General features: G+C 58.3%; 7 protein-coding genes across 26 annotated transcripts; 3 read left to right on the plus strand and 4 right to left on the minus strand.

Moving 5' to 3' along the window:
* Positions 1–3,012: 3,012 nt before the first annotated feature.
* Positions 3,013–21,840, minus strand: SLC26A11 (solute carrier family 26 member 11). 2 transcript variants are annotated; one of them, XM_058705342.1, is made up of 17 exons: positions 21,750–21,840; positions 20,482–20,717; positions 19,749–19,941; positions 19,324–19,409; positions 16,621–16,700; positions 15,352–15,494; positions 14,703–14,878; positions 14,228–14,300; positions 11,344–11,394; positions 9,501–9,561; positions 7,976–8,031; positions 7,751–7,891; positions 6,183–6,310; positions 5,718–5,817; positions 5,185–5,318; positions 4,650–4,722; positions 3,013–3,864 (listed from the first exon to the last, which is right to left on the minus strand). In XM_058705342.1, exons 2-17 carry the CDS (start codon positions 20,713–20,715, stop codon positions 3,773–3,775), a joined length of 1,821 nt encoding a protein of 606 aa, XP_058561325.1. In that variant the 5' UTR covers positions 20,716–20,717; positions 21,750–21,840; the 3' UTR covers positions 3,013–3,772. The 2 variants fall into 2 exon arrangements, with proteins under 2 accessions (XP_058561325.1, XP_058561324.1); XM_058705341.1 differs by lacking the exon at positions 21,750–21,840 and having other exon boundaries at positions 20,482–21,365.
* Positions 21,841–21,893: 53 nt separating this feature from the next.
* On the plus strand, positions 21,894–28,855 carry SGSH (N-sulfoglucosamine sulfohydrolase). The gene is made up of 8 exons (XM_058705343.1): positions 21,894–22,032; positions 23,157–23,317; positions 25,090–25,195; positions 25,442–25,592; positions 25,889–26,045; positions 26,380–26,461; positions 27,231–27,434; positions 28,186–28,855. Exons 1-8 carry the CDS (start codon positions 21,936–21,938, stop codon positions 28,743–28,745), a joined length of 1,518 nt encoding a protein of 505 aa, XP_058561326.1. The 5' UTR covers positions 21,894–21,935; the 3' UTR covers positions 28,746–28,855.
* A 982-nt stretch (positions 28,856–29,837) lies between these two features.
* CARD14 (caspase recruitment domain family member 14) lies at positions 29,838–67,809 on the minus strand. Of its 11 annotated transcripts, none has more exons than XM_058705333.1 (24): positions 66,941–67,809; positions 66,347–66,508; positions 63,557–63,783; positions 57,344–57,832; positions 55,086–55,315; positions 52,807–52,944; positions 50,873–51,177; positions 45,998–46,165; positions 45,045–45,164; positions 43,972–44,097; positions 43,689–43,838; positions 42,508–42,615; positions 41,878–42,020; positions 41,636–41,730; positions 40,335–40,392; positions 39,925–40,117; positions 37,072–37,198; positions 36,533–36,770; positions 35,662–35,713; positions 34,941–35,055; positions 34,199–34,372; positions 32,121–32,242; positions 31,316–31,431; positions 29,838–30,793 (listed from the first exon to the last, which is right to left on the minus strand). In XM_058705333.1, exons 4-24 carry the CDS (start codon positions 57,355–57,357, stop codon positions 30,586–30,588), a joined length of 3,000 nt encoding a protein of 999 aa, XP_058561316.1. In that variant the 5' UTR covers positions 57,358–57,832; positions 63,557–63,783; positions 66,347–66,508; positions 66,941–67,809; the 3' UTR covers positions 29,838–30,585. The 11 variants fall into 11 exon arrangements, with proteins under 11 accessions (XP_058561316.1, XP_058561315.1, XP_058561314.1 ...); XM_058705332.1 differs by having other exon boundaries at positions 66,347–66,512; XM_058705331.1 differs by having other exon boundaries at positions 57,344–57,480; positions 57,611–57,832; positions 66,347–67,809.
* A 116-nt stretch (positions 67,810–67,925) lies between these two features.
* EIF4A3 (eukaryotic translation initiation factor 4A3) lies at positions 67,926–79,936 on the plus strand. The gene is made up of 12 exons (XM_058705344.1): positions 67,926–68,154; positions 69,993–70,065; positions 70,631–70,697; positions 71,105–71,167; positions 71,753–71,885; positions 72,384–72,464; positions 74,869–75,010; positions 75,486–75,624; positions 76,380–76,495; positions 79,213–79,320; positions 79,414–79,541; positions 79,714–79,936. The coding sequence occupies exons 1-12, from the start codon at positions 67,986–67,988 to the stop codon at positions 79,728–79,730; spliced, it is 1,236 nt and encodes a 411-aa protein (XP_058561327.1). The 5' UTR covers positions 67,926–67,985; the 3' UTR covers positions 79,731–79,936.
* Positions 79,937–84,815: 4,879 nt separating this feature from the next.
* Positions 84,816–100,891, minus strand: GAA (alpha glucosidase). Of its 5 annotated transcripts, none has more exons than XM_058702864.1 (20): positions 100,792–100,891; positions 97,386–97,976; positions 96,271–96,416; positions 94,320–94,485; positions 94,144–94,240; positions 93,608–93,727; positions 93,385–93,503; positions 93,177–93,308; positions 92,142–92,252; positions 91,470–91,583; positions 91,307–91,391; positions 90,725–90,842; positions 90,325–90,458; positions 88,388–88,539; positions 88,093–88,241; positions 87,133–87,274; positions 86,680–86,829; positions 86,147–86,311; positions 85,785–85,937; positions 84,816–85,411 (listed from the first exon to the last, which is right to left on the minus strand). In XM_058702864.1, exons 2-20 carry the CDS (start codon positions 97,929–97,931, stop codon positions 85,352–85,354), a joined length of 2,859 nt encoding a protein of 952 aa, XP_058558847.1. In that variant the 5' UTR covers positions 97,932–97,976; positions 100,792–100,891; the 3' UTR covers positions 84,816–85,351. The 5 variants fall into 5 exon arrangements, with proteins under 5 accessions (XP_058558847.1, XP_058558846.1, XP_058558848.1 ...); XM_058702863.1 differs by having other exon boundaries at positions 97,386–97,973; positions 100,792–100,876; XM_058702865.1 differs by having other exon boundaries at positions 97,386–97,973; positions 100,745–100,792.
* Positions 100,892–101,247: 356 nt separating this feature from the next.
* CCDC40 (coiled-coil domain containing 40) lies at positions 101,248–144,968 on the minus strand. Of its 2 annotated transcripts, none has more exons than XM_058705507.1 (20): positions 144,881–144,968; positions 142,973–143,057; positions 142,090–142,539; positions 135,560–135,704; positions 134,080–134,255; positions 133,175–133,258; positions 132,870–133,089; positions 124,605–124,762; positions 124,287–124,409; positions 121,165–121,286; positions 116,654–116,897; positions 116,392–116,574; positions 113,097–113,342; positions 111,800–112,013; positions 110,235–110,404; positions 110,042–110,133; positions 107,618–107,738; positions 104,228–104,416; positions 103,032–103,190; positions 101,248–101,985 (listed from the first exon to the last, which is right to left on the minus strand). In XM_058705507.1, the coding sequence occupies exons 1-20, from the start codon at positions 144,907–144,909 to the stop codon at positions 101,737–101,739; spliced, it is 3,459 nt and encodes a 1,152-aa protein (XP_058561490.1). In that variant the 5' UTR covers positions 144,910–144,968; the 3' UTR covers positions 101,248–101,736. The 2 variants fall into 2 exon arrangements, with proteins under 2 accessions (XP_058561490.1, XP_058561491.1); XM_058705508.1 differs by lacking the exon at positions 144,881–144,968 and adding an exon at positions 143,970–144,040.
* Positions 144,969–145,079: 111 nt separating this feature from the next.
* Positions 145,080–222,438, plus strand: TBC1D16 (TBC1 domain family member 16). 4 transcript variants are annotated; one of them, XM_058705510.1, is made up of 12 exons: positions 145,080–145,206; positions 159,470–159,709; positions 162,569–163,157; positions 205,842–206,003; positions 206,964–207,111; positions 208,064–208,231; positions 208,738–208,886; positions 210,618–210,752; positions 211,514–211,700; positions 213,491–213,670; positions 216,276–216,422; positions 217,529–222,438. In XM_058705510.1, exons 2-12 carry the CDS (start codon positions 159,532–159,534, stop codon positions 217,775–217,777), a joined length of 2,292 nt encoding a protein of 763 aa, XP_058561493.1. In that variant the 5' UTR covers positions 145,080–145,206; positions 159,470–159,531; the 3' UTR covers positions 217,778–222,438. The 4 variants fall into 4 exon arrangements, with proteins under 4 accessions (XP_058561493.1, XP_058561495.1, XP_058561494.1 ...); XM_058705512.1 differs by having other exon boundaries at positions 208,067–208,231; XM_058705511.1 differs by lacking the exon at positions 145,080–145,206 and adding an exon at positions 145,939–146,030.
* Positions 222,439–260,697: the final 38,259 nt, after the last annotated feature.

Consider the following 260,697-nt stretch of genomic DNA (forward strand, 5'->3'; position numbering starts at 1 on the left):
GGGGGACAGGTTCTCTGCCAGCATCAGTAGCTGAATTTACAAAGGATAGTTAGATCTACACAGAGAGATTTAATTTTTATTTTTTAAATTTTATTATTTTTTAACATTTATTTTTGAGAGAGAGAGACACAGAGCATGAGCAGGGGAGGGGCAGGGAGAGGGGGAGACACAGAATCAGAAGCAGGCTCCAGGCTCTGAGCTGTCAGCACAGAGCCCGACGCAGGGCTCGAACTCAGGAACCAGGAATGCTGAGATCATGACCTGAGTTGAAGTCGGACGCTGAGCCGACTGAGCCCCCAAGGCGCCCCGGAAGAGATTTTATACGGATAATCACATTTCAGTCAGAAAAAGGCTTGCTGTCCGCCCAGGGAAGCCCAGCTCCGGGCAGACTTTCTAGTGAAGAGGGAGTTCCTGCCCCACTAACGGGGACACCCACCGCTCCCCATGTTAGCAAGCAGAGCACCCTGACCCACGGGGAGGCTTCGCTGGGGGTGGGGCCTGCAGGGACTTGGCCACTGAGCCTGGCGGCCCTGGGGACCCTGTTCCACGGTGGCTTCAGACCACAGAGGCCTGAGGCAGCAGACACAGGGGACCCGGCCCCGACTCACTTCCCCGGGGGCGGGAGCCTGGGCCCACACGCTTCCCTCCCGCCCTCCCCTCCGCCCTCCCCCCCCCTCCCCCATCCAGAGTCCTGCCGCAAACCGTCTCCTGTGCCTCCTGTCCGGGACTGCCCCTCAGACGTGCTTATCAAGGAAGGCGTTCGGTTTGTGGCGGGGAGGGGAGAACAGGACACGAAATAACACCAGGAGGTCCGGTCCTGAGCAGCAGCGGCTACTCGCGTGCGTGACGCACGCCAGGCCTTCACCCTGCTCTTCAATTAAATCCCTGCAGCGGTCCTGTGGGGGGCGTGGAAATGACGTCTCGGAGACTTCAGACAATTTTCCCCAACGTCACGCGGCGAGAAATCAGGACCTGGCCTCAGAACAGCTCTCTGCAAGCCGGCCACGCCACGCCGCCTCCTCCATTGCCACTGTTTCGGTTTCTTCCAACGACCTCCGGGGGCGGAGGCAAACACACGAGCTCTGAGCTCATGGGCCTCCTGACCGCCTGGGACGCGGACGTCTCAAACCTGGGTTCTCCGACACGGCAGCCACACGACACACGCGAGCTGCTGTGACAGGCGGCCGGCACCAGTGGGCGTGTGCTCCGCAGGTGACCCGCTCTCTGCCATTCTCAGGCTGTGGCTTCCCGGGGCACCCATGGCCGGGTGGCACGGAGGGGACCCCAGCCAGCCAGGAAGCGCGGGGAGACTTGTAGGAGCCAGCACTGAAGATCTCGCTGCTCGGTCAGGGCGGCTGTAACAAAGCAGCATGGCCCAGGCGGAGCCCCCCCAAGTCCGGGATCCGGGGGCCAGCGGGCCTGCTTCCTTCCGAGGCGGAGGCGAAATGCGTTCCCTGCGGCAAGCGGACCGTCTGTGCTGTTCCTCCGCTTATGGAACCATCACCCGACTTCTGCCGGCTGCTTCTTCCTGGGGGCGTGTCTGCACCCAAGCTCATTTCCTAAGCACCGAGCGAAAAGGTTAGGGCCCATCCTGATCCAGTATGGACTCGTCTCGGCTCATTACACCTGTAACGATCCTCTTTCCCAATGAAGTCGCGCGCTTGGGGCACCGGGAGTCTCGTGCTGCCAATCCACGTACGACACCCACCACGGCCTAACGGCCACGGTGTTGGGTGGCGCCGTGGCCTTGTCAGCCTGCTGAAGGCAGCATTCCAGCCAGTGCTGTCGTGGACACAGTCCCATGGGCCCCGGCGCGTAGGCCAAGGCCCCGAGGGGGCTTACCTGCTGGCGAGGGATGGTGGGGCCCAGCCCCGCATCTTCCGGCACCAAATTCCCAACTCTTTCCATGCAGTTGACCAGACCAGTCCTTTCTCTTTAATTTAACATAAGCTCTAATTAGAAATCAATTATAAACTTAATAAGCTCGTAAATAAGTTATGAATTTTAAACTCAGTAAATTTGTAACTTCACTGTTACATACTATATTGATATAAAATTAAAATACCATCGTTTTAACTTAAGTTTTTCGATCTTAACAGGGAGAGAAGACCGCATGCGTGCGTGCACACACACGAGGCGGGGAGGGGCAGGGAGAGAGGGAGAGAGAGAGTCCCAAGCAGGATCCACGCTGACAGCACAGAGCCCGACGCGGGGCTCGAACTCACGAACCGTGACATCGTGACCTGAGCTGAGATCGAGAGTCACATGCTCAAGCGACCGAGCCCCCCAGGCGCCCCCGCAAATGGTCTCTTGAGATGAACGTCGTTCTGCAACTGTCCCTTCAACAACACCCGTGTGCAGGGGCGCGGGGGTGCCTCATCCCTCAGCCACACAGCCCTGCAGCTCATGTGCTTCGCGGTCACGACATTCCCAAACGGAGACGCTTAGCTGGCCTTCATTCTCTACAACTGCCAACCGGGCTGCGATGCCCATCCCTGCATCTGCGCCCCGGAAGAAGATTCTGGGAAGCCGTCCTCCAGGCTCACAGGCGGGTAGGGCCCGCCAGAGCAGACGGGTGGCCAGTCTCCTGGTTCAAGAAGGGGTGTGGTGTGTGGGCTGGGGACAACTGGACTGCCGTCCCCCAGGGCCCTGGGCAGCGGCGGCCAGGCAGACAGGGCTCGAGGACATGCTCATCTGTGCAGATGGAGAGGCTCCTCGAGGAAAGGAAATGCAGATTCAGGGACGGGGTGCGCTCGGGGCCTGGAGGGAGAAACATCGCGAGACCGGGGCCCAGGCCGCTGGGCCAGAATGTGTCTTGGTGGGACCACCGGTGAGCTCCAGGGGGTCTATCTGCCCAGTGAGTCCTTTCTCTAAGAAGTTCCGGGAGCACAGGCTTCCTCGGCTGTGACAGCAGGGGTGGAAAGGCACGTGCACAGGCGGGACAGGCAGAGGTCACGTGTAGAGGCTCAGGAGTCCGTTGTGACACAGACACAGAATAAAATACGACAGAGCCACGGCAAATCACGGTTCTGTTTATTATCACAACGCGTCATTCACAGCAAGGACTGCACAAAGGTACGGGTCACAGAGCACCACGTATGAAAGGACCCCGTACGCGCACGACCGTAAACGCACGCACCCACATGCTGACGTACGGAGCCGTATGCACACTGCGGGGATGGGGTCTGGACTACCACCAAAGTGGATGCAGGAGACGGTCTCCTGCAGCTTTTACAAGAAGCGTTTCCGATTTTTACAAAAACACCAAAGCTGCTACGTTTTTAATTTAAAACAACAACAACAAAATTATTTTTAACAAGACACTTTGAAATCATTTGGCACACCTTGGCTTTCTCCCCAACGTCAAATACGGATGCCGCCACCAAGGCTCGAACCCACCTCCGAGCTGCCCACTCCCAACGTCCCCTGTAACCAGGAAGGTGCTGGGGCGTGGAGACCCCTCCCCTGGACCAGGTGGAAATCCCGTCCCTTCTTTCTCACATGGTCCGTCATTCTAGAAGGCTGTCTTCAAACCACTCCTCAGAAAAATGTGCATGCACAGGAATCAGAAGGGAGACAAATTTTCAGTCACCCCAAATAAAGGCAGTGAGAGTCCCACCTGTGGATCCTGGTGTGTGGTTTTCCCTCCTCCTTCCAGGGTCACCTGCTCAGAGCCCTCAGCTCAGCGTGTTTATCGGGTGGCATCCGGAATCCCGGCATCAGGAACCTTCCGCGAGACGCCCCGAGCGTCAGGTGCCCGTCGGTGCCCCAATCAGGCCTTCAACAGGGCGACCTTGTGTTCCGGAACAGAATCTTCGCTGATGTTGTAGGGTTGGGTCCCCGGTTCCTGACTCAAGTATTTCTCTGCAGAAGACACAAGGTTTGCAAGCATTAAAAAAGCAGAAGCAGGGAAGGTTCACTTCACACAATGGGATTCGAGGCTGGCACTTCCGGGTCCTGGTGCACAGGGAGCTGGGGGTCCCCCCGGCCGGCACCCCCAACCCCAGGCAGGCTTCCAGCTACGTCCCTGATCAGAGCCTCATTGCTTTCCACACCCCGATAACCCTTTCTCAGTGCCAGGCGGTCCCCTGGCAGGGCCGGGCCACAGCTGTCCCTTGTCTCCTGTGGGTAGGCTGTTTCCAGCAACAACGTGGATGGATCTCAGACACCACGCTGAGCCGAAGAAATCGGACACGAAAAGAACCTTTGCGATCCCCTTTACGTCAAGTTCTACAACAGGCAAAGCTGACCTACGGTGGAAGAAATGAGAACAGTGGCTAACCCTGGCGGGGGGTCATGAAGAGGGGCTGAAGAAACCTTCTGAAATGATGGAAATGTTCCATCTCCATTGCGGACACCTGGCTGTACCCACCTGTCAGAACTCGAGCTGCACGCTTAAGATCTGTGCGTTCACCTATACTGTACCTTAAATAAAAACATCCCCCCCAAATAAACCCCCAGAACAAGAGGGCCCCCCGATTCTGTGGCCTCTGCCTCACCCACTGTGCCCACGCTCCCCACTCCTGGACCTGTGCGTCCAACCCTCCGATTCCAGAGTTTCTGTCTTGCCGTCCTGCCACCCCGATCCTGGGGGCCACGGGCACGCGCGGCTGACGTGGCTCGCTCTCAGATGACCCCGCCGTACCCACCTGCCTCTTCCAGTGTGGAGAAGTATTGTATACCCTTCAGGTCAGCGGACAGCAGGGCGCGGAGAACGGGAACCTGCAGGGCAGGCAGACTTTAATTCCAGGCAGGGATGCTCCTGTCTCAACACGTGGGCACGCGCGGTCTGGGGCGGGCCCCCAGGTCCAGGGCCACCGGCCAGGTCACTGCTTCCCCCAGAGCGTCCAAGTAGTGACAACTCCGCCTTTACCCAGGGAAACGGAGGGAAGAAACTGGGCCTCCTGGCTACGCTAGAAGAGGAGTATTTAGAAGTTGACGTTCTAAGGAGGACACAAAAACGAGCTCTCTGCAGACAGGACGAGGAACGTGACCGTTGTCAGCAGGCTTCGGGGCCAGGTGCCCGGGTCAGGGAGCAGGGGCCGCCGTCCTCGCTGTGTGACTTTGGGCGGCTTACTCAGCCTCATGGGGCCTCGGTGCCCTTGTCCTCACGTGGGGACGGGAACAACGCCGACCTCACGGGCAGGTCTGAGGGCGAAAAGGGCCGCCCGTCGCGACACCCACCTGCAGGCCGACGAAGGCGAGGGTGACGCCGTGCCTGTGGAAGTCTCCCAGGAGGTCCCCGAGCCCCAGCACCACGGTGTAGTCAACGCTGCAGATGTGGGTACAGTCCAGCACCGCGCAGCGCGGGGGGGACGCTGTGGAGACAGGGGCCGGCGGGTCAGGGGCCAGAGCGAGGCCACGGAGGGGTCCGGCCCCAGCAGGGAGGGTGGGGGTGGGGTCCGCAGGACCTGTGATCACAGCCGTCTGGAGACAGCAGCAGCGACCCCCTTCAGAGGAGGAACGGGCCCCTTTTATTCCCCGAACACCAACTCCCGGGAACAAAGGACGGTCTTTAGGAACAAACGTCGGGGAACAGCTCCTCCTGCTGTGTGCAGACGGCAGGCACCCACCGGATGCCCCCGAGACGCCCCGAGACCTCCTGGGCCTGAGTGGGTGAGCTCCCTGGCTGCTGAGGACAGGGACTCAGGGTCCCATGGGAGCAGACGGGGGTACAGAGAAGGTGGCAGGGAGTTGGGGGGCCCCAGCCCACGCACCTTCCAGAGTCCGACTCAGTATCGCCTCCCGGAGGGCCTCGATGGCCGGGAAGTGCAGACCGCTGGCCGGCTGCAGGACCAGCACCGGCCCCTCCGACACCTGGGGACAGAGCAGGGGACAGCCAGTGGGTCCCAGAGGCAAGTCCGACCTGGCAGTTCTGAGAGGGTGGCCCCTCCAGCAGGAGGCCCCAACCCAGGCTGACAGAACAGAGCGGGGGGAGCACAGCTGATGGGCCCTCACGCCTACCCGCAGCCTCACATGCAGCGGGAGAGCTCTGTGGTCCACGGCAGGAGGCTGACACCCGTCCACTGTGTGAACGGTCACTGGGTGGTGCCACGGGCCAGAGTCGCACCGAGGAGGCGTGCGACAGTTGAGCCAAGGGGTACCGCCCAGGGCACGCGTCACCCCACCAGGCCCCTGAGGCCAGCAGACCCCCGGCTCGGGGAGAACAGATGGGCCGGTACCTGTATCTTGGGTCTGGCCACAGAGTGCAGGAGGATCAGAGCGGACACCAGGGTCCCGGCCAGGATGCCGTACTGGACCTCCCAGAAGCAGAGCAGGAATGTCACGCAGAGGGGCAGCAGGTCCAGCCCTGGAAGAGAGGAGTCCAACTGAGGGGTGGCCCCCTCAGGATAAGCTGGGCTCCAGCGAGCCCGAGCCCCAGAGAGACCTCCGTCTGGGGCCTCAGGGGCTGACATGGGCCACGGCCACGCTGGCCGAGATGTGTCAGGGGCAAGAAAGCCCTCCCTGCCCGGCTGAGGGGCCACTAAGACCTGACAGCCAGGCCCAGGGCCCCTGCCCTCAGGGAGGAGGTCAACCGTGGGCACCTGTCGGGGGCCTGAGGAAGAGACCTGGTGGGTCCTTGGGCAACACGCGTGACTCCTCTGAGCCACGGGAGGAAGGGTCCTGGGCAGGCGGGAGGGCTCAGGGGTCAGCCTAGGATTCAACCCTGACATGTGTCACTCAGGGGAGGCCCCATCCTCCCTGGGCTTCCGTGGGGGCGGAGAGCACCTGCCGGGCCCACACAGGCGCCCCCAGGTCTCAGGGCTGTCCCAAAGAGGGCGGCAGCGACACAGCAGGGAGCTGGCACGTGTGGCACGTGAAGAAATCACGGATGCCTCTCGGGGGCAGACGGGAGGAACCAGGTAAGCCCCATAAATCCCTCCACTGCTTCAGCCAGTGAAACAAACACGAGAACGGGAGTTCCGTCAAAGGCACTGCAGGCTCCAGGGAGTCCCGAGAGGAGTCAGGCCGCTGGGGTCACCCTGAGGCCTCTCATCTCTCCCCAGCCAGGCCAGGCTTGAGGCTGGGAAAGGGGAGGGGGGGGGAGAGGAGGGAGGAGGGGTAAGAAAAAGAGGAACAAGGGAAGGAGGAGAAGAGAAAAGAGAGATGAAGGGGAAAGGGAGTAGGAGAGAGAAGCAGGGGAAAGAAGGAGGGATAGAGAAGAGGGGAAGATAGATGAGGGAATGAGGGGGAAGGGGAGGAGGGGGAGGAGGGGGAGGGGAAGAAGAGAGGAGGAGGAGGAGGGATGGAGGAGAGGGGAGGAGGGATGAAGGGAAGGGGAGGAGGGAGAAGAAGGGAAGGGGAGAATCCATGAGGAAATGAGGGGGAAGGGGAGGAGGAGAAGGAAGGATGAAGGGGAGGGGAGGAGGGGAGGGGAGAAGGAGGGATGGAGAGGAGAGGAGAAGGGGAAGGAGGGAGGGGAAGAGGGGGAGAAGGAGGGGGGAGGGGAAGAAGAGAGAGGAGAAGGAAGGACGGAGAGGAGGCGAGGAGGGGGAGAGGAGGAAGGATGGAGGAGAGAGAAGGGGGAGCAGGGGCGGGGGGAGGGCAGCAGGGGTGTCTGCGGGCTGCAGACTCACTCCGCACTGCACGGAGCAGGTCTGGGGCACCCTTCGCCCTCCTGACTCACGGCCAGCAGGGCCACCTCTCGGGACAACGGTAACCCCTGGCTGCAACCGTGCCCCGTGGGTCCCGGAAGACGGTGGGGGGAGGATCCAGGATACGTGCGCGTGACCGGCGAGCACACACGTACTCTTCACGCGCCAGAGCGTCCCGAAGATCCCGGCGTCGAAGAGCGGAGCCACAGCCATGATGATGACGGCGGCCAGGGCGGACTTGGGGATATAGTAGAACAGCGAGGTCAGGTAGTCCAGCGACAGCAGCACCAGCACTCCTGCAGGGTGGGGGCGCAGGGCGTCATGGGTGACCACCAGCCCCGCCCCGCACGCGCTCTGGGCTTGGGGGGGGGGTTGCTCACCTGTCACCAGGCCCCCTGCTGGGGTGCACACCCCCGACTGCGCGTTCACAGCCGTCCTGGAAGGAAACACAGACGCCCCTGGTGGCTGAGGGGCCCTGGACCGGCAGGGGAGGCTGGCCCCTGGGACCGGAGCGCCTGGAAGGGGACGTCGGGGCCCCGCGGACACTGGCGCCTAAGTGGGGACACTGAGGAGCAGCCAACCCTGCCTGTCCCCAGCCTGTGGCATTTCGTCACGGCAGCGCTAGCAAAAATGTCACTGTGTTCACGGATACGCAGACATGCCGGTGACACTATCGAGTGGGGGACGTCCCTCTCACCACACACATGCACGCGCACACGTGGACAGAAAGGCCTGGAGAGAGAACCGCCACGGGCTGACGGTGAGGCTCCTCCCAGGGGACTGGTAGTCAACTTCGCTGTTTTCGACTTCCCTTTTGCCCGTCGCCTGTTTGGAAAACTGCATCCGGTCCCGCAACCCAGGAAAAGCCTTCTCTGCCCAAGAACTTGACCCCGGCCCACATTTTCCTCTGCCACTGCGAGCACCACAAAGGTAGAACTCGGTTTCGGCTCCCGATCACCCTGACGGTGACCTGTGCCTGCCTGCATGCCCTCTGGATATGCCAGTCCGTCTGTACGTGTCCACAGAGAGCCTAAGTCGTCTTCCGCTTTTCCAGAGCTGGGCAGAAACTTCATTCCTCAAACACTCACTGATTTTTCTGGTACCCGTTATATGCAAGGTACTGCACCGGACGGAGGCACAAGACCTGCGACCTTGATGGACAGGTCACACTACAAGAGCTGGTGGAAGGTTAGACTGAGGACACACGGAGGATTTATTTCACAAACGAGCCCAGTGCCCACAGGCTGCTGGCTTCGTTCTACGCGCTCTCGTTCAACCTCCGGTAACTCTGATGCGGGCCCGTTGTGATTCCTATTTGCAGGCGAGGACACGGAGTAGGCCCTGCGGCCCCTCGGACGCGGGGGTTTGGGAGTGTTGCGGAGGTCCAGTACTCAGATGGGGTCGGGCCAGCGGTTCTGGGGACACAGGTGCTGCTGGCCAATGCCCCCACTTCTCCCCCGCAGCAAGGTCACTCTCTGCCCTGCCCTCTGGCCTTCCGGGGGGGGGGGGGTTGGTGCCAGCACGTGTGGAGGCTGTGCGTAACCCACACCCGTTTCTCCACACGGAGCACGATGCTTCCCGTCCCCTTCCGGAATGCGCTCCGGCAGGAGATGCGGGGAGCCCTGCCGCGTGCTGGGGACGTGTTAGGAGTAAACCGCGGCACCGGCGACCAGAGAAAACAGGTGAGATGGTGAAGGGCGGCAGAGTGAGCCCAGGTCCTGCCTCCCACGGATGCCGCTGATGGAGGGGTGCAGCCGCCACAGGCAGACTTCTGCCCCGGAGGAGAACAGAGGGGCAGCGAGATGTGGGCAGGGGCCCAGCAGGCTCTTCCAGCTGCATGTGGACCCTCTGGCCTGGGCTGGGACCTCCCCCACCCAAGGCACAGAGAAGGACGTGGTCACTCACCGCCCAAAGCTGCCTGTGACCGGGTAGGAGGAGACGAGGGAGCCCAGCACGTTGGTCAGGCCTGGGGAGGAAATGGAAGCAAGAGGTTTATCCAGGGGGAGCGGGACATAAAATGATACAAACACATGGGACATGATGATGAAACGGAGGCGGGAGACCAGGAAGGAAACAGGAAGAGGGGAAGGTGGGAGGAATCACCCAGGGGTGTGCTACGAGCGTCCAGGTGTCTGTCACAGGGAAGGAAACAAATCATGATCTTTGCCGAGTTCACTGGGGTCGACCCTAACTTTAAAGTAACTCTGGCCCCAGCCTTGCCCCGGTGAACTAAACATGCCTTTTTCCATGTGTAACAGGGCCCAGAAGGCCCACCAGCCCGGAGGTCAGCTATCCCCTTCCTTCTTCAAACCCACACTCCTTTCGTGAGACGACCAGCTAGTACACAAGGTCACGGCTAGTAAGTGCCCCACTCCCGTGACGCTGGCTCACCCACACCTGAGACCCTGGCCGGGACCTATGAACGGAGATAACTAATTAACCCACGTTTATCACGGGCGGCCCTGCCAGCATGTGGCTCGCCCGGGGCCTTCCCAAAGACCACAGTCCCACACGGTCCATAACGCCACAATGGGCTCACAGGTTCAGGTACCCGCTCTTGAGACAGCTCAGGGTGGGGCCCGCTCAGAACCAGGCCCTCCTGGGTCCCACAGCCCAGCACGTGCCCCGAGAGCAGGGCCAGACATCGGTGGAGGCAGCAGAGGCCGTATGCTGACCACACGCGGTCACCCTGACTCTTCGCGATGGCCCCGGAGACTCCGGTCAGAGACCTGACCGCGTGGTGTGGGCGTTCTGCGGCGCCCGTCCGCCACGAGCTCAGAGAGGAGCCCCCCAAAGTCTCTGTGACCCATCCTGGGGCCCCATGCCTTGTGCTGTCAGGAAACTCAGTGGCTCGAGCCCAAAACGCCGCCATGCAGGGAAGCAGCAGGGCGGGGGGGCGGGGATGGGGGGGCTCCTGTGGACTCCCCCGGGAAGGCACCTACTGGCGCCGCCAGGTCAGACCCCTGCCTACCTCACAAGCGGCAGAAAGCAAAGGCAGAAGAGCCTGGTGTCCGCAAATGAAAAACAGTCGTGAAAACTCAATTTAAGATGCGGGTCATGCCCTCCAAATGAATCCCCAGAGGGGCGCCTGGGTGGCTCAGTCGGTTAAGCGTCCTACTTCAGCTCAGGTCACGATCTCGCGGTCCGTGAGTTCGAGCCCCGCGTCGGGCTCTGGGATGACGGCTCAGAGCCTGGAGCCTGCTTCCGATTCTGGGTCTCCCTCTCTCTCTGCCCCTCCCCCGTTCATGCTCTGTCTTTCTCTGTCTCAAAAATAAATAAACGTTAAAAAAAAAAAAAAAGAATCCCCAGAGAGGCCAGATTTATGGAAACTAAACAAAAAGCCAGGACACCTGGCATAGACCCACCCAACAGCGGGGCCTACCCGAGTCTTCGCTGACCTGCCTGCCCGGCCTGCAGGGGGGTCACGGGGAGAGGGCAAGGGCAGACGGGGTCCCGGACATCAGCAGGCTCACCCGGAGCCCACGTTCCTCAGTGATCTGCCCCCAACGTGGAACATTCCTGGCATTCCTTGACCCGGAGCAGAGCTACAGACCTCAGGGTCTGGTATACAGCAAGTGCTCAATAAGCTCTAGTCAGTGACACCAGAGGTCGGCCGCTTATGCCACGTGAGTACGCACGGGACCATATGGGGACGGGCCCGACTTGCGGCCACCTCTGCTCCTTGTACCTCGCCACGCACATCACCACGGTCTGAGCAGCCCAAGTGAGACCGCCACTGGGGTCTTACCGATGGCCAGCAGCTCCTGGTTGGCGTCAACGTGGTAATTACTCTGAGACGCTACGGAGAGAGAATAAAAACAGTCACTAGATACACGGCCTCGCTGAGAAAACATCCGTCAGACAAAAAACAGATTATAAACTTCCACCCACGGCAACGTCTATGTGATGTAAACGTAAGCGTGTAAACACGCAAAAAAACACACGCATGTATGCGAATACGCTCAAGCGTGTATGTGTGTCTCCCAAGAAAGGGCAGAAAGACGGACGGGAAAACGTGAACAGCGGCCAACTGGGGTGGCGAGAGCAGCTTCTTTGTACACGTCTGCACCTCCCGCGTGCCCTACGACGACAACGTGTGCTGCTCTCACGAGAAGGGCGAAGTCTGAAACGAAAACCTGTCTGATCACGAGTGGGGAGGACCCGGAAGGCACGGACGAGGCCATTCAGACAGACGGGTCGGCAGGCATGGGGTGGGGGTAGGGGGGACACGCAGCGGCTGTGAGTCCCAGGCAGTGGCTGGCACGCGTTTCTGTGAAGGGCCAGCTGGGAACATTTTAGGCTCTGCCGGCCACACTCTGTCACGAAGACTCCGTGCGTGTCACAGCCGGAAGTAGCAGCCGTGGAAACCCGCGATCACGTGAGCAGGACCGCGTTCCAGTAACACCTTTCTGCTACACGAATACTGAGATCATGAACTTCACGTGCTTTTCGTGTGTCAGGAAATCCTAAACTTGTTTAGAAATTTTTTTCAAACGCTTAAAAATGTAACAGCCACTCTCAGGCCATGGGCAGCAGCACGGGTTCTCCAAGCCCCCGATTCAGAGGATGACAAGCTTACAAGTTAGGACAGGAGAGCAACTGACTTCAAAGGAAAACACGGAGAGAACAAGCAGGGGAAGGGCAGAGAGAGGGAGACACAGAATCCAAAGCAGGTTCCAGGCTCTGAGCTGTCAGCACAGAGCCCGACGCAGGGGCTCCAACTCAAGAACCCTGAGATCCTGACCTGAGCCGAAGTCGGATGCTTAACCGACTAAGCCACCCAGGCGCCCCAGAAAACAAAGTTTTAAAGTGAGGCAAGAGGCATGAACTCTTTAAGATGTATACTCCAAAGTGCCCCCAAATCTCCCCTGCCAGAAAAAGATAATCAGAAAAACAAGAGCTGTACGAGAAAGATTTGATCGGAACATGACCTCGAGCAGCCACTGGCATTTGGAAGAGAGCGTTCAAGACTCTCTTCGGAAGGACAGAAGGGTCAGGCGGCTGGCAGTTCGCACGAGGAAACGAAATCCTGGCATAACCAGAGCCGATCTATGGAGACAGAGCGACACGGGCACCTTTCCTGGGCTTCATCTTTAGGGTCCACCTAAACCCCAGGGTGAGAGCCTAACCGTCATAGAACAAAATGAAAATGCCACCCACACAGACAACACAAAGCTGGACGTCCAGCAGACCAAAGGGAGGGGACACGAGAAGGATGGAGCAGCCTCAGCCCAGAGGGAGGAATGAGGGCAATAGATATTTAAGTAGATTAAGGTCTCCGGGCCTCCCTGGGGGCAAGGAGGGGACAGGCCAGGTGTGCTCAGCCAACTGAAGGAGCACATTGTTAAAATTTTTTCTATAAATGGTTTTTATTTATTTACTTTTTTAAAGAGCTAGGGAGCCTGAGCAGGGAGAGGGGCAGAGGGAGAGGAGGGAGAGAGAGAAAGAGAATCTTAAGCAGGCTTCATGCTGAGTGAGGAACCCAACACAGGGCCCTCGACCATGAGACATGATCCCACGACCATGAGATCATGACCTGAGCGGAAATCAAGAGTCAGGCACTCAACCGACTGAGCCACCCAGGCACCTGACGTTGTTAAACTTTTAGGAATTGTGGGAACCTGTCACCAAACATAGCCATTACTATCTATTATGTGAAAACTTCCCATCAAATTATATTAAAAATAAAGATATACTTAAAACTCCTCCTGGGGCACCTGGGTGGCTCAGTCGGTTGAGCGGCCGACTTCAGCTCAGGTCATGATCTTGCAGTCCGTGGGTTTGAGCCCCGCGTCAGGCTCTGTGCCGACAGCTCGGAGCCTGGAGCCTGTTTCAGATTCTGTGTCTCCCTCTCTCTGACCCTCCCCTGTTCATGCTCTGTCTCTCCCTGTCTCAAAAATAAATAAAAACGTTAAAAAAAAAATTAAAAAAAAAAAAAACAACTCCTAAAAAAAACAAACAAAAACTCCTCCTTTGCCTACATATCTTTTCCTAAGACAAGCTCATTTCAAAACATGTGCACGTGGGGGTGTGGCTACCGCCTGGGGGCGTGGCCATCGCATGGGGGGCGTGGCTGCCGCAATCTCATCCCAAGATGGGAACTTCAAACTCTGTTCTGCTGGGAGCCACGTGGGTGGGGGGACCGTTTCCGTCCAAGAAAAGGCAAAGAGGAAATGCAAGCCCTTCTTTTTCTGGAGAGCAGGCTCCCAGACGTTAGCAGCCACTACTGGGTGAGGTTTTTCATTGTAAATCCACTTTCACCACAAATTTTTGTTTAAAGACAAACATGTATGGGGCGCCTGGGTGGCTCAGTCGGTTAGGCGTCCGACTTCGGCTCAGGTCATGATCTCGCAGCCCGTGAGTTCGAGTCCTGCGTCGGGCTCTGTGCTGACCGCTCAGAGCCTGGAGCCTGCTTCCGATTCTGTGTCTCCCCCTCTCTCTGACCCTCCCCCGTCCATGTTCTGTCTCTGTCTCAAAAATAAATAAACGTTAAAAAAAAAAATAATTAAAAAAAAAAAACAAAAAAAACTCAAGCTGTGAAAAATCAAAGCAGAGAACGGAAAGGAAAAGAGCAGGCAAGCTAGTCAGGCTCCCGGACAGCACCAGGGAGGCGTGGATGGCGGGCACCTTACCAAAGGACTTGGCCACCGCGATGCTCTCCAGGAGACCCATCAGGGGCACCACGGCCAGCCCAGCCCCCATGTCCTGAGGGAGGAGACAGGGACAGTGAGTGACCCTCTGAGGAAGGAGAGCAGGGGTCTGAGCGGGCAGCGACCCATCCTTCGGCTGCGGGGCCGTGAGCTCACGCACGCAAGGAAGCAACTCCGTGTGGCACGTGCACGGAGCAGGACACGGAGCGAACCCCTGCTTTGCCAGCGCCCGTGACGCGAGACGCTCCTCTGGGCTCAGGGCAGGAAAATAAAGGCGGTGTCCTCTGAGGTCGTGCCCCATCTGGAACTCTTTCGTGCCCGTCCCTGCACCCAGAGGCACTCCGCCCTGAGGACTCAGAGCTCCTTGTTACGAAGCGGATGCATCAGGGCGCAGACAGAACCAGGCCAGAGGCTGCCGCAGCTCAGCCCAGAGGCCTGGCTCCCCGCCTCTACCCACCTGTACCATCTCGGTGAAGGAAACTGTTCCGTTGGCCGTGGTCACCGAGAAGGGCGGAAGGCGGACGGGGGGGAGCCCCTCGGCCGTCTGTCCGGTTAGAACAAAAGGCTGGTATCCAGTCACCTCGAAGGAGTACGCGACCAGGGCGGCAAAGGAGACCACCAGCGCGTTGCGAGCTAGGACAGAGCGAGAACCGTTGGTGAACCTGGCTCCTCTGGGTGACTGGGGTGAATACACCCTACCCCAGCCACGGCCCCTGACGCTCCCGCCTGGGAAACAGCACGGGCTCGAGTGACTGTGGGGAGGGCATGAACACGTGATGCCACGGCAAACCAAGACGGCAGGACGGGCGTACGGCGACGTGCAGGGCCCACACGCGTCACCTACTGGTTCACCTTGCGTCCCACCCCTCGCGTCTTGCCTGGGCTGTGCTGGCTGCTTAAGTGGGGGTGACACCTCTTCCCGGAACGTGAGCCCCATCATGCAGCCAGCTCTCAAGTCACATCCAGACCAGAGACAGGAGAATCCCTCGGGGTGGGACTCCGGGGCTGGGGGGGGGGGGGGGGGGGGGGGAGGGGGCACACGGGGCACCCCTCACCCTGGGTGTGCAGGACGGCTGCATGACTTCCTCGGCCGGAACACCCCTCACCTGTTGTGGCCGTCCAGACCAGTGCGTGGCTGAGCCGCACGCCGGGGGGCATCTCAGGGTGGACGGGGGGCACGTGGTTCCGCATCAGCTTCAGCACCAACAGCAGCACCATGCAGACCAGCCCCAGCACGGCATCGCCCACCCTGTGGACAGACACCGGTCACGCCCAGGCCGGCCCAGGGCACACACCTCTGCCCCTCGGTTGCCCCTTCCGCGGGAAAGCCGCCTCTCTCGGATGCTCTTCTCGCTGTCTGCTAAGCAACGTGCTCCCCTGCTCTATTTCGACATTTTGTTCAAAAGTTAGTGACCACGCAGGCCAGCGCGGGCCTGGGAGCCGAGGCCCGAATCCCAGTGGCACTGGGGCCACTAGCTCATGTTTTGAGTCACGTAGCTCCGTGGGCTGCAGAGGCCTGAGCTGTTCTAGGAGGTTCACCTGCAGGAAGAACTGCCTAGGGAGATCTGACCGCCTCTTATGCTCTCTGACCAGTCAGTCTCCAATTCTCCTGCCCCCCCTCCCACCCCCCCCAGGAGGATGACCCCCACAGTCTGCATGACCCGGGCCAGGGAGCCCCTGGCTTCCAGTGGGTTCAGACCCGAGGAGCCTCACAGCAGACGAAGGGGAGAGAGGACAGTCGGTCACAGGTCTCCCCCTCTCCCTCCAGGCCTCAGCACTGGCCCCACCGGGCAGCTACCCCCAGGTCACTGCTCCTCTGGCCAGGGACACGTCCAGACTCCCGGCTCATCTGGGATCCTCTCCTATCGGTCTCGTTACCCTGCCTGCTCTCTGGGGGAGGCCCTTCGACTGAAGAAGCCCCATGACCCGCTGCCTGCCGCCTGTCCCTCGGGCACATCCACATGGTCTGCCTGCCCCGTGGCCTGCGTTCTCCTCACTGAACCACAAACCTCTGGACAGACCGCTGCCCTTCCTCTGCGGGGGGCCCTCCCACTCCTACCACCCAAGGCTCTGTGCAGGGCCACGGGACGGGACCGGCTCTCAGGTCGTCCCGCACAGCGCTTCTCGAACTGCAGTGCGCACACTGACCCCCCTGGGGCCACCGCTGAACGCTGGCTGCTTGAGCAGGTCCGCGCATGGCCGCGAGTCTGCATTCCTAACCAGCTCCCCTGTGAGGCTGGTGCTGCTCTGGGACCTGTTCGAAGGGACAGGCCCCAGAGGTCGGGAGTAAGTTCCCCCCGGGGGTGGGGCCTGGGAGAGGGGTTCCGGGAGGAAGGGCTTCCCTACACGGGCAGGACCACACGGCCATGAGGTACCTGGTCTCTCCGATGCTGCGGAAGGTGTGATACACTTGCAGGAAAAACTGTCTGGGGATACCCTGCAGTCCCAGGAGGTTCTGTTCAAACGGAGATTCAGATCAGACAACCTTCTCAAAGTGAGGCCCGAAGCCCTCCCCTGCAGCATCTCAGTACATTGTAAACCCAGAGTCCAAGGGCCCTTGCTGGGGGCACATCCCAAGGCTCTCTGGGGACCCTCTGCCCATTCCCAAAGCCCCCAGGGGCAGGGGATCGTGATCCTTGGGCGAAAGAGATCAAGGACACGTCTTGGTGAACAATTCTCCCTTGTGAGGAAAACCAGTCCGGGTGATCTCAAAGCAAGGAGACCTCTTCGTGGGCCCTGGTCAAGGGTCTGGGGTCGCTGCCGGCCCACCCCACCCCGCCCTGCAGGCCCCACTGCCCTTGGCTCCGTCCTGTCCTTCACACCGAGCGCCCCATCCCTACCCCCTGCCACTGGCCCGAGGCCACAACCCTCACCCGGAGGCCCACCAGCCAGGCCCACCTGCTGCCAGAAGTACAGCCAGGTGGGGGCTCCGAGGGCCTCCTGGGAAGGATGCTGGGGGACCCAGGAGGGCAGGATCCTCGGAGGGGAGAAGGCGTCTACCCTGCGTTTTAGTTCTGTTTTTTTTTTTTTTTAATTTTTTTTTTTTTTAACATTTATTTTATTTTTGAGACAGAGAGAGACAGAGCATGAACGGGGGAGGGTCAGAGAGAGGGAGACACAGAATCTGAAACAGGCTCCGGGCTCTGGGCTGTCAGCACAGAGCCCGACGCGGGGCTCGAACTCACGGACCGCGAGATCACGACCTGAGCCGAAGTCGGCCGCTCAACCGACTGAGCCACCCAGGCGCCCCTTAGTTCTTTATCCACTTGAGACCAGGTGGGGAACATTAGCGAGAAGGTTGATGTCCCGACCCCCAGAAGGGTCAGGCTGCAAGGATTCCCAAACATGCACACAGCCCCAGATGGGACAGACACTGGGGTGGAGACACATGGATTCTGGGGCCCAAGGAGCTCCCAGCCAGGGCAGGTCAGGAGGAGCCCTACTCCTGACCCTCCCCCCACCCCCAGCTTAGGGCTCTCAAATGGCTGTCGTAACCTGGTCAAGGCGTTAAAGATCTGGGGGACCTGGGATTGCCAAGTAAGAGTGCGTTAAGAAGCGGTCCTCTATAGGGGAACCTGGAGGGCTCAGTCAGTTCAGTGTCCGACTTCGGCTTAGGTCACGATCTCACGGTTCGTGAATTCAAGCCCCACATTGGGCTCCATGCGGACAGCTCAGAGCCTGCTTGAGAATCCCTCCCTCTCTTAAGATAAATAGACTATTAAAAAAAAAAAAAAAGCTGCCCTCTCTGTATTACAATTCCATAAAAGAACAATCCTGATGCTGAAAAAGAAGAACGGTGTTTCCAAAATAAAGGACACACTGTCCCAAGGAGCAGCACTTGCCGAGCTCACCCTGACACACGTGTGCACAGAATACATAAACCGTGCCCACTCACACCTTCCTGAGCAGCGTCTCCTCTCTGGTGCAGATAACCACAGACCTGCCTCCCAGGAGCAGCCTGAGAATCAAACACGAGGGAGGGTTTGGCCCAGCGTCTGGCACGTAGCAAGAGCACAAACAGGGTCAGCTCTGGCTCATACGCCCTCGCGTCCCGGACTCTCCCACTCCACCACCATCAGGGAGACGCGCTGGGCCAGCCGGGAGCAGAGCCTGGCCATGGGAGAGGCCGGAGAGGCTGGGAGGTGACACACAGGCAGGGGCGGGCCTTCATTCCCACACCCTGGCTCAGTTCTACTCCGGTCGCCCCACTGAGCACTCACTTCCTTTTTACAAAGCTCAGGGCCAGGCCTAAACAAAACACGCCCTTCGGGAACTTAAAACCCAGTGAAAGGGCAGCAAATAAAGTCCTAAAGCATGGCATCTGAAAAGCACCAAATGGGCGTCTGGGAGGCTCAGTCGGCTGAGCGTCCGACTCTTGATTTCGGCTCAGGTCGTGATCCCAGGGTCTTGGGGTTAGCCTCACGTCAGGCTCACGCGTTGAGCATTGAGCGTGGAGCCTGCTTAGGATTCTGTCCCTCCCTCTCCCTCTGCTCCTCCCCAGCCCCAAGGTGCAGGGGTGCACACGCACTCTCTCTCTTTCTCTCTCCCAAAAAAAAGTATACAGAGGTGCCTGGGTGGCTTGGTCAACTGACATCTGACTCTTTATCTTGGCTCAGATCATGATCTCAGTTTGTGAGTTTGAGCCCCGCTTCAGGCTCTACGCAGGACAGCTCGGAGCCTGCTTAGCATACCGCTTGGGACCCTCCCTCTCCCTCTCTCTGTCCCTCCCCTGCTCATTCTCTCCCTCTCTCGCTCCCTCAAAAACAAACTTTAAAAATGTATACACTATGTCCAAATAAATTTTTAAAAACGAAATCAAAGAAAAACGGTCAACAGAAATTTAGAAAAAGAAAACCGTAGCAAGACCAGCCTGTCGTTACCAGTCGCCCACGTTACCTCTTGCACGGTCCAACCGTCACTCAGCATCTTCCCCAGGGGCTCACGGGACCGATGGAGATGCGCTGGAGCACCTGTGCTCTGAGCTCCAGAACAGCAAGCCATCAACTGGCCCGCACATACCGACCCCAGCCCCCGTCCCACTACCCACGAGGTGCCCGGGAGCCAGCTAGTGGGCCTACCTTGATCTGCCCGAAGCCAATGGTGACGGTGGCAGCAGACGTGAAACCTTTGATGACAGGGCAGGAGATGAAGTCCAGCAAGAAGCCTGGCCAGCCGAGAGAGAACACTAAGCTGGTCCCAGCTCTGCCCAGTCCCAGAGGACGTGGCTAGATGTGGGCTGGGACAGGCGGCCTGGGTGGAACAAGGCTAAGGACCACATGCCCTGTCTGGACTAGTTTGGACAGTGGGGAAGGGAGGCTAGGGTCTGGGACCCGGAGCCCTTCTCCAAGTAGAATAGTAGAGGGCTGAGAGGGCCCCCCTCACTCACACACACACACACGAAGAGCCCTTGGGACGCAAAGAAGGAAATTTTGGCTGAGGGCCAGGGCATCCCCGGGACGCGGGGGCCTGGGTATCCCGTGACAGGGAGGCCCGAGAGTCTTACCCAAGCGCAGGAAGCCCATGGCTAACTGGATGCAGCCAGACAGAAAGGCCAGCAGCACGGCGTAGGCAGGCTCGTGGAAAGTGTAGAAGGAGACCAGGAGGGACATGATGGCCGTCGGGCCCAGGGTCACGTCCCAGGAGGTGCCCAGGAAGAAATACACGAAGCATCCCATGAAGGCAGAGTAGAGGCCGTACTGGTGGGGAGACAGCACTGAGCATCACGGAGGCACCCAGCATGCCCACGGTGTCCCGTGGGCAGGTGTCTAAGCGCAGGATCTATGGCGGGTGGCTGTCGTGTCCTGCGGGGACCCCGGCGCACAGGCGGGGTAAAGCACTCACGCCGTTAGCCACGGTTGGGGACCTACAGTGACCGGGGCCTCTTTTCCACCTGCTTCCCAGCGGGGTGCCCACAGGAGTACAAAGGCCTGAGCCCTTATCTCAGTCTAGGAGTCTAAGAAAACGTTCTCGTGAGTCATGCTGCCGGGCCCCTCGGGCAACCCAGCACTACTGGTCCAGTGCCTGCGTGTGACGAGTGTGGCAAGAGCGGTTACAGGGGCGTGTGTCTGCCCCAAGGCGGTCACATGCTGCAGACTGCACGCCAAGCCTTCTGGGGGGCCCCACGGGGCTGGGGTTCTGGTGCCCTGCCTGTCTGGAGGGGACACTACGCATTTCTGCTCGGCTCCCGGGCCGGTGCTGAGGCTGGAGTGGGGTGGCAGCGGGGGCAGACGTCTCACCTGGGGCGGGAGGGCAGCCACCTCGGCGTAGGCCAGCGCCTGCGGGATGACCGTGAGCCCGACGGAGAGTCCGGCGATGGCGTCCATCTTCAGCCATGACATGGAATAGTCCGGCAGCCAGGCCAGGATGGGCAGCCGCCTCTGCAGGGCCGCAGGGGAGCAGCAGCGGGCCTGTGGGGCCATACTGGCACCCGAGGGCCTGGCCTGCCCCAACGCCTTCACGGGAGAGGGCATGCCTGGGGTGGGCATGGGGATGACACAGCAGCAGTCAGGGTCTAGGCTTGGGAGAATCCAGCAACAGGGCAGGGTCCAGGGCAGTCAGGAGGGGCACACGGGCCTCCCCCCAGGGGATCTGAACCAGATGGATTAAATCTGCCCCTTTGCTGGCCTCGAAGGAACCCAACAACCAGCGCAGAGGGGGCCTCGACAAAAGATGCAGTCCCCCATCCAGTCCCCTGCTCGCTACCCTCCCTGAATCCCACCTGCCCAAACGCCAGCTGCTTTCTTTCCAAGGCCCCTCGACAGAAAGAATGGGATGAACGGTGAACGGTTTCTCGGTGAGGGACCTAAACGCGAATTAGACCCCACGTCTCTCCTCCCGGGATAGTCTGTTTCTTCTTTTTCCCTCGCCAAGGAATTTAACGGCAGCAGCGCGAGGACTAGCGGGGTCCACGGGGGCTCCCTCGTCTGGCAGGCGGCGCGTGGGTGGGGGGCCTGCAGCCTCCAGGGCCCCGAGGCTTTCCAAGTGCGCAGCGCGGGCGAACTCCACCCACTACGGCTGACTGCGGCGCGGGAGGTGGGGGTCTCGCATCCTGAGGCCGCGCCTCACCCCACCCCCCACCTGTGGCATTCGCATCCCTGCAGGAGCTCCAGGGACTCTAGTGGGCTCTGGGGAACGTTCGAGGCCCCTCCATTAATTCCGGGTGCGCAGCATCCTCTAGGGACCTGGCGCCTCCCCCCCCCCCCGGCCCCCCGTGCGCAGAGCCGGCCTCAGACCACCCCTCACCCCCGGACCCCGGCGCACCCCGCCTCCCACCCTCGAAGCCGCCTGCCCCGGACGCTGGGTCTTAGGGTGGGCACCCCACGCCGGCTGACCGTTCCAGCAAGGCCGAGGGCGGCGGGGACCTGGTGGGGACGCGGTGGGGAAGGGTCCCCGCGAGAGGAGCCCGCACCCTCGGGCCCCGAGCCTCCCCCAGCGACCCCCAGCACGTCCCCCCGCAGCTCGCCCACCCCGCCCGGGCCCCGCTCCCCGCCCGCCACAGACCCACCGGGCGCCGCGGCTCGGGGTCTCCGGACGTCGCCGCAGCCCGGGTCTGCGGGAACCGCAGAGGAAGAGAGAGGGAGGGGAGAGTTGGAGGGGCGGGGCCTGGCGCGCACGTGACCCCGGGGCGGGGTCTGTGCCACGTGACCGCGGGCGGGGGCGGGGGCGGGGCGGCGGGCCGGGAGCCGCCGCCATGCGCCGTCGGGGGCCGGCCTGCTGGGTGCTGCTGCTGGCGCTGGGGCTCTGCCGCGTGCCCGGGGCGCGCCCCCGGAACGTGCTGCTGATCCTCGGTGAGTGCGCCCCCGCGCCCCTCGCCAGCGAGCCCCGCAGCCCTCCCCGTGTGCCCTCTCTGCTGCCCCAGACTCTTCGCGCTCGGCTCCTCGGAGAGGGAGGCCGGGGCGGCCTCGCCCACCGCGGGCTCCGCAGGGGTCGGGCCGGCGTCCAGCGCCCCACTCCTGCCGCTGGCCCTGACCCTGACCCTGCACCGCGACGCGTGCCCACGGCAGCCAGGGCCAGCCCTGCGGGCCCCCAGCTCGGGCAGCTGGGTGGCCTTCCAGAGTTCGGTGGTCCACGGCCCCCAGAGGGGATGCGGTGGAGGAAGGAGCTGGGGTCCCAAGTCCCCAGAGACGCGACTGGGTGCCGGCCGGGGTGGGGGGTGGGGGGTGGGGGGCTCATCTCCTCCCCAGCGGGGAAACCCTGTAAGTTTGCCCTTCCCTTTTCAGACCCGGGAGCGCTGTGGCTCAGCTCTCCTCCTGGCTGAGTCGCAGCGCCCCCCCCCCCCCCCCACGCCACCCAGCTGCCCTCTCCCCTTGCCCCGTCCCCTCCCAGATATCCCAAGTTCTTCTAGCGCTCTGCTTTTCACGAGACTTGGTGAGCAGAGCGGGGCTGTCACAAGACAACCCTGTTCTTTCCTCTTTTGAGGTCTGAGGCTCTGCCAGATTTACTCTTTCTGATTAAGTTTGTGGTCTCCAACCCGCCCTTCCGCTGATTGTAACATCCAGCTGCTCTCCTCTGAGGGCTCCCATCCGCTCCTCCCTGCTGGGGACACTGGTGCAGAGACCACAGCTCCCGCAGGGTCTGCGGAGCCCCGGGGCTGCCCAGCCACACCCGCTCGCTAACCCGCGACCTGAATATTCCGTCTGGGGTGTCGTGCCTGCCTGGGTACCAATCCCACCCGGTGTCAGGCCACCGGAGTTTCACGCCTGCCTGCTGACCGCTCGCCCGGTTCTTGTGCGTGCCCGGTGGCATTCCCACTCAGGTGGCACGCCTGCCCAGATCCAATGCCCACTTGGGTCCTGCCGCCTGGGTGTCACGCGTGCCCGGGCACCAGGGGCCCAGGCCACCACAGCAGGACTGCGGGTCTCCCTCAGTCCTGAGTCCGGCCCCCCGTGGCCTCTGCCTCTGCCTTCCTCAGCGGACGATGGGGGCTTCGAGAGCGGCACTTACAACAACAGTGCCATCGCCACCCCTCACCTGGATGCCCTGGCCCGCCGCAGCCTGGTCTTCCGCAATGCCTTCACCTCTGTCAGCAGCTGCTCTCCCAGCCGCGCCAGTCTGCTCACTGGCCTGCCCCAGGTGAGGGCAGCAGGGGTGTGGGAGTGTCGAGAGCCCCTCCCTGACCTCCCCTGGGGATGGGCCCACCCTCTTCTCCCCACTCCCAGCCAAGCGGGTTCGAGTATGGGCTAGAGGGCGCCCTCTCCGCGGCTCTGTGGGACCGTGACCGAATCACGTACTCGCGGACCTCAGTCTTCTTACCTGTGAAATGGGGTCTTGAGGACACCTCGTTCCTGGGATTCTTACGGGATTGGCCAAGCTCATACTTTGTATGGAAAGCGCATAGCCAGGTGCCTGGCACGCGGTTGTCCGGGGTTGACTCCTGTCACACTGTTATCCCGGGAGCTTGAGTGATGGTAGGAGCTACCATGTAAACGTTTACTCTGTATCGTGTGTGCTAGAATATGTGTAGGACGGAGCTTACCGTTTTGAGTCTTTCCTAAAATGTTTTTTAAATGCCTTTTCATTTACGAGGCTGTGGGGGAGGGGCAGAGAGAGAGGGAAGGAGACATAGCGGGCTGTGTGCTGACAGTGCAGCGCCCAACGCGGGGCTCGAACTCCTGAAGCGGGAGAGCGTGACCTGAGCCAAAGTCAGGAACTTAACCGACTGAGCCACCCAGGCGCCCTCGTTCCAGTCACTTTTTTTTTTAAGTGCGTGACTGAGCGACATCAGATACGCTCACGTTATCGCGCGGCGTTCCTGCTGTCTACCCCCGGAACTTAATCGTGTTCCCAAACCGAAGCTCTGTGCCCGCTGCCTCCCTGCGCCCCTCCCGGCCCCTGGCCCCTTCTATTCTAGTCTCGTCTCAGTGCGTGCGGTTGCTACAGTGTGTGTCCTGTGGGCACTGGCTGATGTCACGGAGCGTAGTGGCCTCGCGGGAACGTCGTAGCAGGCGTCAGGATGTCCTTCCTTGTGGCCAAAACACCGTGTGAGGTTCTGTCGCGCGGGTCTGGCACACTTTGCTTACCTGTTCAACCGCCGATGGATGCTGAGGTTGCTTGTGCTCCTCTGACTGTTGTGAATAACGCTGCTGTGAACTCGGGTGCACGAGTACTTACTCCCGATGTGTTACCCCGAGACACCATCTTCCGGGGAGCCGGTGTGCTCTGTGCGTCCCCATTGGAGAGACCAAGGCCACGTGTAGGCGGCCCCTGTGTGGCCACTACCCAGACGCTTCCTGGAAGGTTAATCAGGCAGCTGTGAGCTGCACTCCCGTCCGGGCCGTAGGAATGAGGAGAGCACTGTTCCAGCTTGTCTTACGTCTTTCCAGTCTCAGTTTGTAACGTGGGCGACTGTTTTTTTTTACGCTGTAAAAAATCCAGTTAATCGGGGCGCCTGGGTGGCTCAGTGGGTTAAGCGTCCGCCTTTGGCTCAGGCCGTGATCTCACGGTTTGTGGATTCGAGCCCCACATCAGGCTCCACACTGATGGCACAGCGTCTGCTTGTGATCCCCCCCCCCCCCCGCTTCTCTCCTACTCGTGCTCTCTCTCTCTAAATAAGCTTAAAAAAATCCAGTTAACAGCGGTTTGCCACCGTGGCATGTGCTCGCAACGAAAAAGCTGGAAAACCCAGGTAGACCAAAAAAGCAAATAAAAGCCCCCCCTTGGGGCACATCTCCGGCGCGTTGTTTCCCCTGCTGACGTCCTACGGTAGGGGCCTGAGGGAGAGGCCGCGGAACTCTCCCTGGGTGCCGGCCGCCCGAGCCGAAAGAGGGCCCCCGGAGGGCCCGGCGACGAGCCACGGGGAGAGCCGGGGCAGGTGGGGCCCCGCGTCACGCGCGTCTCTGCCGCAGCATCAGAACGGGATGTACGGCTTGCATCAGGACGTCCACCACTTCAACTCCTTCGACAAGGTGCAGAGTTTGCCGCGGCTGCTCGGCCAGGCCGGCGTTCGCACAGGTGAGCGGCTTCCTGCCACAGTGGGGACCGCACAGGCCCCCTCGGGGTGAGCCCCGTGTCGCCTGCTCTGAACACCCGAGGTCCTCGGCCTTTCCCCTGAGCCCTGGCTCCGTGAGGACAAGGGCCCGGGCTGACCGCCTAGAGGCCACACCGGGGCAGGGCTTTGGGGAGGGGGGCGGTGCAGAAGGGAGCGGAGGGGGACGGGATACCTCAGGGGCTCTGGAAGGCCCGTGTCCCCACCTCCAGGCATCATTGGGAAGAAGCACGTGGGGCCCGAGCCGGTGTACCCGTTTGACTTCGCCTACACGGAGGAGAACGGCTCTGTCCTCCAGGTAGGACGCAACATCACCAGAATTAAGCTGCTCGTCCGGAAATTCCTGCGGACTCAGGATGACAGGTGCGCGGAGGCCCCCGCCCCCTTACCACCCACCCCCTCGGCCAGATGCACATCCCGGAGTCTTTAGTTTAGGGATTCTTGGAGACCCCAGGTGGAGGAGCGGGGGAGGGGGAGAAAGTTCCAGATACTCAAGTCAGTCTGGTCAGAGGGAGAGGAGAGGGGACGTTTTCAGTTACAGAGGAGGGGACGGTCCCGAGGGGTGTTCCCGCCTAAAGAATGGGGCTCCGCAGAGTAGAAAGCCAGGTGGCATGTCAACCAGCTGACCTCAAGACTCAAGCCCCTCCCCCCCCGGGCAGGCCCTTCTTCCTCTACATCCCCTTCCACGACCCCCACCGCTGTGGGCACTCCCAGCCCCAGTACGGGACCTTCTGTGAGAAGTTTGGCAACGGGGACAGCGGCATGGGGCGGATCCCAGACTGGACCCCCCAGGCCTACGACCCACAGGACGTGGTGGTAGGACAGCCCCCCGCCGTGTCTCCAAGATGCTCGCTTACCCTTCTTCCGCCTCGTAAATCGGGAGGGGGCTTGGTAGCCTGGGCCCCCGGGCATGTGACGTTAGCACGTTTAACAAGAGACCCACTGGATCCGGTTCCCGTCCGCGCGGCCGGCAAACAAGTGTTAACGTGTCTAGAAGCAGGGACATTCTGGGCCACACCGTTCACCGTGGAGCAGGATTTCGGGCCCTGGGAGGGGGGCCGGCCCTCATCTACCGCCGTTCAAGCACTGGCCACCCCTTCCCCCGGCCTCCGTGCTCCAACCCTGGCTTTGCCCTCACCTGCTCCCCCAGGTGCCTTACTTCGTCCCCGACACTCCCGCAGCCCGAGCTGACCTAGCCGCCCAGTATACCACCATCGGCCGCATGGACCAAGGTGGGTTCCAGGAGCCCGGACGGCGGTGTGCTGCAGCTTGCAGCCCGTCCTGGACCAGAGGTCTGAAGTCGTGGCAGCAGGGCCGTGTCCCCTGCAGCCTCTGGGGCACAGGACAGTCCTCCTGCCTCCTCCAGCGTCTGGTGGCCCCAGGTGTCCCTTGGCTCGTGGCCGCACCCTTCCAGTCTCTGCCCGGCCTCACATAGCCTCGTACGTCTTGGCTGTGTCTCTCCTTGTAAGGACCCTTGTCGTAGGCTTTAGGGCCCACCTGAATGATCACCTGAAGATCCGTGATGGTAACATCTGTCAAGTCCCCTTAACTAAATGAGGACACGTTCACAGGTTCTGGCGGGTTTGTTTCCGTTCGCAGGGACTGCCGTTCAGCCACTACAGAAAGTTGGAACCTTTATCTTTTGGTGCCATTAGTGGGTGGTGACCTGGGAAGGGGGAAAGTGTGGAGGGACTCCTGTCTTCCAGCCGTCGCCCCGTATGGTCCCTGCTACCCACACAGGGCAGGCATGAGATTCCAGAAAACAAACTGGCTGTGCGGGTGCCACGGATGTGCTGAGGGATGGCCGGCGTCCCCGGCCCCCTCCAGGACAGGGTGCTGGGTGAGGGGCCGGGGCGGTGGCCGGGGGGGGGGGGGGGGGGGGGGAGGGGGGCAGACAGCAGAGGTCCAACAGGTGGATGGAGGAATGTGTGAGTGCCCGCCCCTCCCCGCCCCTCCATGCCCGTCTGTGGCTGAGCTCTGCTGTCCCCTCCGCACCCCCAGGGGTGGGACTCGTGCTCCAGGAGCTGCATGAAGCAGGTGTCCTGAATGACACCCTGGTGATCTTCACGTCCGACAACGGGATCCCCTTCCCCAGCGGCAGGACCAACCTGTACTGGCCGGGCACCGCCGAACCCTTGCTGGTGTCGTCCCCGGAGCACACAAAACGCTGGGGCCAGGTCAGCGAGGCCTACGTGAGCCTCCTAGGTATGGCTCCGCGGCTCACGCGGTGGGGGGGAGGAGGGGGGGGAGGAGGGCGGGGGCAAATTTAGTGGTACCACCGTGTCCAGACAGCGCTCTACACCCGCTATCTTACGTGGTTCCCATACCACCTGGGCAGAGAAGGGAGGGCCACCCCGTTCTATAAGTGCAGATGGGGATCAGAGAGGTAAGGTGAGTTGCCCAAGGGCACACAGCTTGTAAGCATCAAGATAGGATTCTAGCCTTGGTGTCGCTGCCCCTGAGACTTGCTTTTTCCCCGGGTGAGTGTCAGAGCCCCCTGGAGTGCTAGGGAACGTCCACGTGGTGTGCACGTGGACATCCCCAGAGTGTCTGAGAATTTGCATTGCTGACGCCGGGGAAGCTGACTTTGAGGGGCCAGGGCGGCTTGGGGCCCACATCGCCCTTTGGCCCCAACGCACAAGTTCCGTAGCGCTGTGGCCACAGCACAGGACAAGAACAGATGAGGCCCTCCGGGGGGGCTTCCTTACGGACCTGAGAGATTTTACCAGGAGCCCCAGTATTGCCAAGTTGGAGCATCTCATTAAGCCATTGAAGGCGTCACGTCCTGGAGGTTTGGGGCCACAGTGGCAGGTTGGACCCAGCGCAGCTCCCTGGTGGCGATCTGGTGTGCAGGGGGGCCCAGCAGCGTTCCAGAAAGGCTTGCATCGAGCCCTTCAGTGGTGGGGGCTCTCGTGCCGCGGAGGGCCGACGTGCCGAGACCCCGCCTCCTTTGCAGACCTCACGCCCACCATCTTGGATTGGTTCTCCGTCCCTTACCCGAGCTACCCCATCTTTGGCTCGAAGACCGTCCGGCTCACCGGCCGGTCCCTCCTGCCGGCGCTGGAGGCAGAGCCCCTCTGGAGCACCGTCTTTGGCAGCCAGAGCCACCACGAGGTCACCATGGCCTACCCCATGCGCTCCGTGCACCACCGGGGCTTCCGCCTGGTGCACAACCTGAACTTCAGGATGCCCTTTCCCATCGACCAGGACTTCTACGTGTCGCCCACCTTTCAGGACCTCCTGAATCGCACCGTGGCCGGCCAGCCCACGGGCTGGTACAAGGACCTCCATCACTACTACTACCGGGACCGTTGGGAGCTCTACGACCTCAGCCAGGACCCCCACGAGACCCGGAACCTGGCCGCTGATCCACGCTATGCCCAGGTTCTGGACCTGCTCCAGACCCAGCTGGCCAAGTGGCAGTGGGAGACCCACGACCCCTGGGTGTGTGCTCCCGATGGTGTCCTGGAGGAGAGGCTCTCTCCCCAGTGCCGGCCACTCCACAATGAGCTGTGAGGGTCGCCGGGGGGCACGTGGGAGGCCTCCCCACGCCCGGTCCCCACCTTTCCAGCTGAGGCGGAGGGAGGGGCAGCGACCCTCCCGTCTGAGCAGGGCTCTCATTGCTGCCGCTGCGTGGAGCGGGGAGTGGTGGGGCCTGTGCCCGGCTCCTTCCTCCGCCCGTGGGAGTGGGGACGCGGTCGTCCTGGTGTCCGAGTCATGTCTCAGCACAGGACTTGCAGGAAGGGGGGCTTGTTTCCTGGGTTCGGCTGGGGACCTGCCAAGAGAAGGCGCTGGGACCTGGGGCTCGAGACCTTCATTCTTCGGAGCCCACAGACGTCCCCGCCCCCTTCACCCGGGAGGAGATGGGCCTCCGGGTGCCCCGCGGGTGGCGGTGGCTCCAGACCGCACTGTATGTGGGAACCCAGTGTCTGGCTCGTGTCCGCCCCTGGCCTTGAAAACTCTTCGAACAACCCTTGAGCGTGTTTTGCGTCCTTCGCTTTGCCCCACGGTCAAGTTCCCGACCCTGGCGGGGTTTCTGCCAGGCTGCTGATCTGTGGCAGGCTTCCCGGGTGCCGAGTTTCGTTCTGTGGTCTGTGTGGGCAGAGCTCATCCTTTCTGAATGTCCAAGCACGAAGACCCCATCCTGTGGCTCGGGTCAGTTCTGTCCGGCTGGACACCCGTGCTGCTGCTCGTAGCTGCCCCGGACCTGCCCAGTTTCCACCTGCTCAACCTGGAAAGACCCAGAAAGCGGGGGCTTTTTCCCTTGAGTGGCGGGCTCCTGCCTTCCTCCCCTCCCCTGCCAACCTCATCGTGGCGGCATAGGGACAGAGCCATGGTCCAGGGCACTGGAAAAGCTTTATTTTGGTAAAATACATAGAAGTTCATTTTCTGACCTCGTTTGCGATAACGGCGGTCTGAGTTCTAGAGCAGCCGCCCGAGGCACTCAGACTCAGGGCCGCTGCTGCCAAAACTCCATTCAGTCTGTGACCGTGGGCGGCAAGGCCGGGTGGTGAGGGGACCCCGGGGGTCCCTGCCCAAGCCACGCCCAAATGTCTCCTGAGCTCTGGAGGTGGAGTAAAAGTCCTTTACTCTGGAGAAGGAGCTGGGGGCGGGGGCGGGGGGGGGGGGGTACCCAGTTAGAGGGGGGCAGTTCCCAGGCTCAGGGGGAGCCCAGATGGCATTTGTGCAATGTGTCTGTGGAAGGCTTCTCGAGGACCCCCCACGGGTCCCCCAAAACTGCCAGGCACCGCTGAAAATACTGTTTCCATCCCTGGGAAACTAGGCTTCCCAGCACATACACACAACTCTCTAAATTGGAGTTACTGAGGCACCTGTCTGCCATCAGGAGCTGAGAAAGTTAGCCAGGATGACATTACAAGAGGGGTTGTGTCTCTGCTCTGGGCAGGGATGGGAGTGACCGTGGGGGTCATCAGGGCTACCAGCTTGCGGCCACCGTGGCTTTGGAATAAGCCCTTTGGCACATTGAATTTGGCACAAAGGGAAGTACAGTGATTCGGGTCCGACAGGTGGTTTTCTGGACATCTGGGGCCTCCAGCTCTGGGAAGGCTCGGGAGACGCCCCCGCTGCGGAAATGTTCTCGGGGCGTCTGGTTCCAGACCACGCGGAGCCTTGGAGGAGGAGGAGATGGTCCGAATGCCCATTGTCCCCTGCATGTAGTTCAAGGTCAGACCCTGGCGAGAGAGGGGAGCCGATGCCCGGAGAGCTGGGCTTGTTTGGTGAGCACCCCCAGGGCTGTGCCTGAGAGGCCCTGAGCTCAACGCACAGGGCCACGTTGTCGGGGACTCCTGTGGGGACTCAGAGGTCCCCACAATTTCTGGAGGAGACTCCGGGGGCATCAGCGGGGGCTCTTCTCTGTCCACACAACCTTCTTCTGCTCGTCCGCGATGGCCAAGCGGACACAGCCGAGCAGGGTTTCCAGGTCACTCCAGCCATCGGGGGCCAGGTGGCTGTACAGACAGGGCACTTCGTCCAGCTCGCCCTCCTCCTGCCTGCCCGCCTCCAGGAGCTGCCGCTCCGAGGTGTTGAGCCGCTGCAGGGCCTTCCTGCAAGGGCCGGACACGGGGAGGGGGGGACCCCTCAGCGAGAGCTGCGTGCGGCGGCCCAGCGCGGAGCCCCAGGAAGCCGACCGCCGGCGCGGAATGCCAGGGGACCAGCACACGGGCCACGCGGCACAAATGCCCTGCCCCGCTTTGGGGGTCCGAGCGCCTCGTAAGGAAGACAGGAGTCAGGCCCCGGCCGACGCTGCACGGGTGTGGGGCGCGGGGTCCAGTTTACAACCTCAGCTGACAAGTGGTAAGGGGGCAACAGGACGTCTGGGTTTGTCCCCAAACCACACCCCAAGTAACGGTGTTCAGCTCCTGTCCTCACCCAGCGCAGCTGGACCGTGAGCTGCTCGTACCCCAGCGAACACGCGGCCTTAGTCAAGGCGGGTGCCAGGCCTCCCTCACCGTCAGGGCTGCTCCCAGGGGGGAGGCTGCAGGTGCTTGTCCCAGACCCCAGGCCGCGCCCCGGAGGCACGTGATGCCAGGCTCAGCCCCACCGCCAGCCCTCAGGGTCCCACCTACTTGAGTTTCTTGGCCGCCTTCTCGTTGACGGAGATGTGGACGATGATGGGGAAGATCTCCGACCTGTGGAGGGCACGGACGCTGTCCAGCCGGACGTCCAGGAGGGCGTGGGTGTTCTGCAGGGGACAGGGGAGATGGCTCAAGGTCCTCGGCCTCAGAGGCGGTGAGAGGAGCCCACACCGGGGAGGAGCGATGGGGAGAGAAGCCGGGGGCGCCCTGTTGGGTGCGAGGGCACTTGCTGTACCATTTCAGGTCTGTCCGTTTGGTGTTTCATCGGCAGAATCTAGGAACTGTGAGTCGTTGGGGTCGCGGGAGACTTTGTGGGGGGCCGGAACCCTCCCGGTCAGAAGGCCCCGTCAGCCTCTGTGGGCGGGGGTTGGGAAGGGGGGGGGCATCTGCCTCTGGCTCACAGCTGGGCCTGCCCGTCTCACGTCCACATAAAACCGCATGGTTCACGGTGAGCTGCTTTTCATGTATTCGTTTGAGCCTTAAATCAGTATGGAGGCTTATCTCCATTTTATTCCTCATTTTAACAAATATTATTCAGATTTCCTGTGCCAAGGAATCCGGCTCAGGGAAGTTAACAGATCCCAGGTGGCAGAGACGGGGCTCGGTCTTTCCGCACTACGCCCTCCGCACGCTGAGCCAGAGATTAGCCGAGCACCAGCACGGGGCGTCCCTAGCCTGCAGGCTGGCCACCAGCGTCTCTCCGATCTCGGCGTCGGTCCTTCCTGCCCTGTCCCACCACCATCCTCCGGAGATGGGTCCCCAAACCCCCAGAGCAGCTCCCGGCCTCGCCCATTACCTTCTCCATGAGGGACTCAATGGCCCTGCGGGTCACCCAGTAGCGGCCACCGGATGCCTCTTTCTCCTGGATGATGTCCCCCCTCTGGCTGGAGGCATCGCATTCCTCCTGGCTCAAGTATTCTGAAGGTGACAGTGGACGGGGACATCAGGCACCCAGCTCTGCGAGGTCCTGAGCACTCTCACCCCCGCGGACCCCCCCCCCCCCAGCTCTGGGGAACCCTCTGCCTAGGGTGTCGTCTGTGTACCCCTGGCCCTGCTCTTCACGCTCAGAGGAGTCTGTGCCCTGCACGCGCACCTTCGACCATCAGTCACGTGCTCTGCCAGTGCCCGGACGTGGGTGGACGGATGGACGGAAGGGAGGGAGGAAGGGTGCGGGTAAACCCCTCTCCCACACCCTCAAGATCCAAACGTGAATGTCCAGCTTGTCACCCCTAGGAATCCCTTAGAGCCCACAGGTCAGGGCTGTGGGGCCCCCAAGCGAGACCTGGCGACGTCCGGAGGCCTTTTGGGCTGTCACGGCTCAGGGGGAGGGGGCGCCACCGGCATCTGGTGGGTGGAGGCCAGGGACGGGCCCCAGCACAGAGAGTGAGGCCGCCCCAGCCCGCTGTCGGTGCCCGGGCGGAGACCCCTTGCCCTGAACGAACCAGTCAAGACACCCCCACTTGTGCCACTCTCGGTTCCGACGCCCATTCTCCAGAGTCCGAGCCGCGCCCCCAGAGCGTTCCCCACGGTCACGGCGACCCCAGCTCACGGACAGCTCCTCTCCCCGGGCCTCGCCGCCCGAACGTTGCCCACACACTTGCGGCCCCGTGCCCTCTGTGAGCTCCAAGGGTAGTGCAGAGCCAAGGCCTCCCGCAGCCATCAGCCAGCGGCGAGCGGATGAACGAAAACTCCCACAAAGTCCACGTCCCGCTCTCCAACCGTCGCAACCTTCTTTTCTGCTGTGCAGACGCTCAGACCCTGTCCCCTGGGATCTGGCAGTCCAGATGGCCGGGGTCTCTCGGGGACCCTCCACCGAGCAGCTCTGGAGGTGAGCAGGCGGGTGGAGCCCTCCGCTGGTCCCGCCCCGGTTCCGTACAACCCTATCTGCGAGCAGGGACTGCGCTGGATTGAACAGCATCCCCCCTAAATGCGTGGGCACCTGGAACCTCGGGCTGTGACTTTATTTGGAAATAGGGTCTTTGCAGATGTGATTAGTTACGATGAGGTCATCCTGGAAGAAGACGGGCCCTAAAGATTGGTTCCTTTAAATTTTTTTTTTTAATGTTTTATTTTTGAGACAAAGAGAGACAGAATGTTAGGGGCAGAGAGAGAGGGAGACACAGAATCCGAAGCAGCCTCCAGGCTCCGAGCTGTCGGCACAGAGCCCGGTGTGGGGCTCGAACTCACGAGCTGTGAGATCGTGACCTGAGCTGAAGTCGGACGCTGAACCGACTGAGCCCCCCCAGACGCCTCGAGATTGGTTCCTTATAAGAAGACTGTGAGGGGCGCCTGGGTTGCTCAGTTGGTTAAGCATCGACTTTTGGTTTTGGCTCAGGTCATGATCTCACCGTTCGTGAGTTAGAGCCCCACGTTGGGCTCTGTGCTGACAGCCAGGAGCCTGCTTGGGATTCTCTCTCTCTCTCTCTCTCTCTCTCTGCACCCCCCACCCCTGCTCACACGCTCTCTAAATAATTAAATAAATATATAAATAAATAAACAAATAATAAACTAAAAAAAAAAAAAAAAGGACCAAAGACAGACACGGAGAGGGGAGGTCACAGGACAAGGAGGCAGAAAGCACAGTGACACAGCCACAAGCCAGGACCCCCAGGACTGCGGGCACCCTGGAAGCCAGGAAAGGAAAGGAGAACCCCACCCCTTGGAGCCTCCGGGTGGGGGGCAGCCCGGAGACACTGGATCTCCGCCTTCTGGACTGCATCACCCCGGGAGAATAAATCCCTGCTGTTCGGAGTGGCCCGATCTGTGGTCCCTTCTCATGGCGGCCCCGGGGCCTCCAGAGAAGAAGACAAGCATTCTGCCAAGGCCTCGCTCCACAACCTGACAGACAGGCGGGGCTCCCAGGCGACGGCGTACCTGCTGGGCACTTCTTAAACCCCTGGAGGAGACACAGCTTCTCGCTCAGGATCCTGCCGACCACCCTGGGCACGAAGAGCACGGGCCGGGGCCGGCTGGGCCTGTGGGGACGCACCAGGCTGTAGGGCACCAGGGTGAAGCAGGTCTCGGCCCAGAAGCACGCGGTGGGGGGCTCTGTGGGGGAGAGGAGGCGTGAGGCTCCAGGCTGGGCTGCTCACCAGCCCCCACGGCCCAGGACGCACCGAGTCCGTCCGTGTCTGCACAGCCCGGGGTTCCCGCTGGGACACAGGCCCATGCTCGGCTCCCACCGGTGACACCCGCCTCCCACACGCCCTGCTCGGCGGCTCCTTGCACCCTTTGATTCGGGGGCTCCGGTCTCTCCAGGCACCGCTCCACAGGCCCACCGCAGGATGGAGAAACGCAGTTCCCTGCCGTTCCCACGGTCCGCCTGACCCCTGGCCCCGGGGTCCCTGCGCTGGCTGGACCCACAGCACCAGGCCTTCCCTCCCTCCGGATCCCTGGCCTTCCAGGTTGCCCTTCTGTCTTCAGCAGCCATGCTACGCACCCAAAAAACTTTGCAAAAAGAAGAAGACCAACCCAAGACGATCCACTTCCGCTGTCTTTGTGTACGTGGTTTGACGGGGTCGGGGGATGTGCCGCGCTGACCTCTCTTATGACCTCGCACCCACGCCTGGCACGAGGGGGCTATCAAGGGCCCCTCGGCCCGCTCCGGCCGCCTCACCTTCCGGCCTGCTGCGCTCTGACAGGGCCCCCTCAAAGGATGAGCACACAGGGCTGGCCTTGGTTCTGTCCACGCCGACGATGCGGACCAGCTTCTGGGGTCCCCCGGAAGACTGCTGGAGGGGAGCAGAGGGACGAGCAGGTGTCCAAGCTGTCTGCACACGGCCCGACCCAGGCTGGCGCCTGACCACAAGGCTGTGCCCGCCGAACAGCCAGGTGGCACAGGCCCCACACCGGAGGGTGGGAGATGAAGGGAGGCAGGAGAGGGTCCTCAGGCAGGGCATCCAGAGTGAGGCAGGAGGGGAGGGGGGGAGAGGGGAGGGGAGGGGAGGGGCCCCACAGCCCGGCCCTGCCCCAATCCCAGGACAGCTGAGGGCTCTGTGTCAGGACCTCAGAGGGAATGGGATGGGGTGGGGACGGGCAAATGGGATGAACTGGGGGCATGGCAGAGAGGGCACCTGCATGCATTAGAGAAGCTCGCGGGCTGGGTGTAGGGTGCAGACCCAGGTGACGGCCGGAGGGCCCCCCAGGGAGAGACACACCAGGGGTCGCACCCATGGGGCCAGCAGGCCAGCACCTGCCCCCCTTCCAGCCCACCCCAGATGGGGTCAGGGCCCTCCAGGTGCTGTGAGCCGGGAGGAGGAGGGCCGGGGAGGGGGGAGGCAGGGCCCCCATAGCAGGCGCCCGTGTCCGGGGTCCAGGTGCGGCTCTCCCCGCCTCACCTTGCGGGCGATGGTGCTCCGCTGGATCAGAGCAATGAGCAGCTGCTGAGCCCTGTGCAGAAGAGCACAGCCCTGACCCAGTGGCAAGGAGGGCTTGACGAGAAGGGGCCCCTGCCCAGCAACCCAGAGCACCCCTGTGGCCCCAGACAGCCGCTCTCCACTCTGGTGGCCACTATGGTCCGCTGGGGCTTTCGAAAAAGTGCAAAGCCCCGGCCCGCCCCTGCAGCTGCCACTGGAACTGTTGTGAGTCGGAGCCCAGGTGACTCGGTGTGAGCCTGGGTCTGGGCCACGTTCCAGAACCTCGACAGCCAGGTACGGCCGACGCCCGCGCTTCGTGGACCACGCTCGGTCCAGAACACGGTTCTCCGCAGGCGTGTCGTTGCTCCCAGGGAGGCCACCCCCTGTCCAGCTGTCCCAGGACGTGGGACTTCTGTGCTCAAACCAACAAGTCCCAGACATACCAGGAGACACTGGGCCATGTCTGGAGAAGACATTTTTCATTGTCACAACTAGGGGGCAGAAGCACCACTGACATCCTGCTGTGCCCTGGACGGCCCCCCGTGACAGAGTGAGCCAGCCCCAGTGTCACGCTGGTCCTCAGTGCTCTAGAATGCTCTAAGATGAAGGCCATCCCTTCTCACAAAGAAACCTCATCTAAGCAGTAAAATTGAGGTGGCACATTGGGGGTTCCATCCACTTGGGGGCACATCTCATCACGCCTACCCTCTGCTCCTGGGCAGTGGAGGGAAGCCTGGGGAGACCACTCTTCCTCGCTGGCAGGGGGGTGCGTCCACGAGAAGCCAGGCCGGGCGACCCCGGCAGCGCCCTGGCCCAACCCGGGGAGGTGTTGGGGTGCAGGACAGATGCTCACCGTGCATAGTTGGGGATGCTGCCCCTCTCGGTGCCCTTCGTGCTATAGGGGCCCACGCGGTGGGCGTGCCAGCAGCCGCGGCCCCGGAACATGGTGTCGGTGACATGCAGGATGTCGTTGCATCGCACCTGCAGCTCCCCCACCGCCCTCGCCTCCAGGGCCAGGTTGACCCGGATGTAGAAGGAGTCCCCCGAGGTAGCCACTTTGGCCTCCAGGTCCTGGACCAACTTCTTATAACCTGATCAAAGATAAGCCTGGGCTGTGATCCCACGATGAGGAAGGGTCTGGAATGTGAGAGGAAGGGAGAAGGAAGGACCCCCCGCCCCCCCAGAGTCTTAGGAGCCATCTCGGTGCTGGAGTCCGTGGGTGGGAGATCCCCAGCCGCCCTGGGGTCGTCTGCAGACCTGGGGCACAGTATGGTCCTGGGGTGGGCGGGAGGGCTTGGCCTCGGTGCAGCCAGGGGCTCACGGACACAGGACTCAGTGGTACAAGCCTCCAGTGGTGGCCTCACGGGGTGGGTGGTGTGGGGGAGTGTGTACCCTCCATGTTGACCTTCACAGACAGGCAACAGAAGCCGTTCACCCTCCGGAGAAGTCCGACGGCCTGCTCCAGGGTTGTGTCCTCCAGGGTGGCCTTGAACGAGGACTCCGTTGCCTCGTAATCCACCTGAGGGCAAATCACGAGTGTCGGCATCTTTTGAGCTGGATTCTGCGGTCACAGTCTGAGTACAGGGGTGTACCCTACAGAAGGACCCGCTCGCCCTTCCCAGCCATCCACACACACCCATCAGAGCCCTTGTCACCGGCCCTGTTTCAGGACATCTCGATGTCAGCTCCTCTGACCACACACATTCCCGACCCGAGAGTCAACCACCGTCCCTTCTCTAGCACGCGGCTTGGCCAGCATGCGGAAGGATGAGACTAGACCACGTCCCAACACCGTACACAAATATAAACTCAAAATGGATGAAAGACCTAAACGTAAAACAGGAAGCCATCAAAAACCTCGAGGAGAGGGGCGCCTGGGTGGCTCAGTCGGTTGGGCGGCCGACTTCGGCTCAGGTCATGATATTGCGGTCCGTGAGTTCGAGCCCCGCGTCGGGCTCTGTGCTGACAGCTCAGAGCCTGGAGCCTGCTTCGTATTCTGTGTCTCCCTCTCTCTGACCCTCCCCTGTTCATGCTCTGTCTCTCTCTGTTTCAAAAATAAATAAACATTAAAAAAAAAAATTTAAAAAAAAACCTCGAGGAGAAAGCAGGCAGTAACCTCTTTGACCTCAGCCGTAGCAACTTCTTACTCAACACGTCTCCGGAGGCCAGGGAAACCAAAGCAAAAATGAACTACTGGGACCTCATCAAGATAAAAAGCTTCCACGCAGTGAAGGAAACAGTCAACAAAAGTAAAAGGCAGCCTACGGAGTGGGAGAAGACTTCCGCAAACGACATATCAGATAGAGGGTTAGTATCCAACATATGTAAAGAACTGATATAACTCAGTACCCGAAGAACAAAAACCCAGTTGAAAAATGGGCAGAAAACACGAATAGATGTTTTCCCAAAGCAGACATCCAGATGGCCAAAAGGCACAGGGAAAGATGCTCGCCATCACTCCTCAACAGGGAAACAACCAATCAAAACCACGATGAGATGCCACCTCACACCTGTCAGAATGGCCGAAATCAACAACACAAGAAACAACACGAGTTGGTGAGGACGCGGAGAAAGGGGAACCCTCTTGCGCTGCTGGTGGGAATGCAAACTGGTGCAGCCGCTCTGGAGAGCAGTATGGAGGGTCCTCAGAAAGTTACAGAGAGAACTACCCTACGACCCAGCAATTGCACTGGTAGGTATTTACCCAAAGGATACGAAAATACAGATAAGAAGGGGTACATGCACCCAGATGTTTACAGCAGCATCATCAACTGTAGCCAAATTATGGAAACAGCCCAAGTGTCCATCGACTGATGAAATGGATAAAGAAGATGTGGTTTATAGACACACACACACACACACACACACACACACACACACACAGAGTGGAGTATTACTCAGCATCAAAACGAATGGCGTCTTGCCATTTGCAATGACATGGATGGAGCTAGAAAGTATGAGAGTAGGTGAAATATTCATAGAAAGACAATACCATACGATTTATGTGGAATTTAAGAAACAAAACCAAGGAGCAAAGGGAAAGAGAGAGAGAGACAAAAACCAAGAAACAGACTCAACTACAGAGAACACACGGGTGGCTACAGAGGGAGGTGGGGGGATGGGTGAAACGGGACGGGGGTGAAGGAGGGCACCTGTGAGGAGCACCGGGTGACGGATGGAAGTGTCGAATCACCCTATTGTCCACCTAAAACTAATCTTACCCTGGATTAGTTAGCTAACCACAATTAAAATAAAAACTTTAAATAAAGAAAGAATAAAAAAATATATTTCGAAACGTTTTTATGCTGTTAGAACCGAACTGGCCCCATTTGGATGTCAGGACCGTCTCCGCAGACGTCATAAAGGCTCCTGTCGCTTTAACCGCAACGTAGGCCGATGACTGAGGATCTTAAGGGGTGTGCGAGGGATGTGAGGAAGGGCCGTGTGTGTGTGTGTGTGTGTGTGTGTGTGTGTGTGTGTGTGTCCCTTGCACGAGATCGAAGATGAACCGCGGGGCCAGGGCTCCTGACCAAGGCGCAGCCCCCCGCCCTTGTCAGCACTGACTCCAGGCGCCGTGCCCGCCTCACCCCAGGCTCCTCCTGGGGGAACCAGCCCTCGGGAACTGGGCGACTCTTTCCTGCTTTCAGGCCGCATCAACGTCACCTTCCTGCCCACTATTCACTCGATAATAATTAGTTAAGTGGGTTTTGCAGTTTAACGAATATTTTACAGTTAGAAAGCTTTTTCAAATGCCCCCAGTGAACACTAACACATTAGCGTTACACGCGTTTCACTACACACACACAAAGTGGTCGGCACAGCTAACAAAGGCCCCTTGGGGCGCCTGGGGGGCTCAGTCGGCTGAGCATCCGACTTCAGCTCAGGTCACGATCTCGCGGTCTGTGGGTTCGAGCCCCGCGTCGGGCTCTGGGCTGCCGGCTCGGACCCTGGAGCCTGCTTCCGATTCTGTGTCTCCCTCTCTCTCTGCCCCTCCCCCACTTGTGCTCTGTCTCTCTCTGTCTCCAAAAGAAATAAAAACATTAAAAAAAATTTTTTTTAAAAAGGCCCCACCTCAGTACTGGCCCGTGGCCTCGTCACAGGACCCTGGCCTCCGAGTGAGCATAACCTCAGCCTGAGAGGGAACGTGGGCTACCCCGACAGCACGTTCTCCTCCGGCTGGAGCTGCGGCTGCTGACCCCGCTGGGGAAGATCCTGGGGGGCTCGCGGGCCCGGTGCCACACTCACCATCATGATCTGGGTGCCCGGGCGCAAGGCCATCTCGTCCGCCGCGGAGCCTGGGGTGACCCGGTGAATGAAGATGCCCGTGAGGTTGCCGCCAATGACACTTATCTGCTCCAGCAGCTCGTCCCCCTGGAAGGCCAGCACGGTGACCTGGCTCAGGATCTTGCGGGCCGGCCTCCTCCGCACCGGGACGCTGCTGCAGGAGAGGAGGGGACAGAGCCCACGAGCCACCGAGAGCAGGAGGTCAGGCACGGCCCTGTCCCCACCGGCCCCAGCACCTGGAATTCTCACCTCCCCTCACCCACCCATCCACAACCCCATCCTCAGAAATGCTGTCACCTCCCAACAGTGATGGGACACGGTCCTCACTCTGCCCTGCCACCTGCTGGGCCTGGCGCCCTTCCGCCGCTCACCTGGCTGAGACGGAGAGGCCCCCGGAGGATGGCTGCAGGCTGTCACAGTTGGCAAGTTCTGGACGGAAGCAGAGGGCTCAGACACGAGCCAGGCCAGCCCCGAGGTCACCCTTCCTGACGGAGCTTCTGCTCACCTGGGCCACCTCGCGCCCCCCCCACCCCCAACCAGAGCCTTAGCCACCACCCCCACCCCCGCTGGTCTGTCTCCTTCTGCTGAGGCGGAACCTCCCTTTCCTCTTTCCTTTCTCGCTGCTTAGAACCTCAGTTTATCTTCCCCCAAACAGCAGTGGGATTTGACCTACACGGTGTCCTTATGTGAGAGTTGAGTTGCCAACATTTTACAGGATAGGGCAGCTAGAGTCTGGATTTCTGGCTACATTAAAAATCAAATCTAGGGTGGGGGGTGAGCGAAATAGGAGATGGGGGGATTAAGGAGTGCACTTGTGATAAACACCGGGTGATTAAAATAAAAACAAACAAAAAAAATCAGACCTGGCATAATCCTGGGCCCGCATTTCTGCAGGGACCTGCATCTCCCCACGGCGGCAACTGCCAGCACCGGCGATCAGCTGCCTGGTCAGTGACCCACAGGGAGCCCCGGACCCCACCTGCCCCAAAGGTGTGGCTGTTCTGTACAGAGCAGGGTGCGTGCGCCCCCTGGTGGCCCACTGCGTGAACTCCAGACGGGGTGCTAAGCACCTGTTGTGTGTGCGGGGGGCCACGGCTGGGGGCAGCTGAGCTGGGGTGGAAAAGGTGGGGAGGCCGCCCCTGTGGGGCCCGTGGCCTGAGAAGGGGAGGAGACCAGTTAAGTCACAAATATGAAGAATAGGCCGCAGGCGATGTGGGGAGGTCTCAGGTGGCAGGAGGCAGCACCCGGGGGGAGGAGAGATGCTCACAGCAGGTGTCTCTTCCAGGAGCAGTGGGGACTAACCCCCTTTGCCTTCTGGTATCACTTAAGCGTCCCGGGGTCAGAGCAGGGGGGGCACAGGGAGAGAACACGTGTGAATGTTGATGCCGAGCTGGACGGAAAGATGAACACAGCTCCCTCTGCTCCCAGGTGAGATAGAAAGGACACCCAGTAACAGGGCACATCGGGGCATGGGCTTGAATGACCAGGTGGCCTGCATTTCCCAGAGGCCTGGGGCGGGGCAGCAGGGAAGCTCACCTCCCCTGCCCTCTGGAGAGGCACTGGGTCGACTCACCCGCCTCCCTGAAGACCCCTGTTCTCACTTCTCCTCCTGCTCAGCTGCCCAGGAGAGGGGGGCCGCTGCAGAGGTCCAGTGGGGGGGGGGTGCACTCACCTGCCGGGTCTACAATCTCATAATCCAGGTCCGTAGCATCTGCCTTAGCCCCCGGGGAGGGTCCCCGGTCCACCTGCAGGGTTTCTGGGAAGCTGCTGGAAAGCGTGGGAATAAGACGGCTCAGGGTGATCGCTTGCTCCCTGACTCAGACCCAGAGCTCCCGGCACCTGCCCAGCCCTCGGCCGGGGTCCCAGTGAGCTGCCGGGGTCCGTGCCATCTGAACCCCATTGCCAGTCCCTTACCTGAAAGACCAGGGGTCTTCCCAGAAGTCCTCTGCGGCCCGCTTGTACAGGGACTGCTGACTGGGAGGCATGGGGCTGCTGGACCGGAAGCTGTCCACCAGCTCACGGCTGGATGTGGTGCTCAGGTCAGAGCAGAGCTGAGACTGGAGGGGGGGGGGGGTGGGACAGAGGTCATACAGGGCTCACGCGGGGCTCACGGGGCTCACATGGAGCAGCGGGGTCCCTAAATGTCAGGGTAGAGGCGGCGACAAGGACACAGCACAGAGCAAGGTCACACTAACTGAACACCTACTATGTGCCAGGCACCCTCTTAGCTGCTTTCCAGATTTCATGTAGCTCAGTTCTGGTAGATAACTCTACGTGGTGGGGTAGTGTTGTCCCACTTTACAAACAAAGCAGCTGAGGCCCAGAGAGGCCAACTTCCTGGCTGGTGAGGGCCACAGTGCGGAGCGAGGCACTGGAAGATAGCAGGTGCACCGTGTGGATCTGAATGCAGCCCCCCCCCCCGCACCGGGTTTGCTTCACAAGTACTTCGTTAGCACCTGCGGTGTGCCAGCCAGGCCCCCTCTATCCCAGTAGGTGGGGGTGCGCCTGGCCGGGCCCCAGGAGGGGACCAGGCAGCCGCCGTACCTCGGTGAAGCTGCGGTCACTGTCATCCCGCGGACAGATGGCCAACATGCGCACGAGCCGCTGCTTCCCCTTTGGACACGGCTCCCGGGCTCCGGCTTCCTGCTCAGGCTGCCAAAGATGGGCCACAGGCTGTTCGGCGCAGGAGAGTTTCCTCTTGGATGCCCTCGGCGGGAGGGGGGGGGGGGTGTCCCAGCAAGTCAACTCCCTCCCGTGTCCCCCTCCTGCCTCCACCTCCCACCTCTTCCCCCTGGGCACTGTTCCCTCATCACGTCCCCTCCTCCGAGCCTGGGACCCCACCCCCCCCCCACTCCTCACAGCAGGAGCTGACCACTGAGGAGAAGGAAAGCAACCAGCTTGGGGAATGGCATTTTAGGGATTATGTGTTGTTCCTTACAGGTTACACAAATAACACGTGCTATATATGTAGAACATCCACACTCCACACAGAGTATCGGAGGCAAACAGAATTGATCAGAGAAGAAAAGAAAAGCCACCCATCGTCCACACTCAAAAAACAAGACCGTTAGCATTTTGCTGTCTGTCTTTTTATATGTATATGTATTTGGAACATGGTCAATGTGGGGAGGGTGGAGGAGGAAGCAGCTGGGGCCCTGCCCAGGAAGAGGAGGGTCTCCCACGGCCTCACCAAGTTCCCGGGCGCCTCTGAAGAGGCTCTCCGCACCCCCGCCCCCCCGGCCGGTGCCAGAGCTGGAGCTGTGGACAGATCCTAACGGAAGGTTTTTATAATCATTTTAGCCCTTGGGGAACGCAGTTCCCTTCATGCATGGAAGTCAGCTCCTGGACATTGGCCTTGCAAACCCGGAATGCATCATCTACAAAAGCGAGTGGCTGCCTGCCCGGTTTCACACGCTTTCTTTCTTCATCGAACACCAGACTTTAGAGGTTCCAGAACCTTCCGCCAAGCTACCCCTTTCATGACTTGCACAAGATTACCACGAAAGGAGAGGTGGACACAGACCCGACTTGCCCCGGTGTGCCCCTTCAAGGACCCGGCAACATGGTTCACCCACGAGAGCCGATGTGCCGTGGATGCGGCTCAACCCGATGCCCCGGCGGGGACCGCGAGTGGCCCGGTACCGCCCCCACCCCCGCTGTGCCCACCTGGCCCCCCAGCCCCGCCACCCAACCGCATCCCCGTGGGGTGGGAGGGAGGCACTCACCCCTCGCAGGGCCTCGGCCTGCGGCCCTTGAAGCTGACGGCGCAGCTCCCAGACCTGGTCTGTCAGTTCAAACACTTTCCTGCGGAGGGCGTCCTTCTCTGTCAGGCTCTGAGAAATCTCCATCCGGGCCGCGTCTCTGGCGGAGAAGGCCTGGGAGGCAGAAAGGAAAGGAGGGAGGATGGCACGCGGCGAGCGAGAGAGCGAGCCGGCCAGCGGCCAGCGGGGGACAGCAGTGGTGGGGACTCGGCCGGGCGGCACCCCGGGGCCCCTCCCCTCCGGGCACCTGGTCTCGCTCTCGCTGCAGCTCCAGCAACTGGCCCTGGAGGGCGCTGATCTTCTCCTTGTAGATGTCACAGTCGACCTTAGTCCTCTGGAACTGCAGCAAGGTCTGCTCCTTCTCCTCCCAGTACTGGACGGGGGACAGACACAGCCCATGCAGGCCAGCGGCTCTGGGGACTGACGACGGGGTGGGGCCGGGGTGCCTCGGGGAGGCGGAGAGGGGGGACCGTCCGGGCGATAACATAGGTGACTTCCTGCCCGTGTCTTAAGTGCCAAATTTCAAGGTGCGTCTATCCACAGGGCTGCTATGCTGATTATAATTGAATTTAGTCGGTACAGCGCGTGACTCTGGATCTCGGGGCTGCGGGTTCGAGCCCCGCGTTGGGTGCGGAGATCACTTAAAAATAAAATCTTATTATTATTTTTTTTTAATTTTTTTTTCAACGTTTTTTATTTATTTTTGGGACAGAGAGAGACAGAGCATGAACGGGGGAGGGTCAGAGAGAGAGGGAGACGCAGAATCGGAAATAGGCTCCAGGCTCCGAGCCGTCAGCCCAGAGCCCGACGCGGGGCTCGAACTCACGGACCGCGAGATCGTGACCTGGCTGAAGTCGGACGCTTAACCGACTGCGCCACCCAGGCGCCCCTTAAAAATAAAATCTTAAAGAAATACGCATGGGTGTTGCATGTACAACTGTGCTTCGTTCACTCCACGTCCCCAGAGACGTAAAGAATTTCCCTCCACGCTACCGCCTCATTTTCTCGCGCTGTCTCCTTCCTCCGTGTCCTCCCCTTGCCTGTTGTGGCAACTGAATAAACCCCTGGTGCTGGCCCCGGGGGCCCCCCACTGGAGAGCACCCTCCGTGCTATTGCTCGTGTGTCCGATTGCTTCCTGACCACCCGCTAACCGGCCGGGGCCTCTAGCCTTGGGTCCGTGTTCCACGCGGCTCCCGTGAAGGATGAGCGGTCGGGCCAGCGTGTTCGGGAAGCGGCGCTGGGTTTAAGCGCGGTGTGGTCTCGAGGGCCCGCGGCCCCCGCCCGCGCCCCGCGGGGCCGGACGCGGCCCGGGAGGGTCACCTGCTTCCGCTGCCTCTCGGCGGCCACGGCCCGCTGCCTCAGGGAGTGGATGCGCTCCACCAGCGTCTGTGTGCCCTCCAGGGCCTCGCCCAGGTTCTGTTCCAGGATGTCCTTCTCCGCCTGGGGGCAAAGAGGGGTCAGCCCCGGGGCCCTGACCTCCTGAGACGCCTGCCCCTGGGAAGCACCCCATCGTTCTTCCCCGGGAACGGGCAACAGGAAATCTCGAGGCCGGGCGCGTGGATGGGTTTGGCCTTATTCCCGCGCATCTCACAGAAGCGAAGGCCGGGTCAGCCGTCAAAACGGGTGCGTGTCACTTCTACTTCCACGCGGTCGACGACGGAAGGGAAAGGAAACCGAGAGTCCCCGGGGGTGGCGGTGTCGGGCCGCTCCGTCCCCAGATCCACCAGCAGGGTCTCTGAGAGACGGAACACCGACGGACACGCCCTCGCCCGCCGCCCGCTCTGTGGAAGGGGCTTAGGCGCCATGGCACCATCCAGGCCGCGTGACAGACAGCGCCAGGGCGGCCACCTACCCTGCACCCGGTGAGCGTCTATCCCCGCTCAGTAAACGGACATAATATTGGCCGAAAGGAACCGGAGAGGAGAGGCAAAGGGTTTGTGTAATGCCGGGGCCCTGGTGTCACCAGAGCACGCGTGGGCAGGACGGCAGGCCGAAGGGTCCCCCCTCACGCCCCCGCCCGCAGCCTTGAACCCCAGCCTGTAGAATCAGCACAGCCGCTGCCCAGCCGAGTGGGGCATCGTCATGCACGTCCGCTAGCTGTGAGTCCCGCCAACGCTGGGGGCCGGGGAGGAGCAGGAAGGGAAATACAGGACATCGCCAGACTGCAGCCCAGTCAGCCCTCAGCGCCCCCTCCACGGACCACCCGTCGGGAGCCCCGCGGCCCGCGGGAAACTCCAGCTGGCCGCCAGGGAGGGGGCAGGGAGGGGACCCACCAGGCTGAACGTCAGCGACCGGAGCTTCTCGTTCTCCTCCTTCAGGCGGGTCAGCTCCTTGTCCCCGGGCCCCCGGCCGTCGGCCATCTGCGGGGAACGCTCTCGACAGTCCCGCTCGTGGGAAGAAGACATCTTCTCGCGCTCGACCTCTCGCTTCAGCAGGTACAGCTGCCAGTGGGGAGGAAGGACAATGGAAACACTGTTTCCCCACCAGCCCGGGAGCCAGGTCCTTTCCCACCCCCCCTCCTCCTCAACGGTGCCTTTGCTCCTGCTCAAAGGGGTCCCTCCCCCTAGACTTCATAACCCGTTAAAGGGTTTACGTGGCGAGTCGTTCCAGTTTCTGTGGAGGAGAAAGGCATTCTAGCTGTATTTGATACATTTTTGTTTAACGTTTACTCATTTTTTGAGAGACAGAGAATGAGCAGGGGAGCAGCAGAGAGAGGAGACACAGAATCCGAAGCAGGCTCCAGGCCCCGAGCTGTCAGCACAGAGCCCGTCGTGGGGCTTGAAACTCACGAACCGCGAGATCACGACCCGAGCCGAAGTCGGACGCTTAACCGCTTAACCGATCGAGCAACGCAGGCGCCCCTAAATTTTTTGTTAATGTTTATTCATCTTTCAGAGACAGAGCATGAGCGGGGAAGGGGCAGAGAGAGGGAGACACAGAATCCGAAGCAGGCTTCAGGCTGTGAGCTGTCAGCACAGAGCCTGACGCGGGGCTCGAACTCACGAACCGCGAGATCATGACCTGAGCCGAAGTCAGATGCTTAACCGACTGAGCCACCCAGGCGCCCCTAGCTGTATTTTGTAGATGAGGCATAGCAGTTAAATGACTGGGTTGCGTCCCCAGGAACAGAGCAAGGAACCCCGGGGAATCGGCTCTCTGACCGTCTCGCAAAACAAATCCCCACGGCTGGTGGTAAGTGCCCAGTGCCCATGTGTCCTCCAGCATGCTCCCTGGCTTCCCCGCCTCTCCATGTTCTGCTAAATCCATTGCATAAAAGGAACTGAGATTTGTGAAAAGCAGTAAGTATAAAGAAAGAGGAAAGACAAGTCAGACAGAGCAGAGATGAAGGGTCCATGCAGATGCACTCGTAATCCACGTGCAAATATGTGCCCCCCAGCAGGGCTGCTTGTCCAGGGCTGTGGGTCTCTGGAAATTACATGCCTGGCCTCCACCCTGCCAGACAGTGCCCCCAAGAGAAACTCAGATCTGGAACCAAGATCCTGCCCTCTTGGAATCCTGGGTGTGGTGTCCGTGGGGAGAAGGGACTTTCCCCAAGAGGAGAGCCCAGGAAATCGGGAGTCAGGGTGGAGTCAGCACTCACTCGGGTCAAGGAGAGAAGGAAGAACCTTTCCACTTGGACTTTTCCCCCTCTGACATCTACTTGGTGAATTTTCCGTAAGCAACGACTAAGTTCCTGCTATGGGCCAACTGGGTTAGGTGTGTCGTAGCCTACATTTTCAAAAAGTAAAATTAAATCATTAAGATCGGAATGGGGGGGCACCTGAAATTGATAACAAACCTAAGCAAATGAACCTAATGATATTTCAAACAGGGGAACCACCATGAGGGGAGAGGGGGGGTGAGGGATTCAGAGACCAGCAGCCACAATTCGGGACTGAAGTACAAACCCTCAACATTCCTTAGCAGCTCTGTTTCCCGTGCTGGTGTGGGCACAGCTATGCTGAAAGTATTTTCCATGCACTGTAGGACCGAGCAAGTGAGTGTTAGTGTGGGTGGGAGGGTTCTCGCCGGGGAGCTAGGGGCGCCCGAGTATGGAATGGGGGAGGAGGCTCTGGGGATCGCCTGGAATCTGAGGTGTGGGTGTGATCTCGTGGCTTCTAAAATACAAGTGTGTGTTTGGACACGCATACATGCAACGCCTGTTTGTATGCGTATTCGTACATTTAGGTGCACGCTTCCTAGTTCTGTCTGCTGGAAGGACCGAGGAGCTATGAGCTCACCTAGAGCCCTGATCTTGGTCTCTGCACAGAACCAGGCCCTTCGCGGAGTGGCTGAGCCCAGAGCTGGGGCCGGGTGGGGACCAGATGACCCCGGAACCTCTTGTGCCTCCAGAGAGGGAGTCCGTGCTCGGAATATGAGGGGGCGTGTCACGGGACACGGAAGAGATTAAAGGGGCTCCTGCTGGCCAAATCTGGGACACTTTGGGCAAGCTCATTCAGGACAGCGACGTGTTACAGGCAACTGGATGTAAGAATGCACGCGTCTGTGCCACCAACAGACACACACACTGGGGAATAAGGCTCCTCCTCGCGGTCAGGATGTCGAGGGCCAGCTGGTTGACCAGAGGGGTCGCTGGAGATGGGCTCATCATCCTGCAACCACCAGACTAGAGATGAGTTCGGGCAAGAACCCCCACTGAGGCTCTCCAGGGGGAAATGTCGATTAAGGGCAGGGTGCTTGCTGGTTCCAGAGCCCCCCACACCCAGGCTGCTTCTCCGCTGCAGGAGGAAAAAGGAACAGCGGTTACAGGGGAGGGAGCGGACAGCCCCTGGGCCAGGTGGGCAATATTAACATCAGCACCGAGGGGCGCTGGGCCTGGTGCCACGGTGGGGTGACTGGACCCGGGCCCAGCGTCCCTGTGCAGGTCCCACCAAAAAGGCATAACCCCCGTCCAGTCACCAGGACACAGGAGACATACCTGAAATGAGGAATAGTCTATTACAGAAAAGAGGGGCCATGAGGCGCCTGGGGGGGCTCAGTGGGTTGAGTGTCTGACTTGAGCTCAGGTCATGATCTCACGGTTCTTGGGTTCAGGCCCCACATCGGGCTCTGTGCTGACAGCTCAGAGCTTGCTTGGGATTCTCTCTCCCTCACTCTGCACCTCCCCTGCTCACTCTCTCTCTCTCTCTCTGTGTCTCTCAAAATAAATAAACTTAAAAAAAAAAGGGGGGGGCCTGTGTTCTTAAAAAATATCCACACTATAATAGACAAAAGCTGCAGAAATGTTCCAGGTTAAAGGAGACGACAGAGACAGGACGACCACAGGCTCTACTCGTGGACTGGAGGAAAATGCCATGACAGATGCTATTTAGGTAGGGATAAAACTGGAACACAGACGTCGGGTTAGATAAACAGATAGTGTTGGTTAGTGCACGATGTTGATAACTGAGCTACGATTACATCAGAGAATATCCTATTTTTAGGAAACACACATTCAAATGTTTAGATGTACGGGGACATGATATACGTAAGTCAAGTGGTTCAGGAAAAAAAGAGCGTGTGTGTGCGTGTGTGTGGAGAGACAGACACAGAGACACAGAGAGCTGGACAATGATGAAGTAAGGATACTTGGGTGTCCTGGGTATTACAGGTGACCCTTAAAGGACATGAGGGTTAGGGACACCGACCTCCTGACCACCCCCCCCCCCTTGCAGCTAGAAATCCGTATGTAACTTTTGACTCTCCCCAGAACTTAACTACTAACAGCCTACTGGTTACTGGAAGCCTTCCTGATCACACAAACGGTCGACTAACCCATTCTGCGTGTTACATGTATCATTTACGGTATTCTTCCAGTAACGTCAGCTAGAGAACAGGTTACGAAGGAGGTCATAAGAAGGAGAAGATACACTTACAGTCCTGTATTTACAGAAACAAAATCCAGGTATCAATGGATTCTTGCAGTTCAAACCATGTTGTTCAAGGGGTGACGATATTCATATTTGTGTATTTGTTTACAAATTTGAAATTAATTTTCTCAATAAAGTTAAAATTTAAAAATCAAGGCCAAACACACAAAAGCCCCAGGGCAAGGAACAGGTGCCAAAGTGACAGGGAATGAGTCTCCTCAGTGTTGAAAGAGCTCCTACAAGTCAATCAGAAGACAGCAGCCCAGGCCCCCCCGGGGTGGCTCAGTGGTTAAGCATCCGACTTTGGCTCAGGGCATGATCTCACGGTCCATAAGTCTGAGTCCCACATGGGGCTCTCTGCTGTCAGCATGGAACCCACTTCTGATCCTCTGTCCCCCTCTCTGCCCCTCCCCTGCTTCTGCACACTGTGTCTCAAAAATAAATAAACATTTTTTTAAATGTTTATTTATTTTTGAGACAGAGAGAGAGACAGAGCATGAACGGGGGAGGGTCAGAGAGAAAGGGAGACACAGAATCCACACTTGATCTTAGCCAAAAGGTCGAGAAGCGATAGGAGACACAGAATCCAAAGCAGGCTCCAGGCTCTGAGCTGTCGGCACAGAGCCTGACGCGGGGCTCGAACCCACGGACTGTGAGATCATGACCTGAACTGAAGTCGGACGCTGAACCGACAGAGCCACCCAGGCACCCCTAAACATTTTTTTTAATTAAAAAAAAAAAAAAATATATATATATATATGTTAAAAAATAAAAACCTGAGGGGCACCTGGGTGGCTCAGTCGGTTCAGCCTCTGACTTCAGCTCAGGTCGTGATCTCGCGGTTTGTGACCTTGAGCCCCGTGTCGGGCTCTGGGCTGACACAGCCCGGAGCCTGGAGCCCGCTTCGGATTCTGTGTCTCCCCCTCTCTCCGCCCCTCCCCCACTCATGCTCTGTCTCTCTGTCTCTCGCTCAAAAACAAACACTAACAAGATTAAAAATAAATAAAAATTAAACTAAAAAAAAAAAAAATGACAGCCCACAGCCGAGAAGTGAGCAAAGGTGTTGTCGGGCCTGGGGGCCTCGTCGACGACCCCCTGCTCCCCGCACAGACGCAGGCCCCACCGGGGGACCCGGGAGGGGTGGACGGAGGTCCCCGGGGCCCCAGGTTACTGACGTCGCTGGAGGAAGGTGGCTCCCGGGAGCGTCCACCCCTTCGGCGGCCCCGGCGGGGGGGGGGGGGGGGGGCGGGGGCGGGGGCGGGGGGGTGCACCCGGTACCTCCTCCTGCAGCCCGCGGCACCGGGTGACCGCCAGCTCCTTCTCCTGCAGCGCGTTGCTGTGGTGCAACGACAGGCTGAGCATCTCGTCCTTCAGCTTCAGCACCTCGCGCGTCACGCGGTCATGGTCGGTCTCCAGCTGGCCCAGGCTCCGCACGCGGGCCTCCGCCCGGCCCAGGCGCTCCTGCAGCTGCCGACAGCGCCGCCGCAGGGCCTCCTTGTGCCCCTTCTCCTGGCCCAGCTCCTCCTGCAGGCTGCCGATGGCCCCGGCCAGGCACTCGGTCAGCTTGGACGTGTCCATGAGCCCTGCGGGGCACGGGCCGGTGGGCGACCTCGACCCCCTGTCCTTGCCCCCCGGGGGCCTTTGCTTCCTACGCCCAGACTCTCGGGCTGGAGCCCCCACCCTGATCTGTCGGCCTCCTTAAAAACTAGCTGCTCTGGGAATGCAAGCTGGTGCAGCCACTCTGGAAAACAGTAGGGAGGTTCCTCCAAAAACTAAGCATAGAACTACCCTTCGACCCAGCAATTGCACCACTAGGCATTTATCCACGGGATACAGGTGTGCTGTTTCGAAGGGACACAGGGACCCCCATGTTTATAGCAGTGCTCTCAACAATAGCCAAAGTATGGAAAGAGCCCAAATGGCCGTCGATGGATGAATGGATAAAGAAGATGTGGTATATCTATATAATGGAGTATTACTCGGCAATCAAAAAGAGTGAAATCTTGCCATTTGCAGCTATGTGGATGGAACTGGAAGGTATTATGCTAAGCGAAATTAGTCAGTCAGAGAAAGTCAAATATCATATGACTTAACTCATATGAGGACTTTAAGACACAGAACAGATGAACATAAGGGAAGGGAAGCAAAAAGAAGAGAAAAACAGGGAGGGGGACAAAACACAAGAGACTCTTAAATATGGAGAACAAACAGAGGGTTACTGGAGTGGTTGTGGGAGGGGGGAGGGGCTAAATGGGGAAGGGGCACGAAGGAGTCTACTCCGGAAATCATCGTGGCACTGTATGCTAACTAATTTGGATGTAAATTAAAAAAATAAAAAATAAAACAAAACCCAACAAACTAGCGGCTCAGCCGGACTCAATATCTGGTTAAATAAACAGCACGACTGGTGACTTCGGTACCAGCTTTCCCTCCTCTCGCTTCCCCGTGGGCCCCTGTGGCTCAGACCCCACTCTCCCTCATCAGCTAAGGTGTGCTGGATGCTAACTCCCTTTCAGTGTCACCCTGAGAAAAACAGAGCAAGGACCCTGAATCTGCACGGCACCCAGCGGCGCTCTAACAGAAACGCGGGCTGTGACGCCAAACAGGCAGAAACGTTTTCTTACCCGGTTTTGAGCGACGTTAGTCCCGCCCTTTGTACAACAAAATCTTTCCCCGGCTTCTCCAGGGAACCCTCAAACCACTTAACTAACAAAAACTAAAAAATCTCCCACCAGGCCGGCTAGATCTTTCTCCACCGGCTGAGCAAATGTGCAGAAGGCTGCCGGCTCCCCTCCCGCTCCCCTGCGGCGGGGACCTCTCTTCCTCAGCCCGCTTGCAGGCCCAGCCGTCCTCCACCCACTGCCAAGGCTAAGGCCGGGTCAGGAGCATCTCTAGGGGAAGGACATGGCTCCCCTCTGCCGGCACCTCTCAAATGCAGACTCTGTGACCCACGACGGGTCTGCTCGTGGCACATGGTAATCGGGGACAGATCTCTTTTAGGACCAGAGGCCGCCAGCACCTTCTCCTGCACCGTGGTTAGTGGGGGCCTCCTTGCCCCCTGTGCTGGGGCAGCGGGACAGGAAGGAACCTCTCCCTGGTTGGGCGGGGGGGAGGGGGGGGGGCAAGAAGAGTGTCTGCAAAAGGCTGCAGGCACCAGGACCCAGAGGCTCCAAAGAAGCCCTCGCCAAGCCACCCCGAGAGCCAGCTCTCACCACTGAAGTTGCTGAAGTCCCCTTTGGGCTGCAGCCCGGTGACCAGGGTGTACACGTCAGGGTTGTGGAACTTGAGGCTCTCCAGGAAGGCAATGGCTCCATTCTTCCCTCGAGTCCTCAGCAAATCCAGCAAGTGCCCTAGGACGACAAACCGTCTCAGCCAACAGGGCTCTGGGAGGGCGTCCCCGGGGACACAGGGTGCGGGGGCGGGAGAACCCAGGCAGATCTAGGAATCAGGGGGTGGAAGCGAAGCTCCGGGATCCTCGGGGGGTGCCCTCGCTGCTCCTGTGGGTCCCTCTAATTCACAAGACGGCAGCCAGTCTCCAGAAGGGCCGGGCCGATACGCACCGAGCGACCTCGGCAAGCCGAGCGCTGAGTTGGCCGTGAAAGAGGAAGCTGACCTCTGTCTGCGCTCCAGACCTCCCGGTGTGTCGGTGACACGTGCAGACCCTGTGTATGAGCCTCACGGGACAAAGGACACAAAGGCAGTACCCCAGGGCCCAGAGGGCCCAGAGGGCCCACCGTGAAGCCAGCGCCCCCAGCCTGACTCGCGGCTTGGATCCCTCTCTCCTGTATCTGAGGTTCGTAAGGAACAGTCAGAAGCCACCACTTACTGCTCCCTCTGGCCCCAGCCTTGAGAGGAGTCTCATTCGATCCCCCAAACCTGACAGGGAGAGGCTATTCACTTCCCTGTTTGGGGTGAATAAGCACAGCGAGTCAGACTGTCAGAATCCGCTCCAAAGACATCTGGAGGGAGTCGAAATGTGCCCCCCGCCCCGCAAAGGCACATCCACCTGGAAAGTGTCGGGGGCACCTTATTTGGAAACAGGGTCTTTGCAGATGTAATTATGGTAAGGATCTCGAAATAAGGTCATCCTGGATTCTCCAGGGGGCCCTAAACCCAATGACAAGTGTCCTCAGAAGAGACAGACAGGGGAAGATTCAGGGAAGTCCGCGTGATGGCAGAGGTGGACACTGGAGGGATGTGGCCACGAGCCAAGGAACGCCCCATGACCACCGGGAAGAGACAAGAAAGGAGGTGTCCCTGAGCCTTCGAGGGAGGGAGGCCCTGCCCATACGCGGATTCCAAACTGTGAGTGAACGCATTTCTGCAGGGGTGGGCTGCCCGGTTTGCGGTCCTTTGTTACAGCAGCTACGGGAAATCACCACAGTGTCCCCATGTCTGGAACACAGTCTTTAAAGTCCTGCACTCCCTGCCCAGACACTGGGCTTCCCAGCATGGCCCGTGTGGAGCTGGTGTGGCAGGAAGGGCCCGGAGTAGGCGGGAGGGGGGTCCTCACGGACTCTCATGACCGTGTTGGTGAACCTGGGAAGGGCCCCGGGGTGGGGGGTCCTCACCGACTCCCATGACCGTGTTGGTGAACCTGGGAAGGGCCCCGGGGTGGGGGGTCCTCACCAACTCTCATGACCGTGTTGGTGAACCTGGGAAGGGCCCCGGGGTGGGGGGGTCCTCACCGACTCTCATGACCGTGTTGGTGAACCTGGGAAGGGCCCGGGGGTGGGGGGTCCTCACCGACTCTCATGACCGTGTTGGTGAACCTGGGAAGGGCCCGGGGGTGGGGGGTCCTCACCGACTCTCATGACCATGTTGGTGAACCTGGGAAGGGCCCGGGGGTGGGGGGCCCTCACCGACTCTCATGACCGTGTTGGTGAACCTGGGAAGGGCCCGGGGGTGGGGGTCCTCACCGACTCCCATGACCGTGTTGGTGAACCTGGGAAGGGCCCCGGGGTGGGGGGTCCTCACCGACTCCCATGACCGTGTTGGTGAACCTGGGAAGGGCCCCGGGGTGGGGGGTCCTCTCATGACCGTGTTGGTGAACCTGGGAAGGGCCCAGGGTGGGGGTCCTCACCGACTCCCATGACCGTGTTGGTGAACCTGGGAAGGGCCCCGGGGTGGGGGGTCCTCACCGACTCCCATGACCGTGTTGGTGAACCTGGGAAGGGCCCCGGGGTGGGGGGTCCTCACCAACTCTCATGACCGTGTTGGTGAACCTGGGAAGGGCCCCGGGGTGGGGGGGTCCTCACTGACTCTCATGACCGTGTTGGTGAACCTGGGAAGGGCCCGGGGGTGGGGGGGTCCTCACCGACTCTCATGACCGTGTTGGTGAACCTGGGAAGGGCCCGGGGGTGGGGGGTCCTCACCGACTCTCATGACCGTGTTGGTGAACCTGGGAAGGGCCTGGGGGTGGGGGGTCCTCACCGACTCTCATAACCATGTTGGTGAACCTGGGAAGGGCCTGGGGGTGGGGGGCCCTCACCGACTCTCATGACCGTGTTGGTGAACCTGGGGCTGTGGAGCACCTCCTCCTCATCCAGCTGGTCCAGCACCTTCGCCTGGCGCAGGTAGGGCGTGAGGCGGCTGGGGCAGATGCTGCTTACGATCTTGTGGCGGTGGCTCTCCATCATGTCCCACAGCGTCTCCTCATCCAGGGCTGTGAGCGTCGAGTCTGTGCGGTGAAGGGTCGCCATGACCGCGTGCTCGGGAACGCTGGAAGGAGAGGGCGGCCATGGAGGGCTGGGACCAGGGACCCGGCCTCTGGGCCCCGGGAGGCCTTTCCGGTCAAACCACCTTTCCCCGGCTTGTGCGCAGGGAAGGGAATGACCCGTCTGGAGAGGATGTGGTGACGCTGGCCCTGGCCCTGGTGTCCCAAGACCAGCGGGGGGATTATCCTTCCTTAGCTTCGATTTTAAACCAATCCCTCGAGGGTTGATGGGGGGGTGGGTAATGGGCATTGAGGAGGGCACCTGTTGGGATGGGCACTGGGTGTTGTATGGAAACCAATTTGACAATAAATTTCATATTAAAAAAAAGATTAAACCAATCCCTCTACGTGGAGCAGAGCAGGAACTGGCCTCTTTTGGCCTCAGGGCACTGAATTTGCCTTTGAAACACAGGAAACTGCCCTCGGTGCGGAGAGCCGATTTACAAGATTGATCTTGCACACGCATTCTCTCAAGAAGGGTGATACGGGGCCCCCACGGGATCGAAAACTGGTTCCTGAGCAAAAATTCTCAGTCCTGTGTGTCCAAAGCACAGCCGTGCATAAACAGATACTCAGGACCTTTGTGATACCAACGTCCCGTGGGAACGCGGTGAGGGAGATGTCCAGCAAGTCTCCGCAGGGCTGAGGATGACCCAAGGTCTAGGGACACCGCCCTGGAAGAAGTGTGAGGGTTTGGGCGCCCCGTCTGGCAACCCAGCAACCAGAGGAGGTGCCCAGGGTCCACGGTGAGGGCGTCGGGGGCAGTCAGGTGGGAGCAGGGCCGGGACAAGGGTGCTCACACAGGAGGCACCCTGACTTCACTTGGCAAGGAAGACGCCTGTGATGTTTCAGTAGCCCCAGGACACTTGCACTAGGCACTCAGGAAACGTGCTAGGGAACGACACTTTGTAAAAGCGTATTACAGAACAATTGACAACGAAAACCAAGGACTCAGAGCAAGTGGTAAAGGCCACGACCTCTGGGCCGGCAGCGTGTGTGGATCGAAGACAGACAGGTCCCTGAAATTGCTGAGCTGCAGTGGGTCTGGGCAGATGCCCCAACTGGAGTCACGAACTCCTGGTCTGCCTAGGTGACGATCCTGAAACAGCTCACTTTGAAAGTACCGGAAGAGCCGCCCTGGGCATGGGGTGTTGAGGCTGACTGATCTAAATTCAACCTTCTGTCGGGAGGACCTTGGAAGGCGCCACCCAGCCTTCCATCCACGGAACACAGAACACGCCCTGGGTGATCCCAGCTTTGCAACGAGCCGCCTCCGTAGCTGTGTCCCCACCTGAGTCTCTCTCTTCCCTCCTGGCCCGGGCACGAGGTCATTAGACCATGAATCCATCGAAATCATTCTAAAATGTTTTTAAACCCTGGGCTGGTTCAAGCTTATTTTAAAACATTTTTGTTTACATTTATTTATTTTTGAGAGACAGAGTGCAAGCACGGGAGGGGCAGAGAGAGAGGGAGACACAGAATCGGAAGCAGGCTCCAGGCTCCAAGCTGTCGGCACAGAGCCCGACGCGGGGCTCGAACCCACGAACCGGGAGATCATGACCTGAGCCAAAGTTGGAGGTTCAACCGATAGAGCCACCCAGGCGCCCCTGGTTCAAGCATATTTAAAAAGTCCTGCAAATACACAGTATATCCATGTACCCATCATGCAGACTGCACTCATTAAGGAAACGCATTGTTGGAGACAGACAGCTCAGTCCCGCTGGCTGCAGCCTGCCCTCCTTCTCGCCCCGAGGTAGCTGCCTTGCACGTGGATGTGTCTACAAACATACGCCTGCGTTTGCACCATTCTTTGTGCACAGAGTACCTGTAGATAAAGAGCATCTTTACTGTTGACTCTCACTTTATATACACAGGGTCAGGCTGGGCTCGGTGCTGCGTGTTCCCGAGGCTTGGCAAGTTGGATACACGCGGCTTACACATACACGCCCCCCCCCCCCTTTTTTTTTTACTGGTGCCGGATTCCCTTATGTGAACAGACCATTTATCGACGCCCCTGTCGATAAATGACCCACTAGGTCATTTCCATCTGTCCTCCGTTGCACTCAGCGCTGTGGTGACGTCCTCTCAGACCCCTGAATTCCTGCGATTTGGCCCTTTTCCTTGGAATGACCAGCTGGGCCGGCGGGGCTCGAATGCCCCTTGAAGAGGTCTGTGTAGTAAAAATGCTGGAAAACCAGAGCCAATCAACCCTTGTACACTAAGGAAAACGGGGAATAGTGGATGGAGAACCCACGTCCGTGAACGGCCCCCCACAATCCCTAGGAGGATAAAGTGCTCACCAAGGGACCCTCCAGCTCCTTCCCACGGGCACTCCTCACGGTGCGCTGGGATCCGGTGTCCCCTCCGTGGCCAGGTGCGGTGCCGGCTGCCGGCTCCCTTCTCTGTGGGCTGCGGGGCAGGACGGAGCTGGGCGCAGTAGCCCCCCAAGCCAGCGCCAAGTTGGCCTGCCTGCTCTCGAGCCACGTGACTTGATCCAAAACTCAAAGTTCAGGCACCAAAGACTAAGGCAAGGGAGGAAAACAGAAGGCAAATTCTGATCCAGGAAATAATTTGACAGATCTCTGACTTCCGTGGTTTCTCAGTGACTACAGACACTTCCCCGGGGCTGGGAAGCAGGGTCCTCGAAGGAAGCTGGGTCGCGAGCCCTAGAATGTCAAGGGCACTTGCCAGGTGCCGTGGGTACCCACAGTGCCTGGGCCCCTCTGGGACTGTGGTGTTGGTGGCTCGTGTCGATGAATACACTAAAAGCCATAAATTGCACCCCTTAAATGGCTGAGTTGTCCAGTATATGAATTACTTTTTAATAACGTCTTTTTTTTTTTTTTCAAATAAAAAGACCACAGAGCTGTCAGCAACCACACCCTGCTTCCCTCTGACCCCACGCCCTGCCCGGATGCAGGGGAGGGTGGGTGGTGAGGAGGAACCCAGGGGATCGGCCTGCCCCCGCCTCCCCGAGGCCAATGCCTGCCACCCTCGGCATATGGGACACCAGCCCCCCGTTCCTCCTTCCGTCTTCTGGGCCACGCCGGGCCTGCACACGCCCTCAGCCGAGCTCCGTCCTCTGCCCTGGGATGTTCCCTGATGCCCCCTCCTTTCCGTCCTTCTCGGCCCAGCATCCAAGTCCCCCTCAGCTGCCCTGCGCCCCCAGGAGCGCCTGTTCCATGACATCGATGACACCCCATGAGCGCAGCTGACTCCCACACGTCCAGCTCAGAGTCTGGGTCAGATTCAACATACAAAATACGTGCGAGTGGTAAAGGTGCTGCCTGAAGCAGGCCCGCGGGACCCCTCTGCCCCAGCTCCTCGCAAAGGGAGCCAGAATTTTATATATTTATATAAAGCAGCCGCAAACTGAGGGGAGCTTTGGCCGCCGAGCCCTGAGACTGATGGAGAGGTGTCGCGTGGGGTGGAGGGGCATGGGACCCCGGGACAGGACCAGGGAAGGGTCTCAAGGACTCTCTCCCCACTAACTGCTCGTCTGGAGAGAAGAAAACTCGGGCTGAGTCTGCAGAGGCGAAGGCACCCCAAACTCCCCCCGACTTCCACTAGAGGAAGCTCCACAGAGGTGGGCGGACCTTCCTGGGGGCGCACGCACCCTGCACTGATTGGAGGCAGAAACCTGGACCCCAGGCTGCACTCCCAGCCGCACGGTGAGCACCGGGTCCATTCGGTTTCGGGCCTGGCCCCAGACTTCGTGGGACTCCCACACAGAGTCTGCTAGGACTCGACTAGCAGTCCTAGACCCTGCCCCATCGGAGGGAACACAGAGCATCAGGGCAGATGAAGACAGAGGTCTCCCCAGGACTCTCCACACCCTAACCAACCGCCGCCCTCTCCTGGGACCCTGGGGACCCTGGGGCCGGGTAAGGGGGTGTAGCTGGGTGGCAGCCATCGCAGCCCATCCTTTGTGCGGCAAAGCAGCCGATGATGAAACCCCGAGTGGCAAGAAAACACATAGGAGTGTCTTTGCAACTCGGTTCTGATGTATTCTATTTTTTTTTTAAGTTCACTTATTTACTTTGAGAGGGAGAGAGAGCGGGGTACAGGCAGAGAGAGAGGGGGGGAGAGAGAATCCCAAGCAGGCTCCGGGCTGAGTGTGGACTGAGCCGCGAGATCATGACCCGAGGCGGAACCGAGAGTTGGACCCTCAACCCACTGAGCCCCCCAGGCACCCCTCGGTTCCAGTTTAAATAGGCCTTAGTCCCAACGGTGAGGAAAAGTTACCCCGGAGATCCCTCTAGACCTTTTCAACTCTGCGAAACGCACGCACAGACGTGCTCACACGCACAGATGCACGCACAGGACTCCAGAATAGGAGAATGTGAGTCAGCGGGAGCTTAGACCACCCGGTGACCTGCACGCATGGTGGGTGAGGCCAGTGGTCACCCAGCGAAGGAAGAGGTGCTTTCTTGCACCCCTCAGCTAAGAGCCCACTCCAGTGCCCCCGTTTCCATGTGTGGCTGTGTCCTTACCACCAGCAGCAGGCAGCTGGGTGTCGAAACCTTCCTTCCCCTTCTTTCACCTGGGGCAACAACGTAGAGATTACACATAAGAGCATTTCTTTCATCCATCGCGGCCCACGATGCCAAAGCGGCACTGAGCCACCAGAGAATGTTCAAGTAATGAAACCAAGCCAGATGGGATGAGCTGTTCCCTCCTCTCGTCCACAGGCAGGCACCTCCACTCCTAATGAGGCAGGAGCCCCCCCCCCCCACCCCGGACAGCTCCGGACCCCATCCCGACCTTCCACCTCCCTGTATGCTGACCTGCTCTCTCGGGCGCAGACTCCATGCCCTCGCCTTCCTTGTCTGGGAGAAGCAAAGGCAGGCTGACCCACGACGGGCTGAACAGCCGACGAGCAGGTCTGACAGGTCCTGCCGTCTGTCCCGGCCCTGCCCACAGAGCCTGCGCCTTGCCCTGGGTCTGTGCAGATCTCACGGCAGGGAGGACGCTTGCTTTTGTAAGAACCCCAGAATCCACAGAAGGCAGTGACTGAGAGGGTGATGGAGACTCTTGGGGTCTTGGGGTGCTGGGAATCTTCTCTCTGTGAGCAGTCAGCCCAGCGCATCGTCAATCCCTCAGGATAAGTCCTGGATTTTTGTCTGGTTCTCATGGTCAGTTGTGGGGATGTCTTAGGCATCCCAATGCACCCCCCCTAAAATCAGCATTTGATAACTACTATTTAGGGTTAGACAAAGGTCTTGGCTCCCTTCTCACCGCTTGAACCACCATGCCCCGAGCTCTACAACGACCTCTCCTCCGTCTGCTGCCCCGACAACACCCCCCACCCCGGCTTCTGGCCAATTCTTAAGACGGCTGTTTGTTCGGGGATGTGCCGGGGCAGGGTCATTTCCTTCTGTCCTCACATCCTCACCGTGACCCACAGTGCCCTGTGTATCTTGTACTTGCTGACATCACATCCATTTACCTGCTCCACACACAGGGGCCTGCTCGAAAGCCTTTGAAAGCTCCAGGCACACTCCAGCCCCAGGACCTTTGCACGTGCGGTTACGTCTGCCTGAAATGCTCTTTTCTTCACTTCCTTTAGGACTGCACTCAAGGGCCATCTTCCCAGAGAGGTCTTTCTGGGCCATTCTATTTAAAATCACGGACTCCCCACTCTGGTTATCCCTCCCTCCTCTTTTCCCTGCCTCATTTTTCTCTGTTGGACACACTGCTTCTGAATATGTGAAACATCCCAGTTCCTTGTTGGTCTCGTGCCTGCCTCCCCACCATGAGCCTGTAGCCTCCAGAGGGCAAGAATCCTCGTTTCTCCTGTTCTCTGCTGTGTCCCCACACCCAGAACAGTGACGCTCCATCATGACTCCGTGGGCTGAGCAGGAAGGACCTTAAAGATCATCATCCCAACAGACAAGGGTCAGTTCCCAAGGCCACACAGCCAGTTCATGGCAGAACAGCAACAGAATGAGGCGAGGAGGAGGAGGAGGAGGCTGTGGCCGCCTGGGAAGAGGGGCCAGAGCGCAGACCTGAGGTCACATTTGGACACAAACTCTCAGCCGGGACTCTTAGGCAGGTTACTTAACTCCTGAACCCTGGCTTTCTTCCCTGCCCAGTGGGGTTAATAGTGGCACCCGCATCATGGCGGGAGAGCGCTTCTCACCGTGCCTGGTGCACGGAAAGTTCTAGAAATGCCAGCATTCTAAGTGGAAGAGGAGGCCAGGGAAGGTGGCTGAATCCTCAATAAGCCTCTGCTTATCTGTAAGTTCTTTTGGTAAAGAACAGAAATACCAAGGGGCGCCTGGGGGGCTCAGGCAGTTGGGTGTCTGACTTCAGCTGGGGTCATGATCTCACAATTCACAAGTTCAAGCCCCGTGTCAGGCTCTGTGCTGACAGCTCGGAGCCCGGAGCCTGCTTCGGATTCTGTGTCTCCCTCTCTCTCTGCCCCTCCCCCTCTTGTTCCACGTCTCTCTGTTTCTCTCTCTCAAAAATAAATAAAAACATATTTTTAAAAAAGCAGAAATTTCAAAAGAGCTGTCAGAACAGAGTTGAGGAAGCCCCCGGTTCCCAAAGGGCCATGAGCTCAGAAGGAGGCCAAAAACCATTTCTTAGTCACTATGGCAACGTCGGGTGGACCCCGACTGACAATTTCCCCACACTTCCAAGGTCAAGAAAGCAGTATTTCTGTTAACTGTATTGCTGGTTTGGTTGAAAGAGTGTCTTCTGGAGGGACACCCAGGGAGTGGGTTGGGGTGGGGGACCCGGTAGGCATGGGGACAACGCCACCTAGTGACCACATCCCAGAGATGTGATCAATAAAGGATCATGGAGTGATCAATAGCCACTGTGAACTGCGCGGGGCCACAGAGCACCTCTGGGGGATACTTTTATCCGTAAAACGTAGGGAGTGTGAGTAGGGAGGTTTCTGGGCTTGCTTTGCAATCATGACGTTGGCAGCGGGTGGGGGTGCGGGTGCTAGGTGCTGGGTACGTGAAGGTCCCATATGGAGAAAGGCAGACCCAAAACAGAAGCCAGAGAACAGGAGTCCGGGTACCAGCCCACGGCCCTCAGGGGCAGGTTCCAAACAGGGGATGACGTACCTAAATGGGGGCTATGCTCCTTCGCTCTTCCGACTAACGCTGGGCAGGATTCCAGAACTTGTAGGCAGCTTCTCAACTGCTGAGCTGGAGGCGGATTGAGTGTCCCAGGGTGGGGCTGGGTGTGGTTCTGAGGCTGGCCTCTGGTGTGCAGCCAGCAGTGTGGACCCCACAGCCCCCCTCGGGTACAGAGCCGGCAGCGTGGACCCCACACCCACCTCTGGCCAGCACCAGTTCGGAGGGTGGGCCGAGGAGGGCAGGAAGCAGCTATTTCCACAGGAACAGGGAAAACCGGTCATTCTCTGTTGCTTTTCCCATTCTACGTGCAATCATCTGCCTGTCAATCCCACTCGGATGTCTAGGCATCTCAAATCTAACTCAGCCAAACCAGGTCTATTGAAAAAAATGTTTTATTTATTCTTGAGAGAGAAAGAGAGACAGAGCACGAGCAGGGGAGGGGCAGAGAGGGAGGGAGACACAGAATCAGTGTCAGCACAGAGCCTGACTCGGGGCTCGAACTCACGGACTGTGACATCGTGACCTGAGCCGAAATCAAGAGACGGCTGCTCCACCAACTGAGCCACCCAGGCGTCCCTAAAATTAACCATTTTAAAGCGAACTATTCAGTGGCATTTAGTGTTTTTGTTTTGTTGTTTTGTTTTGTTTAGAGAAAGAGCACACAAGCAGTAGAGGGAGAGAGAGAATCACAAGCAGGCTCCATGCTGTCACTGTGGAGCCTGACTCAGGGCTCGACGCTCCCAATGGTGACATCATGCCCTGAGCTGAAATCAAGGGTCAGACACTTAACTGACTGAGCCCCCCAGGCACCTCTGGAACGCATTTAAACTCCACTCACAGCCTGTAAGACCTTTTATGATCTGGCCCTGCTCGCCTCTTGTCCCACCCCCACACTTGCCCACGCTCACGATGCCACCAATACCTTGGCTTCCTTCCCCTCTCTTGTACTGATCCCCTGCCTGTCTGGGAGTGTTCACACTCGTCATCCCTTCTTCCTGGAACACTCCTCCCTGGGGTGTTTCCATGGCCACCTCCCTTAACAACTTACACGACACCTTCCTCCAGTCACCCAGTAAATCAGCGACCCCCTCTCTTCCACTCTTTTTTTTTTTTTTTTTTTTGCATCACAGCCATGATAAAACCCGCAATTACCTTATTGGTCTGCATGTTTTGTTGGGCTTGCCCTCCTATGGAACACGAGCTCTGCCCGGCAGTGCTGTCCGTCCTGTCTGCCACCCAATCCAGCTCCTGGACCAGCGCCTGCTCCACAGAGATGCTCCTATGCACCTGTACCTTTGCCGTCCAAATGCCGGACGCTGGCAGGGTGTAGTCAAGGCTCCAGCCAGTGGGTTCGGGAGCACAGTAAGAGACGGCCACTCCTAGAAAGGAACAGTGGGAAGGGCAGGAAGTCCGTCTTGGGGGACAGCCCCTCGGATTCAGGGCATCAGCTCTTATGGTGATGATTCATGGGAGCCCAGCCCAGCCCAGCCCAGCAGTACTAACCTAAACCTCCGTCTGCCCCCGGACAAGACAAGCCACTTTGACCTGGTCTAACACAGGTACCAAGAAAGAAGTGGGTGGGCTCCTGTGGTGTAGCCCACCGACCTGTCCCTGTGTTCCCCATTGCTCTGGGATGAGCTCAGTTTGCTCCCGAACAGCCGGATCTGTCCTGCGGTCCTCCTGCCCTCCTGCTCTATGCACCCAGGCACACCTACTATGTGCTTGGGCAGGATGGGGAAAAACACAGACACGGGGCGCTGCCCTCCCTGACATTAGTCTAATCAGGTAGGGCAGCCTCCCTCCCCTAAATATAAAGGGTGTGGGAAGTGAGGCGCAGGAGGAAGAGGGGGTACCGTGCCCAAACAGAATGGGTGGGTCCCCTGTGGGGACAGGAAGTCCTGGGATAAAGGGCCCGGAGGTGAGAAGCCATCGAAATCCACTTTTTAGGGGACTCAGAGTGGAGCCATTTCTACTCTGCAGCTTGTAGCTGGAATTGTAATTGAGGTGTCTGTTAACAATGGAAACATTAATCTGCATGTTTGAGCAGTGGAAACGTGTACTGAAGGCCAAGCTGGGCTGTCCATTTGTGTTTTTTTATTCTTTTTAAAAAAATTTTTTTTTCAACGTTTTTAATTTATTTTTGGGACAGAGAGAGACAGAGCATGAACGGGGGAGGGGCAGAGAGAGAGGGAGACACAGAATCGGAAACAGGCTCCAGGCTCCGAGCCGTCAGCCCAGAGCCTGACGCGGGGCTCGAACTCACGGACCGCGAGATCGTGACCTGGCTGAAGTCGGACGCTTAACCGACTACGCCACCCAGGCGCCCCTGTGTTTTTTTATTCTTTTTTTTAAATTTTTTTTTTCAACGTTTTTTATTTATTTTTGGACAGAGAGAGACACAGCATGAACGGGGCAGGGGCAGAGAGAGAGGGAGACACAGAATCGGAAACAGGCTCCAGGCTCCGAGCCGTCGGCCCAGAGCCTGACGCGGGGCTCGAACTCACGGACCGCGAGATGGTGACCTGGCTGAAGTCGGACGCTTAACCGACTGTGCCACCCAGGCGCCCCTGTGTTTTTTTATTCTTGAGAGGGTGTGTGAGCAGGGGCGGGGCAGAGAGGGGGACAGAGGATCCGAAGCAGGCTCCACGCGGACAGCAGCGGGCCCGATGCGGGGCTCGAACTCACAAACCTTGAGATCACGACCTGAGCCCCAGTCGGACGCTCAACCGACTGAGGCACCCAGGCGCCCCCGGGGGTTGTCAATTCTTGCTTTATAAGCAGATGTTACGCCCAACGCAACATAGCGACGTGGAAACAGGAGGCCAACAGACAGAGCAAGTGACTAAGGCGTGTTCTCAGTACACAACCAACCAGTTACGTTTGCTATTGGTGATGAAGCAAAATGCGTTTCAGACCCTGCTGACCCTTTGGGGCACGTCGCATGGGCTTCGTGAAACTGGCACAGTACATCTCCCGAAGTGACTCTTTTCCCGGCCGCACTTACCAAGAGCCGCCTGTCCCGCGTCATAAAAACACGGCTCTGCTGTCATCTACTGAACTCCGAGCTCCCCACAATGGATTTACCCTCCTTGTTCTCCCAGAGGCCTCCTGGCCACCAAGGGGGACCTGCCTGTTATGCTCAGGTGCACCCCCGCTGTGTCCTACACCTCACTGTATTTTGGGGGGGGAGGGTGTCATCCCATCTGATTACGCGAGCCTCAGAGACAAAGACCACGTCTGCCTGGTTCCCCTTTGCTCCCTGGGGAGCACTGCTTATGAGAGACTGCACTGATCTCCCCCTCACCCCACCTCTTGTCCTTTTCTGTGCACTCTGGCCTAAAAAGTCAAAAAGTTACTGGCCCCAAACAAAAGGAAGAGGCTTTTAAGATGTGTATTCAAACACAGCCAAAGGGCCTTGCGGGAACAATGGCATAAAATGCCGTAGAAGTGGGAAGGCGAAAGACAAGCCGGGGTGGATTGTGAATTAGGATGAAGAGTCTCTGAGCAAGCGCCAAGAGTCAATTCTCCCCTTTGCACTTAGTAGGAATGCAAGAATTTCTTCCTTTCCCCATTGATGTCAGAATTTGTAGAGTCTTCTTTTTACTCTCTCCCCCACTCCTGGCAAGGTTATTTTACGTGCTAGATATACCTAGAGCAGCACTGTCCAATAGGAATATCATACACAGTGTGATTAAAACATTCCAGTAGCCGGGACGCCTGGGTGGCTCACCGGGTTAAGTGTCTGACTTCTGCTCGGGTCATGATCTCGCAGTCCGTGAGTTCGAGCCCCGCGTCGGGCTCTGTGTTGACAGCTCGGGGCCTGGAGCCTGCTTCCGATTCTGTGTCTCCCTCTCTCTCTGCCCCTCCCCCACTTGTGCTCTGTCTCTCTCTCAAAAACAAAAATAAAAAATGAACATTTAAAAAAAAAGAAAAGAGGGGCACCTGGGTGGCTCAGTCGGTAAAGCGTCTGACTTCTGCTCAGGTCATGATCTCACGGTTTGTGGGTTCGAGCCCTGTGTCGGGCTCTGTGCCGACAGCTCGGAGCCTGGAGCCTGTTTCGGATTCTGTGTCTCCCTCTCTCTCTGCTCCTTCTCTGCTTGTGTTCTGTCTCTCGAAAATAACCATCAAAAATCAAAATTGAGATTAAAAATAAGTGAAATTAATTGAAATAACATTTTATGTAACTGAGTATATCTAAAATATTGCCATTTCAACGCACAGTCAACGTAAAAGTTATTAATGAGATATTTTACACCCTTTTCTTATAGTGTCTTTGAAAGAAAATAAAGTTGCTATGTCTTCTCCGCAGAGGATTATCCAGCGTCCTCTCTGAGGCCGGACAGTTTTGCAAACTGTGCTGTGTTGTACCATGCATACGGATTTCAAAGTCTAAGAAAGCGAGTCAGCTTTAGAAATACTCAACATTTGACTACCACCGGCATTCTTACGAGGCATGCTTATCGGATCAATTACCTCCTAGAGTTTGGACATATTCTGCTCTTAGTGTGGGTGTTTCAGAAGGCAGGTCTCACTTACCTACAGCGCAACACATTGCGCTTTACGTATGCCTGGTTTCGTGGAAGAAACGATTATCCACTTACAACTAAATTAACCTTCACAACAGGAGAGCGTTCCAGCACCCTTGGAAAGAGGTGGTGGGTTCAACACGTGCCCAGTGATGCGAGCCAAGCCAACCAAGAGAAAGGGAGTGTAAGCCTCACAAAATTAAAAGCACACAGAACGAAGCCAGGTCGGGAGGTGACGCCGGTCCAGGGGCGAGCGAGCGAGCGAGCCTGGCACTGGAGGCACTTAGGCAAGTTTAAGGGTCACACGCAGGACTGGCTCTCGGGTACAGGGCGACAAAAGCCGAGCCCTCCGGGGTTCCCTTCCTGCGGGGCAGGCGCGGTGGCGCACGCGGGGCCCGGGAGCTGCAGGTGCAGCGCAGCCCGGGGGTCGTGCCCTCACACACTCGACCGGCGCAGGGACTCTCCCTTAGAGGCTTAAAACCCGGCTACCTAATCGGAGCCGGCAGCGAGGCTTTCCAAAAGTAAACTCTTTGCATCGGGGGCCAGGGACACTGAGCGGCAGCGCTGTTTCCCGCGGCGAGCGGGCGCCCTCCGCTCCGGCCGGGACCTTAGCGGAACCAGGGTGCGGCCGGGGGCCCTGGCTCGGCGGCTGCCGCTGGCGGGGTCCCCACGCCCACCCACCCGCGCGCAGGGTCTCCCGTCCCGGCGGTAATGGAACGGAGAACACCAACCCCACATTCCAACCAGCCCTGGCTCCGCGACGCTTCGGCCCTATTTATAAGGGGTGGGCGGGGCCCCGCCCCTCGCGAGTTCCCGCGGCGGCTCAAACGCGCGAGAGCAGCAGTAGCAGCGGCAGCAGCACCGCCTCCCTCCCTGAGGCCCCCTCCCTTTCCCTCTTCAGGGGAAGAGGAGCTCCACCGCCCCTCCCGAGACGCGGCCCCGACGCACGCTCGTACGCACGCGCGCGGTGGCGTCAGTTCCTGGCGCCGGCGGCGCGGGGCCCTGCTTCCGCTTTCCGCTGCGGCGCGCGCCCCGCTCTCAGCCGACTCGGGATCATGGCGGCCGCGGCCACGATGGCGACCTCGGGCTCGGCGCGGAAGCGGCTGCTCAAAGAGGAGGACATGACCAAAGTGGAATTCGAGACCAGCGAGGAGGTGGACGTGACGCCCACGTTCGACACCATGGGCCTGCGGGAAGACCTGCTGCGCGGCATCTACGCCTACGGTCGGGGGCCGCGGGGTGGCCGGGCGGCGAGGGCGGGGGCGCGGCCGGGAGGGAGTCCCGGGGCCCGGCATGCCGCGGCCCCGCCGTGTCGGTGTCGGAGGCTTCGGCGCGTCGTCCTCGGTGCAGAGCACGGTGCCGGGTCCAGCGAAGGCTGAGAAGTCTTCCCGGGCACTTGGGAGCCGTTCATGCGTTGGATAACGGGCTTGTACCTAGTAGGTGCTAGGGACCCGCGCTGCTCTGGGCGCTAAGGGTTTGGCAGTGAATCCGGCAGGCTCGTGCCTAGACCCGAGGCTGCTTCAGGCAGTGGTGATGGCTGTGACGCGGGGAGCAGGGGGAGTAGTGGGGCTACTGTTTGAACTGAGATCTGGATTAAGGAGCCCGTCGTGAGAGGACCGGGCAGAGGGAAGAGCTGGTGCCAGGACCGTGCGGTACTGAGTCCGTGCGTTCCAGGCACAGAAAGAAGCCTCCTGTGGTGGGAGCCCAGGGGCGACTTTGGAGGGGCAGACAGGGCCAGGTCTTACAGCGTGCTGTGTGAGGTGATGAAGAGTTTTTTATTTCTAAGTGCAGTGGGAAGCCCTTGGAGGGTTTTAAGCAGGGGTCAGATTTGCAGGTACAGAGATTATTTTGGGAGTCTGGATTTAAGGGGAGGTGAGAGGTGAGGCTGGAGAGGAGGCAGGGGAGAGGTGATGGTGTTGCGGTGGCGATGGGTTGGATGTGAGCAGCAGAGGTGGGTGGTGGTGCTGTTTGCTTAGGTGGGGAGCCCTGGAGGGAGGCAGAGTCGGGAGTTCTGTCCTGGGCGAGGTGAATCTCAGGGGCTTGTAAGCCATCCAGTTGGAGATGTTGGGAGGCAGTTGCCCGAGTTGGGAGCCTGGGAAGAGTTGGGGTGGGGGGGGCAGTGCAGATGGGAGTGATCAGCATCTGTGTTTAACGCCTGGGACTGGGCTGTCATTCACCCAGCAGTCCTTGATGTTCTGGCAGTTTAGACAGCAGAGAGGGTGCTAAGGGGATGGGAGGTGAGAAGTGCCAGCGCATCCCCGCCTGGTGCGAGGCGGACAGTCCTGCCTGTCTCCGGGCATCCGGAACATCCCTGCCCCAAACACTGTTTTTAGTTTCCCAGCCACGTGCTTGGTCACGATGAGGGTTTTAAGTCATCTATTATAGTTTTTATGTCAAATGGAAGTTGTATTTTAAAAGACTGCCCCAAATTAAAAAAAATTTTTTTTTGTACATAAACTATTGTTTACTTGGAAAATACTTTTACTCCTTCAGAGTAGCCTCGTTCCCCGGTAACGGTCACGTAGAGGGATGGTGTCCTCGTTTGTATAGCTGCACCATGAGTGGAAGGGGCACAGTGTGGACCCCGCAGAAAGACCCAGGCAGTAGAGTAAATGCAGTGTAGACACTTGGACAGCATGCAGACCGATACGGAGAGGGAAGAGGGGCAGCTGCTGAGCCACTGGACTTATTTCCCTTCCTTGTAGTTCAAACAGTAACGCAAAGAATAGCTCTGCAAGTGACTGTAAATAGCACAGAAGGAATTGGAGTCAAAGGTGAGCCCCCGCCCGGGGTCCGGGAGTGCCACCGTTAACTTTTTGGGGGGGTTTGGTAATCCAACTGAGGTCTCTGTATTCTGCAACGGTGTTTTTAAATAAGGATTTTGTACAAATGAGATCCACGTTAGTATGAAAACATGGTTCAGCCCAGTTCATTCACCAGCTGTTTGTCGAGAGCTTCCGTATGTTGGACTTGGGGTTAGGAGGGGTGGGGGTGAGGGCTTAAACAAGGATACCGAGGAGCTTCCAGTGTGTGGTTAGAACTAACTTTCTTTCTCTCTGCAGGTTTTGAAAAACCGTCAGCCATCCAGCAGCGAGCCATCAAGCAGATAATTAAAGGCAGAGACGTCATCGCTCAGTACGTCACTGGCCCCAAACGGGGTTCGGCTGCAGTCAGCCCAGTGCAGAGAGTGCTTTGGGAGGACCATTTTTCACCCTTTCCTTGACTTTAATCCACAGGGTGTCTTGTTTTTTTCTTTTCCTGTCCTTTTTCTTTTCCTTTCCTGTCCTGTCTAGAAAGCCGTCATATTTTTAGCCAGCCTTACCTATCAGTTGGCGTGTGGAATGGTTTATTATACTCTCTTAATGGCTTTATCCCCCATTTGCCTTATTCTTAAAGACTTGGTTACAAGATGAATTGTTTTTGGAGGCTGGTTTTAGTCCAAAATTACAGAAAAGAATTACGTTTATATAAAGGGGAATCTCTCCTTTTCTGCCACCTGTAACACTTGATCTCCCTTGGTGACCCTGCAGAGCCCCCGCCCTTCGGTTGAGGCACTGGTCTGCTCCGGGAGGTGGGGCTCCTGCTCAGAAGCCACCCAGGTGCTCCTGCACCTGCCCCTGGGGGTAATGCCATGGTGGGGGTGCCGTGAGTGGGAGCAGGGAGCCCGTTCCACACCCTCGGTCTGTGTTTTCTCGAACAGGTCTCAGTCTGGCACAGGCAAAACCGCCACGTTCAGCATTTCCGTCCTCCAGTGTTTGGATATTCAGGTAATTTGCAACTCCTAGGAAATCCTTCCTTTTCTCCTCTAACTGCAGTTCAAAAAGGGCAGCTTTGAAAAATGTCTATTGGGTTGTACCGACTCAACTAATTTCTTAAGAGGTTCTTGGGTGTGTACTCACATGAGAGCTAATACTCTGTCATCAATTCCTTGTCATTTAAACCGAGAGATGTATCAGCGGACATTCTTGTCTGCAAGCCGCAGTCCTGCCTGGTAAACCCCGTGATTGCTGGGTTCACGCTTGAACTCACATTCGGGTTCGTTTACCTCTGTTAGACGTGTGGTCTCATGTGCGGTTGACGTGAGATAACATTGCAGAGAGGTCTGCGCTGAACTAGTGTCGTGTACCTCGAAAATACTGAGGACTCTCTGTTTTCTGACACATTATTTTACCAGGTTCGTGAAACCCAGGCTTTGATCTTGGCTCCAACGAGGGAGTTGGCGGTCCAGATCCAGAAGGTGAGACCCAGGGAGGCGGTGCTGTATTTGCAAGTATTGCTTTCTCATTCAGTGGTCGAAGGCTGACTGGTTGGTTGAATCTAATCCTGCTTTTTGGTTTCCTCTAATTTTATTTCCTGATCCCTAACATTTGTGACGTGAATTTCTGATACGTTTTAAATCATTTTTAACGTTGCTGGTGTGATTCCACTAGCTTTTTGCAGTTTTAGAATTGTAATTTTTTTCAGAAAAAGATTCGTTTTAGTTAAGCGGTTGTAACTTTTATACTTAAAACACTATAAACACTCGATACAGGTTAAGAAGTAAATACTGTCTCTGGGTGGCTGGGATTATGAGTTTTATGTGTTTCTGGGCATTTTGTAATTGAAATGTACTGCTTTTGTACTGATAAGCCAGCAAAACGACTTCATTTTGGCACAGAAAAGAGTAGGAGGGGGAGAGCGGGTCTTTTTGTAGTTTTATGCTGTAAATAATAGAATAAATGACTCTTGGTGGTCGTCTTACGTTGGAGGAGAAATTACCTTCGTTTTGGGAAAACTGCGAGGTCTCTGACTTTGCACGAACGTGAGCCTCGTTTGAATTCAGGGCCTGCTCGCGCTGGGTGACTACATGAACGTCCAGTGCCACGCCTGCATCGGGGGCACCAACGTGGGGGAGGACATCAGGAAGCTGGACTACGGGCAGCACGTCGTCGCCGGCACCCCCGGGCGTGTCTTTGGTAAGCGCTTCTGTCTGTAAAAGTCACGCACCCAACAGGGTTCGCAAGTGGCGTTTAAACCGCCTGGGACTGTTTCCCGTTGCCATGCGGCGTCACAGTTTTGCACATGGGTGACGTGTAGGAGGTGGACAGAGGTCTCTGAAATGCCGTGAAAATGTGAAGAACAGCCAGGACGGCTGGCCCTTTCCTTGTAGCCTGAGGTCTAATTATTTCTTTTCTTTTCTTTTCTTTTCTTTTCTTTTCTTTTCTTTTCTTTTCTTTTCTTTTCTTTTCTTTTCTTTTCATGTTGGTTTATTTTTGAGAGAGAGAGAGACACAGAGTGTGAGCGGGGGAGGGGCAGAGAGATGGAGACACAGAATCCGAAGCAGGCTCCAGGTTCGACTCGGGGCTCGAACCCACGAACCACAAGATCATGACCTGACCGAAGCCGGACGCTCAACTGACTGAGCCACCCAGGTGTCCCTTGAGGTCTAATTATTTTTAACTGTGGTTCCGTAGACATGATTCGGCGCAGAAGTTTGAGGACGCGCGCTATCAAGATGTTGGTTTTGGACGAGGCTGACGAAATGTTGAATAAAGGTATGAGTAACAGCGTAATTTCCTCCCAACGTGTAACTCCGTTTTCACAGCACGAGGTGGAAACCAGCTAACACAAGCGTTCTCTGCGTGAGCAGAAGCGCTCGGCCCGGGCGCGACTACGAACATAGAACTTGCGCCCTGTCCTTCCCGCGGTGGGGAAGGGACCGCTGTGCCACCGCTCCTCACGCATCCGGGGCTGGCGCAGGTGGGGAGGCGCGCGGTCGAGGCGGGGCGCGTAGAGACGCCTGCTGTGCCCTGTGGGGCCCTGGCGGCTGTGACAGGGAGCCTGGGTTTCTGGTAACAGCGTGTCGTGTTGTCTAGAGGTTCTGTAATCTCTTTAGCTGGCTGTCCTATTGGTTGTCTAGGCTTTTACTTTCTTATTTCGATTTAAATTTACCTTATGGGGCGCCTGGGTGGCGCAGTCGGTTAAGCGTCCGACTTCAGCCAGGTCACGATCTCGCGGTCCGTGAGTTCGAGCCCCGCGTCAGGCTCTGGGCTGATGGCTCGGAGCCTGGAGCCTGTTTCCGATTCTGTGTCTCCCTCTCTCTCTGCCCCTCCCCCGTTCATGCTCTGTCTCTCTCTGTCCCAAAAAAAAAATAAATAAATAAAAAAATAAATAAATAAATAAATAAATTTACCTTATTATATTTTTTCAATGTTTATGTAATTGTTTTGGGAGAGGGATAGAGAGCGAGCAGGGGAGGGGCAGAGAGAGAGGGAGAGAGGGAGACAGAATCCCAAGCAGGCTCTGTGTTGTCAGCACAGAGTCCCGCTTGAGCCCACAAATGGTGAGATCGTGACCTGAGCTGAAACCGAGTTGGACCCCAACCGAAAAAGCCAGCCAGCTGCCCCCTTTTTTAAAAGAATTTTAATATTTATTTTTTGAGGGGCGCCTGGGTGGCTCGGTCGGTTGAGCATCCGACTTCCGCTCAGGTCAGGATCTCACGGTTTGTGAGTTGGAGCCCCACATCGGGCTCTGTGCTGACAGCTTGGAGCCTGGAGCCTGCTTCCGATTCTGTGTCTCCCTCTCTCTCTGTTCCTCCCCCACTCATGCTCTCTCTCTGTGTCAGAAATAAACATTAAAAAAAATATTGTTTGAGAGAACTCGTGCCAGCAAGCAAGGGGGAGGGGCGGAGGGTGGGGACGGGGACAGAGGATCTGAAGCAGGCTCTGTGCTGACCACAGAGAGCCCGATGCGAGGCTCGATCCCACAAATCGTGAGATCATGACCTGAGCAGAAACCAAGAGTCAGACACTCAACCCACTGAGCCACCCAGGTTCGTAGGCTGATCTTTTTCCCAGTTACGTTTTAAAGCAAATTTTTAGACTTCATGCATACCTTTTAGGATTTTCACGTGTTTCTATCAAAACGTCTGAGGACAGATATGTGACGCCCCCCTTGGTGGTGGCGGCTGTGGTGTCAGTACGGTGACAGGGAAATGCGACTGACAGATGCTTTGGGTCCAGCGCCTGTTAGAGCGCCTCTCCGTGTGTCCACACCTCCGCTGCCTGCACACACCCTCCCCTCAGTCCCTGCCCCCACACCAGGGGGTCACTGGGTGACAGACACAGCGGCTGAGGTGCGGTTCCCGCCGGTTTTCCCGGTGTCCGGGCCTGCGGGGCCCCTGCTGCGTGAGGAGCTGTCCCCGCGCCCCTCTGTCCAGAGGCCCTGCTCTTCTAGGGGGCGGCGCGGTTACCGCTGCGCACTCGGGCGGCTTCCTTAGCGTTTGAGGAAGTGTCGCCTGCGGGCGGCTCCTCGCGGGTGGCCCCTGGGGCGGCCGTTCGCACAGCGAGGTCTCCAGACGGATGGTGTCTGCGTCATCTGGGGGTTTGCTAGAAACGCAGGTCTTGGGCTCTGTCATTTGTGGGGTCACGACTTCGCGGTCTGTTAAGGGGCCTTTGGAGTCTGGGACCCGCCGTGCGGGCATTCTCACGGGCTCTCCTGCTGACCCCGCGTCCTGCCCGGGGCAGCGGAGGTCGCGGTGTGGTGGCCCGTGGGCCAGGTCCCACCAGTCGAGGTGTGGTTGACGGGTGACATACACCCCTAAGGATCCCACGTGTGCGGGAGATTGTTCTGTCCGAATCTGGATCTCTGGTTTCTCTTAAAACGTGGCAGATCTGGCCACGTCGGACGCACATCCTCACAGCAGCCTGACAGCAGCGGTGACCGCCAGCAGGCGTCTGAGGTCGTGGGCGACCCAGGGCCGGGGCTTCTGTTGCTCCTCACGGCCGGCATCCAGGCCTGTCGGGGTGGGGCCGCGACCCCCAGAGACGACAGAGAGGGGCGCGTGGATTTCCGGGCTCCGCGGAAGACATTCTTTGTGAAACCTACGCTTCACATCCGCGACCTCCGTGTCCAGTCGCGCGGCCTTCAGAATTCTCCGCGTCTCCTCCTTTGTCCCAGGTTTCAAGGAGCAGATTTACGACGTGTACAGGTACCTGCCCCCGGCCACACAGGTGGTGCTCATCAGTGCCACGCTGCCTCACGAAATCCTGGAGATGACCAACAAGTTCATGACGGACCCCATCCGCATCTTGGTGAAGCGGTAAGCACGGCCCGCGCCTCAGGTGCCGCAGCCACAGGCCACGTAGCTGGTGTTTGGGTCTGCAAACGTGTAAAGTGTTTCTTGTATTCTTTTTTGAAAAGCCAGCTTTGAGGCACCCGGCTGGCTCAGTTAGTGGAGCGTGGGACTCTTGATCTTGGGGTTGTGAGTTCGAGCCCCATGTTGGATGTGGAAAAAAAAAAAAAAAAAAGCTAATTTTCACGACGGGCCTTCTCCTTTGGCTCCATGATTCCGAATTTATGAGCTAGCTGACGGTATTTGTCCATCATTGCCGTGGGAGCAAAATACGCAATACGAGGTGTGCAAGTTGTTGAAGGCGCAGGCTGGTCGGGCCTGTGCAGCAGAGGTGCTGGCCCCTGGGAGGGTAGGGGCCGCCACCGGGAACGTTGCGTGGCTTGTGTGCGCCCTCAAATCTTGGTGGAGGAATGAGTTCCCGGGACGTGCCTTTGTCTTCCAGCGATGAACTGACCCTAGAAGGCATCAAGCAGTTTTTTGTAGCGGTGGAGAGGGAAGAGTGGAAATTCGACACCTTGTGTGACCTGTACGACACGCTGACCATCACTCAGGCGGTCATCTTCTGTAACACCAAACGGAAGGTACGTAGCCACCTTAGCTCTTCAGTGTTCTCGTGGCAAAAACTGAACTTGGTTCTCTTTGGAACGCAGCCCAGACCTTGCCCGTGGTGGCTCAGAAGGGGACAGGCGGGCGTGGCCAGGGAAGCTGTACGGACGTGTTCACGCTGGTCCCAGGACCGGACACACGGACGTCATTGGCTTTAGGTGGGGCCTCGGGCCTGGGTTTTCCTAGGCTCCCAAGTGATGCTCTCGTACAGGTGGACCAGACAGCCAGGAGTCGGCCACCTTCCAGAGAAGATTTGAATTTAAGTTTCAAATGAGAATAGTGAGAGACGGCCTTTTTTTTCCCCTTGAGAAACGTACACGGAACTAGTGAGAGGAGTTTTGCCCCAACATGTGCTGGGCAAACGTTTCCCACACGTCTAGTAAAGATTCCTCTGAGGTTTTTTTTTTCCCCCAAAGGTTTATTTTGAGAGAGAGCAAGCAGGGGAGGGGCGGAGAGGGGGGACAGAGGATCCCAAGCAGGCTCTGAGCTGTCAGCGCAGAGCCCGACGCGGGGCTCGAACCCAGACGAACGTGTGAGACCGCGACCTGAGCCGAAGTCAGACGCTCAACCCGCTGAGCCAAACCCCAGGCGCCCCGTGATCGATCCGCGTGTTAAGGGCCCCGGCGCTGAGCGTTCACGTTGGTTCCACGGACGACTGAGCTGAGGTCCGCAGCACGCGCCCCGGTCTGGTTTCTGAGCTTACGGTGGCGGCTGCTGCTTTGCCCTGCAGGTGGACTGGCTGACGGAGAAGATGCGAGAGGCCAACTTCACGGTGTCGTCCATGCACGGCGACATGCCGCAGAAGGAGCGCGAGTCCATCATGAAGGAGTTCCGGTCCGGCGCCAGGTGGGTCGGCGCCACTTCCGACCCCGGACCGTGCCCTCCTGCCTCCCGCCTCCTGGGCGTGGGCGTGGGGAGCCCTGCGGGGGCGCTAGGCTGGGGGGAGCTGCCATCACCTCGGGGGTGGGGGGTGGGTAGGGGTCTTCACTGCCGAGTAAGGAGGTTTTCCGGTGGTGCTTTTGTGTTGGGGTCTTAGCCGAGTACCGCTGTGGTCGGAGAGCACGTGGCGTCGTTCCTCGTAGCGTGTACCCAGGTTTGCTTGCCGGCCCGGCACGCTCACTTCTAGATGCCCCGTGCGCGTGTGCACAGGCCGAGCGCCCCGTGGTCGCCGTGCCCCGGAGGCTCGGTTGCCGGTTGCGTTTCGGACCCTCCGCACCCTCCCCTCTGTTTCTCTTTACTGTCTCCGCAGCAGCGAGGGAGCTGTGGGTGCAGCTCTGAGTTCCGTGTGTCCTCGATGGGTCCTGAGGCTGTCGTGCCGACCAGTTCAGGGTTGTTGGGTTTCTGCAGGGTTAGCCTTCATCACAGAAGCGTCCCTCCGTCCGTAGTAATGCTGCCTGTCGGCAGTCCTGCCGTGAGGCCGGCCCGGCCGCCTTGTGGGGTGGGTGTCCCCACCGGGTCCCCTCACACGTCCTGCCCCCACTCTGTGTGCCGCCCGAAGCTGCAGGTGTGCGCTGTGCACACGGCTCACGGTGGCTTCTGGTTGGTTTTCTTCGTCGTTGTAATGCTGATCGCTGTCTTGGGATGCAGTTCGTCCCGTGTTGTTTGATGCTGTTGAAACTACGTTTGAATTAATCATCTCATCAGTGCGTTTACCTCTCATGCTCTTTTTCTGATTCCTTTTTTTAAAATTCGTTTTGAGGGGCGCCTGGGTGGCGCAGTCGGTTAAGCGTCCGACTTCAGCCAGGTCACGATCTCGTGGTCTGTGAGTTCGAGCCCCGCGTCAGGCTCTGGGCTGATGGCTCGGAGCCTGGAGCCTGTTTCCGATTCTGTGTCTCCCTCTCTCTCTGCCCCTCCCCCGTTCATGCTCTGTCTCTCTCTGTCCCAAAAATAAATAAAAAACGTTAAAAAAAATTAAAAAAAAAATAAATAAATAAAATAAAATTCGTTTTGAGAGAGAGCACGTGCACATGCAGGGAAGGGGCAGAGAGAGAGAGAGAGAGAGAGAGAGAGAGAGAGAGAGAGAGAGAGAATCTTAAGCAGGCTCCGTGCTCAGTGCTTAGCCTGATGTGGGGCTTCTGTGAGACCATGACCTGAGCAGAAATCAAGAGTCGGACGCCTAAGCCGGCTGAGCCCAGGTGCCCTGGTTTTGGATTTCATATCCTCATTCCTTTTCCCCATTTCCTTTTCTCCTGAGGGAGTGTAGCGCTCTGTGCCTCCATCCTCCACATCTGTTGTGATTGGCACGTGGGCCTTCGTCCCTGCTCCCGCAGAGACCAGAGGCTTCAGTGACCCCTGCATTTCTAGAAAGCGGTGGTGGTGGTCACGTGTTTTCTAATATCACAAACTCCACAGGACGCCTCTGCTTTATGTGACAAAACGTACATACGTTCAGACTCATACTATCATTTTACTCTTTATCTTTGAACTTCTGTCTGGGATGGATGTCCTTCTCCTTGAAGAATGTCTTCACCTATTTGGTTTGGGGCTGCCAGTGACCCAATGACAGAGTGTCCGTTTTGGTTTGTCTAGAAGTGTTTATCTCGAAGGAGAAACTTGCTGAGATAGAATTCTGGGAAGTCGCCTGCGGTCTCGCTGCTGCCCCACCCCCCACCCCCGCTTGTCTTTCGCTGTCTCAGCGGCTCCTGCTCTGATGCGTCCGTGCGGCTCTGGTCTTTCCTCCTGCTGGGCTGCAGTCCGGCTTCCTGCCCCGCCGTGTGGCTGGGCTCCTCTTCCCTCTCCCTCTGGGGCTGCGGTTGTAGGTGATTATGGGGCAGTGACACCTCCCCGTTTTGTTTTGAACTCCCTTCTCCTGTGTTGCTGTCCCTTAACTTGAATGCTTCTAGACCAGCGACGTCCAATAGAAATATATAGTTCAGGCCACATCTGAGATTTCCTAGTACCCGTGTTAAAACAGACAAAAAGAAACAGGTGAGGTTGATTTTTAATACAATATTTGACTCAACGGGGCGTGTCGTTTCAACATTTGCAATATGTAGCATTAAAAATGCTAATTAAGGTGTTTTTTGCTTTTTTTTGTATCGAGCATTGAAAATCCTGTGTGTATTTCACACTCTAAAGAGCATCTCATTCCGGGCCAGCCGCGCTGCACGTGCTCGAGGGGTAGGCAGGCTGGTGGCCTCGGTAGTGGACGTGGCGGCCCGTGGCGTGTCCGATCCTGCCCTGGCTGCGGGACAGAGCGCTGTGAGTTGCATTTCAAATTTGAACACGCTGTAAAGCCTGCGCCAAGGTCCAGAGGCCACCAGCCCTGACTCCCCTCTAGGCGGAAGTAGGACGTCTTTCCCAGTTGTTGATACGGGGCTGGGTTCAAACAGTTAAACGTAGTGCAGCAGAAGCTACCAGAACTCTCTTTATCAGACGGTGCGCGTGAACTGAGCACAACCACAGACGCGAGGCCCTTCGTGGACAGGTCTTTCCGGTGCCGCCCCGACGCTGCACGCCTGCAGGGGGGCCGGTGTGAGGGTGACCTGACGTGTTTCCGCTCGTAGCCAGTCTTAAGCTTTCGTGACCGGGGTGATTGCCTCAAGCACCTTCTCTCGTTGCAGCCGTGTGCTCATCTCCACGGACGTCTGGGCCAGGGGCTTGGACGTCCCTCAGGTGTCCCTCATCATTAACTACGACCTGCCCAATAACAGAGAGTTGTACATACACAGGTAGGGGTGGGCTTCCCGTGGGCCTCCCGTTGGCGGGTGTCCCGTCCCCTTTCCTGCTGCGTGTACTGAAGGGGTTTTGCTCTGCCCTCGAAGAATCGGGCGCTCGGGCCGCTACGGCCGGAAGGGGGTGGCCATCAACTTTGTGAAGAACGACGACATCCGTATCCTGAGAGACATCGAGCAGTACTACTCCACCCAGATCGACGAGATGCCCATGAATGGTGAGCCCGCCTGCCCGCCAGGATGTGTGGCACCTGCCCTCGCCCTCGCCCTCCCCCTCCCCTCCCCCTCCCGTCTTGTTTGTGTCTAGAATACGTCGTGAGCCTGTAGCTCAGTTTACACGTTTGCACCCCGTTTGCATCCTTCCTTCACACGTGCCTTTCTCTCCCTCAGTGGCTGACCTGATCTGAGGAACCCGCCGCGTTGACGAGCTGGCGACCGTCGCCCACCTCGTGCCGTTGTCGGGAAGTGTGTGGGGGCGGTTTCCGGGTGATGGGGTTTGTGTGAGCTTGGCGACAGCCACCGGGACAGGCGAGCCCTCGGTGTTCTTTTCTTACCCACGTGTAAATAATGCTTGGAGTTTTTTTCATTAAACGTTTAAAACTTTTCCCATAAACTCTTAATTTGTGTTTTTTTTTTTTAATACTTCTTTTTGGAGCAATCTGCATACCCAGCCTGGGGCTTGTCACGATCCCGAAATCAAAAGTTGCACGCTCCACCGACTGAGCCAGCCAGGTGCCCCTCAGGTTTATATCTCTTCAGGTGCCACCGGCCCTTCTAGTAACGTGCTGGGCGATCTTGGGCCACAGGTCGGGTCGCTTCACTCCGCTTTCTGTCTGTGTCGGTGAATAGAAGTGGTGATACAGCCCGCCTGTGCAGACCTCCCCAAGCGGGTCGAGATGGCAGCAGTCGAACGTCCATGGTTGGGAGCTTGAGACGTTTCTGAAGTTCACCCGGCGACTCCGACCCCGGGCATCACCGTCGTGTGGCATGTGGAAGGAACTACCCGACGAGCTCCCGTCCTGGAGCGGGGCCGCACAGGGTCCGATGCAGTGCGTGGAGGGCGCCTATGTGCCGGCAGCGGAGACTGCGACACCACAGCCCCGGCCACGTGCAGCCAGGAAGCAGCCGCCGTGCCGGGCACCGGATCCCGCTTCTCGCGGTCGGGAGGGAGGGGGTTCGGCAGAAGAGGCGGTAGATCCTTGACTCCAGCTTGGCCCTGGGTTTGCGCACCAGGAGCGGGAGCCCCAGGCGAGCAGCTGGGGGGAAGGGTTTGTCAGCAGCCGTAGCGTTTCTGGCTTGACAAGCGCGGTGTGGGTGGAGGAGGGAGGGGAGCACGCGGGGCCTCGTCCGTGGCTCGGGGAGGGGGCGGCAGGAAGCAAGCCAGAGGGAGAGACGCGGGAGAAGCCGAACTCAGATGCCGTCTAGGAAAGAGAACAACTAGCAAAACACAGGAAAACATTCAACCTGGCAGGTGACTCAGGTGTGACGTGTGGCCAGGAAGGATTTAACGACCGTGAGTGTGGCGAGGGCGTGGGAACGTCGGTGCTGTGGTGTCAGTGGGAAAGCAGCCTGGCCCTGACCAGTGGGAGCAATGAAGATGTTCTCTCTCTCTGAGGGGGGAGTTCTGCCTTAGGCAGCTTTCCGGAACGTGGACTGGTGGGGGGGGGGGGGGTGCTGAGTGCTGGGAGGGGTGCGTGGGGAGCCACTGTGCTTGCATGGCTGTGAGGGGGTTGGGGGGCAGCCGGGGCACGAGTGTCACGGCCCAAGTGGGTTTAGCGGTGTCCCTTGGCAGCCGAACGTTGAGAGAAGCAAGGGGGCCGGTGTGCCCGGCCAGACGGGATGTTGAAAGCCGTTCAGCATTCGACACTGAATATTCAGATGTTTAGCTGCCAGTTGTAGCCGTTACTCGCTAAAAAGTGGAAATGACCCAAACCTCCACCAACCGGCAAGTGCAGTCACGGCGCGTGAGGAGTATTACGTGGCCATCCAGAGGGGTGTGGTGTCGACACCCGCTCGCCGAGGGCCACGTGCTGTGCGATCCCACTTCCGTGAAATGTCCCAGACGGCTGCATCAGACAGAACTCAGGTGGTGGTTTTCCTGACCGGGGAGCGCGTGCTTTGGGGGTCGAAAACGTTGAGGAGTCGGACTGTGGTAACGGTTGCACACCTCTGTAAGCGTGGCGGACGTCACTGAGCGGTCACGTTTTGAAGGGGTGACTCCTACGGAGCTACGTCTCCGTTACAAATCCGGCGGGGGGGGGGGGGGCACAGGCTATAAAAGATGGCTTGACCGGGTCCCGAAACAGGACACGGCTACACACACTTCGAAGAAGTCACAAAAGGCGCGAGTAAGCGGAGAGTGGAGAAGTAAGGGAAACGTGCCCCACGGGAGCCCTCCGACCACGGTGAACCTTGGGCAGAGGTTTTGGGAAGACGTACCAGGGGCGGAGAGAGCCGTGTCGTACGTGATACCTGGAAAGGTGGTTCGTCACAGATGCCGCCGGGACAGCCCGGGGGCCTTGCACCCAGAGGAGCCTCACGCCGGCAAAAGCCAGTAGAGCTGCCGGGAAGGCCAGGCGAGTCCGGTTCCAGCTGCGTTCGGGAACCCGGGGAAGATAAAGATACCAGATTTTCCTCGCGTACGGCCAACAGCAGACCGTGGCTCTGGCCAGCGTGGTGAGGCAAGAAAAGGGGTAAAAGGCATCCGTTTGGAAAGGAAGAAAAGTCCGCGTAGACTCTCCTTCGCGTGGAAAGTTTCGGGGCTCTGCCACTGGGCTGCTAGAGCCAGTGGTTGAGAACGGCCGTGGACGAGGTCGGCGTCCAGAACTCGCTCGCGTTCCTGCAGGCCAGCAGTGAGCACTTGGAGAGGGAGACTCCAGCACTGCTTACGGTGGTGCCAGAGAGTGAAATACGGGGGATACGTTTGGCACCTGCGGCATCCGTGCCCCGAGAGCCACGACGTGTTGCTGTGAAAAACGCCCATAAACGAGAGGTGCCGTCGTAACGGGACTAGAGGGGTCGGGATCGCTCAGGTGTCTGTTCTCCCCGCGTTGTTCCACGGATCCGGCACAGCCCCGACCAAAGCACCAAGAGACTTTGGCAAAAACCGACAAGCTGATTCTAAAGCTGATATGGAGGGGCGCCTGGGTGGCTCGGTCGGTTGAGCGTCCGACTTCGGCTCAGGTCATGATCTCACGGTCCGTGGGTTCGAGCCCCGCGTCGGGCTCTGTGCTGATGGCTCGGAGCCTGGAGTCTGCTTTGGATTCGGTGTCTTCCTCTTTTTCTGCCCCTCCCCAACTTGCGCTGTGTCTCTCAAATATAAATAAACGTTTAAAATTTTTGTTTCTTTTTACATTTATTCACTTTTGAGAGACAGAGACAGAGCACAAGCAGGGGAGGGGCAGAGAGAGAGGGAGACAACAGAATCCAATCCGGAGCAGGTTCCAGGCTCCGAGCTGTCAGCACAGAGCCTGACGCGGGGCCCAAGCTCATGACCCGTGAGATCATGACCTGAGCTGAAGTCGGAGGCTTAACTGACTGAGCCACCAGGCGCCCCGATATTAAAAAATTTTTTAACAAAAAAATAAAATTCACGTGGAGATACAAAGGACCCAGCATGGCCGGAACAGCTTTGAAAAACTGAACAAAGCTGGAGGACTTTTCCTGCCTGATCCCCAGGAACATTACAAACTTATGGCACAACAGTGAGGTGTTGGCACAAAGACACCCCCAGATCCCTGGGATGTGGTACAAGGTCTAGAGAGAGACCACAGATTTATGGGGAGGGGGTTTTCAGCAGGGGGTATTGAGGCAGTGCAGTGAGTAAAGGATGATCCTTTCAGCAAATGATGCCCGAACAGATGGCGAGCCCCATGCAAAAAAAGAAAAACCCTTTATCATTACTTCGTACCACGAACAAAAAGCAGCTTGGGACGGAAGACCTAAAGTCACAAAGCTTCTGGAAGCACAGGAGGCAAGTCTTAGTGGCCTTGGATTTGGCCAAGATTTTTTTAATAGGACAGAAATAATTATAAATCAGACTCCTCAAAATTAAAAACCTTTAACTCCTCACTAAGCATTGTTAGGAAAATAAAAAGGCAAACCACAGACTGGGAGAAAGAATTTCAAAGCACGTGCCGGACGGAGGACTTAGAAGTAGAATATGCGGGCAGCTTTTCAGCGGTAGGTGGAAGAATGGCCCCCCCAGAGGTGTCCGGGGCCTGCTCCCTGGAGCCCGTGACCGCATCACATGTTACAGCAGGAGGGACTTTGCAGATGGAATTGAAAAGTTTGAGACCGGATTGTCCCGGGTTATCCAGGTGGACCCACATGAGCTTTTAAAGGTCAGCCCGCCTTGACCTCGCCGGACTTGAAAGTGCCTTCGCCGCGACGACCAACCCCTAGAAGGGGCGTGTGGCGCACGGCTGGCAGGGGACAGACCTCAGGCCTGCGAAACCCTGCAGCCGAGTCGGCCAACAACCTGCCTGAGAAGGAAACGGGTCCCCCCCCACCCCCCCAGAGCCTCTGGGAAGGAAGCAGCCGGCCTGCCACTCGACTGTAGCCCCGTGAGAGCCGCGTCCCCTCCCTGCCCGCCAGCACTATAACACACTGTGTTATTTTAAGCCACTGAGTCTGTAGTAATTTGTTACGTGGCAACGGAAATCTACACAAACGATATTCTAGTAATAGGAGACCAATGCTCCAAATAAAGAAAAAGGCAAAAGATTTAGACAGACGCCTCCCTAAAGAGGATTCACGGGTGACAGACCCAAGTCCGTGAAAAGACGCTCGGCATCTTGGTCTTCAGGGACATGCACATCGAACCAGGACGGCCGAGAGTGAGCAGACCTCCCGTCGCAGGGGTGGGCGAGGATGCGGGGCAGCCACCTCACTGCTGGCGGGAATGCCAAACGGTGCAAGCGCTTGGCGAGCAGTTGGGCGGCTTCAAGAACATTACTCACCCCCCCCTGCCCCGTATGACCCGACCTTGTCACCCCCGGTACGTGCTCAAGAGAAACGAAGACCTGTCCGTTGAGACTTCTCGTGATGGCTCATCGCGGCCTTGTTCGTGACAGCCAAAAATCGGAGACGGCCCCGAGGCCCGCTAAACCAACCATGGCACGTCCACGTGATGGGAAGTGCTTGACAGTGAAGCCGGACATGGCGCTGAGGTCCACGTTGGTGAGCCTCCGCGATCCTGCTGACTGATACTAGCGGGACGACGCGCACGTGCCGGAGGGTTCCGCTTCCGTAAACTTCTGGGAAACAAGCTGCCGACTGCAAGCAGACCAGCGGTTGTCTGGGGTGGGGCGTGGGGGCACATCTCCCGCCACATGCCTCCGATGCCAGGCCCGGCCGGGCGGGTGATGCTGCCTTCAGAGCGCGAGGCCTGCCCGCCCCACCCGGGAGCGCCAGGGGGCCCTCAAGGATGGAGTGGCGCAGCCCTGGGACACATCCTCCCTGCCCTGAACCCCAGAAGGACCAGCAGAAGCTTGATTGCAATGCCCCTTTTATTAAACACAATTGCACTTTGGAGTGAGGGTTTCCCCCGGTCTTGCGAATCTTCTGGAGGCCCCGTGGCCGCCCTCCTGCCGGCGGGCAGCCCCACTGGCTGCCGGGGCACGGTTGCCCAGACAGCAGTCCACAGTGGCCACGCAGCTCTGTCCTTTCATCTGGCGTGACCTCGGGGTGCAGGGACAGCGTCCTCACCCCGAGCACACTTCTGCCGTCCTGGGCAGGCGGTGAATGACATCATACACGTTCCGGTGACAGGCTGCAGGGAGGTAAGCGTTCCAGGAGAGCATTGCAAACACAAGGCAAACAGGCGTGCTGCTGGCCCAGAGCCCTGGGGCCCGGGAGGTAGACACAGGCAGATCTGGGCATTGGAGGGACATCCACCATGAGACGTGGGCCAACTGCTTCCGACCCTGAGCCCCGCCCCCCACATCTTGACTAAGAGCACGGGTGCTGGGGTCGCTGCGAAGTCCCGTCTTTTCCTGTAAAGGATCAACGCACCACCGGCCCCTGGTTAAGACCAGCTGATGACAAACTGTTCTCCCATCGTCAGTGAGACAGGGATGTCCAGGGTCTGCAAAAAGAGAAAAAAGAAAACGTGACCACCAAACCGTTGTCGACAGAGGTGAGGCCCGAGTGCTCGGCAGACAGGAGCCTGGGCCTGGGCGGGTGGTGCCCTCGGGGTCTGCCCCAGCCCCTGGAGGCTTCTGGCTCTGTTCCTCGCTGGCTGAGTGCTTTCAGCATGGCCCATGAGTCACCATCGGTGTGGACACAGGCAGAGGAAAGGCCCAAGCTGCAAGGGGGCCTGTCCTTCCCTGGGGACCAAGGTCCTTTTGCCCTTGTACGGCCCGGCCGGCCGGCACCGGGTCCCCAGGGTCCTTGGTACCTCCCCCCGCCCCTGCCATCCTTGGGGACAAGCCCTCTGGCCCCATCTGCGGGGCTCTTGCCTTCGTGTCAGGGCTGTAGGTGAAGTTGGAGACAGGAACGCCATTGGAGAGGACCTGCTTGGGGGCCGTGGCCACCCCCAGGACGGTGGCCTTCCTCAGTTGCAGGCTGGCCCCCTCGCTGGTCACGTGCACCAGCTCATTCACAACGGTGTTCTGGCCAAGGGGAGAGGTGGAAATGGTCAGCAGAGGGCCCGGAAAGATCTGTGGGATGGGCCCCGCGCACACCCAGATGCCAGCAGGTGCATGGGGACCGCGGTCAGGGCGGCCAGCGCCCGGGCCCTGCTCGCTTCACTTAGCTGGAACAGGGACAGGGACAGGGGGCCCCGGGGACCCCCCCAGCCCGGGTGGGTCCCGACACTCACATTCTTGGCAAGGAAGACGACCTGTGTGTAGGCCCCACGCTCGAACGTTTCCAGGCTCTCCCCGTCGTCCCAGAACAGCTCTCCTCGGGCCACCCCGTTCGTGGTCAGGGCTGCGACCAGGGCCATGGGCTGCTTTCGGGACTCCGTGGTTGTGAGGCCAAGGCCCTGGAAAAGCGGGTGGCACCTGTCACCATCTCAAGCCTGGTGGAGGCCTCCAGAGCAGGGACAGGAGGGACACTGGGCTGGGACGGCTCCGTGCTGCAGGAAGCCGGGACCCGGAGGACAGGCCACGGCCGAGGGGCTTGGACACCCGTGGCGAGCACTCCGGCCGAGGCAGACACCCTGGAGGACGTGAGAGGCCCACGCACGTTTGCAGACCGTTTCCTAAAAAGAGCCAACGGAGCAGGTGCCCCTCCGCCTGGCACGGCCGCGGATCTGTGCATCCTCAACCCTCACACGCCGTCGTCTCTGCCCGGGGCTTTGGGGACGGACCCTCCACTGGACAGACAGGCTCAGGTGGCTGGCCTGGGTACCTGCAGGGGGATGATGTGCCCGGCCCGGAGGTGGAGGTTGATGGTGTCCAGTGGGGCCGGCAGCGTCACCCACTGTCCCCTGCTGTGGATGGCAGGCGTGACGGGTGCGGGAGGCGGAGGCGGGAGGCTGCCGAGGGCCTCTGCTGGCACCTGGAGGGCGGCGTCACGTCACCAGGAGTGGGAGCCTCAGGCTCCGTGCGGGGCCCAGCAGGCCCAGCCCAGACAGGTCGTTGGGACAGAGGCCCTGACCCAGGGCTTGGGGCGCAGCAGGACTTTGGGAGAATTGGAGTCCTGGGGAGCTACCCACTTGGGCCTCAGTTTCCTCATCTGGAAAATGGGTCACTGCAAGGACCGCGTGGGAAGATCCACGCAAGGGCCACAAGCGAGCTCCCTTCCCCACGTGGCCCACACGTGGCAGGGGGGAGGGACCCCTCGAGGGCCCACAGGACTCACCGTCTGCAGGTCGTACCATGTGCCAGCGGGGAAGTAACCGGTCACTTCAACCTTCCCGGCCTCGAGCACCGGGGTGATGAGCAGAGCTGCTCCCCACAGGAGCTGGCGGTCCACGGCCCAGGTGCGGGGGTCCTCGGGGAACCTTCGCACGGGAGGGGTGGGCTCGTGGGCCTGGTGACCTCTGAGGTCGGCGTGTTCAAGGGGCCTCGCGGAAGCCCCGGGAGCCGGTTCCCTCCGCCCGAGCTTGGCAGGGGGTGGGAGGGGGGCGGTGAGGGGAGTAACCCTGTCCCCTGCTGGCCTTTCCGGCAAACTTTTTTTTTTTCTTCTTTTCTTTACGTGAGAAGATTGGCATCTTGTGTGACCTGCCTCCGCGATCCCACAGCGGGGCATGTGCTGATGTTCTCTGTTTCTGTCCACGGGAGCGTTGCCTCTGTTTCCCTCTGTTAAACCCTCTCCCCCTTGCCTTTTGCCTTTGAGGCTTTCAGAGCCCTCTCCTGCCAGAGCACCTGTTTTCCTGTGGAACTTTCTATAGCTTCCTTTCTACACTTAAGCCTGTAATCCATCCGAAATTTACGCTTGTAGCCAGAGGGGGAGAAGATGATTTTTGCCAACAAGGAACAGATTTTTACTATCTGGGACTCATTTAGTCCACTGACTGATTACAGGTGGCATTTAATCAACTGCACGCCACCTTTTTACGTATCTGAGTCCCACTTGGGGGATATCAGTTGGGTCTCCTTCATTCGATCGGGATGGTTTTGTACCTTGTTACCCCCCGGTTGGCCTGGTCTGGACTGGGGGTTCTGCCCGGAAGGCCCCCAGCCCTGAGCTGCACTCTCATGGGGGGAGGGAGCGGCATGCACAGGGCCCCTCTCCCACCCCAGCAGGGAGGCCCCGGGACACCCCCTGCGGCAGGACGGGGCTGCCCCTGGGCCCTCGCTCCCTGACGCGGGCACTCACTCCAGGAAGAGGGGCCGGGCCACGGTCTCGCCCCCGACGTGGGCCCGGTGGAACAGCGTGTACAGGTGGGGCAGCAGCCTGTAGCGCAGGGCGAGGGCCTTCCTCATGGCTCCCTGCGCCGTCTCGCTGAACCTGTACGGCTCCTGAGGCTGCAGAGGGGCCGCGGGAGCACCGCGAGGTCACCGCCGTCCTCCCCGCCGCGGCGGGAGACCGGCTCCGCTCTCACTGCCGGTGCGGCCGCGTCCACAGCGGGACCCCGGGGGCAGACCCCCGCCCACCCGGCCCGCGCCCCTACCAGGCTGTGGAGGTCGTTGTGGTTCCGCATGAACGGGTAGAAGGCCCCCAGCTGGGTCCAGCGGACACACAGCTCCTCCGACGTGTTGCCCAGGAAGCCGCACACATCGGCCCCGACCAGCGGCACCCCCAGCAGGTTGAAGAGCAGGATTTCTGGGAGGGCGGGGTCGGGCTGGGGCTCAGGCTGCCGGAGTAGGTCCACCTGGGCCGCGGACCGCCCGCCCCTCTGGGGAGCAGACGTTGTAGCCACCGGCCCCGGCCCGGCGGTCAGTACCGCGCTGGCCCTGGTGTCTCCCACTGGGGGTCCCAAGAGCCTGCCTTGCGGACTGACTGCTTCCTGACACCTGGGTCAGCCGAGCAAAGCAGCTCTCAGGGTTGAATTGTGCCCCCCCCGCCCCCTAAAAAGTATGTGGGAGTCCTAACCCTTTGTACTTGTGATGTGACCTTATTTGGAAAGGGTCTCTGCAGGGGCACCTTCTGTCGGTTAAGCATCCGACTTTGGCTCAGGTCATGATCTCGCGGTTCGTGAGTTCAAGCCCCGCGTCGGGCTCTGTGCTGACAGCTAGGAGCCTTGAGCCTGCTTTGGATTCTGTGTCTCCCTCTCTCTCTCTGCCCCTCCCCCACTCATGCTCTGTCTCTCTCAAAAATAAACATTAAAAAAAAAAAAAGAGGGTGTCTGCACACACGGTTAAGGTGAGGTCACAGAGCGGGTCCTGATCCAGTAGGCCTGGTGACCACGTAAGAGGAAAACCCAGACTGACGACACACACGGAGGGGACGGCCGAGCGAACACACGGGCAGAGACCAGTGACGCAGCCCCGAGCCAAGGACACGAGGACAGCGGGCAACCCCCAGAAACTGGGGGAAGCGGGAAGGAGTCGCCCCGGGGCTCCAAGCACGGCTCCTCCGACACCATCATTCAGACCGCTAGCCTCCAGGACCGCTGCCTTCCGCGCCAGCGTGGGGTGCTGTGCTCCGGCGGGCACGGTGAGCCCCCACAGCTGCTGAAGGGTCGGGTGGGTTCCAGGCCACGTCGGCCACGGCCCGCCCCACCACTGTTCAGCAGGGCCAGGCTGCGCCGGGCCATCCCTCTCCTCAGTGTCTCCTGGGCGGCCAGGAGCCGATGGGCAGGACCGGACCCAGCCCGAGGCCGTGGGGGACACCTGTCTGGGCTGCAGCAGGTCAGGGGCCCGCATGACCTCTGCCGGTCATGATCGGCGCGCACCGAGGGTCGCCCAGGGACCTGCCGCTCGAGGGGGCTTCAGAGATAGGCCTGCAGCGCTGGCGGGCGCACCTGCCCTAGGGCGAGGTCAGAGCCCGCGGCACCTGTGGCAGAGCGGCTTCCGGAAGGAGGAATGGACTCCTGCCCCAGAGCTCGCCCACCAGCGCTTCCCCACGGCCCGAGGGTCTGCGCGTGGTCCTGCCACTGCCGAAAGTGCTATCAGGAGGCTTGCAGGCTGCAGGTGGAGGCTCCCCTCAGCTGCCCACGTGGTGACCCTGGGAGGCCACCCCAGCCCCTTCCCCAGAGCTCCCGAGCCCTGTCTGCCTAACGTGCGTCACGGCATCAGAGCTCTTGACAACTCAAGTCGAAGTGCCTCTCTGCAGAGGGGTGGGGGTGGGGGTGGGGGGTGGACGGCGCCTGCAGGCTGGGCTCAGACAGGATGCGGTCGCCGGAAGGGACACCACAAGAGGACGGGATCTGACTGCTTTGCAGGCAGCGGCTGGGGCAAATCGGGGACTTCTGGAAAGCCCATCGCCGCCCACCAGTGTGGCGCCACAGGTGAGCCGACCTGCGCAGGTGCACAGGGGCCCCAGGTGAGTCAGTGGCGGGGCCCCATGGCGTGGCAGTGGCATCTCCCTGAGCTGAGCCGAGCCGGGCGCTCCGGTCTGGGCCCACGGCCACCCTCTCCGAGCCGCCCTCCTGACAGGCGCTCTCACCTGGCACAGTGTACGACAGCTGCTCCCAGCTGCTCCACACGTCCCCTGTCCAGTGGCCGGCGTATCGGCCGTGGCCCGCGAAGGTCGAGCGGGAGATCACGAAGGGGCGCGTCCCCCGAGCCTTGACCAGGGCCCTGAGTGGGGCAGGGAGACCGAGCAGTGGCCTGGCGCCCGGAGGGGCAGCAGGGCGGCAGGGCCGAGAGCAAGCAGCCCCGAGGGCCGAGGCCGGGAGGAGGGAGGGGAGGCTCTGTCCGAGCCACCAGACCACCCTGGATGATGAGCCGTGTCACAGGGAGGAGGACGGCCGTCCCTCCCGGCTCCCCCTGGGAGTCTGTGCGCGGTCACCGCCGGCCCTCCCTCTGACGCCCCCGCCCCGCACAGCGCCAAGCGGGCCCCTCACCTGTGGGAGGCAAGGGCTTCTGTCAGGCCGTACAGGTTGTGCAGGTTGTAATGCGTGGAGAGGAACTGGTGGCTGGAGGCACAGATGGTGGCTGCCCGCAGGGTCCCGCCAACCACCCCTGGAAGAGAAGGAGGCCGCTCCCGTCCGTGGCCGGCCGGTGCCCCCCATCCCCAGCCCGGAGCGCCCTCGGAACTCGGGGCGTGTCCCTGTATCGTCTCCTCTGTTCCACAGATGGGGACGAGGTGGACACAGAGGCCGGCAGACCGCAGACGTCACCCCCCGCCTGCTCTTGACCTGTTTCAAGTCCTTCCCTGTTCCCATCCCTAAGCCCGCAATGCCTTCCCTCTGGAGGGCCACGCCTCAGTGGCAGGTGTGCTGGTCCACACTGCCTGGCTCATGTCTCCCCAGCCTGACCTTCCTCCTGGTCTTGCCCTCCCCTTTCCCGGGTGGCCGTGCCCATCGGCTCCTCAGAAAGGACAGCTCTGAGTCTCCCAAACCAGAGAAGCAAAAGCCCTGATCTGAGCCTCAGGCAGCTGGGGCCAGGGGGCCGGCGGGTGAGGGCTGGCAGGAGGGGGAGCTCGCCTGGCACGTAGGGCGGGTTCTCCAGGTCACTGTCGGGGCAGCCGTCCACAGAGCCCTTGACGAAGTTGGATGGCTCGTTCATATCCTGTAAGACAGGCCCCGGAGGTGGGCGCCCTGCCCCGGGCAGAGGCTGGGCCGGTCCCACAGCCCACGGGACACTTACGATCCACATGCCGTCGAAAGGCACCTGGGCGTGGAACTCAGCCACCATGTCCTGCCACCAGTCAAGGGCCTCGGGGCTGGTGAAGTCGGGGAAGGCGGTCAATCCGGGCCACACCTGGAGGAAAGGCCAGAGGGGAGACCGGGCCCCCCAGAGCTCCAGCCTCGCTCACCTGCCTGGGGGTGAAGGGCTACGGGGGGGGGAGGGTCATCGGTGGTAGGGGCCGTGGGACTCTACTGAGACCTCCCTTTCAGACACAGGCCCCAGAACCGAGTCTCAAATGACTGCACTCCTGGGAGCCTCCCCGGCCTCCCCGCAGCTGGGACCCCCTTCCTGTTGGTTCTGGGCACACCCTGGAACCGGGAGTTTAGGACTGTGCCGGGCGCCCCGTGGGAGGGCCTGGGAAGCCCCCAGGGGCTGGAGGACAAGGAGGGCGCCCGTGCCTGGGCTGGGCCCTTCCACGCCCCCAGTGGAAGGATTCGAGGCGGCATCCCTTGTCAGGGGCCACCGTCACCTCCAGCCGTGACCCCCACACACTCTGTCCCATCGGACAACATGATGATTTCTTAAATCCCGTCCTCTTCCTGAACGCCTTCCTGTCCCCACCAGCTGGGGACTCCCGTTTTCTGCCCTTTCCACCCCTCCCCCCGCCGTGCACCCAGGCCCCCACCCTACCTTCCCGATCAGTGGCTGCCCAGTGTCATTGGTGATGAAAACCTTCCTCCGCAGACCCTCGTCATAAGGTCGGTAGCTGCCAGGAGGGCTGGAGCTGCTGATGGCAGGATCCTGGAGGGAGTGGGGGGACCCCGTCAGGAGGAGAAGGAGTGCTCCAAAGCCAGGCACCCACTGCTGGGAAGACGGGAGAACGCTCTCCAGGCAGTGTTGACGGAGGACAGAGGCCGGAGAGGGCCTCGCATGTGTGTGTTCAGCACACTCTGTGTGCACAAGCTCACGTGCCAGGAGTGGGCACACCTGGATGCGGGCCTGAGCTCTGCTTCACAAGTTCGAGAGTCTCCCCAGTGTTCTACCACGAACACCGATTTCCTGAGTAAAAGGCCTGCCTCTGCCCTCCGGGCTCTGAGTGGCTGCGGATGCTGGCTGCCCTCCGAGGGGCCGAGGTCATGGAAACGGCCGACATCAGCACGGTTCTTAACCTCTCAGCAGACAGGTTTCCTCCCCTGTGGCGTGTCCACTATGGCAACCACTCAGCCTCGGCGCCCCCTCCCCATGTCCTCTGGCCACATGGCTGGGCACTGCCCCCCGCTCCCCTGGCTGCACCGGCCCAGGGAGGGTGTCCTTGTGCTGGGCCACTCAGAGCCCTGCCCTCCATCCTGTGACGCAGAACTGACTTAAGTGGAGACGGGGCCGGGAGACCCTCGGAGCCTCTGTGGCTCTGGTTTCTTGGGCGTCCAAGCCTGCCCCGGCCCTCCCAGTCCCGGGGGGCATCAGCCGAGGGCACCCCCCACCCCTTGCTTTAAGCTGCTCACGTAACCTGCAACCAAAAGGACCCTAAGCGGCACACGATGCTTCCAGGAGGCCTTAAGCTGGACGTCACAGGACAGCAGAGCCCAGGTCGATATCCCGGTCGATAGCAAGGACCCTCAGAGCCCCGCAGGCACCACGAGGGAGCTGCCGTCTGGGGGAGGAGGCACCGGGCCTCCCTTCCCTAACAGCTCGCGCGGCAGGGGACGGGGACGGCGGGGGACTCACTACGATCATCACATAATGCCGGCCGCTCCGGTGGAGCTCCTGCACCATGGCTGGGAGGTCCCCGAAGCCGTCCTTGTTGAAAGTGAAGTCTCTCCTCGCGTCCATGTAATCCAGGTCATTCCACTGAGTGTCCTGTGGCCACAGCACAGGGACGGAGTCCCGGCCCAGCCCCCACACGCACACCCGCCCCGGGCCGCCCCGCGCTCACCAGGGGGAAGTCGGCCCTGGTCATGTTCTCCACCACCTGGCGGGTGACGGCCGTGGAGGTGGAGCCCCAGCGGCAGAGATGGAGCCCCAGGCCCCAGTAGGGCGGCATGAACGGGGAGCCTGCGGGCAGGGCAGCTCTGTGAGCGCGCGGGCAGGGGGAGGGGAAGGGGGCGGGAGGGGCGGGGGGGACGAGGGGGCAGCGCAGGGCTGGGGGACCAGCCTACCCACGACTTCCAGGTACTGCCGCACCACGCTCTTGGGCTCAGGGCCCAGGAAGATGTACATGTCCAGGATCCCACCCGTGGACCGCCAGCTGAGGGCCGGGCTCGGCTGCAGGACCACATCTGGGGGAAGCAGCCCTGGGGCTCAGGGACAGATCCCTGCGCCCCATACTGCCCCCACGCCGCCAGTCTACAGCCTGCTTGGTGTCTGGGGAGGGAAATGCTGAGCCGCCAGACCCCAGGACTCGCCTCTCTGGCCTCCGCTCAGATCAGGGGCCTCAGAGTCCACCTCGGGGGCACCTCGGGGCAGAGCTGGCAGGGGCCACAGCCCACCGGAGGCACTTCTTGGGGGGACGCACAAGCCCCGACCCCCCCACGGCCCCAGTCCTCTACCTCCAGCCTGTCGGGCAGGTCCCTCCGTGGAGGAAGGGGACGCGGCCACACCCCGGGGCAGCCCCTGGCCTGGGAGCTCCGAAGGACGGTTGGCCGTGGGACACGGGGACAGGATGCCGGCTGGGGGTAGCCGCCCACCCGCTTACCCATGGCATTGCTGTTCAGCAGGAAGACCCCGTGAGCCGGGCCGCCATCCTCCAGCACCAGGTAGAAGGGGTGGGACCCGTACAGGTTCACGTTGGGCTGGGCACGTGGACACACACTTCAGCAGCCTCACCCACGTGGCTGCCCCGCTCCCCCCCGTCTTCACTGCCCCCTGTACCTCGGGGGCGATGTCCCGGTTCCACAGGGTGATCTTGGTCCAGTTGGTGCTAAGCATCAGGGAGCCGAGATGCTCGGCCAGGCCCGTGATGTGCTGGGACGGCAGAGAGGTAGACAGCTGCAGAAACTGGTCAGCAAAGAACAGGGGGGCCACCGTCGTGTTCAGCCTGCCAGGAAATGCCCAGGCAGCCAGATGAACCCCAGGTGGGCCCTCCCAGAGAGACCCCTGGGCCCTGGTATCCCCCCGAGGAGGGCCAGAGTGGCCTGGTCACCTCGGTGACGCACTGACCCGGGGCAGACGTGGCCATGCGAGGCCCGGTGACCCTGGGGACCTGACCAGGTGTGGAGAGCTCGCAGAGCACATCTAGCACACCCAGCTACCTGGCTGTGTCCACACTGCCCCCAGGCGGGCATCCAGCCTGGCCGCAAGCAGGTGCTGGACAGGAGCGGCTCGAACTTGGCTAGCGCTAGGACTTGCCCCGAGCTCTTTCTGCAAGGGCCATGCTGCTCCCAGACTCTGGCCGAGGCCTGCCCAGCCCAGCCCAGCTCCAGAGCCCATGGAGCTGTCCGTCCACCCAGGGGTGGCCAGGGTGCCCTGAGGTTGCATAGGGTCAAGGGCAAGGCAAGAACCACAGACAGGGCACAGAGTACGTACTATCGCTGATTTCCTGGGAAGATCTCCCACTGCACCCTGCCTGCCCCTGGGCAAGACTTACGAGTGTGTGTGTGTGTGTGTGTGTTTTCAAGACCAAACTCTGATTACAGGCTTTAGAAAACTTCTCTCAGATCTCTGCTCAAAGGTCAGCTTCCTAGAGAGGCCTTCTGTAGCTCCCCCCGACAGAGCCAACCCTCTCCTCTGCATCTGCACAGCTCATTTCTAGAACCTTCTTCGCTCTGTTATTCCTGACATTGTACTTGCACTCATTCACTGCTTCTTCCCACTGTGTCAGCCCTGGGAGCAGGTCGATAATGCACAGCCAAGAGTGGGCAAAAAAAAAGAAGAAGAAGAAAAAAACTGTATTTCAGAGTTCCCTTAAGACCAAGGTAGGTCCAAGTTACCTCATCCCCGAGCCCGTAACTGAGTTCAGTGGCAAAGGGGAGGCTTGTCCGCTCTGGGCACATATTTACGTGGCGGTCATGTGAAAGTGTGCATGCTTAAATCCGTCAGGGCAGACGGGGGGCGTGGGCAGGACTGCTGCCCCGGCCCCGTGGCTGTGCGGGTCCACTGTGCGAGGGGCGGTGTCGGGCTCTGGGAGTCACAGCGGTGGCACCTGAGTCTGAAAGTGGATTCTGAGATGCCTGGGTGCATCCAATCCCCGGTCATGATGGGGGCGGCGGCGGAGGTGACGCGTCTCCCAGGGGCAAGGGCATGACCAACCAGATGCCCTGATTCTCCCGACACAGCCTGAGAGCATCTGCTGTGGGTGGGAACCACTGTGGGAGCTGGAAGCCCAGGAGTGAGCTTCTGGAACGGGAACGGCTCCGTGGCGGACAGACCACAGCAACGATTCGGACCAACCTAAGATCTCAGGGGGACACGAGCCCCGGAGGGACTGGAAACAGCATGGAAGCTGGGGCCCTGGCTCCGTCGCCTGCCAGCGACGCCACCTCACCTCCCTGTACCTCAGTTTCCCCATCCGTAAAGCGGGGGCCGTAACGGCACCTACTTCTGTGTTGCTGGGATTGGCGGGGTTCACGGTTACTGCGCCTGCCCTGCCGTGAGTGATACACAGCATCTGATCGTAAATAACATAACGTAAACAAAGCGGGTCCGAGGAGATGCTCCCCGGGGGGAGAGGTGTCATTTCACACCCGACCCACCGAGCTTTCTCAGCCTCTGCACTTGTGACATTGGGGCAGGATCGCTGTATATGGTGGAGTCCCTGCCAGATGCCCCCTGGAGGAGACCGCCCCCGGCTGGCACTCCCTGGGGGCACGGAGACCGCACTCACAGCACCCGGCCGTCCAGCTTCCGGCGCACGACCACCCCGAAGGGCTCCTCCTGGAGGTCCACGCTGTAAAGTGTGGATGAGGCCCGGCTGCGGACACGCGGGGTCTCCAAGGGCACCTCGTAGCGCCTGTTGGCGGGATCTTTGATCTAGAAGTCAGATGGCGTGCCGTGAGGCCCTCTGCGGGCCGGGGGCCTCCCCTGCACACCTTCCCCACCTTCCTCACCCTCCAGGAAAGCGGGGACCCAATGCCAGGCCCAGTGTGGCCGTGCACAGCAGGTGAGCGTGGGCAGTTTGGTCATCTACAGAACCCGGGGAACGCCTCACGTGGGTCGCCAGGCAAAACACAGAACGCGCAGTCAGTCTGAAGGTTTTTTTTAGTACGTCTCAAATAGTGCATGAGACACACACTGAAAAAATAAACTCATTGCTCGGTTTTCTGGAATTCAGATTTCCTGGCATCCTGTATTTTTATTTGCTGAAGCTGGCACCCCACACGCCCATCACAGGGTGGGTGAGAATAGAATTGAGGGCGTCCAGCTCCACTCTGTTCGGTGCACAGTAGTAATCACTGGGTAGATGTTGGCTGTTATAAATTACTTTGCTAATTATGAATTGTGTGTTACAGGCTGTCTCAGCTTGGCCTCCACATGTCCATTCAGTCCTCAGGTTTCTGCTGGGCACCTGCTATGTGCCAGACACTGTTCCAGGCACTGGGAGTCAGCAGGGAATAAATCAGACAAAAGGTCCTGCCCTCAGGGGGCAGACGATCATCAGATCCCAGCGCCCACTGCCCGGAACATTCCCCTTCTTCCCTCTCCACCTTTCCCCTTGTGGACCCTTGCAGGACTTCAGGTCCCAGGTGGGATGTCACTTCCTGGGGGAGACCCACCTTCCCTCCACTGTGCCCTGAGCCCTGCCCTCTAGAGCATGTTCTAGAACCTTCCAATTGCTGTCTTAGTGGCCGCTGCTCCCTGAGTGTAGGCACTGTCTGCTCACGCCGGGACTCCCCGTGAAGGCCCCAAACGCATCTGCCCCCTAAACACACGCCCGGCAGACCCATTCATCTTCACCCGATGCCCACCCACGTTTTCTCTGCCCCGTGGGGCCCCGCCCACCGTGAAGTGGAGTCGACTCTCAGTCTCCAGCAGCACGTCCAGGCGTAAGGTCAAGATGTCCTTGGGGAAGAAGGTTGGGGTGGCGCGGGTCAGGGTGGCCGTGTAGCCTGTCTCCGTGGTGGTCAGGTTGTGCAGCTTGTAACTCGGGTAGCTGGGTGGGAAGAAGCACCAGGGCTGTCCCATGCGGGGGACCCGAGGCCACTGCCCGGCAGGCACATAGCAGCAGCCCCGGGCTTCACACTGCTCCTGGGTGATGGCCTTGTCCGGGGCGCAGTCGAAGCGGCTGTTGGGGGGCACGTCGCACCGTGTGGGAGCTGCTCTGGGACTGCCGTGGTGGCCTGGGGGGGCCTGGGGGCCTGGGTGGCCGGCTCCCTGCTGGCGAGCTCGATAAAGCCCCTCAGCTACTTGGGAGAAGCCACGCTGCTCTTGGGGGACCAGCAAGAAATCATGGAGCAGGACGTGCCCCAGGAGGGCGGCGGTGGCCAGGGACACGAGGATGTAGGCCCCCAGCAGGGGGCGGCAGCACAGCGGCCACCTCACGTCCATGGTCGGTGGCACCTGCAGGCAGCGGGTTGGGTCCTGGAGGCCCTGCTGAGAGAAGGGCTGGGCTCAGCAGGGAAGGCGGAGGGAGGGGGCCTCAGGGGACTCACGCCAATTTCCAGACGTGGACCCGCGGCTGGCCCAGCAGCGCACAGGGTGAGGCGTGCAGAGAAAGCAGGGCGGGCGAGGATAGACAAGCTCCTGGCACTGTTTGGAAAGACGGCAAGGGAGGGAACTGGAAAAGCAGAGAAAAGCCCCCAAGAGGGGATTGCAGAATACCCTGTACCGTGAAACGCACTGAAGATGTACGAAAAAACGGTTTAACGAGGGGCACTTGGGTGGCTCAGTGGGTTGCGCTGTTTTGCCGCACGTCATGATCTCACGGTTCATGACTTCGAGCCCTGCGTCAGGCTCGAGCCCTGCTGAGAGCCTGGAACGTGCTTGGGATTCTCTCACTCCCTCTTTCTCTGCCCCTCCCCTGCTCAGTCTCTCTCTCTCAAAATAAATAAATAAACATTAAAAAAAAAAAAAAAAAAAACGGCTTAATGACACACAAAGACCCGGGCGGTAAACTGACAAACGGAACAAGAAGTTACAACGCGGCACAGAGAGTAAACTCTGCTTGTGCACGGACTGGACTGTGGCCGAGCTGCTAAGTTCTGGCAGATGAGCTAGAAGTAGACGCGTCCTCAGGGGGACCCGCCACCGTCCCTCTGTCCCTCCTCTGCCGACCGGGAGGCGGCTCCAGCCCGGTAAGCGGTCTCGGGCACTGCAGCTGAGGGCGACACTCAAGGGCTGGCCCCAGGCCTTGGCAGGTGGCGGCGCCCTCCCCGCCCCTGCGGTTACGTGTGGAGCATCTGGCTCCTCTGGGGATAGGACTGTCGCTACCTGCACTCGGCTTATGTGTACGTTCTAAATATCTCACAAGGAACGTTGTTGGCCGGCTCCTCCGAGGAGTGAGACATCAACGTGGGACTGAACGTGCAAGGATTTCACGAGGGGCGTCCTTTCTGTCTGAGAGAAACTGGGGAGGCTGCCAGGGGCGGCCCGGAGGGTCACCCCGCACCCAGTCTGACCTCTTGGGAGTCAGGCCCGGGGAGGGGCCGAGGGTCCAAGCATCCCGGACTGCCGTGCAGGCTAGGGAAGGTTCCACAGGGCCAAGGGGCTGGGGTTGCGGGTGGGGGACCTGAGCCGAAGCTGGCCAGCAGGGGTGTCCCTGAGCAGCCTGCCCTCGTGCTGTGGGCCGGAAAGCAGTGGGGCCGCGGAGCAGATGGGGCCACGCATGCCAGCTCCGTGTGGCGGAGGCTCGTGAGATGCACGCACCCTCGGGCCGCCAGGAACACGCAAGGGTTGGGAAGGAGTCACGTCGTGCACCGGGGAGTCTGAGCCTGTCACAGCCACAGACAGGTCCCCTGGGACATTCCGGCCACAGCGGGCCATGGCTTTAATTCACGGCACCTTTGAAGCAAATGTGTGCGGTGGGGGGGTGGGGGGTGGGGGGGGTTTCTCACGCCAACCAATCCTCGACACCAGCTGGGTCTCCCAGGATTCGTGCCGATTCTGGCCCGAATTCCTAGAGCCAGCGCAGACCCCACAGGTAAGGCCTCAGCCCCGGAGGCCCGTCCCCCTTCTGACCCCAGTCGCAAGCCCCAAGTCTAAATAACTAGCCATAGACTCAAGGGTTCACCCCTCCCCCACCTCCGGTGGGGAATTGGCTAGAACCACTCACAGCACTTAGGGAAGAGCTTGGCTTACCGCCACCCGTTTATTATAAAGGATGCAGCCAGAGGACGCAGGATGGGGCGTCCCCGCCCTCCAGCACCAAAGTGTGTTCACCGGCTCAGAGGCTCTCTCAACCCCAAGTTTTGGTTTCATTACACAGAACCGATTACTCAAATCCTTGGCCCTTGGCGATTGTCAATCACCAGCCCCTCAGTGCTCCTGGGGGCTGGGGGAGGGGAGGTGGGGCTGGGAGTTCCCAGCCTGGGTGCTTCTGGGGACCAGGCCCGACCCGAAGCTGTCCAGAGGCCCCAGCCACCAGTCACTTTATTAGCACAGAAAACACACCGCCCCTGCCAAGATTCCCAGGGTCTGTGTGCCACGGACCGGGGACAAAAGCTAAATACTTATTTTTTTATTGTACAGCGTCCTGGCTGCACCTGCCCATCCAGGAACACATGACACCTCGTGATCACGGTGATGTAGGGACCGGAGCTGCCGGGCCGGGCCCACGGACCTCCCCACCCTGAGTTCAGAAGCGCGGGGGCCCGGGACACAGAGGGGCCCGCCCCCGGCCGCGCGCGCTGTTTCCACTCCACTGACAAGAACAGTCGGCCGGAGGGCCTGACAGTTTAGGCAAATGGGGAAACACTGAAGGTCAGGGAGGTCAAGTGCGCTGCTGGCCGGGAGACCGTGTGACCTCGCTTTCAGGGAAGTGGATCGGAGCCGCTGCTCCCCAGGCCAGGGTGGCAGTCCAGCTCCGCCCTGACGCGCGCGAGGCATGGGTCCCCACCCTGTGCCTCGGTTTCCTCCCCACAACGGGACAAGACGGCTCCCCTCGCCCAGCACCGACGGCGCGGATGAGACCGTGGAGTCCCCGGGGTCCCTGTCGACACCGCCGCCCGCGGACCCGCGCACGACACGCTCCACTTGTCCAGCCGCGAACTAGAGAGGTTCAATCCGCCGAGCGATCGGTCCCTCCCCCTTGGGGCGTCACGGCTGCCGGGAACCCCGGGTCTCTCGTCTCGGGTGCAGCCGCCGGACGCCCCCGCCCCACCCCACCCCTCGCCGGGACCCCTGCGGCCCCCCGGCCCGCTCACCTCCGCGCACGCGCGCCCGACGAGGCCCACCCCCGACCCCGGCTCACCTCCGCGCACGCGCGCCCCGCCCGCAGCGGCCACCCGGGGTCCGGCGCCCGCAGGCACGCGTCAGAGGGGGCGGGGTGGGCCACGTGACAGGCCGCCCGCGCAGGCGCCCTGGGCGAGGGTGCGCGTCTCCGGCCGCGCGCCCCCTGGTGGCGGGGCGTCCGGATCCCGGCCCGTGCCGTCTGCCGGGCCCGCAGCGGGGGAGGGGGGAGGAGGGAGGAGGGAGGAGGGGAGGGGAGGGGCGCTCACCTGGCGAGACGCGCCTGCGGGGGACAGAGGGGAGCGGCCCCCGGGGTCGCCCGTTAACTGAAGCCGTTCTGGAAGGGAAACCGTCATCGCGCCCATAAAAGCGGCTGTTGCGCAACGTGACAGGGCGCCGTGGGGGGCCCGGCGGGGCGAGGGTGCGGCGCGGGCGGGGCCGGTTTCCGACGCGCTCCAGGAGAAATACGCCTTTCCCCCATATTCAGAAAAAGTTTTATTTTTCGCTGAAAAGTTGGAAAGCGAAATTGTTTCGTAGGCCCTTTGAGGGCGGGGGCCGCTGGGGAGGCGCAGGGCAGGTGCGTCCTGGGGGCGCCCGTCCCACCCGCGCTCTCCGTGGGGCGCCCCCGCCGCACCCCGCGCCCTGGACCATGACGGTGAGCAGGCCTGGCGGAGGCGGGAGCCTCCCCGAACCCGGGCGCCGCTTGGACCTCGAGTCCAGCGCGGGGTGGGAGACACCCCACCTCTGAAATGCCACTGGAAACGTAGCGGGAGTGGGGGGGGGTGGCCTTAGTGGAAATTGCTGGTGGCTGGAAGAATCACGCCATGCTGGCCTGCCTATTCGTCTTAAAGGACCTCTCTGAGGGTGGACGTGGCTTTCGGTGACGCGAACGTTCTAAGTCCCTGATCATACACAAAATTCTGGTGTCTTCCATGGGAGCAGGCTGGGGGGAGGTCCCGGCTGCTCTCTAGGAGGACCCAGATGGCTCGAGCTTGCTGGCGATCATCTGGCTGACCTTGAGCAGGGCCTCCTGGAACTGGGGGTACTCGTCCTTCACGTGGTGGAGGATGGTGCTGATGACGGCCAGCCGGTTGTCCAAGCGCTTGTGCTCGGCCAGCAGCGACTGCTTGGAGCGGAACAGGAGCACGTACCTGCCGTCTTTCACCGCCTGGAGGTGCTTGAGGCGTGTCTGCAGGGCCACCAGCTCCGAGAGGTTCTTGGGTGGGACAAGAGACCCTGCATCAGGTTAGGCGGGTTGAAAATAGGACACCGGCTTGCCCCCACACAAAGTCAGGACTCAAGGAAATGCCAGGTGGAGAAGGGTGAAGGAGAGAGATTCTCCAAACCGTGGAGAAAAGGCAGATGTGCGCTTTTCAGACCCTTTTCCTTCGCCCGTCGTCTGAGAGACCTTTAACGCTGCCAGGTGCCCACCCCCAGAGCGGACACTTTTCGCTACCTCCCCTGTCTCGGCTGATCAGGCTTGGACCCGGCAGACTCAGCTGGCCCCTCTCTTCTGCTCACACCGCATCCGATTTGGCAGGAAAGCCCATGGGGGCGGCTGAAATTGTACGCAGAATCCGACAGCTTCTCACTAGCCTCACGGCTACTGCCCTGGTCCATGTGGCATCTCAAACAGCCTCCGGTGTCCACCCTCCACCCTTCCATCCCACACACTCAACGTCAGAGCCAGAGCGGTCCTGCTAAGACCCGAGCCACTCCTCAGCCCTCCCCTGTCTTCCCGCCTCCCCGAGAAGAGCCCAAAGCCATGATCACCCACTCACTGTTCTCTGGCTGCCCCTAGAGTGGTCTCCTGCCCTGTGTTACCCAGCCGGCAGCTCACCCCCTCACCCCCTTCAAGTCTGGACTCCAATGTTTTCTCAGACCCCCCATCCAACCCTGAGGCCCCTTCTCTGCTTTTTCCCCAGAGTATTTACCACCACCTCATTCTCATTCATTGTGTTTACCATCTGTTCCTCTGCCCCTCAGATGTGACGGTCAGGAGGGCAGGGATCATTCTCTGTCCTGGTCTGGTCTGTAGCCTTAGCACCCAGGACAGCGCCTGGCCCACAACGGATGTGCGGTGTCATTAGATGGTTAGAGAAGACGAGATGAGCGAGGAATCCCAAAGCGGCTGGCAGCGCTGTGATCCCCGGGCGAAGCGGGTCGGGAGGAGGCGCGCCCGAGGAGGCAGAGTGGCTGCTGCGAGGAGCAGACTCCACGCCCGGGTTCTTGTGGCCCTGCTGGCTCGGGGGACGTGCCTACCTGTTGCTTGAGGGCCAGGAGCTGGCCCAGGTTGGCCTCGAGCTCGTCGGTCCTGGACTGCATCTTTGACAGCTTCTCTTGCTTCTCCAGGAGGGAGTTGCTCATGTGCTTTTGCGTTTCTTCCAGTTCCGAGATGGCTTTGGTGCACTCCTCGGTGGCCTGGGAGACACACGGGACCGTGCCGGGATGTGGTTATTTAGTGGACAGAGTCAGGCTAGAAGGATATACTCTGGGGAGGGTTCCCATGAGGATGGAGAGAGTCCCTGCCCCTCGGGAACCAGGACCCGGAGGGGCGAGTCCCAGTGAGACGCCGGGGCGCGGGTAAGCCCACACTGCAGACTGCTCCCCAGAGGCAGGCATGGCTTGGGCAGAGACATGGGGCCCTGAGCAGTTCTGGGGCCCCTCTCTTGCAGGAGGTCCATCTGCCAGGGCCCAGGGGCAGCTGAGCAGCTGCATGCCAAGGCTGGGATCAGATGCCTGGGCGGGAGCTGAGGCCTCGCAGGGTGGGGGGCTGGGAGTGGGAGTGGGGGAGGTCTGGCTCCATTCCTGTGAGGTCGGGCGGCTGGAGGTGGTTCCCAGAGGGAGCAGCTGGTGGGGTCCAGTGGATGAATAAAGTAGAGGTGACCAGGTGACTCTCAGGGTCTAGCCGGGGACAGGGGAGAATCTGGGATGCGCTGGCAGGGAGGAAAAAGGGCCATTCTGGGCACAAACGCCAGAGGCCTTGCTGGGCATGGTGTGCGGCAGGAGGACTTGGGTACAGCGCACCTGTTGCCGGGGCTGAGGAGTCGGGCGTGGCGGGGGGCGGGTTCTGGGCAGGTGTGGGAGCCCCAGGGATGGAGAGGGACGGACCTCACGAATGACGAGCATGGCAGAGAGGACCGGCCAAGAAGGACCAAGAAAAGGCCACTCTGCCACCTCCAGTAACTCCCAAATGAGCAGTTGGGTCAAGCCTTTCATCTTGGGCTGCTCTGTCCTTATGCAGGATTTACACCTACGGGGGCTATTCCAGCACCCTCCATGGGATCCTCTGGACGACTCCACCAGACGAGTGCCCATTTCACAGGTGAGGAAGCCGAGGCACAGAGCTGTCAGGCAACGTGCCCGAGCCCCGCGTGCAAGAGCTTGGCCGGAAGCCGGTGGGGCTTTGAGGTCAGGTTCCGTGTCCCGTGAGCCTTCACCTACCACGGCTCCCCTACCTTGTGAACGTCCCTGATCGTGCGTCGCAGCTCTGTCTGCTTGCGGTGGAAGTCCGTCCGGGTGAGCAGCTTCTTGTCCGCCTTGCGCTGCCCCTCGGCCTGGGTGGAGATGGTCTCTCTGCGGGCGATGGCCAGCTCCATGTCGCGGATCATCTTCTCCTGCTGCCTCAGCAGCTGCCCGTGCCTGACCTGGGCACACAGGGCAGAGGGGCGGTGAGGGAGACTGAGGCACGGTCGGCGCAGCTCCACGGACCCCCGGACCAGCACGGGGACGAGGGGGATGCGCCCGGGGACACAGGGATCGGGGGGCATCGCCAGCTGGTCAGAACGATTTTCAGGTCCACGCAAAGAATGCACGGGCAACAGGAAACTAGAAAGGGTCAGAGGCCAAGGGGGGTTGGCAGACAGAGGACACGGCTCGCAGCCTGGCTGGGATTCTGGACGGTATCAGACCGTCCTGTGCCCTGGACGGCACAGGGACGGTAGGTTGATTTCTTACTCGTGGTTTTGTAAGATGGTGAGGTGAAGGGTCTGTGGGACCAGGGCTGGGGCCCCGGTTGTCGAGGAGGCTGACCGTAGGGGCCACGCAGGGTTTTCTCGAGCAGCGGGAGCGTTCTGTCTCGGGTGTGGGGGTGTCGATGTGGGCCCTTGCTAAACCCGTCCAACTAGACATTTAAAATAAGTACATCTGATTGTGGGTAAGTTCTGCTTCAGAAAAGTGGGTTCAAAATAGAAAAAGATAAACAGGGGCGCCTGGGTGGCTCAGTTGGTTAATCATCCGACTTTGGCTCAGGTCATGATCTCACACTCCGTGAGTTCGAGCCCCGCGTCAGGCTCTGTGCTGACAGCTCTGAGCCTGGAGCCTACTTCGGATTCTGTGTCTCCCTCTCTTTCTTCCCCTCCCCTGCCAATGCTCTGTCTCTCTCTGTCTCAAAAATATATAAATAAAACATTAAAAAAAAAACCCTAACAAACAGCGAGTTTAGCAAAATCACGGAAACAAAGGCAGTAAATAAACGTCGCATTTCTGTAAGCAGTGAGCAACTTGAAATTGAAAAAGTGGAAAAGTACCAGTGACTTTAGCACCAGAAAACTGGAAATACTCAGGTAGAAACCTAACCAACAGGCGAGGACCGGATGCTGGCCACAAGTCAGACAAGACGGAAATACGCCAAGGGGGCGCGCCGTGTTCACAGGCTGAAAACCAGCCATGGAGAGATGCTGGACGGTCTAAACCAGCCTACGGGCTCAGGGTGGCCTGAGCACGGTCCCCGAAGGCGCTTTTGTGGAGATCCACATGCCGATTCTTCAATTTTTATGGAGAGGGAAAAGACGCCATGTAAACAAAACAAGCTCACGTAAACGGTGAGCTGCAGTGGTGTAGACCATGTAGGAGGGGGGGCAGGGCAGGCACGCGGTCAGGCAGACACAGCAGAGTGCCCAGAAATCCAGAAATAGACCCACCCAACACGGTCAGCTGACTTCAATAAGGACAGTCCTTACAATACCCGGGGCCGACACGATGGGACATCCCAAGGTAGGGGAGTTAGCCTCAAACCACGACTCACACCATATACAAAAATTAACTCAAACTAGGGCATGGGGGAAAAAAAAACCCAACCAAAGTAGATCATGGATCATAATGGAAAACGTGAAAATATGAAGCTTCTAGAAGAATCTTCGTGACCTTGGGCCGGGCAACGATTTCTTAGATGGGCCACCAGAACCAGGCGTAGAGAACAGACTGGGTCCTCGCCACCATGATGAGTCTCAAAGACATGATGACAGGTGAGCAAAGCCACACTGAAAATGCTTCACGCCACAGGATCCGCTTATGTGACGCTCTGGGAACTTCAGGGACGGGGGCGCGGGAAGCTCAGCCCCGGGGGCGTGAGGGAACTTGAGGGCTACGGCAGTGTTGTATGTCACAAAGCGGTGGTGGTTACGTGACACCATGTTTTTTGTCACAACTCACAGGACGGTGTGCCACAAAGGGCGAGCTCACTTAAAAACCGCAGTTTACGAATCAAGGCTTGTGGGCCAAGGCCGTACGGACGTGGTCGTTCGCAAAGTGCCTTTTGGAAAAGTGGCCCGTGGCGGGGGGTCTAGTCAAGCACGGAGACAGTCTTTCACCCTGTAATCCCGCTTTGGGCATCTAGTCTACAGAAAACAAGCACACCCCAGTGAGAAAGGATACTGTTGGAACGTTGTTCATGGTGACGAGGCACCATGGGGGACTGGGCATAGTCTGAACTCATCAACCCGGGAATGTTCCAAGGAGTTAGGATACAACCGTAGAACATTCTGTAACCGCTAAAGACTGGGTTAATGTCCATATTACTATTATTATAGTTATTATTATCATTACTTATTTTAGAGTGCGTGCCTGTGCGGGGGGAGGGGGCGGAGGGAGAGAGAGAACCTTAAGCAGCCTCCACCCTCAGCGCAGAGCCCAACACAGGGCTCGATCCCACGACCCTGGGATCGCGACCTGAGCCGAAATCAAGAGTCGGGCGCTCAACCGACTGAGTCGCCCGGGCACCCCTGTCCATAGTATTTAAAAAATAAATAAATAAATAAATAAATAAATAAATAAATAAATTGCTGAGCTGGACGTATGGATCCTAGTTTTGTTCAGGGACAAAAAGCAGCAGGCAGGGAGAAGGCGGTCCCTGTGTGCCCGTGTGCGAGCGCTTGGTGGGGGTTCGACCTGCTGCAGCCACAGCGTATGTGGCTCGTGTGGTCTGAACAGTCAATTAAGTGGAGGGTTTTACAAACTTATCAGGAGCTCACGCATTTGATCAGAATTCCCCTGAACGGCACAGCCAGAGGGGTCCTGATTAAAAGCCGGGCTGTGGCAGTGATGAGTGTTTGTTTTTATTGCCTACTCTTCCAGTCTCTTCAGGCTCAGTGATAGCCTGGGATCTAATTACCAGCCTTTCGTGAGGTCGTGAAATCTGGCTCAAGATGACGGTGGAGAACGAGGGAGGCTCCGAGGGAGGAGACGGGTGTGGTCTCGGAGCACTTTTGACTGAGCAAGGCACCTTCTGCTCAATAAATGGGTCATGAGATTCGGGGGTCGCCACGCCACCGGCACGCAGGAACGCCGGAGTGCGCTGGCTGCCCCCGGGGTCAGGATCCAAGCGCCTCGTGAAAACACCGCGCACACGGCTGCGTGTGTCTGGTGGTGTCCGATTATCTCCGTGCAGGAAGGACGGAAGAGGACAGACCGTGGGCAGGAGGTCGGCAAGGAAGCAGCTGGTGGTGCTTGTGCTTGGAGCGGAGGGGTGACGTCCGTGCCGCGGGCCAGGGTGGCCCGTGCGGTTCCCATGGGGCCCTCCCCCAGTGAGGCCAGGCCCACCAGCACTCCCCCCCACCGACACCACCCACCTTCATCCTGTGGATCTCCGCCTTCATGGCTCGGATCTCCGTCTGGCCCGTCTCGGAATCCACCGATGCGCGCATCTCTTTCGCCAGCTGGATTTTTTTCTCCCAAAGCATGATCTGGTGTCTTTAAAGGTGGGAGAGGCAGTGTGAGAGAGGGTGAAATTAGGGGGATTTCTCTCTGAGGCTTCTGTGAGCCCATGCTCTTAAGTGCTCGCTCCAAATCGAGACCCACAGCGGGTGGGTGGAAGGCAGGTCTGGGGTGGGCTCAGAGCAGGGGGCCCAGTACCTTGGACCCGGCTCTGTCTCGCTCCCACATGGCGCATTTAAATACCCAGGCACCGGGTGACGGGCTCGACTGTTAAACAGAAACAAATTTCCCCTGTGCTGGGACCGGCAGGCCGACATAACACCCTGGGCCAACGTGCCCTCTGAAGTTCCTGCCAGCCCACCCAACCCAGGGCAAAGGGGGCAGTCGTGCCCCGGAGACCAGAGTGGGACCCGAAGCCCCCTGAGTCTCTGTGGACTGGCACCCTCGGGGAGGGTAGAATTTTGCAGTCCTCCTCCCTCTCCCCTCTGTGCCCCAGAGCCATGCTCCTCACACAGTGCTCAGGGGCAGGGGCAGTCTCTCCCCACTACAGCACCCGACATGGGCTTGGAGGGCAGGTGTGGCTCACAGGCTGGGCCTCGAAGGCACCCAACTACCTTCCCAGTAGTGGCAAGTCCACCTTCCGGCACCCTGGGTGGGGACGGGGACCACCATCTGGCGTGCTAGGGACCAAGGGGGGGCGAGCACGGCAGGAGGAATCTGGACCCACAGCCACAGCCAGACCAGCTGCCAGCAATGGCCTCTCCTGCCCCACTGAACAGGGTGCCCCAGCCACACGTGGCTACGGGGCGCTTGAACTTGGCCGAGTCTGAATCGAGATGTGCCAGAAGTATAAGATACACAGCAGATTTCAAAGACCGCGTGCAGAAAAAGGACATAAAATTCAAATTACGGCGTAGATTGAATCCACCAGTAGATTTACTGGAGCACAGCCACGCCCGTTTGCTACGTGTTGTCCACGGCGGCTCACAAGCTGCGACGGCAGACTTAAAGTGGCTTCAAACAGGGCTGTGTGGCTCTGAAAGCCGAAAACATTTACAGTCTGGCTCTTTGCAGCAAGGGTTTGCCAGCCCGCGATACGGACAGACCGCGGGCGTTAAAAAGAGAGACGGAGAGAGCGGATCAGGCAGCTGTAGGGGAACCAAGAAAAGAACACGAACGTGACAGGAGTTGACGTAAGAAAAAGCCTGCACAGGCCAACAGCCCAGAAGCTACTAGGATATTCGCAAAGATTACGGAACGAGTGAGTCACGGGACGGAAGGCACAGCATAGGGAATGTCATCAGTGGTGGTGTAATGGCGTCGGGTGGTGACGGCCCGCAGCTACCCTAGTGGTGAGCACAGTGCGCATCCCGGGGGCCAGTGGGACACCGTGTGTCAACCACACTTCATTTAGAAGAAAAAGTTGCGATATCAGCGAAGACCTACGCCCGTGCCCCGGTCTCCACATTTGTGTCCCTCGCCACTCCCCCTGACGCCCCGTGTGACGGTGGTTGAAGGTGTCACCTTTGGGAGGGGCTTAGGTCACAAGGTGCAGCCTCACCAACGGGACGTGTGCCCGCAGAGGAGAGGCCTGCGGCCACACAGGGCGGCTCAGCAGCCCAGCTCCCACTGCAGATGTCGGTCCACAGAAAATACGTGAATCTGCTTCCAAAGGCAGCATAGAGAACACCCCCATTTTTGTTTAAAAAGCAAGCAGAGGGGCGCCTGGGTGGCTCAGCTGGTTGAACGTCCGACCTCGGCTCAGGTCAGGATCTCACAGTTCGTGGGTTCAAGCCCCGCGTCGGGCTCTGTGCTGACAGCTCGGAGCCTGGAGCCTGCTTCGGATTCTGTGTCTCCCTCTCTCTGCCCCTTCCCCGCTCATGCTCTGTCTCTGTCTTTCAAAAATGAATAAACGTTAAAAAATAAAAAAAATAATAAAAATAAAATAAAAATAAAAATAAAAAGCAAGCAGAGAGGAAAGACACGAACACCGTGGGTTCCGGTAAGGGAAGGGGGTTGGGACAACAACGTGACTTTCCCTGTCTGCTCTGCACAGATTGTTCTAGCGTAGAATGCTTACAGCTGGGGGTGGATTACTCTGGCCGTCAGGCATCACAGCAATAATATAACTTTTAACGCTTGTCCGAAAGAGCCACTTGCTTTCCCCCGATGACTGGCTTGGTGAGGGCGGGCGGCCGGAACCGTGTGGCGACACCAGGTCTTTCCTGGGACCCCCCCCCCACCACCCAGTGTTGGCTCCAGAACTGCTCCCCAGGCAGGTGTAGTGGACGGTGGGCGCCCCTGGGCTGCAGGGGCGGTGACACCACAGTGGCACTCACTCCGCCTCCACTAGGTTGTTCAGCATGGCCGCCTTCTCCTCCTGGAGCTGGTCCAACCTCTCCTGCATCTCGATGGTCTCCCTCTCCGAGGCCTGCGCGGGACAGGGGCGCGGCCGGCTGTGGGTGACGCTGGGGGACGCGAGCGCCCACCCGCGCGCCCTCCCTCCGCCAGCCTGTGCCCTTGGGCCCTGACCTTCAGGGAGCCCACGAAGTCCTTCTCGGTCACCAGGTTGTCCTGCTGTAGCTCCTCGGAGCTGCACCGGCTCCTGTTTGCCAGCACGTTGATCTTCCTCAGCTCGTTTTCCAGGCCCCTTATGTGGCATTCAATCTCCCTTTGCTCCTTCTTCTCCTGATCGATCTTGTCTGCGGCAGAGGGGACGTGGGGGTAGCCATGTCCCCAGAGAAGCCCCCGCCCCCCGTCATAGCCCTGGCCGCTCCGTTTCCAAAGCCTGGCCCTTTGAGGGAACGGAAAGGACCCCTGTGTGCGGACGGCCAGCAGGTAAGGGGATGAGATGGTGGGGGGCCAGCCCCCTGCCCTGAGAGTAACCTTGGGGACGTGGCTGGTGGTCCTGGGTCTCCCGGAGAGGTTGGCTCTGCCCCCTACACCAGCCTGCCCAGCTCAGGGGCGGGGGTTGGGGCAGAAAACAACCACCCTAATCTTCAACAGTGGGATTTGGACGACCCCAGGGCGGGGCAGGAAGGCAGCAGGACCCCTGGGAAGAAATGGGCCCCGGGGGGCACCTGGGGGGCTCAGTCGGTTAAGCGTCTGACTTCAGCCAGGTCATGATCTCACAGTTCATGGGTTCGAGCCCCGCATCAGGCTCTGTGATGAGAGCTCGGAGCCTGGAACCTGCTTTGGATTCTGTGTCTCCCTCTCTCTCTGCCCCTCCCACCCCCCTCAAAAATAAGTAAACATTAAAAAAAATTTTTTTAGGGGCGCCTGGGTGGCGCAGTCGGTTAAGCGTCCGACTTCAGCCAGGTCACGATCTCGCGGTCCGTGAGTTCGAGCCCCGCGTCAGGCTCTGGGCTGATGGCTCGGAGCCTGGAGCCTGTTTCCGATTCTGTGTCTCCCTCTCTCTCTGCCCCTCCCCCGTTCATGCTCTGTCTCTCTCTGTCCCAAAAATAAATTAAAAAAAAAAAAAAAAAAAAAAAAAAAATTTTTTTAAAAAGAAAGAAATGGGCCCCGGGCCACTTAGCAGCATTTCCCGTGGGGCCGCGTGGCCGGGCTGACCTGCGTGGATCTCTGGTTGGAGACCACGTGCGACCAGGTGGGGGATCAGGGTGCCTCAGCGGGGGGCCCCGGGGAGGGGGTGGCGGCCGGGAAGGATGCCCGTCTCACCCTACTGGACACTCCAGCACATTAGAGACCCCTGGTTTTTACACCATCTGGGAGCCCGTGGTGGGACGGGTTTTCCAGGTTCCGCCGGAGAGTAAGAAAGATTCCCCATCTCGCAGCCCCGAGTTCGGGGCACGAGGTGTCCCCCCCCCCCCCCCCCCCCGCTGCCCCCCAGAGGGGGACCCGCTGGGAGCTGCATCTGTGCGTTTCCAGTCACGCTGCCCAGCCTTGGGCAGGACGGTGGGCCTTCCACGGTCCTCTCTCCGGAAGCACCCTTCCATCTGAGAACTGGGCAGATCCAGTGTGCCGGCCACGGGGCTGGCGGTCAGGGCAACAGCTCACATTTACGAGAGGTGCCGTGATCCTTGTGGTTTCGTGAAAAGTAGGCGGTGGGTCCCCCTCCCCGGACGCCGGGAGCTTACTTTCTATGCGCAGTTTCCTCTGCTCCAGGATGTGGACCTCCTTCGTGAGCGTATCCAGGGAAGCCAGCTGCTCCTCCTGCTCCTGGGTGACCTTGACCATCTCCTGCTGCAGGCGCAGCCAGGTCACCTGGGCCTGTGTCACGCTGCTGTTGTTCTCTTCGATCAGCTTGGTCAGCCGCTTGATTTCGAGCTCCAGAGGCCCCACTTCTTCTCCCTACGAGGGACGGTCACAAAAAAGCAGATTGAGCCTCCTTGTTTCCAGAGGGGTCCTCTCTGGGTGGGCAGGGGAGGGGGCCAGGAGATCACACAGCTGGCGAGGATGACTGGGGACGTTTCCTCTGGGGCCCCGGGCTCCCGCCATATGCCCCCCTGACCCACTGTGGGAGACACGGGTCTCAGGAGGCCTTCTCCACCACGTCACAGCCTTGTGGGGCCGAGGGCAGGGTTGGGGGAACTCCGTCACCCAAAGGGGCTTTGCAAGTTGTCTTTTTTTTTTAATTAAAAAAAAATGGTTTTTTTTGGAGAGAGACAGAGCACGAGCAGGGGAGGGGCAGAGAAAGAGGGAGACACAGACTCGGAAGCAGCCTCCAGGCTCTGAGCTGTCAGCACAGAGCCCGACGCGGGGCTTGAACCAGTGAGATCGTGACCTGAGCCGAAGTTGGGCGCTCAACCGACCGAGCCCCCCAGGCGCCCCATCAACTTGTCTTTTACCAGCAGACTGTCACGGGTCGGGGTCTGTACTCTCTTAGGACCCGTGTGGGTTGCAGCTTTGAGAAGGCTCCCTGGTGTTTGGGGTCTCCTGTCTTACTCCCGGACCGGAAGCCCGGAGTTAGGGCCCCAGGCTGGGGATACCTGGGTGGCCGATAGCACTTCAAGCCTCAAACTCATCAGACCCCCTCACGCAGAGCAGCGGTCCGAGGGTCAGATCCCACCCACTGTCTTTGTACAACGAGAAAGAAGAAAATTGTGTGCCAGGTGAGAGTTACATGGCATTCACACTTCAGGGGCCATAAATAAGGTTTAATTGTGCACATCCATTTACTTAATCGCCTGCCTTGCCGGCCGGGACAGCAGGGGTGAGTAGCTTCGGCAGCGACCACCTGGCCTGAAATGTTTGCTGTCGGGCCCTTGGCGGAAGGAGGTCCGCGGACGGCCCCTGACTGGGGTCGTGCCCCGTGGGTATGCCATTTCACCCGTAAAAGGGGCGGGGAAGGCTCAATTCTGAACCTAAGGAGTTGCGGAGACGGCCAGGCACGGACACCGAGCAGGGGCGGCCTCTCCCGCCCCGAGGTCTTACCCCCAGCTCGGAGACCATCTGTTCCAGCTGCTTATTGAAAAAGTTGATGAGGCCCTGCTTCCTCTCGATCAGGATCGTGCGCCTGGAGATCTCGTTCTCGCTGTTAGTGATGAGGTCATTGACTTTTTTCACCTCCTTGTCTAGCTCAGCCAGAGTCTTCTGATGGGCGTCCAGCCTGCAGTTGGTGTTCGTGATGTCCAGGGTGGTCTGGGCAACGTTGCCGTCAGTTTTGGAGAGATGTGTCACCTGAATCAGCAAAAGGAAACGTGTCTGAACGTCTCTCCCCCCTGGGTGGGGGCTCCAGATGAGCTGGCCGGACTGTCATTTCCTTGAACACCTGCCACACGGCCAGCCTTCCTTCCTGCCAGTCTTCACATATAAGCCCCCTTCCTTACCCCCAGAATCAGAAACAGGATCATACTCTACACATAGATTTGTAAGCTCCTTTTTAATTAGCTAAAGCTTGACTTCTATTGTCATGTCATTGTCTTTTAATGTTTATTTATTTTTGAGAGAGAGAGAGAAAGAGAGAGACAGGGGCACAGAGCACAGTGGGGGAGGGGCAGAGAGACGGAGACAGAATCCGAAACAGGCTCCAGGCTCCGAGCTGTCAGCACAGAGCCCGACGCGGGGCTCGAACTCATGAACTGTGAGATCGTGACCTGAGCCGAAGTCGGCCGCCCAACCAACGGAGCCACCCAGGCGCCCCTGTTCTCATGTCATCGGTCAGGAGCTGCAGCCCATGGCTGAGTGCCTCTGCAGGGCACGCCCGCTGTCCTGAAGTCTTGACCAGCTCCCCCTGCCTCTCTTGTTGGCTCTCAGGAGGATTCCCTCCATCTCTCCGGTGACGTAGAGTTTACTGTAGGGATATTTATAGCAGCAGGCGCGGCCGCTCAGGCTCCCTTTGGAAATGGGGTCTTTTCCCTGGACCGTGGCTGTGCCCACCACTCCTGCCCACGTACATCCTCAGCTCTCTCCCTGTCCCCGTCCCCTGCCGACTCCCCGTCCTCTGAGGTGCACCCTCTGACCGGCCACTGTGGGTGGCTCGGCAGGACACCCAACGTTCCTCAGTGTTAAAGCCGGAGCCTGCCCAGCAGGGGCAGAAACTTCCAGCACCTCGGTCACCCAGGTCCCCGTGAAAATGCTCCCGAACCCTCCCGTCCCCTGAGCTCTGGCTAAGCCCCCGGTCTCTTCCTTTGCCGAGACCCATCTGTGGTGCCCTGGTCTTCACAGGGGCTCCCGCCTCCCACTCTGCCTCCGAGCTTGCAGCCCTATGAGATTCCAATTCCTAAGTCCCCTTCTGGTCACCAGCCGGACGAGCCAGGCTCTCTGGACTCCCCCGGCTCTGCTCCTGGACCGTTCACTCGTGTTGAGACCGCCCTGGCCTCTCCTGGGATGTCAGTACTGTTCCTGAACTAACTTGTAGACTCTTGGTTGACCCATGCCTGTCCGCCCCCTGGGCCCCAGCTCCAGATCCCAGGGGGCTTTCTGAACAGTTTGGCAAAAACACCCCCTTTCAGGAGCAGGACTTGGAACTCTTGGGCAATCACGATGGACAGTTGAGGGACCAAGACCCTTTACTGCCCTCCGCTGGTCATCGGTGGTAGTACTGTCCCCCCTGCATCCTCGCAGGAAGGCTGGCTTCACACACACCATGCTCCTTAGCTTCTCCAGGACAGCCTGGGGCCCCTAGTTTTGCTCCCAGCAGGTAGCCTTGCCCCCACTTCCCAGAGGAAGGATGAATGGAATGCCCCCGGCGTCAGACAGGACCTCCTGTGGACACCCAGCCGAGCCCCGTCTCCCCACTTCTTTGGTGTAACCAGGCCAGGAGCAAGCTGCCCTCCTCCCGGGTGCCCGGGAGGGTGGCGTGCCTAGGCTGCCGGCCGGGGAGACAGCAGCCCTGCCCTCCCAGAAGGACAGGTGAGCCCCACCAGCCGGGCCTCCTCCTGGCCGGTATCCACCTGACAGCAATGGCGATCAACCGATCAATGGCCGACATTTAGGGGCACGGCCTCTGGCTCCCCAGCCACCTTGCGCTCATTGTAATAAATGCTTAGATTCAATCCTCTGACACCTGCCAAGTTTCTCGTACGAGGAGAGAGTGAAGGCAGAGGCCAGGATCGCGCGGGAGCGGGACTTAATGCTCTTAGCCTAAAGCCAGGAGGGGCCCACGGTCCCCTTCATCTCCCGCCCCTCAGATGGAAGTTTCTGGTAGGGGCTGGAGAGCAAGGCAGGCTGAGTGGGTCACCTCTCCTCCTGAGACTCGAGTGAGGGCCGTGGGGTGGGCCGTCTGCCGGGATGGGCCCTAGGCCTGCTGCAGGCCAAGGGAGCCTCCGGGGGGTCCCCGGGGGGCCCACACCACGGGAAGGGTCAGAGGAGAAGCAATTTAAGTATAGAATTGCTTTTTGAAGGACACAGGGACCCGTGACCACAGCTCAGAGTAAAATAAGACCCCTGGAACAAGAGAGAGGCCTTGTCGGAGGGGGTCCTGGGGCCCCGGCGGCCAAGCCTGGTGGGGAGAGGCTCTGGAGGCTCCCACCCACTGATGACACCCCCTACCCTTCAACCCGGGGTTTCCGCTGTAGCGCTCTGTCCTCAGAAGTGTGGGACAAAACCGTCGGGCAAGCCCGTTCGGTGCTGAGTTGTTTATAGTACTTAAAACCTACACATTCGTATGATGAGACGTCATGCAGAAGGGAAAAAGGGAAGTTTCTGGAGAATATTTCATGGAAAATGGTATGTTGCGCGTGGCCTGGAAGCTAAATAAAACTCTGTATACACACGGTGAGAAGATCAGCGGAGTCCTAAGCTTCTTACCTGCGCCCTTGTCTCTCTGCGTCACTTTTCAGTAAAACTGACGACAAGGGAATAGAATGGACTGAGAACTGACACACGGAGTCCTCTGTTGTTCAAGATGTGTGCATGTGTGTGCCTGTGCGGGCGTGCCGGCTCGTGTGCGCGTGGGGATGCTTCTACGCACGTGTGTTTGCGTGTGTCGTTGTGCGTGCACGTACTTGGTGGCGGGTGCGAGCGTGGGTGTTTGGAAAGAGTTCCAGAAGGAAATATACCAAAACCCTAGAAGAGGTCGTCTCTGGACGGTGGGGTTATTTCCAGGCTTTTCTACCACCAAATGCTTGCTTTTAGAACTAGGACCAAGTGGAAAGTGAACGGACACGCCGAGGGCCCCTCGCTCGCCCTGCTTCCTCTGCGTGCGATCTGTTCCCTCTGAGAGCCGCCGCCCCGCCCGCCAGCCCAGGCGCCCGTCCCGCACGGCCGCGGGTGAGCGGTGGCGTACCAGGTTGGTCTTCTCCTTCTGGAGCTTCAGGATGAGCTTGTGGAAGCACTTGGTCATCTTGTTGGAGGTAATGTGTTCCTGCAGCTTCTCCGCGACAGAGGCATCTGTCCTCCTCTTCTCCTCCAGCTCGTTCTGGATGGTCTGGTGGACGGTCTGCAGTTCGCCCGTGGCCGTCGCGTACTCCTGGAACGAAAGCCGCAGGGGTGGTGCGGTTGGGGAGGCCGTGGGGACCGGCCCTGCGGGGTGGGGAATGCGGTCCTACCCCACGGGCCTTGCCCAGCGCGGCCTCGGTGTCCTGCAACACCAGCTGGTAAGTGTTGAACTCGTTCCGTAGGGTTTGCTGCTTGGCCAGGCACTGCGTGGTCAGCCTCTGCATCAGGCTGGCCTCCGTCTCCGTGCGGTTCAGGACGCCGGCCAGCTTCTCATTCTTCTCCTCCTCCTTCACGATGGATTTCTTGTAGGCCTCGATCTCACCGTCGATGGACGCGATCTGGTGCTGGCACTCGCTGCCGGGATCGAGAGAGCAAAGCTGGGGCATCAGAGGGGCCCAAGCGTGTGGTGGTGCCCGCTCACGGGGGGCTCCCCCGATGGGGAGGGACGAATGGGAAACCAACCGCAAATAGCAGCCAGTCTCGACTACTGCTCCCTGATGTATTCACAGAGCCCCTGCCCACTTTTGAGTTCAAGGCTAAGACTCTTCTGAGACAGTGAGTACAGGAGAAGGGAGGGAGGGGTTGGCGTTGCCCGGGGGCCTCGTCCACCTGCCCTCGCGAGGCCCGAGAGCCATCCTGGAAAGGGAGTGCGCGACTCCAGAGTCATACACGTGAGCACTGGAGCTCAGGTCACCGGACTGGCTCGCCCCACGGCCACAGTGCAAGGCGTGGCTGGGAGGCCACCGGTGGGCCTCGCTCCAAACTCTTCTGTTTCCCCCACACACACTGGCCGTGGAAATACCCGCAATTAACGTCCATTCACAAACACAGGTGCCGGGAAACAGAAGTGGAATTTTCGTTTGCGTGCGAGACATTTTCCCCCCTTTGTTCTGAGATGTCCACTGACGGCATCTTATCCCTTGAATAAGTTCTTATTCAAAAAATCGGAAAGTACTTTCTCCTTGAACCAGAGTAATGCCCTCCGTGTCTTTTCTTCACATCTGTCCCCAGGCCTCCAATTCTCTTCCCCAAGCAACCAGCTATTTCTTACATGTTTTTCCAGATCTATTCATACTTCTATAGGATTATGTTTGTCTGCGTCTAAGAAACAAACAGTAGCCTAGTAGATCCCGTTCTGTCTTAATTTTCTTGTGTCTTAGAGATATTAAATACCAGTGCACATGGAAATCCCTCAGTCTTCTCAGTGACCAGATGGAATTCTAAATGATGACTGGGCCCTAATTTAAGAATCCTCACTGATACACAATTAGGCTCTTTCCAGTTTTCTGGCCTTTTTTCCCCCTAATTTCAACAGTGTAGCAATACACATCTGTACACATTTTAAGAAAATACCAGGGAGAGATGGCATGTTTATTCGGCAGAAAATCCGATATTGTTAAGGTGTCGGTTCTCCCCGAACAGATCCGTAGACTCAGTGCAATTCCAATTCCAATCCCAGGAAGTATATTTTTTTCCCAGAAATTGACAAACTAATTTTAAACTTGATATGGCAATCTACAAGACCTCGAATTGCCAAAATAATTTGTAAAAGAAGAACGAGGATTCCCACTATCTGATTTTAAGACTTTCTATAATAAAGCTGTAGTCACCAAGACAATGTGGTGTCGGTGAAGGGACAGAGTAGATTGAATGAAACAGAACCAGGAGTCCACAAATAGAGACGACACCACACACACACACACACACACACACACACACACAATTGATTTGTGACAGAGATGACACACTGTTTCAAAGGGGAGAGAGCCGTCTTTTCAGCAGTGGTGCTGGGACCGCTGGAGACAGACGTGCAAACAGACCGAGCTTGGGTCTCATGCCACGACAGGCATTGACTTGGAATTAGTCATGTGCTACACGGAAGAGCTGAGCAGAAGACAGGAGGAGGGAATCCTCATGACCCTGGGTCAGGCAAAGATTTCTTCGAGGGGACGTAAAAAGCATGAGCTCTGAAAACAAATTAACTAATTGGGCTTCATCAAAATTTATGCTCTTCCAAATTCATGCTCTTCCAAAGCCATGGCTGGGAGAAGGAGCAGGTGAGCCACAGACAGAGAGAAAATACTTCCAAAGCACACACCTGAGAGAGGACTCGTGTCTAGATTATGCGAAGAACCCTCAGAAGTCAAGAACAAGATAATCCGCTCAACTGAAAAATAAGCAAAAGACATTTCACCAGAGAAGGTGTGTGGGTGGCAAGTAAGTCATCAGAGACACGCAAACGTAAACCTGGTAATGGCTACGATCAAAATGATGACACCGAACGTTGGTGAGAATGGAGGGCGCGGGTAACCGGGACTCTCACCCACCTGCCGGAGGGAATGCAAGATGGAAGAAACCAAACCGGAAAACACACGGGCAGTTTGTAACAAAGTCAAATTCGCACTGGCCAGCGATCCCGTGCCTGGGTATTCACGCGGCAGAGACGGAAATATGCGTCCACACCCAGACGTGCACCGACTGTCACGGTAGCTTTTCCCACGATGTCCCCAAACTGGAAACAACGGGGCAGTCCACCAGGGGGCGGAGCCGGGGAACACAGTGGCGTGCTGTGTGGAGGAAGCCAGACGACAAAATGTGCACACTGTGGGGTTCCATTTATGGGACATCTTGGGAAGGACAGGGCCGCAGGGGACAGAAGGTAGGTCAGTGTCCGCTGGGGGCGGGAGGTGCGGAGAGGATGCTGACTCGGGGGGGAGGTGGGGGTATGGGGGCACTGGCCTCGGTCCATTTGCCGAAAAACTCGCAAAGCTGTGTGCTGAAGAGGGAGAACCCTTCCGCATAAGAAGCGTGTACATAAATTAGCCTCCGCAAACCCGGCTTAAAACGGAAAACCTACTCGTTTTCTTTTTTAGGGAGTAGCAGCCTTACAAATGCCTATTACATCTGACAATAAAAGCAGACGTCCAATTTAAAAAGGCACAGTCACAAACTGCATGACAGACGTCTGAACACGTGGTAAGTCACAGGCACGGGAGAAGAGATGCCCGGGCGTGCCCAAAATGCTAATAAATTGTCGTGGTCACCAGAGGGAAAAAGACGGCGCTCTTGGAAACCTTTTTCTGTGGTTTTCAAATTTCCTATGATGTGATCACTGATCCTTGATAACCGATCGCTTTGATAACTTCCTAGACGAACGGATACCGACAGAAAATACTGGGGTACAGACACTGGTGGAGGTTACTGCACGGCCCCGGCGTCGGGCCCCATCCATCAGGATTCCCAGGGAAGCTGCTTGGGGGTCTGGAGGCACCCTAGCTACATCCCAGCATCCCCAGGGCGAGGGACTCTGTGCCAGGAGGCCCCTCCCATGTCCCATTGGGAAGTAGACAAGGCTGCCGGCAGGGCACCAGGGGATGGGGTGTGGCCCCGCCCCCCCACCCCCGGGGACTGTAAATTCTTGGGTGTCCCCGCCCCCCTGAGCTTAAACACAGTACGGTCTGTGGTTTCTGCTTGTTTTGAGATGTTTCCTTTGAATACGTGACTTTCAGTGTTTACTAGAGTCCCAATCATGATTGTTCACCCGCGGCTGGGACCCACTTTTGACGTGACTTTGTTGTCACGTCAAAGATTCACGGCAAAGATTCGATGGCTGGTCATGGTCTAGAGAGTGTCAGGGTGGTGGGGACCTGTCTGGTCTAGAGGTCACATGTGGGCCTCACCCGGGGCTGCCGGGTCCAGATCAATGGGGTGTTTGGCCAGCCTCGGGAGAGCTGGTCATCCGGCCTCCCTTAGTGTGAGGGAGGGGCGGGACCCAGGGTGCCGTTAGAGCCGTCCCAAGAGGCCTCGCCATGCCCCTTTGTCGGGGACACATTTTTCCTTCTCTTTTTTTTTAAATTTTTTTTAACGTTTATTTATTTTTGAGACAGAGAGAGACAGAGCATGAGTGGGGGAGGGGCAGAGAGAGAGGGAGACACAGAATCCGAAACAGGCTCCAGGCTCTGAGCTGTCAGCACAGAGCCCGACACGGGGCTCGAACTCACGGACCACGAGATCGTGACCCGAGTTGAAGTCGGACGCTTAACCGACTGAGCCACCCAGGTGCCCCATTTTTCCTTCTTTAAGCAGGCTCCACACTCCACAGCCAGCGCAGAGCCCCCCACGGGGCCTGAACTCACGACCCCTGAGATCAAGACCTGAGCTGAGATCAAGGCTCAGACACCTGACTGACTGAGCCACCAGGCGCCCCTCCGGGGACGCGTTTTTAGTGGATGCTCTCTGTCGTTGCTCTGTGGCCCCGTTATCCTTGGCAGTGATGGGGTGCTGCTTGCCGAACCCCAGGCCCGAGGGAGGCCCACTGGGGCCACCGTGGCAGTGCCCACGTCAGGCTCACACAGCGCTGCCTTCCACCACACCCTCCTCTTCTGGCAAATCTGGGTGATGACAAAGCCCCCTCCAGGGTCTGCGGGCCCACGCCAGCCCAAGCTGAGCGTGGGGCCCGTCACACACGAAAAGCACCGTGAGATTGCTTTGCTCTGGATCCCACGTCTGACCCTGCCTCCTGACCCTGTCCAAGGCCAGCAGGCGAAGGGCGCACCCGCCTGTGGCCCCGAGCCCCGGCCCCCTGCAGGACGGCGAGCGGCCCTCCCAGGGGTGCGTGTACCTGAGCGCCTCCCGGATGGTCCTGTGCGCCTCGTCCCGGTGCTTCATGCCCACCAGGCAGGCGACCCACTGCTGCACGATGTGCCTTTTCTCCACGTGGATGGCGTCTATCTCCGTGCAGGCCTGCGGGGGACAGTCAGGGTGACGCGGACGTTGGCCGAACCTCGTTATGCCGGAGGCCCCACGGGAGTGTGCAAGGGCCCCAAAGGCCGGAACCGCCTCCTTTCCCGTATGTGACTCGTGCTTTTCCTATCGCGCACCAGTGAAAGGACGAACGTGAACATAAATACAGCTCTAAAGACGCATTGAGCACCCACCCGAGCCCTGACCCAGGGCCGCGAGGTGCTCAGAGCCAGGGGATTGAGGAGGGGGAGAAGGCGGGTGGAGGGCAGTGACTGACGCCCGCCCCGTCGAGAATGCGGACGTGGGGGGGGGGGGGTCTCTGGTTCTCACGATGACTCCGGTCTACAGACGGAGCCTCGGGGCCCGACAGCCCTTCCCGTAAGAGCCCGCACTGTGGAGAACGACCTGGAGGCTGGGTGGGGGCGTCCATCAGGCCCTGATGTGTCTGTGTGCATGTGTGCACGTGTGTGTGTGTGTGTGTGTGTGTGTGTGTGTGCACGCGGGTGTGGGTGTGTGCGGTCACGTTCTCTACGTTTTGTAACCTGGAACTAAAAATCAGCATACTGTGCACGGGCTTCCGTGTCAGCAGGTATTTGGTTGTCGGACAGGCTTCTGCTGCACGGACATATGGTGACTCTTGAACCCGATGCCCACCCTCCCTGCCCCCGCCCCCCGCCATTCATTTTGCTTGTGGAGTTTTTAAATCTACACAATTTCTACTTGCGTGTGTCTTCAGCACTTTCCTTGGAGCGAAGCCCCAGTGATATTTTGGGAGGGGGTAGGGGAGTTTTAGGGCTGGGGCGGGGGTAGGGGATCATCTTTCCCCATGCGTGTTACAATGCTGTCCTTGAATAAAGATCTTTTTTTAAAAAAAAAAATGTTTGATGTTTATTTACTTTTGAGAGAGAGAGACAGAGCAGGGGAAGGGCAGAGAGAGGGAGACGCAGGATCGGAAGCAGGCTCCAGGCTCTGAGCTGTCAGCACAGAGCCCGACGCGGGGCTTGAACTCACGACCCACGAGATCACGACCTGAGCTGAAGTCAGACGCTCAACTGACTGAGCCACCCAGGCGCCCTGACTGGAGATCTTGATAAAGACCCACGTGTGTTTTCACTGCCAGCCTGGGAGGAACACTCCCCTCCTCGCTGGTTCATCCTGGTGAGCCTGGCAGAACTCCCTGTCGGGCCCTTTCCATCACTGGTCCCTCATCCGTTCATTCACGAATGTCTGTGATGCACCTGCTGTGGGCCACATGCTGTTCCAGGGGCAGGAAGGCAGGATACACAGAACTCGGGGCGGCCCTGCCTGGCTGCGACACACCCAGAAGAGAGGGGCCGAAGGCACCAAAATTCATAAGGAGAGGAAGTCACAGCATCGTGTATATATGTCCACAAACACCACATAGTGGAATCAGGCACAGGGCATTTCTTACTGATTTTCAAGATCTAGGGGCGCCTGGGTGGCTCAGTCGGTTGAGCGTCCGACTTCGGCTCAGGTCGTGATCTCACGGTTCATGAGTTCGAGCCCCGCATCGGTCTCTGTGCTGACAGCTTGGAGCTTGGAGCCCGCTTCGGATTCTGTGTCTCCCTCTCTCTCTGACCCACCCCCATTTATGCTCTGTCTCTGTCTCTCTTTCAAAAATAAATAAATGTTAAAAAAAACAAAACCAAAAACCCTCTCTTTCTGCCCCAGACTTATTCGTCGGTGAAAGCCTGTGTCTCCCGGGTGTGGCTCCCGCCTTTCCGTGAGGCTGGTGCCCGAGGTCCACAGACGCTATGGTGGGTGTGCCCTGCCCTCCCCACCTGCTCCGTTAGTGTCCGTGCTTAGAAAGGCCGCCCCAACTCAGGATCTAAAAGACATTTTTCTTTTATTTTTTTCCAGTGCATTTCCCCCCATTTACATTCCTGATCCCATCTGGAATTTACTTCAGTGTCTGGTATGAGGAAAAGATTTAATTGTTCCCCAAATGATTAACCAAATGTCCCTACCCTGTTGCCCCTGATTCGCTTGTTCTCTACTGATTTATAATCTACTCAGGTTTTACACAAATGTTTGCTTACTTCTGGGCTCTCTCGTAGGCTACCATGGCCTGCTTGTCTCTCCTCATCCCCAGGAACACAGTATTTTACCCTCCAGGGCTCTATAACTGGTGATATGTGGTAGGACAACGCGAGGGTGACCGGCCCCAAAAGCCCTCAGTTCGGAACAGACGGATTACTGGTCCCCCTTCCTGAATCTCCCTTCCCAAACGATTCCCGCCTAGTCCTGAGTTTATTCTTTAGATAAACCTAAGAACCTCTCTGCTAACTATACAACTGCTTTTTTTTTTTTCCTTCCCCCCCTGAGATTCCGATCAGAACACATAACACATTCTAGATTCACAGGCTGGGGAGCACCGACCGCTTTCCCTTAAGGGCCCAGGTATGTCTGTCCACTTGTTCAAGCCCTTTTTTTTTTCCCTCCAGTAAAGCGGTTTGTTTCCTTTCTGTTGTTCTTGCACACGTGAGTGCAGATGGTGATTCACGGATTAAAAAAAAAAAAAAAAAAAGACACGGGTACCTGGGTGGCTCATTCGGTTGAGCATCTGACTTCGGCTCGGGTCATGACCTCACGGTCCGTGAGTTCGAGCCCCGCGTCGGGCTCTGTGCTGACGGCTCAGAGCCTGGAGCCCGTTTCGGATTCTGTGTCTCCCTCTCTCTCTGCCCCTCCCCCGCTCATGCTCTGTCTCTCATTCCCAAAAATGAATAAATGTTAAAACAAATTAAAAAAAAAAAAAAAAGACACAGCAACGTTGGTTCCTAGCGTTGGCTTCTGAATGTGGTGCCCCACCGAGTCCCTCCCTCCCTCCCGCCACGGGTCAGCAGGATGCTGGGACGCTTAGGGAGACACAGGGCTGGGCAGGGAGCCTGCGGGCTAAGCAGGCACCGGCCCCGGGCGGGCACCGTGCGGTGGGCGCTAAGTGGGTGCTTCCACAGCTGAGTGCTGGGGTGACGGTCCTACCTCGCTCACTGCTTTCCTGAGAGCCCGGGTGTCCTCGGCCTGGGCGCAACTCTGAGCCTCCAACAGGGCGATTTGTTCTTCCAGCTGGTTGGCTTTGGTGGTGAGCTGGTCCACGTGAAGGTCCTGGGAAACGACAGGCACCTCAGAGAGAATTCTCCAGAAGCCCCCGACCCAAGTCAGTGACTCCCCGCACCACCCCCCCCCCCCCACTTCCGGCCGGCCACAGCCTCCCAGGGCCACGGCATTCACGCAAGAGGCAGAGCTAAGGGCCTTTTGGAAAATCAAAGGTTTGGTCACTGCATCGAGCGTGCAAAGCACCTGCTGCCTCTTCTCCAACTCGGCCCGCGTCCGCTCCACTTCCGACTTCTTCACCGCCCGCTTCATCACGCGGATGTCGTCGCGCACGTCCTGGTCTATGTTCTGCAGGTAGAAGAGGTGAAGAGCCAGGCCCTCCAGCTCGGCCTGCAGAGCCGCCACTGCGGGAGGAAGAGGGGGAGGGCTGCTTGGGCACCGCGCACGCGCCGTCTGGGCCCGCAGCCCCGGAAGGGCCCCCTCCCGCGGTTGTGAACCGAGCCTGGGAACCTGCCTCTAAACTACGGAGACCTTCGGGGCGCCTGGGGGGCTCGGTCGGTTGAGCGGCCGACTTCGGCTCGGGTCACGATCTCGCGGTCCGTGAGTTCGAGCCCCGCGTCGGGCTCCGTGCTGACGGCTCGGAGCCTGGAGCCCGCTTGGGATTCTGTGTCTCCCTCTCTCTCTGCCCCTCCCCCACTCACACTCTGTCTCCTTCTCTCTCTCAAAAATAAATAAAAGTTAAAACAAAACAAAAAACAAAGACCCAGACTTACAGTCCAGTGGGAGAGACAAAACCACATGTGATCTGTATCCACGAATCACAACAAGCCGCCCGCTGCCCACCAAGTATTAGAGGCCCTCCCTGTGTCTAAGGATCTGCTGATAGTGTGTCAGGCTGTGAGGCCTCGTGTGAATTTTACAGAGTTTTGTTTTGTCTTGTTTTTTACTGCTTAGAGGTTGCCAGTCTTAGGTAGAGCCCTACACCCCAGGAGGAAGCCGGCCTAAGTGGGGCTCAGCTCTGAGGGAGCCCCCGGACTGCGGTGGCTATGTTGAGGCCGCAGGCCGGAGCACCAAGGCTGTCCTCCACGGCCAGGCCCGGCCAGGCCGCACTTGCCACTCCCAAACCCCGAGGAATGGACTACTTTTAACTAAACTCACAGGAGCCTGATTTCTAAAGCCAGAACACCAGCTCATTTAGGCAGCTAACCCTCGATCAGCCCTAGTCTGCCCACTTGGATAGAACGTTCCGTTCTAAGGGGTGGATCCACGCTCAGTACTGGTTTATGGATCCCACGGTGGCTGGGTGAGTAGTGAGTTATGGCAGGTGTCCTTCAAGGGTGTAGCTTAACCTTGAAAGACATTCTTTTGCATCCAAGAGGACTGTAAAAATTCCGGCGCTGGGGGATTCTCTGGCTCCTGTGTGGGTAGGGATGACGGGGGGCAGGAGTGGGGGTGGGGGAGGAAGGTGTTGCAGAAGTGGGGTCACCAGGGCAGGCCGGGGCAGGGGGAGACTGCGCTTGGAGAGATGTCTTTACAGAGATCATTGACATACAAAGAGGTCATACGAGTGGCCCTAACCCCTGATGGCTGGTGTCCTTATGGGGAGCAGAGATCAGGACACAGGTGCACAGAGGAACGACCAGGGGAGGACACGGGGAGAAGGAGGTGGCCACAAGCCTGGAGAGAGTCCTCGGGAGGACCCAGCGCCGCGCACACCCAGATCGCCGACTTCCGGCCTCCGTGGCACTGGGTTACAGCCGCCCGAGCTGACCGATTCACCCTCGCCTGAAACATGAGAGAGCGTGTGCGGAACCTTCCTTAAGAGTACGAGTCCAACCGTGCTTTCCTTCTTAGCTGCCCGAGTAACTAGAAGCCAGTATTTCCAATCCTCATTTAAATGTGCATTCTCGTGACATCGGTGGAGTTGAACCGAGTTTCACCGTCTTCATGGCCAGGTCTGTCCCTTCTCCAATTTGCCTGCTCATGTCCCCGGCCACACTGCTACTGGGATGTTGGTCGGCTTCTAAGAACTCTAGATGCATTAAAGGCCGGGTGGGCAGAACTTGAAAATGGCTCCCCTGGCCTTTGCCCTCGGGTGCGGGCTCTTGCGATCGCATTGCGTTACCTGTCGAAAGGGAGATGACCGGGTGGGCCAGGCCTAAGCAGGCGAGCCCTTCAAAAGCAGCGAGTTGTGTCCAACTGGTGACCAAAGAGGAAGTCGGGGTGGGGGTGGGGGAGGTTTGCAGGATGAACGGGACCCAACGAGAGGGGAATTCTCCAAAGTTGGCTCACAGAGGAAAGGGGCCACATGGCGAGGGATGTGGGCGGCCTCCAGGAGCTGAAAGCCATCCCTGCTCACAACCGGCGAGCAGCACCACTCAGTCCTACGGCTGCAAGGAGCTGCATTCTGCCAACGACACGAATGAGCCTGGAGTCGGATTTTCCCGGGTCTTCCCGCCTGCACCGGCCCTCGGCCTCGTGATGGCCGAGCAGGGGGCCCGGCCAGCCGCGCCAGACCTCTGAGCTCCGGCAGCGTGCGCGCACAGATCCACGGGCTGGTTTTAAGCCCCGAAGTTGGTGAGAAGCTGTTTCTCAGCAGCGGAAAACTAACACCGAAGACATGGATGTTGTCGCAGGTGCTCGAACGGGGTTCCTCCCCATTTTGTGCTTGTCTTTCAACTCTGTCAACCCCTCTTGGTAAGTTTTAAGTTTCCGTGTAAGCAAAAGTGCTGAGCTCCTCCCCTCCGGCCTCAGCGCTTCACGTCACGCTTGCGGAGGCCTGCCTCACCCCGAGACGGTGTTTAAAAACGATCCCACATATTCTTCTAATGCTTCTGTGATGTTCTTAAATATTTACCGCAGCTCACCTTGCTTTTTGTATAGGGTGAAATAGGCGTCTGGGTATTTATTTTCAGAGGACCGAGTAATCAAAACATACTCTAGGGGCTTAAAAACGCAATCTGATGCTCTGTCTCTCTCTGTCCCAAAAATAAATAAAAAAAAAAAAAAAAACGTTGGAAAAAAAAAAAAAAAAAAAAAAAAAAAAGGGGCGCCTGGGTGGCGCAGTCGGTTAAGCGTCCGACTTCAGCCAGGTCACGATCTCGCGGTCCGTGAGTTCGAGCCCCGCGTCAGGCTCTGGGCTGATGGCTCAGAGCCTGGAGCCTGTTTCCGATTCTGTGTCTCCCTCTCTCTCTGCCCCTCCCCCGTTCATGCTCTGTCTCTCTCTGTCCCAAAAATAAATAAAAAAAAAAAAAAAAAAAAAAAAACGTTGAAAAAAAAAAACGCAATCTGTGCGTTTCTGTAATTTGCGGTAAATTAGCTAAATTCCCAGGCGCGTTCCCTGCCATTCTGCTCCGCACCATCGATCTGTGTGCCCGTGTTTCCTTTCGCGCCATTCCGTGTTTACGGCTGTAGATTGACAGCGAGTGTCGATACCTGATGGGACAATTTTCCTTCATTATCTTTCCTTGTCAAAACGTTCTTGGGTATTCTTGCGCATTGAGTCTCCCAAGTAAACTTTAAAATCAGTTCGTGGAGAATGGAGAGCTTTTTATGTCTTGATATGGAATAACCTCCAGCATACATTGATACGAGAAGAAAGCAAGAGACAGAGCGGTGGGTATAATGTGTGCATACTTTCTTAAAAAATGTTATTTATTTATTTATTTTTGAGAGAGAGAGAGAGAGAAACTTAGATCATGACCTGAGCCGAAGTCAGACACTTAACTGACTTGAGCCACCCAGGTGCCCCACACATACTTACTAAAAAAAAAAAAAAAAAGATACCCTTGTAACTCACTTTGCTTTTAAACCCCAAAACAGCCTTAGAAAAACATACAAGGACCACTGACGCCAGGTGCCCCCGTGGAGGGGGAGAAGGCCCGGGGGAGGGGGGAGGCTGCAGGACTTCGTGTCCCAGAGCCCTTGAATTTTGAGTTATTACTTCTTGAAAATAATCAAGGGTCACAGAAGTGACCCTTCTATATTGTGTGGCTTTCCTTCCAATGACACGGGAGAGCTTTGTTTATGGAAATCTGTTTTATGTCCTTCAGTGAAATTTTACTGGTTTTCTCTGGATAGGCTCACTCACTCCTTGTTAGATTTATTCTAAGTATTTTATGGTTGTTACAACCATTGTGGATAAGATTTAAAAAAAAATTAGTTGTTGACGGGATATTACGGGTATAGGAGAAAATGCTAGATCGGGCATTCAGCTAGTTTATGGATTTCTTACTGTTTCTATCACTGTGTGTGTGTGTGTGTGTGTGTGTGTGTGCGTGTTTGTTTTAATCAACAATCTGGAATCTTCTGGGTAAACAATCATATGATTGGTAGAGAATGAGAATTTCCCATCCCAAATCCATATCTCATTTGTTTTGCCTGCTGGAGCCTCTGAGGCGAGGCCCACGGGGCGCTGGCGGCTTCCAGCTCCTTCCTGACGGGAGCCGTAACTTCCCTGGTGTTGCCACTCAGTGCGGTTTTCTTGTTCGCTGTTGAAAATAGGTACAAAGGACTTTCCTTCTACCCTAGTTTAGGATGGCCGATGGGTTTGAACAAGTGCCCGTTCTGTACCCACCCAGAAGATTTTTCTTTCCCCTCTCCTTTATCTCACTAGTATAATGCATTAGGTTAGTAGATTTCTTCATTTCAAATGAAACGAATTCCTTCTGAGTTCCAGGAGGAAGCCCTTCCTGACTACGAGATATTTTTCTTTTAATTTGTGGCCGGATGCAATTTGCCACCATCGTACTTAGGTTTTCATACCTCGAAGGTGAGACTGCTTGGTCCTTTTCTGTGTTTGTGGCTATCACGTTGGCAGTGGGGGTTATTCTGAGCTTTGTAAAGCGAGCCTGGGAAGATTCCCACATTTCCCACCCTCTGGAGGGCTGGACAACATGGGAGGGTGTCCGTTCCTTTCGGGTTAGTAGGACTTTTCCATAACGTCTTTGACGACAAACTGGTGCTTTTAGGGAAAATAGATGTTGGATAACGTTTTCAGTTTCTTCAATGATGAGCTCAGTACGGTGTGTGGGCTTCTTGAAATAAAAAACAATGATGCCTCTGAATTGTCCTCATTCTCGATGTCTCTAATTGTATCACACCCTTTCTGTTTGTTGAGCGTGTCAGAAGTTTATTCAATCAGTTGGTCATTTCAAAAACTAAGTATTTTGGGGGCACCTGGGTGGCTCAGTCGGTTGAGCATCTGACTTCAGCTCAGGTCATGATCTCGCAGTTTGTGAGTTCGAGCCCCGCGTCGGGCTCTGTGCTGGCGGCTCGGAGCCTGGAGCCTGCTTCCGATTCTGTGTCTCCCTCTCTCTGCTCTTCCCCTGCTCGTGCTCTGTCTCTCTCTGTCTCTCAAAAATGAATAAATGTTAAAAAGAAAACCCAACTAAGTATTTTTATCTATCAGACCAGCTCATTTTTTTTAAACCAGCTTCTGCCATTTTATTTTGTTAACTTCCCCTTCCTACTTCTTTTGGTTAATTTGCCCTTTTTAAGCCTTTGGAAGTAGAATGTTTTAAATTCGGTGTTGTTGGGGCGCCTGGGTGGCTCAGTCGGTTAAGCGGCCGACTTCAGCTCAGCTCACGATCTCGCGGTCCGTGAGTTCGAGCCCCGTGTTGGGCTCTGTGCTGACAGCTCAGAGCCTGGAGCCTGCTTCCGATTCTGTGTCTCCCTCTCTCTCTGCCCCTCCCCCACTCATGCTCTGTCTCTCTCTGTCTCAAAAATAAATAAAACGTTAAAAAAAAATTAAATTAAATTCGGTGTTGTTAACGAAAAGCTAAATGAAACGATGCAAGGTCACGGGTTTTATCCAAGGGCTTCCCCCTACAGCCACAAGTGTGATTCGTGGCTTCTTTGCCATCCGTGACCCAAGTAGTCTGTGGTCTCTTGACGTGAGAGTGTGGACAGGACTCTTCTGGTCCCCTTCCCTTCCCTTCTGAGCATTGCTACCTTGTCGTTTACATTTGACATCTGTGACTCTCAGCCCTTGACTGCACATCAGAATCACCCGGAAGCCTTTAAAAAAAAAAGACAAAAAAAAAAAAGACGAGAAACAAAAGGTCCTGGCCCTTCGTGGAACTAACTACCTCGTCAGAGCTGTGGGCTGGGCTGGGTCCCGGTGGCTCTGAGTCCCCTGGGCTCCTGCAAGGGGCAGAGGGTCCTCCCCGCCTGCCGGAGCCTGCTTTTGTCCTGCCCGTAAGCCGATAGCATTTTTTCCTTTGCCTTTGGAATTTAAAAATGTCACCAGCTGTGTCCAGGCACGTTTATTTTTTCCTCCAGCTGTCCGGCCCTCTGTGAGTCTTCATATTTGAAGACATAGCTTTCCGGAACTCACGCAGATATTCTCCCCTGACGTTGTTGGTTAATGCCCTTGATCTCCTGGAATTTCTGTCTGATGGACGTTGACCGTCCCAGATCTAACAGCCGGGGCTTCTATTTCCTTCTCAAAACGTCCATCACTTTGCTTGGGGTTTTTGCTCTGAATTCGGGGAAGAATTCCTCAAACTGGCCTCTTAGTTTACAAGTTCGGTTTTTAGCGGTATTGACTTGTCTGTTTAGAGACTTTTATTTTGTTTTGGTTTTGGATGATGGTTATATTTTTTATTTCCAAGTAGCCTTTTCCCTCATCCTTTTTGCTCTTGCTTTACTGATGTGACGACCTCTAAGATCTCGGGCGGAGTACCCACTGGAACGTGCTCAGTCCTCTTCCGTTTTTGTTGTTGACCCTGTGCCTGGGACGGGTCTGCCCCATCGGCAGGGCCGGGACCACCACCCGAATCCCCTTGTGTTCCAGAAGGAGAAACCGTAACGTTTCTGGAATCCATACCTGGTTGGACAGCTTCCCTTCCTGTGTCCGGTGACCTCCAGGAAGGACACGAAGTCCAAGAGATTACTGTATCTCTCCGGAAGCCTGTCCACACCCTGAGCCTCCCCTGAGGGGTCCTGGCGTGGAGGGGGTGGGGGGCCCTACATTCTACCCCACCTGGAGGGTGCGACTCTTTATTGTTACAGCATGAATTTCGCCTTCTTCTCTTTCCGGTATTTTCTGTCAATTTGGTGGTGATCGGGGAGGGTGCTTGATAAATGAGCATTTACCCCGACTCTGTCAATCCAGAAACTTCTGCGTTTCTCAGGGTCTAAAACATTCCCCATTGCAATGATCATAGAGTTGATGAAGAAACTTGGAAACATGAAAAAGCCCCCAGGCTGAACTAATCACAGCAGAGCGAGCGAGCGAGCAAGCGGCCGTTTCAGGGAGGCCGACGACCTGGCTCTGAGCAGGGTGGGGGCAGGGTGGGGGCTGTTTTACTAGGAAAAGCCCTATTGCCTCATCTGGTCCAAAGCCTCCCTGGGTTCTGCCCTGTCCCCTGGGCCATGGGCCCCTGCTTGTTCAAGCCCCTGGGCTCCAGACTGGGCCTCACCCATTCCTTCCCACTTATTTAAAGCCTGCCAAGCCCCGAGGACCCACGTGCCTCTTCAGCTTTGACCCTGTCCCCTTTCGCTGTTTGCTGCTTCACCTCATGAGGGGCCTTTGAAGACGCAGATGACTTCCCTCCCTAAAAAGCCCGGGAAGCCCCCTAGGATAGGACCACCTCTTGCTTTTTCTCCCTGCGATCCCAGGGAGCCTTTGGGGGATGAGATGGTGTGTGGCACCTCCCCATGGGGACGTGACAGCCCGTGGCGACGCCCCACTGGGTCATGACGGCACTCGGGGGACACCCTCGGGGTCGCGCAGGTGCACAAGGACGTGACAGCATGTGTGGACACCCTCAGGGTCGCGCAGGTGCACGGGGACGTGACAGCACGCGGGGATGCCCCACTGGGTCATGACGGCACTCGGGGACACCCTCGGGGTCGCGCAGGCACACAGGGATGTGACAGCACGCGGGGATGCCCCACTGGGTCATGACGGCACTCGGGGACACCCTCGGGGTCGCGCAGGTGCACGGGGACGTGACAGCACGAGGGGATGCCCCACTGGGTCATGACGGCACTCGGGGACACCCTCGGGGTCGCGCAGGCGCACAGGGACGTGACAGCACGCGGGGACACCCTCGGGGTCGCGCAGGTGCACGGGGACGTGACAGCACGCGGGGACACCCTCGGGGTCGCGCAGGCACACAGGGACGTGACAGCACGCGGGGACACCCTCGGGGTCGCGCAGGTGCACAGGGACGTGACAGCACGTGTGGACACCCTCGGAGTCGCGCAGGCGCACGGGGACGTGACAGCACGCGGGGATGCCCCACTGGGTCATGACGGCACTCGGGGACACCCTCGGGGTCGCGCAGGCGCACAGGGACGTGACAGGACGTGTGGACACCCTCGGAGTCGCGCAGGCGCACGGGGACGTGACAGCACGCGGGGATGCCCCACTGGGTCATGACGGCACTCGGGGACACCCTCGGGGTCGCGCAGGCGCACAGGGACGTGACAGCACGTGTGGACACCCTCGGGGTCGCGCAGGCGCACGGGGACGTGACAGCACGCGGGGACGCCCCGCCTTACGCTTCTTGCGCTCGCCGTTGGCGTTCTGGCAGGTCTGGGCGTAGAGCTGGCGCGCGGCCCGCAGCTCCTCCTCCTTCTGTCGCCTGGCGCAGGCGGCCATCGAGTGCCGGTCGTGGCTCTTCTCCAGCTGCATCTGCAGGCGGGCCAGGTGCTGCTGGACCCCGTACAGATGCACCCCCAGCTCCTGCCGCTGGACCCGGCTTTGCTTGGTGGCCGCGCCCTGCCGCAGAGAGAGGGGCTGCGTCAACGGACGGAGGCGCACAGGCGGGGGGGGCGGGGGGGCGGGAAGCCGGACAGATACGCACCAGCTCTTGAAGTTCCAGTTTCAGCTTCTCTATCTGTCGGTTGAGATAGTTCTTCAGGGCAGCCTGGAACCTTACCATCAGGGGCTAAAACGACAGAGAAGCCGACCGGGGTCACTCTCCTGGCCTATGCAGGGCACAGCCTAGGTCGCCAGAGGTCTCCCTGGGGGCACAGAAAGGACTTCCACGCCGGGTGCTCCCCGCTTCTGCCCGGAGACCTACTCTGCCAGCCACAGATTGAAGGCACTCATGGCCCTGTCCCAGGCACTGAAGGCTTGAGCGCATTATTTTGGGGGAAGGCCTGGGTGAGCTGGGTGGTGGTCCTGGAACCCCCCTCCCCCACTTCCCTGGAGATGAGATGGGTGATGGACCTGGGTCGCCAGCGCTGAATGAGCACGGAGCCCCTTTTCCCAGAGCAACTGCCGATCCTCTCCTGGTGGGGGGGGGGGGGACACCGCGACCGTCCAAATGGGCTCGGCCGGTCAAGATCTGCCTTCCCCGCTCGCCAGAGGGGGCGGCCAGGGAGCTCATAACCTGGTAGGTTCCCTCCAAACGGTGGCTCTGAGTGGGGGTGACCGTGCCCCCACCCGACGTCCAGCAGTATCTGGAGACATTTCTGGCTGTCACGGCTAAGGGGCAGGGGCGCTGTTGGCATCCAGCGCCTGGAGCCAGGGATGCTGTGTCTGACAGTCCCCCCCCCCCCCCCGCCCCCAGAGAGTGACCCGGTCCCAATGTCACCAGTGCCAAGGTTGAGACTTGGCAAAACAGGAGAAGACGCCTCACAGAGCAGCGGCCCAAACCGTGCAGACAAACTGCCGAGAGGGTGAGGGGCGCGCAGGGCTGGGGTGGGGCGTGGGGAGCTCTCCGTGTGTGCAGGGCGCCAGCAGGGCCTGGGAGCATGTCCTTACGTGGTCTGGGTCCAGAACCACCAGAGGGGTTCTGTCTTCCTCCGCCTCGTCGCTGCCCTCGGACTCTGTTCCGTCTACAGTCTCCTCCTTGGGAGGGCTTAGCTGCTGGATCTGGTCCAGGAAGGCGGGCACGGCCTCTCCCTCGGGCTCGGCATCAGGCTCCTCAGGGGGGACACCTGGGGGGACAGCAAGCCCTGTTGAGGGGCCAGTACGGTGCTTAACGAGGCCACTTGCAGACGCCATCAGGCGAGGCTGATTTCCAACCGCGTGCAACACGGTGGAAAAGAGAGACAAACGTCCAGGGGGTTGGGGCTCAGAAGCACTGCTTGCAGGGTCTTCTGTTCGTGAATCTTCTATGTGTCGATTTACATGATCCATAAAAAGGATCACACTTTATTTATTTATTTTTAGTTTTGATTGTGCGCGCATGAAAGGATCACATTTTAAAGGTAATGTAGGGGCGCCTGGGTGGCTCAGCCCGTTAAGCATCTGACTCTTGATTTCGGCTCAGGTCACGATCTCACGATCTGTGAGCTCGAGCCCCGCGTTGGGCTCTGTGCTGACAACACAGAGCCTGCTTGGGATTCTGTCTCCCTCTCTGCCTGCCCCTGCCCTGCTTGCCCTCTATCTCTCGCTCAAAAAAATTGTAAAGAAGGTAAAAATTTTAAAAAGGTAATGTATATTACCTTTAATATATTCCAAGAAGGAAAGATGTTTTGTAGATACTTTTCTAGACACAGATAGGGAATACTGGGTGACAGTTGGCTCCTTACTGAGGGACTACATTGTTTTGTTTTGTTTTTGATGGGAAACGGCCGACAAGATTGACAACAAATGAAATATCTGTGAGGCTCGACTTCCAGCTTCCCTATCCACCCGAGCTAGAGAGATCCTGTTCTGTTTTTAACTCGTTCAGATGTGAGCTATCTTTGGGTCACTTGTGGGGTGATACGGGGCTTTGTTAGCTGGACCATCCACGCACGTGTACCGTAAGGAATAAGAAATACCCCGATTTGCTTTTCCCACGTCCACCACACTGGGATAGGGGGCAGGGCGTGCTGAGCAAGCCTCTGAAACTCAGAAAACATGTACACTGGAGGATTTTGTGGCCGAGCCCCTCTGTGAGACCAGGAGGTAGCAGGAAATGGCAGTCAGGGGCTGTGGTTTGGGACGTCATCGGATCTCAGTCACGGTTTGCTTCTGCCACTTACGATAGGCCACTAAATGGCTCTTAGGGTCTTTGTAAAATGGGAGACTGGTTCCTAAGTTATCAGGTTACGGTAAGGATTAAACGCGATGTGACAGAGTGAATAATACCTATTAATAACATTTTTGCCTTGAGGCTCATAGCTGAACAAGAAACGAGGTAACAGGTGGCGAATGAGTGGCACCGCTCACACCGAAGGGGATGTGAAGGGGCTCATCCCATGGGCAGGACGGGACGGGACGGGACGGGACGGCCCGGCGGGTGCCGTGGTACCTGGCTCCTGTGTGAAGGGTTCTTTCGTGCTCAAGAGCAGCTCGTCAAAGTCCAAGGACGTGATGCTACTTCCCTGGCTTAGTCGGAGATGGTGTCGTGTCCCCAGAGGGAAGACTTTTTGCTGGAGCTCTTCGTGCGAGGATTTCTAGAGCAAGAACAACCAAACCCAAATCAATGGGGGCTTAATCAGGACGGAAGTTACTTGATTCTGACCTATTACAGTGTTCAAAGTTCAACATAATTGCTAAAGCAAAAGAAAACCATTTGGATATAAAGGTTATTTGGCGTTTGCAAAATGGAAAACATCTACGCCCCCGACCCCAGGAATTCAGGAATGGTCTCTGCCGGTCTAGAACTGTAGCAAAGTGTAAATGCTGAGGTATGGGCGTGTGTTTTACACGTGGGGTTCTTTACTTCCAGATGCTGATCTCCCCGAGGATGGTAAGCAACATTTCTGAGCCTCCTCTGTACAAAAGGCTGCTGGAAAGCCTCAGCCCCAGGCAAGAGGGTTGCTTGTACTTCTTTTTTCCAAACCATTCCACTTTAGGGACATCTTGATAAGAAAAAGTCTTCTCTCTATCAAACTCAACACCCAAAAAACAAATAACCCAGTGAAGAAATGGGCAAAAGACATGAACAGACACTTCTCCAAAGAAGACATCCAGATGGCCAACCGACACATGAAAAAATGCTCAACATCACTCATCATCAGGGAAATACAAATCAAAACCACAATGAGATACCACCTCACACCTGTCAGAATGGCTAACCTTAACAACTCCGGCAACAACAGATGTTGGCGAGGATGCGGAGAGAGAGGATCTCTTTTGCACTGCTGATGGGAATGCAAACTGGTGCAGCCACTCTGGGAAACAGTATGGAGGTTCCTCAAAAAACTAAAAATAGAACTACCCTACGACCCAGCAATTGCACTACTAGGCATTTATCCACGGGATACAGGTGTGCTGTTTCGAAGGGGCACACGCACCCCAATGTTTATAGCAGCGCTATCGACAATAACCAAAGTATGGAAAGAGCCCAAATGTCCATCGATGGATGAATGGATAAAGAAGATGTGGTATATATACAATGGAATATTACTCGGCAATCAAAAAGAATGAAATCTGGCCATTTGCAACTACGTGGATGGAACTAGAGGGTATTATAGTAAGCGAAATTAGTCAGAGAAAGACAAATATCATATGACTTCATTCATATGCGGACTTTAAGATACAAAACAGATGAACATAAGGGAAGGGAAGCAAAAATAATATAAAAAGAGGAAGAGGGACAAAACATAAGAGACTCTTAAATATGGAGAACAAACTGAGGGTTACTGGAAGGGTGGTGGGAGGGGGGAGGGGCTAAATGGGGGAGGGGCACTAAGGCATCTACTCCTGAAACCATGGTTGCACTATATGCTAACTAACTTGGATGTAAATTAAAAAATAAATTAATTTTTATTTATTTATTTTTTTTTTTTTAATTTTTTTTTTCAACGTTTTTAATTTATTTTTGGGACAGAGAGAGACTGAGCATGAACGGGGGAGGGGCAGAGAGAGAGGGAGACACAGAATCGGAAACAGGCTCCAGGCTCTGAGCCATCAGCCCAGAGCCTGACGCGGGGCTCGAACTCACGGACCGCGAGATCGTGACCTGGCTGAAGTCGGACGCTTAACCGACTACGCCACCCAGGCACCCCAATAAATTAATTTTTAAAAGAAGAAAAGAAAACATCTTCTCTCGATAAAAATGCCTGCCTCCGTTTTAGCTTTAAAAGATAACTCTTGCAATTATATTACTGTTGATGATAATTATTGCTGGTGCTGAACTGGTGGGTATTGGTAACAACAATGACCCCGCACAACACCCCTTGAGGAGGTGATAGGAGTCACTTCTGTTATCTGGTGGTGGGAGGAAGGGCGGGGGGGGGGGGGTGGGGAGGAAGCAGCCTCACAGCAACTAAGGACCTTGCCTCAAGTTCCCACAGTCGGCCAAGGGCAGGTGCAGACTTGGGACGCCTCAACCCCCAGCTCGTGCTTTTTCTAATACTTCCTCAGATGATGCCGATTCTAGAAACCACCCCCGAGGCGTCCAGAACCGTAATGACAGTAATGGGGGCCCAGAGTCAAAAGCCCACCTCTGCGGTGTCCAGAAAAGGCTTCTCCCCCTGAGAATTCAACGAGGCATCCAGAGGTCGATGCACTTGGCAGCTCCCTCCCCGCAATTCCTCTTCCTTCTAAAGACTGAGCACCAGTTGAGAGGAAGGAAAATCGGGCTCCCTCTCAGGTTTGTCTCTGCCCTTCTGGCTGATCACACTTGGAAACTGTTTCCCTGTGCGTTTTCTAGAAACTAGACCCACGGACGCACGCTGAGTTTACAGCTCACATCACCAAGTGGCCCACACTTCCCATCTTCTGGACATCTTACGAGGTGGAGACACTTGCTCTTCTGAGTTTAATTAGTGGGCATCAAACCATGTTATTCTCCAAAGCTATTAACTCTCTAGGGTTCATCAGGTGGGGCAGGATCTTTGCTTTGCGGTTCAGAACGGTGGCTTTGCATCGAGACCAACCATCACAGCTGTGCGACTCTGGGCAGGGAAGTCTGTCCGCCTGTTCCCTCATCTGTACAGTAATCATAGTTCCTGCCCCACAGGGTTGTTGTCAGATTCACTGAGACAGCAACGTCAAGGGTGTAGGCGCGTCCAGCCCAGAGTCGAAGATAGAGGAATGTAACCCTGCTCCTTGCTTTCCTTCCAGAACAACTCAAACCTGAAGCCAGCAGGTGGGGCTGGCCTAATGTGGGGTGAGGAGGGCTGGTTCCAGAGACCGTCCCTGTGGGGGGGTCATCACCGCACAGGTGACAGGCCTGGGCCTGGAGACAGGAGTCCCCACAGATGATAGCCTGGCACAGAGTCAGAGCCCAAACATCCTGGGGCCCGCCTGGGCGGGGTTGGCCCCACAGTGACGAGGGTGACTGGGGCGTCCCAGTGTGGGGTGTCGCAGTTCAGGTGGGGTGAGAAGGGTCCACTGGAGGGTGGAGAAAGGCAGTGAGGGTTACACCCGGGGGGCTGATCAAATTAATAACTACATCAAGGAGAATGGGGGCTCGGCTTCCCATTGTTGGAAAAAGGACATGGGAATATGGAAAGGGAGGACATCAAGAGGAACCCACTTGGGGGTGAGTGGTGTTAGAGAAGGGTTGGTGTGAGCTGTGTGTGTGTGTGTGTGTGTGTGTGTGTGTGTGTGTGTGGTGTGCATGTGTGGTGTGTATGATACTGAGAGATCCCGGGGATAGTGACATCCCAGTCAATGAGATTACCTGGCACCTGAATCTTGACTTCTAAATTCTGTTTTCCATGAAAAGAAACCAGGCTCCTGGAGAAATGTCTGATTCTAGGGCCAGGCAGTTCTGTGCCAGAGAATGAGAAAGTTCTCCAAGGATGACGGCAGTTAAAAAAAAAGCATGATGTGGGTACATCAGAAGGACACAAAGACCAACGTAAATGGGCTCTCATAGGCCAAATTGGGGACAATTTCTATTCAGTGTTGTACTGGAAGTTCTGGCCAGTGTAAGAAGGCAAGAAAAAGATATGAAGGGCATCTAGATTTGAAAGGAAGAGATTAAACTGCTTTTATTCACAAACAACATGATCATCCTTATGAAGCATTGTATGGATTCTACAAAAACAAAAAAGCGATAGAACTAACAAGGGTGTTGGGGGCGCTTGGGTGGCTCAGTCGGTTAAGTGACAAACTCTCACTTTTGGCTCAGGTCATGACCTCACGGTTTGTGGGTCGGAGCCCCGCATCGGTCTGTCTCTGTGCTGGCAGAGCAGAGTCTGCCTGGGATTCTCTCTCTCCCCCTCTCTCTCTGCCCCTCAGTAGCAGGGTGTTTAGCAATGTTGCTGGATATAAGATCAATATACAAAAATCAGTTGTGTTTCTATATACAATATAGCAACAAACAATTGGAAGACATTTAAAATACCATCAAAAAATCCAAAATAGTGAGGGATAAATCTGATAAAAGATGGACCTGTACACACTGCTGAGAGAAATATGAACTCCTAGAAATATGGTGGTAATGTGATTTTTTTTCTTCATTTGAAATACTCACTTTCCTATCTTAAACAAAAAGAGCACCTTCCCACACAATTTTTCTTTTCTTTTCTTTTTATTTAATTAATTTATTTTGAGAGACAGAGAGAGTGAGCAGGGGAGGGACAGAGAGAGAGGGGGAGAGAGAGAACCCCAAGCAGGCTCCACACTGTCAGTTTGAAGCCCAACGTGGGGCTTGAACTCACTAGCCGTGAGATCATGACCCGAGCCGAAACTAAGAGTTGGACATTTAACCAACTGAGCCACCCAGGCGCCCCCACACCCAATTTTTCTTACATGCAAAGGGGTAAACGGTAACTTCGCAGTGGAGAAGAATGGCACTTTTTCATCAAGGGATCCACACCAACATCATTGGTAATGGGACAAACTATGACTGTGTGCCACCTATTAGGACACAAGGAGGACACAGAATCCATCTGTGAACCCTTTCCATTGGATCATAACCCAGATTGCATCAAGAGGAAAACCAGGAATATCCAAACTGAGGGACATTTTAAAAGTGGCTGGCTGGTGATCTTTAAAAGTGTCAAGGCCATTAAAGTCAAGGAAAGATTAAGTCCTGACAGAAGGGACAGCTAAAAGCCACATGTGATTTGAAACGTACTTCTGTTATAAAAGACATCATTTGGACACCTGGTGAGTGAGGCCTGAGGATTATTTGGTAATGTGATGAAATTTCCTGATTTTGATAGTTACATTTTGGTTGTTCGTGGGAGGCACGCACAGAAGCACTTGGAGGCAATGGGGCATCAGATCGTCAACTTACTCTCCGAGGTTAAAAAAATAAAAAGTTCTTCTAATAATACTTCAATTTTCCTTTTTTCTGTCTTTCTTTTGTTTTTTAAGCAGCTCGACGCCTAGTGTGGAGCCCGACATGGGGCTTGAACTCCTGACTCTGAGGTCAAGACTTGAGCTGAGATCAAGAGTCGGACGCCTAACTGACTGAGCCACCCAGATGCCCCCATGATTCAGTTTTTCTATAATCCCATGCTTGTTCAAAAATTTAAAAAAGAGGGGCACCTGGGTGGTTCAGTCGGTTAAGGGGCCGACTTTGGCTCAGGTCACGATCTCAAGGTTCGTGGGTTCGAGCCCTGCGTCAGGCCCTGTGCTGACAGCTCAGAGCCTGGAGCCTGCTTCAGATTCGGTCTCTCCCTCTTCCGCTGCCCTTCCCCCCTTGTGCTCTCTCTCTCTCCCTCTCTTTCTCTCTCTCTCAAAGATAATCATTAACAAATCAGGAGACTATAGATGCTGGAGAGGATGTGGAGAAATGGGAACCCTCTTGCACTGTTGGTGGGAATGCAAACTGGTGCAGCCACTTTGGAAAACAGTGTGGAGGTTCCTCCAAAAATTAAAAAATATATCTACCCTATGACCCACCAATAGCACTGCTAGGAATTTACCCAAGGGATACAGGAGTGCTGATGCAGAGGGGCACTTGTACCCCAATGTTTATAGCAGCACTTTCAACAATAGCCAAAGTATGGAAAGAGCCTAAATGTCCATCAACTGATGAATGGATAAAGAAATTGTGGTTTATATACACAATGGAATACTACGTGGCAATGAGAAAGAATGAAATATGGCCTTTTGTTGCAACGTGGATAGAACTGGAAAGTGTTATGCTAAGTGAAATAAGCCATACAGAGAAAGACAGATACCATATGTTTCCGCTCTTAAGTGGATCCTGAGAAACTTAACAGAAGACCATGGAGGAGGGGAAGGAAAAAAAAAAGTTGGAGAGGGAGGGAGCCAAACCATAAGAGACTCTTAAAAACTGAGAACAAACTGAGGGTTGATGGGAGGTAGGAGGGAGGGGAAAGTGGACGATGGGCATTGAGGAGGGCACCTGTTGGGATGAGCACTGGGTGTTGTATGGAAACCAATTTGACAATAAATTTCATATTACAAAAATAAAAAGAAATAAAGAGAAGAAAAGAAAATTAAAAGACAGTAACTATTGTCATTATAATCATTATGACCTAGAATTGCCCTGTCCAATATGGTAGCCACTAGCAACAGGTGGCTATATCACTTTAATTAGAATCCTAATTAAAAATTCAGTCCCTCCATCCCTGAAGCCACATGTGACTGATGGCTACCATGTTGGACAGCAAAGATAAGGAGCATTTCTATCATCATGAAAAGTTTCACTGGACAGTGCCGTTCTGGAGACCAGAATCCTGGATGCCCTTACGTGAAATGTTCCCAACCTAGGGTTGGCGAACACCAAAGAAAGGTCCAGAAACTCTTGGCATTCAACAGTGGGTCCTAAGACCTCACTTTGCTAAGAAATTTCTAACAGGGATTGCAATGTGTTTTTATAACGTGCCCTGAGTTCTTCACCCAGGGTGACAGACCACAGAGGCAATAAAACACTTTCATAAAACAGACCTCAGGGCCACTCACCGACGTGCTAGTCTGGGGTCCGGAAGCATCCCGGCCTATTTGCTCGGATAAGCCCAAGGCTTGCAGGGATGGCTGTGCGGAGATGTCCCCTGGTTCTCTGGATTCTGATGGACCGGGGGCTCCTCTGTCTTCGGGAACAGCTTCCCCGCCCACATGTTCGTACAGGTATGTGGGGCCCGCTTCCTCTCTGGGCATCTCTGCAGGACTTTTGTATAAAGAAGCCAGATCCGTAGAACTGACTTTCCCTTCGGGTGATGTGCCTTCCATATCGGATTCGAACTCTCCTTCAGATTCAAATTCCTCTTCTGTCTCTGCTTCCTCAATACTTTCGACCTCTCCCTCAATCTCGGTCTCTCTTTCAGTTGTGACTTTCTCATCGTCTTCAAAAAGCTTTGCGGCATCGACAGCCTCGTCATCGTTCTGGTCACTGCTCCTCTCTGTTGGTGGGATCTATAGATGCGTGGCAGGGGAAAAAAAAATCAGGAAACACAGTATAAGGCGCCCTGTGAAGTTTTACTCTTCATTGTGTAATTATGTGGACGGGAAAATCGCATCTGTACACGTCTGAGTGTCACTGAGAGAATACGCTCCACACTTTATCTGTTCCCTCCAGTGTTTGTGATCTTTGCGTCCTTTGCTATAGAAACCGAATTCCGAAAACCTCAGGGTGATCTGAGTGCGAGACGGGGGTGGGGGGCATCCTGACTAGCCACCAACACTCAAGAACGGGAAGGAAGGAAAACGAGTTTCTCTGCGATGGGATGGAGTCTGTTCTAGTGCAAGGTACAAGATCACTGTACGGTCTTCTTGAACAGCTCTTAACTCTTTAATTCCCAGTGACTACAAGCCCAGCACACACAGCCCACCCCACAGGGAACCTTACCCTGTCGCCTTCAACACTCTGGTCCCCGCCTTCATTATTCTGGCCCTTCTCTCCTTCAGCAGTTGATTCGCCTTCTAGCTCAGACCTGGGTGCAGATATACAGTCTAAGTTTCCAATAACAGCGTTCTTTTTCTTAGCATTTATTACCTCCCAGTGTCTGTATATATTCTTATTTACTTGTTCATTATCTGCCTTCCCTCTAGGCTGTTGGCCATGACTTTGTGATGTTTTGTCACCAACTCCAGCACTAGATCATATCTGTTACATGGAGGGAGGGAGTGCCACAAAAGAGTCGCTGTACGAATGAATGAAAAATAATTACGGAAACATCAAAGGAACAGCGTAAGTAGATTACAACAGAAAAGTCACCCTGAATATATGTATTTGCGGCATATATATATATATATGTGTGTGTGTGTGTGTGTGTGTGTGTGTGTGTCTGGGACAAAACTGGGGAAAAGAAATACAAAATAAAAGAATGTTGCACAGAAGGGACAAATTCAGAGACCCTTGGTTCGTTTCTCCATGATTTCCATAGTACAAGAATGTCATGACTTACATTCTTTCTTTTTTTAATATTTATTTGGGGGGAGAGCACAAAGGGAGAGGGGCAGAGAGAGGGGGACAGAGGATCTGAACTTCAGCAGGCTCTGCACCGACAGCAGTGAGCCTGATGTGGGGCTGGAACCCACGAAACCACGGGATCTGAGCTGGAGTCAGATGCTCATCTCACAGAGCCACCCAGGTGCCGTATCATTTACATTCCTAAAATTATGTCTTCTAATGAAAAATACAAGCCTATTTTTTCAAAAAGTCAGACTAATCCAGAAGTGTGTGACACAGTGAAAATCCTCTGGGACTCTCCCTCCCCTTCTCAAGAGAACCACTAGTAATAGAAGAGATTTAAGGGTATATTCTTTCAAATACTTTTCTATGCATTTAATCGCGCGTGCACACACACACAAACACACACACTTAGAGATCACACTCTACATACTGTTTTCCATTTAGTCTTTTCATTTTCTGTAACTTGGAATTCTTTCCATATCAGTTCATATAGATCGACTTTTTTTTTTTTTTTCAACGTTTTTTATTTTTATTTTTGGGACAGAGAGAGACAGAGCATGAACGGGGGAGGGCCAGAGAGAGAGGGAGACACAGAATCGGAAACAGGCTCCAGGCTCCGAGCCATCAGCCCAGAGCCTGACGCGGGGCTCGAACTCACGGACCGCGAGATCGTGACCTGGCTGAAGTCGGACGCTTAACCGACTGCGCCACCCAGGCGCCCCTCGACTTTTTTTTTTTTAATGAAACACTACAGAAGCATCAAAAGTCAAAGGTCAGATTCTTTAAAATAGTTTCTGTCCTTTTAAATAAAGCTTGAGAGCACAGAGGCTGGTAGCAAGATCTTTACGTGGCTACTGTCTACCTGTGTGCAGAGGACGGTCACCCAGGGGCTTCCAGGCCACAGGGACCCTGACCCTTCCCTTCCCGCACCCCCTACCCCCTACCCCCCCCCCCCCCCCGCCTGGCGAGGGGGAGGGGTCCGCCCTTCCAGGACGGAGGGGTGGGGCGGCCCAGGCCCACAGAGACCCCCACTCCCAGGCCTCTCAGCAGGCACAGCCAAGCATATTGTTGCCATGGTTACTGCGGGGCTAGCAAGTACGGGGGTTCAGGGAGCGGAGCGGCCAGAGAGAGGGGGACGCTGACAAAGGGATTGGAGACGGGAAGGGGCACGGAGGCTTGGGGGTGGCGGGGTTGGGGGGAGGCTGGAAAGCCCAACGGAGCGGGGATGGGAGGGGCGCAGGTGCGGGGAAGGGGGCGTGAGGGGAAGGGACGTAGCCTGGAGGCTACGGCAAGGGGGAGGCGTGGGGGAGCTGCGAGACCCGCGACCCTCGCCCCGCTTACCCGCCGGCCGGTCCACCCGGCTCCGCCATCTCCCGTTGCTAGGCGACGCCGTCAACATCCGGCGGGCGGGGACCACGCGCGGGGCTGGCGCTGGCTGCGCGGCGGCGCGGCCTTTGTGCCACCGAAGCGCGCTAGAGGCGCACAGCACCGAAATACGTGCACACACACACTCACACACACATGGTTTGTCCGTCTCTGAGTCCGAGCTCTGTCCCGCCCGGCTCGGGTTCTGTAAAGCGACCACCGTGTCTACGAGCGTCCAGCCAGGCAACTCCGCTGCCCCGGGCACCGGCGACCGCCAAGCGCCCCGAAAGTGGCAGGCGGAGGTGGGGGCTCGAGGGGCTCCGGAGCAGGCTTCTCCGTGGTGGTGGGGGGGGGGGCCGGGGACCCCAGCCTAGTGTCCACCCATCCATCCCCATAACTGGGGGGGGGGGGGGTGTCAGCGTCCCCTCCGCGGAGGTGCCGCGCGGACTCCTCGGCGGAGGACGGAGGCTCGGTGGCACTTTGGTGGGTGATGATCCCTTCCTACCCCAAAATAGGAAAACTGTAAACGGAGAGGGCGAGCGCGCACGTGGAGCGTCCCAGGGGTCCTGCCTTCACCCCGCGTGGGGGACTCGGAGCTGCTGTCGGGGGCAGAGTCCCCGGGACCGGAATTGGGGAGGCCTGGCGCAGGGGACTTGAGTCTCGAGGGCGAAAGGCGACGGGGGAAGGGCCGGGTCGGACCAAGGGGTTGCGGGGTGGGGGGTGGGGGATCGTCCGGGAGCCGGGTTGGGCCCGGGGCTGGGCTGGGATCCCGGTTGGGCCGGGGTCGGGGTCGGGGAGCGGGCAGGTGGGGTCCGGGTTGGGGCCTGAGTCGGGCCGGGTTGGGCCGGGCTTGGGTCCAGGTTCGGTTTGAGGTCCCTGCTGGATCCGGGGCCGGGTTAGGCCCGAGGCCGGGTTGGGGTCCGTGTTGGGGTCTCGGTTGGGCCGGGGGCCGGGTTAGGGGCCGGGGCGGGCGGGATTGGGCCGGGGGCGGGCCGGGGGCCGGGCCTCGCCGCGCGTCCCCGCCCCGCCGCGCCTCACTGGCGGCGGCGGCGGCGGCGGCGGCGGCGGCGGCGGCGGCGGCGGCTCCGGGAGCCGGTGCGACTCCGGCCCGCGTTGCGCGACCCGGGTGGGTATCGGGCCCGGGCGGGGGCCGCGGGGGCGGGGCGCAAGGGGCCCGCGGGGGACCGGGCGGCGCCCCCTTGGCAGGGACGGGGTGGGAGGGCGCGCGGGGCGCCGGGCCTGCAGCGGCGGGGCCCGGGAGGGGCCGGGGTCCGGCCGCAGCCCCAAGAGGAGCGGGGCCCGGGCAGAAGCGGGGCGGCGTGGAGGCACCCCGGGACCACGCGGGGGCCCCTTGGGGACCCCCTCCGCGGCGGGCGCCGGCGCCCCGGGCTGGGAGCGGACCTAATTCGGGGAGACTCCGTCCCCGCCTGTCTGGAGCCGGCGGACCGGGGAACTTGCGGTCTTTGTCTGGCTGGATCGTCGGAGCACGCGAACGAGAACTTGTAGGGGGCCGCCGTTTGCACCCACAGCCCCCCGAAGTGTGCTTTCCAGCCCAACAGCGCGCGCGCTCTCAGCATTGCTGGGCCTTAGGGTCGGGTGGTCTGGCTGTGAGCACCGCATGTCAGGAAACTCACTTCCTTTAGGCCTGGGCGCTTTCCCCCTCGTTCTTTACTTAAAAAAGAGAAAGAAAAAAAAAATAGGCAATTTAGGGTTGCTAAATATACCCTAAGGAGCCAGAAGCCAGTGAATCTTGAAATCCCGTTGTTCCCACACTCGGAATTTGGTGCTATACGTTCGCCACAGTCTAGTTCAGGTTCTATTCGGAGATAGAAAAGACATAATATGTTCTCTTTCCCCACCGTGAAGTTTGCTCTGCTGCCGCACCAAGTTCACATGAGGGGGGGAGAGAGAGAGGCTGAGAAGAGAAGCGAGGCTGCTACCCCCCCATCCCCCCCTACCCCCTGCACTGGTCTTGTGGACACTTCTTTACCGCCTGAAGGTCCTAGTTCTTGTATCGGGGAAGTGAGAAATGGTTCTCAAAAATGGCCATGTGCTGGGGTGCCTGGGGGGCTCAGTCGGTGGGGCCTCCAACTTTGGCTCAGGTCATGATCTCACCGCTCGTGAGTTCGAGGCCGGCGTCAGGCTCTGTGCTGACAGCTCGGAGCCTGGAGCCTGCTTCGGATTCTGTGTCTCACTCTCTCTCTGCCCCAACCCACTCTCATTCTGTCTCTGTCTCTCTCAAAAATAAATAAACATTAAAAAAAAAAAAAAAAAAGATTAAAAAAAAAGAAATTCCTCGTTAGAGGGGCGCTGGGTGGCTCAGGTCATGATCTCGCGGTTTGTGAGTTCGAGCCCCACGTCAGGCTCTGGGCTGACAGCTTGGAGCCTGGAGCCTGCTTTGGATTCCGTGTCTCCCTCTCTCTGACCCTCCCCTGCTTACGCTCTGTCTCTGTCTCTGTCTCTCTCTCTCTCAAGAATAAATAAACATTAAAAAAAAAAAAAAAGAAATTCCTCATTAGGAATATTAACATTAACTGATTAGTGACTATTGAATGTTTTTAAGAACCATGAAAACTTGGGGCGCCTGGGTGGCGCCGTCGGTTAAGCGTCTGACTTCAGCCAGGTCACGATCTCGCGGTCCGTGAGTTCGAGCCCCGCGTCGGGCTCTGGGCTGACGGCTCGGAGCCTGGAGCCTGTTTCCGATTCTGTGTCTCCCTCTCTCTCTGCCCCTCCCCCGTTCATGCTCTGTCTCTCTCTGTCCCAAAAATAAATTTAAAAATGTTGAAAAAAAAAAAAAAAAAAAAAGAACCATGAAAACTTGCAAAGTAGGGATTGCCTCGTAGTAGTAACTGAGGGGTTCAAGAACAGCTGCCCATTGTTGGTACTGGGAGGCGAGTTGTATGCTAAATGCAGTCGTTATGTTTTCTGTGGCACTTGGTGGCCTGTGGAGTGTTTACGGTGAGCAGCGGCTCAGAATATGGCTACAGCGTTGATGGTTGCCGTGCGCATAATTTCTGATTATTATGCATGACGTCACGTAACCCTAAAAACAAACCCATAAAGTCAGGACTGAGGTTGTCCCCATTTTACAGATGGGGACCCTGAGCCTCAGAGAATAAATTCCCCCAAGTTCATGCACCTAGGGCCGGCAGAACTGGAGGCCTCCGGCCCCGGGGCGCTCTAGCCCCAGAAACGATTATGCACAACACTGCCTCCCACCTTGGAACTGTCCCCTGCCGGTCACATGCACACCCTCTTCCTGACCCCTCTTTTTGCAGACAACGTGGTTCACTCTGCCTAGTGATCCATAAACATGCAGTGGAGTGGGGACTGATCCCATGTCACCACCGGCTGCTAATATCGGTCCACCTTCATCCGGAAGGAGCCCCCCAGGGCTCGTGTACCGGCATTTGAGAAGACGGCCATCGGGTTTGCGGAAACGACCTGCGGAGTGGGCAGTGGTTGAAAACGTGGCCTCCGAAGCTGACTGCTGGGTTCAAATACGACCCTGGTACCGAGCACTGACGTAGTTCCTTCATTTCCCCATCTGTACCATGCAGATAACACTGGCTTCCTCAAAAGCCTGCCGCAATGATCATCTAAAGCACTTAGTGCCTGGGGTGCCTGGGTGGCTCGGTCGGTAGCTCAAGCGTGCCAAGTGCCTGTTACTATTTTTTTTTTTTTAATTTTATTAATGACCATCATTTGGGTTTTTCACATTTAGCAAATTGGTAAAAACATTTTGATTTTGTGTTTTCATTCGTTGTGTGTGCGGTCCCCCAGGCGGGGAGCTGCTCCGTGCAGGAGCGGAACTCATCCTTTAGGTATATTTCCACTCTTATCTTTGTGACTCGGCAGGGCGCTGGGTCCCTGCAGGCTGTTCCAGGGACCGGGGCGGCCTCCCCCGACACACAGCTGAGGGACCCAGAGTTTTTCCCAGGCCTGAATCCTCTCTTGTAAGAGTAGCCACTTAGTTTCATTCGGTGTCACGGTGCGGGGAGGATGGGCTCACAGCTTGACTGTGAAACCAGCTAGAAGCAGCAGAGGCCGGGGAGGGGTTTATTGATGTACGTTGTATGTACATCCTTGTAGTGTGTGCATGATATGGAAGAATGTTGACCTGACAATGTACAGAAAGGAAAGCACGCGTCTCAGGGAAACGGTCCAGGAAATCTCTGTCCTTCCCCTGTAGTGTGGTTGTTTTCGGTCCTTTGGCACTGGCTCTTACGTGCCTAATAAACCCACTTTGATGAGCTGTCTGGCGATACCTGATCTGAAGCGTGGCTTTTACTCTGTCTTCTGAACGAACGTAGCCGTCCTCAGAGAGGACCAGGGTCAGGCCACTTGTAGACTAAGCGCGACGTCCCCGCGGTGGCCAGCTCCAGTCGTATGGAGCGGAATGGAAAGAACTCAAAGCCCACGTGCGGGCAGAATGGCTCTCCCTTCTCTCGCGGAGCCTTGGGCGGCGAGTCTGTCCAGGTGTTTGAAGTTGACGTAGGTGACGAGCCACCCGTAGGGACCCACCTGACTGCAGTGTGGCACAGTCGTCCCCGTGGTCTTTCTGGACCGGCTGCTGCAGAAACCGCCGTAAGCGGGGCGCGCCCCGAGCCTGTGCCCGCGCTGGCTTGCACGCTTTGGTTTCTGTGCCGGCGTTCCACACTGAGTGACCCTGAACTCAATAGTCTGATAAACTGGTCATGACACGCACTGGCTTTCTGAAATTGGGGCAAAGGGCATCCCTAACAGGTGTCAGTTTACACTCTTTCGCTTTTCAGTTTCTGTAACTAGAATGCTTTCCCCAAGCAAGATCAACTGCTCCTTTTCAGGGATGTTGTCAATACAGCCCCCCCGCCCCCCCCCCCCCCGATTTGCTTTTTGTCTTGTGGGGTATTAGCTTTTCCTTTGCCACGGACAGAGAACCTCTGTGCATTCCGGTTTACAGGAATGTAGAGGTCAGGTGCACTAACCCACTGTTGGGCCGGGTGTTGCCTTCCGGGCTGGATTTGCACCTTTCCTTGCATTTTGGGTTCAGGCCTTCCTTGTTCCTCAATCCTGGTTCATCCTTAAGGTCAGTTCCACCCCCCAGGCCCTACTTCCTCAGCCTTTTGGGGGGAAAATTGTGTTTTGGTATTTGTTGTCAAGCAGATGGTCTCTCTCTCGAGAGGCAGAAGCCATGGGGTTTTCCAGGGAGTCGGTGATAATCGAAGTGACAGCTGGAGAGCCAAAGGAGGAAAGTCACAGCTAAGCTGACCACCACCTCCCCCCTCACTTCGTTTCTGTGACCGTCTTGTCCAGTCCTTTCCCGTATGGCCGTGGGTCCGAGCCTCCAGCACTGGGGCTTATGCCCTAAACTGGGTTCTTTCCCTTGAGATACAAGTTGATCGTCTGGTACGCAGAGGTCTTGCCCACAGCCACCCTATCTTGGGGTCACAGTCTTTTCCGTGGGAATCCTGAATGTGGCCTATATGCGGCGAATACATTTGTCTCTACAATAATCCCATAACTTGAAGGGAAGTCGACAGAGAGGAGGGGCTATGTCAGCCCGCAGGAGTCTTTTTGTTTGTGTGTTTGTTGATTTTTTTTTTTTTTAATTTTTTTTTTTTTCAAAGTTTTTTTATTTATTTTTGGGACAGAGAGAGACAGAGCATGAACGGGGGAGGGGCAGAGAGAGAGAGGGAGACACAGAATCGGAAACAGGCTCCAGGCTCCGAGCCATCAGCCCAGAGCCTGACGCGGGGCTCGAACTCATGGACCGCGAGATCGTGACCTGAGCTGAAGTCGGACGCTTAACCGACTGCGCCACCCAGGCGCCCCTGTTTGTTGATTTTTAAGAGAGTGAGAGGGGGGGAGGAGCAAAGAGAGAGAGAGATACAGAATCCGAAGCAGGCTCCAGGCTTTGGGCTGTCAGCACAGGGCCTGACATGGGGCTTGAATCCACCAACTGTGAGATCATGACCTGAGGCGAAGTCGGACGCCCAACCGACTGAGCCACCCGGGCGCCCCATCGGCCCGCAGGAGTCTTGTCTGGACAACGAGACTGGAAGACGACCCATCTTCCCCCAAAACCGTGTGCCCCAAGGACCGGGTTCCGGAGCCCATCTACCTGCAGGACTGACGTCGTTGCCCTTTGAACCGCAAAGCTGGGGCTTCCCCGAAAGACGGTGGTGCAGGCAGCCGGTTCTGGGAAGCGAGAGGCAGGCGGGGCCTCATTTGAGGTGTGTTAGCAGCAGATGCTGGGGGGGGGGGGGGAGGGAACGATCCTTGTTGTCCTGTGTCTGGCTCGTGTTTAAATAGCATCGCCTTTTCCCTGGCTCCAGCTCCGTGTTGATCCGGCTTGGAGGGCAAAGCGGAGGAACCTGTTTCTGCTGGCCACATGGCAGGTGACCGGGGCTCAGGGCGTTTGGCTCCTGAGCAGTCTGACAGTGACAAGGCCAAGGGAGTAATGAATCACCTGTGGGCTTCATCCCATGACATGTCCCCCATACGTTTCTAGTGACCGCCCCCCCCCACCCCCCCGCCTGCCTCCCCCTGCCGCGATGAGCGGCTGTCACGATGGGTCCGGGCTGTGAGCCTCAGGTCTGCGGGAACTGCCAGCTCCCCGAGCATTTGTCCTGTTGACAGCTGTATCCCAGCAGCTGACCAGGGGTGGCGAGCGACAGGCAACACAGAGCAGTGAGCGGGAGGAGTCCCGCTTGGGCCTGTTCTAGTGCCTCCAGGCTGCCCCCTTTCTTTGGTCTTCCTAGGAAGGTTCCGGAAGAGACCTTTGCACCTTTGCTCCTATTTGTTTTTCTGTTTGGTGACTGATGGAGCCTTTTATGCCAGGACAGGAAAGCAGGGCTCTGGGCGGAGGAAGCTGCCCAGGGCAGGCGCTGGTCTGTGAGTGTGCGACTTTCTCCCATGGGGACACGGGGGCCCAGGCCTTCCCCCGTCCTGCTGCTCGGCCTGGGTCGTCCTCATATCACGTAACAGCTGGTCGTTCCCCGTGGGGATTTGACAGTCAGTGGGTGAGCTGGGAGCCAGCTCTTCACCGTGTCCTTGTGGTGGTACGGTCAGCAGCAGAATGGTCCCCTAAGATGTCCACGTCCGAATCCTGGGAACCTCTGACTGTGTTGGGTTGTGTGCAGTTAATTTTGCTCATCAGCTGCCCTTGCGATGGGGAGATTGTCCCAGATTATCCAGTGGGACCAGGGTCGTTGAAAGTGGAAGAAGGGGGCAGAGTCAGTTTCAGAGCCATGCGACACGGGGAAGACTTGAACGGCCACGGCCGGCTTTGGAGGCCGAGGAAGGGCCACCATCCAAGGGGCGCGGGTGGATTCGGGGGCTGGAAAAGGCCGGGAAACGGAGCCTCTGTCGGCTCCAGAAGGAGCGCAGCCCTGTCCGCAGCTTGGTTGAGCCAGAGAGCCCAGGGTCGCACCTGGCCTCCAGAACTGGGAGCTAACGTATCCGTGTTGCTTTAAGCCGCTACGTGTGTGGTGATTTGTTACAAAGGCCGTGGGGAACCAAGCGCCTGGGATGGAAGTGCTTTCTGAGGGAAGCAGGAGGGGTGATGGTGTCTTCTCTAAAGGGCGTCATTTCTTAACCTGCATTTTGCTCGTTTCTGGCTTTTTGGTGACTTTGCCTCTGTTTCTGTCCGGGAGCATTTTGCCTCAGGTGTCAGTCACCGACTCATGGGGGACGAGTTTTGGGTAATGGATGTCTCCACTTCGCCCTGTAAACACTAGAGGGGAGCCACACACCAGCACTGAGCTACAGAAGCCTCAGCCGCCCAGGGCCAGGCGGGCAGGGCAGGTGCTCCCAGGAGGTCGGGAGAGGTGCTCCCGGGGGGACAGGGCAGGTGCTCCTGGGGGTTGGGATAGGTGCTCCCGGGGGTCGGGGTAGGTGCTCCTGGGGTGTGGGTTAGGTGCTCCTGGGGGGTGGGATAGGTGCTCCTGGGGGGTGGGATAGGTGCTCCCGGGGATCGGGGTATGTGCTCCCAAGGGGTCGGGACAAGTGCTCCCAGGGGGACAGGGCAGGTGCTCCTGGGGGATGGGATTGGTGCTCCCGGGGGTCGGGGTAGGTGCTCCCAGGAGGTCGGGACAGGTGCTCCTGGGGGGACAGGGCAGGTGCTCCCGGGGGTTGGGGTAGGTGCTCCTGGGGTGTGGGTTAGATGCTCCCAGGGGTCAGGGTAGATGCTCCCGGAGGTCGGGACAGGTGCTCCTGTGGGGACAGGGCAGGTGCTCCCGGGGGTCAGGGTAGGTGCTCCTGGGGTGTGGGTTAGGTGCTCCCAGGGGTCAGGGTAGGTGCTCCCAGGGGACAGGGCAGGTGCTCCTGGGGGATGGGATAGGTGCTCCCGGGGTCGGGGTATGTGCTCCCAAGGGGTCAGGACAAGTGCTCCCAGGGGGACAGGGCAGGTGCTCCTGGGGGATGGGATAGATGCCCCCGGGGGTCGGGGTAGGTGCTCCCAGGAGGTCGGGACAGGTGCTGCTGGGGGGACAGGGCAGGTGCTCCTGGGGGTTGGGATAGGTGCTCCCGGGGGTCGGGGTAGGGGCTCCTGGGGTGTGGGTTAGATGCTCCCAGGGGTCAGGGCAGGTGCTCCTGGGGGGTGGGATAGGTGCTCCCGGGGGTCGGGGTATGTGCTCCCAAGGGGTCGGGACAAGTGCTCCCAGGGGGACAGGGCAGGTGCTCCTGGGGGGTGGGATAGATGCTTCCGGGGGTCGGGGTAGGTGCTCCCAGGAGGTCGGGACAGGTGCTCCTGGGGGGACAGGGCTGGTGCCCCCGGGGGTCAGGGTAGGTGCTCCTGGGGTGTAGGTTAGGTGCTCCCAGGGGCCAGGGGAGGTGCTCCCAGGGGACAGGGCAGGTGCTCCTGGGGTGTGGGTTGGGTGCTCCCAGGGGTCAGGACAAGTGCTCCCAGGGGACAGGGTAGGTGCTCCTGGGGGGGGGGGTGGGATAGGTGCTCCCAGGAGGTCGGGACAGGTGCTCCCGGGCGGTCGGGGCAGGTGCTCCAGGGCGGGGGCGGAACAGGTGCTCCGGGGGTCAGGACAGGTGCTCCCCGAGGTGGGGGGGTGGTTCTGGAACGCATGTGGTTGCTGGAGGCCTGCCACTGCCCACTGGCCGCAACCCGGTGGCAGGGCCAGTTCCGAACAGACTGAGATAAACTCCTGCCCCGCCCACTCCCCACTCTCCAGCCACCTCAAAACCCCTCTCCTGCTGGCCGTTTCCCTTACCCTGCAGGCCACGTGCCGCGACGTGGGGGTGCCCAGCAGGGACCTTCTGCGGACAGAGCTCCGTGTTGCGAGCATGTGTGTGGTTTGAGGGGGGGCCAAGTTGTTCTCTCCTTTCGAATTACACAATAGCCTATTTTGCACAAATCTGGCCCGACCTAGTCGGGCTCAGGGCAGCACAGAGCTCTGCTTGTAATCCCACCTCAGATAGCTGAAACCCAGCAGTGGTGTTTTTTACTTTATACCTTTTTAAAGCATTACGTGTGTGTGTGTGTGTGTGTGTGTGTGTGTGTGTGTGCGCGCGCGCCTGCCCAAGCTGATGCTCATTCTGGCTTTTGGCCTTACTCCCTCCCTGTCTGTGCTCCTGTGCCAGCTGCCAGGTTGGCATTGCTATCTTTTCCATCAACAAAAGCAAAGCATTTGGGACTTTATTGAAGGTGGCATTCTGGAAGGCACATCAGTCACAAAAGGGGTTTTGCAGAGAGGCCTTGGGCCCAGGAACTTGTCATCTAAGATCGATAAGACGGATACGAGCATAACCACTTTAAAGTAAAATTGTTAAGTGAACGCACTCTCGGGGAGTGACGTATCAGTCCAGGACCTTCCCTGAACGGCTTCTCCAGCCACCTTCGTCGCCCGGGATTTGGGGACAGGCTCTGTGATGCTGGTCCACAGTGCTTGGAGCGTGTCGGCTGTTACTGTGATTTCCATCACCTCGGAGTCCTTGCCACAGAAGACTCAGGCGGAGGTTCCTCTCCGCTCCCTTTCGAGTGTTACCTGATTTTGCGTGGCTTAGGGTCTCTGCTTGTGTCATTTCCAGATTGTGCCCCTGCCCCCAACTCTGTATAGCCAGAACGAGTAGTCTGGCCCGGAGAAAGACCCGGACCCACGGAAGGTGACCTGGGTGTTCTCCCTGCTCAGAATTCTGTTCCCCGGGAAGCCTTTCTGGAGCACAGCTTTCTGGTCTACCAGGAGGGGCCGTTATCTTTGCTCCTCCCACACTAGGAGGATGCCCATCAGGCTGTGGCACAGCCCTTGCCAGGCCCCGACGTCACTGCCGACAGCGGCCCTCAGCATGGGCACCCGAGCCCCTTCGTCACCTGCTGTCACCGGTCCCGCCTCTAGCCCCCTGCCTGTTCCTTGCCTCCGTCCACCAGAGTTCACCCTCCACCTGACGGCTTTGGGCGCAGGCCCTGTGGCCTCTGCCCTCTTTTTTCATTATGATTAATAAATTTGACTGTTTACAGGGTTTTAGGTTCACACACACAAAAAAGAGCAGAGAGTGTCCGTACCCCCCTCTCCAGTTTTCACTGTCCTTACTGAATTTTATGTATTTATTTAAAGTGTTTGTTTATTTATTTTTGAGAGAGAGAGCACGAGCAGGGGAGGGGCAGAGAGAGAGGGAGACACAGAATCGGAAGTAGGCTCCAGGCTCTGAGCTGCGGCACAGAGCCCGACGCGGGGCTCGAACTCACAGACCGCGAGATCGTGACCTGAGCTGAAGTCGGACGCTTAACTGACTGAGCCATGCAGGTGCCTCTATTTATTTTTGAGAGAGAGAGAGAGAGAGAGAGAGAGAGAGCACAAGAGTGAACAGAGGAGGGGCAGAGAGAGCCAGGTTGGAGGGACAGAGAGAATTCCAAGCAGCCTCTGCACTGTCAGCCCAGAGCCGGATTCGCAGCTCGATCCCAGGGTCATGACCTGACCGAAAGAGCCACCCAGGTGTCCCTGTTTTTGTTTTTAAGATACGCACAGAAGATAGGAGAAAACACACAAATGTTTTTGGGTTGTGTGATTTAAGGAACTTGTATCTTTATACTTCTCTGAACGTGTTTCCCAATTTAAAAAAAAAAACATTAAAAAATAGGTCAAGGATTCTCTTATAGTTGGCTAGAGAGCAGGGGCTGGGAACCAGGTTTAATTTTGATGAAACAGGCTCCCACAGGCACATATGCATTTAGAAAATAGGACTCTGTGAAGAGTAAATATTTGTGGCCAGTGTTTCACAGACACACCCCGGACACGCGGGCTTCTGCCGGACATGCTGGGCCGGAGCTGGGGTGGCTGGGTGGAAGCCGCACTCTGAGCACAGGGGACAAAGGTCTTAGGTTCCCTACTCCCTGAGTGATTGGATGGGACCTGTTTTCTCCTCTGCAAAACCGCGCTTCCAGGAGGCATGTCCCCCAGAGCTGCCAGTGAGGGACACACACCCACTTGGCATCTGCCGTGCGGGAAAGCGCCGTGTCGTGAGCACTTGTGTCCAGGAATCTTCCAGATCTTCCAGCATATTCTTTTGATTATCCTCCACGGTGGCAAACATCTTCACTTAGAGCTGGTTTGGTTTTCAGAATCAGCTGAGAGTTGTTTGCAGTCCGGTCTGGCGGTTAGAGGGATTAACCGAGGAGTAACCATCTGAGGCCCTGGGGGAGGTGGGGCTCCAGCCTCGCCCACCCGGAGGCCGCGAGCCCCCGCAGCGTGGCTGGTCCTAAGGAGACGCGCTTAATGCAAAACACACACCGGACTGTGGAGGCTTAAAGAATGCAAAACAGCTCCATCATTTTTCTCCGTATTGATTACATATGCCGAACTCCTACTATTTGGGAAATAACGAGTTAAATGAAGGGATCTTGCCCAAACTAATCTTTCTCGTTTCTTTTTACTTTTTTTTTTATGCTTATTTATTTTTGAGAGCGAGAGACAGCGTGAGCAGGGAAGGGGCAGAGGGAGAGGGAGACACAGAATCCGAAGCAGGCTCTAGGCTCCGAGCTGTCAGCACAGAGCCCGACGCGGGGCTCGAACTCATGAACCGCGAGATCGTGACCTGAGCCGAAGTCGGATGCCCAACCCACTGATCCACCCAGGCACCCCGGGTTTTACATTTTTAAATGGTTGGAAAAAAATTGAAAGAATTTTTTGTGACGTGTGGAGATTTGTTGAGCTTCAGGTGTGGGTGTCTATGAATCAGCTTTCGTTGGGTCACAGACACACTGGCCGGTTTCTGTCTGCGGCCCCTTTCACACTGCAGGACCGGCTGCCCCCAGAGCCACAGCGATTACTGTCTGGCCTTCCTCAGAGCCGCCTGCCACCCCCGGGGGCGAGGGGTCACGGAGAGTGTTGGCACGGGGGAGCCCGAGACGGGCTGAGTCCGGGAGAGCCGGGGGATTCGGGGGCCGGGTCCTGGCAAGAGCAGGGGGAGGTCCTTGGCTGGTGGCTGAGGAGGTGAGGGTCCCAGGACTGTGATTTTGGTGGCGATGCTGATGCTGGGAACCTCAGGGATTCGGGAGAACGGACTGATGGATCTTTCTGGGCAAAGATCTGTGCAAGGGAGGGGTGGCTGCGGGTCTGGCAGGAAGCTGCTGGAAGAATCCTGTGCTTGGGAGAGTTAGTGCCCTTCTGGGGGAGACCTGAGAGCAGAATTGGGGGCACGGGCGGGGCCCTCAGAGAGTCAGAGGGACTGAGGACCCCGCATTGAGCCACCTGGCTCGGACAGCAAGGGGCGGCCCCTGAGACCACCCTCTGCCCCAAGAGCCCACGCAAACCTGGAAGCAGAGGGAGCTTCACCTAGGGGGCACCCTAAACCAGCTCTGGATTTGGGGAGAAGTGCACAAAATGCAGGAAGTTCAGAGAACGATGGAACATACCCTGTTGATAATTCAAAAAAAATTGGTTTCTTGTGGTGCAGCGTCCGTGACGTGAAAATTTACCCTCTAACCTTTTCTAAGCGCACGGTCAGGTGGCATTAGGCACATTCACGCTGCTGTCCGCACCGTCCGTCTCCAGGACATTTGCATCGTGCCAGACTGGACTCTCCCCAGTAGCACTGACTACCCGTCTCCTTCCCCCCCCCCCGCAACTCACTCTCTGCGAATCTGGAGACTCTGGGCACCTGGTAAGTGGAATCCCACACTGTTTGTCCTTTGGGGCTGACCTGCCTCACTCAGCCCAGTGCCCTCAACGTCCATCCATGGGATCGTAGGTGTCAGAATTTCCTTCCTTTTTTTTTTAAGTTTAATTTGAGAGAGAGAGAGAGAGAGAGCATCCCAAGTAGGTTCAGGACTATCAGCATGGAGCCGGACGCGGGGCTTGAACTCATGGACCGAGCGATCATGACCTGAGCCGGATCCAAGAGTCGGATGCTCGACCGACTGAGCCCCCCAGGCGGCCCAGGATTTCCTTCCTTCTTAACACTGGATGATGCCACTGTGTGGATGGACCACGTTTTGTTTGTCCCTTCCCAGTGGATGATTTTACCATAGTGGCTTCCTGCTGGTTTTTTCCTTTCGAAGAGAGGAAGGTGAAGTCCCTCTGCAGATGCCCCCGTGGCGGCTCCGTGGCAGCCCCCCCGCCCCCCGGGGAGCCGGCCTGCACGCTGCCCAGCGTGGCCTCAGTCCCGGACCCCCACCATCTCCGACCAGGAGGCAGCATGGCTCTGCACGCGTGTCTCGTTTATGCGGGCGCGCTCATGCCCGTGGCTCGTTCCACGGCTCAGTCTGGTGGTCCGCGTTCGCAGTTCGGGTTTTAAGGACCCGTTCCCTTTGAATCACTCGTGCATTGATAATCCGCGATGGTCGCGTTTTTAAGGACCGATGGGAAGCGCCCGGTCGGTTCACACGGGCTGGTGCCCTGGCCCCTGATGGCTGGGCTTTCTGCACAGATAGAAACTGCTTCCGGCCCGTCTGCGGGGTGTTGGGCTTTCGTAGAATTTCTTGTTGTCCGCTCTTCACCGAGTGGGTGTAGAGCTCCTTCCGCCAGTGAACCTCTAGGAGGTCTGTGTTAGGTGCTGCACCGAATCCTTTCGTCTCTCATCTGGTTTTTTAAAGAACGAGTTGTAGGGAAACTCAGGTCCCGCAAACACGGCTCGTGACACCCTTCCCAGCCGGGATGACCCTTCGCTATGCTGGGACATCCGGCTGGGCCTGGGGGGTGGTGGGGTGCATGGGGGTGAAGGAGGCCGGGAAGGACGGGGTGGAGGAAGGACCTTCCCTGGGAAGCACTACGGAGGGGTGAGAAGTTCAGGAGGGGAGGGCTCGTTGGCACAGACACAGGGGTAAAGACTGAGCAGAGGGGGGAGCAGAGCCCCTCTAGACGGGGCGGTTAGGCCCCGGGGGACGTTTTTGGTTGTCGTAGTGGGAAGGGGGCTGCTGGGGGCACCTGGTGGATGGAGGCCAGCGTAGCCTCCACCACTAAGAAAGACCCGGCCCCAAACGTCCAGAGTGCCACAGTCTAGAACCAAGTGCGCCCTCCCCATGGCCTTGAGCTAGCGGGACCCGTTCCGGTAGCTAGTGAACCACCATTCATTTCGGGCCTGCTGGTGTGAGGCCCATGACCTTGGCCTGATGCACTCTTCTGTGTCTTTGTCCCCCAGCCACGTCTGGACGAGCCCCGCCTGGGCCCAAGCGTACAGAGGATGGAAACACTCCCCCCGCCATGTCTCTGGGCCGTCTCCTTCGCCGGGCCTCCTCCAAAGCCTCGGACCTCCTGACCCTCACCCCGGGCGGCGGCGGTGGGCCCCCCTCCGTCCTGGATGGGGAGATCATCTACTCCAAGAACAATGTCTGTGTGCACCCACCAGAGGGGCTGCAGGGGCTGGGGGAGCACCACCCAGGTGAGCCCCAGGAAACGGGAGGACCTGGGCCACAGGCCTGGGGGAGGGGAGGGCCTGGGGAGGAAGGCTGGCTTTTTTTTTTTTTTTAATGTTTATTTTTGAGAGAAAGAGAGAGAGAGAGAGAGAGAGAGCACAAGCTGGTGAAGGGCAGACAGAGAGGGAGACAAGAATCTGAAGCAGGCTCCAGGCTCTGAGCTGTTGGCACAGAGCCCGACACGGGGCTTGAACTCACAAACCGTGAGATCCTGATCTGAGCCGACGTCAGACGCTTAACCGACTGAGCCCCCCAGGCGCCCCTGCCTGCTTTTCCTTCTAAACTGACCAAGTCCCAGCTTTGGAAAGCTTTTGTGTCACTTCTCCATATGCCCTGATTTCCCCATCTTCCAACCAGCCGGCGACCTTTTGTACACATGGGGTGGGGGGTGGGACAGTTTAAGGGGAATCAGCCTCAGAAGACATTAAGTCACTGCAGGACTGCTGGGAGCAGGGAACCCCGTCCGCCGGCAGGGAGGGGAGGGGGCGGTCCTCTTCTGGGAGGGCCCGCCAGTGCCCGCCGGCCCCCTCCAGGGTGCAGGTGGCAGGAGCATGGCCGTCACACTAGGCGCCAAGGCTTCATCCCTCCAGCTGCCGGAAGGCTGGGCTGAGAACTGGCTGGAGGCTGGGCGGGCCTGGGAGTCTGGAGACGCGGAAATCACCAATTCTGTGATCTGTCCTCCGGCCGCACTGTTTCGAAACTAGGGAAGAAAGCTCTCCCCTGGGGCCTGCAGGAACCCTGCGTGATCCTGGGGCCGTGCCTGGGGACACGCCAGCGCTAGGGGCTCTCAGTAGCTCCTGGGGTGGGACACCTCTCCTGCTCTCCTTTGGCCAAGTCACAGAGAAAGAAACGGCCTACCTTTCCAGGGCTCACGTTGTATCCCGGGCCCTGCAGTGATGGCCAGCCGCCCTGTGCACTGAGGGGCCGCGGGTCACAGCAGGCAGACAGCGTCCACTGTTTCCAGGACACGCAGCTGCCCGTGGGTGTCCTCCGGGCAGGGGGCAGAGCTGAAGGTATTGGGTCCGGTCGTGGCCGCCCGGCACAAGTTCCTGGGTGGGCCGGTGGTTCCCTCAGCCCTGCTGCCCCCATGGAAGGAACAACACAAGGAATTAGTGACATCCAAGTCCTGTGCACGTGACTTGAAACAGATAAACGTATGTTCACCTCAGGAGAGTGCCCCGGGGCCCCCCTCCAAGAAGAGGTCTCTTTTTTGGATAAGGAGGCTGGTGCTCAGAGAGTCTAGGCCACTCCCAATACTAGCACAGGGCAGGGGTGGGGCCAGCGCAGGCTCTGGGCTCCCCTCGTTCTTCCTGCAGCCTCCCCTGGCTGCTGAAGGATGCTCAGGGTCCCTCGGGCACCTGCTGCCTGGCTGCGGCCTGGGGACTTGCCTTCCCCGGTGGCAGACAGATGTCTGTACCAGATGTCAAAACATCTAAAAGTTATAAATCACAGTCAGGTCTGAGCACGTTACTGTATGCAACTTATGTGTCCACAAAATACTGAATCAATCAGCTACTTAAAATACAAGGTTAGTTACGTTAGTGAACTGTTTGTGGAAGTGTTCCCTCCACCTGCCTTGGTAAGTCTGCCTTTAAGGTCATCCAGGTGGCCATGCGCAGATTTGGAACCATCGGCCCCTATAGGTCCCAAGCAGGACAGCCGGCATCCGGCCCAGCTCTCTCCTGCCCTGTAAGGGGCCTCGGCATGCACGTGTGGACACCCCAGCCCGTCTGCAGGCCCCACACCCAGCTCGGGATCAGGCCCTGGGAGCACGGGGATTCCTGGGGAGTTCCAAGGTCCTGTATCCCCGGAGTGTGCTCCAGCAGGGGGCGCGAGGCCGTGGATGCCTGACCGCAGGGCCAACCCCGAGGATTCGAGGGCAGGAGGCTGAGGTTCTAGGGCTGGGTCTGAGAGCGGTGGTAACTCTTCTGGTCTAAGTCACAAGGAACAGCACATGAAGCCTTTGGAGAGCTTCGTGGTGATCCTGTCATGATGGGGGGCTGGGGGGCAGGGGCCTGGGGCTCCCTTCGCAACCCCCAAGCTGCAGGATCTGAGGGTGTGGAAACCCTGGGCCTCGCCTGCACCTTACCGTTATCACAACTGGCTCATAGCCTCTGAGTCTCCTGGAAACGGGACGGGGCCCTGAGACTCTTATACCAGTTCTCAGAGCCCCGAGGGGCACGAGGCCCCAACTTCTGCTGAGAGCAGGAGGCCTGGGCGCCTAGCACGATAGGCGCAGGGATCAGGACGTCCTGAGATGGCAGGAAATGCCGCCTTCCCCCCAGACTGAGCGCTCAGGAGCCCAGAGAGCCCCCCACTCGCTGCCGCCTTGGAGGGGCACTGCTTTACTTTGTCCTTGTCAGCCGTCTGGTGCTTAACATCGAGGACGGCCCCTTCTTCCAAAAAGCTGCACGAAAGAAGAAATGCTGAGGCCACGAGTGACCGGAAAACGCCCAAACACCCCTCTTTGGATTTATTTTGTGTGAAACAGGAATAAAGTCAACAGCCTCTGTCCCTCCCAGCGGTGGTGAGGCCGGGCTCCTGGGCCCCTGGGCTCTCCCAGACCTGGGGAGAGTTCTGGGGCCGCCAGACCGTGGACAGGATGGGGCTCTGAGCTGGAGGAGGGCTCCCCGTGCCTGGAAAAGCGACCGCAGGCCCTGCTTGGGAGCCCGGTGCCCCGCCTCTGCTGAGTGGCGCTTAGAAAATGCCCACAGCGTTCATTGACCTCAAGGCCGACCGAGCTCCCCAGCTGTGCCGCGTGAGACCAGACGGAGGCGCCAGGCGCACCGCCGCCCCTAACCCGCCTGTCCTCCTGACCCTCCCAGGGTACCTGTGCTTGTGCGTGGAGAAGGACGAGCTGCTGGGGAGCACCCTCATCCTTACGTGGGTCCCCAACTCTCGGATCCAGAGGCAGGACGAGGAGGCACTGCGTTACATCACCCCCGAGAGCTCCCCCGTGCGCAAGGCACCCCGCCCGCGGGGCCGGCGCGCCCAGAGCCTGGGGGCCCCCCGCCAGCCCTCCCCGACAGAGGCCAGGCCCGCCCTGATCCCCAGAGACGAGGACACCACGGCGGTGGCTCAGAGCGTCCAGGACGCCGTGCATGTCAGCCCTTCGCCCCCTTCCGAGGACGGGGAGAGGCTGGCCCAGGGCTTGGGGACGGCCCTGCCACCAGCCCACAGCGACTCCGGGATCCTGTCGGCCGTCAGCTCGCAGGATGGGACCGAGGAGGGGCGGGAGCCGCGGCCCGAGGCCGGCGAGGAGGAGGGCTCCCTGGAGCTGTCCGCCGAGGGCGTGAGCAGGGACAGCTCCTTCGACTCGGATTCCGACGCCTTCTCTTCGCCCTTCTGCCTCTCGCCCATCAGCGCCGCCCTCGTGGACAGCGGCAGCTCCGTGTTCCTGGACAGCGAGAGCGGGTGAGTCCTGCGTCCGTCCGACCCCCAAGGCCCCACCCGGGCCTCCTGGGGAGCAGTCGCGTGTGTCACAGCTCTGCTCCCTGAGCGTGAGGACTGCGTGCGTCTCGCCCCGCCAGGGTACCGCTCTCCCCGCGCCAGGGCCTCGGCACCCGTGTCCCGTCATTTCACGGTGCCCAAGGGGGTGGTGAAGGCGGCACGGTGCGGGGGAGGGTTCCACCTGCTCCCCCGCTCCCTTCCCCTCGGCGGCCTCACGTGGGATAAGCCGTCCCTGCTCCGTAACCCAGACTGGATGCCACGGGGCCAGGCTCGGGGAACCTCGGGGGACAGTAGACTGTTGGCCGTCAGAAAGCATGCTCGGAGACTTCCCTGACTTCCGCAGCCCTTCCCACGCTCTGGTCCCTGCTCCCGTTTAGATTCCTAGGGAACCGGTGGCAACTGCTGTCATTCAGCCGGCGCACAATTATTGAGCTCAAGCTGTGAGCCCCGCACGTGCTGGGTGTGGGTGGTCCAGCGTCGTCTGGGCACCGGGCACATGTGCCCCGGATGACCCACGACCACCCCGAGCCCCGTGCAGTAGGTCCTAACATCACCCCCGTCTGCAGGGAGGGAGAGCGAGGCTCAGAGAGGGGAACTAACTTGCCGGACGTCACAAAGCCAGCACGCTGGCCGAGCTGGGATTTGAATCCGGCTGGGTCTGCAGCAGACCCGGAGCGTGTAAGGTCACGCGAGACGGACGTAAGCCGGGGCGCGGAGGAGAAGGAATTTGAGGGAAGGGATTTGAGACGGAATCTTTCCTGATGTTGTCCCCTCCATAAGGTGTGTTCCGTTAGAGCCCAGGGGGACCGATAACCTTTGTCTCAAGTGCTGCAGAGCAGAGAGTGTTTCAGGCGGAGCAGTGGGCTGCACCCGGTGAGGTTCACTGAGCTGTGTGTATTTCCCCCCAGGGAACCAGGCTGGGAATGAAACTCGAGCCTGGCTTCCCACCGCGGGGCTTGGTCAGAGCCCCCCCTGGTGGTGCCATCTGCCAGTGCAGCGATACCTGTGGGTGCCCAGCACCCCCAGGGCCAAGGAGGAGGGACAGGTGTCCAGCACCCCCAAGGCCCAGGTAGAGAGAGAGGGGAGACAGGTGTCCAGCGCCTCCAGGGCTGAGGCGGAGGGAAAGGAGGGACAGGTGTCCAGAAACCCCCGAATCTCAGTGGAGAGAAAGGAGGGACAGCCGCCCAGCAGCTCCAGGGTGCAGGCGGGGGGGACAGGTTCGGAGCTCCCACCTTTACTCTGAGCCAGGGGTGCCGGGCCTGGCCTGTGGCCTCATGGCTGAGGTCTTAGTGGCAGAACCCAAATCAGGGCCTGGAGTCCCGATCAGGCCTTGTAGGGCCCCTGATCACGTAAGGAGCCTGGATCTGGGAATTTGGGAAACCTGGTTGGCTTGAGCCCGGGAAACCTCCGTGTCTTCTTGGAGCTTCTGTCTCCTTGTTCCTAACGTGGGGGTAGGAACATCCATTCTGGGGTTACCCGGTGAATTCACTCCTGTTTTCCTCCTCCCCCTCCCTCCGCCTTGCTGCTTCCCTACCCTGGCTGCCCATGAGAATCCCTCAGGGGACCTTTTATATGCTCCTGATGCCCGGGCAGTTCCAGATGATTCTGGAGCAGTGATTCTCTCCTGGGGCCGGTTCTGCTGTAGGAGACATGTGGCAACATCAGGACACATTGTGGTCACAACTGAGGGTGGGCGTGTTTTTGGCATCTGGTGGGTGGAGGCCTGGAATGCTGTTCACTAAGTGCCCCAAAATACTGGGGACACAGCCACCCACGACGCAGCGATCCTGCCCGAATGTCTCAGTGCCCAGGCTGAGCACCCTTCCCGGCGGCTCTGACCGCCCCAGATGGCCAGGGAGGCCCAGAGTGGGGAAACTGTCTTGTTTTTCTAATTGTGGTAAAATAGACCTAACATCAACTTTGCCACTCTGGCCGTTTAAAATCATGCAGCTCTGTGGCATTTAGCGCATTCACGGTTTGTCCACCGAAGACCGTTGTCTGGCCCCAAAATGTTTTCCTCGCCCCGGAAAGAAACTCCACACCCACTAAGCGGTCACTGGCCATTGCCCCTCCCCCAGCCACCACCCGTCCACCTTCTGTCTCTGTGGGTTTGTCCGTTCCGGACGTTTCGTATCAGTGGAACCATACGGTCTGTGGCCTTTTGTGTCCGAGCATCGTGTCCGTGTCATTGCAGGTGTCAGGACCTCGTTCCTGTTCGTGGCTGATTAACATTCCAGGCGATTCTGACTATAGTCGGATAGGAGAGCCCCACCCTCGAGGGAAAGCACGGGGGGCGGGTGTGGGGTGCAGGGGGGTTGGCTACCGTGTGAGGAGGTCTTCTTGTAATAATGCTTTGGGGGCCGTATTTTTGCTTTCCGGCCCCCAGCCCCACCCAGGTCAGCTTAGGGTCTTCTGTGCTTAGAGCTGCTTCAGAGACGGCGGGCCGATCTCTGGGTGTGTGCAGGGGCCGTGGTGTGGTCAGGGGGTGCCTCCTCCACCAGGGAGCCCTGGAAATCCGTAACGCTTGCTCCTCTGGCCCGAATCAGTCGGTTAGGCTGAGGCTTTGTGCTGCGACAGGACCCACACGGACAGCATCCCTCCCTGCCTCCTGGCCTGGAGCGTGTGCTTCTCCCGGGGCTGACCGGGAAACAGCCTGTGTCCCAGGCGGGACCTGATAGGTGTTCTCGACCCAGCCGTGCGTGACAGGTCGTTGGGAGCTTAAAAAAGCGGATGTGCATTGTGGAAGACGCTGGGGGCAGGCCCTGGAATCTGCATTTTTCATAGGCGGACCGGAGCCAGATTTGGGCACTGGGCTGGCCCCTGCAGTACACGTTGGCTTCATTACTCTCTGAGCCACGTGTGCGATCCTCGTCTCCCCCACCACATGGGGGACCCCTGGAAACAAAGATGGTGTTCCTCGGCTCCCTCCCCCTCCCCCTCCCCCACCCCGAAGTCCTGGATGGGGCTGGAAATCCTGGACTAAACTGTCGGCTCTATTGGACGTTGTAGAACCCACCCGGCCGCAAGGGAGGGCAGCGTTGGGCTGCCTTGAAAAGGCCTGATGCCCAGGGGCTGCCCGGACCAACTAAGCCGGCACTGCTGGGAGTGGGGCCCAGGCGTGGGCGGTGTTTGAATCCCCCAGGGAGCTCCAGTGTGCAGCCTGGTTGAGAACCACAGCTCTGAAGGGGACGGCGGGAACAGGGGCGTGGTCCTTGTGCCTTGGACAGGGGGGCGTCTGAGCTGAGGTCGAGAGTGCCCGCACTGGTTGGAGCAGACACCCCGCAGCGGGGCTTGGCTTCGAGGACTGCAGTGCGCCCATAGCCCCTCCTGGAACCAAGGCTGCTAACTTAACTGGGAACTGGGTCCCCCAGGAGGGGTGCAGGCAGGCTGGCTCGCGGGGTCCCTCTAGTGGCAGAACCGGAGAACTACATGTGGAGGCTGTGCGTCTGGCTGGGGGAGAACCAGGAGAGTAGCTCCTGTCTCTTAAATCAAATGTCTTCTAAGACGCCTTCTTCTTTTTTTTTTTTTTTTTGATGTTTTTATTTATTTTTGAGACAGAAAAGCACGAGCTGGGGAGGGGCGGAGAGAGAGGGAGACAGGAACCACAGCGGGCTCCGCGCTGACAGCAGAGAGCCCGACGCGGGGCTCGAACTCACAAGCTATGAGATCACGACCTGAGCCGAAGTCAGATGCTTAGCGGACTGAGCCACCCCGGCGCCCTTTCTGGGGCGCGTTCTAAGAAATGATCTGAATTACAGAAATAAAACACATTTGCACGGAGATGTTCATCACAGTACTTTTTATAATGGAGAAAAGGGGGAAAGAACTTAAATCTCCAACAGCCGAGAAAGATAAGTCAAGTCTGGTTCACCCTACTAGACAAAGGAGGTTTATCTGGGGTCAGGGAGCGCCCTGAAATCTTAGGCCACTTTTTGTACGTATGCTCACGGGAGTACATTTTTCTGAGGAGGGGGCTCCACCCGGCTTCTGGAAGGGTCTGTGGCTCCCAAATGTTTAGAACCCCGGTGCCACCAGATGGGAGAATGTGCGTGTAGAAAGGCTGGGCCGCAGCGTGCAGATTCACAGTGTATCAAAACCCAGGCAGGTGCCACATTTCGTGCACGTTTTGACTAAAGACTACGGAAAGGCCCTGATGCGTGGGGGAGGCCATCCGGAGCAGGGACGCCCCCTAGAACTTCCTGCCACGCCAGACGTCGTCCAGACCCGTGCCATCCGGTGTAGCAGCCACTGGCTTCACGCGGCTGAGGAGCTCTTGCAATGTGGCTGGCGCGGGGCGCCTGGGTGGCTCGGTGGGTTAAGCGTCTGACTTCGGCTCAAATCATGATCTCGCGGTTTGTGGGTTCAAGCCCCGCGTCAGGCTCTGTGCCGACGGCTCGGAGCCTGGAGTCTGCTTCCGACTCTGTGTCTCCCTCTCTCTCTGCCCCTCCCCTGCTCCCTCTCTGTCCCTCTCTCCCCAAAATAAATAAACAATAAAAAGTTAAAAAAAAAAAAAAAGAAATATGGCTGGTATGACTTGAGGTACTGTGTTTTTTCAATTTTATGTGATATTGACTGATACAAATTTAAACAGCGTGCGTGGCCACCGGGGTGAGAGGAGGATGTGCCAATGTGTTAAGATCCTGGTGATCGTGAGTAATGTTTTACTTTCCTCAGTTTTCAAAAATGTTGTTCTGTGATTCTGTTCATTTTGTGATCAAAACAAAACAAAGCGAAACAGGTTTTAGAAACGGAGAGCCAGTTAAACTCCTGCCCGGCTCAGACTGGCTCACCCTGGCCTGGCCTGTAGGCTTGTTAACCAAAAGGCCCTCTAGGGTTCTCAGTAACTACGGTCCTGCCAGCAAAACTGATGCTAATGACCTGCCACCCGGTCCCCAGAGCTGTGCCCCCGTCCCCGGGGAACCGCTGCTGCGTCCGCTCTCAGTGGATTCGCTTGTCGTTCTTGGTGCGTGTTCCTCGCATGGCCGTCCCAAGTGAAGGGTGGTGTGTGGGGTTACAGAGACCCCCACCACACGGGGACTCTCATGGAGGCTTCCTTGGCGCAGTGGTCCAGCCAGCTCAGACAGGGGTCTAGGTGAGCCGGGCACAGGCCCCGGGGGAGCATGGGCTGGTGAGAGCTGGGCCCGCCTACACTCATGGCCGGGTACTTGGATGCCCACGTGCCTCCAGCCTTTCCTCTTCCTCCTCCCCATGCACAGCACCAGCGGCCCGGAGCAGGCCCGCCAGAGCTGGAATGTTCTCTCCTTTGCGCCGAAACCCCAGCCGGCCTGCGGGCAGGGAAGATCTTCTTCCCTGAGGCCCTGCCGCTGCCTGTGCTCCTTGTTCAAGCTGCACCTGAAATCCGCTGGCTCGCGCGTTTGCTTTCTCTCGAGTCCCACCGGTCTATCTTACCAGCGCCGTCCATCAGAACGTTCTGCAGCGGCGGATGCCGTCCAGGCGGCGGTTATTGGCCACGTGTGGCTATCGAGCCCTGGAAATGTGCCTCTTGGGACTGAGCCCAAGAGATTTTTAATTGTTTGTCCTCGATGGATTTGAATTTTGATAGCCCCATGCGGCAAGCAGCTTCCGTGCCAGGCCGTGCGCGTCCGCAGGAGACCGTCCTCTTGGGGAGAATGAGGGCGGCACGGAGGGTTCTCCAGGTTCTCCGTTGAAAAGAAAAAAGGGGTAAAAGCCCAAGTGGTCAGGTGCCCCCTCCCTCATGGCTGATTTCCCGGGGGTGGCCAGAGAGTTCGGGTGACCCCGAAGCCACAGGCAGAAGCGGCAAGGAGGGACGTCACCGGCTCCAGCCAGCCGTCCCCGCAGGGCATGAGGCGGAAATAAATGGTATCTTAAGTGCCTTTTGCCTTTAGGAGGAAAAGGCTGCATGACACCAGGGTATCAGCCGTAAAGGCTGAATTATTTATCGCTATCGTCGTCGTTGGTGTAACTGGCCCCGCGCTCAGGGGACAGAAATGAGGCGAGAACCCCAGTCTCTGAGATGGATGCAGAACTGGTGGGCTCAGGGGCCCAGGACTGAGCATCTGGGGGTGTCACTGCCAGGGTGCTGCCATGGGGGCCCTGGGGGTGCCGTCCAGGGTCACCCTAAGCCAGCCAAGGGCGGCAGGTGGTGTGAGACCGCAGTTCTCTCGCCTCTGGTGGGTTTCACACATAGCCTTTCCTGTTCTGCGGGGCCCGTGCAGGGGAGGGGGCTGGAAGGACGTGACCCTGAGCGGACCGGGGCGGGGGGGGTCAGGGGGACTGAGGAGCCTCCAGGCGAGGGGACAGCGTGGCTCTGTGGCCGAGGGACGTCGCGGGAGGCCGCTCCAGCCCCAGCAGGATGAGGTGGGGGTGGGGAGGGCCTGGGGGGCCGCCACCACCCGGGAGAGGGGGTGCCGACCGCGGGCCAGCTGTGGGGTGCCAGGCGGAGCGGCCGGGAGTTGGCGGGAGGTGGCGCTGGCCGGGAGCTCGAAGGGGTGCGTCCCCTCCCTCGACATTTCCGGAAGCCACCTCCCAGCCGAGTCGTGGGCCTGCCCAGTGCCCCGTGCCCCCCGGGACGCTCCGGAACAGCACCCCCCCGCCCCTCCTGGGCCCTCAGCAGCAGCCTGGCAGCCAGGAAAGCTGGCAGCTTCCAAAGATCTGTTGTTTGGGTTTGTTTGTGCTTCTGTAACTGGGAGCTGAGATTTATTTCTTTAAAACATCCCATCTCCCGACACCCTGCAATCTGTTCTGTGCTTCGTTAGGACTAATCTCGTCTTCTGTTTCTGTAGCACTCGGCGGGCTCCGTGCCCGCGTCTCTGCCTCCCGTCCACGTGTCCCCCCTCCCCCATCAAGGTGCCAGCACCCCCCTCCCCCCGTCCCTGGGGGAGGGGGGCGACACCCAGGTCTGAAGGAAGCTGCTTCGGGAAGGGCAGCGGCAGGGCCGAGCTCTGTGTCCAAGGCCAAGGATGTGCCCTTCACCGTCTGGCCCTCAGCCTGGAGGGCCCACTGCTCCAGCAGCTCGGAGGGGCTGCCCGAGAATCCACGCTGGGCCTCCACAGTGCCCGGTCCTTTGATGTCTAACTCTGGGCCGGTGTCTGGGGAGGGGAGGGGCCCCGTGGGTCGCATAGGGCTCGGAGTCTGGCGAGCTCCGTGGTCAGACCCACATGTGAACCTGAGCCCCACCCCGATCGCGGGGCTGGGGGGTGACCTTGGCAAGGCGTTTAAGCTCCCTGTGCCTTGCTTTCCTCATCTGTGAAATGGGGCCATGACTCCGCCCAGAGCATGTTGCCGGTGGTAACGTCGTGACCGCTGCCCGCCCAACTGGAAATGCTTTGTGTTGGGGGCTTGGGTCTGCTGCAAGGAAGGAACCCGAACCCGGCAGCCTAGAACAACGGAATTGGAGTCTCCCTCCCCAGACAGCCTGGGGGCCGGATGTCTGAGATCAAGGTGCCTGCAGGCCACGTCCCCTCTTGAGGTTTTTCCAACATTTAAAAATGCTCAAAACCATCCTTCACATAAAAACATACACACGGTGCTGATGGCAGCCTGCGTCGCCACTGCCGAAAGTTGGTAGCAAACGAGGGGTCCTTCTGTGGGTGAATGCAGAAATAAACCATTTGGTCCATCCAGACGAGGGGATTTTGTTCGGTGCTAAAAAGAAATGAGCTACCAAGTCACGAAAAGACGTGACGGAACCTGGAATGCCTAGCACCGAGTGAAAGAAGCCGGTCAGAAGAGGCTACGTGCTGTGCGGCCCCAACCGTGTGACCTTGTGGGAAAGGCAGAGCTTTGCAGACAGCAAGAGGGCCAGGGGAGGGGTGGACAGGGCACGGAGGACGTTCAGGGCAGGGAGACCACTCCGTATGATTCTGTAATGGCAGATACGTGTCATCGTCCCTTTGCCAAACCCACAGAGAGGACGAGACCGAGATGGGCCCATGCAAACTGTGGACGGCGATTATTATGGTAACGGGTTGATCCGGGTTCATCAATCATAACAAGTTGACCACGCGATGCCAGATGCTAATATAAGGAAATCGTGCGTGTGGGTGTTAGGGGGGGATATCTAGGACCCTTCTACTCAGTTTTTCTGTAAAGCTAAAACTGCCCTAAGAAATTAAATCTGTTCGTTTTTTGTTTTTTTTTTTTTAAAGTTCTCAGCCATTGGGCTGTACAAAGACAGTGGGCCATCATGTGCTAATTCTGGTCCAAACCAGCCCTGTCTGGTAGAAATGTAATATGAACCACATACACGATTTAAAATTTTCTAATCTCATTTTTTTGAGACTCTAATAGCCTCAAAAGTTTTTTAAAACTTTTATTTATTTTTTTTTACTTTGTATTACTTTTTAAATGTTCATTTATTTTTTTGAGAGACAGAGAACAAACGGGGGAGGGTCAGAGAGGGAGACACAGAATCCAAAGCAGGCTCTGGGCTCCTAGCAGGTGTTCAGCACAGAGCCCAACACGGGGCTCGAACCCACGAACCGTGAGATCGTGACCCGAGCCGTGGCCAGAGCCGAAGTCGAACGCTTAACCGACGGAGCCGCTCAGGCCCCTTAAAAACTTTATTTTAAAAGTAGGGGCCACTGGGTGGCTCAGTCGGTTAAGCGTCCGACTCTTGATCTCGGTTTAGGTCATGATCTCACCGTTTGTGGTATCGAACCCAGGGTTGGGGTCTGTGCTGACAGTGCAGAGCCTCCTTGGGATTCTCTCTCTCTCTCTCTCTTTCTCTCAAAAGCAAATAAACAAGCTTACATAAAATAACGGTAGAGTTTGCAAAACAAAATGTGCGGGGAGGCCCCACGTACCCTCCACCCAGCGGCACGTCCCGCATAAAACCACGGCACGCCTTCCAAGCCAGGAAACCGAGGTGGGTGCAACCCGAGGTCTCGCAGGTTTACCGGCACCCTCTGTGTGCACCTGCCTGCAGAGCTCTGTGAGCCGTGTCCCCTGAGTAGCTTTGCGCCCCCACCACGGGCCCCCCCCCCCCGTATATTACGTCAGCACCACCGAGAAGACCGTCCCGCTGTGGGGTTGCTTTTGAATCTTTGCCAACAGTCAGCCGGGCATGTTTTGAGTGGGTCTCACAGCCACCCTTTAAAAAGTGAAAAAGAGACGTGTCAAATTCATTTCAACAATCCCCAAATATTGCCGTTTCAGCTTGTGATCGGTAGCAAGTTTTTGGCGAGAAATGTTGACGTCCCGTCTCCGTACCAAGTCTTGGGAATCCCGTGTGTCCGCTACGCGGAGAACGCATCTCAGTGGTAACCCGCTGCGTCGCACGCGCTTGATGACGCGTGTGGCTTGGGACCGCCGCGTTGGCCAGCTCTGGTTGGTGTTCCGCTTTTTTCTTGGTTTGGGTTTCTCTGGCCAGCCCTCTCCCCGGAGCCTCCCTCTCCCAGAGGAGAACGGTCTGCGGGCCTGCCCCCTCCCTGGCTCTGAGCAGGATTCCAGAGGTCCCCGGCCACCAAAAGTGTCACCCAAGGGAGCCACTGCACCTGCTGGGTCGCCTTGAAGTCATGCTGCTGGCAGCCCGCCCAAGGACCGCCGGCTCGTCAGAAAGCTGACCTCTTTCTATGAGAGCTGTCGGCACAGGGAGGAGAGAAAAGTACCAATCCCTCCAGAACCGAAAAGAAGGAAGTCCAGCCTCCAGGAGAGGCAGGACTCCCTGGGGACGCCGAGCTCCCGCTGCAGGAGGCTCTTCAAAGGACGGGGAAATGAAATGGTCGTCCTCTCCCGCTCAGCTCACACGCCGCGACAGCCCCTCTGGGGGTCCTTGACGCAACCCTGGATGATTTGTTGCACGGGGGGGGGGGGGGGTGGGGGGGGCCGCGGGCTGCTCCCTGGGGAGCTGGGCTGCTCCAAAGGCTTGGAGCCGCCTTCGGGAGCGGGAAGTCAGAGTCCCGGCAGGAGCTCGGCAGGGCCCGAGGCCCCGCGTGAGCCTCCGGGAGATGTGAGCGTGAGGTCACAGGCGGTGACGCGGCAGCGCCTCCCGGGTGAGGCGGGGAGTGGCGCTCTGTCTGGGGGGACCCACGCCTGGCTGTTTCACTGCAACCCGATACCTGACGAGATCCTCCCCAAAAGGGAGAGGCGGTGGCGAATGACCTTTGTCTCTTGATTGAAATGTTCTTGTGTCCGCTGTTTGACTTAGCGCTCATTCCCAGCAGAGCAAACAGAGAGGACGTTTTTACTTAGGCTTGGTGTTCCATTCAACCAATGTTTCTCAGACACCTGTGATCGGCAGGGGACAAAGGGCTCCCAGTAGCCCCTCTGCGATCTCCAGAACATGCTGCTTTGCTTCGAGGACCCTGAGATGATCCCAGGGAAGCTGGAGCCCCCGGCCACACTGGTCCAAACCCCCTGCCCTCTGAAAGCTGAGGCTTGGACCTTGGTGCCAGCAGGTGGCCCTTGAGCGAGTCCCGGGCCTTCCTCAGCTGCAGGCAGTGACACAGACGGTCCCTAAGCGTGGCAATGCTGGAACCCTCCCCCAGGTCACATCCCAACTGTGCCCGGCCACGCGCCCTGGCAAGCCCCCACCTTCTCCTCCACGCGACAGGCACCACGACTGATGTGTCCACGAGGCCGTCGTGAGGGGTGGCCCCAAGGGGCACGCGAGGTCCCGAAAACCACGGCCAGGAGCCACCCCACCCCGTGTCATCCCTGGTCCCCGGAGAAGGGAGCGTGGAGACCGCCCCAGGGTCGGATGGGCACACCCCTTCTCCTACACTTTGATGGTCTTCGAGATGGGGTGCAAACCCTTTCGAGAAGGGGGCCCTGTCCTGAGGGGCTTTGGAGCCAGAAAGCGCTGTGGGAAAGAGGTGCCTGGGACACATGGGAGTAAGAAGCTGGACGTGGGAATGTTCTGGAAGCAGGGTGGGGAGAGTAGCTGTCTTGTGGGCACCGGAAGGAGACCCGTACGTGTCACAGGCGTGTGGGGGGAGAGTAGGAGACGCTGAACCCAGCAGAGGGGGCCGGTAGGCAACGTGGCCTCTCCCAGGGGCCCCAGGGCTGGCGGTCAGGGCCGGTCCCTGTAGATGGTAAAGGCATCAAGGTCTGTCTCACTTCTCTAAATATTTAAACACTGGAAGGATTATTTTTGGTAGCTACGGTCTCTCTCCGAGTCTGGCGGGCTGCCGGGAAGGGTGTCGAGTGACAGCAGGCTCCCTGCACGCTCCCCGTGCTCCCCGATCTCGAGATCCGATGGCCGCCGTTTAATTGGGGTCACGCCCCGCCTCTTGGGAGCGTGTGGACAGACGGAGGCTCCTAGACTTTCCCCTGTGGGTGAGAGTGCAAACACGCGTGTCGGGTCTGCGAAGTCTCCCTGACGGCAGCTCCTAGGGCTTCTGAACCGCGAGCGGCGGAGCGCAGGGCCAGGAGCCAGCCGGGCACCCCAGGGAGTCGCCACGCTCCACCGGAGCCACCTGGGGTGAAAGGGCGCATTGTGCGCCCCGCAGCGCGAGGGGAACCTGCAGAGAGGCGTCTTTGTGGGGCACCCGGCAGACGTGCACAGCGCACGCTTCCCGCGCAGGGGACAGGCGCGGGCCATCGGGTCCATCGGGTCCCGGCTCTTTGCAGAGCGCCCGCCCGCTCTCTCCGGCCCTGGGATCGGGTCCGTCCAGGCGGCAGGGTCCCTCTGCTCCCCCCGCCCTCCGGGAAGGACGAGGCTGGCAAACACCGCCCCCAAAACTCCATTTTCCGGGAGGTGGCATTTCAGCTGCGGGAGGGATCTCCGCGTGCCCAGCAGATGGCAGGCTTCCTCCAGATCAGCCAGGGGTGTCCACTGCCCGCAGCGCCCGCCAGGCTTCCCGGGCCCCTCCCCGGCGCCCGCACCCGGTCTGCTCGGGGCTGGGGGACCTCCCCTTGGTTGTTGCCAACCCTGGCCACCTCCCCCTTGTTGGGGGGCGGGGGTGGTCAAGCACTCAGCGTGGACGTGAGCCGGGCAGTCCTGAAATCTCAGCCTGCTATAGGGGCTGGCTGGCTGCGTGCTGCTGGGGAGGGGGACACAAGCTCAGACCTGGGCCGGGCTCCCTCAGCTGTGGGACCCGCGGGTACTCCTTCCCGGTGGCCCGTCTCCATTTCCAGCCGGCTCCCGTCTCCTCACCGAAGTCTGGGTGTTGCGGGTAGGCAGTTGCCAGCATGGCCTCCCCTAACCCCACATCGTGCCAACCACGGCCTCCCCAGAGACCACGCAGGCCCTAGGCGGGCTTGGCCCCCCGCCCCGGAGCACGGGCACCTGCTGCCAATAGAGCCGGGATGTCGGGCAGCGGTCAGCTGGATGCAGCCAGACACGGGGATGCAGTCTGTCCTTCCCGGTGCCCCCGGGACACGCTGGACGCCGTGCATGCGCTGACCCCAGGGCGCGAACGAAGAGTAGAGAATAGAGGGGAGGTACCCCAAAGAACTGAAAGCGGGGACTCAGCTACGTGCACACCCGCGTTCAGAGCCTCATTAACTCACGAAGGCCAAAAGGCGGGAACGGCCCAAGTGTCGGTCGACGGATGGAAAACACAACGCAGCCCGTCCACACGGGGGAATATTATTCAGCCTCAAAAAGGAAGCAAGTCCTGACACGCGCGACCCCACGGACGGACCTCGTGGACGCTCAGTGAGGACAAATCCCGTAGGATTCCACTTACGTGAGGTTTTCTAGAGTCCTCGTTTACAGAGAGACAGAGACTTGAACAGAGAGCACCAGGGGCCGGGGGAGGGGAATGGGAAGCCAGCGCGTAATGGGGACAGAGTTTCAGTTTGGGACGATGACAATGTTCTGGAGACGGACGGTGGTCGTGGTCGCACAACGATGTGACTGTGCACTTAAAAGGGGCTAGAACGGTAAATTTTATGTTGTCTTCTGCCACGATAGAAGAAGAGAGAGGGGCGGAAGGAGCTGAGGTCGGCAGGGTCACTGGAACTCGAGAAGCCATCTGGGTGCTCGTCTTTCCAGTGTTTTGAGAACCAGTGTTTTGGACGAGGTCCAGAAGTTTGCGTGGATTTTCCACCATCCCGGCAAGCGGTCTCGGACCTCAGGCCTGATGCCGCTCGGCCTGGACGGACAGTCTGGCTCAGCCACTGTGGCGCCCCGGCCAGAGGGCTGGCGGTGGCCTGGGCTCCCCATCCAGGGTCTCCCCTCGCTGGCGGGGGCCACTCTACGACACGGACACCGGCTCTAGACACAGCTTGTCTGGTCCGAATCGAAAGCAGCTTGGAGTAAAGTCTGGAGCCTTCCGGAGCCTCTGCAGGGCAGGGAAACCTGGAGGGAGCTCTTCCAAGAGCCTTGTCAGGATCTGATCATCAGATAGATACCACCTTCCCGTTTTCCAGAACTTAGGAAACTAGGTTCTCCCCCGGGCTCCTGGAGCAGGCCCTTCTGGGTGTGGGCGCTGGGCCCGAGGTGCAACGAGGTGTCCACGGGCCAGCTCCCTGACAGGACCCCTGAATCAAGCACCCCACGAGGGTGCGTCTCGACCCACTAGGCCGCCACTGGGAATCCAGAAGGGGAGTGTCAGGGAGGGGCGGGCTGGGTCTGCAGGCCTGGAGGGCACCCCCTCTTAGAGCGTAAGCACTGGTTTTTCTTATTTACTTTTGAGAGAGAGAGAGAGAGCATGAGCAGGGGAGAGGGGCAGAGGGAGAGAGAGAGAATCTTAAGCAGACTCCACACTCAGCGCGGAGCTCGACGTGGGGCTCGATCTCATGAACCGTGAGATCACACCCCGAGCCACAGGAGCAGGATCTTCAACCGGCTGAGCCTCCTGGGCGCCTCCGGTTTTTCTACTTTAATGAAGGCTCTAGAGTCCTCTCAGCCTGTGGCAAAGCAGGCAAAGGGGAGCTCGGGGTCGTGGGCAAAATGAGTGAGGGACGCCGAGGAGGCCTCCGGGGAGGCGGCAGGAACGAGGCTAGCCAAGGCGGCCCTCCGTTATTGCCGGGCCTTGCCGTGGCCGCCGTCAGGGGCCCACGCCGCACTCCCTCTTGCTTTGGTTCAGGGCGGCAGGGAGTCGGGTACAGATCGGGGCGGAGATCCCCGGGCCGACGCCCCACCTCCCTGCAGGGCACGCCTGCCTTCTTTCTCGTCACCCATGGTGGGTGTTTCCGAAGTCTGGGTCCAGAAATAGTTGCTACATGATGGGCTCTACGGGTTTGGCAGGTGTCCAAGTTCAACCACAACCTGCGCTGAAAGGCCAGCGCCCTTGACCACGCAGGGCCCCCGGCGAGGACCTCAGGCCGTCCCAGGGCCCACGCCTGGGGCCATTGCTCGTGGGGTGGCCCGGCCGGGAGCCTGAACCCGTGGTGACTCAGCACCCATCGCCTCTGCCGTGCGGGGCCGTCCTATCGACCGTGCGGGTTCAGACTTGCCCACGTGGGGAGAAGCCTTTAAAACAGTTCTGAACTCAGCCAAGGCCCTGAGCCCTGGAGGCTCTGGAGAGGGCAAAGACGAGGGACACTTATTAGGGCTTCCTCTGTGGCAGACGAAACAAAACAGAACAAAACACCAGCATGTCTTTTCCTCCTTGAGATAATCTAGCACTGTGCTTATTTTGGGGGCCTCTCTGTCACTCGGGCTCGGAGCAGAAAGCTCACGCTGTTAGAGGTGAGAGGGCCCCACCCCATCCGCTCCCTAGACCCGTCGGTAACCAGTTAAGGAGGCTTTGGGTGGCTTAACCCACCTGCTGGGGAGAGCCCGAGAACAGGCAGGGAGGGACTCAGCTTGGATGACCCCACTCTAGTTATCTATCGGGCGAAATTCGCTCCTGGCTCTCGGCGCTTGTCCATCAGGGAAACACAGTGCTGCTTGTGAGGGTCTTAAGTGCCCTCCCTACCACTCGGGGTGCCATCGGGACCACTGGAACCCCATCTCTGAGTTCCCTGGCCTTTCACGTAGATGGTAGAAAAACGTCCCTGGCGACCCCTCTGCGTTTTGTTTGTGTGTGTGTGTGTGTGTGTGTTTTCCAGTCTAAGAAACGTCCTTTGGGGAAATCGTTTCCTTCTTTACTGACTGAAAGGCTTTTCCTCGACAGAACTGAGGGTTCTGGGTCCCCAGGAAGGGCCTGCCATGAGAAGGCAGGTGTGGGCCGTGCTGTGGTGTCACCATCTAGGTTGGCGGGAACCCAGGACGCACAGCCAAGCCCAGGACTTTGGGCAGGTCTGGCCGGGACAGGCTTCACCGTACTGGGCGGAATTAGGCTTCGGTTTTTCAAGACTGTGGCCAACAAAACAAGCAGGGGGCCACTGAGTGTCGCTTTGTGGCTGGTTACCAGTTAAAGGACCAACATCCCAGGCATAGAACCTTCCAGAAAAATGCCCTCCACCCCCAAAGCTAATGATTTGGGTTTTGTTCCCCTTGTTTTGGAATTGGTCTGCTGAGTGGCTGGTGCGTGCCAGTAGAATTCTTCGGTACAGAACATAGAATTCAGATTCACCAGGAGGAGCCCCGGCTGGCCAAGCAGGGTACAGCCATCTGGGCCGTGTCTGACTTTACCCCACCGTTCTACGATTGGGCAGACCCATGGCCAGGAGCCCCATCCCGGCCGTGCCCACCACGCCCCTTGGCAGCATGCCTGATGGAGCCGACTGTGGGTCTGGACTTAAGGCATAGCTCTCTCCAGCTGACAAAGGGAGACTATGTCCAGTTTGGGCGAATTGGCCACAACCGTTCCTGGAGCTGGGGAGAGAGGCCCATCAGCTGGTGTGACTTCTTTGGGTAGAATTGCTTTGTTTTGTGACTCTGGAAAGAGCACACAAGACCGGACAGATGCCCACTTGCCAAGGAGGCCAGGGCTGGTGGCCAGGCCAGCGCGTCCCGGTAAATGTCAGGGAAAATGTTGAAAGTAAATACATGTGATGATTTCTGGGTGGGCATAATACCTTCTCCTCTTTCCTAATCCCAGCGCCTAGGGCCCGATCCCCGGGGGGCAAGCTCTTGTCCTTTCGTCACTGCAGGTCGGCCGGGGCCTGGGCAGGAACAGGAAATCCTGGCTTAAATCACACACCTGCTCGGTCAGTTCAGTGTCTGACTTCGGCTCAGGTCATGATCTCGCAGTCTGTGGGTTCGAGCCCCGCGTCGGGCTCTGTGCGGACAGCTCGGAGCCTGGAGCCTGCTTCGGATTCTGTGTGTGTCTCTCTCTCTGTCCCTCCCCCACACGCACTCTGTCTCTCTCTGCCTCTCAAAAATAAATAAATGTTAAAACACACACACACATATACATGCACATGGGCAAACATACCTGTACACATATGTGCACACACAGTCACATGTGTGTACTCACCCGCCCGCACACATATACTTCACATGCAGGCACATAAAGGCACACGCGTGCACGCATACATGTACGTGTGCCCACATGCACACACGAGCATTCACGTATGCACACAGGCACACACGTACGTGCACACACATACACATACAAACACAAAGTTTCGAGGAGAAAAACTTGAAAATTGTTTGAGTCAGAAGAAAATACTCAATATCCTCCTTTCTTTGTTTTTGTTTTTGTTTTTTTCATCACTTTCAGAATTGCTGGGATGGTTTTTGCAAATTTAAGATCTTCTCCTTCAGAGGCACCTGGGTGGCTCAGTAGGTTAAGCATCTGACTCTTGGTTTTGGCTCAGGTCATGATCCCAGGGTCATGGCATCCCCCAGCCCTGCGTCGGGCTCCACGCTGAGCATGAAGCCTGCTTGGGGTTCTCTCTCTCCCTCTGCCCCTCCCCGGTGCACACACGTGTGCCTTCTCTTCCTCTCAAATAAAATAAAATAAAATAATAATAATAAAATAACCCCCTTAGAGAAATGCTTGTTCCTCGCCGGCACCCAGATATTCTGGAACAATTCCCATGTTGGTTTGGGTTGGGGTCCTGGGTGAGGACACTGGCCGCACTCCCAGGACGGATCCTGGTCCTGACCATCTGTTGCCTGCAGTGGAGATGCCTGGGCCCCACCTCACGTCCGGAACCCTCTGTGGAAACACAGTGTATCCCCGGGGGCCTTGTTCCAAGGCTGCCGAGGGATGGGAACTGGAGAATCGCAGCGGGAGAGATCACAGGGCAAGAGGGCACAGCTGACAGAAAATGCAGACCCTCCCAGAGGTCATGACAAATGCAGCCGGTGACAGGAGTGGGGGGCTGGGAGTCAGCAGCCCCCCCCCCCCCGCCCCCACCAAGGCACCCCCGGCCTCCACCCCCTGCCTGGCCTGCCCAGGGGTGGGCCTCACTCACCGGTCTGGCTGCAGGCTTCTCACTCAACCAAACCTTCCCATCGACCTAACAGGGGTGACGTGTCCCACCGAAGACGGGGGACTCAGGGTTCAAGCACACACCCCCTTCAGGGTCAGGTTTGCGGAAACTTTGCGAGTGAACGGTACACCCAGCTGGGATTGTGGTTTCCAAGATGAAACCCGCTCACAGGGGTGGCTCTGCCCTTCGATCACAAGAGGCGATCAGAGAGGCACCCTGGGCGGACACACCCTGGCCGTTCATCCTTCCAAACCGGGTGTTACGCTCAGCGCCTCTGCTTTCCAAGATGGAAACCACCTTTGGCAGGGGCGCCCGGGTGGCTCAGTCCGTTGAGTGTCCAGCTTCGGCTCACGGCAAGATCTCACGGTCCGTGAGTTCGAGCCCCACACTGGGCTCTCTGCTCTCAGCACAGAACCCACTTTGGATCCTCTGTCTCCCTCTCTCTCTCTCTGCCCCTCCCCAGCTCTCCCGATCTCTCTCTCTCTCTCTCTCTCTCTCTCTGTGTCAAAAATAAACAAAAAGAAACCACCTTTGGCCAAGGAAAGGTCTCTCCCCTTCTGTTCTGTCTTCTCCAGCAGGGGTCTTGGGGTGGGGGGACTTCACAAGGGTGCTCTGCAGGCAGGGGCTGGTCTCCAGAGCTGTCCTGGGGGCCATATAACCGACCGCCAGGGGTGATGGGAAGGATGCGGGACTGAGGCGTCTGCTCTCAAGCTCTGATTTGAAACTGCATTTGTGCCGATCAAAGCATCGGCGTGGATCGGACTTCTGTCTTGGAGGGTGACAACCAGAGATCCCGCGTTCATGAAGGGAGTGTGGTCTTGTGGCGTGGAGCTGTGCCCAGCGAGTGCTACACACACAAGGTCCGAGACCGGGGAACAAAGCCAGTGGTGGCTTTTGGCCCAACGTGGGTGGATGTGGACCAAACGCACACCTCTGCCCCCTCCCGCCTCCCGCGCACTGGGACCTTGCGGTAATCGGCACTCTGCGGTGATTTATTCACGCGCTAATCAAACGCTTTTATTTTCTGATTATCTCTCCGGGCGATGGATGGCGGACACCGGGGCAGTCAACATATAAACAGACTCCGGTCGGAACATCTCAGGGAAGAAACCCGCCGCTCCGGAGGACGGCACCCCCTTCCGCCGCCTGGCAAAGAGTTTCATTGGGAAAAATTATTTTCCATAACCTTTTTGCTTTCCATTTAAATTAAGCTTCGCCAAGCAAGTTTGGCAGTAACAGAGGGCTCCTAATTTGGTCCCCCTTGACCTCTGCCGCCTTGATTGGCAGCCCGCTGCCGGGCTGGAGGTTGTGCCTGGGAGGGGAGAGTGAGCAGAAAAAATGCCCTAGGACAGCTCTGTGTCCCCCGAGGACCCGGGCGGAGGGGGGAGTGTGCAATTAGGTCTTCACACAGAAAGTTAATTAGCTACTAAATAGCATTTAGCACAGTTTACGATGGGAAATGCATGTCCGCGAAGCAAATGGAGGGGATCAATGGAGAGGGGCTTCCACGGGGCGAGGGCAGCCCTAGCCTGCTGGCGCGCCCCCTCTCCGGTCCTACTCGGTGCCAGGGCCTCGGGGCTGGGCCGGGGGTGGGGGACAGAGCCAGCACGACCCACGAGAAGGACCGGCCGTGTCCCCAGGATCGGGCGCCTCTGCGAGGGAGGGCCGGACGCTCCGGGACGGGGCGGGGACCGTCCCCCCAGCAGCCCGCCTGGCCTCGGAGTGGCTCCCCTGCCTAGCGCCTACCACCCGGCCTCCCCGTCCCACACGTGGCTTAAATACGCCTTTGGTTCCTGGGAACCTCGTCCCTAGCGTGTTGAGTCGTGTGCCCGCCAAAATTCACCTGTACCCGAAACCTCGGATGTGACCTTCCTCGGAGGGCCTTCACGGATGTAATTGAGGATTTCGTCCACACGGTTTCAGGGTGGGTCCCGGGGTGGGTGTCCTCGGAAGAGACAGCAAAGGACAGACGGACACAGGGGGAAGGCCGTGTGAGGACAGAGGCAGGGGTCGCAGGGGTGCATCGACAAGCCAAGGACACCAGGGATGCCGGAGGCCGCCAGGTGCTGGGAGGCAAGGCAGGATTCTCCCGTCGAGCTTCCGGAGGGAGCGCGGCCCTACGGACGCCTTGATTTCAGACTGTTGCCCTCTAGGGCCGCAGGACCATGCGTTTCTACTGTTCTTAGGCACCCGGTTGGGGTGATTTGCTAGGGCAGCCCCAGGAAACTGACAGTGTCGTGGGCAACAGTAGGCCCTGAATACAGTCTACGGGTGCTGCTGCCTGAAGCCAGAGGATGGCCTGGCGGGTGGGGGGGGAGGGGGAGGGGTCCCCCCAAAGGCGAGGAGGGTCAGGACCACCTTTGTTTGCTGTAAGACCTGAGTCCCGACTTAGGTGTTGGTCATTTGACCTTCTGGTTTTATTTCCCTGTTGAAACTGCGAGTTGATTGCATGGGGTCAATTTTTTTTTGTCTGTAGAGGAGAGGTTTTTGCTTTGTTTGTTGTTGTTGTTTATTTGTTTGGGCTTCTTTGCCTTTGATGTTTTTCCTGAGTTGGAGGAATTTTGTTTCTCTTTCTTTTTAAAAAAAATTTTTTTTAATGTTTATTTATTTTTGAGAGAGAGAGAGAGAGAGAAACAGAGCATGAGCAGGGGAGGGTCAGAGAGAGAGGGAGACACAGAATCCGAAGCAGGCTCCAGGCTCCGAGCCGTCAGCACAGAGCCCGACGCGGGGCTCGAACCCGCAAACCGCGAGATCGTGACCTGAGCCGAAGTCGGACGCTCAACTGACTGAGCCACCCGGACGCCCCTGTTTTTCTTTTTTAACTATAAAAGCCACGTGTGCTTTACCCAAGTACTTTCTGGAGGGGGGCGTCTTGCCGAGGACCCGCTACCCCACGCAGCCCTTGGTGACATTTTCTTGTGTTTCCTCCCTGCTTACCTTTATTTCTGGTTTGGTTGTTTATTTCTTGTTTGTTTATTTTTTATAGAGTTGTGGGCATGCTATTTGTAAAATCTGGTTTCTTGGCTTTTTAAAAAAAAAAAGAATCTGAAATTTCATTATATGGGATACATGCAAAAAATCTTTGTAGCACGTGTGGCCCACGCAGCATCGTGATAGCACGAGCCCCTCTCGGCCCTCACAGCTGCGTGGTCGGGAACCCCTGTGTCATCCCAGACGGAGTCACCTGCTGGGATGCCGAGTGCACGGTCTCCTCGCCCGCGCGCAGCGGGCTGTCGGCGTAGGTGTGCCTTTACCAAACGATGCCGCGTATTGTCTGTCTGATTTGGGGCGTTCTAAAAACGTCACCGTCCTTTGCAGTCCTCTGTGACCAGCTCCGTGCCTCAGGTCGTGCCTGCCTTCACCTCTCTGGACGGCTGTGCCCGTGTCCACGCTTTGCCTGTTTCTGCCCGTCCGTGTACCTGCCAGGCCTCACCTTGTTGTCTTCGGGGGTTTTCTCTGGGAACAACACCGCGGTGACAATTCCTGCTCCCGTCCTTGGTGTGGGGAGCCGATCCCTGTGGAGGGCACACCTGGGCCCCAGGATGCGCGGTGTTCGTGCTGCATTTCACAAGATGCGCGCTGCTTTCCCCGGGGAGTGGGCCGGCCTCGCTCCCGCCCCCAGGACCGCGGAAGCTCAGTCCTGTCGTAATTCCTCCCTGCTCCACGTCTCCTTAATGGCCGTCATTTTTAACGCCTGCAGAATATCGTTCTGGGTAAATGCATGACGTTTCACTTGACCACACGCCTCTCACGGACGTTTACTCCGCTCTCGGTGAGAAACGTGTCCGTGCTCGGTACTCGCGCGCTGGCAGGATTGTTCCCCCAGCGGCTCCCAGAATCAGAACCAAAGAGGAGAGCGGTCGCAGAGGCACGTTGCCATGGCCGCTTTAAAGGTTCGAGCCGTGGTTGTGGACAAGTGGACAGACGTGCGCAGAGGCACACGCATGTGCGTCCGCACACGTACACGCAGAGGCTCAGTGTGTACGTGTGTGCACACGAAGTTCCGTGAATCATGTTGTGTGTGCGCGGAGGTTTAATGCATACACACGCATGCACACGGGCACGCCCGCTGAAGTTCAACGTGGTGTTATTTATCCGGCCAAAAAAGAAAAAAAAAAAAAGGAACACATCTCAAGTCTTGTCGCTAAAGAATGTTTAAATAAATACACGGAGACTGAAGCGGTCCTTAACCGGCGGTGCGACTGACCCCACGTCCTGACGTGGACAAAGGCCACGGTTACGATCCCTTATCTGCCCTGGCACGTCTGTTTCGGGGGCGCGTGCTTGTGTGGAGCACGCACCCCAGAGTCTCCCGCCGGGGAGCAGGCCCTGAATCCGGGCTGGGGCTGGCGAAGGCACGGGAGCCTCTACGGTTTGGCTTTACCCGCATCTGAGTGTCTGAATCTATAACGAGCACATTCCTTTTCCTGTTGCAGAATGGGCGGGGGGGGGTGGGGGGCTGCGGGCTCACTGTGCCCCGGGCAGGAGGTGCCCTGCTTGATCGCACGCCTCCTGACGCCGGCCGCCGCCCCGTTTGGAAGTAACTCGCTCCTGGTACAGGTGTGCGAAACCATGTCCATTTGTGTTCTTCATGGCTGACACCTTGGCGTGTTTTTCTGCGCTGTTATCCACAGTTTCTTCTTCTGTAAGGAAAACCAGAGGCCCGCTGCTCTCTCGGGGTCCTTCTGGTGTTTACGGAAGGGCACATCAAAGCGACAAAGCTACCAGCCCCCATCGGAAGGTCCCCCGAACCTCCGGGAGGACCACCCTCTTGGAACTTCTTTCTTGGAGACCCAGAGGCAGGGGGAGGCTCTCCGGACCTGCCGCCCGTCACCTTCCGGCCTCTTTATCCCTTCTACCCCGGGAACCGCCTTTGCGATCCGGGCCCGGCAGTGAGCTTCGGCGTGGCGCAGGCAGGCGGATGGAGGGTGCCCCGCCGCCCCCGGCAGCAGCCTTTCCGAGCTCCCCAGGTTGGTGAATAGACATCTCGCTCCCAGAACGCCCTGTCGGCCGGTGTCCCAATCCTGGCTCGCCTGAAATACCCTGAGCCAAGCCCCGCAACGGCTCAGGGCCAGAGAATGCTGTTGGTCAGCCCGGAAGCAGGTCCAGGGGGGCGAAGAAACAACAGACGAGTGGGGGGCATCGTAGGCAGGGAGGAATCAGAGACGGGTTAGGTTCCGACGTCACTCACGGGAGGGGGGGGTATGTGAACCTCAGGTCTGTGGTGCCAACCGTGTGGATAGAATGTAAGTGAGCATAACTGAGTAGCCATATCAAAGAATGCAGGTGACTTTTATTGTTTGTTGTCATTAGAGCAAATGGTTTGCGTCGGGCGTGGTAGAGGGCTCGCAAGTGTGCCCCCAGAGCCCCCAGCACCCAGGCCTCAGGTGCCAGCGCTTACTCTCAGCTCTGGGTGTGGGGTTCCCGGGTCACGCCAGGGGTTCCTGGGGAGGCCCCTGGGGCGTCGTCCTGGACGGCGTGTTTGGGAGAGCCAGCCAGGAGCGTCTGTGCTGTAGGGCCTCCCGGAGGTGGTTCACACGAAGCCGGAAGTGGAAAGGAGCCGCACGGAGAGGCACCAAGCCCAGAGCTCGAGATCCAGAATGTTCTGGCCCCCAGCTCCACCCTTCCTCCCCTGGCTGCGTTTCTCGGCTGGTGCCTTCGCTCCCCGTGCCTCGGTGTCCCCTGTAGGAAAATGGGCTGATTGGCCTCGACATCTTTAAGGTGCTTCTGTGACCACGTGCTCCTTCTCTGGGTAATCGCCGGTGGACGCCCGGACCCACGACGCCCCGCTCCAGACCCCCACTGCCCTTCCCCCTAAACCTCTTCCGATGCTGTTGTCGCTCTGGGAAGGCGCGGCCAGCCCGCCCGATCCTCGTGATGGCCAAGAAGTCCTTGCGGTGAGGCCCAGAGAGAAGGCGAATTCGGGCCGAACGCCTGAGAAGGAGTTCATGAAATTTAATCAGATGCCTAAGGGGAGCACCTAAATTTAGTCAAATTATTATTAGTATTCATTCCATTTTTAAACTGCCTGAGGGAACGTCACTGAAAAAGTCGGGGAAGCCCGACTTTTGTTGGGGGCCCGACATATTGGAGGGGGACTTTCCAGGGCTGATGAGCCGTTCCAGGCAATTTTGCAGAAAAGCCACGCAAGGCCAACGTGGTACCTTTTAATTGCACTAAATAACCTGATGCGTGAGGAGCCCGAGCGTCCCCACATCCCCAGACAGGTCGTGGTGCCCGGGCCCCCCTCCCTCCCTCCCTGTTCTCCTCCAGCATCACATTGTTGGTTTCTGCTTGGTGTCCCAGCTTTGTCTTGAGGGGGTCACGCGGCTGGCAGGCCTGGGACCTCAGATGCCCGTCCTCTGCGCGGACGCTGGGTGCTGGGACCCGCCATGGGTGTGCGTCCTCTGCCTTTCTCTGCCGGCTCAGGGGTCTTGCCAGTGTGGCCCCCGGGCCCTCGCCTCCGTCAGGATCTGGCTCTTGGCAGACCTTGTGTCTCTCCTTGTCTCTCTCAAGCGTACAGGACGCCCCAGGTGGGACCAAAAATGGGCTGAGCATGAACAGCTGATAGATAAATACATTTAGGTTTAGAACTATCTTGTTTGCAGGGGTGCCTGGGGGGCTCGGTCGGTTAAGCAACTGACTTCGGCTCAGGTCTCAATCAGGCTTCGATCACTGTTCACGAGTTCGAGCCCCGCCATCGGGCTGTGTGCTGACAGCTGGGAGCCTGGAGCCTGCTTCGGATTCTGTGTCTCCCTCTCTCTCTCTGCCCCTCCCTCACTCACACTGTCTCTCTCTCTCTCTCTCTCAAAGAATAAACATTAAAAAAAAAAAAAAACTGGGAGCCTGGATGGCTCAGTCGGTTAAGGGTCCGACTTCGGCTCAGGTCACGATCTCACGGTTCGTGGGTTCAAACCCCGAGTCGGGCTCTGTGCTGACAGCTCGGAGCCTGGAGCCTGCTTCGGATTCTGTGTCTCCCCGTCTCTCTGCCCCTCCCTGCTCCCCCTCTGTGTCTCTGTGTCTCTCAATAATAAATAACCGTTAAAAAAAATTATTTAAAAAAGAGAACTATCTCATTTTCTCATCTATGCTAAGTTCCTGTAAAATCTGGGGTGGGGCGGGGAAGGTGTAACTCTGCTGTTCATTCTTTTTAGAGTTCAGAGAGATCTCTGCTCTTCAGTCTATTTCCAGGATTAAGTCAGCGGGGAATGAAGCCGAACGGTTTGGTCCTCAGAAGCCGGGTTCGGGAGCAGCTAGGAATGGTCTCCAGACTGCGTGGGCTATTAATTATTTTGCTTTATTTATTAGATGTACCCAGCGTCCCTTAGCCTCCAAGCATATTTGCAAATGCCTTAAGGGAAAAAGAAAAACAAATGATTGCTGCCATCAGAGTCTCCAGCCCGTAATGAATAATGCCGCGTAACGACGTTAAGTGGAGAAAGCCTGGCACAACATCCCGCGTCCGTCCTGAGCCCACCTGGGTGACATTTGCAACGCAGCGAAAGCTCAGAAACTCATGAAGGCAGTCGGGCTGTTTCCATGAAACGTTTCTTGGTTTTACTTAGACATCTGATGGAGCCGTTCTGTTTGACTCGGGGGGGGGGGGGGGGGAATGAAAATTCGAACAGCACCCGCCACAGCTCTGGTGCGCTCCCCCCTCCCCGCCGTGCGCCCTGACTCCGCCCCCGCCCCCCCCCCCCCCCAGTTGGTAAAGGAACAGAAGCAAGGCCCGGCCTGGTTATCTTTTCCTAAATTGTGTTGGTAATAAACCTGAATTATGTGCCCCTTCCCTTCCTCCCCGTGATTTACACCTTTCATAATTAGCCCTGTGCGCCCACGTGACGTCAGGGACGGGGAGACGGTGGTAGTCGTGGGGCTGAGACACTGCCCTCCCGGCTCAGGGCTGTGATTTATGCCCTGCTCAGCCTGTCTTCCCTCGGCCCACAGCTCCCGGGTCCCTCCGGACGGAAGAGCCCGGTTGGCCTCGGCTGTGGGCCGATGACCCTGGAGCTGAGCCACAGAAGGTTCCAGGGGCTGGAACAGCAGAATCTGCTCGGCCTCTGCTCTTGAAAATTTCCCGTCCGAGCCCAGGAGGACGGGGTCCCTGTGGTGCTCTGCAGCACTGAGGTGCCCGGAACGCTTGTAAAGCTCACACAGGCCGCACAAGGGGCCACGGCCACCCAGCGTTAGTGGCCCGGCCGGCCGGTCAGGATGGGACATTGTGCGTTCTCCCCGTGCACGGGCTGGCTGCGCTGTGCCGGCAAATCCCAGACCGGGCCCAGCGCTGTCTGTGTGCGGACGTGCGCGTGTGTGTGCACGCACGCGCATGTGTGTGTGTGTGTGTGTGTGTGTGTGTGCGCACATGTGGTGTCAGTTACGGCAGACGGGCCTTCGGTTTTGCTTGGAACGGTCAGCTTCGTGTGCATTTTAGCAGCTGCCAGGACTTGAGAGCCTAATGGGGTCTCGGATCCCAGAGTCGGGCCACTGCCTGCTCCGTGGCTCTGTTTTACACGTAGCAAGGAAGGCGCACACGGTGAGGCTCTCACCCCTCTGTGTCCTCCTCCATGCCGGGCCCTGCAGAATGAAGACACCATCCCTGCTGGGGGGCATGACACGTCCCGGGGAGGCCCGCGTGCTGGGAAAGGGCTCTGGGCAGGGCTGAAGGGTCAGGGAGGGCGGGCCTCTGTCAGTGGACAGACTCAGAGGTGGAGGCCTCCCGCACGCCCGCCCCTCCTCCTGTCTGACACAGCCCCGGCGAGGCCCCCCTCCCACGTTTTACATGTGAGGACACAGAGGCCCCACAGAGGTGGGTGACTGGCCCGAGACCACATGGGCTGATTAAGGGGCCAAGCCGGATCGGTCCCCAGTCCTCGGGCACTACGCCGGGCAGCGGGAGGAATCCCCGCGAGCTTGGCTGGAGGAACAGAGGCACATCCTGGACCCGCTCCCAGGACGTGGTCCCTGGGCCACCGGCGGCAGGGGTGGGGCCAGCTGGGAGTTTGACCTCCCCACCGTGGCCCGCAGAGCACCCGGCTGGCTGGGAGTCGAGCGGCCTCCGCAGGAACCCGAGGCCAGGGCTCCGGGCGCAGCTCGGGCCGCCAGCTGGCGCCCGGCTCGGGGCGGGGTTGGCCGACGGGCTGGTTGCAGAACCTCAGACCCGGTTTGTTTTGTTCTCCCTCGAACCCCGAGGGCGGGCTTTCTTCACATCGGGAAGAAAAACCAAAACAAAGACTTGCTTTCCCCAAACCCAATGCCTGGACTTGGGGTGTGGGGCGTGGGGGGCGGGGACACCGCGCAGACCATGGGGGCCAGCCTCTTCTTTCTCCCGGTGCCACCACCAGTGCGGGTGGGGGGGGCTGTCATGACTTGGGGGACAGCCCAGCTTCTTCCATGGGCTTCCCTGGGTGTGGAGGAGGGGCTCCACCCCCACCCTCGCTCACAGTCGGGGCACCCGGGCCAAGGAAGGGATCGGACCCGGGGGTTGGGGGGGGGGGGGGGGACGGCCACCAAGTCACTTGGCGCAGGCTGGCCAGCCTTCCCCCCACTGCTTGAACGTTCCCGGACTCATCCTCGGGGTGAAGCCTTCACGGTCAGCGCCCATGATCAGAGCTTCCTACAGCCCCACCGTCCGTCTGTCTGCGAGGGCTCCGCGCGGGTCCCCGGCTGCCCAGCCCCGCAGCTGATCCTCGAGGCCGTCGTGCCTGACTCGAGCCAGGGAAAGACAGGGAAGACCAGAAAATACGCTTTAGCGTGGGCGAAACGGAGAAATGCCAAAGCGTAACCTGTTTTCTCCTTCCCCTTCCCCTTCCCCGCCCCCTGCCTTTAAGATACACGTCATATAAATGTAACTGTCTTAACCATGTGCCAGCGGGCAGCTCAGGGGCATCAGGCACATGCACACCGTCGTGCAGTCATCCACCATCCGCCTCCAGAACCGCATCTTCCCAAACCAAAGCTCCGTCCCCGTTGAACACTGACTTCCGATCCGCCTCCCCCAGCGCCCGACACCCTCCATTCTTTCCGTCTCTGTGAATATGACTCTCCTGGAGACCCCATATGAATGGAATCCTACAGGCCTTGCCCTGTGGGGACTGGCTGACGTCACGCGATATCGTATCCTCAAGGTCCATCCGTGTTATAGCAGATGTCAGGGGGTCAGGATTCAGTCTTCCTTTTCAAGACTGAATAATATCCCACTGTGTGGATGGACCACATTTTTTTCTTAGCCAGGCATCCAGTTGTCTGAGACCGTGCCTTCAAATCTTCGGGGTAACCTGTTGTTTTGTTTTGTGTTTTAATATTTATTTTTGAGAGAGACAGGGAGAGAGAGGGAGGGAGGGAGAAAGTGAGCAGGGAGGTGCAGAGATCTGAAGCGGGCTCCAGGCTCTGCGCTGACAGCAGGGAGCCCCGATGCCGGGCTCCGACTCATGAGCGAGAGATCACAACCTGAGCCGAAGTCAGACACTTCACCCACTGAGCCGCCTCCAGGCGCCCCGTGGGGCAACCCGGTTTTAAAATCAGTGCGGGGGCTCTCTGAGGATGCCTGACCAGCCCTTCCTGCTGTCTTCTTACTCTTTCCGAGCATGCCCGGCACCAGCTCAGGCTCCTCCCACCACCCAAAGACCACCCAAGACCAGCCCGCAGGTACCCTCATCGCCCGCCCTGGGGGATGCTCCTGGCACCTTCTGCTTCTCCCGGAGCCGGAGCACGGTCCGTGCTGTGTCACAGCCCCTGTCTGCGGCTTTGCTCCCCTGCGAGGTCCCCGTCTCCCGGTGGGCGGGGGACCAGCCTCCTCTGGTCTTCCTGGAGTGCAGGTGACTAAGGCAGAGAAGAACCATTGATTCTGCTGTAGTGAGTTCAGCTTGAATAAAAGATCAAGGGCTGTTCTTTTTCAATTCTGCCTGAGCCATTCTCCCAAAATGCTGTGTGTGTACAGGTGCCCTTTAACTGTATATAAGCACGTGGACGGGGATGGCTTCTGGGCAGGGGGTACCCGGGCAGGGTGGGGAGGGGTCGGGAAGGGCACGTCCACAGCTGGTGCTGCCCTGTTTTTAAGATTCTGAACCACAAAAGTGAATTGATTTATTACTTGCAAATGTTAAGCAATAAGAGAATCACAAGGAGGGTCTTTTCACGTATGATGATTTGCTACGTGAGATCATTTCCATTCCCGCACTAGGGAGGGAAGTTAAACTCCACGAAGTGAGAGCAAACGAGTTTCCGTTTCCAGGGCACCGCGGTTGTCACAGGAGGACCCACCGCTAGGCTCGGGCCCCGAGAACACCCCCGTGACGCAGCCGACTCCTTCCCGTGTCTGCCACCTCGTTCCACCGGAACAAAGCTCCACACGGTGGGGACCACACCGAGCCGTCCCCGGAACAGGGCAGGGCTGGGGACTTACCGTTGAATAAAAGGATGTTTTCTGAGGTCATTGCTTGATGTAAGACCCTTTGCTCAGAAAAGTATAAGAGGACCCAGGCCAGGGGAGAATGGGCACACGGTGACTTGTTTCTATACCAGCACCTCATTACTTCCCATGGCTGAGTAACGGTCCATTGTGTGGAGGGACCCATTCCGTTGACGGACCTGTGTATCATTTCCCCTCTAGGGCTATTGTCTTTTTAAACTTTTCTTTTCTCTTTATTTTTTATTTTATTTATTCAAAAAATTATTTTTTACATTTATTTATTTTTTGAGAGACATAGAGAGGCAGAGCACAAGTTGGGGAGGGGCAGAGAGAGAAGGAGACACAGAATCCGAAGCAGGCTCCAGGCTCCGAGCTGACAGTACAGAGCCCGACGCGGGGCCGGAACCCACGAACCGTGAGATCATGACCTGAGCTGAAGTCAGACGCTCAACCGACCGAGCCACCCAGGTGCCTCAGGATTCCAAGTGTTTTTAAATACTCTGGGTTCTAGTCCCTTATCAGATATGTGATTGGCAAATATTGTCTCCTATCCTGCGGGTTGGTTGTCCTTCCACTTTCCTGATAGTTTCCTTTGAAGCATGAACGCTTTTAATTTTTATGAAGTCCAAATTATCTACTTTTTCTTTGGTTACTTGTGCTTTCCATGTCATAATGAAGAAATCACGATGTGATCCAAGGTCATGAGGATCGATGCCTGCCTTCTAAGAGTTTGAAGTTGTACCTCTTCCATTTAGGTCTTTGGTCCATTTTGAGTTAATTTTTATAAACGGTGTGAGGTTAGGGTCCAGTTTAATTCTTTTGTGCATAGATATCCAGTGGTCCCAACACCATTTGTTTAAAACAAACACAAAACCAAAAAAATACTCTTTTCCTCCGCTGAAGGAGGAGATCGCTTTGACCCTTGTTGGAAATCAGTTGACCATCACTGTATGCGTTCCATTTCCGGACTCTCCATTTGAGTCCATTAATCGATATGTCTGTCCGTATGGCAGCACCACATAGTCTTGACAAGCGTAGCTTTGTGGTAAGTTTTTTTTTTAATGTTTTTTTATTTATTTTCGAGACAGAGAGAGAGACAGAGCGTGAGCAGGGGAGGGGCAGAGAGAGAGGGAGACACAGAATCCGAAGCGGGCTCCAGGCTGTGAGTAGTAAGGTTTTAAACTGGGACATGCGAGCCCTCCCTCCAGCTCTTTCCCTCTTCCCCAGTATTGTTTTGGCTGTTAGGACCATGTTAGGATCAGCTTGTGGACAGCCGCAAAAAGGCAAGTAGGATTTCAGTAGGGACTGGGTTGAATCTATGGATCAATCTGGAGAATATTGCCTTCTTAACCGTACTCGGTCTTCTGGCCCGTGAATGCAGGATCACTTTCCGTTTAATTTGTTTCAACAACTTTTTTGTAGTTTTTAGGGGACAAGGCTTGTACTTCTTGTACGTGTGTGTTGTAAAAGGGATTGTTTTCTCAGTTGCACCTTAGACTGTTGATTGCTGTTGCATACAAATGCAATTAATTGGGGCGCCTGGGTGGCTCAGTCTGTTGAGTGTCCCGCTCTTGATCTCGGCTCGGGTCACAATCTCACGGGTTGTGAGATCGAACCCCGCATCGGGCTCCGTGCCGACAGCGTGGTATTCTCTCTCTCCCTCTCTCTCTGCCCCTACCCCCATTGCTCGCTGTCATTCTCTCTCTCTGTCTCAAAATAAATGAACATTTAAAAAAGAAATACAATTACTATTTGCTTATTGATCTTGTATCCTGCAACTTTGTCGAATTCATGCATTCGTTCTAGTAGGTTTTGCTGGGGGGGGCGGGGGTTGAATTCCTACAGAGAGTGTACGTGCAAGATCGTGTCATCTGTGAAGAGAGTTTTACTCCTTTCCTTCCAATCTGGATGCCTTTTATCTTTCTTGCCTAATTGCCCTGAGTCGAACCTCTACTGCAACGTTGAATAGACGCGAAGAGAGCGGACATCCTGTCTTGTTTCTGATCTTAGGGGAAAGCTTTCAGTCTTTCATCGTTGAGTATAATGTTGCCTGTGGGTTTTTCATAGATGCCCTTTATCAGTTTGAGGAAGTTCCCTTCTATTTTTAGTTTGTTAAGTGTTTTCATCATGAAAAGGTGTTGGATTTCTGTCAAATGTTTTTTCTGCAGCTAGTGAGATCATGTGGGTTTTGTCCTTTATTCTGTTAATCTGCGTGTTGCACTGTTTGCCGTTCATAGGTTGAACCACCTTCGCATTCCTGGCATAAATCCCACTTGGTCATGGTGTATAATCCTTTTTGTATGTTGTTGGATTTGGCTTGCTAGTATTTTGTTGAGGAGATTGTGTCTGTATTCATGAGGGGTGTTCATAAGGGCCCAGAATTTTATGTTCTTGGGATGTCTTTGTCTGGTTTAATCGTGAGCATGTGACTTTGTGCAAAGCCAAAGACAAAACACGCAAAAGAGAATGCTAAACTTCTAAGGATTTCCCAAGAAATAAAGGAAAGTCAGCATATATTGCCTACCTGCCTCACGTCCGACACTCTCCTTGGTGGCTTCTCCGAGGATCAGGAGGAAGCGGCTCGGAAAAAATGGTACCTAAGCTGGGCCTTGGAGAGTGAAAAGAGCAGACACAGAGAGGTACAGCAGACAGCCCTGAGGGAGGGGCCCGAGAGAGCAAACAGCCGGAGAGGAGATCTTCCGGAGTGGAGAGGAAGGGTTGTGCAGTGTGCCTAAAACACAACGGGGGCCTGCGAAGGGCTGCACGGGGCTGAATAACGCCCCCGAATTCATGTACTCTGGGAACCTCAGAATGTGTTCTCTTTGGACATCAGGTCTTTGCAGATGGACTTTGTTAAGATGAGGTCCTTCTGGATTCGGGTGGGCCCTAATCCAATGGCCGGTGTCCTTATGAGAAGAGACGACAGAGACACAGAGAGCACCATATGGAGGAGGAAGGCCATGCGATGGTGACGGCAGGGATTGGGGTGCGAGGGAGCCGGGCCCTGCTGCCCTTGATCTCAGACTCCGGGCCTCCAGAGCTGTGAGGGACAAACTGCTGTGGCTCTAAGCCTTGCAAGTGTGGTGACTTCTGGTAGCAGCCGTAGGAGACCCATGCCAGATGATGCGATGTCACACGCCAGGCTAAGGACTGGGGCTTTCCTGCCAGGCAGAACCTGCCGGGCTGACCGCTCCGGGCCAGGAGCCTGGGGCAGGGGGGACGGGTAGACCGCGTTTAGGGGCATCTTTAACGGCTATTTTTAAAAACAGACTTTTACTTTCCTCTGTAGCTTCCTCTTTGTTCTTTTAAACTGTCGCAACTCCTGTTGGAGTCACAAGCCGTAGGCGTGGGAAGCTTGAGATTTGGTTGCGTCAGCCACACCGGCCATCCGTCTCCACCCTGCCGTGTACCGTCTGTGCAATGTGGGGACGTCATTCATGGCCTCAGTCTCCTTAGCTATAAAATGGGGTTAATAGTATCTCCCTCGGGGCGTCTGTGGGGGCGCAGTCAGTTAAGCGTCCAACTCTTGATTTCTGCTCAGGTCCCCATCTCATGGTTCGTGGGGTCAAGCCCCGTGTCAGGTTCTGTGCTGATGGTGTGAAGCCTGCTTGGGATTCTCTCCCTCTCTCTCTCTCTCTCTCTCTCTCTCTCTCTGTCCTTCCCCCACTCTCTCTCTCTTTCTCTCTCTCTCTCAAAACAAATAAATAAACATTAAAAAAAAAGAACATCTCCCTCAATAAGCAGAGCTCCTGGCACACAGGAAGCCACAGATAGATGGTAACCATGATGATGCTGAGTTGTTTATACCTGACCTTCTTTCATTTTTTTTTTTTTAATTTTTGAAATTACCCTTCTTGGTTTTCTGTATAAAAACCATTATAGGCTTCTTGTTAAAAAGAAAAGATATGCATATACAAGTTTAGCTTATTGTTTTTGATTATCAAAATGATTCATTATTACTTTTAGAAAATTTATAAAATTAAAAACAAGATGAAAAACCTATAATCATGCCATCTGGACAGGATCATTCTTATAATTTGGGGGCTGTTTTCTACTTCTATGATATATTTATACAGCTATAAGGTATCTATAAATATACATTATATGTAAAGCCATATCGATATCATATCCTACTTTCTTCATTTCACATAACAGTGTGGGCATTTTTTTGTTCTTTAAATACTTTTATAAAATGTTTTATAATAGCTTCATGGCATTATATCATATAAATGGGCCATGATATATTAAAATATTCTCCTGTTAGAAATTCAGTAACAGGGGCGCCTGGGTGGCTCAGTCGGTTAAGCGTCCGACTTGGGCTCAGGTCATGATCTCACAATTCATGAGTTCGAGCCCCGCATCGGGCTCTGTGCTGACAGCTCGGAGCCTGGAGCCCGCTTCGGATTCTGTGCCTCCCTCTCTCTCTGCCCCTCCCCCACTCACACTCTGTCTCCTTCTCTCTCTCTCAAGAATAAATAAACATAAAAGAATTTTTTTAAATATTGGTGGATTTTTTTTTACTTTATTGAGGTCTAATATGTGTATGTTAAATTGCATATATTTGAAGTGTATAGTTGCTGAATTTTGACACACACACACACACACACACACACACACACACACACACACCAGTAAGGCGATCACCACAATCATGTTAATGAGCATATCCATCACCTCCAAATTTCCTTTGTGTCCCTTTGTAATCCACCCCTTCCTCCAGCCCCTGCCCCCTAAATGACTTTTCTGCTCTCTGTCACTATAGATTAGTTTGCATCTCCTAGAATTTTCTATAAATGGAACCATGCAGTATGTACTCTTTCTTCTGTCCAGCTTCTTTCACTCAGCATGACGATTTCACGATGTACCCAGACTTCTGTGTGAATGAGTCAAGAGTTCATTCATTTCTGTTGCCGAGTCCTGCTCCATTGTGTGCATCAACCACCACGATGTGTTTATCCATTCACCTGCTTATTATCCCCTCACCCGCTGGCTTGTTCTCCGTTCTCCGCTGCTCTCCACCTTTATGCAGAACTCTTGCATGTGGACGTAGGTTTTTACGTCTTTTGATAAACACTTGGGAGTGGGATGGCCAGGTCATATGGTGAGTGGGTGCTTAGCTTTTTAAGCAACTGCCAGACTGTTTTCCAAAGTGGTTGCCCCGTGTTGCACTCCCACCAGCTGTGTGTGTGAGAGTTCCGGGTGCTTGCTGTCCTCATCAGCACTTCGTAGGGTCACAGTCAGGCTTTTCACTTCTTTTTTTTTTTTTTTTTTTTTTTTTTTAATTTTTTTTTTCAACGTTTTTTATTTATTTTTGGGACAGAGAGAGACAGAGCATGAACGGGGGAGGGGCAGAGAGAGAGGGAGACACAGAATCGGAAACAGGCTCCAGGCTCCGAGCCATCGGCCCAGAGCCCGACGCGGGGCTTGAACTCACGGACCGCGAGATCGTGACCTGGCTGAAGTCGGACGCTTAACCGACTGCGCCACCCAGGCGCCCCCAGGCTTTTCACTTCTAACGTGTGTGGGGGAGTATCGCATGGTGGTTTTAATCTACATCTCCCTGATTACTATTGTCGCTGGGTATCTTTTCATATAACCTTTTGAGTCCCGTTTCTTCCCCTTGATATGTTTGTGATTCACCCATGTTGTTATGTGTATCGCAGTTTGTTCCTTTTTATCGCTGAGTGGTACTCCATTGTCCATTCCATTGGACATACTTCTTTATCCACTGACCAGTTGAAAGACCCAGCTGCTGGCTCTTGGTTTTGTGGTTATGAATAAAAATGCTGTCAGCAGGCACACACAGATTTTTATGCGAGCATTTTTCATTTCCCTCGGGTAAGTACCGAGCAGTGGGATTGCTGGGTCGTGTGGTAAGTGCGTGTTCCCAAAGTGGATTCTCGTTTTGCATTCCCGCCAAGCCACATGTGAGTCTGGCTGCTGTGGTTCCCGCCGGCAGTCCAGACTGTCAGTTTATACTTGTGTTGTAGTGTTCCTCATAGGTGTGTACTGTGCCGTTGTATCGCTTTGTGGTTTCTGTTTCTGTTTCTCTCCCGACCAACCATGTCGAGCACCTTTTCATATGCATACTTGCCCCCTTTTTGTGGTGAAGCGCCTTTTCAGATCTTTTGCCTGTTTTTAAATTGCATTTGTTTTCTCATTACTGACTTTGAAGTTTCTTTATACGTTCTGGATATAGATCCTTTATCAGAGATGTGTTCTACATGTATCTTTTCTCAGTCTGTGGCTTGTCTTTTTAATTTTCTTAGCAGTGTCTTTCAAAGAGCAGAAATTTGTCATTTTAATAAAGTCCTGTGTATCAATTTTGTTCATTTATGGATCGTGCCTCGGTGTCATAGCTAAGAAATCTATGTCTGACAGTACTATTGAGTTTCAAGAATGTCTCCTACAGGGAGGGGCACCTGGGTGGCTCAGTTGGTTGAGCCTCCCACTCTTGCTTTCGGCTTAAGTCACGATCTCGTGGTTTGTGGGTTCAAGTCCCGCATCAGGCTCTGCGCTGACAGCACAGAGCCTGCTTGGGATTCTCTGTCTCCCACATTCTCTCTTCTTCTCCTGCACACATGGTCTCTGTCTCGAAATGAATAAACTTAAAAAAAAAAAGAGTGTCTCATACATATTCTGAGTAATCTTTTATTGGATATACGTGTTGTGAATATTTTCTCCAGGCTGTGGCTTGCATGTCTATGTTATTTAACAGTGAATTTTGAAAAGAGTTTTTAATTTTCCAGTTTATTAATTATTTCTGTGACTATGCATTTTGTATTCTAAGAAATCTTGGCCTATTCTGAGGTGGCTAAGACTTCTTTTACAGATTCTTCTAGTAGTTGTATAATTTTAGGCATCACATCTATATCCGTGACCCATTTTGAGTTAATTTTTGTATACTGCATGAAAAAAGAAGTGACGTTAATTTTTTTTCATATGGATATCCAGTTGATCTAACGCCATTTGTGGAAGAGCACTCCTTTCTCCATGGAACTGTCCTTGCGTCTTTGTCAATAATCAATTGATCATATTTCTCTACTTCTGGACTCTCCATTCCGTACCATTGATATGAAAGTCTATGTTTTCACCCTTGCCAGACTGCCTTGATTACTATGGGTTTATAATGAGTCTCAAAACAGATAAGTCCTTCAACTCTCTACTTTTTTTTGTAATTGCTTTGGTTCTTCTAGGCGTTTTGCATTTCCATGTGAATTTTAGAGTCAGCCTGACAATTCCTACCCCCCGAAAAGGTCCTACTGGAATACTGATTGCGACTGTGTTGAATTTATAGATCAGTTTGGTAGGATTACCATCTAACAATATCGACTGTTTCAGTCTATGGACGTGGTGTATCTCTCCATTTATTTACATTTCCTTTAATTTCTTTCAGCAAGGTTTTGTGTTTTTCAGTATGGAGGTCTTGAATGTCATTGGTTTAATTTATTTCTAAATATTTTATGTAGACATCTTTTTGAAGGGGGTCCTATAAATGGAATTTTTAATTTATTATATTTGTCAGTTGTCTGTTGTTAGTCTTTAAGAATACAAATAATTTCTTTTGTCTACATTAACCTCTTATCCTGTAATCTTGCTAAGCTCACTTATTAGTTCTATTAGTTGTTTTGTAAGTTTCGTGCAATTTTTTTTGTGTAAATAACTGTATCATCTGCACACAGGGACAGTTTCACTTCTTCTTTTCTGATCTTTATGCATTTTGTTTCTTTTCTCATCTTATGGAGAGGCTAGAGCCTCCAGTGCTGTACTGAACAGAAGTGATGAAAACAGGCATACTAACCTTATCCTGATCATGGGGAAAACAATTCAGTCTCTATCACTGAGTACAACATTAAGTGTAGAATGTTTCTAGATGACCTTTAGCAACTTAAGGAAGTTCCCTTCTATTCCTATATTGCTGATGGCCTTTATCATGAATGAGTGTTGTATTTTTGTCAAATATTTTTTCTTTTTTTTATGTTTATTTTTGAGAGAGACACAGCATGAGTGGGGGAGGGGGAAAGAGAGGGAGACACAGAATTCCAAGCAGGCTCCAGGCTCCGAGCTGTCAGCACAGAGCCCAACGTGGGGCTCAAACCCACAAACCGTGCGATTATGACCTGAGTCGAATTTGGACACTGAACCGACTGAGCCACCCAGGCACCCCTGTCTAACATTTTTTCTGTATCTATTTATGTATGTGTTTTTTTGCAGCCATCGATCTTAGGATCGATATTTAAAAATGAAAATAAAGGGTCAAAATGTATAAACACTTTTAAGCTGTTTGCATCTTATTTCCACATTGCCAGAAAGAAAAGTTTGACCAGGATACAGTCCCCACCCTGTGGCTGTGCAAGGGTGTCCATTTTCCCAAACCCTTACCTACACTACATTTTATAGTTTTTTGCTTATTGCCAATTTCATGGACCTAGACCTCTCCCCAGAGTACCTTGTTTCATTTCCATTTATTTCATTCTCTGAACACAGAAATGTCATTGTTTATTTGTATTTATTCTCTAGCGAATTGTTTTTTCTTGTTTTAACAGATGTTATTTTTTAGAGCAATTTTACGTTCATTAAAAAAGTCAAGAGGAAGGCAGAGAGATTTCCCCTTACCTCTTGCTCTCACTCATGCATATCCTCCCTCATTATCAGTATCCCACACCAGAGGGTATGTTTGTTACAACTGATGAACCTCTATTGACACATCATTATCACTCCAAGTCCATAGTTTACATTAGAGCTCACTCTTGGTGTTGTACATCTGACGTGTTTTAACAAATGCATAATGACATATATCTAACTTTATAGCATCATACAGAGTACAGTTGACCCTTGAGCAATGTGGGGGTGAGGGGTGCCGACACCCCCCCCACGCTCAAAATCCACACATAACTTTTGAGTCTCCAAAGACCTAATTACTAATAGCCTACTGCTGATCGGAAGCCTTACCAACGTCATAAGAAGTTGACTAACACATACTTCGGATGTTATATGTAGTATACACTGTATTCTTACAAGAAAGTAAACTAGAGAAGAGAAGATGCGATTAAGAAAATCATAGGAGGGGCGCCTGGGTGGCGCAGTCGGTTAAGCGTCCGACTTCAGCCAGGTCACGATCTCGCGGTCCGTGAGTTCGAGCCCCGCGTCAGGCTCTGGGCTGATGGCTCGGAGCCTGGAGCCTGTTTCAGATTCTGTGTCTCCCTCTCTCTCTGCCCCTCCCCCGTTCATGCTCTGTCTCTCTCTGTCCCAAAAATAAATAAAAAATGTTGAAAAAAAAAAAAAAAAGAAAGAAAATCATAGGAAATGGCACCCAGATGGCTTAGTTGGTTAAGCATCTGACTCTTGATCTCGGCTCAGGTCACGATCTCACGGTTCATGAGAGCGAGCTCCGTATCGCGCTCTGTGCTGACCCCGTGGAGCCTGCTTGGGATTCTCTCTTGCTCCCTCTCTCTCTGCCCCTCCCCTGCTAGCGCTCCCTCAAAATAGATAAATAAACTTCAAAATTACACACAAAAAAAGAAAACCATAAGGAAGAGAAAGTGTACTTACAGTACCACACAGTATTTATGGGGAAGAATCCAGACAAAGCGGACCCTGCAGTTCAAACCCGCATTGCTCAAGGGTCATATGTAGTTTTACTGACCTAAAGATCGCCCATGCTCTGCCTATTTATCCCTTCCCCCTCCCCTCAACCCCTGACAACCCTGATCCTTGAACTGTGGCCATAGTTGTGACTTTTCCAGAACGTCATATCGTTAGCATCACACAGTCTGTGGCATTTCCAGACCAGCCTCTTTCACTTAGCAATGTGCATTTAAGGTTCCTCTGTGTCTCTTCATGGCTTGATGGCTCGTTTCTTTTTAGAGCTGAATAATATTCCCTTGTCTGGATGGACTGAAGTTCATTCATTCATCTACTGAAGGACATTGTGCTTCATTGTGTTGCTTCCAGGTTTTGGAAATTATGAGGGGCCACCAAAGGGAGGAATTATTTCCAGCCCCCTCCCCACCCCACCCCCACCACTCCACATGCACACACAGGGCCACAAACCCACACCCCCTTCCCAGCGCTGCCGCGGCCTGCTCACGCCGTGGGGCAGGCCGAGGCTTCCAGAAAATAGATCCAGGATGGAGACTCACTCGGGCAGAGTCATGGGTGGAAGATTCTCCGGCCACTGCCGTGGCCAGGAGACCTGATTCCCTGCAGGGGAAGGAGCCCATTTCAAACGAGGAGACAGCCCCAGACAGAGGGTCGGCCTCGTACCTTCCAGGGGCAGCTGGCCCCAAGGCAGAAGGCTGCTTGTGCCCTTTCGTGGCTCCTGAGGGGGACATTATTTGCGTTTATTAACTGATTAATTGATTAACTCCAGACACTGTGCTTGGGACTATGGCTGGGGTTCCAAGGGTTCAAACTAGAGCAAAGTTGATGGATGGCTTGGGTCCCCATGGCGTAGGGCCTGTGATAGCAGATGACTGGATGGTCACCTCAGCCACCTAGTGTGACATCTGTCTCCCCATCAAGACCGGCTGCCACAGGGTGATGACCATATCTTGGTGACTTCTGCTTCGCCAGCTGCCAGCACATCCTGGCACAGAACATGAGGTCACTTAACACTCATGCCTGGGGGGTCACCTGGGGGGCTCAGTCGGTTGAGCATCTGACTTTTGGTTTCGGCTCAGGTCATGATGTCACAGTTTGTCGGATGGAGCCCCACGTCGGGCTCTATGCTGACATCGTGGAACCTTTTGGGATTCTCTCTCTCTCTCTCTCTCTCTCTCTCTTTCCCTCGATTTCTGCCCCTGCCCCAATTGCTCTGTCTCTCTGTCTTTCAAAAGAAATAAACACTAAAAACACAAAAAAAACAATTCTCATGCCTGGGATGAATCTGTAGGATGTCTGCGAACTTTGAAGCCGTGAGAAAAACAACGGTGAGGAAGTAAGATGTGGGGGAGATTGAAATAGGCCTGGTTTTTAGTTTTTATCTCTGTGCGTGGAGAGCAGCTCGGTTCCAAGAGTATTCCAATGTGCTCTGTGTAATGTGCTCATACGATTGTTATGTGGGGTGTGTTGAAATTAAACGGACGGTTTATTTGGGCAATCCCTCCCCCAAATAGTACGAGTTAGAAATGTGTGATAGAAAGAGCCAGAAGACGCCAGGTAGCATCACCTCTGTGGACAAATAAAAAGGGGGTGTTTTCAAGTTGCTAAGTTTTGGGGCCATTCGTCACACGGCAGCAGATAACTGATATTTATAGGAAGGGTCTCTTTTCAGAAAAAGTCTAAGTGGGGAAGAGAAAACCTCCATTATGACTGAGTTGTGGTTCTCAAAGTCAAAGAGGCATTGGGGCCAGATTTTAACATTTTTACAATATCCAAACTTCTCTCATCCATCCATCTATCGATCTATCATCTATTATTTATAGAAAGAGAGAGCACAAGCAGGAAAGGGGCAGAGAGAGAGGGAGAGAGCGAGAATCCCAAGCAGGCACTGCACTGTCGGCACGGAGCCCGACATGGGGCTCCAACCCACGAACGGCGAGACCATGACCTGAGCCAAAGTCAAGAGCTGGACGCTCAACCAACCGAGCCATCCGGGTGCCCCTAAAATATCTAAATTTTCTCTTGCTTTTCTTCATCCTGAGCTTTTTGAGTCAGCCGAAACAATAGGTTGATAGAACCCCAGTGGTAGGTCCCAAGCGTAGTGTCTGGAGTTCATCGATTAATCAATTAATAAGTGCAAATAATGTCCCCCTCAGGAGCCACGGAAGGGCCCGAGCAGCCTTCTGCCTTGGGGCCAGCTGCCCCTGGAGGGTACGAGGCCGACCCTCTGTCTGGGGCTGTCTCCTCATTTGAAATGGGCTTCTTCCCCTGCAGGAAATCAGGCTCCTTCCCCTGCAGGGAATCAGGCTCCTTCCCCTGCAGGGAATCGGGTTCCTTCCCCTGCAGGGAATCAGGCTCCTTCCCCTACAGGAAATCAGGCTCCTTCCCCTGCAGGGAATCAGGCTCCTTCCCCTCCAGGGAATCAGGCTCCTTCCCCTGCAGGGAATCAGGCTCCTTCCCCTGCAGGGAATCAGGCTCCTTCCCCTGCAGGAAATCAGGCTCCTTCCCCTGCAGGGAATCAGTCTCCTTCCCCTGCAGGGAATCAGGTCTCCTGGCCACGGCACTGGCCGGAGAATCTTCCACCCATGACTCTGCTCGAGTGAGTCTCCATCCTGGATCTGTTTTCTGGAAGCCTCGGCCTGCCCCACGGCATGCGGCAGCGCTGGGAAGGGGGTGTGGGTTTGTGGCGCCGTGTGTGCATGTGGAGCGGTGGGGGGGGGGGGGGGGGGAGGGGGCTGGAAATAATGCCACCCTCTGGTGGCCCCTCTCCAGCCGGGTTTGGAGGCGAGCCTGGGAAGCACGTGGAGCCCGTGATCTCCCAGCCGCGGGGGCCTCGTTGTTCAGTAAGCAGATTACGAGATGCTGCATCAGGTGCGTGGTGGGGGGCTGTCTTCAGACCCGCCACTGGCCTTGTTTCGCAAACAATGATCGTATAGTGCAGCCCGGTCAGGGTCCACTCTGGAAGGCGGCGACTCCCTCAGCCTTTTTGGGTCTGCCGCGTGGCCACGGAGGTTCGGCTCGCCTACCCACCTTCCCAGCCAGCTACTGATTTGTATCTGAATCTGTCCCCTGGGAGTGCCCCGGTGCCCCACAGAAATGGCGGGACCTGGCTCAGCCCAGCGTCCTCAGACAGGGAGGGCAGAAAAGCCGCCGTCTCCCGCACACCGGGCCGACTGATGTTCTAGGAGCAGCAAAGGTTCTAAAAGGCCGGTCTTTTCTCTTTGAGGATGCCCCAAGTTCTGAGGGATTGTGCGTGAACCACCCCTTGTGGCTTCGTGCAGAGAACTGGTGCCTTTTTGAGGAAGAGGCACCTCGGGATTAAGCGCCTCTGACACTTTTATGCCTTGGGCTGAACCGGGGAAGCTGGAGAAGGCCATTGCTGTCGCCTCTCTGTAGGATGCCGGGGTGGGGGCCCAGAACTGCTGCTTGCTTTTACTCTGGTTACATTTTCGTGGGCTTTTGCTAGATGCTACTGTTAAATCTCCACAGATGGCACTTAGCCTGTGGTGTGGCCGAATCCACGTAATAAAATGCTTTGCAACTGGGGTTTTAAACAAATTCATGAACTTAAAAAAAAAAAAAAAAAACGTAATAAATGGGGTTGTGTTGCTGAACTTGGAGCTTAGAGGCCAGCAAGTATGGTCGTAAGGACCTGGCTCTCCTTGGGTCCAAAAACCAACTCTACTGCCTGCCAGCTGTGTGACCTTGGGCAAGCCCCTTAACCTCTCTGGGCCTCAGTTCCTCTTCTGTACAATGGGGGTGAATGGCACCGCTCCTTTCCAAGGATTATTGCGAGGATTATATGTGATACGTGCCCATGCGAGGTGGTTAATACAGGACCAGGCCCATACTGAGTGTTTAATAAATGTGCATTATTTGTGTTATTGGTATTGATAATTTCCTTACTGAACCATAAACAGAACCAGTGTTTTATTTTTCCAGGAAAATGGTGAACCGGTAGAAACTCAAACAGAAGCCCCACCCCGTCCAAAGGGATCACGAGGCAGCAGGGGGCCCAGCACCGAGCCCTCTGCAGCCCTTGATCATATGCACAAAGGCCTGTTATTATCCTGACTTTGCAAATGTCCACACAAAGGCTCCAAGGGGCTTGGTGACCCGCCCAAGGTCACACAGGGAAGGCTTGTGGGGGGGCTCATCTGTCATTAGGGCCACTCACTGCCTCTGTCCGTGTGGGATGCAATTTGACCAAAAAGCGCCTTCCCTTCCACATGAAATGTAATTTCACGTGTGACTGTAATGGGACCCGTTCGTTCATTCGTCCGTTTGTTCGCTCGCTCGCTCGCTGGCTCACGGGTGTCTGTGTGCGTGTCTGAGCTGGCCCCGTGTGTAAGTGTGTCCCCCACGCCCTCCCTGCCCTGTCCCCGGGACGGCGGGGACACAGAGCCGCGTGGCCCTCACGTGACCCGCTCCCCCAGCTCCCCGTGCGGCGCCGACACCCCCCTGCGGTTCCCCGACGGCCACGGCCTCCTGCAGACCCCGCGCTGGGACGAGCCCCAGAGGGCCTGCGCGCTGGAGCAGATCTGCGGCGTGTTCCGCGTGGACCTGGGGCACATGCGCTCCCTCCGTCTCTTCTTCAGGTGAGAGCCTGTCTCCGCGGCTTCCCGGAAGTTGGCTGGGGTTGCAGGGGGCCCAGCGGGCGGGGGCTTCGGGTCCAGTCGGGGCTCGCTTCCCGACATCACTGAGCCTGTGGCCAGGGGTGCCCGCTACGGTTGCCCCCAGGAACCGGGTCCGGGCAGCTTCCAGACTCTTCCATGCGCCCTCAGGGCCCCACCCCCTCCATCCCCCCAAGAGGCTTTGCAGCTCCGCCTGTGTGTGCAGGAAGGGGGCGTGGCTTTCTGGAGGAGGCGCCCCGTTTTCATGGTGGGCGGACCGTCCCTATTAGCGTCCTGTCTAGCAGCCACATCCAATCGCTCCCGAAAGGCAGGGTGGCCCAGCCCCACGCTGGCCCCGGCCGAAGACCTGTGCTCCAAGCACACGTGTCGCTGGAGGGGTCCCAGACCCAGAGCCACAGTCTGGCCTCTCAAGGAAGGGCAGCCGGGGTTGGGCCGAACACCCAGTTGGATGTGCAGTGAGTTTTCCCGGAGGATTCTCCCAGGGTGCCCTCCAGGCCGTCCCACCTGGGCTCAAAATCTGATTCCACCTAATGGCATCCACCCCTAGATCTCCTGGAGAGGGGGCACCAGAGAGGAGGGGACACCGGAGAGGGGGGACGCCAGAGAGCGGGGACGCCAGAGGGGGGGGTGTCACTGCTTGGGGCCGGGGACCCAAGGCCGCTCCGGCAGCCCTCCAGGGAGCGAGGACAGTCCTACTTCCCGGCCCCCCCCAGGAGGGGGCTGGCTGGCGCTCCTCGCCCCAGGGGGCGATGGCTCGCGTGTGGGTGTAACTGTCCCCCTGTGGCCCGCAGCCAGACTCCGCGGGGCCTTCCTGTTTCCTGCCCCGGGGGTCGGTGATAGGGGCCTCTGATTATACTTGGAAATAAAACCCGGCGTTTACATATTCATTGCTCCCTTCTCCCTCCCCCTGCGACGGCCGCACAGCGACGAGGCCTGCACCAGCGGCCAGCTGGTCATCGCCAGCCGGGAGAGCCAGTACAAAGTGTTCCACTTCCACCACGGCGGCCTGGACAAGCTGTGCGACGTGTTTCAGCAGTGGAAATACTGCACCGAGACGCACCTCAAGGACCAGGTAGCCCAGAGGGCGACCGGAGGGCCCCGCCGTGGGAGTCGCCCGGCTGCCGAGACTCCCTCCCCTCCTCTCCCCTCCCACGGCGGCGGGGAGGGTCCGGGACTTCCCCGCGCGGAGGCCTCGGAGGGGTGTGACCCGAGCCTGTCCGCGGTCGCTGGGCGGCTGATAGGGCAGCAACTTTGGATTTGAAGCCTGTGCCCAGGGCTTCTTGTAAAGTCAGTGCTGTGCACTTGAAAAATCATGTTTTGACAAGGCTTCCTGCCATATTTTGCTCAATCTACATACAAATGTAATAAGAGCTCTTTAATTATCTGTTCAAGATACTGTATGTGCTTATTAGAAAGGGGCTGACTTTCAGATTCCCTTCCTTCCCACCGAGCCTCCTGCTGGCTTCCCTCATTACACTAGCGTGGCTTTTTTTTCCCCCTACATTGAACAACCTTTGATTTTTGAATTAAATGTCAGCTGCAGTTTTGCCCCGGATTCGTGACTGCCCGTGGAGACAACCTGACAGGCGGGCTCCCTGCTCGCGGAACAGCGGCCCCTTTGTCTGTGGCCAATCACATGTAATTTATTGCAGGCCCTCCCGGCAGAGGGAAGTTGGGCCATACGAGGCATTAATTCCGTTTTTGCGGCCGGGGTCGCCGAGAGAGTGGGGGCGGTGGCGAGGGGGCCGCGGTCTCGGTCGGTCGGTGGGAGTGGGCCGGGGAGCCTGGGCGGCCCCGCGGGGGTGGGGGGACGAGGGGGAGGGGAGGGATCGATGTTAAGACGAAGGTATTTTCATTTTAATTGCGGCTAATTACGCTCGCCGAGGAGGGGTCTGCGTGCGGGGGAGAGCGCGCCCCCTCCCTTCAGGAGAGAGGGGGGTGGGGTGGGGTGGGGGGTATTTGGCGCCCTGGGGAGGGCGGGCACCGGTGAGGTGCACATCGCCCCGAGGTGTCTTCCCGGCCAGCAGGTCGCCGACGAAAAGACGTGCATACAGTTCTCCATCCGCCGCCCCAAGCTGCCCTCCTCGGAGACGCACCCCGAGGAGGGCGTGTACAAGAGGCTGGACGTGGCGGCCTGGCTGCACCACCTGAACGAGCTGGGCCAGGTGGAGGAGGAGTACAAACTGCGCAAGGTGAGCCGGCCCGCGGGGAGGGGGGAGGCGGGCGGCACCCCCGGGCCGCCTCCCCGGGGGGGGGGGGGAGGGGGGGGAAGGGGGGGGCCGAGGCGCGGCGCGAGCGGCTGTGTGAACGCGCCCGTGTAGCAATCAAAGGGGCTGCGCTGAAAAGGAAACCCTCCGGAGCGGGTTTGGGGGACCCCGCGTCAGCCTGTATAGAAGAGCTCGCGGCGCAATGCGGCGCTTCCAAAACCAGGATTAGGCCGCGACGTGAGAACGATACGTTCGTCGGAGCGCCACACCAGGGTGGGCATTGACATTGAAATGAGCCTGGTTGTCTCCTGTATGGGAATGGAGGGCCTCCACTCTCCCCTCCAAACATGTGCAAATTGCAGCGATGTGAATCAAGGCATCAGCTGTCAGGAAGGCCCCGCAAAGCCACCACAACACAAATCTCCGGGGATTTGGGGGTGCTTTGAGCGGCCCTGTTTGGGCCCCTCCCCAACTTTTGCCGCTTCCTGCAGGCCATTTTCTTCGGCGGCATTGATGTGTCAATCCGGGGGGAGGTCTGGCCTTTCCTGCTGCGGTATTACAGCCACGAGTCCACGTCGCAGGAGAGGGAGGCGCTGCGGGCGCAGAAGCGAAAGGAATACGCCGAGATCCAGCAGAAGAGGTAAGGGCCACCCGCCCGCCCCGGCCGCCCAGGGGCATGTCAGCTGCAAAGGCAATTTGAGGCGCAATCCCGCATTGATAATACGTTCCGTGACCCAGAGTTTCTTTCGAAAATGGGTCCCAGGCACGGAGTGATAGGCTTGGATAAGTGCCGTCATTATCCGCAGCGCTGCTCTTTAGCTCTGTGTCAAGGTTTTAGAGTTCTTTTTCAACAGACTTAACTAGGCACTGACATCCCGCCGGAACGCTGGGGTGGGGCGGGGGGGTGGGGGTGGGGGGTGGGGGAGGTTGGGGGAGGGCAGCCGGAGCCGGACTGGGGAGGTCTCTCTGGGTCTGGCTGACCCCAGGCTGTGTTGGGGACCCGTGGAAAGCCTCGGATATGCACACCCCCAAGTCAGTGGAGGGGGGGAGGGGGCTGGAGGGTTTGCCAGCCACAGCAGCAACCAGCCCCCATCGAGAGCACCCAGCCCCCATCGGGAGCACGCAGTCCCACTGAGAGCACCCAGCCCCCATCAGGAGCACACAACCCCATTGAGAGCACCCAGCCCCCATCGGGAGCACGCAGCCCCCATAGGGAGCACACAGCCCCCATCGGAAGCACCCAGCCCCCATTGGGAGCACCCACCCCCCATCGGGAGCACCCAGCCCCCATCAGAAACACCCATCCCCCATCGAGAGCACCCAGCCCCCATCGGGAGCACGCAGTCCCATTGAGAGCACCCAGCCCCCATCAGGAGCACGCAGCCCCATTGAGAGCACCCAGCCCCCATCGGGAGCACGCAGCCCCCATAGGGAGCACCCAGCCCCCATCAGAAACACCCAGCACCCATCGGGAGCACCCAGCCCCCATCAGAAACACCCATCCCCCATCAGGAGCACCCAGCCCCCATCAGGAGCACGCAGCCCCCATCAGGAGCACCCATCCCCCATCAGGAGCACGCAGCCCCCATCAGGAGCACCCATCCCCCATCGGGAGCACCCAGCCTCCATTGGAAGCACCCAGCCTGCATCAGAAACACCCATTCCCCCATCGGAAACACCCACCCCCATTGGGAACACCCAGCCCCCATCGGGAGCACGCAGCCCCATCGGAAACACCCAGCCCCATCAGGAGTACACAGCCCCCATCAGGAACAGCAAGCCCCCATCGGGAGCACCCAGCCCCCATTGGGAGCATGCACTCCCCATCAGAAACACCCATCCCCCATCGGGAGCACCCAGCCCCTATCAGAAACACCCATCCCCCATCGGGAGCACCCAGCCCCCATCAGAAACACCCATCCCCCAGCAGGAGCACCCAGCCCCCATCGGGAGCACCCAGCCCCCATCAGAAACACCCATCCCCCATCGGGAGCACCCAGCCCCCATCAGAAACACCCATCCCCCATCAGGAGCACACAGCCCCCATCAGGAGCACCCAGCCCCCATCAGAAACACCCAGCCCCCATCGGGAGCACCCAGCCCCCATCAGAAACACCCATCCCCCATCGGGAGCACCCAGCCCCCATCAGAAACACCCAGCCCCCATCAGGAGCACACAGCCCCCATCGGGAGCACCCAGCCCCCATCGGGAGCACCCAGCCCCCATCAGAAACACCCATCCCCCATCGGGAGCACCCAGCCCCCATCAGAAACACCCAGCCCCCATCGGGAGCAGGGGTCGGGAGGGGCAGGCCCTGCCAGGAGTGTGTGCAGCTCCTCAGCCCCGGGCGGGTGCCCTGCTCTGTGCCAGGCTCTCCATGACCCCTGAGGAGCACAGAGCGTTCTGGCGCAATGTGCAGTTCACCGTGGACAAGGATGTGGTCCGGACAGATCGGAGCAACCAGTTCTTCCGGGGGGAGGACAACCCGAACGTGGAGAGCATGAGGTGCGTGCCTTCCCCGGCCAGTGTGGTTCCTTCCCGAGGGGAGGAGAGCCCCTCCCCACTTCACCGCCTCGTCTGCCTCTCTGGGAGTGTCACCTTACCCCACGAGGCCTCCTCGGCCATCGGCCGTCCGTCCGTCCGGGAAGTCAAGGAACGGCAGCAGTAGCGTGTAGCCTCTGCTCGGCTTGGGGGCTTCCTCCCAGGTTCGTACAATCAACACCCCAAGAGCAGAGGGACATTAGCCACTGTAGGCTGCGTCAGTCAACATCGCGTGGCCACGGCGTACCCGGGAAGCCCTGTAGGCCCCTCCCCGGGTACCAGCAAGGCCGCCCACTCCCCGGGGCATCCACCAAGCCTGCCTTTGCTTGGTTCACACTAAGCCCGGGGGGAGCCTTCCCCTGGCGGTCCTCCAGCCCATAAAGCCACACAGAGCCCGAGGGTGACATCTTTGACCTTACGCTGCTGCCTGGCAAATAATTGCACAAAATTAGCAGCCCATAAAAATGTCCCCGCCAGCCCACCCTTTGTCACAGGCAGGCACTGGGAAGAACATTGGACCCACACTCCTCCCCTGGGGGTCTGGCCTATAGGCCACTCCGTTGCCTTAGAGTCTGAAGACAGTCCCCAGAGCGGCCTTCCTCGCCCTGCGATCGAAGCGAAGGGGGGGGATCCTTGGCAGCCCCGGGTCCTTCCACCCTGGGTGACATGCCACCGAGGGTGCGGCAAGGGCGGGCTGCACTGACCGCTCTGCACTGTGTCGCCAGGAGGATCCTGCTGAACTACGCGGTCTACAACCCCGCCATCGGCTACTCCCAGGGCATGTCAGACCTGGTGGCGCCCATCCTGGCCGAGGTCCTGGATGAATCAGACACCTTCTGGTGCTTTGTGGGTTTGATGCAGAACACGATCTTCGTCAGCTCTCCTCGGGACGAGGATATGGAGAAACAGCTGGTGAGGCTTGGGGCCGAGGGTCACAGTGTGCTGGGAGAGAGCACACCTCCCGCCGGGTCTCCGTGGCCACGCGTGGCGTGGCTGCTGTGGGTCAGGAAGCAGAAAAGCCAGGGTGGGCATTGCCTACGGGGCCTGGGGGCTTAGCCCCGGCCGGCTCCCTGGGAGGAACACACGCTGTGCCAGAGTCCCGCGATGCTGGCTGCCACCCCCACCCCATGCCCCCTGCAGGCTGGGCTGTGCATCGAGGCCCCTCCCCTGGTGGCCTCCCACCTCCCTGCAGGTGGCATCCCAGCCCAGGCTCCCTGGTGGAGTGAGGAAAGGGAGGCCCATCACACCTGGCCCTGTGCTTCACAGAATGGGTCCTCGGGTGCATCCGGGCTGCCCCCTACACAGTCCGAAGCCGGCAGGACGCCTGAGTGGGCAGGAATGGGAGGCTCCTGAGGCCCCCTGGGCAGTCGCCACACCCCATCTGAGGCAGCAGGCCTACCCTGAGGCACCCAGCCAGCTCGCCCCCTCCTCCTGCCCCCCCCCCCACCCTGCACAGACCAGGCAGCTGTGTGTTCCAGTCACCCGCCGAGTGCCGGGTGGAGGGCACCGGGATGTGGTCTCAGCTCCCCTGTCCCAGAGACAGCCCCGGCCTAGGAGCTGGCGGAGATGGGAAGTGATGCAGGTAGATCAGGCCGACCCTGCAGCACTCGGGACCTGCCCAGACTCGGCTGAGCACAGGTTCGGGCACTGACACCGTGCGGCCGGTCTTGTGGGACCAGATATGTCCCGTACATTGAGGGAGGAGCTGAGTGGATCGGCTCGAATGCCAGGGCCAAGGACTGACTGAATGGGAGCAGGGCACAGCTGGGGACCCGCAGACGGGTGGGGGGAGGGGGACCAGGATCCGGGAGGCAGGGCTGGGAGGGTGAGGGGTGCCTGGGTGGGGGGGTGGGGACGTCCGGCTGGGAGGGGCAGGCTGCATTGTCGGTCTTGACCCTGTGGCGGGCCGGAGCGTGCAGAAACTGGCCGGTCAGCAGCAGCCCCTACGAGGGCCAGGACCACCCCAGCGGCCGTCTTGAGTGGGAGGGTGGGCTGCTGGCATGGGAGGGGCCTGTGAGCCACGGAGCCCTGCCCCAGGTCCCCCTGCCCCCGCTGCCCTCTCTCTGCATCGGCTCTGTGATGTCAGTTTCCACGGCACCTGGGGAGACAATTACGGGGTCTGACACGATTCGACCCAGACGGGCTCACGCAGCACATGGCCCCGTGACTCATTATCTGCCGGAGATGATTTTCTAATGGCGCTGGAGTCAGCCTCCATGTTGTCCCACGTCACCGGGTGGTGACCTCAAGCGCAGGAATCGAGTGCCCTGGGGTTCAGAAACGCCCCCTCCCTGCTCCAAGTCAGCTCTGGAAGATGATGGGTCTCGGAGGGGGAGGTGGTTGGGCTGGCGGGGGGCGGGGCCCACACATCATCTGCTCGCCTTCCGGGGAGGAGGGGTGTCAGAAACAGCCCCGTGTGGCAGCTGTGGCCCGGCCGAGCCTCCCACCGCAGCCGGGCACCTTGCTCTGCCTGGCCCTGCCAGGGCCACGCCCCCAAGCGATCGGAAGTCTGGGCTAAACTAGCCGATTCCAGCAGCAGATTAAAGTGAGCGGGTGCAGGCACGGAAGCCCGGCGCTCGGCGTGCGTGCTGCTTGGGGGGGGGGGGGGGGGGGCAGGGGGGAGGGGCCGGAGGCAGGGCCCCCGTGGGAGCGGGCGCCTCGCGTGGAGCCCGCGGCCTCACCGGTCCCGGCCCCGCCCCCAGCTCTATCTGCGGGAGCTGCTGCGACTGACCCACCTGCGCTTCTACCAGCACCTGGTGTCGCTGGGCGAGGACGGCCTACAGATGCTCTTTTGCCACCGCTGGCTGCTGCTGTGCTTCAAGCGCGAGTTCCCCGAGGCCGAGGCCCTGCGGATCTGGGAGGCCTGCTGGGCCCACTACCAGGTAAGCCAGCGCGGGCGCCGGTCAGCGGCGGCACCCCGCAAAGAGGGCGGGGGCCCGCGCGCCTGCTGGAGGGCCCCCTCCTCTGCGGCCCCCGCCCCCCGCAACCCACACGTCAGCCCCGCGCTCGCAGCTGCCGGCTGGCCCCGCGGGGCTGGCTTCAGACCTGCAGCTCGCCTCCCCAAACCGAGATAGACGCGGCTGCCCGCTCGCTGGGCCCATTGCCACCTTCTGGGGCCGAGCTCCCTGCGGCCACAGCCACTCAGTGTGAAGGACGGCATCACAGGGTGAGCAGGCCGCCTGCGGCCCAGGACGCCTGTGCCCACCTGCCAGGCACCCCCCCCCCCCCCCGGCCCGCCCCGCCCTCCTTCCTCGCTCAGGACGGCTCCGGGAGAGAGCCCGAGACCCTGCGTCCCCAGCAGCCCCTCTGGAGGCCCCACCGTCCCTCTCTGCACATTTTCACTGTTATCAGCACCTCTTCTGCAAAGCCCCCGAGAGCCTGTGGCCCTGTCACAGGGCGTTAACGCCCAAATTAGCAACAAGCCGGCGACGACGTTAAAGGATGTGCAAGTCTCTTGGAATCCATCAGTCTTTAAAAAAAAAATAGTATTGACGCTTCCGGGAGGTGGCCGGGATCCCTTCTGCAGGAGCCGGCTCTGTTCTCACTGGCAGCCCGGCCGCTCCTGTCACACAGGCCTTGCAGGTACGTGGGAGCCCCACCGGCCCGCAGACACGTGCCCCAGCGTGCCCCGGCCTTCCTGATGTTGTTGGAGGAGCATGTCTGGGGGCAGCGAGTCCAGAGACACACGGCTGGTGCCCCAGGCCGTCCATGTACTCACCCACCCGTGCCCTCCGCCCGCTCTCGCGCCCCCGCCCGGGTCTGACTGCTGCCCGCCTGGAGCGGCGTGCTTGGCGGGTACGTTCGGGGCGAAGTCTCTGCGTTCATCAAGGGAACCACTGGCACGGAGGGTCCAAGACGTTGGATCACGTCGTTTTTGTAAACCGTGTCCGCTTCGCAAGGCTTCATCGTGTGCTTTCCCGGCAGCGAATTGGCCGCCCTCGTGACGTCACGTTTAGGCTGGCGTCACGAGTGAACTCGAGTGTCGCCCTACAGCCACAGCCACTTCGCAGGGTGATTTTCGTCGCCGTGCTCTAGCTACATCCCGAGTTGCACAAAATCTCGTGAAAACCACGGGAGAAGCCCACGTGGACATCTCTGGTGGCTGCCACCTTGCCTGAAGTTCACTAAACAAGTTTACATCCGCGTTGGCCTAGTGTCTTGATGACACTGGCCCCGGGGGGCGTGGAGGTGGTCCCATAATGGTAGTGGGGGTATGCTTGTCAAGAGTGAGCGCCACGGTGGGGGGAGGCTCCTTTGAAGCGACCCCTGAGAGAGAAAGGCTTTATTCTATCCATTTTCTATTAGCGTGGGGCAAGGGGGCTAGGCTGCCCCAGGCCTTGTCCTGAGAATGAACTTAGCTCTGTCCTGCTGCCCGGCCCTATTTAAGACCTGCCTCGCCTCGTCCTCCCGACCTTTCCTTCTCAGAGGAGCTGGACACCCCCTTCCTGGAACTCCGCTGTCTCCCACCCCAGCCGGAGCTCACATAGCTGCAGAAGGAACGTTCTGAGACCAAGCGAGTCCATTTCGGATTAGTTCAAAGGCAGGGGCCAGGCAGCCTGGGGGACGGTCTGTCCGCAGCAGGCCGGGCGCTGGCTGTTAGCTCTGCCGGAATTGTGGGCTCCGCCCGGCCCAGTCTAACTGTTCCGTCTGGCTGGCGGGTCGACGCTGGGAGACTAAACACGGGCTTCCTGCTGCTGCTTCCTCTTCCTCTGCCCTTGGGATCGAGGTGGAGTCAGAGGCAGGGCGCTCTCAAAGCGTCCGGGGGGGGGGGGGGGGGGGGCGGAGAGCACACAGAGTGCACCCCGGTCAAGTGCAAGCCCCCCGGGTGCCGGCTTCCTGCCGCGTGCCTGGCGTTGCCGGGCAGTGGTGGGAGGCGGTCTCCAAGGAGGACAGCAGGATCCTCGGAGGAGTCCTTGCAGAGTCCGCGAAAGACAGCAGGATCATCGTAGCACTCCCCGGGGGCCGTCAGGAAGCTGTGGTGCTCCTCTCCGTGAGGATCTTCTCGATTTCTTAGCAGGAAACTTAGGGGTCATCTCTGGGGCAGAAGTTGGGATGTTCAGCCTGGAGGCAGGAAGACACTGACCAGTGGGTGGCCGCCAGAAAATTCTCTCTTGCTGGCGTGCCCCACTGCCCACCAGCGTGTATTCTGACGCAGCCTGAGACACGCACCTTTGTAAATAGACCGGAATGAGCCCAGGCCAGACTTCAGAGGGAGCGCGTTCTTTGCCTCCTGTGACCGAGTGCGTCCAGAGGGCTCCCCACAAACACAGCAGCAGCCTGTGGGGAGCACGCGCCCCCATCCCCTTGTCCCATCACTGCAGCCCTTGGGTGTGGTGCTGACACCGGCCCATGTGAGGTGGGGAAACTGAGGACAAAAGAGGCTTGCGGCTTGCCCGGGGCCACGTGAACCCAGACAGCCTCGCGCCACACCTCTGCACTCAGCCTCCACCTGGGGCCCTGGCTGAACCCTACTCTCCTCCCCCTCAGACGGATTACTTCCACCTTTTCATCTGCGTGGCCATCGTGGCCATTTACGGGGATGACGTCATTGAGCAGCAGCTGGCCACCGACCAGATGCTCCTGCACTTTGGAAACCTGGCCATGCACATGAACGGGGAGCTGGTTCTCAGGAAGGTGAGCGTGTGCTTGCCCCCCCACGTGGCCCCACCCAGCAGGCTTGCGAAGCCCCGCCCATGCACCAAGCCCCGACTCTCGCTCAGCATCCCCCCAACACAGGCCAGGACTGCACGCAAAGGCCCCGCCCCCCCACAGGCTCCACCCCCCTCGAATTCAGCCCTAACCGCACACGCTCCCGTATGGGGGTCCCCGGGGGCTCTCCCCGCCAGGGCCCCGCCCACCCGTCAACCCTGAACCCCACTCAGCCCCCCTGGAATACAGACCCCGCCCCTACGTGCTCCCTGGGGCTCTCACTGCCAAGGCCCCGCCCCCCCAATGAAGGCCCTGCCCCGAAGCGCTGGTTGGAGCGCGGTGCTCCCTGTCAAGGCCCCACCCCCATAGGCAGAGCCCCGCCCCCCACGCCGACTCCCTCCACTCAGCCCCCACCCCGATCGAACGAAGGCCCCGCCCCCACGCGCTGGTGGAGCACTCCCTGCCAAGGCCCCGCCCCCACACGCAGAGCCCCGCCTCCCATGCAGACCCCCTCCGCTCAGCCCCCACCCGGAAAGAAGGCCCCGCCCCCACGCATCCTTCGGGGGTGCTCCCTGCCAAGGCTGGGAGGCCCGGCTGGGCTGCACGGGGCTGGCCCTCAGGCCCGGATACTAGAGCCTGCCCCTCGCTGCGTGGACTGAACAGATTCCCGGGGTTGATAGACGGGGTCCGCCCTTTGGGGCACCTCACTCACGAACTCACCGCCCAGAGCCAGGATGCGGAGAAGGCGGCTTTGGGAGAGGGGGGAACGAAGGGGGAAGACGGTGAGCTTTGCCACCCCCCACTTCCCAGCTCCTGCTGGCGATGCTGGTTGTGTGAGCTTGGCAGCGGCCCTCAAAAGCAGCAAGGAGGGACCCGGGGGTCGGCGCCGCAGCCACAGGGGAGACAGACCCTGCCGAGGCTGCACGGGGCAGCCGTGGGGCAGACGGGGCCCCCGGGCACCACGGTTGGGGGCTGAGTCAGAGGGGTCGCCCTGTCCCCGCTCCCCCTTCAGGTGAAGGCCCCCCACCCCCAGCCTCCTTGCCCGGGGCGGCAGCCCCGCCCACGGCGTGTGTCGTGTCCTCTCTCCGCAGGCCAGGAGTCTGCTACACCAGTTCCGCCTTCTGCCCCGCATCCCCTGCAGCCTGCACGACCTGTGTAAGACGTGCGGGACCGGCATGTGGGACAGCGGCTACATACCCGCCGTGGAGTGCACGGGCCACCACCCCGGCTGGGAGAGCTGCCCCTATGGGGGCACGGTGGAGACGCCTTCGCCCAGGCCCCCCAGAGAAGGCAAGAAGGGCCACAAGATGCCTCGGGACGGCTTCGGTTTCCGCAGATAGGTCGGACTGCCGGCGCCCGCAGGTCCTGGGCACGTGGGAGGGGGTGGGGATGGGCCGGTGGAAACACGAGGAAGAAGAGACTTGTGGCAACAGGAAGGGGACCTTTTCGTGTTAATGACATCAGCAGAGCCTCGAAGTGACAGAAGTTAAGCCCCGCCAGCTGCCCAGAGAAGAGTCGCCTCCCGAAGCAGTGGGACCAGAGCACACGGCGGTTCCCCCGCCGATGCAGGCGGGCTGGGTCTCCGTCTGCCCCAGAGGCTCCCCCCGGCACCATCAGTGACCAGCGACAGTGCCGGGCGATGAGGAAGGACCAGAAGGCCTGTTCAGCCAGCAGCATAGGGAATGTAGAACAGAATGGGGGCCCGGCCCGGCCCGAGACATCCCTGCACGCTGGACACACGTCGTCATCGGGCCCCATTTTCTGAGCAGGCCAGTCTTGCTTTGCACAGCTTCACGGCTTATAGGAAGATGTCTGCAAAAACGAAACAAAACAAAAAACGAAAGCCCGGTGATTTCAGAGTAGAGAGATGTGGGAGCGGTGGAGGGTGTGAGAAGCTCGGGGCTTTGTGTCCGTGTAAATGTTTTATACTCCTGGTATGCCTCGGAAACAGCCCGAGCCTCGAGCTGTCGGGAGCTGTCGGACTCGCCTCCCGTAGTGGAGGCGGCTCTACGTGAGCATCATTGACATTGGCTAAGGTCCACCTCACCGAACACAGCGAGCAGCCGGGGGCCGTGTGTGCAGGCAGGATGGACAACGTCTGAGGGGAGTGGCGGTGCGTTAAGTAACCAACCGAGACAAAGGCACCCGAAAGAACTAGAAAGATTCCCGCATGCCCCCGGGCCTGCCCACAGCCTGGGCCTTCCGTAAGTCAGCTTCGCAGGTGGTCGGGCGCAGCAGCGACCGCAGCAATGTCGGCACTCGGGACACCGTCGCCCCTGCCGGAATCTAGCGGTGGACGGGGGAGGGTATGGCAGAGTTCCCAGCCAGCCGAAGAGCAGCCAGCCAGCCGTTGGCACAAGGAGGCCGCTTCTTGAACCGTTGGGATCGTGGAGGCGGGAACCCTCCCGCACACCCTCGAAGGGGTCATCATGGAGACACAGCCCCAACGAAGGCTTCCTCCCGCTCTCAGCTCTCCTCCCTGGAGAGCAAACAATGCTTCTGGGGCCACGTGAAAAAGATGTGTATCCACAGAAGAGAGGAAGTTGCCGGCCCCCTCCCTCCAAACTTCTCAGTCGCCCGTGAGCCCAAGTCCTCTCGCAGGCAAGGCGGCCAACACTGGCATCTCCAAGTTCCCAGGGCTCCTGTCCCAGAGCCTTCTGGGGAGACCCTCCTGGAACCCCCACCCCGGCCCGCAGATCCTGGGGTGCTGGCTGTTTTCAGCCCAGCAGCAGGGTCCAGGCTGGATGGGGGCGGACTTCTCACCTGCTCTGCCTCTGGGAAGAGGGGGGTGCCTTTCTGTGCTGGCCCCCGGTCTGCTTTGGAAAAGGCTTCCGCTAAGCAGGCGCTGTACCGATCCTGCCGTAGAAACCACATCCACACAAACAGGAGCATCCGTTATCCGTCGCCACGGCGGTGCTGCGTAACAAATGAGCCCCAAGCCTGGCGGTCTCGCATGAGGCCTGAGGGTCAGCGGTTTAGGCTGGGCGCTTCTGGCCTTGGCTGGGTGTGCTCGGGATGGTGACACCCAGGTGGACAGGTCACACCTGGCACTGCGCCGTGTCTCTCGAATCCCCCACCGCCCCCTGCGAGCTAGCCCCACTCAAGGCAGAAGTGCAGAAGCGGAAATGCACGGGCGCCTTCCCCAGCCTTGGGGGAGGCCACACCTGCTGTCATCCCATTGCCGGAGCAAGTCACATGGCCAGAGTCAGCACCCAGGGGTGGGGAGCCGGACCCTCCCCTTTAGCAAGAGGAGCCGCGCAGGGACGGCAAGGGGCTGGGAATTCAGAGGGTGACAAACCATACAGTCTGCCACCACCTCCAGGAAGTCTTGGTCCAAATGACCCTGTTTGGGAGCCCTCCTGTCAGGGGCATGGCTTCCCCTGTAAAGGCAGGAGATGCCCAAGGGGAAAGAGCGTGCTTCTAGGCTCACCGTCTAGCAGAATAGCATCCGTGCATTTTACTGAGACACCTTGTGCCTTTGGGCTGCTGTGTATGTGTGTGCGTCTGTGTGTGTGTGTGTGTGTGTGTGTGTGTGTGGTGGGGGGGTGTCCAGGGAATCCCTCACTTTGGAGGGTCCTGGCTGCAAAGCATTCATGCTGCATCTCCCGGCTCCCGCAGCTCCCCAAGACCCCTTCCAAGTGCCGCCCACCCACGCCGCCCCCGCCTCACACCCCTGTGCGCCGCGCGGGGCCCCGGTGAGACCTTCGCCTCTCAGAGCAGCCGGTCTCGGAAGCCGGAGACCTGGATGTGTGGGCTCCTGGAGGGCAGGCTGCGCTGGAGGGCTGGGAAGGGCCTCGCAGGGCTCCCTTAATCTGGATGCAATTAGAGGAAACCAGCCAAAAACCCCGCGGCAGCTGTTGCCCCGGGATTATTCCCAGCCAGCAAAAGGCATTAGGGTGATAATTCCGTCATTAGACTTGTAGCCTTCCCACCTCCAAAACGTGCAAATATGGGATAATCAGCCCGGCACGGCCATCCTCCGTGATGCTGCTTATTTAACCCATTTTTTTAAATGACACTTAATGTTATTGGCTGGTGTGCGTGCGCGCGCATACTTAATTTCCCCACCGCTAACGGCTGTGCTGACGCGACACGACGTTGTCGGGGCCCCTGGGAAGAGAGGGAGCCTCTGATGCACGTGTGCTGGCATGGAAGGCGTGGACGGGGCAGCAAGGCAGGGGCTCACCAGCCCCGGGGAAGAAGGGACGGCGGGGGGGTGGGGGCGGGGGACGCCCAGGCTGGTGCGGTTGGGGCCTGGTTCTGCTGTTCCAGAAGGCTCCGACCCAAGTCCCAGCCAGGAAGACTCGAACTCACGAGTTCTGGGAATTGGTGTCCCTGAGCCGGTCGGTGTGGGGGGAACAGACGGCATGAGGAGGGGCCCCCCCGACCACCTGCTCAGGGGAGGGGGCCGTGCGGTCCAGAAGGGGCGGCCCGGCTCCATGGGCGGCCTCGGTCTGGGTGCCATCAGCAGCACGGTGTCCTGATGGGCCGCGTGTCAGGCAGCACGGAGGTTTTCAAGTCCAGGACCTAAAGCGCGTGTCCTTCCGAGTCTGTCCACGAGAGCCCTTCCGGAAGCCCCATGTGGGGTGAGCGGCCAGACGGGAGGAAGCTTCTGGTCCTGAAACGGACGCTTCTCCCGGGCTAAGTGGCGGTGGCTGGCAGATACTGGGGACCGTCGTGGTGGAGGTGATGCTCTGTGGGGTTTGCCTCGTTTTCTGTGAGGTGCCTCTGAGCTCTCTTGGCCCTTCCTTGTTTGGGAGAAGTCGCTTGGAGCGTGGCTGTCCTCAAGGTGATGGGAATTTGCTCGTGGCACTGCCCTGCCCCTGCGGAAGCCTCGATCCTCCGCCTGGCCTCTCCTCCCCTGCAGAGAAGCTGCGGGGTGCCAGGGACCCCTGGGTTCACCCGGCAAAGAGAAGGAAGCCTCTTCCAGTCTGTGTGCCCTGAGTGGGAGGAAGGGAAAGGCGTTCGCCCAGGAAGAACCACTCGTGCGGGGGCACGGACTGGGCCAGAGGAGGTGGCCTACGGCCCAGGGAGGGACCCCTCAAGCTGGACCTGCCACATCCCCAGAGACTCGAGGGAACCAGACAGCCCAGGATCCGATTAGCCCTGTGTGTCTAAGCCAGGCGACGAGGCTGTCCCTCGGAGTGAAAACATTGTGTCGGGACATTCCTAGCTCAGAGGGACTTGCCAGTTCACTTCCTCCAAAGTCGTGAAGCCTGAGACCAGGGCTCCCCGTAGGGGGTGAGTAGTGTTGCCTCTCTGAGCCTCAGTTTCCCCATCTGTAGAATGGGGATGATGGCACCCACCCAACCCGCCTCGCCGCTGGCCTCGGGCCTCTCCATGTAAAAGCTATGCTAAGGGTGATCTGCCAAGCCCCAGGGGCCTCACCCGCTACTCAGGGAAGAGACCACTGACCCTGGCCTTCAGCAGCCTTGCCCAAGAGCCACAACCCATTCCCCCACTCCAGAGCTCTGCCTGCTTTGGGAGTCAGCAAACCCCAAACCTCTCATATGCCCACCTTGCTGCGTGTACCCGGCCGACGGGAAACCTCTCTGTGCCTCTTCTGTAAAATTCACCCCATGCCACCCCACTCCTGCCCCCAAGAAAAATCAGCCATGAACCATAACCTCAGCGACCCTGCGAGAAGCCTATCTGCGTGGGCGTGCAAGGCTCTTCAGCAGGGATGTGGTACGTGGACGTGAGGTCTCACCCCCTCCGCTGGGAACCCCCCCTCGCTGGGACTCTGGCCTCCTGGGTGAGGGCTGCGGGACCAGGGGAGGGGCATCCCTGGGCCTCCAGGGAGCAGGGCAGAGGGACACGCAGCCGGTGGGCATCTGGCCCTCTAGACACATCTCGCTGAATCTCTAGGAGGGAACATAACGTTTCAGACGCAAAGAGAGATCAAGCCACCTGGCCGTCTTCTCTCCAGCGTCTCTCGTTGGCGGGCAGGGGTCTGCTGTTTAAGGGAAAACCTAATGAAATATCCATCCTTTCCAACAGATTACTGTTGTCCACGGTGAGCAATTCTTTGTGTTTTGTTTTGTTCTGTCTTGTTTGTAAATACGATCGCCTGCCAGCCCAGCCCTGCCCCCGGGGTCGCCATGGCCCCAACCGTGCTTCCGGCTCTCATGGATTCCCCTGCAAAGTAAATAAAATCATATTGACGACAAACGTAGGCCGTTTGGCACCTCCGGAAGGTCCGCTGGGGTTCGCCGGGCAGAATCGTGGCAGGTTCTGGTGCTGGGCAAAGAGGGCCTGCACGGAACAGCAAGGAAGGCCAGCAGATGCTTCTGGGCCATTCCGTGATGGGGGAGGGGAAGGGACGAACAGAGGGGAGTGGGGGCAGGAGGGCGGGGGGCAAGGGCGGTCCCGCCTCCGTCTTGGAGGGGTCCGTGGGAGCTGACGGAAGGAAAGGCCGGGGAAGGCCTGGGAACCCCCACAGCCGGGTGCCCCGAGACCGGCCCCAGTGCCTCGAAGCACACACCATGTTTTATTGACACTCAGCTGCCAGGGCTCCAATTTCAGGAAAAGCTGGAGTCTTCATCTGAGAACTTTTTAAAGGAGGCCAACAAGGTGAATTTGACCTTGTTGTGGAGGGCGGGGGGGGGGGGGGGGGGGCGTTGAAAGGAGAATTCAGGCATCAGCTTCTCCCACCTCCAGCCCCACCGAGCCCCTCGGAGCCCCACTGCATGCAGGGCGAGGCCCCAGGGGCCGCGGGAGGGGGGCTGGGGGCTGTTCCTGGCTCTCCTGGAGCACGGTGGTGGGGCGATGGGCTCCCCGGCCCCGGCGGCAGTGCCTCTGCATTTCGAGCTGGTTTTCCGTTTTGTGTGTGTGCCTACCAGGGGCGCAGGGAGGGCGAGAGTAAAGCTCCTGACTGTCTACGCCGCTGGGCGTCTCGTGTGTGCAGGGTCCGTGTCACCCTCCACCACCTGGCCTCGGCTGAGACCTCTAACAGCCTCATGAGCCCTTCTCTGCATGCCAGGGGGTGCCCCTGCCTGAGGCTGGCTTGAGGCTGGCAGGTGCCACAGGCCCAGGAGGGGCAGAGACACAGGTGGTGGCGCTCATGGCGGGTGGCTCCGCTTCGAGAAACCTTTGTCCCCTCGGCAGATGGGGGTGCTGCTTCCCCAGCCCCAGCCCGGGATCTGAAGCCAGGGGATGGCCAAGTGCAGGCAGAGATGGGGCCGGGAGCCCAGGGGCAGCTCGTCCTCAGGGAGGGATGGTCCCGCCCCTGCAGCTCAGCCCTGCAGGGGATGCAGCCCACTCGGAATCCCCACCTTGGGGCGAGGACTGTCCCCGGCCCCACCCGGAAGGACCTTTCAGACCAGCTGGGCGGCTGGCTCCCTGGGTCTGGGCCAACCAGGATGCACACAGCAGGATGTTTGCACTGCTCTCGTCCTCCCCTGAATGACAGCCTTGTAGTCACGGCCACAGGGACATGCCAACCAGGTGAGCCCAATTCTTCAGGGGGCGGCCCCGGAAGGGCCCAGCCCTCGGCCTTCCTGCCGTCCTGGGGGCCCTGTCTGCTGCCGAACGGACAGGCCGTCTGCGCCCCTCAGTGTTTCCACCTCTGCTGGCGACGAGAGGGGTGACGCAAGGGGCCTTGTTCACTTCAAAGCAAGGGAGCGTCCTGTCGGGAGGCCCAGTGTCCTTGCCCTGTGGACCTGCTCCAGGGCTGGGGTTTCTGGGACAGGCATGCATTTACCCCCCAAGGCCTCCGGTGAGCCGAGCTGGGCCCCTCACAGGTGCACGCCCCTGGGGCCCACGGGGCAGACCTGAAACGCCCTGAGTCTGAGCGGCCTCCCTGCCCCCCACGCCGCCCCCCTCCCCGGCTGTGACACTCCAGAGCCGAGTCCCTTTCCTCCGTCAGGTTGAATCCCGCCAGGAGCCCCGTGGACCCCGTTCAAGTTCAGTTGTTACTGGTGTCTCTCCTTCCCCTCCCACCCACCTGAGGACGTTTGGAGAGCAGGGATGGGAGGGGTCTCGTGCCGGATAAGCAGGGGGCTTTCTACTCCTGGCCCTTGGCCGACACTGCATCACCCTGTGTCCGAGCCTGTGAGGCCTGGCTCCTCTCTGCGGCCGAGGCACCGGAGCCAGCACCCTGGCGCCTCTGCCCCCATCCCGTCCCAGGGAGGGGAAGCCTCCAGACCGGTGTCCCCTCCACACAAGGAGCGGGAGACCCCCCCACCACCACCAGCCTCACCTCTGGGAGCACTGGCCTTCAGGACGGACGCCCCCCAGGCTGGCCACAGGCCTTTCCCACCGCCCAGCATAAATCTGGCAGTGAAGGGGCCGCAGGCTTGTGAGGAGAAGTGCAGGGAGGACAGAGCACGGTTGTCCTTATGCGTCATCGACCGCACGAGTGACCTCGCCACTGAAGGGCGTGCATGTGAGCCTCGCCTGTGGGCACATGTCCCCAAGCCTGTCCACCTCCTCACAGCCCCCGTGGGGGGGCCCAGGCCTGCCCGGCCAGGCTCATACCCTCTGCAGACGCGAGGACACCCCCCGGTGGCCTCGGGGGCCACACTCAGGTTTGGGACAGCCCGGAAGCCCACTCTTCGTCCGCTCCCTCCCCCACCCTCCCCCCTGCGTCACAGGAGAGAGCCCAGATCTCTGGGCTCCGGGGGCGTGTTCTGTAATTTAGACAGAGTGGCTTGAAAATAGGCCAGTCTCCGTGCATGATGATACATCTGCTGTGACGGGTCAGATGCCGCCCGACTCTTTCATCAGAGATTTGACACTGAACAAAAGAGGGCACTTTATATCTTGAATCGTTGCAGAGAATGCCTTAATGATTTTCTAAGTCGATATTTGGATGCTGGACTTAGGACGCTGCAGCAGAGGTAGGGGGCCGTGGTCTGGGGACAGCAGCCCCTCAGGGGGCAGAAGCAGGTTCCACACCCCCCCCCCCCAAGTAATATGAGCAACAAAGTGGAACCCTTCACCAAGGACCAGACATGAAGTTTACTGATGGAGTTCGTGGATTCCTCGCTGTGACAAAGCACAACAGAAAAAGACACTGAGGGTCCTAGTGGCTACAAGTTGATGGGTGAGCAATGGTCTGGCAGCTTTAAATCCAACAGCAGGGGCGCCTGAGTGGTTCAGTCGGTTAAGCGTCTGACTCTCGGTTTCTGCTCGGGTCACGATCTCATGGTTCGTGGGCTCAAGCCCCGAGTCCAGGCTCTGTGCTGACAGTGTGGAGCCTGCTTGGGATTCTGTCTCTCCTCCTGTCTCTCTGCCCCTTTCCTGCTCGTGTTCTCTGTCTCAAAATAAATAAACTTAAAAATAATAAGTAAAATCTAACAGCAAAGCACAGCAGTGAGCACGGGCCGGGAAATCCTGGGGCGGGAGGTCAGAGCTTTGGACCAGGCTCACTGGAGAACTGTGGTCAGTGTCTGGGCACCAGCTACAGGGAGACAGGTAGAAAATCCTGAGAGGGATACCCCAAGTGACCTCTCCAGGCCTCAAAAGGTCGAAGGAGAGCGCCCTGTTCAAAGTAAAGGCTGCAGGATAATAGATGTTCTCACGGGTGTACGAATTAGTGAAGGGAATGCCTGTTACCTGTTCTGCACTTTTCCAGGCAAAGGCGTTAGGGGTCACGAGAGGTGCTACCAGGGGGCCGGGCATCAGGAGAGCCACTCTGGAGTGGCTGCCCCCTTGGTGCCCCTTCCCCCCCATGCAGGAGAAGAGATTGCGGGGCGGGTGAGAGATGGGGTTACCTGCGATGACACCCCTCCGCCCCCCACGGTGGGGCAGTTTCCAGGCATCTGACCCACCTCTGTTCTGCCCACCTAGGAAAACAAGTGCCAGTGACCCCAGGCCTCTGGGCAGGTGCCCCCTGGGAGAATCCCACCCACCTACCCGAATAGCAGGGTGGGTTGCACTTTCAGAGCCCGTGCATCCCCTCAATTTTCTGATAAATCCCCAGGTTCTGTGAGATGATTAACTAATTAATTTATACATATATATATTTAATTTTTTTAATGTTTCTTTATTTTTGAGAGGGAGAGAGAGAGAGGGTACGAGCAGGGGACGGACAGAGAGAGAGGGAGAGACAGAATCAGAAGCAGGCTCCAGGCTCCAAGCTGTCAGCACAGAGCCTGATGAGGGACTCGAACCCATGAACTGTGACATCATGACCTGAGCTGAAGTCAGCCTCTTAACTGACTGAGCCACCCAGACACCCCTATTTTTTATTTTAGAGAGAGAGAGAGAAAGAGAGCATGTGAGTGAGCAGGGGAAGGGGGCAGAGAGAGAGAGAGGGAGAGAAAAAATCTGAAGCAGGCTCCACACTCAGCACAGAGACCCAAGGCTTGATCCCACATCCCTGAGATCATGACCTGAGCAGAAATCAAGTGTCGTGCACTCAGGTGACTGAGCCACCCAGGTGCCCCTGAAACGATTAACTTAGATGGAACATTCCCCCTACTTCTTGGTCTGATGGCTCAGCTGGGTCGCGTGACCACCTGACCCAGGCAGATATACAGGAGTGAACCTGCAGGTCACAGAGCTGGCCAGCCTGGAGCAGGGTGGGGGGGAGGGGGTGGGAGGTGTCCCGGCCGGAGGTATGTCCGGGGGAGGCAGACTTTGCGTTGCAAGGGGTTGAGACCGAGAAACAAGCTCCTTCTGCATTTGGCCCGGGATGCGCACATCGCTGCTACAGACGGGGCTGGGGCCTTTCAGGGGTGAGACCCACAGACCGGCTTCAGGTTAGTGCAGGTAGAAAGAGGCCCCCCCCCCCCGGGGGGTATCTTCAGGTGCTTGCGGGCAGGACGGCTCAGCGAGGCTGGACTGGGTCCCCCTCACTTCTTGGTGGCAGCTTCCCTCTCCCCTCCCCGAGCCCCGAGCCTCCCCCATGAGGGATTCTGCAGATTTAAGAACCTCACCAGTAGGATCACTGGGCCAGACTGCAGCCCCCAGGACAGCCCCAAAGAGGTCCCAGGGCCCCAGAAACGGTGGGGGGGTTTCTAGTCTGAAACTCAGTCATTGGTTCCCTGCACAGGCCCCCACCCACATCGCGTGCCTGAAACCCACTTGGGACACCAAGATCTACTTATAAGAGTGGCTCCTGGGCCCGCACGATCTACTTGATGACGGTGTCCGTTAGAAGGGACACCCCTCCAGAAAGAGTCCCACAGACCCCCGTGGCTTCCGTAGCCCCAGCCACGGACGGGCACCTTAGAGACTGCGGCGGGCCAGACAGGACTGGGACGCCGACAGGGTGTTCGCTTTTCTAGAAAGCAGGTTCCAAAGCCCCTCCCACCCCCGGCCAGCTCTGAATGGGGCCCCTTGGCTGTCCTGATGAATCCAGGCCCAGACCTGGCTGTGGGATTCAGCAACACGGTCGCGTCTCTGCAAAGCCAGGTACTGCCCTCGTGGGAGGGAGGAGGGCGGGCGGACGGGCCCTCACATCCCTGCCTCGGCCCACCGGCCTCCGGGAGCCCTGCACCCACTCCAGGCCTCGAGAGCCGGGGTCCCCGCGCTGCAAACCCCACCGGGGCCCAGGGCAGAGGAGGCACGTGTGGGCACAGTGGGGCCGCTCGGCCTCAAAAATAATCCACCAATACCCATTCCACCGGGAAGAGGGCCGAACCATCCAGCTCCGTCACATTTTCCGCAGAAGGGGCTTTGTTGCTGTTTCTTTTGATTTCACACCCAGCGGGCCTTTTCTCTGCGTGGGGATCCCCGCCTACGCCAGCCAGGCCTGCACGCGGATGCAGTGGGGCAGGGAGGGGCGCCGAGGGAGGGGGCCCACGGGACAGGAGCTGGGGAACCCCCGGAGGGAGGGGACTCAGGGAGCGGAGGGGACACGAGGGACGGGGGATGGGAAGAGGCGGGAGGGGAAGGGGGGAAGGAGAGGCGGCCCCCATCCCCCCCAACCCCCCAGGCCCACCGATCTAATCATATCAGGTGTGCTCCAGATAAATATTAATAACCCGGTGACAGAGGGAACTTGGGAGAATCTAATTAAAAGGACACTGTGCAAGCTGGCCGCCTCACCAAAGAATCACTCGCAGTGAAACCCAGGGGCCCGGAGAAGAAAACACGCTGAGCCCCCCGGAGGGGGTGGGCCTGGAAAGGAAGAAGCGGGATGCCCGTCGTCAGTGCCACACGTGCTGGAGAGTTCTGCCCGCTGACCGGCCCCCAGCCCACGCGCCAAGGGCAGGAGAGCACAGGGCAGACCCGGCCTCTGGCAGGGCGGGTGCCTGGCCCCGGTGCCCTCTGAGCACCCCCGCCCGTGGTTCAGCCCCGGCATCCCTCCCGGGCGCCACCCCCGGGAGCCAGGCTGAGGCTAGGGCACCTCGTTCCCCAGGGTCCTGGCGCCTGAATCTCAGCCCGCTCGGCCCGTGCCCCTTGGTCTCTGTCTGTGCCCAGCTGACGCTCTCTTTGCAAAACCCAAACATACACACCATGCCCCCCGCCCCCCGCCCTCCTCTAGAGGCAGAGAAGAGGGAACCTCAGGCCTGAGAAGAGCTCCCTGGTGTCCGGAGTTCTCTGAGGGCCTGGGTGGGGCCTCTCAGGAATGCCACAGGCCTGACCTCCTCTGCAGCCCAGAGCTGCCCACGCTCACCTCGGAAAGTCCTATCCCAGTCCAGAGCCGGGCCCCAGCCGTGGCCCCAGAGCCTGGCCCACTCGGCCGTAACCCTTGTCACCGGGACTCACGGCTCCCGGGCCCCTTTTCTCTTGAAGTCAAGATTTTGGGGCGTCCCTCACGTGAACTGATGGTGCTCTTTGGCCTTGGTCGACCTGGCTCAGTCCTGCCGGAGCTGGAGGAGCGGGACGCAGGGCAGCCGTGGACCCTCCTGGGCGCCTCCCTCCAGCCGCCCGGCCCTACCCTCACTCGGGCCCCGGCCCCCGGCCCTTGACAGGCGGGCACCTCGGCTCCTGGCCCCAGACAACAGCAGCTTTCTTCTGTGTCTGGAGCAAACAGGCCTCTCCGTCCGGTCCCCACGGCCCCGGACACTGTCTGCAAGAGAACCACCTGTTGAGGGTGGGGCGCTGCTGACCTGTCCACTGGCCGTGAGGAGCTTTCCTTGGGGAGGCCGGGACGAGAGGGTGGGTAGTTCCTCTAGCCCCGCTCCGGCCACATCCTGTCATCTGGAATACTCCCCATGATGGGGAACTCGCCACCTGCCGGCAGAAACTTTTGGGCGGGGCACACAGAACCCAGAGGGCCCCAGGGGTGGGCTGGTGAATACCAGGACCCCCCCATTCTCGCCTTTCCATCCATCATGGCACTCAGTACTCACAGCAGCCAGATGGGGGAGGTGCTGGTTTCATCGATTTCATAGAGGGAGGAACAGAGAGATTAAGTAATTGGCCCAAAGTCCCCCAGCCGGTAGGTAACAGAGCCAGGACCAGTGTGCGGGTATTTACGATTCTTCTTTCCCTATGCTTGGACAAGGGCCACGAGCTTTGGCCTGTCCTTCCCCAAGGGAGGGGACACCTTGAGAGCCGTCCAGACAGTATCTCGAGCCTCAGTTTAGCTAACTCCGAACCGAGCCGCCCATTCTCGCCCTGGATCCTCCCTCGTGCCCACCCAGGGAGCGAGCGACAGGCCACGGGCACCGTGGTGTCGTGAGGTCTCCCTGTCTGCAGCCCTCTGTCTGTGACAGTGTGGGGCACTTCTGTCACACACACAGAAATGTGCTCCCCAGCCGGAGGACCGAAGCCGCCCTCCCCCGCCGCCCCCTGGCTCTATTTCCTCCGCCGGGACCCCAGCTCCAGGCAGGGAGGAGCCAGGGACCACCCTCCGGACCACCCAGACGGAGGGTGGCGGCAGCTGCCCCGGAAGCCAGCCCCCAGAGCTCCGTGCCCAGCGGGCTGGCAGGAAACCACAGACTCTCCTGCACGTGGACTTGGAGTGTGGGGGGCAGAGGGACACAGCCAGAAGTGGATGCATCACTGGGCTGCATCCTGGGCGGGGGAAGAGGCAGGGGCCTGGCCCCAAGGGGCAGCTCTGGGGTGCAAGGAGGTGACGTCAACCTCAGAGTCCCTCTTGGGGAAGGGAGGGGGGCCCACTGGGAGCCCGGCGGGCCCAGGGGACAGAAATGGGGACGGGGCGGGGCCGCGGGGGGTCCATTCTGAAGGAACGGAGGCGATGCCTCACACCTGCCTTGCCGTGGGGGTGCAGTGGGGGTGGGAGCGTAAGCTTGGACCCTGTCCCAGGCCCCCCAGGGCAGATCCTCAGCCCTGCCCTCGGAGAGGGGCAGCCACCGAGGCTCCTGTTTTATTCCAAACTCCGAGGCCAGGGAAAGGCTGTGTTTTCGGATGAGAAAGGAGCGTGAGGGGCGCGGCTCACCCGCTTTCCCGAGGAAGAGGGTCACGGGTTTGGAGCCAGCAGGGCAGGCGGTTTGCGGCCCCCAGGCCCCACACCCCACACTTCACCGTCCCTACACAGGGCCAACCCCCGGAGCCCCCGGGCCCCCGCCCTCTCAGGACACGGTCGAGTCTGCTGCGGCACTGCGTGGGGCCGGGACAGGGGAGACACGGGCTGCCTGACGGGTGTTTGCCACAAGAATCACCCTGGAAATACACAGGAAGCTTGACCAGCTCTGCGGGCGGCAGGGAGGGCTCAGCTTCTGGTCCTGATCCTGCATCCTGGGGGCGGCGGGGCCTGGCTGCCAGGATCACCTGTCCCCACCGTCAGAAGCAAGGCCGGCACCCCTGCCTTAAAGGGGTCCCACATCCCAGGTACTGGGAGCCCAGTTCAGGGCTGCACACAGGAAGGGTGGGAACGCCCGTGGATGGGTCATGTGGCTCTGCGGGGTTCTGACCGGAAAGCCGGAGACTTTTACAAACTGGGATTGGGGCACCTGGGTGGCTCAGTCGGTTAAACATTCAACTTTGATTTCGGCTCAGATCATGACCTCACGGTCTTGGGATAGAGCCCCAGGTTGGGCTCTGAGCTGACAGCGCAGAGCCTGCTTGGGATTCTGTGTGTCCTCTCTCCCTGCCCCTCACCCGCTTCCATTCTCTCTCTCTCTCTAAATGAATAAATAAACCTCACAAGCTAAAAACTCATAAAACTGGGGGCGTCTGCAAAGGGAACAGTCAATGCTATTGCAATAACATCGTACGGTGACAGATGGGGACGCTCACGGCCAGCACAGCATGACATACAGACTTATCACATCACTGCGTCCTACACCTGAAACTCATGTAACATTGTGTGTCAGCCACACTTCAATTTTTAAAAAGGGGGGCAATCCGGGGTGCCTGGCCCCCTACCAGATATGCAGGGAGATGGGGTGGGGCCTGTTCGTCTGAAGCTCCCTGGAGCCTCAGAGTAGACGCCCAGCCCCCTCCTCCCTTGGTGCACCTGCTGAAGCCCAGTGCACCCTCCCTGCCCCTTCCTGGTCTCCCACCCCACCCTCGGGCCGACCTCCAAGGCCGTAGAGGTACCTGGGGAAGGCCTTTCAGCACCCAGCACTGGGGTGTTCAGGGGGACACAGGGAGGTACCCACCCTCCTCCCCGGGGAGGCCCTGGCAGGAGCGTTGGGCACTTGGGGGCCCCATGGGGCCCTTCCCCTCAACTCCCCCCACCTTGCTTTCATATCCTGGAAACCGCAGAAGTAGAACCTTCCGGCATCTGCAAGCTTAGAAACCTGGCCGATACACGGACCTGCTGTTTTTCTAAGGTGCTGAGCTGGTGTGGCCAGAATGCCTCACACCTCTTACAACAGAAGAGCCAGTCCTGGAGAGTCCCCAGCAGCCCCCAGGCCAGACCTGTCAGACCAGCCCTGCCCGCCCCACCCCTTCCGCCCTGCCATGCCGGGCTCCCTCCCGGATCAGAGCTGGACGAGGGGGACGAAGCCAGGGGGCCCTGAGAGGCCCCCACCTGTGCTCAGCAGAAGCCAGCCGGGCCTGAAGGCCCGGCCCAGCTGTCACTGCACACCCCCAACGGGAATGGTCCCCTCCTCTTCTCCTCTGTGACCCCACACCCCGCCCTGCGGCTCCAGCCAGGTTTCTGCGAACGGTGCAGAGAAAGACGGGGGGCACCGGCACCGAGGCCATACCCCATGGGGTTCTCGGAGCAGGCTCATCTTGAGGCAACACGGGACTCCCCTAATGCGGACTCTGATCGGGGATGTGCCCACAGCTTGGCTGGCATCTGAGTCCTGAATTCCTACATTCTTCAGCTGTGGGCACGTGGCCACGTCACGGGGTCTCCCGGAACCCGAGTGCGGCCACTAGGCCTCCGTCCGGCTCTGCCTCCCAGAGCCGGCTGCTCGGCCCACGCCCACCTCACCCCGGCCCTCCGCCGGGACCGGCCACGGCCACGGCCCCTGGCCCCACGCCCAGTGCCGAGCCTGGCCCGCCACAGCGTCATGGTGTTTGCTGGAGAGTAAATTAACAAACAAGGGCCCCTCCCTGGCGGTCAGCAAACGTTGTCGGAATGAAAGACGTCACTGGCAGCACGGACGCACGTCAGAGTACACAGACCATAAAAGAGGCTACGACCAGGGCCGATGGGGCTGATAAGATGAGCTCCCAGAGCCCCTCGCCCGGCTCTGCGGGTCACCACCGGGTGCACGGCGCAGACGGGAGGTTTTCTGCTCCGGGAGGGGTGGGAGGACACTGTCCCTGCTCTCTGCCCTCTGAGCAGGCCCGTTCTGCTCCCGTCCAGGCCTCCCCCTCACTGTGTGACCTTGGCCGAGTCGCTGCACCTCTCTGAGCCTCACTGTGCTCACCTGAACAACGCAGATACAGTACCCACCTCCAACGCTCGCTTCGGGAATTAAATGAACAGCATGAAGTAACACAGAAGGCGTGTCCCATGTGTCTGGCCCGTTGGAGGTCCCGAGACTGCGGCCACGTCATGCTGTCGGCCTCCCACGGCGTGCAGGGAGGCTCGCCCTGCCCTAGCCAGCCCCCCGCGGAGCGGCGCCCACAAGCTCCCCGTGGCACACGGCCCAGTCTCTGGGCCTTGCCCACGGTTGTAGGGTGGGGAGGTCCGGGCCTGCCCCACGGCGGGGACAGGGGACCACAAAGGTGGCCCGTTCCCTGTCCCATGCTTGTCCAGCCCTCGCTGCGCCCCGCAGGCAGGCCGGCCCTGGACCATTTCGTGGATGAGCAAACAGAGGCAGCAAGTGTGTGCAGCATGCTCAAGTCGCTCAGCCTGGCTGTGGCCACAGCGCCGTGACTGTGGCAGTTTGGTCTCAGTTTGGTGGCAGGAGGCCGGTGGCAGGGGAAGGGGGCGTCCCTGGAGCCCCACGGAAGGGTTTGGAATAAAGGAGCCCTGGGCTTCTGGGCCGCGGTGGTTTGTACAGCGAGGGGCTTGGAGTACAGTGAATGCTTCCTGGGCCCTAAACGTGGTGGGGACCCCGCCGTCCACTGGCGGTGACTCCTCCCGGTGCCGCATAGGAGAAGGCTGTTATTGTCCCCATTTTCTAGATTAGGAAACGGAGGCACGGCGAGGTTACGGGACCTCCCTGAGGGTCGCTCTGACCAGGACCCAGTCACCACAATCCCCCCCATCCTTCCTTCTGCCCCCCGGGTCGCCAGTGCCAACTCAAGGACTCCAGCTCAGGGGCGGGTGTCCTGGGAAAGACGGGCCCAACTCGGGTCCCGGCGGGGGGAGGCGCGGGGGCGCTGAGCCAGGCCCCCCTTCCTAGGTGCCCTGCGACAGTGGACACGAGGGACGAGGGACACTGCCAAGGGGCTGGCTGGCCCTGACGCCCAGCGGAGGCCCGGGGGCGCCTGAAGGGCTGCTCCCTGAGCTCTGTGCCTGGCTATCTCCCGACCTTGAACTTTCCATTCTGTTCGGCAATCAGTTCAGAAAGCGGCATTTCTAGACTCCCTTCTCATCACCGGGAAACTTCTAACACAACAATAGCTGATTGTACTGCACTCCTGGGCGGGGCTAAACTCCTGGACCCCCACACACACCTCTTTTTTTTTTTTTTGGTAGCCTTGGAACTATAATGATCTCATTGTGATTGGTCTGTTCAGGTGACAGTGTGACCCTTGAGTTTCGAAGCACGGAATGGTGCTGGGGGGTGGGGAGAAGGGGGCAGGGGAGGAGGGAAGGAGGCTCAGAGGCAGCCTGCGAGACCCCCCGGGGAAGCTTCCAGCAACCCAAGGGCGTGATTTTGCATCAGTCACCTGCAGTGGTTAGATCTAAAAATATGTAGTTATTTGTCAAAACACTAAGGGTTGCTTGGTTTTGTTTTCAGCTGTGGAGAAATGAAATAGGTTTATAATTTTCACCTCCTCCCCGCGGCCAGCCAGCCAGACTCAACTGCCAGGTAGGGTTGATGTGGGCTAATCTGAACGTGAAGTAACACAGGGTCCCAGGCTGGCCGCGAGCTGCCGTGGGGAGTGGGCCCGAGACAGCGGGCAGGACGGGCCCAGCCCCCTGGCCGGTGCAGCCCTGCGACCCTGGGCACGCCGGCTTCCCAGAGCTCGAGGTCTGTAAATAGGGCGAGTGAGGAGCCCTGCCGGCCGGGGGAGCCCTCGGTCCACGTGTGGGTGCCGGCCACCGGCCTGAGTCCCTGGACTGGGCCTCCGGCTCCTGCCTCCGGTTCACCGGCCCGGGGCCCCCCCGCGAGAAGGCCCCGCCCAGAGCTCTGGATGCCACCTGCCACCAATGTCCCCTTAGCCCAGGGGACTTCCTGCCTCGCCCGGGCTCCCGAGAAAACCCCAGGAGGCTTTTCTTAGAATGTTCAGCAGTCACTGCACATTTAGGACTTGGCGGGGGCCCCAGTGGCCGGAACAGGGAAGGAGATCAGGTTCCGAGGCCTGGAAGCCTGGTATGCTGGCAGGGAGACTGGCAGGGCTGGAGTGGTGTGAGGCGTGGATGCTGGCACCTGTCATTTGGGGAGGACCTGGGGCAGGCCTCCTGCCAGGCTGCTCCTCGGGGCCTCTGTCTGCAGAGCGGCCCCTCCCAGCCTGAAGCCCTTCCTTTGCCGGCCAGTCTGGGTAAATGGGGACACAGTTAATTCACATTTGACACCGTGCCCTGGACGGAGTGGAGGCTCACCAGTGGTTGTCATCACCAGTCATCGGTATTTGCCCTCTTCTGGGCGTTTCCCCAGCTTCCCCCAGCTCAGCCTTCCCTACGCGATCCTCCACTGGGGAGATGGGAGGCACGTGCAGTGCCCTATTTACAGACCTCGGGCTCTGGGCAGCCCGTGTGCTCAGGGTCACAGGGTCCAGCCGTCTGGTGGGGTCCAGGGCTGCGTGGCACAGGGACGCACTGGTCCCCAACTTTGTTTCTGCTCTGAGACGCCTTCTCACCTTGGGACAGAGGCTCCCAAGGCTCATGGGACAAAACTTGGATATCAGAACATGGCCCAGTGTCATTGTCCTGAGTGGCAGGGTGGCCCTGCCCAGCAGGGACCTCAGAGAGTTTAGACTCCTGGTGGACGTGGCCTTGGAGGGCAACAAAGCGGCCAGGCTGGGAGGGGCCCATGACAGGGACATTCAGAGACCGCTGGGGTGGGGGCTGGGAGCCATCTGCCCATGCGTGCTGATCTGTCCTGGAGAGAGGGGACGAGGCTTGCCCTTCTACGGGTAGGTGGGGCAGTTCAACCCAAGAAAGAACTTTCCAGTTAAAGCCGTTCTGTGGGGAAGCCGTGAGCTCTGTCATTGTGTAGAGCAAAGCAGCCCGGAGGAGGTGCTGGTTAGCATGTTTGGGGGCCTCTGCAGCCTTGAGGAAAACCCAAAGGTCCCAGAGGTCAGACCTGGGGGGGGGGGGGATGGGGAAGAGGGAGGGAGGGGATTCAGGCCAAGGGGTGGCCAGGGCCCCAGGAGAAGCTAGAAATGCGTGTGTGTGGGTCCTCCCCCAGGACAGCAGAGGCAGGCCACCTTTGCGGGACGCAGAGAGCTGACAGGTCACCCAGCCTCTTGCTAAATAAGTGGCGGAAAAATCCAGGCCATTTTTTAAAAAATAATTTATTGGAGTGAAGTTCACATAACACAATACCAACCATGTTTTACACTGTACCGCTCAGGGGCATTTAGCACATCCACAACGTTGTGCAACCAACCCCTCTGCCTGGTTCCAGAACGTTCTCGGGCCCTCAGAAGGAAAGCTCATGGCCATTACGCAGTCTCTCCCCACCCCCCTCCCCACGGTCCCCGGCCACCACCAGTCTGTCTTCGGCACCTGTGGATTTGGCCTTTTCCGCATAGTTCATATCCTCAGCCAGTCTTTAAAAAGCAAAACGCAGAGAGTTGGGCCCCAGCCCCTGTTCCCAGCCGTGTGGAACTGGGGTCCGCTGCTCGGTCTCCCTGTGTGGGCTTCCTCATCTGAAAAGTGGGCGTAAGAGTGGCTAACGACAGTGCTGTCCCTCCCGGAGCCAGAGGCATCACCTACCAAGTGCACGAAGGGCGGGGTCTGCCCGGAAGCCTCGGTGCATTTTAGCCGCTGTTGTTGGTGTGGGCACCTGATGGCAGGGTGACAGGGGACGAGGACAGCCGGGGCCACGGACAAGCAAAGCCTAGAACCACAGACCTGTTCGCCACCGGGCACCTGCTCGTGCATGCGACCCAATCTGCATCTAGCCCCTTCCTACTTCTGTGACACCGGGCCTCAGTTTCTCCCTCTGGAATGGGAGTGCAGACCCCCCAGTGTTGGAAGGGACGGGCCTTGGCCTCATTCTGAGGGCAGGGGATGCTCCGGAAGGAATATTCTGCCCGTGAGCAGGGATGCAGCGGGCACCAGGGGGACCGCAAGAGGAAAAGGCCTGGAAGGGATGGCAGGGGGCAGGTGGCCAAGGTCACAGTGAAGGGGGGCGGGGTGAGGGAAAGCGGGCCAGGCCTGAGAGCAGGCAGGCAGGGCCCTGGCTCCTCCGGCCTGCCGAGCCTTTGAACAAGTGGCTGGATGCTTCCTGTCCTGGCTCCCCTTGCGGGCGATCCATCAGTTCGGCTGTTACCGGCCAGAGTCGGCGAGTGGCCATAAATGCGCCCGGCCCCCCCTCTGCAAGCGGGCCCGGGTTTTATGTTGTAAGAACACTGTGGGGCGTCTCCAACACCCCGCTAATGACAGCCATCACGAAGCAATAAAAGTGATGGGGCTGGCGGGAGGGGGCCGGCGGGAAGGGCGGGGGCCACCGGTCCCCAGCTCCCCCGGCGGTGGCGGCAGGAGCTCTCCGAGAATTGATTAGTCTTGGACGTGCTGACCTTTTTGTTCTTGAAAAATTGCTTCTGAGCAGCTGAGGCAATAAAAGTAAATTGATTCGGAGAGAACGGGGGATGAAATTTGCGTTAGGCGGGGAGGGGCGGATAAACGTCCTGTGACGTCAGCACTCGTCCCCACCCCCCACCCTGGGCCCCTGGGCAACAGGAGGGCAGGACCCCGCGCAGCGGGGCCTCGCCAAATGTTCAAGCAGAGAAACGAAACTGATAGCGGAGAAGAGGGGGACGGAGATGAGATAAAACGATGAGGGGTGGGGGAAGGGGGAGGAAATGAGGAAAACGGCGGGGGGGGGGGGGGGGCGGGTACTGGGGACACACCAGAAGGCAATGAGGGCCAAAGAGAGGCTGGGCAAGGAGGGAGGGGCTGAGCCTGGCATCCGGCACCGCCCTACCACCCCACAAAGTCTTGCTTTTGTCCCCATTTCATAGACTGAGGAAACTGAGGCCCAGGGAGGTCAGGCCACCTGCTCAGGGTCAGCCAGCGGGCAAGTGGTAAGGCCCAGCTGATCCCCTCTGAAGCCAGGCAGTGGACCAGTTAGTGAGTCACTGTCAGCCCCCACCTCGCCCGTGGGGGTAGACTCCATGTCCTTCGGTCTTGGCCTGGGCTCCCCGTCCTGAGGCTGCAGCCGGAACCTTGGGACAACGACAGGCACCCAGGCTGTGCTGCTGACCTGGGCTGGGCACTGGCGGGGAGAGGTGCCACGGTATCTCATCCCTGAAGCGGCCAAAGTCCCCTCCGCCAGATGCCACTCCGAGGCTCTCCAAGTTCATGGGTCACACTCGCTGATCTGGATTTCGATTGGTGGGTGTGGGGGGGTGGGTTGAGGTGTTGGAACCCGGTGACTTTGGGGTTGGAGCGTGTGACGTGGGGTGGTGAGGAAGCACGGAATCAGGCCAGCGCAGGCAGTGGTCGATGCTGCCCTAAATGCAGGCACCCCAAGGGGAGAGAAACCCAAACCCTGCCAGAGCTCTGGGGCCTCAGGAGACGGGTCCCCCACGCTGCCCTCTGCCCGTAAAGACCCCAGATGGGCCAGTCCTGAGCTGGACATCACCCGGATCCCACACCCTGACGCGGGCACTGCGCCCGGCTGGCCCCCGAGGGATCTCCTGCCGACTGGCAACTCACCAGGCGCCCAGACTGCGCCCCCTTTGCCCCTCACCCCCGCCTCAGGAGAAGGCGGAGAAGCTCCCCTGTTTCTGTTCCCCAGAGAAGGAAAGGACTTGCCGGGATTCAGCAAGGTCTGGGTGTCCTGCCTCCCTCCGTGCGGGTGCGGCACAGGGCGGCCCAGGTGGCCCAACCCCGTGAGCAGCTCCAGCCAGGGGCTGCCGCGGGTCCCCCCTGCCATCTGCACCCCCCCTCCCCCAAGGGGCTCCCCGGGGCGCGGCGGGCCTGGGGCGCGCGGGTTGCCCGGCGACGGCGCGCCGTTGCCACTGGAGACGCTCACGCACACGCCCCCCGGGGCGCTGGAGCGGGAGGCGCGGGGACCCCGGGTGCCTGCGCGGGCTGGGGCTGCGAGGACGGTGGCCCGGGGCTCCTCCAGCCCTCTGGGGCCCGGGGCGCCTCTCGCACCCTGCCCACAGTCAAGGTCGGGAACTCGGGAGCCCCGGGGCGCCTCCCCGCCTGGGCGCAGACCCCTCCCTCCCCCACCGAGGAGGAGCGAGCGCAGGAGAGCGGAAGGCAGTTGTGACTTCGCGCTTCCCAGGCTTCCCAGCCGGGCTGCCGTGCTCCCTGGCAGTTTGCCTGCAAGGGTCCCCGGAGGATGGAAAGGGGCATTTTTCTCGGAGATGGGTTGTTTCCTTACAGGGAAACTGAGGCTCCGTGTGGCTGGGTAACTTACCCCAGGTTTTGTTTGCCGAGAGCTGTAGGCCCCGGTGGGACTGGAACCGGGCCGCTTGGCGCCCAGTTTCGGCCTGGGCCTCGTGCTGCCCACTCGTTCCCCGGCTGGTGGGTGACCCCGGGCAGGCCCCTCGCCCTCCCTGGCTGCCCTCTGGCACCCGTGCGAGGCTGGATTGGAGCGCGGCGTCCAGGGCGCAGGCCCCAGCCTGGCGCAGGGCCGCGAAGCGCTGCTCGGCCCCGCCTCCCTCCCGGAGCGTCCTGGCACCGGGGGCGCATGAATCAGGCCTGGCTGGGCGCCTGGGCGGGTGTGCAGAGGTCAGCCGACAGGGCCGTGCAGGCCGCGTTCTCGGGATTTGCTGCCAGGGGCAGGCGGGCGGTTCCGCTTCCTCCGGAGCAGGGGGGCAGCCAGGCCTGGCGGACATGTGTCCCTAGACACCGGGATGGTGAGCCCTCGGAACAGGGGACCCAGTCAGCCACATCCCCAAGCCGAGGGCAGGGAGTTTATGGAGGTCAAGCTTGAACCCCTAGCTCCCCTCCCCTGAGGACCCACCTAGGGGACCTCGCAGCGGCTGCTGGCGGAGGTCCCCTCCCCTGTCTTGACTGGTGGTCCCAGCCCGTGGTGCCCAGCCCTAGGGCCACAGCAAGACCCTTGCCTGGAGAGCATCTGCCAGAGTCCAGGAATCCTGTGCCCACACACACTGGGGAAGGCCTGCCAAGTACCCAGTCTGTGAACATTCATTCACCAAAGGTTCATTCAGGAATTTTCCGTCTCAATGCTGCCGTGATAAAAATGCAAATTGTGAAAGTGTCCTGGAGGCCAGAAGAGGTCCTGCTATATTCAGACACTGAAAGTGGTACAGCCCCCCCCACCCCCGCCCCTCCACCAGCAGGTTTGTGACTATGGATGGCAGGGACCCCTTCTGGGACAAGCAGGCCACCCCGACCTAGACAGCGTACCCACCACCGCCCACATTGGTCTCTGTCCCCAGCATCCCAGGCTGGTGGAAAAGGAGACCCTTCTCTGCAGGCTCACCCCCATGGCAGCCCACAAGTCGTCCACTCACCGCGTGGCCTGGCTGGGCTGCACCGTGACATGTGGCGCATGGAGGGGAGGTGCTCAGCGCGGACCAGCTGCACCCCCGGGGGAAGACAGGGGGCGCGAGCCGCCCCGTGGGCACAGGCAAGGGAGGGTGGGCACCCAGGAGCGTTTTGACCCCACCTCTCCTGGGCCGAAGGAGACAGGATTTCTCGAGTGGGGGGTTGGGACGGACTCTGTCCTCGTGGGAAGGTCTGGCGGCGACAGGCATTAGAAGCGCTCAGGATGCGGCCGGGACCGGCAGGCATTGCTTTGAACCCGGTCTTGGGCTCCGCAGGGGAGTGTGCCGTGGGCTCCTGGCTTTGCCCGCCTCACCCCTGCCAACCGCCCACCGCCTCCAACACACAGAGACACAAGCCAGACCACTGCCCCTGCCTGGAGGTAGGGAGGCAAACACACGTCACCACCAGCTTGGGCAAAACCCAGTAAGCACGCAAAGGCGCAGCCCAAAGGAAACTGTGAAACGCCACGGGGTTGTAGCAAGCCTTCCCAGAAGACAAAAGGCACCACGGATGAGGATTCGTGTCGTCGTGTGTTTGTCTGTCCGCTGCCCGCAGGCAGGCCCTCGACATACGGTGTGAGTGCCTACATATAGGGTGTGCACAGACACACGCACGCACACACACGTGCACGCACACGCACACACAAGGAACATCCAGGCAAATGCCTTTCCACGACCAGTCGGTGGTAGCACGGATCCCCGAAGGCCCCGGCTTCGCTTCCCACAGACCCCCTGGTGCACATTCTCCCCCCAGAACTGGCATTGGGGGCGGGGGGTGGGGTGGGGACACGCAGTGGTCTGCCATGGCTGAGGGCATTATGGGAACCACCTTTGGGAGTCAGTGGACAAGTCACATGAAAACCCCACCCCCGTTACTTTGCGGCCTTACTCAGGCTTTGTCTGGGTTTGGGTTTCGATTGTGCAGGAAATCCTCCTTCCAAGCTGGACCGCTCACTTTTTCCACCCGATCTCGGTGTCTCTTTCCAATGATCGTCCCTATTAGCAACACGGGAGGGATTCCTGCCTGAAAGGCCATGGCAGGAGCACTTGCTGGAACCCCAGCTCCGTCCCGAGCGTGGGCAACATGTGACCCCACGCAGGCAAGGGGAAGCCGGCCCCGATCTGTGTGTTACCAGCCAACGTTTGCCGAGTGCCTCTACGAGCGGACGGTGACAGCACCGGGGGAACCTGCATGAGCGGAGGAGGGGCCCTAGTCTCTGGAGGAGTGATAACCCACTCTTCCAACGGGGTGCTGGGAACAAAGACAGGGCGGGCGCCCCACTTTCCACTCATCCTTTATGATCCCACCTCCGGATCTTCCAGTGGGGGCGAGGTGGGTGGTCCTCCCAAAGCAGACGAACGTGCAAGTTAACCAAAATATCCAACAAGGGAATGTTCAGAGCCCCGAGCACCCATTTAACGTGGGGTTTCAAAAAATATTAAGATCCCAAAGAACTTTGTGGGGTTCCATTTGTACGAAACGTCCAGAATAGGGAAATCTGTAGAGACAGAAAGAGTATTGGTGGTTGTCCAGCACTGGAGGGAGGCAGGGAGGTGGGGGTGGCTGCTCATGGGTGCAGGTTATTGTGGGGCAACAGAAGTGTTCTGGAATTCGGTTACGATGATAGTTGCACAACTGTGAATTTACGGAAACCACTGAATTGTATACTCTCACTGGGAGAATTTGTGGGATATTAATTATATCTCAATAAAGCTGTGAAAGATTTTAAGTCTCACAGGAAAATGTTCCTGATGGCATTAGCCAGTATGTCCATCTGATTTCACCCTTATAAAAAATACACACACTAATTTAGAATAACAGAAAGCAGACCAGGGATTCCCTGAGCACAAGGGTGGAGACGGTGTGGCCAGGGGCAGGAGGGAAACATCTTAATTGGGCGCAAAGAAACTTTTGGGGATGATGAATGTGTTCATTACTTTGTGGTTGATTATGTCGTGGTTGCATACACATGTCAAAGATGACCAAATCGCGCTTTAAATATGTGCAGCATAGGGGCACCTGGGTGACGCATTGAGTTAAGCATCCGCCTTCGGCTGGGGTCATGATCTCACTGTTCTTGGGTTCAAGCCCGCGTCGGGCTCTGTGCTGACAGCTCAGAGTCTGGAGCCTGTTTCAGATTCTGTCTCCCTCTCTCTCTGCCCCTTCCCTGCTCACGCTCTGTCTCTGTCTCTCTTAAAAATAAATAAACATTAAAAAAATAAAAAAAAATAAATACGTGCAGTATATTGTATCTGCATTACAACTATATCTCAATAAAGCTTTTCGTTCTGTGATATGCACACAGGTGTATGTTGTGGGAAGGCCAGGAGGAAATACACCACGAACAGCAGCTTTGTCTGGGGGAAGGGATCACAAACAGCAGGGCAGGACCCGTCTAGAGTTAGGGTGAGGCTGAGGCCCCATGGCCAAGCCCCTGGACCAGCCCATTCCCTGCCCTGGGTGGACCCCGTGAGTCACCAGCAAAGGCACCAGGCACCAGGCATCAGGCAGCCAAGGGTCAGCTCCTCCTCGGGGACGGAATGCTGCAGGGCCGGCAGGGCGGGCAGGTGACGTGGGCAAAGCAGGCGCAGTGATCAGGCTGGCCCGTGAGGCCCACTCTGGCTGGAGCTTTGACTGGTTCCCCTCAAGGCAAACGGGCAGGAGAGCTCAGGTAAGAGACCGGCAGTAATTACCCACCAAGCGGGCGGGCGTGGCACCCCTCCTTCATTCCCGAGGAGAGGTCACCCCTGGCACGTGGGCCTGCCCCCATAGCATTGCTCAGCAGGAGAGCCGGTGGGGCTGCTCGTGACCCTGCAGGATGGGTCAGCAGTGAGGCTGGTCCGGGAGGGAATCCATCGGGGCCCACCCTGGCCTAATCCTCGCACCAGATCCCCAGCAACCTCTCAGCCTCCTGAGTTTCTGTTTTGAGCAGCTGGATCCCAGTGGGATCTGCAAAAGAGCTGGCTCATTAAGTCATGGCGGATGGATGGGCGGGTGTGTGGATGGACAGATGGACGGGTGGACAGATGGGTGTATGGACGGATGGACAGATGGACGAATGGACAGATGGACAGACGGATGGACGGATGGATGGATGGGTGGGTGAGTGGGTGGATGGACAGATGGATAGATGGACAGATGGATGGATGGACGGATGGATGGGTGGTTAGATGGATGGGTAGATGGGTGGGTGGATGGGTGGGTGGATGGACGGATGGACAGACAGATGGACAGACGGACGGATGGGTGGGTGGATGGACAGATGGATGGACAGACACAGATGGATGGATGGATGGATGGACGGATGGATGGACAGATGGATGGACGGATGAACAGATACACGGATGGGTGGATGGGTGGATGGGTGGGTGGATGGACGGATGGGTGGATGAATGGATAGACGAGTGGATGGATGGACAGATGGACAGATGGGTGGGTGGATGGATGGATGGATGGACAGATGGGTAGGTGGGTGGGTGGGTGGGTGGATGGATGGACAGACGGATAGACGGATGGATGGATGGATGGATGGATGGATGGATGGACGGGTGGATGGATGGGTGGGTGGGTGGATGGATGGATGGATGGACAGACAGGTGGATGGATGGACGGACAGACAGATGGGTGAATGAGTGGATAGATGGATGGATGGATGGATGGATGGATGGATGGACAGACAGATGGACAGATGGATGGGTGGATGGATGGAGTGAGACAGTGGTCCTGCACGTCACCCCTGGGCTAGCAGGAGGCCTGCATGGCCTTGTAAGGAAAATTCCCTGGGAGCAGGGTCAGCACTGCGGGCACCGCCTGAGTCACTTGGTTATTCCTGGCCACAGAGGATATCCAAGGCGGGAGTAGGGCTGAACGAGGGGCCACCTGGCTGCCGGGAGCTTGGCGAGGCCCATGGTGGGGAAGCTCAGCCCTGGAGTGAGTGGGGCAAGAATGTCTGGGGCCCGGGAAGGTTCAGAAAGCAGCTGGGGCAGGCCGGGGGTCCGTGTCCAAAGCGGGGCCTGAGTTCCATTAACAGGAATTCAAAAGCCGACCGACATCTCGGTCTGCTTGGAGCCGCGCAGCTGGCTGGCCAGCCCTTCTTCAGGCCCCGCCCGACTCAGGGGACAGAGATGTGACCATGAATAAGGAGCCACAATTAGCCCTCCCTGTCGCAGGCCTGGCTGGTGCATGGTGAGGAAGGGCAGCCGGTGGCCCCCCACTGCCTCCAGAGTCCAGAGGAGCCCAGGGGACCGCAGGTGCAGCCCGCTGTGGGCGGAAAGCTCACAGCCGCAGGGACCGGCCACAGGCTCACCTTAGCACAGAGAGGCCACTGGAGGTAGTGAGGGGAGCCAGAAACCCACATCCATATGCCAGCTCTGCCTCTTTCTAGCTGTGTGGCCTCAGGCAGCTTACCTCACCTCTCTGAGCCTTGGTCTCCTCCACTGTGAAATGAGGTGAAAAACACAGGGTCCAAGGGTCCACGCAAGGCTTGGTGCGATAAAAAAAAATATATGTAAAGCACCTGGTGTGTAGTTTGCGCTCAACGAGTGATGGTTGCCGTTACCCTATTATTCTAGTATTAATAGAACGAGAGCTAGTAGCCTCATCTTATGACAGCCCAGTCTTCACAGCTCTGACCCCAAGACCAGATGTGTCCCCAGGGCCCACCCTCCGCTGTCAGACTCCTCCCAGCTCCAGGCACCTAACCCTGGTGACTTAGGATATCACAAGCTACTGCCTATGGATCTAAAAGGTTTTGCTCCTAGTTCTTTTCGGACTTTGCAAAATACTCCCGGTGCCCTCCCGGCCTCAGCCTTCAACTTATCCATTTGCTTTGTGGCCACAGCTGCCCCTTCCCCAGCTTTGGTGGCCTCCAGAGGGGTCCTTGAGAACACTTGGGGGCTGGTGCCTTCCCCGGTTGGAAGGGGGCTGGGGGAGGGGGCTCGGGAAAGGCCGAAGAAGGAGGAGTCTCGGCCTCTGAGATCCACCCGCCTGTTTTAATATCCCTTCCAAAAGGAGCTGGGACAGCAGCCCCAGCGCGCCTGTGATCCCCAGGGGATCCGGCGTCTTTGGGAAACTGGATCCAGGCTGGGGATGCTCAGAGGCCCTCAGTCCCCAGGGAGGGCCTGAGCTGGGGGAGATCCTGGCCTCTGGGGTCAGACAATCCGGCCTGACCCAAGAATGGGGCAAGGGGCTTGCCCTCCGCGAAACAGGATATCTCCGGGCCTATTGAGGGCCAGACCCGAAAGGCGGTCAAGCCGCAAGAGGGTTTCTGGGCTGGGATGCGGCAGATAGCCGGCTGGTCGGGCCTGCGGACCGCAGGCATTCTGGAAAGGGCTGGCCCTGGGGAAGGCTCTACCTCTGGGGAGGCCCGCCACCTCCCGGGGTGGGCCTCCAGTGAGCAGTGAAGCAGGGGTGCAAGGGCCCGGCCCCCTCCAGCCAGCTGCAGCAGTCCTGAGGCTCGCTCCATCTACAGAGCTCGCCCCGGGCCCGCTGAGCCTTCCTGAGGCGGGATCCCAAAACCAGTGTGCCTCGTGGCCTCATGCGTCCCCCCGAGGACCAGCTTCCCGGGAGCCCACCCTGCCCACGAGAGACCCAGCCTCATAGAGGAGGCTGGGCGACGTATCTGAGCCACTGGAGCCCACCCCCAGTCCCGAGAACTGAGGCAGACCCCTGCCTCAGTTTCCCCAATAACATAACCCACCTCCAGGACATTTGCAATGGGTTAAATAGTGTCCCCCCCAAATTCACGTCCATGCAGAACCTCAGAAGAAGTCCTCGCGCATGTGACTAGTCAGGGATCTTGGGGTGAGAGCCTCCTGGAGTCCGGATAGGCCCTAAGTCTAAGGATAGGCTCTTTCCACGAAGAGGAGAGGACACAGAGATGCACAGAGAAGGCCGGGTGAAGGCAGAGGCCCAGCGGGGGGGGGGGGGGGGGGCCAGCCCCCGGAAGCTGGGAGTCTCTCTCAGAGCCTGCAAAGCATTGGCACTGTTTTATCGACACCTTGATTTCGGGCTTGCAGCGTTCAGCGCCGGGAACAAATCTTTTTCTGTTGTTTCAAGGCACCTGGTTTTCGGTGGTTTGCCGCAGCAAGCACAGGAAACAAACCCAATTTCAAAGGCACGATGACCTAAAGGCACGAGGATTTGCTGAGTGTCCTGGGCAAGCCGCCCCTCCCCCAGAGCTCGTGCCTGGCCACAGGGTGGTTTTATCTGGGGGCACCTCCGAGTCTTCGGCAGGACAGAAACGGGGTGGAATTTAACCAGTAGAAGCGACTTCCTGGCAGCCGTCACGTAGCATTTGCTGGAGCAGGAGAGGGGACACAGTGCAGGGTGGCCCCCCGCCCCATCTTAGCGCTGAAGGCCCACGGTGCCCGCAGCCCTCGGTCCCGGGCAAGACGGCCCCGTCGGTCGGCCTGGCGGCCCGGAGGCCCTCACAGCCCGGCTGGCAAGACGGGGGCTTGGAATGGGGGGAGAAGGCGGTGATTTAGCTGCGAAACACGAATTGTGTTACTTCGGGGATTCTGCGTAGGAGTTAAATGCTCTAATACCCGCACTTAAAAGTGTCATTGCACCTTATCGGGGAAAATGGTAAAATTTATGCTAACTATTTATTGTGAGCGAGTCAGAGAGAGAGCAGGGGAGGGGCAGAGAGAGAGAGAGAGAGCGAGAGAGCGAGAGAGCGAGAGAATCCCAAGAAGGCTCCGCACTGTCAGCACAGAGCCTGATGCCGGGTCGAGACTCACGAACCGTGAGATCAAGACCTGAGCCGAAACCAGGAGTCGGATGCTCAACCGACTGAGCCACCCAGGCGCCCCTAAGATCTATGCTAACAGTTTAAATTCTTAGTGTCTCTTGGCCTCGAGTGGCATAAAATAGCAAAAGAAAACAGCATGACAAGGAGAGAGAGAGACCGCGGAAGGGAGGAAGGAGAAAGTTGCACGTTTAAGCGCCTTTCCCCTTTGGAGGAAGAAGCAATCCCCACCCGTCTACACCTGCAAAGCAGGAAAGCCAGCCCTGCCTCCACAGACTGCAGAAGAAGGACCAAAGCTGAGAGGCGTGGCCAGGCTGGAGCAGGTGTCCCAGAGCAGGCTGGGGAGCGGGGGGTGGGGGGGTACCAACCACGTGCTATGGGAGACCCTGGGGGGCATGCCGGTCGCCAGAACAATGATGGTGCCAGTGGAGAAGACTCCTCTGCAGGACGGGCCGGCGGCTATTGGTACTTCGGGGACCCAAAGTGTCACCACGGCCCCCCTGTCAGAAGGCGAGCAAAGGAGGACCAAGTAATGAATAGCGTCCTAGTCGCGGCTCATAGTGGGCTCACCGGGCCCACCCCGTGTCGTTTCCTGGCCCCGGCACGTATCACCTGCTTGCACACACCTTGTGGGTAACACGAGCCCCACATCGGTCCATGAGTCCAAGAAGTAAGAGCTGTTGTAACAAGGAAAGCAAGTAAAAGCCTCTGAAAGCACACCCCTTCCTGCGCTAATCAGAATAACAGAAAAGTCCACACCCTAATCCCCAGAAGCTCTGAACACGGTCAGGTTACGTGGCAAAGGAGAAACAGGGTTGTAGATGGACTTAAGCTTTCTAATCAGCTGCCTTGGAGATGGGGAGATTATTCTGGATCATCTGACTGGGTCCGATGTCATCCCAAGGGTCCTCAGAGGTAGGGAGGGACACAGGACAGGGAGAGGGAAAGAAGACATGAGCACGGAAAGAAGTCGGGGCGATGCCACGTGAGCGGGACGAGGGGAAGAGGCCACGAGCCGAGGAGTGGGGGAAGCCTCCAGAAGGCGGAGAAGGCGAGAAAAAGATCGTCCCACAGAGCCTCCAGGAAGGGTCACAGCCTGCCTGACACCTTCACGAAGCAATCCACGGATCCACGGATCCCCGTATCCTGGGGAAAGAGCGGAGATCGGCCCCACCCTCCAAGACCCCGAGCCCGCAGCGCTGCTGGTCCCCATCGTGCCCTCAGGGGCACAGACACAACCCAGGAGGCAGAGACCACGGCCCCCGTTGCCACTGACGTTATCCTGTTCATCAGAACTAACGAGCCAGAAGCTGCCAGTGGTTTGGAGGCCTCGGTAAGACGTGTGCATCCCAGAGGATGCGGGGTAAACCCTAGGCGGTGCGTGGAGGCCTGGAAGCCTGAGGCATGCTGGGACATTAGAGGACAAATCACCGCATCTCGTACCTGCTCCCCCCGGGAAGGACGCCTGGCAGACCCCTTCTGTCCCGGGGGCGGCGCGTTCCACGCTTGAGGATGCACGGAAGGCTGCCAGCTTGGCGAGGACGCAGCAGGGAGGCCCCCCTCCTAGGAAAAAAGATGCCAGCGCCTCGGGAGGGCGAGCCCCGGTGCGGAATCACGGTGCAGACCCCCGGGGTCCTGGCGCAAAGCCCACACCTGCTGCGGCGGCGAAGTGCGTGTGGTTTGGAAGCCACTCCTCCTGGGCCCTTGACCGCTGCTGGGGAGGGAGTGGCGGGCCGGCAAACGTCCAGCAGACTGCCAGGTGAGCTGGGTCACGCCAGGCCCACGGAGAAGGTCAGGTGCGCCCAGCAGAGGCCCATCATGAGGCGGAAGTGGAACACCAGGCGCGCGCACCGGCAGCGGGCGCCTGCCACCCGCGGCGGGCGCGCGCGCCACCCGCACACCCGCGGGCACGAGCGAGCCGCCTTGGAGCCTCGCGTTGTGAGGCAGGAAGCAACGTGCCTCCCTTGGGCCAAGGGACCCATTTATGGCAAAGGGGGTGCGGCAGTGGCCCACGACCCTGAGGCCCACTGACGCTGTCACACTGCGCCCCATGGAAGCTGCTGGCCTGATACGACAGGGTGGCCTTTGCTAGGTGGAGCTGGGAGGCCAGTTTGGAACTGTGATGTCAACCTCCAGGTTGCAAGGCTGCAGAGCGCACCCCAAATCTACAACTGGCGGGGGAGGGGGGGCGGCTGTGTCATCGGCAGGTGGAACGCATCGGTCCGGGAGCCAGCTGGGGGAAAGCAAGAGTGTCCCCATTTTCCACCACTCCACGTGACAGCTTTGGGGGGTGTTAGCCTTCCCTCCCAAGGGAGTCTAGAAGACGTGATTTCCGGAAGAAGAATCCGCCAGGGCTCGCATCAAGCTCTAGCCCCCCGTTAGTCACGGGGCTCCTGTGCCAAGAGGCCAGCAAGCGAGAGAAGGTGTCAGGGTGGGGTCATGACCCTGCTCCGTGGGGGACATACGGCTGCGGTTCGGTTCGCAAGGGGGCAGCAAAGAACAGAAGTGGCACCCAGGAAGCTCTGGGTGTGACCTTATTTGCATAAAGGGTCTTTGCAGATGTAACTAAGTTAAGGATGGAGAAATCATCCTGGACTGCCTGGCGGGATCCTAAATCTGGTGACCGGTGTCCTTACGAGAGACAGGGGAGAGGCACAGACACAGAGGAGAGGATCGTGAGAAAACAGAGGCAGAGACTAGACGGATGGATGGACGGACGGACGGACGGACAGGCCACGAGCCAAGGACCGCCTGGGGCTGTCAGAAGCTGGAAGAGGCAGGAGGGACCCTCCCCGGAAGCCATCACGGAGGCAGCTTGTGCCTGCAACACGGTGATCTGAGACTTCCGGCCTCCAGAACTACAGAGAAGAACTTTGTTGTGTGAAACTCCCCTGGTGTGTGCTAATTTGCTGCAGCCCCAGCAAAGTCCCCTAGGGACCAAGCAGAGTCCTAGAAAAAGTGTCCCCGGTGGGTGACCTTGCTCTACGAAAGTAGAGCACTTGTCCCCCACCTGCCCTTAGCTCAGCCCCTCCCCAGGCACTGTCCTTGAGGGGACTGCCTCCTTAAGGTTTCGGGACTGGTTGATGGGAGGGTTCAGGGCCAGGTTCAGGGGTCCCTGCAGGGCCCCCACAGCTCCAGAGTCCCCATGGGTGTGGCCCCGCCTCGCCCTCTGTCCAGTCCTGCCCTGCGCGAGAATGCTCCCCAATAAAACCCCTGTCCCCCATTCTCAGCCTCCCGTGACAGGGGTTATTTCAACCCAAGGAGCAGAGTATGCATTGTTTAATAAATGGTGTTGGAATGACCGGGGCGCCAGCTGGAACAAAAGCTGCATCTGAACCTCAGGCCGGAACTCCGAAGAAATCCCAGGTTTCAAAGATTCAAAAAAACCCCTACGGGGGGCGCCTGGGTGGCGCAGTCGGTTAAGCGTCCGACTTCAGCCAGGTCACGATCTCGCGGTCCGTGAGTTCGAGCCCCGCGTCGGGCTCTGGGCTGACGGCTCAGAGCCTGGAGCCTGCTTCCGATTCTGTCTCCCTCCCTCTCTGCCCCTCCCCCGTTCATGCTCTGTCTCTCTCTGTCCCAAAAATAAATAAATAAAAAACGTTGAAAAAAAAATTTTTAAAAAAACAAAAAAAACAAACCCCTACGGGCTCTCTCTACCCGAAAGCACTTAAAAATAATCTTTCGAAATTTCGCTCCAAAATCAGAAGGCATAAAGGAAAATAATAATAATTTTCTATTCCAATTCTTATTTTTAAATCTTCAGAGCAAAGCCCACCATCACCCAAGTCAGAAACAAATTAAAGACTGGGAGGAATATTTTCAATTTGGAAAGAATAACGCGGAATCTGAAGAGGCTCCTCCTCCCACCCCTCCCCCCCCCCCCCTTCAGAGGCATTTGAGAGACTATCTTTGTTGGCGGGTGGGAGGAACCAGTGGGTGACAGGCAGGCAATGCCACCAAAAGGGAGGGCAGTTGCAGACCCACGGAAAAACACGAGAGCTGTACTCGTTACGTGCCGCGCAGCTGTGCACTGAGTTTTTATCAACGGTCATCATACTATAACTGTTACTGATCTGCAACTTTAATACCAACTTCTCCAGAAAGCTTCCACGGTAATTGGTTACAGAGCAGACTACCGGCGACCCCCGGGAGCAGGGCTGGAGGGGGGGGGGGGGGTCCGGCGAGGAGGGGGAGCCCTGGAGGGCAGGGCGGGAACTCGAGACTTGCCGGGACGGTGGCCTCCCGTGGCTCCGGAGGTGGGGTGGGACAGAGTTCCACGGGCCACAGGGGAGCTCGAAGCAGCCGTCTCGTCCACCGGAAGGGGAGGGCTGGGACTGGATTAAATCCTCAACCATCCCAGCAGGCGGACAATAGACAGTATCTCCGCGCGCGGGGATTGCAGAGATAAGACACCGCAGCCACTTCCCCCAGTCTGTGGCTTTAAATAGCATCTTTGCGCCTCACCTGCTAGGTGCGTACCTCCCGCAGCTCCAGGCAACCACATCCGCCTACAGACTTGACGTTGCCACTAGGCGCCGACCTCCCCCACACCCGCTCCGCGCACGCGGGCCGCTCAGTCCTGGCTCGGGCAACGCCGGCCGTCGGTGGGGGGCTCGAGCTCCAGAACGCTGGGGGTGTCGGGGACTCCCGCCCTCCTCCGCTCCCCACCTCCAGCCCACCAACACATCCCGCTGGCTTTGCCTTTGGTGTGGACCCCGAGCCCCCCCCCCCCCATGCCCCGGGGCCACCGTCACCTCTCACCAGGGGTGCAACGCTGGTCTCCTCCTCCGCCCCAGAGCCAGTCCTCAATGAACAGGCCTCGCCTACCCCTGAAACTCAGGTCAGTCCGTGCCACTCTGCTCAGAACCCAGAAAGAGTTCCTTCTTCTACTCAGGGGGAAAAAGCTGAAGTCCTTACAGTTGCCTGCAAGGCCTAAGTGCTGGGGTGACCCCCCCCATCCTCTCTCTGCCCTCCTCTCTGACTCCCCTCCAGTCCCCATGCCAGCCCGCCTGCCTCCTCGCTGATCCCTGAGCTCACCGCTCACACTCTCGCCTCAGGGCCTTTGCACTGGCTGTTACCTCTGCCCGGGACACTGCCACCCACCCCTCCAGACAGCCACTCCTTCAGCCCTTTCAAACCTTTGCTCCTTCTCTACCCAGTGTCCCCTGACCAGTCTGTCTTCAACTGCACCCACCTCCCCCTGGCACTGGAGATTCCCCTCTCTTCCCCTGCTCTGGTTTTCCCCGAAGCGCTTTCTGTATTTTCCGGTACCTCCAACTTACATGCTCATGAGGTTCACTGTTGTCTGTCTGTCCCGCCGGAATTCTGTCTGCTCCAGGATGAGTCTAGCCCCATTTCCTAGTCCTGGAAGGCAGGGATTGTCGTCTGGTTCACAAAGCTTCACAAGGGCCTAGAACAGTGCCTGGCACGCAGGAGGCCCCCAGTAAGTACTTGTCGAATGAGTGGGGCGCCTGGGTGGCTCAGTCTGTTAACTGTTAACTGTCTGATTTTGGCTCAGGCCATGATCTCGCGGTTCGTGGGTTTGAGCCCCGCACGGGGCTCTGTGCTGACAGGTCGGAGCCTGGAGCCTGCTTCGGATCCTCTGTCCCCACCTCTCTCTGCCCCTCCCCCGCACGTGTGCACTCTGTCTCTGTCTGTCTCTCTCTGTCTCAAAAATTAATAAACATTAAAAGAAAAAAAGATTTGTTGGGGCACCTGGGTGGCTCAGTCGGTTGAGCGACCGACTTCAGCTCAGGTCATGATCTCACGGTTTGTGGGTTCGAGCCCCACGTCGGGCTCTGTGCTGACAGCTCAGAGCCTGGAGGCTGCTTCCGATTCTGTGTCTCCCTCTCTCTCTGCCCGTTCCCCACTCATGCTCTGTCTCTCTCTGTCTCAGAAATAAATAAACATTAAGAAAGAAAGAAAGAAAGAAAGAAAGAAAGAAAGAAAGAAAGAAAGAAAGAAAGAAAAAGATTTGTCGAATGAGTAATTGAGCGTGTCACCTGGAGACAAGGCAGGTGCCTCTGAAGACCGGGCTCAGGACAGGGAAGAGACAGGAGGAAGTTTCTGTTGTTGCTAGAAGCCCTCTGAGCCATTAAAACAATCTGTATGTAGGTATTACTTTGATTTTAAAGTTTATTTTAAAAATAAAGAAGCGAGCTCGTCCGGCCCTTTGCGTCCGCCCGGACGTGTCAGAACAGCGCGGAGAAAACACCCCACAGAATAACGCCGGGCTCCACAGGTAGGTTCTACCCGACGCTGAAGGAGGAAACAACCCCAGCTGTACACATGCTTTTCCGGGAAACCAAGGCAGAGAGAACACTTAACCAGCTCATTCTATGAGGCCTGCGTTGCCCTGGTGCAAAAATCAGGCAAAGGTGTTGCAAGAAAAGGAAACTCCAGACCGATATCCCCGTCCCTCATGACCACAGGTGCAAAAAGCCTCAACCAAATTTTAGCAAGTCAAATCCAATGATGTATTAAAAGGACGGCATGGAAAAAAAAATTAAATAAATAAATAAATAGACGGCATGTCGGGGGCCTGGGGGGGCTCCGTCGGTTGAGCGTCCGACTTCGGCTCAGGTCATGATCTCACCGTCCGTGAGTACGAGCCCCGCGTGGGGCTCTGGACTGACAGCTCAGAGCCTGGAGCCTGCTTCCGATTCTGTGTCTCCCTCTCTCTCTGCCCCTCCCCTGCTCACGCTCTCTCTCTCAAAAATAAAAGAAACATTAAAAAAAAAAAAAAAAAAAGGACCAAATGCCATGACCTAATGGGCTTTGTCTCAGGAATAGAGTTTGGTTTAACGCTCGAAAATCAGTCGACGTAGTTCACCACTTTAACAAACCAAAAAGAAAAAACGTGGGATTTTCTCACAACAGAGGCAGGAAGAAAGCTTTCGATAAGATCCGACATCCATTCCTGACCAAGAACCTCTCCGCAAACTAGGAAAAGAAGGGGCCTTGCTCAGGCTGATAAAGGGCATCTGTGGAACCCACAGCTAAGCCCACCCTCAGCACTGGATACCTTCCTGCTTCCCCAGGGACCAGGCGCAGGACGGGGATGCGGCCACCTCCTTGTGCTGAAGCTTCCAGCCAGTGAAAGAAGGCAAACGGGAAAAGCGTTCCGATTGGAAAGGAGGAAACAGAACTGCCTTCATTTGGGCAGCATTTATCTATGCAGAGAATCTAGTGGAATCTACAAAAAAAAAAAAAAAAAAAAAAAAAACTGCTAGAATTTATGAGTTAGCAAGTTTGCGAGATAACCAGCAGTGTATAAAAATGAATTGTAGGGGCGCCTGGGTGGCTCAGTCGGTTGAGCATCTGACTTTGGCTCGGGCGATGATCTCGCGGTCCATGAGTTCGAGCCCCGCCTCGGGCTCCGTGCCGACAGCTCGGAGCCTGGAACCTGCTTCCGATGCTGTGTCTCCCTCTCTCTCTGCCCCTCCCCTGCTTGCACTCTGTCTCTCTCTCTGTCTCAAAAACAAATAAACATTAAAAAAAATTTTTTAAACAAAAAAAAAGCAACTGTATTCTCTATAATGGCAACACTCAGACGTCAAAAAATTTTCAATGTAATTTACGATAGCACCAAAAGCACGAAACAGTTAAGGATGAATTTGAGAAAAGGTGTCCAAGAATTGTCCACGAAAAGCCACGAGTCGTTGCTGAGAGATTAAAGACCTAAGTAAGTGAAGAGGGGCACACTCCACTCGTCATTTGCAAGATTCAATGTCCAGTAAGATGTCCATTCCCTCTAAATTACACGTGGGGCCAGTGCAATCCCTAGCAGGCTCCCTTTGGTAGAGATCAAGAAACTGATTCGAAACTTCACGAGAATAGATAAGGACCCTACCACAACCGAAACAACTTTGAAAAAGAAGCAGGAGGCCGGGGGCACCAAAATCACCTAGCGTGGGGACATGGCATGGGCTGCCGCAGTCCGGACGGTGTGGAAATGGTGCAAAGACAGACGGAGAGATCGCAGGGACGGAAACCGACTTGCACGCACCCCAACAAATGACTTTTCACCAAAGGGACGAGAGCAATTCGGGGGAGGGAATGTTTCAACAAATGCAACATTTGGACATCCATATGCAAAGAAGAGAGCTTCGATTCATGCCACCCACCATCTACAAAAATGAACTCAAAATGGATCAGTGACCTAAATGTACAACCTAAAACCGGGAGACTTCTGGGGGGCAAAAAATGAGAAAAAAAAATGTTGCGACCTCGGGTTAGGCGAGGCGATCTCAGATCCCAGAGCGAAAGTGCGATGGGTCATCACAGTAAAAATCTTTTATGAGTAGGTGCCTGGAGCTGGGGGAGGGGGTGACGTCAACGAAAATATTCTAAATGTTCTAAAACCAACTGCGATGCTGTTTGCACATATCTGTGAACACAGTAAGAGTCTTCGAGGTTTTCATTTAGGCGGGCGAGTGTATGGTGGGTGAATATATCGCAATGAAGCCATTATACATTTAAAAAGAAAAAATAGGGGCGTCTGGGTGGCTCAGTCGGTGAAGCGTCCGACTTTGGCTCAGATCATGATCTCACCGCTCGTGAGTTCGAGCCCTGCGTCGGGCTCTGTGCTGACAGCTCAGAGCCTGGAATCTGCTTCACATTCTGGGTCTGCCTCTTTCTCTGCCCCTCCCCCACTCACAGTCTGTCTCTCTCTGTCTCTCAAAAATAAATAAATGTTAAAGAAAATTTTTTTAAAGAAAAAAGAAAACTCTTTTTTTTAAGCTTATTTATTAATTTTGAGAGAGAGAGAGCACAGGAGGGGCAGAGGGAGAGGGAGAGAGAATCTTAAGCAGGTTCCACACTCCGTGCAGAGCCCCGCCCCGGGCTCGATCTCATGACCCCGGGATCATGACCTGAGCCAAAATGAAGAGTTGGAGGCTCAGCCAAATGAGCCGCCCAGGTGCCCAACACTTCTGCTCTTTGAAAGACGCCGTTAAGAGAATGGAAAAAACAAACTAGGAGAACATTCCTGCAAATCGTATGTCCCATGAGGATGTGTATAAAGAATATTAAAAAAAAAACCCTCAAAATTCAATAAGAAAAGCCCTCCCCTCCCCGCCTAGAAGACCTCCCTCCCCAGTAGGATTTAAACAGATGCTTCCTCCAAGAAGATACATGAATGGCAAGTAAGCGCGTGGAGAGAAGGTCACCGTCATCAGAGAAATGCAAATCACAAGCGCGGTCAGACCCACGGCACACCAGCGAGGATGTGACCAGCACCAGGCCCGATGCCGGCGGGTGTCGGGCGAGGCCGCAGAGGAAGGAGAATTCCCACCGTCGTTTCCTGAGAAGCTGAAGCCACGCTGTGGCGTCGTCTGGGCCATTCTGTCCCCGGTTTTCGCTGGAAGCACAACTCCACACGACACCTTGCACACAGACCATGTGCAACAGCTGTCTGTGCAACAGCCTCGCACGGGAAGGCAGCCGTCAACAGGTGGATGGATAAACGAACGAGTTATTCCCACGCAGCGAGCGCCATCCCCCACGAGCAGGGGGGACGTTGGCCACGTGACAGAAGCCAGGCCGGGAAGAAGACGCGCCGGGGAGGCCTCCGTCCACACGAAATGTACGAATGCTGACCGAGCTGCGGATCTGTGGTGACGGAAAGCAGGTCAGAGGCTGCCTGGGGAGGGCTGGGGGGCGAGGGGCAGGGCGGAGGGAAGGGAGAGGGGATGGGGGGCGGCGGATGCGTTCACCCTCTTGGCTGTGGTGACCGTTTGTGGGTTTGTGTGCCAGTTACGCATGCTGGACTTTCTTTCCTCTCTACCGAACATTTGACGAACATCTTCCACCTCGGCGAACACAGACGAACTCACTCCTTTGCGACACTACCTGATGCACGAGGGTGTGAGACTGCCGTGCACGCGATCATCCCCCAAGATGTTCGCCTTGCTTCGGTTTCGTCTGGTTTTGCCCACCGTCGTGCCTCCCACACAGAGCCAAGCATTGCACACACACGCACATGTACACGCCTGCATCGCACGGCGACACGCACGCACACGCCTACGCACACTCACGTATGTACGTCCCTGCGTGTATCTCACACACGCACGCCGTGCACACATATATGCATATACACCCTCACCACGCGTGTGTGAGCTCACACGCTCACACGCGTGCACCCTACACACATACACACATGCGCGCACGTCACACGTGTACACACAGGTCCGCTGGGCACGTGCAATTGACACATGTGTAAACACACAAATGCGTGCATGTATGCACACATGCATCGTACCCACATACACACACGCATAGGCATCCCGTGCACGCCGTGAGCAGAAGGGCCTTTTCCCAGGCACATTCCAGCAGGAGGATCCAGGACCTGGACAGGTTATGGGGGCAACCCGGAAGGTACCGGAAAGCAGAGGGCTGGCAGGTGGGCCGTGGGGGGACAGGCCAGGCAACCCAGACCTTGGAAAGGGCTTTGTGGACCACTGGCCTGCTGTGACAGCCTCTTCCTCCTCCTGGCAGCCATGTGGTGAGGCCCCGGGGCTCCTGCACCGCACCCCCCAGCACCCCTGGCCACCACACCTCACTTCCACCCTCGCCGCCCCCTGCAAACAGGATGGCTACGCCTCCAGGTGAGCCAACGGGGCTGGGCCCCGACGCCCCTCCCCTGCCGGCATCCCTCAAGGAGGTTTCATGCCAATTCCTCTCTGCCCCACGTCTCTCTGGGGTGTTTGGGGTGAGCAGTGTTAACATGCCCACTGGGGACCCTGCGTTTCTCCCTCTGCTCATGAGACTCCACTCTTAAGACCTTAACTGCAGAAGGCTCCAGGGCCGGCGGGCCCTCCTCTCGGCCTGGCGGGATGTCAGCGCGTGGCCTCTGGTGGAACCGAGGCGGGAGGAGTCTGGAGGACCCTGTGGGGCCCTCCTGCCACACAGCATCTCCTGGGGCGGGAGGGGCCGTGGGGGCGCCGCAGGAAGCCGGGGCTCACCCCGTCATTTAATTCCAGTGTTCTCGGACCCCCAGCCCATCTAAAAATTGTGGCGAAGTCAGAAAGGTAAAGGGCCCTAACTGGGAGGGGTCCACACGTCAGTCAAGTGGTTGCGTGTCCACGCGGCAGGTAAGTGATCCATGCGTGTGCATCTGGGTAAGTGATCCCAGAGCAGCCGCAGGGAGAACCACAACCAGATCCACCCCAGATCTGTGGGAAGGAATCAGGACGGGAGCCGAACGCTCAAGCAACCCACAGAAGGCAGAGAAACAGAGGAAACAAATAGAAAATCAACTCTAGCACAGGGATAAGTTACCTTGCGTGTCGATCACTTAAATACACCACTTAAAGCGAAGAGATTGGCGGGGCTCCTGGGGGCTCAGTGGGTTAAGTGTCCAACTTCGGCTCAGGTCATGATCTCATGGCTGACAGCTCGGAGCCCGGAGCCTGCTTCGGATTCTGCGTCTCCCTCTCTCCCTGCCCCTCCCCGGCTCACACGGTCTCTGTCTCTCTCAAAAATAAATAAATCCACTTAAAAAAATTTTTGTTTAAGGTTAAGGTTAATTTACAAAACAAACAAAAAATAAATGAAACCAAACAGGATGGTCCTTCGGACTGGACTGAGCTTCAGGTGTGCCCTCCGTGAGCTCCTCCCCAACTCCCGCCCTCCCATCCCACCCCCCCCCACCCCACCCCCGACTCCCGCCCTCCCACACCCCCACCCCCACCCCCATCCCCACCCCCAACTCCCGCGTTCCCACACCCCCACCCCCCGACTCCCGCCCTCCCACACTCCTACCCCCCTACCCCCGACTCCCACCCTCCCACCCCACCCCCCCACCCCCCCACACCCAACTCTCGCCCTCCCACCCCCACCCCTGACTCTCCACCAGGAGCTCTTTCACTTCGCCCCTCCCTCCGGTGAGTCCTCTCCCCTTCCGTCCTCCTGTCCCTGAGGCTTCCACTCAGGGTCAAGCTCAAACCCACCACCTCTCTTTCCAGAGGCTCCAGCACGCCGGCCGGGCAGGGGACGGGGCTGTGGCTCTCTCGAGGTGCGGGAAGAAGCGAGGCCTGGCTGAAGTCTCTGGAGAAGCCATCCTCCCTGGCATGGCCAGCGAGCGGCTCAGACGCCCAGGAAGCCAGCAGGGGCCGGAGGAGGGGGTCCCTAACCTATGCCCAAGGCTGACAAGAGGGTGCACGGGATCGTGGGGCCCTGTCGAAGCTATCACTGCGAGGCCGAGAGCTGCCCAGGTCACAGGTCACCGGGAGTGTCCACCCCCTCCAGGGAGGCAGCACAGCCATGCGGGGTCTGGGTCGCTGGCTGCATCTGTGTCTACACTCGGTGAGGACCGAACTGTGTCTTCCACACTCCATGTGCCCGCAGAGCACAGCGTCCAGGCCGTGGGGGTGCTGGGAGGGTCTCCCCGAGCCAGGATGGGGGGATTGGGGGGGGAGTCCCGAGACCAAGGAGAAGGTATCAGCTGCACCCGAGCTCCAAATGGCTTCAAGGCAGAGGCCCCCATCTTTCCGGAGGTGTCTTCTGCAGACCCAAGAACTGGGCCACCAAGAATCAGTGTCGTCCGGGGGGAGGTCACCGGGGGTCATTTAGACTGTCTCCTGCCTCCGGGGCCAGATGGGGAATCTGTTCCTCTCGCTCTCCGAACCCCCGTTCGCTGCCCTGTGTCACAACCGTGTGGGCAGTTTTGTACAGAAAAAAAAACCAGATCCTGATGCAAACGGTCTAGGTGGGCATTATTTTACAGCTCCCGGGGCAGCCCAGGTGAGGACCGCGCCCTGGCCTCCAGGGCCCAGAGCGTGAGCCGCTCCAAGTGATCAGGAGTCTCCAGGTCGGCAAACTGGGACCAGGGCGGGCGTCTGAGCTGCCGCAGGGACTCCACGACGAGTGCTCCCCGTCCCCACCCCTCTACCCCCCACCTCCCTCCCGTGCGGCCCTATGCTATGGCAGAGCTGGAACCAACGGCCCTGAGTTCGAATCCTGCCGCTGCCAGCTTTTACCAGCCCCTGCGATCGTGGGCGAAGATCAGAGGAGGTCCCAGACCTGGGCAGCTTTCAAACTCTGAGCTTCAGACCCGCCTCCCCTGCCCCTGACTCTTGATCCCCGCGATGGCTTGTGGGTATAGTCGGTGTCTGTGGCCGCTCATGCCCCACCCCTCCGACTATTCTCCTGGCCTCTGGCCTGCCTCCCCCACCAGCAGGCGGGCTGACTGCCGAGTTCGGAAGGGAAACAGCCTTGACTCGGTCTCCCCTTCCGGGGCCGGGTCTGACCGCTGCACCAGGAGCCCAGGAGCAGACACACCCTGGCGCGTGCCGCCCGGCCACCCCTCCAGCCCCGCGCACCTGTAGAACCAAGCCCCCCTTCATGCTGCGTTCCAGAGCCCTGCAGCCCTCGCTCCCGATTCGCTCAGCCTAAGCGGGGCCAAGGGGAGCTGTTTGTGGGCACACGCGAGTCCC

This window comes from Neofelis nebulosa, chromosome 16 (genome assembly GCF_028018385.1).
Source record: "Neofelis nebulosa isolate mNeoNeb1 chromosome 16, mNeoNeb1.pri, whole genome shotgun sequence".
Lineage (NCBI taxonomy): Eukaryota > Metazoa > Chordata > Mammalia > Carnivora > Felidae > Neofelis > Neofelis nebulosa.

Excerpts from the sequence above, each read along its gene's own strand:
- SLC26A11 (XM_058705341.1), bottom strand. The coding sequence starts at position 20,730 with ATGCCCACCCCAGGCATGCCCTCTCCCGTGAAGGCGTTGGGGCAGGCC. Across the intron at positions 16,701-19,323 it reads TTGGCTTCGGGCAGATCAAG|AACCTCCTGGGACTGCAGGG; the intron begins GTAGGCCCACTA and ends CCGTTTGAACAG. Across the intron at positions 8,032-9,500 it reads GTCACAGGCAGCTTTGGGCG|GACGGCTGTGAACGCGCAGT; the intron begins GTGAGTGACCAC and ends GTTTCCTTCCAG.
- SGSH (XM_058705343.1), top strand. The coding sequence starts at position 21,936 with ATGCGCCGTCGGGGGCCGGCCTGCTGGGTGCTGCTGCTGGCGCTGGGG. Across the intron at positions 23,318-25,089 it reads TGCTCACTGGCCTGCCCCAG|CATCAGAACGGGATGTACGG; the intron begins GTGAGGGCAGCA and ends TCTCTGCCGCAG. Across the intron at positions 27,435-28,185 it reads GGCCTACGTGAGCCTCCTAG|ACCTCACGCCCACCATCTTG; the intron begins GTATGGCTCCGC and ends CCTCCTTTGCAG.
- CARD14 (XM_058705334.1), bottom strand. Across the intron at positions 45,165-45,997 it reads GGTCGCTGACGTTCAGCCTG|GCGGAGAAGGACATCCTGGA; the intron begins GTGGGTCCCCTC and ends CTTTGCCCCCAG. Across the intron at positions 30,794-31,315 it reads AAGGCGGCCAAGAAACTCAA|GAAGGCCCTGCAGCGGCTCA; the intron begins GTAGGTGGGACC and ends CGGCCCTTGCAG.
- EIF4A3 (XM_058705344.1), top strand. The coding sequence starts at position 67,986 with ATGGCGGCCGCGGCCACGATGGCGACCTCGGGCTCGGCGCGGAAGCGG. Across the intron at positions 71,168-71,752 it reads TGGCGGTCCAGATCCAGAAG|GGCCTGCTCGCGCTGGGTGA; the intron begins GTGAGACCCAGG and ends GTTTGAATTCAG. Across the intron at positions 76,496-79,212 it reads GAGTTCCGGTCCGGCGCCAG|CCGTGTGCTCATCTCCACGG; the intron begins GTGGGTCGGCGC and ends CTCTCGTTGCAG.
- GAA (XM_058702864.1), bottom strand. The coding sequence starts at position 97,931 with ATGGACGTGAGGTGGCCGCTGTGCTGCCGCCCCCTGCTGGGGGCCTAC. Across the intron at positions 90,843-91,306 it reads GAACCCGCCCTACGTGCCAG|GGGTGGTTGGCGGGACCCTG; the intron begins GCGAGCTCCCCC and ends CTTCTCTTCCAG. Across the intron at positions 85,938-86,146 it reads TCGTCTTCCTTGCCAAGAAT|AACACCGTTGTGAATGAGCT; the intron begins GTGAGTGTCGGG and ends CCCCTTGGCCAG.
- CCDC40 (XM_058705507.1), bottom strand. The coding sequence starts at position 144,909 with ATGGCGGAGCCGGGTGGACCGGCCGGCGG. Across the intron at positions 121,287-124,286 it reads TCAGGAAAGCAGTGAGCGAG|GCCTGCACGGAGATAGACGC; the intron begins GTAGGACCGTCA and ends TGTCCCCCGCAG. Across the intron at positions 101,986-103,031 it reads TCCTGGCCCTCAAGCAACAG|AACCTCTCGGAGCTGGTGGC; the intron begins GTAGGCACGTCC and ends GTCCCACCCAAG.
- TBC1D16 (XM_058705510.1), top strand. The coding sequence starts at position 159,532 with ATGTCTCTGGGCCGTCTCCTTCGCCGGGCCTCCTCCAAAGCCTCGGAC. Across the intron at positions 159,710-162,568 it reads GCTGGGGGAGCACCACCCAG|GGTACCTGTGCTTGTGCGTG; the intron begins GTGAGCCCCAGG and ends TGACCCTCCCAG. Across the intron at positions 216,423-217,528 it reads GGGAGCTGGTTCTCAGGAAG|GCCAGGAGTCTGCTACACCA; the intron begins GTGAGCGTGTGC and ends CTCTCTCCGCAG.